At 42.5% G+C, this 288358-nt stretch overlaps 1 protein-coding gene across 7 annotated transcripts; it reads right to left on the reverse strand.

Annotated features, from left to right (window-relative positions):
* Positions 1–52993: 52993 nt before the first annotated feature.
* map3k7 (mitogen-activated protein kinase kinase kinase 7) lies at positions 52994–191798 on the reverse strand. 7 transcript variants are annotated; one of them, XM_041188041.1, is made up of 17 exons: positions 191469–191797; positions 163596–163706; positions 161279–161344; positions 159592–159637; positions 146423–146561; positions 139547–139671; positions 138172–138300; positions 131082–131212; positions 129107–129188; positions 125480–125631; positions 119213–119378; positions 118278–118358; positions 97557–97621; positions 88077–88191; positions 66689–66750; positions 63967–64082; positions 52994–56204 (listed from the first exon to the last, which is right to left on the reverse strand). In XM_041188041.1, exons 1-17 carry the CDS (start codon positions 191544–191546, stop codon positions 56024–56026), a joined length of 1845 nt encoding a protein of 614 aa, XP_041043975.1. In that variant the 5' UTR covers positions 191547–191797; the 3' UTR covers positions 52994–56023. The 7 variants fall into 7 exon arrangements, with proteins under 7 accessions (XP_041043975.1, XP_041043980.1, XP_041043977.1 ...); XM_041188046.1 differs by having other exon boundaries at positions 191678–191738; XM_041188043.1 differs by lacking the exon at positions 163596–163706.
* Between the last annotated feature and the right edge of the window lie 96560 nt (positions 191799–288358).

Genomic DNA, 288358 nt, shown 5'->3' on the forward strand with positions numbered 1-288358 from the left:
GAAAAATCCTGCCCCATGCTACAAGAAAAGTCTATTCAGCCCACCAAAATTATTCCTTCTACAAACCATTTACAATCCAGTCTATCAAGAAATATACTCAATCTGCTTCATCTCTTAAAGAAAATTCTCTGGAAAATTCCTTCCCATCCCTTCATAGGAAATGAAGAAAATTACAGAATATCCATCTAAGCTACACCCCATATTATTTATTCACAACCAGTTGCTTTCCTTGGCATAACTGATAGGTCTACTTTTCCAGGTCTAGTCAGAGGGGGTTGGGATTTTTTTCCAGATGGTGAGAGAGTACAGACTGCATACCAAACAAACTGAAACCCTATTTATGTGGATTTCTCCATAGTCTGGTTTGGACACTCTTGAACTGGGTTTATAATTGACCTAGTACAGTATTTGCAGTTAGAGACAGCTCGAAAGTAAACTTGCTGAATATGCCAAGGCCAGTAGCTAGGAAGACCTTATTTTTTTTAAAACTGGTCTTCCAGCTACATGTCTTACTGAATTCAAACTTTGGGTTGCTACATAAGTTCCCTATCCCAGCAGTCAGCAGCAGAAGCATGTTACCTTACGCATTACAAAAGTAGCTTCAATCTTGGTGTGCGTGTGTCAGACACACAGATAAACATCAGATGATGGAAAAAATATATCTTTTTGATAAAAAATGTACATAAAGGTCTTAGACTGCAATGAGGACTGTTCTGCCAACCTGAAAATGGAGTTTTCACAACACCGTACATCTTTAACTGTTCCTGCTTAAAATAATAGGCAAATGAGGAACTCTGCTGATAAGTCAGTGGGTAAATGCACACTAAAGCATGGCAAACAGCTGTACAAACTAGGACAATCCCAGGACTGAACTTGGGTCAGTACTAAGTGAGCTGATTTTAGCTCAGACTACAGTGGAGCACAATAGTTAGCTCTGTTCCTCCTCAGTGGGTAGGAAGAAAATGCTAGAGTTCTCCTCAATGTCTAGTGCCAGTGGAATTGCATGACGTGTGGATTTTGGGTGAAGACATCATCAGGCTGGGTGATATACACCCTTCCTCAGGTCAAATACCCTTGACAATGTTCTCTCTGATCTACCAAAGTTCAGTTAGCATCTGCAGAAATGTATCTGAGCCTGCATGAGTGCCTGGGAGAGACAAGGGAAGAGGAAGAACATTGGGTGGTGTTGTATGTGTTAATAATTATATAAAGGCACCAATTGCTCATAAGGGATTGTGCAACCACCTTGCGCATTCATTTATCAAGAACAGGCACACATGAAGTGATATACATGGATAGAAAGCTTGAGGACATCAGAGCTGCAGGGCTGTGTTCTGCTGCAGGCTGAAGTGAAACCGAGGCTGGATTACATGACACACTTCCCATAAATGATGGCATCCTGCTATCCCTTAAAGGCATATTGTAAAATCTCCCTCTCTTTTTAAAAATACTTCCCTCCTAACGAAGTATAACTATTTACAATACATGCTCATGTTTAGTTACCAATACATTGTATAGGACTATCTAAAGCGTAGAGGTAATCTGCTGGTACCTCCAGATCTGGTAACGGTAGCCTTGTCTAGAAGTGTCTTTAATTGCTCAGAATGATCTGTGGGATTGTCATTCTTGGATGTTATTCCGGGTTGTATTTGGGATTGTGTCCCCGGTGAAACTGGACTGCACGATAGTTGATGAGCTGGAATCGGTCTAATTTGTTCTCGGTTACACCTCACTGTTGTACCTGTGTGTGTAATGACTTCAAAGGACCTTGCTTCGGAACAAACCCTCATCAAATCCTCGGCTGGTAGTCATGTACCTTCTGTGAGATTCTGGATACAAACTTGATGTCCCAACTGTAAGCTTGGCAATTCTGTACCTGCATTTTATTTGCGCACATTGGTCACCTTCTCTTCCAGTTTTGAAAGTTGCTCTCTAGTTTCAGAGACTGTAGAATGGGTAAGAGTAGGTAGATTGGTGCGTACTGATCTGCCAATTATGAGCTCTGCCGGTGTGGAATTGTTGCATTTAAAGGTGTCGCTTTCAGATGCAACATTACAATCTGTAGGTCTTGCTTGGTCTGTCTACATTTGAGAGAATTAGGGGCCAGAACTTAACACTCCCCCCACCCCTTGGCAGGTACTGAGTCAGTGAGGAGCAGGAAATTGCATGGATGGAATTCCTTCCGGGATCCCGCCCACCTCAACCTGGTTGCGATTTTACAGTAGGGTGGGCAGAGCCTCAGAGAGGAAGCGCGCCCTTGTCTCAATTAAGGCCCTTAAGTGGCCACTTAAGGGCCTTTTTGTGTCCAGCATCAAATTTTAGGCTGGCAGGTGGATGATAGATCAGGGGGGCAAACCCGAAAACAGAGTTCTGTCTTGGGGGGGGGCACCCTATCCTGAAGGCCTGGTGACCTCTGGACTTTCCTCCACACTGCCCTCCGGCCTATCCCCGGGACCTCTGCCACTTACCTCTCTAGTTCTCAGCACAGTTCCAGGCAGCTGCCAGCAGTGCATCTTCCATCCACTGCAGCACTGTTCCTGGAAGGGCTGGCAGGATTTCCTCCTGGTGAAGGGCAGAAGTCCCCCCTTATATCATTCAGTGCTCTGAAAATTTAGGTCCAGGGATTTCACTGAGCAAACCATTCGTTCAGTTAGGCTGTTAGATCTAGGGTAATGGGGAGAAAAAGTAGTGCGATCAATATTCTACTTCTCACACATATCCTGAAATAGCTTATCAATAAATTGCAGACCATTATCTGTGATGATGTCTCTAGGCATGCCAGATAAACTGAAAGTAGCACTTAGAGTGAGCATGGCAGTTGTGCTTGGCTTATTTTGCGATTGTTGAATAATGGCGTAATTGGTAAAGTAGTCGACAATGACAAACTCAGCGCATGAGAGAGGCTGGATGTGATTTTGGACCAAGGATGGGTAAGAACTTCATGCAGGATCAGTGGTTCTTTGTGCTGACATGGCATATACTCAATTGTCAAGCAGGTTTGAGGTGCTCACAACCTGTGAGGATGGAAGCGAGGTCTGCAAGGTGGATGAGCTGACTGGCCATGGCACTTATAGTACAGGAAGCCGTTCAAGTGGGCTATTTCAGGAATGTAGTGGTAGTATGGGATAATATAGTGAGGGGGATTGACACTGCTCTCTGCAGCAACGAGCGGGAGTCCAGATGGCTATGTTGCCTGCCCAGTACCAGGGTTCAGGACATCTGCTCAGAGCTGGAGAGGAACTTACAGTGGAAGGGGGAGGGTCCAGTTGTTGTGGTCCATATAGGTAAATGAGATAGGTAGCACTAGGAAGTTCTGCAAAGTCAGTATGAAGAACTAGGTACCAAATTAAGAAGCAGAACCTTCAAGGTTCTGCTTCTCTGGATTATTACCTGAGCCATTGGCAAATTGGTATAGGGCAAATAAGGCTAGAGAGATGAATGCGTGGGAGAAGTGGGCTCCGGTTTGTGGGGAACTGGCATCAGTACTAGGGAAAGTGGGGGCTATATCGTTGGGATGGTTTATACCTGAACCGTGCTGGGACGAGTGTCCTTGCAAATTGCATAACTAGGGAAGTAGAGAGGGCTTTGAACTGAAGAAGCGGGGTGAGGGATCAAGCTTGGGTAGAGGTAGTAATTCAAGGTGCAGAGTCAAGACAGGAGAGCAAAATAGTAATATGAGAAATGAGGGTCAGAGAATGGCAGGAAGGGACAGAAAGAAAAATCCTAAGAATACATCAACAGTGAAGGCTAGATGTTGCAAAGGTGACATAAAGACAAAACTGAAGGCTGTCTATCTGAATGCCCTTAGCATTCATAACAAAGTAAATGAATTGATGGCCCACATTGAAGTAAATAAATATGATCTGATAGCAATTATAGAGACGTGACTGCAGGACAACAAAGATTGGGTCCTTAATATTAGGGGTAAATGACATTAATAATAAGAAAAAGCTAGGTAAAGGTGGAGGGGTAGCACTGTTAATCAAAGAGGGCATTGGTGCAATAAGGATGACCTTGGTTCAGGAGATCAGGATGTAGAATTGGTTTGGATGGTGATGAGGAATAGTAGGGGGAAAAGTCATTACTGGGATTGGTCTATAGGCCTCCTAACAGTAGCCAGTGTAGGACAAAGTATTCAAGAGAAAATATTGCGTTCTTGTGATAAAGGGATGGCAATAATCATGGGTGATTTTAATCTACACAAACTGGAAAAATCAGATTGGCAGTAGTAGCCTGGATGAGGGGCTCTTAGAATGCTTTCGAGATAGTTTCTTAGAGCAGCATGTTCTGGAACCAACCAGAGAGCAGGATATATTAGACTTGGTATTGTGTAATGTGACAGGGTTAATTAATGGTACTTAAAAAGAAAAAGAGTAAGTAAAGTGAATGTTGGTCCTCTAGAGCATTACAGTGGAGAGTTAATAGTGGATAATAAGGAAATGACAGAAGAAATGAACAAATATTTTGCTTCTGTGTTCACTATAGAGGATACAAAAGACATTCCAGTAATACCTGCAAATCAGGTGAAAGGGAGAAAGGAACTTGGTGAAATTGAAATCACTAGGGAAACGGTACCGAGCACGTTGATGGAGCTGCGGGCTGGCAAGTCTCCGGGTATCGATGGATTACATCCTAGTGTCTTAAAAGAGGTGGCTAATGAGATAGTTGATGCGCTGATGTCAATTTTCTAAAATTCACTAGATTCTGGAAAGGTTCCATCAGATTGGAAAGTAGCAAAAATAACTCCCCTATTCAAGAAGGGAGGAAGGCAGAAAACAGGAAACTATAGGCCAGTTAGCTTGATGTCTGTCTTGAGGAAGTTGTTTGAATTGATCATTAAGGAGGTTATAGCTGGGCACTTAGAAGAGCTCAAGGCAATTGGGAAGAATCAGCACGGTTTTGTGAAAGGTAAATCATGTTTAACCAATTTATGGGAGTTTTTTTGAAGGAGTATCATGCGTGATGGATAAAAGGGAGCCTGTGGATGTACTATACTTGGATTTCCAGGAGGCATTTATCAGGTGCCACATCAAAGGTTATTATGGAAAGTAAAAGTGCATAGTTTAGGGGGTAACTTATGGGTAGAAGATTGGCTGGCTGGCAGAAAGCAGAGAGTATGCATAATTGGGTCTTTTTCTGATTGGCAGGATGTGACGAGTGGAGTCCCACAGAGATCTGTGCTGGGGCCTCAAATTTTTTACTATTTACATCAATGACTTAGATGAGGAGAGTGAAGACATGGTAGCTAAATTTGCAGATGACACAAAGGTAGATAGGAAAGTATGTTGTGAAGAGGACATGAGGAGATTGCAGATGGATATAGATAGGTTGAGTGTATGGCCAAAGATCGGGCAGATGGTATTTAATGTGGGAAAATGTGAAGTTGTTCACTTTGACAGGAAAAACAAAAAAGCAGAGTACTATTTAAATGGAGAACGGCTGCATAATTCTGAGGTGCAGAGGGATCTAGTACATGAGTTACAAAAAGTTTGTATGCAGGTACAGCAAGTAACTAAGGCAGCAAATGGAATGCTATTTTTCATTATGAGAGGGATTAAATGTAAAAGTAAGGATGTTATGCTTCAGTTATACGGGGCATTGGTGAGACCGCACCTCGAATACTGTGTGCAGTTTCAGTCTCCTTTTTAAGGAAGGATGTAAATGCATTGGAGGCAGTTCAAAGGAGGTTTACTAGATTGATACCTGGAATGAGTGGGTTGTCTTATGAGGAAAGGTTGGACAGACTGGGCTTGTTTCCACTGGAGTTTAGAAGAGTGACAGGTGACTTGATTGAAGTCCTGAAAATCCTCCATTTTACTTGGATTGGGACACTTGCCAGCACTGGAATAAATAGAACTGAAGAAATTGATCAGCTGATCGTCGATGGCGCGTTTCAGACTGTTGAACATCAATCTTTCATTACACGCTGCTTGCATCGCTGAGTGCAGATTATGATCATGATTTTGCTTCGCTCTACCCACAACAGCAATGTCATTGGTGATACATTAGTGATCCTGGCACAGTGCATGTAATGTGGTCCATGTGAGCTTGAAAGAGATCCTGGCTAAGAGATAGCCTGAAAGGAAGTAGTTGAAAACAGTATCGTCTGAGCAGGGAACAAAATGTTGTAAGCTCTTGGGATTTCTCCGTGAGATGCACTGACCAGTAGCCATGTTTGGTATCAAGCTTCATGAAGAATTTTGCACCTGTAATTCCTAACTCGTCTAATGGGGGTATTTTGTAAGGACACAGTTTCAAAGCTGCGTTTAAATGTCATGGATCGAGGCATGCTCTCAATGATCCGTCCTTTTCTATGAGACACATAATCGAACTGCACCAGTCAGTGAGCTTTTGTATTCTTCCAATGATTCCATCTTTCTTCATTTTGTCTAGTTTGACCTTTAATTTGTATTGTAAGTGGATGCTGAATTTACGTGATGGACGGACTTGCATTCTCCTGCAAGTATAATGTTGCAGCTCCCTTGAAACCACCTTCTCTGTTTTCCACGAGATTCATGGTGTGAAACATGTGTTTACGTTTCATCATGCACATCGTCATTTCCTAGTTTGTCAATCATGCATATGTTTCTTACAACATACTCAATGGTCATTCTTATTGTTTGAAGACAGCCATTGTGTACCGTCTGTTTGGATCAGTGCACAGCTCTTTGTAGCTGTATCAGCCTTTGCTCCAGTGCACTGTGCTGCCAATGGCCATTTCCACTACATGCCTTGCAGAATTGATGGGAAGCTGGACATTTCCTTGGTATAAGCAGAAGGTCACACCTTCCACATGTCTTGTTAGGTTTAGGTGTTCTAGTAAGCGTGCCAATATTGGGGTTGTGCTTAGGACCTGTAAGCTTCGGCAAACTGTGAGTTGACCTTTGTTCATCCTTGAGTAATTCATCAATTCTATATGTTTTGGGCTTGTCTAGCAGATCTTGCTGGAATGCTTCCATGGGAATGGATGTGATTACCAACCCAAAAATTCTGTCTGCTAGTTCTGCGTTTGAAAAATCCCTTTTCTCTGTATCGGCTGATGAAATGATCTGTGGATTCTGCAGGCTGTTGTTGAAATTACATGAACTCTAGCTAATGAATACGGAAGTTTAACCTGATTCTGAAACAGTCTTTTAATGAAGTCCATATCTTTTGGGGATCCTTTAGCCCTTCTTCTGTTAATTCTGGTATGTTCAGCCTGTGTTGACCTTCATTCCCAATTGCTAGGTGGATTTTTATGGCTTGCTTTTCTAGTTCAGATCACCTGAATCAAGAAACCATAGCTCTGTATGTTGTTTAAACATTTTGAATTTGGAGAGTAGGTCAGATGTATCCCAAGTCAGACTGGGAATTCTGTGGACATTTTGACAATATCCCTTTGACTTTCCTTCTTCTGTAGTACCCTGGATGAGTGTCGCTGAAGCCATTTTTGAAGCATTTTTGAAACTCCACCTACTATAACCTCAACCATATCTGGCCCAACTTTTAGGACATTTTTTTATTCGGTTGACTCTCCCTCACTTACTATTGATCCAGCCCAAACCCTGGTCATTTGCTTTACCGTCTGAGCTAACCTGGTGCTGGTCCTCACGATGCACTGTCCCATTCACTGAACTTACAGGCTATGTGCTGCAACCTCACCACGTGGGATTCATCTGCTTATCAGCCCTTTACATGAGAACTATCTTGTCACTGTGTCTTCAAAACATTTCTGTGCAGTCACCACACTGTGATTTCAATATTCCCTGACGTCACGGCTTTGTAATGGTCTGATCAGAACTTCAAGGGTTGTCTCATGCCATGAGCATGTTCACCATTTTGTACCTGGACTGAATCTTGCTGCTCTGCTGAGCACCTTGCATTTAGAAAGAGCTACTTCTGCACAGCCTGTTGCGTGTGCTAATAATGATATGAAGGAACCAATTGTTCATACGGGATTGTGCAAATATTTTGGGGTTCATCTATTATGAACAGGCACATGTGCACATATATACACGGATAGAAAGCTTGAGGACACCAGAACGGTGTGTCTCTGTGCTGCTCCAGACCGAAGTGAAACTGAACCTGGATCATGTGACACACTTCCCTTAAAGTGATGGCATGCTGTTATTCCCTTATGGCCTATTACAACAGGTGGAGCAATATACAATGGTAACAAGTTTCACAATGGGAACCTTATGTTTGAAAAATAAATGAGAATGGTTAACACATCAGTTTCTTTCTTTGCTTCCTGATTTTTTCACAAATCCAATAACATGCCCTAATGATATCTTTGGGATAAACTGACTTGGAGAAAATACTTAACCAAATGATGTAAGACAATAATTTAGCAAATATGGTTGTAATTAAAGGATCACTGAACCAGCTAGGGTCAGGGACTGTATTTCAGGTTTACATTATAGAAGGAGAAATTATTTGAGTTGACTTCAGTGCAATATTAAACAACTTTTCTCTAGTCACTCTTTTTGTTGTGAACAGACCGAACTTGTATTGCCTAACTTCATTCATCTTCTTTGTACATGTGCATTTAGACTAGCCTAGAATCCTCATTGCAGTCTTTTGCATTTATGTCATTAAATCTGATTTACACTTTCATTCTCAAACATGTTTATTAGTTCTGTTGAATTCTTGACAGCCAGAAAGAATTTACATTCTATACACCTATTTCTATTCATTCTGTGATTAATGGATACAGAGCTGACTTCAGTATCCTGGAAATACTGGCAAACACACAAAGAATGTGCAAACTGTCTACTTAATTAACTGAGCATTGACAGCGTAGCATGGAAATAGCCTTCCTTAATATCTGCAATGCTGACTAGAAACTGAACTGGAGCTTGGCCGAGTTAACGGAGCTGGAATCAACTTAGCACCTTTTTTATTTTTGTCTCCTATGGTAAATTAACATTTCAGTTGTTTTCACCATTTCCTATCATCCGTTTTTCTCCCATGTAATTGTCTCTTCAGTGTTTCTACCTTCTGTTGCCTCCCCTCCATTAAACATGGAGCTGCTTTCCCAAGAGGAGGCGCATGTTCAGGAATTCTCAAATGCCCAACAAATGCAGCTTACATGATGATTACCACCCAGCAAAACCATGCTGAATAATATTGTGGATCAAATGCATTAACTGGTAATAACTAATTACATCTTAAGCCATCACTCCAACCATTTAGTGAAAAGAACAACCATATGTTGGAATGTACTTTGAAGCCAAATCGCAAATACAAGTTGAAATTCAGCAACTGCAGTTCCATTTGTCCATCATAGTTTTAGTTTACCGTATCCTTGGACAAGCTTGAAATTTTTTTAGGGTCATTATTCAGTCAAGTTTCACAGGCCAAGGGCTATTTGTGGCAGAGAGGGCATGCAAGCAGACATCATGTTCTCAACCCATTGGGAATGCCCATGTTATTTATTAAAGGAAGAGCGATAGAATTTTGAAATCATATTGCTAGTGTGCCAGTGCTTCTTACCACAATGTTTCCCTTAGCGCTGCTGCATGATACATGTGCTCTTTACCTCAATTTTGTAGTTCCCTAGATTCTACTTTGTAGTAAGTGTATAAGAGGTAGTTGACTTGCCGCAGTTTGCAATAGAGGCCTCCTGTGACTGAACAAGTCCCCACCTCATGACTGTGAAGTTTTGAAATGGACCAGCTGCAGACTGCTACATGAGCAATCTGGCCTAACCTGTCACATGTGCAGGCATCCAATATTGCTGGCTGGAGGGTACATGTATGCTGTTATCATGAAAGAGAGCATTGTCATCCAACCTTCTTCTTGTAGTGTAATTAGTATCGATAGGGATAGTACTGATGCAAAGGGTTGAAAAGGGGAAGAGTTTCTGGAGTGTGTTCAGGAGAATTATCTTGATATATATGTTACTGACCCAACAAGGAAGGGGGTTTTGCTGCATCTGGTTCTGGGGATGAGTTAAAGTGGATCAAGTGTCGGTATGCAAACATTTAGGGAACAGTGTCATAGTATCATAGGTTAGCTATGGAAAAGGACAAATGAGCAATCCAGAGTAAAAATAATTTCAGTGGGGTAAGAACAGATCTGGCCCTAAGTTTGACGGGCAAAAACTGCAAAGGGCTGCCTTTAAAGAGGAAATGGTTTAAGTACAGTTGAGGTACATTCGCACAAAGTAGAAAGGTAAGATAAACAAAGCTACAGTTCCCTGGATGACAAAAGCGATACATAGAAAGATGAAGCAGAAATAGGGTGTGTATGACAGGTGTCAGATTCATAATATGAGTGAGAACCAGGCTGAATATAGAAAGTTTAGAGGGGAAGTGAAAAAAAAATTATGAGAGAAGCAAAGAGAATATGAGAAAAGATTGACAGATAACATAGGGAATGCAAAAGTGTTCTAGAGATTTCTACAAATAGTAAAAGGATAGTAAAAGTAGGAGAGTCAATACGGGACTAAAAATAAAATTTATGCATTGAGGCAGAGGGCATGGCTGAGGTATTAAATAAGTACTTTGTATCTGTCCTTACCAAGGACAGATGTTACCATAGTTATAGTGAAAGAAGAAGTCACTGAGGCACTAGAAGGGATGAAAATTGATAATGAGAAAGTATTAGAAAGGCTGACTGTCCTAAAGTTCATAAGTCACCAGGGCTGCATGATGAGACACATCTAAGGATATTGAGGAAAGTGAGGGTCAAAATTGCAGAGGCGCTTGTCATAATCTTCCAATTCTTCTTAGATACAAAGGTGGTGCCAGAGGACTGGAAAACTGTAAATGTTACATACATCCTTGTTCATATAAAGGATGTAAGGATAAGCTCAGCAACCACAGGGTAGGTTAACTTTGGTGGTGGAGAGACTTCTAGAAACAATAATCTAGGACAAAATTAACAGTCACTTAAATAAATGTGGATTAATTATAGAAAGCTAGTATGGATTTTTTAAAGGCAAATTGATTTGATTGCGTTTTTAAATGAGTTAACAAAGGCATTGATGAGGGTGATGCTGTGGATACGGTGCGTGTGGACTTACAAGGGGTATGTTATGATCCTTGGCCAGACCCCCAAGTTGTTAAGATCCAGTTAGGGACCAGTAACATTTTGTTTAAGGTAGACAAAATTTGAGATTTAAAACACTTGCTCAGTGAAGAATGCCGTTAGATTCCAAGGGTTTTGAACAAACAAAAATAAACTTTACTATACAAGGTCAGAGAGATAAAACAATTTACAATATCGATCTTATACACCAACATTCAGGGTAGGTAGGAGTTACGTGGGAATTAACAAGCCAACTGTGATCAAACACACCATACTACACAATAAATGGCAGATGAAACCAATCCATTCGCAACAACCCACCCAGACATCAGTAACACAGGCAACCAATCTCCCGAAACTCTGGTCTCTCTCATGAGGGATTTCAGTCTTCACCTTCAAAGGTCTATCCTCGGAATTCTCTCCAAATGTTGCTCCAACGCGGACGGCTTCAGTGATGGCCCACCTTGCAGGGTTTCAATCTCCTCTCTTGAGATTCAGTTCCCCTGGGTTCCCAAGTATGTATCCAAGCACCAACAGGCAAGCACAACTTTCAGATCTTCTGCTACGCTGAACAGAACATGACTGCTCCAAAGGAATGCCTTTGCCGCTGCAGCCTGCAGCACGCAGTCACCAATCTTTGGGTGCTTTCTTCACTTAAAGTCTGCTCCCTGCAGCCCTTTTCCTGATTGGAGCCTGTTTCTCTGCGTCTCTCTTTTTAACTGGACTGAGACCTTTTCCTGCCTTGTTCCCTCTCTGGGACCTCTCCCTGTTCCCTGCTTGGGACACTTGTCGGCAATGGCCCTCTGCACACGGTCACCTGACCCAGGTTCTCACACCATTTTTCTTTATGCGCTAGCAGGTTGGGCCCAAATAACTTATGCAATTTTGTGCATGTGCAGCCCACTCCCAGTCTTTGAAACTCAGAACACTGTTGGGACTTGGATTTCCTGAGAAGCAGGTAAGGTGGCTTTCATAACAGGTGTTTGTCAAACGTGGCACATAACAGACTTGTCAGCAAAGTTAAAGCCCATGCAATCAAAGGGACAGTGGCAGCATGGATACAAAGTTGCTGAGTGACAGGAAATAGAATGTAGTAAACTGGAGGAAGTATACAGTGAGGTTCTCTGAGGGTCAATACTAGGACTACTGCTTTTCTTAACCTATATTAAGATATACCTAGACTAGAGGACGCAGAGCAAAATTTTCAGATGACACAAAACTTGGAAGTATTGTGAACTGTGAAGAGGATAGTGATGGATTTCAAGAGGACAGAGGTTAGTGGAATGGGCGGACAAGTGGCAGATGAAATTTAATGCATTAGAGTGTGAAATGATTCATTTTTATACGAAGAACAAGAAGAGCCAACATAAAGGACACAATTCTAAAAGTGATGCAGAAGCAAAGGGACCTGGGGGTGCACCTGCACAAGTTGTTGAACGAGGCATGTTCAGAAAGTGGTCAGTAAAGCATATGGGATCTGAAGAGTCACATTGGACTCAAAACATTAACTCTGTTTCTCTCTCTACAGATGCTGCCAGATCTGCTGAATTTCTCCAGTACTTTGTTTTGATTTGGGATCCTGGATCCTGGGCTTTCCAGATAGAGGCACAGAATACAAAAGCTAGGAAGTTATGCCGAAAATTTATAAATTTATAAAACACAGGTTTGGGAGAGATAAGGAACTTCAAATATGTGGATAGGTTGGAGAAGTTGGGGCTGTCCTCGTTAAAGAGAAGTTTGAGAGAAGATTTGATAGAGATATTCAAGATCAGGATCTGGACAGAAAAGATAGGGAGAAATTTTCCCATTGTTGGGAGGGTTAAGAAACAGAGGACACCAATTTAAGGTGAATGGCAAAAGAATCAAAGGCAGTGTCAGGAAAATCTCTTTTATGCAGCATGTGGTTAGGATGTGGAATGCATTACCTGAGTATGTGGTTGAGGAAGATTCAACTGTGGCTTTCAAAAAGAAAGTGTACATGGCTTTGAGGATATCCACCTCTTCCAGCTCTCTACTTGCTGCTATGGACAATCTTGTTATTGGAAACAAAAGCAAGTGGAGCCAAACTACTTTTGGTTATCATGACATGGAATATTACACAGAAATAGCACAAGGAAAACAGGCAGTTTTTGTCAGTGTGCTGTTTATCTTTCACATGAGTAATAGGTCCAAATCCATGTGCCTGCTCCATTCCCATTTCATTTGTCCACCTATCTAACCATCCCATCTCCAACCTCCCTTTCCTACCCAAAGGCCTTGAATGTGTTGTTGCCTCCCAAATCAGTTCCCATCTTTCCAGGGAGTCCATGTTTGAATCCCTCCAGTCAGGTTTCTGATCCTGCCACAGGACTGAAATAGCATTTTTTTAAAACCACAAATGGCATCCTCTGTAACTATGACAAAGGTAAGCTCTCCCTGCTCATCCTTCTTGACTTGTCTGCAACCGATCTATCTAGTTGAAAACAGAGAATCACTTGCAATGGCTTCTCTTCCTGCTCTCACATTGTTACTTATGACATCCCCCAAGGATCCTTGGGCCCCTCCTATTCCTTATCTACATGCTGCCCCTCAGTGACTTGATCCAAAAGCACAACATCAGTCTTCACAGATACGCTGATGACAACTAGCTCTCCATCATCATCACCTCTCTCAACTACTCCGCTGTTGCTAAATTATCAGACTGTTTTTTTGACATCCAGTACTAGGTGAGCTTTCTAGACCCCAAACTCTGGAATACTCTTCTAACTTGTTTACCTCCTTCAAGATCTTCTTAAAATCTGCCTCTTTGGCTAGGTTTTTGGTCATCTGACCTAATAAATCCTTTCGCGGTTTGGTTTTGTTTTAGAATGGTCCTGTAAAATGCCTTGGGACTTTTAATTATGTTAAAGGTGCCATATCAAATATTTGTTGTTGGTTAGCATCTAATAGCGGGATTTAACTGTGCATACAATTAAAGTGATGTTGTACAACTTGCTTTTGCTGTAGTTTTTAACCAATGTTTTCAGAGGCCCTGCAGTTTGATAGAAATATGTTGAAATTAATGAAAGTATGAACTTAGTAAAGCATGACTAAGAATGAAATTGCACTGAGAGTTATGTTCCATCAAATGAAGCAGTTGCTAAGTGAGATTGTTGCAGATTACAATCTTGAGTTAATGAAACTCTCTTGTCACTGTGGGCATGGCACAAATTTGGAAATCAATCTTAGAGATGTATTTGTAGGAGACCAAAAGAACAATAAAATCAGCCAAGCTTTTGAACAAAGGCAATAAGCTGACGTGGAAGGAGGGCCTGTGATGAGGCAACAGCCATGGAAATTGCAGAGAGGGACAGTTGCAAATTGCAAGGGAGTTATTTTCCTGAGCCAGCAGGGGAGGTCCACCAGATTTCAGTGAGATCCAGGCCACTGCAGCCAGGTTCACAGTCTCAGAGTCAGAAATTTAGATGCTGCCATTGCCTTGGTAGCCGCCAAACATTTAAATATCCTTTTCCAGTCAAGGAAGCTTTATCTGTGGAAAGGTCGGTCATATCAAGATGGCATGCAGTAAAAGAAACAGTAATGCTCCAGGTCGCAGCCATGCACCAGATAGAGGTTGTGGTGGATCTAAATGTCATTCAGGGGCTGCATCTTACCTATGTCCGGTGGGCTGGGCAGGAACAGGCACAGAGCCGTTCTCCGTCATTTTACATGGGGGCAGCACTACCTTTACAGGCGGGGGGAAGAGGGAGAGTTGGGGCCTGCGCTTTTTCGTGCATGCGTGTGGAAGAGCGCAGCAATCTCCCTGAGACACAGAGCTGCCTCAGGGAGATTAAGTTGATGGTAAAACTTCTTAATAAAGCAGGGAAAAAATTATTTAAACGTGTTCCATCATATGACAATGTCACATGAGCTGGGACACATTTGTGAATTGTGCAAAATTTAATTAATTATTTTATAAAACCTTCAGGAAACCTCATCCCACTCATGGATGAGGTTTCCTCAAAAACATGAAGGCTGATTGGGCTTTTTGTCTGCCGCCAACCTTAAGGTTGGACAGGCAGTATTGCTAACAACTTTAATTGGTTTTTTAATGGCCTTAATAGGCCGTTGACAATTTGGCGGGTATGCAGCCACCACTGGTGTGAGCCTACTGAACAAAATATCCAAATTACGCACAATGATGTCGGGACGCACGCCCGACGTCATCACGTGTCATTTCACGAGTTGGTGTGTCGGGCCCATCCCTGCATGCCGATGGCAATATTCTGGCCCAGGAGTCTGGGAATCATGAAATGTGATATGATAGATATGGAAACGGAAGTTGATGTTATCGAGCAGGAAGATCAAGAGTTGTACTCATTCAGAGAGCAAGAAAACAGCACATGGAAGACGAGAGTATGAGGGCTGAAGATAAAATTCCAGCACCCACAGTAGAAGTGAAAGTTGGAGATTCACTGCTTACTTTCATCTTTGATGTAGCTGCAGCCATGTCAGTAATCTTGGAAGGAGAGTTTAAGAAATCCCCAGTCACATTACCTTACGCAAAAGTGAGTGAAACTGACAAGTTATTAAAATAACAGTATTCTAGTCTTAGGCGAAGTTAGTTTTGGGGTGGAATATGAAGATATTTTCTATTACTTGCCTTTGGCAGAAGTTGGAGGAAACAGTGTCTCCCTGATAGGAAGGTTAAAATATGGTTAAGCTGGCCCGACTTAGGGATCAGTAACAGTACATCTGATGTTGAGGAAGTGTAAAGAGACCATAAAGTGATGTGATGGAATCCGTGGTTTCACAGTTTTGTATTTTTTGGAGACAGAACCTGATTGAAAAGTGAAACTGAGATAGGAAACTGATGCTTCCAGTTCTTAAGGAAACTAAGGATGAAACTGAGATTGGAAACCAAAACTTCTGGGGAGACTGAAACTAGTTAAAATCATGTAAAAAGATGCAGAACCATCAGAGCTCAGATTATTATCCTAGTGGTGCAGTACAGGCAGGTTGAAGATGACGGAGGCCAGATCCAGAAACTGGGAATAGGTAAATATACCAGTAGCAGCAGCAGTTGCAGCAATAAAATTTAACATTGGTAGATTTATGCAATCCAGACCATCATAAGCAGAGATGAGGAGGTTCTGCAAATGTGTGTCATTTTTGGTGAAGACTGTGCCTGTGGAGCTCAGGTTGGCCACGTGCTGCTGTTGGCTGAGGATCGGGCTACATCCTAGAAGGAAAGCAACTAGGAGAAAAGGTGGTTACCAAAGGTCATATTTAGTGTTTGCTTTATTTGCCTTTTGTATGGTAATTTTTTGTTTTAAGCCATGGCATCTTGTGACTTCAATCTTTCAGTAAATAGCTTGGATTTTGGATTTCTTTTTTTAAAGAAAGTAATTGATCTTGACTGAGATGTTAATAGTGGTCTTTGAACAAGGAGCACCAAATGATAAAATTAGCCAACAGTACAATATTAAATATCGTAAGTCAGCAGATCATGCCAATGTGGATGTTCTTTCAACATTTCCCATGAAGACTGATTCATTTTTAGCCACTGAGTTACCTGTGAATTACTTTACATGACACGTCAGTGCCTGCCAGAGATATTAGTGATGGAACTTTCAAGGATGTGGTGCTCAATAAAAATGCTCAATTATGTCATGAATGGCTGGCCGAAAGAATGTGATGATGAGAAATTACAGGGGTATTTCACACGTAGAAATTAACTGAGTGTATATCAAGGCTCCAATGGGATTTAAGAGACATTATTCCGCCAAGGTTTAGAGAGAGAGAGATTGCCAGAAGAACTTCATCATGAGCTCACAGGGAAAGCAGTAGCAAGGAGCTATTTTTGGTATCCATAAGACAGATAGAGATATTGAAGAGTTGGTGAAAAAGTTGTGAAGCGTATCCGGAATGAGAAATGATCCAGCCAAGGTTCCTTTCATGCTACGGTCAAACACAAGAAAACTTTGGGAACAAGTGCATGTCAATTATTTTCAAATGGAAAGGAAAGAGTACCTTGTTTTGGTCAATAGCTATAGCAAGTAGATAAATGTGGAGTCTGTGCCCAATGCCACAAATGTCAAAACCATTGAAGTTTTGAGAAATTAGTTTGCAATTTATGGGCTGCCAGAGGTACTGATTTCAGATAATGGTTTACAGTTTACTTCAGAAGAATTTGAAATATTTCTGATTAAGAATGGAGTCAAACATATTCTAATACCACCAGCACGCCCAGCATCGAATGGTGCAGCAGAAGGAAGTGTACAGATTGTGAAGAGGACTTTGCAGAAGTATTTGCCAGGTGACAAGCTAGGCAGACATTGCCACGCTTCTCTTCAGCACAGGCTAGACAATTTTCTGTTCTCTTGCAGAATAACTCCACGGTCTACAACAGGTTGCTCACCTTACAAGTTAGAATTTAAATTCACTCCTAGGACAAGTTTTAGTTTGCTTAAAGCTAACATCAATAGTAAGGTAAGAGAAAAGCAAGACAAAGCGAAGATGAGTCATGGTACACCCAGCATGAAACTTAGAATTCAGTTCTGTCGAAGGGTCATGAGGACTCGAAACGTCAACTCTTTTCTTCTCCGCCGATGCTGCCAGACCTGCTGAGTTTTTCCAGGTAATTCTGTTTTTGTTTAGAATTCAGTGTTGGTCAGGAGGTCATGGTGAAAAGCTTGCGAGGTGATAAGGAGAAGTGTATGACTGGAGTTGTTGTAAAGAAACTACACACATTTACATATCTAATGCAGATTGGAGAGAGACCCCTCCAGTGTCATGTAGATTACTTACTTGAAAGAAAAAAATCGGACAAGGGGAATGCAGGAGAAACTTTCTATTATCCAAATTCCACCTAAAGCCCAGAGTGAAAGTCTGACAGAGTGAAAGTCAAAAAGAAAGTGAAAGTTTGCTGGAATTACAGAATCCACCGGTAGAGAAAAGCAAGCTAGGGTCTTTGATTAAGACAAATCAATGTCACAGTTCTAACCATTAAGTGGAGTTGCTGTCAAACTTGAGGTTTGACATAGGTGTTGAGAAAGCAGAATCAAGTTAATGGAAATGGATGGAGGTACCCAGGCAGAAAGGGAAGGACGAAAGATAGGTTAAATGAAAGTACATAGGAATGAAGAAGAAAAAAAGTTGCTCTTTTCATTACTTCCGTTGAAATGATAACACTTTCGTTAATCACATAGTGATGTTAATTACTCTGGCAGTATCAGTTGTGTATGTTTTTTGGTTGTAATTATAGTAAAAACATGTAGGACATCATGTACTTCACACACCTTGCCCAGGGGGCTCCTTCACATAACTGCACTGACTTCAGGAATCACAAAGGTTTTCATTCTATGAATGTGTAACTGGTATGTGATCACTAACAGCATGTCATGCAGGTCTGTGCCACTTTCTTGAGAGCAACCTTGAAGCTTTTATGTTGTGGCAATCCTCCATCTGCATCCACCCCCCCCCCCCCACACACACACACACACACCCCATATTACTTTGCCTTTGCACAGTAAGAAAGGAACTGGCTACTAGATGGCTTGTGTCTCTCCTCTGGCACCCACTCTTGTTGGCTGAACTGTGCTGAAGCCAGATCCCTGGGTCAGTCAAAGGACTGTAGTCCACTTTGGCTCTCCTGATTTAATAGTCATATTCAGCATCTTCCCCAATTTTCCATCTTCAAAAAGAAACACATGCAGAAATTGATTTTTATGTCAACAAACCAGCAAGCATTGGAGGGTCAACGCCCACTACAGGAACATGCTGTATAGGAAGATATCAGAAATGGTTATTATTTTATCTGCGTATACAAATGCATACAGACTAATTATTACAATGATGTGAGCTCCTTATGTTTTAAATGAACTTTTATTCTTATGCTTCCATGAAGTGCTTCCCCAGTAGCTGCAACACTGTAGACGTGAGGTTGCTGTGGTTCAATCAAGGTTTTGAGGTGCTCATGTTTGACAATCACTTAAGAAAACAAATTTGAGGGGGGCCTGGCTGCAGACATGCAGCAACTCTGTTGCTGTGGGGGCATACTGGCTCAGTTAGATTTCTGGCACTACACATAGATTCAGGAGGGCACAGAAGTCAAGATGTGCAGCCACCCTGATAGACCTGATAAATGGCACAATGTTCCGATCCCATTGCACATTTGGCTCTGCAGCTCAGTGTGCTCATTGATATTTAGGAGTCCCAGCAGATCCTAGGACATTCATGATGCAACTAAAGCCCTATCCTTTTGGTCTTCCAATTGTTCAACGTTTATCTTCTCATCATTGTCCAAAAGATTGCTCATACAAACATGGAACAGGATTAGGCCATTCGGGCCTTAAAGCCTGCTCCACCATTCAATAAGATAATGGGTGGTCTGATTGTAGCCTCCTGCCTACCCCAAAACCTTTCACCCCTTTGTTAATCAAGAATCTATCTAGCTTTGCTTTAAAAATATTCAAAGACTCAGCTTCCACTGCCTTTTGAGGCAGAGTGTTTCAAAGACTAACGACTCTCAGAAGAAAAAAATCTCCTCATCGCTGTCTTAAATGAGCGAACCCTTATTTGTAAACTGTGATCCCTAGTTCCAGATTCTCCCATAAGAGGAAACATCCTGTTCACATCCCACTCTGTCAAGACCCCTCAGGATCTTAAAGGATCAAGTCACCTCTTAATCTTCTAAACTCCAGTGGATATAAGCCTAACCTGTCCAACTTATCTTCATAAGACAACCCGCCCAACCTTCTCTGAACTGCTTCTAATGCATTTAAATCTTTCCTTATTTAAAGAGACCAATTCTGTACACAGTACTCCAGATATGGTCTCATCAGTACCCTGTGCAACTGAAGCATAACCTCCTTACTTTGTATTCAATTCCTCTTGTAATAAACAATAACATTCTATTAACTTTTCTAATTACTTGCCGTACCTACATACAAGTCTTTTGTGATTCATGCACTAAGACACCCAGATCCCTCTGAATCTCAGAGCTCTGCAATCTCTCACCACTTAGATAATATGCTTCTCTTTTATTCTTCCTGCCAAAATGGATAATTTCATACTTACGCACATTATACTCCATTTGCCAGGTCTTTGCCCATTTACTTCACCAAAATATGTCACTTTGTAGCCTCCTTGCGTCCTCTTCACAATTTACTTTCCTACCTATCTTTGTGTCCTCAGCAAATTTGTCAGAGGGAGGTCATGACCTTGATTGAATTTTTTGAGGAGGTGACCAGGTGTGTAGATGAGGGTAGTGCAGTTGATGTAGTTTATATGGATTTCAGCAAAGCCTTTGACAAGGGAGACTTATAAAGAAGGCAAATGCCTTTGGGATACAGGGTAATTTGATAAGGTGGATTCAAAATTGGCTTAGTTATAGGAGACAGGGGGTGATGACAGAAGGATGCTTTAGTGACTGGAAGCCAGTGTCCAGTGATGTACCACAGGGATCTGTGCTGGGTCTCCTATTATTCATCATTTTATATAAACGACATAGATGACTATGTGAGGGGTAGGATTAGTAAATTTGCAGATGACACAAAGATTGGCCGGGTGGTTAACAGTGAGGTGGAGTGTCTTGGGCTACAGAAAGATATAGACAGGATGGTCAAATGGGCAGATAAGTGGCAGATGGAATTTAACCCTGAAAAGTGTGAGGTGATACACTTTGGAAGGAGTAATTTGACAAGGAAGTATTCAATGAATGGCATGACATAGGAAGTTCTGAGGAACAAAGGGACCTTGGTGTGTGTGTCCATAGATCACTAAAGGCAGAGGGGCATGTTAGTGGGCTGGTGAAAAAGGCATATAGGACACTTGCCTTTATCAATCAAGGCATAGATTACAAAAATAGGGAGGTTATGTTGGAGTTGTATAGAACCTTGGTGAGGCCACAGCTGGAGTACTGCGCGCAGTTCTGGTTGCCACCAGGATGTTGCCTGGGATGAAACATTTAAGTTATGAAGAGAGGTTGGATAGACTTGGGTTGTTTTTGTTGAAACAGGGAAGATTGAGGGGCGACCTGATCGAAGTGTACAAGATTGAGGGGCATGGACAGGGTAGATAGGGAGCAGCTGTTCCCCTTAGTTGAAGGATCAGTCACGAGGGGACATGAGTTCAAGGTGAGGGGCAGGAGATTTAGGTGGGGATGTGAGGAAAAATCTTTTACCCAGAGGGTGGTGATGGTCTGGAATGCACTGCCTGGGAGGGTGGTGGAGGCAGGTTGTCTCACATCATTTAAAAAGTACCTGGATGAACACTTGGCACGTCATAACATTCAAGGATATGGGCCAAGTGCTGGTAAATGGGATTAGGAGGTAGGTCAGGTGATTCTCACATGTTGGTGCAGACTTGATGGGCTGAAGCGCCTCTTCTACATTGTGTAATTCAGTGATTCTGTGAAATTTAGCAACCATACCATCTGTCCCTTCAACCAAGTCATTTACATAAATTGTAAATCATTGAGGCCCCAGCACTGATCCCTGTGGCACACCACTCTTTTAATCCCACCAACCAGAAAAAGACCAATTTATGGCTACCCTCTGTTTCCTGTTAGCTAGCCAATTTTCTATCCATGCCAATATATAACCCTTTACACCCTAAATTCTTTATTTGATTTGCTACTTTTTTTAATGTCCCTTTGCCTTAAACTCAAATAGAAACAGTTTCTGTACCTCTACCATACTGAACATGTTCCTAATTTAATGACCACTGTTGGGTTTCTTACAATTTGTGACATTTCCAGATAAGAGACCCCCAGCTGACTTAATCTTTCCCGATAGGTGCATCCTCTTAATTATGTTAACAGCCTTGTAAATCTTTTTTCCACTTTCTCCAGTGTTTCAATCTCCATTATAGTATGGAAACCAGAACAGAACACAGTACTCAAAATCTAGTCAAAGTTTATATAATTTTAACATTATCTTCCTGCTTCTGTATTTCATCTAGAAATGACGCTTTGTGCATTGTTAAGGCCTTATCAACATTTGTTGCTACTTCTAGCGATTTATGTAGCTGTATTCACAGAACGCATAATCTCTCTGCTTCATTTAGTTTCTTACCTTCCAAGGAATATGGGGGTCTCCTTATTCCTCACAAAAATTGAGAAACCTCACTCATTACTATATTGAATTTCATTTGCCATTGCCCACAATGCAAGTCTGTTAATGTCTATCTTTTGATTCAGCTGTCCATGTTATTACCTATGCACTTCAATACAATATCATCTGCATACTTTACCTTCAATTTCTGAGCCCAATGCATTTGGCAAATAGTAGTCCCAACACCTAAGGGACACTTCTCATCTTCTGCAAATTGGAGAAACTTCCCTCAACTCCTATCCCATTTTTTGTTTTGTAATCACATTTAAATCCATTCTGTGACCTGACAACTCCACACGACCTTACATTTATCATGAGCCTCTTTTAAGGCATCTTATCAAAGACCCTTAGAAAGTCCATTTCAACCACATCCACTGCATTGCTCATTTACTCTTTCTGTTATTTGATCAATCCATTGAATAAGGTTGGTTAAACATCATCTTCCTTTGAGATGCCATTTTATATTCTTCATCTCTAGATGTTTTACCTGATCATGTAGCAAAGATTCTAATATCTTTTCTACTACTAACATTAACAATTTATCAAGATTCTGTCTGCATTACTGCTAATTATTAATAACTACGTGCACGGAACATCCTTTCCTACAAGAGAAATTTTAGGCTTCTCCTATCTAAAACACTGCTTTTATGTGCATGTTGAGGATGGGGTAAAAGTTAAACTTGTCTTCATGTATAATACCAAGATGGGAGATTGCAGTTCAAAAACCTTGGTAACTGAACTACATAATTACAAATAGACCATTACTATGTGATATGTTTCACTGTAATGTAAGTTAGGATTCAAATTCACAGTCTGTTCTATTTCAATTTAATTGGATTGCCAACTGACTGGTCTATTCTTGCCTTGGTATCAACTGAAAAAACATTCTCTGATGTCAGTGCCCTTTTTTAATATTGTTTACATTCTCGAATCAACCATCTGCCACATAGACCTGATGCTGAGCCATCAGTGTCTCAAAACAGGGTCTGACATGACTTTTCAGGTTATTTATGAGATGTCCTTATATATATTCTTTTAAAATGGAATATATATCAAATTAAAAAGAAGCGCTCAGTATGACTTTCTCAAAGCAACCATATACATAGAGACAGAAAATTTAGATGAAGCAGCACGATGATAAAGGTCTAAAGGGAACAAATATCTGAGTGTGTTTCTTAATCAGAAATTGTGACTGAAGAATGGAGGAATAAATGGATATGGCTACATGGAAGGTAATTAGGACTACTGATGGTGTAGAGGATAACCATCAACGTGGACTGGTTGGACTAAATGCTTTGTTTTTGTGTTGTATTTTCTATGCAATTCTCCAATAAAAAAAATATTTTATTCTTTCTCAAAAATCAGAAAATCGATTACAAATGGGTTGCAATTGATAGTCATTGGTCCAGTGTGCATGCTATCCACGTTGCCTCAAAGTTCCATTTTGCATGGTACAATTTTTTTTCCCCTTTTAAGGAAAAAGCAATAGATGTTGTTTTGTGGGCATGTGGTGAAAATAAAAGGTTCCGTTATCATTACAGAAAGTCCCAAATATGCAGAAATGTAAAATGATTGAACACGCATTGTTGACACAAATTAAGGAGAGGTAGTTTGAGCTAGTTTTTAAAATCAGGGACCTTGCAATACAAGTTGAAATAAAATCCATGGGTGGAATTTAATGTTGACCACATGGGTCCTGATGGCAGACCTGGATGGCAATGTCCCTTGTAGTGGAAATGGCTGGCCAAAAAACGATACACAGATATAGGACCCATCCAATCAAATGACAGGGGCGGGCAGGAAGGTGGAAATCCCAGTGCCAGCTGATGGCAGCACATGCGCTGGAGTAATTTTTAAATGGTAGCCAAATCTGTCTGCAGTGGTTCCAAGGCCTTTGTTTTTGCGACTGCAGCTGAGGAGTCATTGTGCAGCTCAGAATACTAGCCTAGCTCCATATCATAAAGAATTGAACAGAATATCTAGATCCATAAATGACCACAACAGCATCTCCAGTGTCTGCAGCCTTTAGTGAAGAAAACCAGGCTGATAGCCAGGGGTGGTGCAGGCCGGACAAGGAATGGCCCCATGGTTCAGCGATCCTTCCAAGTGCATTGCCCTCAGCCTGGGAATGGCAGGAAGTCTTGTTATCAATGGACAGAAAGAAGAGACTCTCCTGTCTGACCAAGGAAGCCTGGACAGAAGTAGCAGCAGGGGTAAGCAGCTGTGGAGTCCTGCAGGGCAATAGGGTCCAATGCTGGAAGTGGTCCAATGACCTCCGCTGAACTGCCAGGGTGAAAGATGTGCACACTATAGCTGCCAGGTGGGCATCGCACGATAGGTCTCAACATGCGCAGGAATTGGCCAGGCATGAGAATAGTTTGCTTCAGCAGGAGCTGCCTAATGAGGAATGGCTGCATGCGGGTTAAAGGCATCTGCCTCTAGTTGCTAGCATCCTCCAAGTCTGATGAGAGTGAATATGTGAGACACATTCAGGAGGACCTGAAGGCGGCAAAGAGCAGTGGGAAACCAGAGGATGGGAAGCCACAAAGACCAACAGAGGACAACTAAAAAAGAAATAAGGAGAGAGAAGATTAAATATGAGGGTAAACTAGCCAGTAATATAAAAGAAGATTGCAAGAGTTTTTTTAGATATATAAAAGGTAAGAGAGAGGCAAAAGTGGACATTGGGCCACTGGAAAATCATGCTGGAGAAATAGTAGTGGGGAACAAAGAAATGGCGGAGGAACTGAATAGGTACTTTGCGTCAGTCTTCACAGTGGAAGACACAAGTGACATCCCCAAAGTTCAAGAGAGTCGGGGGGGCAGAGGTGAGTATGGTGGCCATTACCAAGGAGAAGGTGCTAGGAAAACTAAAAGGTCTGAAGGTAAATAAATCACCTGGACCAGATGGATTACACCCCAGAGTTCTGAAGGAGATAGCTGAAGAGATAGTGGAGGCGTTAGTGGTGATGTTTCAGGAATCACTGGAGTCAGGGAGGGTCCCAGAGGACTGGAAATTCGCTAATGTAATCCCACTGTTTAAGAAGGGAGTGAGGCAAAAGACGGGAAATTACAGGCCGATTAGCCTGACCTTGGTCGTTGGTAAGATTTTAGAGTCCATTATTAAGGATGAGATTTCAGAATACTTGGAAGTGCATGGTAAAATCGGGCAAAGTCAGCATGGTTTCATCAAGAGGAGGTCATGCCTGACAAACTGTTAGAATACTTTGAGGAGATAATGAGTAGGTTAGACAAAGGAGAGTCAATGGATGTTATCTACCCGGACTTCCAGAAGGCCTTTGACAAGGTGCCGCACAGGAGGCTGCTCAGTAAGATAAGAGCCAATGGTGTAAGAGGCAAGGTACAAGCATGGATAGAAGATTGGCTGTCTGGCAGGAGGCAGAGAGTGGGGAAAAGGGGGTCCTTCTCAGGATGGCGGCTGGTGACTAGTGGAGTTCCTCAGGGGTCAGTGTTGGGACCACAACTTTTCACTTTATACATTAATGATCTAGATGAAGGAACTGAGGGCATTCTGGCTAAGTTTGCAGATGATACAAAGATAGGTGGAGGGACCGGTAGTATTGAGGAGGCGGGGAGGCTGCAGAAGGATTTGGACAGGTTAGGAGAATGGGCAAAGAAGTGGCAGATGGAATACAATGTGGGGAAGTGTGAAGTCATGCGCTTTGGTAGGAAGAATAGAGGCATAGACTATTTTCTAAATGGGGAGAGAATTCAGAAACCTGCAGTGGAAAGGGACTTGGGAGTCCTAGTCCAGGATACTCTTAAGGTTAACTTGCAGATTGACCCGGTAGTTAGGAAGGTAAATGCAATGTTGGTATTTATTTCGAGAGGACTAGAATATAAAAGCAGGGATGTGCTGCTGAGGCTTTATAAGGCTTTGGTCAGACCACATTTAGAATATTGAGAGCAATTTTGGGCCCTGTATCTCAGGAAGGATGTGCTGGCCCTGGAGAGGGTCCAGAGGAGGTTCACTAGAATGATCCCAGGAATGAAAGGCTTAACATATGAGGAACGTTTGAGGTCTCGGGGTCTATACTCGATGGAGTTTAGAAGGATGAGTGGGGATCTGATTGAAACTTACAGAATACTGAAAGGCCTGGATAGAGTGGATGTGGGGAACATGTTTCCATTAGTAGGAGAGACTAGGACCCGAGGGCACAGCCTCAGAGTAAAGGGAAGAGATGAGGAGAAACTTCTTTGGCCAGAGGGTGGTGAATCTGTGGAATTCATTGCCACAGAAGGCTGTGGAGGCCAGGTCATTAAGTGTATTTAAGACTGAGATAGGTAGGTTCTTGATTGGTAAGGGGATCAAAGGTTACGGGGAGAAGGCGGGAGAATGGGGTTGAGAAACATCAGCCATGATTGAAGCCAGATGATGGGTGTGCAGTTGATCATTGTCTGGAGACTCACTTTCACCTTCTGCCTGGAGGAGGAAAGGGCCCATAATACCAGGAAAGGGGCAAAAATGTGTGGAGGTGCACTAGATCTGAGAACCCTGAGTGCCATTGAGGTGGAGGCTCACAACCTAGCTGGAGACCGGGGCAACCAGGCATTCGCTGGAGAGATTGGACTGATGGGCAATGAGAGTGAGGGGGCTGAGAATGTGATGTCCACCTCTGAGCAGAAAGGAAATAAATGGCAGGCATAAGTGGGAGGCCTGAATGAGAGGGCCCAAACCCAATTGACTATGCTCTCGCACACAGGTTTCAGGAATCCAAAGGAGCAGTTTGCTGCCTTGACAGAGACTCTGCAGTACACCTGAGTTGGAGGGCCTCCAAGCCTCAGAGGATGCAGAGACACAATCACCAGCACCTCCACCAGCAAAGATACATCTACCCTGGTGTGATCATGAATTGGTTTGGGGTCACAAGCATATCAGAGATGTGGAGAAGCAGCTGATGGAGGATGTGACAGGAGGGTCCTTTCTGAGGCCAGGCATATGCTGAGTCCCAGGCTGATTACAGGCCTCTGGCATCAGCCACAGGGAATTTGCTGGAGTTGCAATGTAGAACATGGGAAAATCTAGTGGAGCCGCTAGAGACCATGAGCAGCCAATGCGTGGACAATGAAGGAGTCTATCCAGATCATGAGTTCTACCATGTCTCAGGTATGTGAGCAAATGGCTTCTTCCATGGAGAGGTTGCTAACTGCCATGGAGAGCCAGGTCCAGCAGGCCGCTTACTGACTGTTGGGTATGCATGCAGACCTGCATCCCATAATTTGGCCAGGAGTTCTATGTCACAGTGGCCAGGGAGAGAGGGAATGGGGCACCTGGAGTCCACTCCATTTTCAGTAGACAGGGAGGCGCCATTGCGCACCAAGAAAGAGATGCGGCAGCCTGCCAGATCTGGGATCGCCTGTCAAGGCATCCCGCTGGTGCAGGCACTCCTCAGCACCTCTGTCAGTGACTCCAGTGCCTCCAGTAGCTGAGGCCACAGAAGAGGAAGTTACACCTGTACAATAGCCCCTCAGCATCTGAGCGCCCTCTACGAAATTTCTTCGCCTAGAGGGTGGTGGGAGTCTGGAACTCACTGCCTGAAAGGGTGGTTGAGTCAGAAAGTCTCGTAACATTTTAGTATTTAGGTATTCACTTGTATTGCCTCCAGTGCTAAGGGCCAAGTGCTGGAAAATGGGATTAGTGTTGTCAGATCTTTGTTGACTGGTGAGGACACGATGGGCCAAATGACCTCCTTCTGTGCTGTAAACATCTATGAGATTCAGGCACCAAGAGGGCAGCCACCAAAGTCATCTCAGGCCATGGGCATCACCACCAGCAGCATGCGTCCACCTCAGTTGTAGATGTTGGGGCAACACCTCTTTGGAGAACTTAGAGCCTCCAGGGTAGCATGGGTGCTTATATCTTTGATGTTAGTTAATGGTTGCTGTGTTTCATTAGATTGTATTTGTGCATTTATTTCTGTGTCCTTTATTCAGTATCATATGGCTACTGAAGGGCTGTGACAATCTTTGAACCCTTATCTATCTGTAGGGATGAAGGAGGAGTGTGGCCATCTCAATACCTGATGCACTGGGCTTGGAGAGGCTCGTCCATGAGCAGTAGTAAGTATTGTCTGTGATGAGATGTGGAAGAGATGTGGCTTGCTGGTATTGTGCAGCAGCCTGCTCAGGGATCTGATGCCTGCTCTAGTATGAGAACAAAGAGTGGGATAAGGCCTGAGTGCGATGAGGCCAGAGTGCCAACTTGGGAATTTGGTGCAGAAGGAAAGGAGGTGCTGTTTTTTATATCTTTTTATTCAGGCTCCAGAAGCGGTGAATGTTCCAGGCTTTAATTATGTGAGCAGGTAAGTGATTGTTCTATGAGTTTACAAGATTTTATCCCTCTAAAATGCAGGCAGTAGTTTCAACAGGTGCTGGGGAGATATAAATATTGCATTAACTTTATAACTTAAAATAGTTGAATTACTTGGTATTACTATAGACAACACTTGAGTGATATTTCTAAACTTCAAGCCTAAGTAGTTAAATACAATAAAGTTAGCAGGATAGGGGATGTTTTGCAGCTGTAGTACGTGGGGCCTGGCAGACATCAGTGTGATCCACAGCAACCACATCTGCAGTAAGCGTCTGCAGTTTGAAGAACTTCAACTCTGAGTTGTTGAGCTAGAGTCCGAGCTTCGGCCACTGCTATGCATCAGAGAGGGGGGAAGTTACCTGGATGCTTTGTTCCAGGAAGCAGTCACACCTCTTAGGCTAGGTACTTCAGAATTGGTCTGTGTGACGATAAGTGATGCAGGTATGGGGATCTGGATGGTAGCGATGGAGGGGTCTCAGCACTTGCAACTGTTCAACAGGTTCAAGGATCTTGAAACTTGTGTGGGCAAGAGCAGGCACTGGAGAAAGGATGACTAAACTGGCCATGCCATTGTGGTGCAGGGAGCCAGTCAAGTTGGGGGAGCAAAAAGAATGTAGCTGGAGTTGCTTGGTAGTACAGAACTTGAGTTTTGCTGAAAGAAAGAGGCTGTAGAAGCATTTTGTCTTGCTCTCATCAGGACATATGAAAGAATACCAAATCTAAAGGGAACACCAATTTATGCTGCGTGAGAAGAGGGCGCTGATTGGTTGGCAAGAGGACTCTGGTTGGTAGAGGCATTGCCATGGAGAATGCACCAGAAAACAGCTCACTGGCAATGCCTTGACCAATCAGTTGACCTGCCTGGTTTAAATTTAAACAAAAGCTTGGCAGTTAACTCTTCCCTGATGCATTCTCCATGGCAACGCTTTTACCAATCGGAGCCCACTTGCTAACCAATCAGTGCCCTCTTCTCATGCAGTATAAATTGTTGTTCCTTTTAGATTTGGTATTCTTGCATCAGTCTTGATGAGTGCAAGACGGGAAGTTTCATCTTTTCAGCAATATTCAAGAATGTATAATGGGACAGTATAGATAGATCATTCTCTGCAGCTGAGAATGAGGGTTCCAAAGGCTATGTGACTGCCTGGTGCAAGGGTTAAGGGCATCTTGTTAGGGCAAGAGAGGAACTTGGGAGTGGGATGGGAAGGGTCTAGTTATCATGGTCCATGTGGGTAAAACAACAGACAGGACTAAGAAAGAGGTTCTACTGATGGACTATGAGAAGCTAGGGCTAAATTAAAAAGCAGAACAACAAAGGCGACAATTTCTGGATTACCATCTGAGCCACAAGCAAATTGGCACAGGATAAATAGGTCAGTTGAATGTGTGGCTCAAAGATTGGTGTTGGAGAAATGAGTATCAATTTATGGAGCACCTCTACTAGGGAAAGAGGGAACTGTGTCATTGGGACGGCCTTCATGGCATTGGTACCAGTATACTGGTGAATGATATAACTAGGGACGTGGAGAGGGTTTTAAACTAAATAGTTGGGGGCGGGGGGTGTGGGTGGCAGTGTGGGGTGTGGGTAAAGAGTTCACATGAGGGGAGATTTGGAAAGTTAAAGAGAAAGGACAAGGCAAAGATGTAGGTAATGATAACCAGAGTGTGACAGGAATGGACAGAGCGTACAAACCTAAGAGTGCACCAGGAATTGACGTTAGACTAGAGAAAAATGGTAAAAGACAGAATTTAGGGCTCTTTATATGAATGCATACAGTCATAGCAAGATGTATAAATTAAGAGCACAAATATAAATAAATGAATAAACGATATAACCATTACAGAGACATGGCTACAAAATGACCATGGCTAGGATCTGAATTCAAGAGTGTTTTTTTGACATTTTGGAATGACAGGAAGAAAGAAAAAGGAGATGGGATGGCTTTGTGAATAAAGGATGAGATCAGTATATTAGTGAGAAAATAGTGGGAAAATAGGTTGAAAGACAGTAGATAAGCAGGGGCAGACATTTAAGGAGATTTTTCATAATTCTCAACAAAGATATATTGCATTGAGAAAGATGGATGCTATAAGAAGGATGTTCCATCCATTGCTAAGGAAGTTATGATATGAACTTAAAAGAAAAGATGTACAATGCTGTAAAGATTAATGGTAGCCCAGAAAGTTGGGCAATTTTAGAAACCAACAAAGAATGACTAAAAGAGAGAGAAACTGCAGTGAATGAGAAAACTAGCAAGAAATATAAAAATAGACAGTAAAAGCTTCTACAAATATATGAAAAGGAAGTGAGTAGTTAAAGTAAGCGTTGGTCCCTTAGAGGGCAAGATTGGGGAATTAATAATGGGAAACAAGGAAATGGCAGAGGCTTTGAATAAATATTTTGTATCTGCATTCATAGTAGAAGACACAGAAGCACTCTAAGAATAGCAGAAAATCAAGAGGCTTAAGGGAGGGAATAATGCAAAAAAAAAATCACAATCACGAGAAAAAGTAGCAGGAAAATTAATGGGACTAAAGGCTGACAAGTCTCCTGGATTTGAAGGTCTGCATCCTAGGGTCTTAAAAGTAGCAGCTGCGGAGATTACGGATACTTTGGTTGTAATCTTCCAAAATTCCCTAGATTCTGGAAAGATCCCAGTAGATTAAAAAAAACACAAACGTAACACCACTATTCAAGAAAGGAGGGATTCAGAAAGCAGGAAGCTATAAGTCTGTTAGGCTAACTTGTCATTTGGAAAATGCTAAAATTCATTAATGAGGAGGTAGGAGCAGGAAATGTTAAAAAATCATATTACTATCAGTCAAAGTCAACATGGTTTTGAGAAAGGGTAATCATGTTTGAAAATTTATTAGGATACTTTGAAGATGAAACAAATAGGGTGGATAAAAGGGAACCAGAAGATGTCACATATTTGGATTTCTAAAAGGCATTCATTAAGGTGCTACATAAAAGGTTATCGCATAAGAGCTCATGGTGTTTCGAGTGATATATTAGCAGGGATAGAGGATTGGCTATCTATCAGGAAACAGTTTCAAGATAAATATGTCATTTTCAGGTTGGCAAACCGTAACTAGTGGAGTGCCGCAGGGATCAGTGATGGGGCCTCATCTATTTATGATCTATATTAATGACTTGGATGAGGGGACAGGCTATTGTAGCCAAATTTGTTGATGGTACAAAAGTAGGTAGGAAAGCAAGTTGTGAGGAGGATACAAAGAGTTTGGAAAGGGATTTGGATAGGTAAAATGAGTGGGCAAAACATTGGCAGATGCAATACAATGTGGCAAATGTGAGTTTGTCCACTCTGGCATATAGAAAAGCAGAATATTATTTAAATGGAGATTGCAGAATGCAGCAGTACAGAAGGATCTGGGTATTGTTTTCCTTATATATTCATTCATGGGATGTAGACATCATCGGAAAGGCCAGCATTTATTGTTCATCGCTAATTGCCCTCAAGAAGGTGGCGGTGAGCTTCCTTCTTGAACCTCTGCAGTCCATGTGGTGTAAGTGCACCCACAGTACTGTTAAGAAGGGAGTTCCAGGATTTTGATTGAGTGGCAGTAAAGGAATGGCAATATATTTCCAAGTCAGGATGCGGTGTAACTTAAGAGGTGAACTTCCAGGTGGTGGTGTTCCCATGCATCTGTTGCCCTTGTCCTTCTAGGTGGTAGAAGTCATGGATGTGGAAGGTGTTATTGAAGGAGCCTTGCTGAGTTGCTGCTGTGCATCTTGTAAACGGTAGACAGTGCTTCCACTGTGTGTCGATGGTTGAGGGAGTAAATGTTATTGTGGCGGATGTGGTGCCAATATCACGTGGGCTAGATGGCTTTGAGCTTCTTAGGTGCTGTTTGGGCTGCACTCATCCAGGCAAGTGGAGAGTGGTCCATCATACTACTGATTTGTGTCTTGTAGATGGTGGATAGGCTTTGGGAAGTCAAGTGGTGAGTTACTCTCCGCATAATTGCCAGCCTCTGACCTGCTTTTGTAGCCAGAGTATTTATATGGCTGGTCCAGTTCAGTTTCGGGTCAATGGTAACCCCCCGGATATTGATGGTGGTGGGGGGGGGGGGGGGGGGTTCAGCTATGGTAATGCCATTGAATTTCAAAGGTTGATTATTTGATTCTCTTATTGGAGATGATCATTGCCTGGCACTTCTGTGGCACGAGTGTTACTTCCCACTTGTCAGCCAAAGCTGCATATGGACATGCACTGCTTCAGTATCTGAGGAGCTGTAAATGGTGCTGAACATTGAGCAATCATCAACAAACATCTCCAATTCTGACCTTATGCTGGAGGGAAGGTAATTGATAAAGCAACTGAAGATGGTTGGGCCTAGGGCACTACCCTAAGGAACTCCTGCATTGGTAGCCTGGGACCAAGATGATTGACCTCCAACAACCACAAAAATCTTCCTTTGTGCTAGGTATGAATCCAACCAGCGGCGAATACCCCCCGCCAATTCCCACTGACTTTGGTTTTGCTAGGGCTCCTTGATGCCACCCTTGGACAAAAGCTGCCTTGGTGTCAAGGGCAGTCATTCTCACCTCACTTCTGGAGTTCAGCTCTTTTGTCCATGTTTGAACCAGGGCTGTATGAGGTCAGGAGCTGAGTGGCCCTGGCAGAAGCCAAATGGAGTGTCAGTGAGCAGGTTGCTGCTAAGCAAGTGTCACTTGATAGCACTGTTGATGATCCCTTGCATCACTTTGCTGACGATTGAGTGTAGACTGATGGGCAGGTAAATTGGTTAAATTAAATTTATCCTGCTTTCTGTGGACAGGACATATCTGGGCATGTCTTCCACATTGCCAGGTAAATGCCAGCATTGTAGCTGTACTGGAACAGCTTGGCTAGGGAAGCGGCTAGTTCTGGACTGGCATCTGTGATGCTGAGGACCTCAGGAGGAGGCTTAGATGGATCATCAACTTGGCACTTTTAGCTGAAGATAGCTGCAAATGGTTCAGCCTCGTCTTTTGCACTAATGTGCTGGGCTCCCCCATTACTGAGGATGGGGATGTTTGTGGAGCCTCCTCCTCCAGTGAGTTGTTTAATTGTCCACCAACATTCATGACTGGATGTGGCAGGACTACAGAGCTTAGATCTGATCCGTTGGTTGTGGAATCGCTTAGCGCTATCTATCACTTGCTGTTTGGCATGCAAGTAGTCCTATGTTGACACCTCATTTTTAGGTATGCCTGTTGCTGCTCCTGGCATATACTTCTGCACTCTTCATCGAACCAGGGTTGCTCCCCAGCTTGCTGGTAATGGTAGAGTGAGAGATAAACCAGGCAATGAGGTTACAGATTGTGGTTGTTTACAATTCTGTTACTGATATCCCACTGTGCCTAATGGATGCCCAGTTTTGAGTTGCTAGATCTGTTCAAAATCTATCCCATAGTGGTTGTGCACACAATACGATGAAGGATATCCTAAATTAGAAGACAGGGCTTTGTCTCCGCAAGGACTGTGACCTCGTCACTGCTACTGATGATGTTTTGGACGGAATTGTCTGCGCAGGTAGATTGGTGAGGGCAAGGTCAATTAGGCTTTTCCCTCTTGTTGGTTCCCTCAACACCTGCAGAAGACCAGGTTTAGCAGCTATGTCCTTTAGGACTCGGCCAGTAGTGGTGCTACCAAACTAATTCTGGTGATGGATATTGAAGTCCTCCACCCAGAGTACCTTCTATGCCCTTGCTGTCCTCAGTGCTTCTTCCACATGGTGTTCAACATGGAGGAGTACTCATTCTTATCTGAGGGAGGACTGTAGGCAGTAACCAGTATGCCCATGCCCATGTTTGACCTGACACCATGAGACTTCATGGGTCCAGAGTCGATGCTGAGGACTCCTCAAACAAATCCCTCCCAACTGTATGCTACTGCACCACCCCCTCTGGTGCACAGATGTGCAAAGGATATTACCTTGTGCCTCTGGATTGCGAGTCCAGTGACATTACCAGTACACTATCATCTCGCTCTAAGAAGTTAGCATGCAGGTATAGCAAATAATCAGGGAAGCAAGTGGAATGTTGGCCTTTATTCCAAGGGTAATGGAGTATAAAGGGAATCTCTTGCTACAGCTGTACTGAGCATTTGTGAGACCGCACCCAGAGAACTGTGCACAGCTTTGGTCTCCTTAAGAGGGGATATGCTTGCAATGGAAGCAGTCAATGGAACAGAACATACCCAAATGTCTGGGACATTATCTGTAAGGTATGATTCCGTGAGTTTCACTATGTCAGGCCGTTGTTTGACTAGTCTGTGGGACAGCTCTCCCAATTTTGGCACAAGTCCCCAGATGTTAGCAAGGAGGACTTTGCAGGGTCAACAGGGCTATGTGTGCCGTTGTTGTTTCTAATGCCTACATCAATGCCCGGTGGTCCATCCAGTTTCATTATTTTTAGACTTGGTAGCGGTTTGATACAACTGAGTGGCTTGTTAGACCATTTGAGAGGGCAGTTAAGCGTTAACCACACTGCTGTGGGTCTGGAGTCACATATGGGCTAGACCAGGTAACAATGGCAGATTTCACTAAAGGACATTAGTGAACCAGATGGGTTTTTATGACAATCGACAATGGTTTTATTGTCACCATTAGAATTGATTTTAACTCCATATTTTTTAATTGAATTTAAGTCCCACCATTGCCACCTCCTCTGGTGCACCTACACTGCCGTGGTGGGAATTGAACTGGTGTCCCCAGAGCATTACCCTGGGCCGCTGGATTGCTAGTACAGTGACATTACCAGTATGCCACCACTTCACACTAAAAAGTTAGCTGCAGGTGTAGCAAATGATTAGGGAGGCAAATGGAATGTTGGCATTTATACCAAGGTTAATGGAGTATACAAGTAGGGAAAGTCTTGCTTTAGCTGTATAGAGCATTCGTGAGACTGCACCCAGAATACTGTGCAGAGTTTTGGACTCCTTACTAAAAGGGGGATATACTTGCAAATGGGAGCAATTCAGAGAAAGCTCACTATGCTGATTCCTGGGATGAAGGGTTTGTCTTATGAGGAAAGGTTGAGCATGTTGGGCTTATATTCATTGGAGTTAAGAGTGAGAGGTGATCTTAGTGAAACATAAGATACCGAGGTGGCTTGACAGGATAGATGCTGAGAGGATGTTCTCACTTGTGGGGGAAATCTAGAACTAGGGGCACAGTTTAAAAATAAGGGGTTTCCCATTTAAGATGGAGAGGGGAGGAATTTCTTCTCTGAGAAGGTCATTAGTATGTGAAATTCTCTTTCTAAGGGAGCATTGAATACATTCAAGGCAGAGTTACACAGATTTTTAATCAACAAGGGAATTAAAGGTTGTGGGGGGGGGGGGGGGTGGGGTGGTGGGGGGTCAGGCAGGAAAGTGGAGTTAACAATCAGATCAGCCATTTTCTTGTTGAATGGAGGATCAGGATCAGATGGACCAAATGGCCTACTCCTGCTCCTATTTCTTATGATCCTATGATGTTATGAAACCAGTTGTCATAAGTCTTCCAAGCACATATCTCTAAGGCTTTGGCTTCCAGTGCAGTTGGCTGTTCTGCCTTCTCTTCCTCCACAGCTGCCTCATAAAAGGAGGAAAGGGTCTCCTCGATGTTCTCCAGAAGTAAGACTTGACCCCTCTGCTGCGCTAGATTGTGAAGAGAGCAGCAGGCAACAATGATCCTGCAAACCCTCGGTGGTCATATTACAGAGCTCCTCCAGATGGTCCAGGGAATGGTATCTCATCTCGAGTAGGCCTATTGTTTTCCGCCATGACCCAATCAATCCGTGACAGACACTAACACTCCTTGGCTACAGTGCTTAGGTTCCTCACCAGCATTGGCAGCCATATATTGAGAGAGTACCCCCTGTTACCGAGGATTCATCCATGGAGGAGTATGAGGACTCAAACAACTGTTGCAGCTGGCAGTGCCAGAGAACATATGAATCGTGACTACTCCCCAGCAAACGGGCACATACCTGCAGATGCGCTTCCAGTGGTTGCATACCAGCTGGGTATTTGTGGACTGGAAATGCTTCCTGTTGATGAAGGCTGCAGGAAGCTTTGATCCAACGGAGCTTTGATGGCCACGTGTGCAATCCATTACATCCTGCACACATGGGAAGCCTGTAATGGCTCCAAAAGTCTACCAACCCCTCAGTATGGCTATAAGGTCAGTATGGAATCGCACAAACTCTTCAGCTCTCTTAAAACAGTGTGTTGATCACTTCTCCAATGCAGCAGTAAGCAACTGCCTGGGGTATCCCATGCATGTCCTCGGTGGGTCTTTGGAAAGAGCTGGCAGCATATAAATTCAGTGCCACTGGCTTAGAGTGCCCATCCAATCCCATTGATCACAGGTCATCCTGCAGCATCATGCAGAGGTCAGTGATGGACTCCCTTGAAAGGTGCTGTCTTCTCTGATACTAGCACTCTGACAACTTCTGGCAATTCATGTGGCTTCTGAACACTCTGGTACATGGCATAAGCAGTCAGAGAGGAAGCAGTCGGCCTCTCCCCTGCTGCCGTCCTCCCAGCGTCCTGCCCAGACACAGGCTGCACCTCGTTGCTCTGGCATTAGGGGCTCTGAGGCCTTGTGCACTCTTCCTCTGTGCCTCTCCTCCACTGCGCATGGGTCCAGGAAGATTAGTGGATAAGTTCCATCTTTGAATGACACCCCCTTCACTGGCTGCTGGATGCGTCCAGCTGTTGCCCCCTCAGCTTCTCATTGCTGCCACTGTCTTTGACAACTCTCTCAGCCTCTCAAAGCTGCCCCTCCCCTTCAAAAGTTGTCTCAGCCTCTCAAAGCTGTCCCTCTGCTTTAGATGTTCATTGGTCTCCTCTCTTCTTCGACAAAAGTTTGCACTCCTGTGAAAGGTTGACCTTCCTCTTAGAGTCTCAACCTTGTCTCGAAACTGCCACCTTGAAATTGTTGGATGTCTGACGGCTGTGATCCCTGTTCAGAGAGTAGCATTTAATTCCATCCACGGGTATGTCAATTCAAGTTAATAATGTCTTTAATGAGTTCAATTACCTTCCCGCTGCTTGAATACAGCACAGCCACCTCACTAACTCCCTACCATCAGTGCGCCTCAGCCGAGTTTCTCTATGTCGGGCCTCCAACATGTGGCCTCCCATGCGATTCCATAGTGCACACGCCCCCGTCCCCTTCCCCACACCATGGTTTCTGCTCCAGCAGCTCGCATTAAATGCTACCCCATGTTCTCATTAAGCCAATTTGAGAGATCTAAACAAAAATTTTGGATTCTGAAACAAGAGATGATTTCAAACCCTGAATTGATAATAAGAAAGTTTTAAAAGCAGTATTCATCATTACATTGTCAGACTTCTTTCTCAGTTTCAAGGTATTTTCTTCAAGCAGACCTTGTCCCTTATGATCAAGTTACCATGCTTGTTTGGTAATCTGCTTTTACATGATTGCATGAATAGCATATTTACCATTAGCCTAGTTGGAGGAATTCGTGGATTAGATTGGCCACTCATTGACACTAGTAAAGTAGCAGAATGCCAAAAGTAAATAAATGCTTGTGATATAAAAATTGTTCAGACTTAATTCTTCAGCAATGTTAACCTTTCTCTGTTCCACATGCATTTTAACCCTTACATTTGCGAGGGAGAGGTGCTGACATTCTTTCACACTTTTCAACTTCAGCATAAAATTAAACTAGTAATGAAGCTATTCTAACTGAAATAACATATGAATTATAGACCAGTCAGCCTGACGTCAGTAGTGGGGAAAATTCTAAATCTTATAAAAGATTTAATAGCTGAGCACTTGGAAAACAGTGACAATCAGACAGTCAGCATGGATTTACGAAAGGAAAATCATGACTAATCTACTAGAATTTTTGAGAATGTAACTAGTAGAATTGATGAGGGGGAGCCAGTGGATGTGGTTTATTTGGACTTTCAGAAGGCTTTTGACAAAGTCCCACATAAGAGAATAGTGTGTAAAATTAAAGCACATGGGGTTCGGGGTAGTGTATTGAGATGGATAGAAAACTGGTTGGCAGGCAGGAAATAAAGAGTAGGAATGAACGGGTCTTTTTCCAAATGGTAGGCAGTGACTCGTGGGGTACCGCAGGGATCGGTGCTGGGGCCCCGGCTATTCTCAATATATATTAATTATTTAGATGAGGGGGCTAAATGTAATATCTCAAAATTTGCAGATGACACTAAGCTGGGTGGGAGGGTGAGCTGTGAGGAGGATGCAGAGATGTTTCAGGGTGATTTGGACAAGCTCAGTGAGTGGATAAATGCATGGCAGATGCAGTATAATGTGGATAAATGTGAGGTTATCCACTTTGGTAGCAAAAACAGGAAAGCAGATTATTATCGGAATGGCTATAAATTGAGAGAGGGGAATGTGCAACGAGACCTGGGTGTCCTTGTACACCCAGTCGTTGAAGATAAGCACGCAGGTGCAGCAGGCGGTAAAGGCGGCAAATGGTATGTTGGCCTTCATAGCGAGAGGATTCAAGTACAGGTGTAGGGATGTCTCGCTGCAATTATACAGGGCCTTGGTGAGACCACACTTGGAATATTGTGTGCAGTTTTGGTCTCCTTATCTGAGGAAGGATGTTCTTGATAAAGAGGGAATGCAGCAAAGGTTTACCAGACTGATTCCTGGGATAGCGGAACTGACATATGAGGAGAGATTGAGTCGGTTCGGATTATATTCGCTGGAGCTCAGAAGAATGAGGGGGATATTTGTTATTTATAGAAACCTATAAAATTCTAAAAGGACTAGACAGGGTAGATGCAGGAAGGATGTTCCCAATGGTGGGGGAGTCCAGAACCAGGGGTCAGTCTGAGGATAAGGGGTAAACCATTTAGGACTGAGATGAGGAGAAATTTCTTCACCCAGAGAGTGGTGAGCCTGTGGAATTCGCTACCACAGAAAGTAGTTGAGGCCAAAGCATTGTATGTTTTCAAGAAGGAGTTAGATATAGCTCTTGGGGCGAAAGGGATCAAAGGATATGGGGAGAAAGCAGGAGCAGGCTATTGAGTTGGATGAGCAGCCATGATCATACTGAATGGCGGAGCAGGCTCGAAGGGCAGAATGGCCTACTCCAGCTCCTATTTTCTATGTAAGCGTTTCATTATTAGTGAATATAATCTACAAATTCATGTTTAAATCCACCTATACATTAGCAAGTATTTTTACAAGAAGCTTAGAGAGTTACATTTCTTGGACAAGAAGACGTTAAGTTTGGATACATATATTTGCCCTATGTATTATTATATATATATGGATGATAATTTTCAACCTCTACGCCCATGTGGTGAAGTTGAAAATAACCACAACTGTGCCAAGGCCATAGGACCTTAATTGTGTAACTAATTTGTTTCACAAATTGAATAACTGGATGGATTTGCTCAGTCATTCGTTTAACTCTTAGTTTACTTTTCCAGTTCCTATCCCAGGTATCCTCAGTAGTGAGGAACAAGCAGTCCAACACCCTGAAAATCCTCAGAGTTTCCTTCACTTTTCACCAAGAGCTGCTAGCCATTTCTTCTCCGGTTTTTGTTATTTCTCTTTCCCTATGGGGACAGTTGATATTTAGCAGAAAAATAATTCTCAGTCCAGCATTCAACCTTAAGACTTTTTAGTTTGGTGGGGCAGAGGAGAGGATTAGGAAACCCAAACAACCATTTCCCCTGAACATGCTCACATTACAATTAACAGCCTATTAAAAATAATAATTACACAGAAAATCCTTTCCAAATAGTTATTGCTCAGAGTCCTTCCATTTCTTTTTTGCAATGGAACATAAATGCTGACATGGACTGGCTGGGCCAAATAGTCCGCTTCTGTGCTAGATATTCTATATTCTATGTACATAAACAGCGCCAAAAAATGGAACATTATTAAATGAGATTGAGCTTTAGCCACTGGTACTGCGTGCACTCCACCCACAGCTAATTCCGGAGTTGACAAATCAGGTTTTGGTTTTCATTATGACTCAGGCAGTTAAATGATCAACTTTACAGAGTTTTTCCTTTTGAACGGAAGTCTATTCATCTTATAGAAACAGACATTATGTTCGCATATTTGGAGTACTATTATAAAAACGAAACTGCAAGATTAGTATCATGTGGCTTTTTCTTTATTACGATCAATCAATATGGTGGCCTTTTATCAAAATATTTAACATTTGCTTTTATTGTTCAGGGATTATGGTGTCAATAGGAGCTACTTAAAGGGCTATTCCTTGGTTATTATAATGCAGTTACTTTCAGTATAGTCACTGATACAGCATTACTTTCATTAAAATCTAGAACTTCCCATTAACAAACCACAGAGTAACTCTTAATAGCATGCAGTGCTGCCACAATTAACCACACAGCATAGTTATATTACAACATATGATACAATAGCCTGGTCAATTAGCAACCAGAGGTTATGAATTCAAATCCTATTAGTGTGAATTGTGAAACTGGATTCACTAAATCTGGTCATTTGTGATCTAGCACAAGAAAAAAATAAGAAGAAAAATTTAGTTTTGTCGTAAAATCCAACTGGTTCATGAAAATCCAACAGGCAAAGGAAACCACCATCCCTGACCAATCTGGTCTACATGTGACCCCAGTCCTGCACTAAGTGGTTGACTTTCAATGCCTTCTAAAGTGACCTGGCAAGGAACCCAATTGTAAACAATTACTATAAAGTTCAATGTTTAATTAAAAAATGGTCAGACATATCAGCAATGATCAGGCAATGCTATTAAGATAAGGCAAAAACAACTTGGTCCACTTGATCCTGCAAAATCCTCACCAACATATGAGGATGATGTATGTCCAAGTTCAAAGAGCTGTTCAAAACTAATCAAGTAACAGCCTGGCATAGTTGTACTCAATGATATCTTGTCACTGTACATCCCAGGCTCCCCCCATCATTATCCCTCAGCATGTTCCACCAGAGGGGAGATACAGAGGCACCAAAATTCATGCTTTCAGGAAAAATAAACCACCTGCTCATCACCACATGCCAGTAATCAACAAAGCAAATATGCTCTGAATGGAGCACTTCAGCATCCTGTGGCTTGCTAGTGCCACCAATGACCAAGTTGAGTCCTGAAAGACACAGCTGCCAGATTGGATTGGTTAAATGGTGAGAAAACTGACATGTAAATGCGTTTTACTTGACCTTGTCCTCAGCAACCTGCACACCTGTCAACACTAAGTCTGGTCTCCACTGTAAGGACATTATCCACTGTTTGTGTTTTAGGTCATCTGGGAAATTACGTTTGATGCCTTCATCAATTTTATTTGAACACAATGTGAGCATACATAGGCAATACAGTCCCTCAAGCCTGTTTCACCATTCACTAAGGTCATGGCTGATCATCCACCTCAGCTTCATTTTCTCAACCTATGTCCCAACTATTAATGCATAAATTGGGCTAACATTGCACAGCCAAAGATGGCCTATGCAACACTCAGCAGTGGTGAGCAGTGCTACAGAGGTCTCAACAGTTGGTAGGAAGATTAACAGTCTCATTGCTGAAAAAAATCTTGCCTTGGGTTGGATTTTATCTTTTGTGCATCTGACTGGCAGAGTGCATCCACCAGCTCACCTGTTACTTCAGTGAAGAGACTAGAACCATCTTGAGTTTCCTGCCTCAAATGAGAGTGCTAATGAGCTGCCCTGAATTAGGCCTCCAGATCGGTAGCAAGGTGAGCCCAGGGTAGGCATTAAGGTCACGGATGGATGTAGCTTGGGCTGGCAGTGGACCAGGTTATTTTTGTGGGGTTCAGAGGAAAACTTCTGATTTCCTGGCCCCAAAAGAATGATTACTAGTAACTATACAGAGCCTCTTCAACTGCATAACAGTGAAATAGAAACAGAAAATGCTGTAAAAACTTAGCGGGTCTGGCACCATCCGTGAAGAGAGAAACAGAGTTAACGTTTCAAGCCCTTTTGACTCTTTTTCAGAGCTTATCACAGTGAAACTGGTTGGAGAATTCATGGTGCTCTACCCTAAAATGCTAATTGAAGTTCAAAGCACATGGTAGGACCATAAGCAGACAAAGCATTAGTAGTAATGCAGCAATAAGTCATTCAACCCCATTTTGAGGTTGTTACTGGGTTGTAAATACAGATTAATGTTAAAAATTATTCCATTGTTTTTAAAATCGGGTCTTCCATCACCAAATGGTTGATAGAACTTAAGAGTGATTTGTAAGAGACACCACCATGACATAACAGCAAACCTCAACTACATTTCCTTAAGATTTATTTGACCCAAATGTATAGTAGTGTATAGTAGAATGAGTCAGCAAAAATCACTAAATGAACAATACTGGACCAAGGTTAAAACACTGCTGCAGTTTAATGTAGACTGTAGTATTTAATTTTCTCTTAATTGAAAGCTTACTTTCCTTCACAAAAATATTAGTAAAATGGTATTTGAATACCCGAGATTTAAAATACAGAAAAATGCATTAAATAATAGGAAGATAGCAGAAATTAATTAGGCCCAGGTTTTTATTGCCTAACCTACATATGCTTCCTACTGGAGTTTATTTTATTCTCTCCTGAATTCACTCCTTTTCTATTGGAAGGCTGGACTGGCTCAGCCTGTTGATATCTTGACAAACTCCAACAGCCTCATATTTAGTGCAAACAGGAGGCATTATTGTGTGTCTTGAGGAGTACATTTTTCCTGAATCATTTTCCTTGTACTCAAAATATTACCTTCTAAGTTGTAAAATGAGAGACAAATATTCATGTTGCGCTCTCCAGGAGTTACATTGCTACCTGGTACTTGCAGGACCACTGAATATTAATTTGCATAGAAGAGGCCGTTTCAGGATAGGAGTGAATGTGGAAACATCTTGATGCCTGCAGTGAAATGAAGAATTACTGCTTAACAGGTGATGTCTGTGCAGTGAGACATCAAAACAAGGCAACAACACTCATCTCCAAAAATAGTTCAATACAGTTAGTGAATCTGACAGATAATCTGATAGCAGAGCACAAATTGAACAAAATATTGGGTCGGCACAATGATTTGTTCTTTGGAGGTTAGGACTATGCTCAGGAATTCCTGAAAGTAGAACTGAGCATCTAGATTTGGCAGTGCTCCATTGAGTGTTTTAACACAATTATTTGGATTAATTATTTGTCATCTACAGGCTATGTATTTCCAAGTAAGTAACTACGAAATGGTCTGCAGCTATTTAGTTTCTTCTCAAATCACTCCATCTGATCTGCAGTTGATGACTGATGTTGAATCTTTATACTAACTCAATGGCCTTTAATAAAGTTAATGAAAATCTTTTGGCCCTATTTTTGAGAGTTTCTTTGTGACTAATTCTAATAATCATTACCTCCTTGCACCCGTGATGGCTTCAACTTTACTCCTTGAACTTGATTAACATTCCTGATCTCAATATTTCCTATGATCTCAAATGAAGCCTTCACGTCACCTTCATGAAGCTGGGTCTCCTCTTTTACGTCACAACATTCACTCATTTTCCTCAATCATCAAGTCTCTTCCCCAAGTCAGTCCAAAGTGCAAATTGCTCTCATAACCGGAGAGCCTCTTCCAACATCTCAATCACATTCTTGGATAAAATGAGTAAAAACTACGATAGCGAATCACTTCTACATCCTGCCTCCAACTTCAGGTGCAACATTTTTTGTCACTGTCTTTCATCCATGCTGTGTTGAAATTCAAATTCACAACACACTCTAATTCTTTCCCAGTACTTCAATACTCCAGTACATTTTACCTCCCTCAGACTTCCCTTCTTTCAGGTCCTTTCAAACTTTTAACATCCAAACTTGGCAATTGTCAATCACTTTGTCTTATCTCATCACTGTTATTCTTTTGCCTTGTGACGTCCTGCAGTATGGAGCTTGATCTCCTTGGTTTCTTAATAAAACTGTCACTTTAATGTTATAATGGTAATTACAGAACTCCTTTCAGCAATTAAAAAATAGCAAAATGCTTGCATTTTCTGTCTGTTTGTGTACAAGCACTTACAAGCCATTACTTTGCAAAGGCCTCGAAATGGGCCTAAATGTTGTGTTTAATATGCTTTTTAGCCTGATGTTACAACTTTAGCAGTCAAAGCAATCTGAAGCAGTCAGTGCAAAAGATAAGGCTGAAGCAGTCGCAACAACCTTCAGCCAGAAGTATCGAGTGGATGATACATCTCATCTCTTCCAAAGGTCCCCTGCATCATAGTTGCCAGTCTTCAGCCAATTCGATTCACTCCACGTGATGTCGAGAAACGGCTGAAGGTATTGGTTAGTGCAAAAGCTAAGGGCACTGACAATATTCCGCAATAGTACTGAAGACTTGCACTCCAGAACTTGCCGCGCCCCTAGCCAAGCTGCTCTAGGACAGCTACAATGCTGGCATCTACCCAGCAATGTGGAAACTTGCCGAAGTATGTCCTGCACATAAAAAACAGGAAAATTCAAACCTGCCAATTACTGCCTAATCAGTCTATACTCAATCATCAGTAAAGTGATGGAAGGGGTCATCAACAGTGCTATCAAGCGGCACTTGCTTAGCAATAACCTGCTCATTGACGCTCAGTTTGGGTTCTGCCAGGGTCACTCAGCTTCTGGCTTCATTACAGCCTTTGTTCAAACATGCACAAAAGTGTTGAACTGCAGGAGTGACGTGAGAGTGAGTGCCCTTGAGATCAAGGCAGCATTTGACCAAGTGTGGCATCAAGGAGCCCCAGCAAAACTGGAGTCAGTGAGAATTGGGGGAAAATTCTCACTGGATAGAGTTATACTTGGCACAAAGGAAGATGGTTGTGGCTCTTGGAAGTCAATCATCTCAGTTCCAGCACATTACTTCAGGAGTCCCTCAGGGTAGTGCCCGAGGCCCAACCATCTTCAGCTGCTTCATCAATGACCTTCCTTCCAGCATAAGGTCAGAAGTGGGGTTAATTGCTGATGATTGCACAGCATTGAGCACCATTTGTGACTCCTCAGATAGTGAAGCAGTCCATAACCAAATGCAACAAGACCAGGACAATATCCAGGTTTGGGCTAACAAGAGGCAAGTAACATTCACGCCACACAACTGCCATGCAATGACCATCTCCAAAAAGAGAAAATTGAATAATCAACCATTGAAATTCAATGGCATTACCAAAGCTGAATCCTCCGCTATCAATATCCTGGAGGGTGGGGGGCGGTTGTGGGTTTACCATTGACCAGAAACGGAACTGGATTAGCCATGTAAATACTGTGGCTACAAGAGCAGGTCAGAGGCTAGGAATCCTGCGGTGGGTAATTAACCTGACTCCCCAAAGCCACCATCTACAAGGCACAAGTCGGGAGGGTGATGGAATACTCTCCACTTGCCTGGAAGAGCGCAGCTCCAAAACATTCAAGAAGCTTGGCACCATCCAGGACAAGGCAGCCTGCTTGATTGGCTACCGCAAACATTCATTCCCTCCACGACTGACGAACAGTGAAAGCAGTGTGTACCATCTACAAGATGCACTGCAGAAACTCACCAAGGCTCCTTAAGGAGCACCTGCCAACCTATGACCACTACCATCTAGAAGGATAAGGGCACCACCTGGAAGTTCCCCTCCAAGCCACTCACCATCCTGAGTTGGAAATATATCGCTGTTCCTTCACTGTTGCTGGGTCAAAATCCTGGAAATCCCTCCCCAACAGCACTGTGTGTCTACCTACACCACATGGACTGCAGCAATTCAATAAGGCAGCTCACCACCACCTTCTCAAGGGTAATTAGGGATGGGCAATAAAATGCTGGCCTAGCCAGCGATGCTCACATTCCATAAACGAATTTAAAAGTTGTCAAAAAACATTTAATGCAATATCTTAGACAGTTTGAACTTTTCAGGCAACTTACAAAACTTCACTTTCATTTCATTGTCGCCCGTTCCACTAGTTCAAATGTGAAATATTGGTACGAACAAATAAAATGGTTTATTTTAGAAATTAGCATCATGTTTTTTTAGATTTGAAATAGTTCGAAAACATTCCACATTAGGAGCTGGAATTACTGGATTCACCATTCCTTTTTACAAGCTACACATAATTGATTGAAGTATTTTCTCCATGAAAACTCTTAAGGTCAGAATTTTTTTACCCATGAACAAACTGAAAGTCTGCCATGATCTAAAACAAGAGACACAAAGCCAGCAGCAATGTGCAATAGCCTTAGAATGTTGAGATCCTCTGACCCAATAGGACCACAAGTGACATTACACACACAAACAACAAAACAGGGATGAAAGGGATATACTACCTGGCTTGGATTGGAGAAAGATATCGTGAACATGGCTGTTTTTTCTTTGGGTGGGAATGGGTCACAGGGAGAAGAAAGACATACAGACAGACAGATACACTGGCAAATGTGGTATGATTATGATTACTTTACAATTGGATCATAAGCACTTCTATTGAAAATGGTCAGTAACTTATGCAAACAGCAATAAACTTCAAATGAAGTTTGTACTTTATTGGAAATGGTCATCATATTGCACAATACTGAAGAAAAACACAGAGTGCTGGTTTAAAGCAGAGCTTCAATTCATTGTAGCTGGCATATTGCATATTTGATTGCAAAATCAGGTTTCCAGAAATGCATCATTCTAAAATTGTTGTAAGCTGCAGTCTGAAAGGTAAAAGATGCCAATCTGTGCTATGATGAAATCCTCTTAGGATAGCCTTTGTCTTCAGATGTATGGCAATTCATTTCCTCATTACCTTACAATCTACAGAATTGTAAATCATGGAAATCATAGTAGCTTTCAAAAACAAAAAAAACCCTCACGTGCTTCCAATCCTTTAGCCAGTTCTGCCTCTTGCAGCGGACACTGAGATATGTTTAACTGTTCATTCATCAGGATATCTTTCTCCAGAGAATTTACTGAAAATAAGGCATAATACTCCATCGGGCTCAAAAGTTTTCTTAGCATTGTAATTAAAGCTCTTGATTTCACACATGATACCTTTTGGCTCATGGTGAATTTTTTAACTAAATCACTTTCAGCTGAAATATGAGGAAGCTACTTCTGGCAGGCTTAAAAACTGTTTTATAATCACTTCAGAGCAATGCTCAGTAAATATGGATGATTCAGGCTGGAATCTGAATTTGAGATCACTTTTGGTTTATCATTTCTTGGAATTATCATCCCAGTTTAGATTCAATATATTTTTGTGTTTACTGTGTTCAGCTGAGTTTGAAACAAAGACTTACACAGGTAATTTAATATTTCTGACCCGTTACTTTTGTACAGTGAAGTCATCAGGTTATTGTGGCTTCAATTTCACTGAAGATGAAAAACAAATCACAGGCTCAATGAGGACAAAGTATTTCATGGACAATAATTAAGCAAATTTGTAATTGCAATGAAAGTAACTAAGTATTAAGCATCAATAGTTGTATTAGTTGCTAGTTCGGAAGTTGGCCAGGTCAGGAGCTATTAGAACTAAAATGCAAAATGGTTACATGCCAAGCTCCACGTGTCAATTGGAGCAATCAAATTATGCAGTAATTAATGGTTCTTTTGAAAATGTGGTTAACTCATGCAAGCTCTATATAAAATAAAGCAAGTTACACAACTCACCTTGAATTTTACAAATCGTGGGTTTAATTAAATTAATTTGAATACACCCACTCATGAGTGTTTATTCCATTATGGGAACCAAAAGCCTAGAAATTTGGCCGCATTGTTTTGTGGATGCTGAGTGGCCTCAAACCTACAATATGGCAGTAGGAAGCTAAAACTCATTATTTATTATATTGGTTGAGGCCAAAAATTCATTGTGCAGTGTCCATGTCTGAAACAAGTATAAGGCTCCCTTTTTATATATGTAAAGGGCCTAACCACTGTTTGAGGTCCTGACTGCATGGCTGGTTTGCCGAGGCAGCTGCATGCGCTCAGGAAACCTAGGACTTCAAGCAGTCCTTAAAAGGAACTGCTGCAAGTTGCCAGCCAAAATTTAAGTTTTAAAAATATATTATCTGATGCAGGAGCGCTCTTCTAAGCTCCACTTTCAAAGAACAGTGGTCACTGCCATCCATTGATCATTTCCCTCCCCACACACCTTAGCCAATTGCTGCTACTACCTTTTCTGATGGCCAAAGGCTCCCCTCTTCCAATAAATACCTGCTTCCTCACTTACTGGTTGGCAGTTGCACCACCAGCTGCAGCCTGAATTTTTATTGCACTTCACCAGCAAGCTGTATATTGCTCTCTGCAGCTCTATGGAACTGCGACCAAGTGCGCCCAAATGTGGGAATGCCCAAATTTTTGGGCCAAAGTTTAATAATGTACAGATAGACTGAAGGCAGCATGATATCATTGCTATAACGGAAACTTGGCTTAAAGAGGGGCAAAAATGGTAGCTGAACATCCCTGGATATAGTATTTTCAGACAGGATAGGGAGGGAGATAGAAAAGGTGGGGGTGTAGCATTATTGGTAAAATAATCAATTACAGCTGGGTGGAGGGTAATGTACTAAATGAAGCATCCAATGAGGCCATATGGGTTGAGCTCAGAAATAAAGAGACAGCCATACTGCTAGAGGTGCACTATAGACCACCAAATAGTGGAAGGGAGTTAGAAGAGCAAATACTTAAACAGGTTTCTGGGTGCAAAAACAATAGGTTAGCAATCACTGGGGACTTCAGCTACCCTAATATCAATTGAGATACAAACAGTGTGAAGGGCAGAGGGCGCAAAATTCTTGAACTGCATTCAAGAGAACTTTTTTAGTCAGCACGTAACAAGCCCAATAAGAGGGGTCGCAATTCTAGATTTATTCTTACAAAATGAAGCTGGGCAAGTGCATGAAGTAGCAGTGAGGGACCATTTTGGAGATAGTGATGATAATAGAGCTAGATTTAGCATCATTATGAAAAAAAAAGAGAGAACAGGAGTAAAAGTTCTAAATTGGAGGAAGACAAATTTTACAAAGCTGAGAGATGAGCTGGTGAAAGTGGACCGGATTCACCTATTAGAAGGAAAAACTGTCAAATCAGTGGGAGGCATTCAAAGGTGAGATTCTACGGGCACAGTTCCAATCATTGCTCCTGCCTTTATGCTGCACTTACTGTTAAGTAGAGGCAGATGGGGGAAGTGATGATTATAGCTGAAGGGAACATGATCTTTGGTCAGGCGGAGGGGTGTAAGGGGGATATCTAGGCTAGATCTAGCCTAGATCATGGCATACAAGGCTATGGGCCTAGTGCTAGAAAAAGGGATTAGAATAGTTAGGTGTTTGGCTGGCACAGACTCGATGGGCCCAAGGGCCTTTTTCTGTGCTGTAGACCTCTATGACTTTGAGTGTAGACATGTCCCCACAAAGAAAAAGGATGGTACTGCCAAATCTAGAGCCCCCTGGTTATACACAAGCATACAGGCCAAGATAAAGCAGAAAAAGAAAGCCTATGACAGTCACAAAAGACTTAATGCCGTAGAAAGCCTAGGAGTATAGAAAGTACAGAGGTGAAGTAAAAATGGAAATTAGAAATGCAACAAGAGGATATGAAAAAATATCCGCAGGTAAAATCAAAGAACATCTTAAGATGTTTTAACAGTACATTAAGAGCAACAGAATAACGAAGGAAAAGGTAGGGCCTATCAGAGAGGTACATGATAACCTGTGGGTTGATGCAGAAGATGTGGGCAGGGTTCTCAGTAAGTACTTTGTCTCTGTCTTCACTAAGGAGAGGGATGATCTAGACATTCTAGTTAAAGAGGAGTGTGAAATATTAGATACAATAAGAACAGTGAGAGTGGAAGTACTGGAGGGACTGGCATCCTTGAAGGTGGATAAATCACCAGGGCCGGATGGATTGTATCCCAGGCTATTGAAGGAAGCTAAGGAGGAAATTAGCAGATGCTTGGGGGATTATTTTCCAGTCCTCACTAGATACAGGCGAGTTCCCAGAGGATTGGAGGTCTGCGAACGTTGTACCATTATTTAAAAAGGGTGCGAGGGATAGGCCAGAAAATTATAGGCCGGTCAGTCTGACTTAGGTGGTGGGCAAATTATTGGAAATGATTCTGAGAGACAGGAAAAACTGCCACTTAGAAAGGCACGGGCTGATCAGGGATAGTCAGCATGGTTTTGTTTGAGGAAGATTGTGATTTACTAACTTAATAGAATTTTTTGAGGAAGTAACAAGGAGGATTGAAGAAGGTAGTGCAGTGCATAGTCTACATGGATTTCAGTAAGACATTTGACAAGGTCTCATATGGCAGACTGGTCAGGAAAGTGACATCTCATGGGATTCAGAGGAAGGTGAAGAATGGGTACAAAATTGGCTCAGGGACAGGAAACAAAGGGTAATGGTCGGTGGGTATTTTTGCAAATGGAAAATGGTTTTCAGCAGTGTTCCACAGGGCTCAGTGTTGGGGCCCTTGCTGTTTGTTGTGTATATTAAATGATTTAGACTTAAATGTGGGAGGCATGATTGAGAAATTTGCAGATGGCACAAAAATTGAGTGAAGAGGATCGCTGTTGACTCCAGAATGATATCAGTGGGTGGAAAAGTGGCAAATGGAATTCAATCCAGAAAAGTATAAAGTAATGCATTTGGGGAGGGCAAACAAAGCAAGGGAACACTCAATGTATGGGAAGTTATTGAGAGGGATTGAGGAAGTGAAAGACCTTGGAGTGCATGTCCAGAGGTCCTTGAAGGTGGCAGAACAGGTGGACAAGGTGGTCAAAAAAGCATATGAAATGATTTGCTTTATTGGGCGAGGCACTGAATACAAAAGCAGGGATGTAATGATGGAACTGTATAAAATGCTGATTAGGTCACAGCTAGAATTTTGTGTACAGTTCTGGTCACCACATTACAGGAAGGCATAATTGCTCTGGAGAGGGTGCGGAGGAGATTTACAAGAATGTTGCCAGGGCTTGAAAATTGCAGTTATGAGGAGAGATTGGATAGGCTGGGGTTGTTTTCTTTAGAACAGAGGAGGCTAAGGGATTGAGGTGTACAAAATTATGAGGGGCCTGGATAGGGTGGACAGGAAAGACTTGCTTCCCCTAGCTGAGGGGTCAATTACCAGGGGCATAGATTTAATGTGACTGGTAGGATTAGAGGGTGGTAGGCGTCTGGAATTCAATGCCTAAGTTGGTGGTTGAGGCTGAAATGCTCAACTCATTTAAAAAGGTACCTGGATCTGCATCTGAAGTGCTGTAACCTGCAAGGCTACAGACCAGGTGCTGGAAAGTGGGATTAAAGTGAATGGTTAAATCCTTTTTTGTCTTTTTGCTCAGCGCAGACACAATAAGCTGAATGGCCTCTTTCTGCACCATAACTTTTCTATGGTTCTATTAAGTAGCAAAGTGAAGGCTAGGAATCCGATTTAAATTGAGTTTCGTAGGTTTGCTATGAAAGCATTAATGTTTGTGTGTGCATGTTGCACCTAGGTACAATCAAGGTGAACAGAAGTTGAATTACTGTGAGCAATTCTGGGCACATCACCTTAGAAAGGATATATTGGCCTTGGAGGTAGTGCAATTGAGACTGACTAAAATGATAATTTAATCCTTGGAGTTAAGGTAGGAGCAGAGACTACAAATTAAGCTTGCATTTCCTGGAATAAAGATGATTCTGGGGTGAAGTGATTGAAGATTTCAATATATTAAGGGGAACAGGTGATAAGACTCGGGGACATAATCTAAAAATTAAAGACAGATCATTCAGGACTGAAATTAGGAAGTATTTATCCATGTTAGAAACTTTGAATTCTTCTACAGCTGTTAATTTTAGTTCCGAGATTGATAGATTTTTTTTTTGTTAACCAATAGGTAATAAGGGATATGGAGTTTGACTGCAGATTAGCCACAATCTCAATAATTGCCGGTATAGGCTCCAGGAGCTAAATGATCTACTTGTGTTCCTATGGATTCCATCCTTGAATCTTTAATTATGTAGAATTTTAACATCTAGGAATGTCAGCAATGCCAGCAAATTGCCATCTTTTTCTCCTATGAGAAGTGTACTAAAAGTTGTTTGAAAATAATTTAAAATATTAGAAAAACCGGTATGTAAGTAGCACTGCAACAAATATATCTACGGTTGAAAATCTTAAAGTGTCTCCACAATCTGAGTACAGAATTGAGCTATGTAACTTGGAAATGTGTGTAACTTTCCATCCATGTGCAAAGCACAGCATGATACTCACTTATATTTGATTCCTGCAAGCCTATTCAAGCAAATATGGGAGACTTATTTTATAATTGGAGATTTTTTTTTAAAACGAGGGCCTTTATTAATCTGATATGCAAGACTTCAAACTTTTGCACAATGCAGGGTCATTGTAACTGAGACAAGTAAAATATTGGACATAATTCATATTCTCTTCTTTTAAATTTGCTGACAAACATTTGTTTACTTAAATTATTTAACAAAGATCTTGAATTTTTCCAGAGCTTAGAAGTGAAACAAAAATTTGAAGTACTTACTGGACCCTTCTTAGAAGTTGCAGCCCCATATTTGAAGCTGTAATTGGAGCTTAGCTGTAAAAACAGTTCACCCTTAATTAAATCTAAGGCACACCAGCACATTTCTTAACTTACAATATTTAATTGTGTAAGTGAAAAACTTCTAAACTTTATTATTCTTTGTAAATACTATTGCAATCCTCCAATGATTCACCTTTCAATTTTAGTAACAGCAAACATATTTCAAAAACACAGACCTCATAACCAAGTACATACACAATCCATTTTTCAAACAATGCTGTTTTCTGATGAAGTACCTCTCCCATCCCTTCCCCTGTACCAATCTTATTTTTAACTTTTCTGACAGCACTAATTCATGCTGGTACACATTTGGTCAGCTGCCGGCAATTCTCTTGTAACTAGCACATTGCCATTCTTCATGCTGGAGCTTAGGCTATGAGTATTAGCAGGCAATTCAAACGTGGGGAGGATATCAGCTGAGTTGAATCATATTCTCACCCGATGTCTGGACACAATGACTTTCCTGCAAATTCACCAGGAGATTCCTTTCCCTTGCTCAAGGTCGAGGAGACCAATTATAGCATCCCCAATGCGACCCTGACTGAGGTCAGCAAGCTCAAAACAGATCATGGATCATATCTTGAAAATTCCTGGTCTATATGGCATGGTACTATGTCAGGAGTGTTTATCTACAGGTGAAGTGCTTTTAAGTTAATAAGGTGACAAGAGTGTGTCCACAGAGATGGACAGGCAGGTAGAAGGACATACAAGAATCAAAATCCATAATTTCTAAAGGCACTGGGAAAGGAGCCTATCCAGCAATTAAAAAGCATGCTATAATTTACACAAATTAACATGGGATTGGTTGATCTTTCAAATTCTAACATACGACTGCAGGAGTAGCCTGATAATAAGCAGACTACACTGTATTTTTGTTGAGGTATTTCAACTCTGGCATACGCCTTAAGAGTCAGTAGCCCCTATTAATTGACCAATGTACGCTACAATATAACCCATCCCTACCCTTCAAAAAAATTAGACCTACAAAATACCATTCAAAATAAGTCATTCTTTCAAATAAATATATGTATATACAGTTGTTGCTTTACAGAATTGAACGTTTTTTTCATATAAAATCTGCAGACTCATTTCTTGCATTAATGAAAATAGAGAGCAAATTATAGAAATAGAGAGAACCACAGAACATTTGTTTGTTCACAGCATATTGGAATAAACTGAACAAGAAAACTGATCCTAATATTGTGATGCAGACATGCTCCTGCAGTCCTTGAAAGGGTCCAACACTTACAGTTTTATGAGAACTGTTGAACGTGACAGCTGACCATCACTGTCTATCGTTTTACTGGAGTGAAAACAAAATTTTTGTTTTAAAAAACGATGAGCTTTCTTTCGACCCAAACAAGTAAAACAAGTTGCTCAACAGAGTTCTTATGCGATTGTTTTAATCCAGCTTATATACATCCTTCAAAAAGGATATCATCTCTAACAAAAATACTTGTTTTGACATCATGGTTGTAACTTCCACAATTCCAATGACCTACCTTCCACCAAAGAGGAGTGGGAGAGTACACGTGCTTGGCTGAGCATCAGATCATAATGTTCAGCCTGGCACTGAATTTATCCAAGCAACCAACATTTCATTTACGTTACATCATCAAATCCTTTATAGAACCTTGGCTGATGCTAATTTAGAGAATGTAAACAATTACAGTACTGTTAACTCCACCTGGCCCAGCTGCATTTCTCATAAGCCCATCCATGCTCCATGCTAAGAAAAAAAAATAAAGTGCAATTTTTCCAACTTGTTGTGGTCAAACAGGTCCATTGCATTTATAAGGACATACTTTCAAACTTGATTTTTGGGAGAATATCTCTGCCTAAAATCCCAAAGGGCATTTGTTATTTTGTGGTAGCCAAATCATCATTAAGAACAAATTTTCAAAAAGCTTATTCAGAGAAAATCACATTGATGTTTCAACAAATTTGTTTTGTACAAATCTGCAATCATTCTGCAGGAAAACTGTAGAGCTGATTTTTTTTTTAAGGACAGGATAAAAAGCCACATCAGGGTGATTTTGTGATCCAGTCTTCCAGGAAACATCACAAAAAAATAGAAGTCCATACACCCATGATTTTCTGAGATGAGTGTATTGCGAGTACTGTTCCCTGCATGTGATAGATCATCCCATATGTTTCATGGATGTCATTTATTATTTCAGATTCAGCTTTCCAGTACAACTGCTATGCCTAAGGTGATTTTCTATATATTATTTATCTATTTGCTATTTAAAACTTCAAGGCTGTGTGCCACATATCATTCATATCAAAGGAAAACAAAGAGTTACTGTAGTGGTACCACTATTCAAGATAGCTGTCAAGTTAACTGCTGTACTTTTTATAAAAACTTCTGGAATTAAAAAAAAGTCTCTTACTGTAGGATAAGCAGCTTGTGCAAGAAGAGTATGGAATAACTATGCTCAATGCACTACATTTGCTTTCACATTAGAGTGACTTCAGAGAGTAATCCTACTGGATGCTACTCAGAACTCTCCAAAATATGCAGATCATAGAATCTATTTTTTTTATTAGCATCGAGCTCTGGGCAACGAACCTTATGCAGGTCTGACCCAATTAAAGAACAAAATAGATAACGTATGGTGACAAAGGAAAATACTGCTAGCCTCCAAGGCACAAGTTAACATCCGGCATTATGAGCAATTTAGTCCATAACAGATAAAAATGATCAGTGGGGCCCAACCCTGTTTTGGTTTAGATATTCCCTTCCCTCCTTGTAACATCTTAACTGAATTGTAGCTTCATACAAATAATTTATTGCCACAACTTTACCTAAAGCATCTCTCAAATCTATTTGGTGATTGAACTAAAATATGCATGGAATGAAATTAAATACTAACTTAATTTTAAAAAAAAAAATCAACTAAAATCAAAGTTTGTCAGATGTACAGGCTGCAATGGAGACACACAGAAATCCACTTACAGAACACAACAGAGAGGCCCAAACACTGACAGGTCATCTTCCAATAGTCTTTGTGTGACTAAGCAATAGTCTTGGGGCATGTAGCATAGAAATGATGGCCCATGCTTTCCACTGCCTCATGATGTGCCCTGCCGCTTTTGCTGCTGGGCTCTTATGTATTCTAGCTGTTTCTTACATTGTTGATAGTATGTGGATAAACTTTTGTTTTCTTCCAAAAGCTTCTTATGTTCTTGAACCAGCCGGGAGGTATTCTGTTGATCTTTTTCATCCTGGTCCAGTTCTGCTATTAGTTCTTGTCTATAATTATAGAAGGAGAAAAACAATTTTGAAAAAGTTACTGAATTTCACACCTTTTAACAGAGCTGATGATACTATTGTGCTATAACATATGTTTCTGAATCAATCATTGGAGAGCGCTCAGAAGAGATTTAGTGGATTGGCACCATGTGGAGAGACTAGAGAATTTGGGGTTGTTCTCCTTGGAGCAGAGAAGGTTAAGAGGAGATTTGATAGAGAAGTTCAAAATCGTGAAAGATTTTGATAGTTTTTACTTATTTACCCTGTTTTCAGTGGCAGAGGGTAAGTAACCACAGGACACATTTAAGGCAACGAGCAAAAGGACCAGAAGCAATGAGGAAACCATTTTTTAAAACGTTCCCAACTGTTTTGATCTGGAATGTTCTCCTTGGAAGGGTTGTGAAGGCAGATTCTGATTACCCAAAGCCTGTCCACCATCTACATGGCACAAGTCAGAAGTATGATGGAATACTCCCTTCTTGCCTGGATGAGTGCAGCTCCCACAACACTCAAGAAGCTTGACACTGTCCAGGAGAAAGCAGCCCACTTGATTGGCACCACATCCACAAACATTCACTCCCTCCACCACAATAGCAGCGAAGTGTACCATTTACAAGTTGCACGTCAAAGTTCCTTCCAAAAGGCCTTCCATATCCACGACCACTACCATCTAGGAGGTCAAGGGCAGCAGACAGATGGGAACACCACCACCTGGAAGTTCCCCTCCAAGCCACTCACCATCCTGACTTGGAAATATATCGCTGTTCCTTCACTGTCGCTGGGTCAAAATCCTGGAACTCCCTAACAGCACTGTGGGTGTACCTACACCACATGGACAGTTGCGGTTCAAGAAGGCAGCTCACCACCGCCTTCTCAAGGGCAACTAGGGATGGGCAATAAATGCTGGCCCAGCCAGTGAAGCCCACGTCCTATGAATGAATGAAAAAAAGTAATTTTCAGGAGAATTAGGTAAATATTTGAAGGGAAAAAAAGTTATAGGGCTATGGGGCAGGAGCAGGGGAGTGGGAGTAGTTTGATATCTCTATTAAAGAAATGTAACAGGGTTGAACGGCCTCCTTCTGTGCTGAATCAATGATTCAACATTAATAGCATCTTTAAAAGAAATCTTACAGTATTTTAGTACCGACCAATGAAGCCAAGACAAAGTGAGAATACTACATGGAAAGTACAGCACAGAAACGGGCCATAAAGTCCAATTGGTCCATTCCTGCGTTTATGACCCACACGAGCCTCCTCCCATCCTATTTCATTTAACCCTGTCAACATATCTTTCTACTCTTTTCTCCCTCACGTGTTTACCTAGATTGCCCTTAAATGCATTAATGCTAATTGCCTCAACCTTTCTTTGTGGTAGTGAGTTCTGCATTTTGCCATTCTCTGGGTAATGAAGTTTATCTTCTGTTAACAACAATGAAAAGGGGGAAAGTATCTCAGTTTTAGGGCAACAGCATTGAAAGCGGTGCTTAACATTGCTATTTCTATTTGTGTCGCAAATATATTTCATGATAGCCATAGTGCATCGCTGCAATAATATGGGATCAGTAAACTATTCTGATCCCTGAGCTATTTGCACTCATCAATTATACCATGTCTGATCTGCACAGGATACAAAATGTATGCAAAGGGATATAGATAGGTTAACTGAGTGGGAAGAAATTTGGCAGATGGGAAGTATAATGTGGAAATGTGAAGTTGTCCACTTTGACAAGAAGAATAGAAAAGCAGATGATTATTTAAATGGAGAGGGACTGCAGAATGCTGTATTACAGAGGGACTTGGGTGTCCTTGTACATTAATTACAAGAAGTCAACATGCAGATACAGCATGTAATTAAAGGCAGCAAACTGAATGTTGCCCTTTATTGCAAGGGTAATGGAAGACAAAAGTAGGGAAGTCTTGATACAACTGTACAGGGCATTGGTGAGACCACACTTAATTTTTTTTCACTTTTGGCCACCCTACTCCAGGAGGGGCATATTTGCATTGGAGGTAGTTCAGGGAAGATTCATTAGGCTGATTCCTGGATGAAGGGTTGAGCAGGTTGGGCCTATACTCATTGGAATTTAAAAGAATGAAAGGTGATCTTATTTAAACATAAGATTCGGAGGGGGCTTGATAGGGTAGAGGCAGAGAGGATGCTTCCTTTCGTGGGGAATCTAGAACTAGGGGCACAGTTTCAAAATAAGGGATCTGCCATTTAAGATGGAGATGAAGAGGAATTTCTTATTTCAGAGGGTTGATAGTGTTTGAAATCCTCTGAGCCAGTGAGCTGGGTCATTGAATATATTCAAGGTTGAGTTAGAAAGATTTTTTGAGCGACACTCAAGGGTCCTGGTGGAAAAGCAGGGAAGTGGAATTAAGGCCGCATCAGATCAGCCATGATCTTATTGACTGACGGTGCAGGCTTGAGGGCCATAAATGGCTTACCCCTGCTCCTATTTCTCAAGTTTTTATACTGCAACTCTATTTAACAACTTTTATTTCATCTTACCTGCAAAATTCTATCAATTGCAGTCTAAAAACTGCAATTCACTCAGTGTGCACAGCTTTTATCAGGGTGACTATTTCAAATTTCCACTGCCCTTTGTGCAAAAAAGTGCTTACTGGTTTTATTTCTAATTACCACTTAAGGAAACTTGCATTAACCCTACAAAATAAAATTCCACCCCTTATTTTATTTCTTTAGTTCCGTTGTTGGTATTTTTTTCCTTGGTTGCATTTGCTGACACCGCAACTGCAGGGGGTGTACTTGTGCACATACAGTCTGTAACATCACTGCCAGTGACAACGCAGGTAGATGTCTGCATCAAAGAATTGGACCATTTGCAGTACTGAGCAGTGTGAAGATATTTTAACAAGTGCAGCATCAAAAAAATGTTTCTCCGATGCGCTGAGTCTTAAATGATGTGCGACCTCACTGACCACCTAACACCTTGGTTAAGGATTCCAGTTTTCACAGCATATTGATCCCCAAAACACGGGTTAAAAATCCTGGGATTGCGTAAAAATTACAATTTGATCTTGCCTCCTCGCTCACCGACTCACTGGCCACCTTGCTCCCTACCCCTCAGTGCTTCCTGCTTACCACCCTGCTCCCTTGCTGCCAATCACCGAGGCGAGCGCTCAGCAGAGGACTGGTGAGCAAGGTGGCTAAGGGCAATGAAGGGCCGGGGACGGGTGGCAGCAAGAAGGTGGTAAGTGTTCAATGGGTGCAGAACAACAACAACAGCAGTGGGAGAAACCCGATGTGCTGCGGACAGAGTGGGTGCCGAGTTCCTGTTCCGGTTTGGAGTCAGAAGATAGTCTTTCGTCTTTCCTGCACTGAAAGCAGATAGAAAGTATTCCTTTAACAATTCTGGCATTTTCTTATTACCCATTATAATCACATTTTTTTTTTTTGCATTTGTGCAATCCTTTTGTTTTAGGTTGATATTGTCTTTTATCTCATTTGTTCACTTAGTTTGCTTAATTACACAAGTACAGCCTTTATCTTTTTGGGATTGCGTAAAAATTACAATTTGATCTTGCCTCCTCGCTCACCGACTCACTGGCCACCTTGTTCCCACAAGTTTCCCACAAGTTTCTCGGACTGCTGTTCCCGTCACATTCTGAGCTGTTGTCTGTGACATCTTTTGATGATCTGCTTCTATCACTGCCTGTTTGTCCCTACAACCACACCAACCCCCTCCACTTCTCTCCCCCCGCCCCACACACACACCTTAAACCAGCTTATATTTCACCCCTTTCTTGGATTCTCTCAGTTCAGTCAAAGGGTCATGAGGACTCGAAACGTCAACTCTTTTCTTCTCCGCCGATGCTGCCAGACCTGCTGAGATTTTCCCAGGTAATTCTGTTTTTGTTTTGGATTTCCAGCACCCGCTGTTTTTTTGTTTTTATCTTTATCTTTTTGGGTTTTATGTAATGTTTCATTTACTTTTTTGAATACTTCCTACTGTTTTGGTTCCATGATTACCAACTGAAGAATTCGGCTCTGCATTCAAATCCATTTTCAAATCACACTGACACTGAGTCCATCTAGTGCTGTCCTCAAAGTTCTACCATTGTCTCTCTGCCGTCCTCCAATACACACATCATCTTGGCAATTTTTTATTCACGTATGGGATGTGGGCATTGCTAGTAGGAACAGTACTTATTCCTCATTACTAATTGTCCAAGAAGATGGTGGCAGACCATCTTAAATTGCTATGGTCCACATGGTGAAGGTATTCCCATAGTGGTGTTAGATTTTGTCCCAGTGATGAAGAAGTAATGGTGATATGTTTCCAAGTTAGGAAGATATGTAACTTGGAGGTGGTGGGGCTACCAACCACTTGCCCTTGTCCTTCAAGTTGCTAGAAGTCACAGGTTTGGGAAATGCTGTCAAAGAAGTCTTGACGAGTTGCTGCAGTGCATCTCACTAGTCCTAGATGGTGTCAGTCTTCGAATGTCGTTGGAGCTGCACTCATCCAGGCAAGTGGAGACTATTCCATCATGCTCGACTTGTGCCTTGTAGATGATGGAAATGTTTTGGGGAGTCAGGATGTGAGTTATTCATCTCAGAATTCCCAATCTCTGACCTGTGCTTTTAGTCACATACTTTATTTGGCTGGTTCAGTTAAGTTTCTGATCAATGTTGAGCCCCAGGATGGTGCTGATGATGGATTCAGTCAGATAGTATTGTCATTCAATGACAAAGGGAAATGGGTAAATTCTCCCTTGTTGTAGATGGTCACTGCCTAACACTTCTGTGATGCGAATGTTACTTGCCACTTATCCTTCCAAACCCGAAAGTTGTTCAGGTCTTGTTGCACGTGGGCACAAACTGCTTCAATATCAAATGACTGAAAATGGAACTGAACACAGTGCAATCTGCGAACATCCCCACTTCTGATCTTATGATTGAGGGAAGTCATTGACGAAGCAGCTGAAGATGGCTGGGTCTAGAGCATTACCCAGAGGAACTACTGCAGCAATATTTTGGGGCTGAGATGACTGGTGACCAATAGCCACAAGCATCTTCTTTTGTGCTCAGTATGACTCCAACCAATGGCGAGTTGTCCCCACCCTACCCCACTGATTTCCACTGAAAATTTTACTAGGGCTCCTTGATATCACAACTCAGTTAAATGCTGCATGATGCTAAGGCAGTCACTCTCAACTTACCTTTGGAATTCAGCTCCATGATTGACACAAGGCTGTAAAGTGGGCTAGAGCTGTGCGGTGCTGATGAAACCAAAACTAAGCATCAGCAAGCAGGTAATTGCTGCTTGATAAAATTGTTGGCGATTCCTCCCATCACTTTTGATTGAGAGTAGACTGGCATGGTATTTGGCTGGATGGAATTCACCCTGCTTTTTGTGGACAGGAAGTACCTTAACAACTTTCCACTTTTTCACGTGATGCCAGTGTTGTAGTTGTACTGCAACAGCTTGGCTAAAGGGTCAGTTATTTCTGGAGCACAACGCTAAGATGTTGTTGGCTAGGATGTTGTTGGGGCCTTTGCTGTACCCATTGCTTTCAGCTGTTTCTTGATACCACACGAAGTAAATTGAATTGACTGAAAACTGCTTCCGTAAAAGCAGGGACTTGAGGTAGAGGTAGAGATGCTTCAACCTTCTGGCTGAAGATGGTCGCAATCACTTCAGTGTTGTGTTTTGCACTGATGTGTTGGGCTCCGCCAACATTGAGGATGGAGATCTTCATGGAGCCTCCTCCTCCTGTTTAATTGTTCTCTGCCATTCGTTACTGGATGTAGTATAAGTACAGAGCTTTGATCTGATCCACTGATTGTGGGACCACATAGTTCTGTTTACAGCTTGCCTCTACCATTGTTTAACATACAAATCCTGCACTATAGTTTCAATAGGTTGGCACTTGATTTGTAGAAATAATGGTGTTGCTCCTGGTATGCGCTTTTACATTCCTCATTGCACCAGGACTGGTCTCCTGGCCTGATACAAATGGTAGAATAAGAGATATGCTGTACCATGTAGCTACAGATTGTGATTGAATACAATTTTGCTGCTGCTCATGGTCCACAGGGCCTCATAGATGTCCAGTTTTGAGCTGTTAGATTTGCAAAGGATCTATCCCATTTAGTATGGTGCTACGGTACCTCAAATCTGGCACCCTTGGGACCAAGGATTTCAGATACTGCTGGATTTGAGGTCAGACAATTCGGGTTATGGGCAGTTCAGGTCAAGCTGGATGAGGTGGGGTCAAGGGTCATTAACTAGTCTGGAGCCACACCATGTCAATGCAGCACCTAGCTGGATTGTCCAGGTTTAAGTTTTTAAAAAATTTTAGACAATTAAAATAGATATATGGAGCATCATGAAAATGCCCAGTTTTTGGACACTGCTGGTATTAGGGTAGCCAGATTTGAGGTACTCTACTTGCAGTACCACACAACAATGAACAGTATCCTGTGTGTGAATAAGGAACTTTGTCACCACAAGGCCAAAATGGTCATTCCTACCAATACTGTCATGGCAGATTGATGGGGACAAGGCCAAGTATGTTTTCCCCTCGGCTTCATTCTTTCTGCACCGGCCACAGGCCCAGTCTGGCAACTATGCCCTACAGAGATCGGCCAGCTCACAATATGGTGACGGAAGAATCTGAGACACTGTCTGAAAGGTGTGATTCTGTGACAGGTTGTTGCTCAACTAGCCTGTGGGGCAGTACTCCCAGTATTGGCATAAGTCTCCATATATTCGTGAGGAAGTCTCTGCAAGGTCAACTGGATTGGGTGTGCCTTTTTGACATGGATATGTATCAACAAAGAACCAGGAGTTAGTTAGTGCCTTTCCTGATCTCAGAGCATCGCAAAGCCAATGAAGTATTTCTGAAATGTAATTATTGCAGTAAGATAGGCTAATGCAGGGATTGATTTGAATACAGCAAGATCCCACAAATAACAATGAGGTAATGGTCAGATTTTCTGCTTTAGTGATATTAGATGAGTGCTAAACCTATGTCAGATCATTGGGAAGAACTCTCCTGCTCTTTGAATAGTGCCACAGAATCGTTCAATGTCCATTGGAGGCGCCTTGGTTTAATATCTCATCTGAAAGGTGACAACTTCAATAATGCAGCACTCCTCTGTACTGCACTAAAGTGTCAGTCTGGATTAGGTGCTCAAACCCCTGGAATGGGACATGAATCCACAGCTATCTAACTCAGGCAAGAGTGCTAAGCAAGGTTGACACCATTATTCCTTTGTCATCATTGGGAATCTCTACTCACATCATTGTGAAAGCACTATCAGCACAAGTGCTGTAGAGGCTAAAGGTGAAGGTGGTGATGGTCTTCCCATGTAATTGCTACTTTCTGTGAGGAGTCACATGCTGCAGCCATCACACTCCTTACTTGAACTTTGGAGATAGAGGAGAAGTCTGGAGGAATCAAGAGGTGAGCCAAGGATCAAAAAGGACCCAGCCCCGGCCTTGCTCTTGTAGCCAGTATTATAACTGGTCCACCATCATCTTCTCAGTGCAGCCAGGAATGTGCAATGTGGCCTTTTTGCCCATGTAAGGAGAACAAATATAGTAATAAAAAAACCATGGCACAGCTGAATTTGTAACAAGTAATTCTCTATTCTCACTCCACCCATGGAAATGTTCTCTAATAATGCTGTATTATTAGATCTTTCAAGAACAAAAAACTTGCAAGTTAGGTGTCATTTTCACTTAATCAAACCTTCGGCACATCAAAGCAAAGACAAATAACTCTCACTTACTTTCTCTGTAGTAGCAATGCGATTTCAGTTTGAACTTTCAGGTATTCCTGAGCCATTTTGCAATGCTGCTCAAATACAGACATGGATTCTTTGGAGTTTGGACATGGAGCTAATGGCTGTAGAGAAATATAAACAAACTGTAAAATCTAATGCCTTTAAACATGCCTTTACAAACTGATCTAAAATAGTACAAGGATCACAGTTGGAAAAGTAAATAGGCAGTTCATTTGAGCTGTCAGGAAACTTGACCAGACATTCAGGAATACATTCAAAACATAGTTACATTCAGTATATAAAAGAACATAAGATATAGTAGCAGGAGTAAGCTATTTGGCCCTTTGATCTTGCTCTGCCATTCAATTTTACCTCAATTCCATGTTCCTGCACTATTCCCATATTCCATAAATTCCTTAGTACCCAAAAATTATTAAACAACTGTATTGAATATATTTAACGATTGAGCATGCACAGCTCTCTGGGGTAGAAAATTACAAAGATTCACAACCCTCTGAGCGAAGAAATTTTTCCTCGTCTCAGTCTCGAATGGCCAACCCCTTATCCTCAGAGAGTGACTGTGTTCTAGATTCCCTAGCCAAAGGAAACATTCTCTCAGCATCTATCGTGTCAAGCCCCTTAATGACATAATAGGTACAGTGTCTCAAATCCAGCTTTTTGAAACTGGTCTGAAAACTGGACACTTTTTAAGCTGCCATGCATGAACTTAAATTATTAGATGAGTAAAATACTTTACTGGCTTGTTTGGCTAGGTGCTGGGTTGGCGTAGTGACACACCGACTAGTTATCGACTTTGCGCACCCATCTTTTTCTGTGGTCCAAGCGACCCTTAGCCTAATCTGACCTGGTTCGGCCCGATCCCCTAGACCAAAAACCATCAAGATCCGAAATCTGGCACGGACTCTGTCCTGAGGTTGCTGGTTTTGAAATACTGTACCTGTATCTGTTTCAATTAGATAGCCTCTCATTCTTCTAAATTCCAGGGAATATAGGCCTAGTCTACCAGCACTTTACCCCTCATCCCAGTAACCAGTCTAGTGAACCTTTGCTGCACTCCCTCTAGGACAAATATGGCCTTCTTTAGTTAAGGGGGCCAAATCTGCACACACTACTCCTGGTCAACATTGCCTCTAATTTTCCTGTAGTGCGCTGCCTGCTCATACAAGTGCAAGAGCCCTTTCATTTTTTTTTTTCACAGCCGCACACACATGGAGGGACTGTGTGCCCGACTGCAGGGAAAATTCTAAGTAGTTGCTTTGCTATGAAGCTTAGAAGGAACATTGTTCTAGGTGTGGCTTCACCAATGCCCTGTATAATTGTAGTAAGACAGTTTACTCTTATCCTCCAATTTCTTTGTAACAAAAGCTAACATACCATTTGCCTTTACAATTGTTTGTTGCAGCTGCACGTTAACTTTCTGTGATTAATGTACAAAGAGATTCAGGTCCCACTGAATGCAAACATTTCCCAATCTCTCAGCATTTTAAAAATATTTTACTTTTTTGGTTTTCCCATCAAAGCGAATAACTTTGAACTTTGGCACATGTATGACATCTACCATGTTCGTGTCCACTTACCCAACCTGTCCGTGTTCCACTGAAGTCTCTTTGCATCCGCCTCAATGCTTACTTTCCCACCTCATATTATATCAGCAACAAACTTGGATAACATTAACAAAAACAGAATTACCTGGAAAAACTCAGCAGGTCTGGCAGCATCGGCGGAGAAGAAAAGAGTTGACGTTTCGAGTCCTCATGACCCTTCGACAGAACTGTCGAAGGGTCATGAGGACTCGAAACGTCAACTCTTTTCTTCTCCGCCGATGCTGCCAGACCTGCTGAGTTTTTCTAGGTAATTCTGTTTTTGTTTTGGATTTCCAGCATCCGCAGTTTTTTGTTTTTATCTCTTTGGATAACATTATACTCTGTCACCTCATTTTGGTCCTTAATATAGGTGGTAAATGGGTGAGGCCCAAGTACTGATCCTTGTCACACAGATATGATGTTAGATTGGAGTGAAGTGGGGCAATAATTTGACAAATGATTATTTGCATCAGTGCACAGGAGTGTGTGGGAAAGAAAAGCCAACTCATACAGTGTGAATGAGGCATACTATATGAGTCAGAATCAGGAACATCTTGTACACTTCAGAAACGTGTTCACACCCAATCAATTAATGAAACTAAAACAAAACTGTCACCAGCTTTGGGGAAGATTTATACAATCACAGTTCTGCACCTAAGTAGCTACAAACATTGACCTAAAATATTAACTCTGTTTCGCTCTTCACAAACACTGCCTGACCTGCTGAGAATCAAATATTTTCTGTTTCCATTGCTAAGAGAATAGCTAAAATAGACTTTCCCGACCACTGGACATCTCAATTTACAGCCAATGAAGAACTTTCGGAAACGTAGTCACAGTTGTAGCAAAGGGACAAATGCTAAGGGAAGTCCTCCTTTCTTCATGCAACTGGAATTCAAAGTGGACACAAGCTACTTTAGGAATGTGAAGATTTAAATTTATAACTGCATAGTTAAAAATACCATTTATCTTAGAGTGTACCCACTGGATCAATTAGTAGAAATTTGCTCCTTAAAAACAACAGAAGATAAGCACAAAGCCACTGAAGCAATGTGCTTCATAATGAGTAGAGGTTCAGTATTCAAGTGATCAAACATGTTTTGGGCAAATCTTAAAGTTCTTACCTGTAACTGGTGATCCAGGGTAAGATATGCCATTGGGATAGAATTATCAGAACCATTTGTATCTGTGAAATAAATAGCAAAGCATTAACTCAAATTATTACATGGTGTGATAGTATATTTTCTCATATTTATTTATGGGAACTGAGATCAAATCTTGTCAAAGTCCAGCTGGCAGAGGGCAGCTGCTTGCTTAGTCTGGTAAGGATCATCACATATAAAACAAGTTCAACAGATCAGCTGTTTGTTCAAGTGGATTTCTGCTATCTATAGCTCCATGCACACTACTCAACCAATGGAGGACTTTTCATCTGTTCTCCTTTCATTATCTAAGTTTTGTCTTAAGGCTTTTTTTTTAAGCCTTAAGAAGGTGGTACACAGGTTTTGATGATATAGTATGATGGTACAACCACAATACTGTTACAAACTGGTACAGCATGGATTTTTGTCAAATTTCTCTACTGGGTGAGGTCCTGATCTTAGCTGGGCAACAATAAGCAGTAGCAAATCCAGTTCAGGGGATGGGGAGACATGTTAAAGAAAAATATATTAACCGTCACTATTTATAAGCTAGCAACTGGCCTTAGAGCAGGCCTACTCTTAGTGCAGTTTGAGATGTTGTAGACTATAAAGAGAAAATAATTTAAATACTTAAGGTAAAAGCTGCAGTGTTTGTGAGTGATACCAAATTATGTTTAGTAATCACCATAATTTATGCTTTTATCAATGGATACTTCTCCCTTCAAGTTATTTTCTTTATTCTCCTGCCAGGTTTCTTTCAGTAATATTTGTTTGGCTCTAAAACTGCCTAGGCCACTTCTAATCAAGGCATGAGAAGAGCGCATAAGAGATGCAACTCCTTCTTGTCTGTAAATCACTGGACCTCCATTCCCATAGTAGATCACTGCGATTAACCAGTTAACGGAGAAGTGATAGCAGATAAACAGTTTGGTATCACCTACAAAAAGCAGCCATCTTCAAAATGTGCCTTGCAACCTAGGCATAATTTTAAAAAGTAAAAAAAAATCAGTCCAAGATCAAAAGCAAAATATTGCGGATGCTGGAAATCTGAAATAAAAACAGAAAATGCTGTTAAAACTCAGCAGGTCTGGCAGCATCTGTGGAGAGAGAAACAGAGTTAACATTTTGAGTCCATATGATTCTTCAGGGCTCTTTAATTCTGAGGAAGAGTCATACAGACAGGAAATGTTAACTCTGTTTCACAGATGCTGCCAGACCTGCTGAGTTTTGCCAGCATTTTCTATTTTTATATCAGTCCTAACTGTTAGTTAAAACAGTCAGGTGAATATTATTCTAACACAACACACTGGAACTATTCTATACACATTGTTTGCACCTTTGCCCCAGTGGGCTGATATTACTAAGCAATGTGAGCTCAAGTCAGATAAAAATTCTTGTTGGACTCTCAATGTGGACCACATGGGTGCACTGACAGCACAGTGGCATTTGGGAACCACAGTATCAGATGTTGGGAGCTAGCAAAGGGCTGCCCATAAAGCTGCAATATTTTATTTTTAAAAGAAAATTAGTGGTGACTGGGAGGAAATGCATATAAACAATGTCTGAAACCCAGTACGTATAAAACAGCAAAAGAACAGGCTCAAAATTTAATTTACTAGCTGTAACAGCAAGCATTTATTATAAGTACCTTTAACATAAGAAAACCATTACAAAATGCTACACAAGTGCGTTATTAAGAAGACACACTGGCACATACTTACTGTAGAGTATTCCTATTGCACATCACAAATGTTATTCTGCTTTTCAGTTTTCATCATGAGTCACATAAACTAAAAGACGGTAATGGATAGTGACTAACAGATAAGTGAACATATAATGACAACGCTCTGTAACCTCAGCTCAAGTCATCACAAAAGGACTTGTATAAAATACAGAGTGTTGCTTGTTGACCAGTGCACATGCAATGTGGTTCATTCCATCAACTTTTGTTACAGTCAGTTGATTTTTGTGAAGCAAACCTTTGACCTGAATGTCATCTCTATGGTTAGTTCAGCCAACTGACCTAAAATTCTTGATGTATCTCCCCCTCCCACACATAGTACAGTTAAAGCCTCAATGATATTTAATTGCTTTCATTACTAAAAGCAAATACTGAAGATATCAAATTTTGATTCAATTTCACACATTTATCTCAAAAAAAATTATAAATGTCCATAGGACAAATTAAAAATACCAGAAGTGTATTTAAATAGTAAATAAAAAAAGTCTTAACCCAACAAAATGCTGAATTCCAGAAAAAGCAGTCTAGCTTTGGCTAAAGCATCATATTTATTGCCACACTGGAGTTTCTAAAGAAAGTGGCTGGAGAGTCCAGTTCTTTTCTGCTCGGATATCAGCACAATCCATGTGGAATCAATAAAAAATATTGTGGAACTTCTAATTGCCAGTGTATTATGCCCAAACCAGCTGCACTCATGTTTCTGTGTTTTTTTTAATGCTGGTTCAAAGGCTAATTAGATGAAAGCAGTCCCGCCCACAAAATTAGCTGAGCCCCTCATCAGTCGGCATGGCAAGTCTTCACTGATTGTACCCACTTGGGGTATTCATCACATTGCACCAGTAACCACAGTCACATTAATCCATCGTTAAACGGCCTGCACCTACAGAGACCAAAGGTTAACTGAAGACTAGCACTTGCCTATTTCTCACATTGATGCTACAATTACTTTAAGTTACTTAAACTTGATTTAAATGAGTTCAAATTCAGTCAATTGATTTGACTTGGTGCATACGATCTGTGAGACCAAAAGTCAACTGAAATCACCGATTGGTCCATTTGTCAGCTGCAACAAATATTTGAACAAATTCTTAGTCTAAATTAGTTTACTTCAGAAATCTTGAGGTCCCTTTGGCCATGTTCCAATCAACAACTGACGACAACAACAACTTGCATTCATTCATAAATAGTGCCTTTGACATAGCAAAACATCTCAAAGCACTTTACAGGAGGTGTTATCGAACAAAATTTCAAGCATCAAACTTAAGACAAGTGACCAGGCATTTGGTCAAAGTTGTATATTTTAAAGAGCAGGGAAAGGTGGAAATGCAAAGAGGCTTGGGGATGGAATTTCAAAGTTTAAGGCCTTAGCAACTGAAGGCAGGGTCGCCATTCATAGAGCCATGAAAATCAGGAAGCACAAAAGGTCAGAATTGTAGGAATGCAGAGATCTAAGAAGGTTGTGGGGCTGGAAATGGTTACAGAACTAGGGCGGGGTGAGACCATAGGGGGATTTGAAAACAAGAGTGACAATTTTAAAATCAAGGGAGATAATGTGGGGCAGTGGGCACAGGCATAATGAGTGAATGGGACTTGGTGAGAGTTAGAATACAGGCAGAGTTTTGGATGAGCTTTAAGTTTATGGTGGGTGCTAGGCGGAGATTGGCCAGGAAAGTCGCAGTGGTAGGTAGTACTAACTTCAGCAGCAGGGATTTAGTAACAGGGCACTTAGAATATCATAATATGATTAAGCAGAGTCAACATGAAAGGCAAGTAATGTTCCACAAATCTGTTTGTATTTTTTGAGCATGTAACAAGTAGGATAGGTAAAGGCTAGAGGATGCAGTGCATTTGGATTTTCAAAAAGCATGCAATAAGGTGCCACACAAGAGGTTATTACACAAAATTGGGACTCATGGGATTGGAGGTAATATATTAGCATGGATTGAGGATTGGTTAATGAACAGAAAGCAAAGAGTAGGAAAAAATGGGTCATTTTTGGGTTGGCAGGATGCAACTAGCATTATACCACAAAGGTCAGTACATGGGCTTCAGCCATTTACAATCTATATCGTAGATCTATATCCAGATGAGAGGACTGAGTATAATGTTATCCAAGTTTGCTGCTGACACAAAGTTAGGTGGGGAAGTAAGCATTGAGGAGGATGCAAAGAGACTGCAGAGGAACATGGGACAGGTTGGATGAATGAGTAAGGACATGGGAGATGAAATAAAATGTGTTAATGTACAAAGTTATCCACTTTCATGGGAAAAACAAAAAAGCAGAATATTATAAAATGCTGAGAGACTAGGAAATGCTTGCATTCAGAGGAAACTGGATCTTCTCGTACATGAATCACAGAAAATTAATATGCAGGTACAGTGTTGTTTTCGTCTGTTGTCCCTCGATTTGAGGATGATGTTGACTCAGTGAGTTCCTGCCTTGGATCTTCATGCGATTGAACAAGCTGATTCTTGAACTGTAAATGGGGCAGTACGTCCCATGAGGTAGTGGGTTGCAGGGTTTGCTTCTTTTTCTTTTCTTCTCTGCCGCCGCTCTGCCTCCCCATTAAGGTGTTTGGACTCAAAACTTGCTGCAGCTTGATGGACAAGTTTTCACCGTTTTGAACAATTGGTAGCAAGCTCCTCCCAGTCATTAATGTCAATGCTGCCACTATTCAAGGAGAGCTTCAGAGTGTCTTTGAAGTGTATTCTTTGTTCTTCCCTGGAATGTTGGCCATTTGAGAGTTGAGAAAACAGGACCTGGTGGAGTGGAGATGCTTTTCAGCCATCCGGACACAGTAACTAATCCATCAAAGTTGATTTTGCAGGAGTTTTGCTTGAATGCTTGTGGAGCTGGCCTCAAGACACTACCATTTCCTCAACTGTCCTCCCATTGCCTCCACCACATCTTCTGGATTCATTGCTAGTGGAATTTCTCTAATGTGCTTATCAGTTGCTGATACACAGTCCATGACTCACAGGAGTATGGTGACGACAACTGCTCTGTACAGCAGGACTTTTGTTGACTTGTGAAGTCTTTGTTGTTGCTGCCATAGTTCATATAAAGCTGAGCAGGTGCAGCTGATCTGGTAATGAATCTCCGCATCAATGGTGGTGTTGTGAGAGAGCCAAGATATGGGATGTGCTCAACATATTCCAAAGTCTCTCCTTCAACATTTATGGGAGGTGGACCATTTGAGTGACCTGGTGTGGCTTGATATATGTGTTTTGTTTTGAGGCTTTGAAGGACAGGCTGGGTCTCCTTATGCAGATTGAAGAGATTGACAGTGGCTTGCAAGTCTGGTGTAGAGTGGGCAATGAATGACACTGTGGTCACCCACAAATTATTTGTATCTATGGTGGTCAGTTTAGTTTTGGCATTTGAGGCGATTGAGGTTAAAAAGTTTTCCATCCAGGCAGTATTTAAAACTCAAACCAGAAGACAGTTGGCCTTTGATGAAGTGAATAGCCACTGTCAGGCAGATTGCAAATAGCATTTTTTTATTCTTTCACAGTACATGGGCATTGCTGGCTAGGCCAGCATTTATTGCCCATCCCTAATTGCCCTCGAGAAGGTGGTGGTGAGCTGCCTTCTTGAACTGCTGCAGTCCACGTAGTGTAGGTACATCCCACAGTGCTGAGGGATGGAGTTCCAAGATTTTGTCCTAGTGACAGTGAAGGAATGGCAATATATTTCCGTCAGTTTGGTATGTGGCTTGGGGGAGGAGCTTGTAGGTGGTGTTGTTGAGGGCTATCACACAGCCTTGCTTGACACTGGTCCAGGTTTTGAATGGGATGGTTTCTGATCTCCCACTCAAGGAGGTCGCAGTCATATTATCATCATGAAACTGTGGCAGGATTGTGAAGTTCCTTAGACACCCAAATCTCTGGAGCACAATCCATAGAGCCTTGCAATTTGCTCAGTCAAATGCCTGTGAGTGACTTTAAGGTGGGAACCTTGGGGCCCAGTCATTGTCCACACAATCTTGACAGGTTGGTGGTCAGGTTTTGGTGACATGTTGAATCATGCTGACCGGGACCACCTTGTTGCTGCAGCCTTCCTTCACAGCTGGTGAGATGCAAAGTATTTCTTCATCTGTTCTGCCTTTGGAAACTTTTTGGACTGCACTTTGTCTGGTACTTCCCCCGATCTTCCTGCCATGAGTGGCCCTGCTAGGAGCATTGCTCAAGGAAGGACTGCTGGAGCACAGAAACCTCTCCACCACGCCAGGGTGATTATCCACGAAGGGGATGCAGGTATAATAAGTAATTAGGAAGGCAAATAGTATGTTAGCTTTCGTTACAAAGATTTGGGGTATGAGTAACTAAGTTTTACTGTAATTATAAGACATTGGTGAGGCCACACCTGATATACTTTGTGCAGATCAGCCATGAACTCAATGAATGGCAGAGCAGGCTCAAAGGACCAAGTGGCTTACCCCAGATCCTATCTATGTTCTTTTGAGGGAATTGGAATTGTTAAGGCTAGAAGTAACAAAGGAATGGAAGAGGGGTTCAGCAGCAGATGAACTGCGGCAAGGGTGGAGATAGGTGACATTACAGGAGGTGGGTGTAGGGGTCTTGGTGATGGAGGATATTGATCAGTGTCAAAATCAGTGTGGACAGTCTGGTCCAGCCTTAGTGACCAGGGAGAGGGATGGAATAGGTGGGCTAGGAACTGGAGTTTATCGTAGGGACTGAAGAAAATGGCTTCAGATTTCCAAATATTTAGCCAGAGGAAATTTCTGTGCATCCATTACTGGATGTCAGACAAGCAGTGTGACAGGTCAGAGGCAGTGGAGGAGTCGAGACGTGTGGTAGTGAGGTAGAGCTGGTTGTCACCAGCATACACATAGGTTCTGACGTATGGCAGGTGGACTGGGCAGGAGCAGGTGTGGAGCCATTTGTCACCCGCCTTCAGCTGTGCGCCATTTTATGTGGGCAGGCCATTTAAGGCCCGCCCAGCCTAATTCATGGCTGGTAGTGCTGATGCTACCTGTGCGGGCTGGGGGAGGAGGGAGAGTTGGGGCCAGCATGAAAGAACGCAGCAATCTCACTGAGGCACGGAACTACCTTAGGGAGACGGAATGGATATTAAAAAGATTGAATAAATGATTTAAAAATTTATTTAAACATGTCCCATCATGTTACTGCGTCACATGAGTTGGGACATGTTTTTAAATTTATAAAAAAACATTTATTTATTTAATAAAATGTTCAGGAAACATCATCCCACCTGTGGGTGAGGTTTCCTGAAAGATGCGAAGGTTGCTTGGGCTTTTCACCTGCCCGCCAATCTTAAGTTTGGACGGGCAGCGTTCTTAAGTGCTTTAATTAATTTCTTAATGGCCTTAATAGGCAGTTTACATTTCGGTGGGGGTGCAGCACCTCCGGCATGCGCCCACCGAACGGAATATTGTGATGGCACGCGATGATGTCGGGATGCACACCTGACATCATCACGTGTCATTTTACACATTGGCGTGCCAGGCCTGCACCAGCACACCGACTGGAAAATTCTGCCCATAGATAATGTTGCAAAGGAGCAGTATGTACTGAGACAAATAAGTGGGTCACGGATAGATTGGGGGCTTCAGAGGTGGGAAAGCAGGTAGAGAGGCCATCAGGTATTTTTCTGGCTACAAAGGATTAGATAGGAATAGAAACAGGCAAGAGCAGTGCCATCCAGGTGGATCATGGGGAGACACTTTTTGGAGGAGGATAGTATGGCCAAGATTGTCAAAGGCAGCAGACAGATTGAGAAGGATGATGAGGGCTAACTTATCATGGTCACAATCACATAGCATGTGATTTGTGACTTCGACAACAACTGTTTCAGCACAGTAATGAGGCAGAAACATAACTGGAGGGGTTCATACGTGGAGCAGCAAGAAAAATAGCCTGTATTTGGGAGGCAACAACACATTCAGGAACTTTGGAGAGGAAAGGGAGGTTAGAGATTGGGTGGAAATTTGCAAAAATACAGAGTCAAATGTAGGTTTCTTGAGGAGGGAACGATGACAAATTTGAAGGGGAGAGGGAGAGGGAATTGTTAATAATATTAACTAACATAGGAGCTAGGAAGCCAAGTTGGGTAGAGAGCAGTTTAGTGGGAACAGGTTCAAGCAAGCAGGAGATGGATCTCATGAACATGATGAATTCAGAGGGCTGATATAACAGGAGATAGGATAGGTTAAAAATTGGAGTCAGATTAAAATTCAAGGCCAGCTGAGACAGCTGAACAGATGGTCTTAATATTAATGATAAAGAAGTCCTTTATCCCCTCGCACTTGTTAGAGGGGAGAGGGGTTTAAGAAGACTGCTTGTAGTAAAACATAAGAATGTAAGAAAAAGGAATAGGAAACGACCATTTGGCCCCTCGAGCCTGCTCTGCCATTCAATAAGATCATGACTGATGATCTTATTGATTTCCACATTCTCAACTAACCCCGATAAGCTTTGATTCCCTTGCCTAACAAGAATCTATCTACCTCTGCCTTAAAAGATATTCAGCGATCCCACCTCCACCACCTTCTGAGGCAGAGAATTCCAAAGTCGCATAACATTCAGAGAAAAAAAATTCTCATGTGTCCTAAAAGGGTGACCCCTAAGTTTAAAACAGTGTCCCCTAGTTCTGGACTCACCCACAAGATGAAACACCCTTTCAACGTCCACCTTGTCAAGACCGTTCAGGATTTTGAATACTTCAATCAAATTACCCCTCACTCTTCTAAACTCCAGTGGAAACAAGCACAGTCTGTCCAGCCTTTCCTCATAAGACAACCCACTCAACCCAGGTATCAATCTAGTAAACCTCCTTTGAACCGCCTCCAATGCATTTACATCCTTCCTTAAATAAGGAGACCAACTGCACACAGTATTCAAGGTGCAGTCTCACCAATGCCCTGTATAACTAAAGTAAGGATGTTATGCTTCAATGTTCAATCCCTCCCATAATAAAGGATAGCATTCCGTTAGCCTTAATTACTTGCTGTATCTGCAAACTAACTTTTTGTGACTCATGTACTAGAACACCTAGATCCCTCTGCACCTCAGAATTATGCAGCCGTTCTCCATTTAAGCAGTACTCTGCTTTTTTGTTCTTCCTGCTAAAGTGAACTTCACATTTTCCCACATTAAACTCCATTTGCCAGATCTTTGCCCATTCACTCAACTTATCTATATCCATCTGCAACCTCATGTCCTCTTCGCAACATACTTTCCTACCTATCTTTGTCATCTGCAAATTTAGCTACCACGGCTTCACTCACCTCATCTAAGTCATTGATGTAAATCGTAAAAAGTTGAGGCCCCAGTACAGGTCCCTGTGGGATGCCCCTGCTAATCAGAAAAAGACCCATTTCTGCATACCCTCTGCTTTCTGCCAGCCAGCCAATATTCTATCCATGCTAATATGTTACCCACTACACTATGTGCTTTTAGTTTCCGTAATAATCTTTGATGTGGTGCCTTATCAAATGCCTTCTGGAAATCCAAGTACAGTACATTTACAGGCTTCCTTTTATCCATGTGGACATGATACTCCTTCAAAAAACTCCAATAAATTGGTTAAACTTGATTTTCCTTTCACAAAACCATACTGACTCTTCCCAATTGCCTTGAGCTCTTCTAGGTGACCAGCTATAACCTCCTTAATGATTGATCCTAATAACTTACCCGTGACAGACGTCAAGCTAACTGGCCTATAGTTTCCTGTTTTCTGTCTCCCTCCCTTCTTGAATAGAGAGGTTATATTTGCTACTTTTCAATCTGATGGAACCTTTCCAGAATTTAGTAAATTTTGGAAAATTAACACCATTGCATCGACTACCTCATTAGCCACCTCTTTTATGATCCTAGGATGTAATTCATTAGGACCCGGAGAATTGCCAGCCCGCAGCTCCATCAATTTGCTCAGTACCATTTCCCTAGTGATTGCAATTTCACCAAGTTCCATTCTCCCGTTCACCTCCTGATTTGCAGCTATTACTGGAATGTTTTTTGTATCCTCTATACTGAACACAGAAGCAAGATATTTGTTTATTTCTTCTGCCATTTCCCTATTATCTACTATTAACTCCCCACTGTCACTCTCTAGAGAACCAACATTCACTTTATTTACTCTTTCCCTTTTTAAGTGCCTGTAGAAACTCTTGCTCTGTGTTTATATTTCTAGCTAGCTTCCCCATATACTCTGCTTTCTTTCTCCTGATTAACCTTATAGCCATTCTCTGCTGTTCTTTATATTCTGTCTGATTATCTGTCCTGCCACTCATCTTTGTGGAGTTGAAAGCTTTTTCCTTAAGTTTGATGCTTTCCTTAACATCTCTAGTTAACCACGAATGGTGGGTCCTCTCCTTAGAATTTTTCTTTAGAGTAGGAATGTACTTATTCTGAATACTCTGAAATATCCCCTCAAATGTCTCCCACTGCTTCTCTACTGATCTATCCCCTAGCCTGGTTCCCCAGTTCACTTCAGCTAGCTCAGCTTTCATCCCCATATAGTTGCCCTTATTTAAGTTTAAGATACAAGTCTTAGACTCACTCTTCTCCTTTTCAAACAATGTAAAATTCAAACATATTGTGGCCACTGCTACCCAGGGGTGCCTTTACTCCGAGGTCATTAATTAATTAATCCTGTCACGTTACACAATACTAAATCTAATATATCCTGCTCTCTGGTTGGTTCCAGAACATGCTACTTTAAGAAACTCTCTCGAAAGCATTCTAAGAACTCCTCATCCAGACTACTACTGCTAATCTGATTTTTCTAGTTTGTGTATAGATTAAAATCACCCATGATTATTGCCGTCCTTTTATCACAAGCACACAATATTTTCTCTTGAATACTTTGTCCTACACTGACAACTGTTATGGGGCCAGTAGACCACTGCCACTAATGACTTTTTTCTCCTACTATTCCTCATCGCCACCCAAAGCAATTCTATATCCTGATCTCCTGAACCATGGTTACCTCTATCTATTGTACCAATGCCCTCTTTGATTAACAGTGCTATCCCTCCACCTTTACCTAGCTTCCTATTCTTCTTGAATGTCATGTGCCCTTCAATATTAAGGACCCAATCTTTGTTGTCCTGCAGTCACGTCTAACAGATTATATTTATTTACTTCAATGTGGGCCATCAATTCATTTACTTTGTTATGAATGCTATGTGCATTCAGATAGAGACCCTTCAGTTTTGTCTTTTTGTTACCTTTGTAACATCTAGTCTTGACTGTTGATGTATTCTTAGGTTTTTTCTCTGTCCCTTCCTGCCATTCTCTGACACTCATTTCTCATATTACTATTTTGCTCTCCTGTCTTGACTCTATACCTTGAATTGCTACCTCTACCTAAGCTTGATCCTTCACTCCCCTTGTTCAGTTCAAATCCCTCTCTACTTCCCTAGTTATGCAATTTGCAAGGACACTCGTCCCAGCATGGTTCAGGTGTAAACTGTCCCAATGGTACAGACCCCACTTTCCCCAGTATTGATGCCAGTGCCCAACAAACCAGAACCCACTTCTCCCACACCAGTCTTTGAGCCACGCATTCGTCTCTCCAATCTCTTTTGCCTTATTTCAATTTGCACATGGCTCAGGTAATAATCCAGAGACTATTACCTTTGAGGTTCTGCTTCTTAATTTGGTATCTAGCTCCTCATACTGACTTTGCAGAACCTCTTTCCTAGTTCTACCTAAGTCATTGGTACCTACATGGACCACAACAACTGGATCCTCCCTCTTCCATTGTAAATTCCCCTCCAGCCCTCAGCAGATGTCCCGAACCCTGGCACCAGGCAGGCAACATAGACGTCGAAGCTCTCGCTCTTTGCTGCAGAGAACAGTGTCAATCCCCCTCACTATACTATCTCCTACTACCACGACATTCCTTTTTGCTCCCCCCTCTTGAAGGGCTTCCTGTACCACAGTGCCATGGCCAGCCAGCTCATCTACCTTGCAACCTTTTCTTTCATCCACAGAGGTTGTGAGCACCTCAAACCTGTTTGACAATTGCAAAGCCTGAGGCTCCTCCCCTACTGTCTGCTCAGTCCCATTACCTGCCTCACTGACAGACAAATCCTCCTGTCCGTGACTGCTGACCAGAACAGATGACCCTCTTCAAAACAGAGAAACTGGGGGTTATCTTTACATTCCAGAACCTCCTGGAATAGTGAACAATTCTGGGAGATGAGAGCAGGACTCAACAGTGCTTTATGCGGCTTTATGTAGCTAGAATGAATGACTGAATCACTACCTGCCTTAAAATGCTCAAATCTGCGTTCCCTGGACTGAAGGATTGTCACCAGGGTGAGAAAGTAATGGTTTTAATTGAGACAATGGCATCAAAGGTGAAATGAAGGTGTAATAGAGCAGATTGGTAGCTGCAGAAATGTCATGGCGAATAAACAAAGGCTAGGCAGTTGAGAAGTGTCATGAGAAGTGGTTATGATTGATTTGATTACTTGATTATGATAATTCATGACAGATTTACATTCTGCCTTACTCAAATGAGTTTATGCAGAAACTTCAGTGTAACTTCACCTTGGCAATTTCCTGGTCGCAGCCCTAGAGCTAACCCTGGCAAGTACTTTGTAATTAGCAAATTTGACTGCAATATTCAGCATGCAAGTATGAAAGTTAGCTGGAATGGAACATCATGAAAATCCCATACATATATGCACTTCGTGTAATATAATAATTAATTACTTCCTCCTGTCACAATGTAGCATTTCACAGGCTGGAGTTTCAGCTTTAAAAAAAAGGGTTTGCATTTATAAAGTGCTTTTCACAACAACCAGATGCCCCAACTGCTTTACAGCCAATGAATTATTTTTGAAGTATAACCATAGTTGTAATGTAGGAAACATGGCAGCCAATTTGCACACAGCAAGTTCCAGCAAACAACAATGTGATAATGATCCGATAATCTGTTTTTGTGATGTTAGTTGAGAGAAATATTGGCCAGGACACCTGGGATAACTCCCCTGCTCTCCTTCAAAATAGTGCCATAGGATCTTTTACATCCATCCGAGAAGGCAGACTGGGTCTCGGTGCAACGTCTCATCCGAAAGCAAGTTGTGAAGAGGACATAAGGAGTATACAAGGGGACATAGTGAGGTTAAGCGAATGGGAAAAGATCTGGCAAATGGAGTATAATGCAGGAAAATGTGAATTTGTCCATTTTAGCAGGAAGAAAAAAAAAGCATGTTATCTAAATGGTGAGAGACTGCAGAGCTCTGAGATGCTTAGGGATCTAGGTGTCCTAGTGCATGACTCAAAAATTAGTATGCAGGCACAGCAGGTCATCAGGAAAGCTAATAGAATATTATCATTTATTGTGAGGGGAATTGATTACAAAAGTAGGGAGATTATGCTTCAGTTGCACAGGACACTGGGGTGACCACATCTGGAGTACCATGTACAGTACCGGTCTCCTTATTTAAGGAAGGTTGTAAATGCATTTGAAGCAGTTCAAATAAGGTTTACTAGACTAATATCAGGAATGGGCAGGTTGCCTTATGGGGAAAAGTTGGATGGGCTAGGCTTGTATCCACTGAAGTTTAGAAGAGTAAGAGACAACTTGATTGAAACATATAAGATCCTGAGGGGTTTTGACAAGGTGGATATGGAAAGGATTCTTCTTGTAGAAGAATTTAGTACTAGGGGCCATTGTTTATAAATAAGGGGTCGCCTATTTAAGACAAAGTTGACAAAAAAAAATTCTCTCAGAGGGTTGAGAGTCTTTGGAAATCCGTTCCTCAGAAGGCAGTGCAAGAAGAGTCTTTGAATGTTTTCAAGGCAAAGGTTGATAGATCCTTGATAAACGAGGGGGGTGAAAGGTTATCGGGGGTAGGCGGGAGGTTACAGTCAGATCAGTCATGATCTTATTGAATGGTGGAGCAGGCTTGAAGGGCTGAGTGGCCTACTCTTGCTCCTAACTTGTATGTTTGTATATATGTTCGTATAACACCTCCAACAATACAGCACTCCCTTAGTATTGCAGTGGATTGTCAGCCTTGATTTTTATGTTCAAGCCCTGGAGTGGGGCTTGAACTAGGAACGTTGTGATTCAGAGGCAAGAGTGCTTCCAACTGAGCCATGGCTGATACACAAATCAGGAAATTGTGGCCAAAATATGCTTGAAATTGCGCTAGTTAAATAAACTATAATTACCACTAAAATTCATTTGCATAATCAAAAAAGTAGTAACTTCCATGATCCAGCTCACTTGGGCAGCATAATAGAACATGATTGTTTGTTCTTCTTCAGTCCATTAAAAATTATTCCCTGATGCATTTAAAAACGGTAACCTGGTGCAGTTTTATTAATACAACTGGTAATAGTTTTAACTGTAAAAATGTGCATTTTTAATAAGGGTGCCCAATCCTCCATGAGCAGGTTTAAAATCACTGAAAATAACTTTACAAAACATGGAAGCACTTAAAAGTTTAATTGCTGCAAAATTGTCTGTTTCTTAGTAAATTAACTATACTATGATAGGGAAAAAAAACTATTAAAAAGGGTTTCATCATGCCTGTGTGCCTAAGAAAATGAGTGTAATCTGAAGATGCTTCCTGAACCAGCACAATCAATGGAATTGTACAATTTTTAACCTAGGAGCGTTCCCAGTCTTATGGCAGGGCCTGACCTGGGTGAACTGTATCTTGGACGAGTATAAAAGATGAACGCAAGTGGTTCTGGATGAAACTTATGTTTAAAATCCCTTGATTTTTTGCAATTTGGTTTGCTCAATTCTGCCAGGATTGTGCTCATATGCAAGCAGGAGTAGACCATTCGGCCCCTCGAGCCTGCTCCACCATTAAATAAGTTCATGGGTGATCTGATAGTAACCTTAAATCTGCATCCTGCCTACTCCCAATAGCCTATCACCTCCTTGCTTACCAAGAATCTATCCACCTCTGCCTTAAAAATATTCAAAGACTCTGCTTCCACCGACTTTTCAGGAAGAGAGTTCCAAAGACTCATGACTCTCAGAAAAAATTTCACCTCATCTCCGTTTTAAATGGACGACCCCTAATTTTTAAACAGTGACCCCTAGTTCTAGATTCTCCCACAAGAGGAAACATTGCCTCCACATCCACGCTGTCAAGATCCTCCAGGATCTTAAAGGTTTCAATCAAGTTGCCTCTCACTCTTCTAAACTCCAGCAGATACAAGCCTAGCTTGTCCAATCTTTCTTCATAAAGCAACCGCCCATTCCAGGTATGAGTCTGATAAACCTTTTCTGAACGGCTTCCAATGCATTTATATCCTTCCTTAAATAAAGTGACCAATACTGTATGCAGTAGTCCAGATGTGGTCTCACAGTTCTCTGTATAACTGAAGCATAACCTCCCTATTTTTATGTTCAGTTCCCCTTGCAATATATGATAAAATTCGATTGACTTTCCTTATTACTTGCTGTACCTGCATACTAGCCTTTTGCAATTCATGCACAGACACCCAGATCCCTCTGCATCTCAGAGCTCTGCAATCTCTCAGCATTTAGATATGCTTCTCTTTTATTCTTCCTGCCAGAATGGACAATTCCACATTTTCCCACATTAATTCCATTTGCCAGATCTTTGCTCACTTACTTAACCTATGTCTTTTTGTAGCCTCCTTATGTCTTCACAAATTATTTTCCTACCAGTCTTTGTGTCATCAGCAAATTTGGCAACCATCCCATCCATTCCTTCATCCAAGTCATTTATATAAAATGTAAACAGTTGAGGTCCCAGCACTGGTCCTTTTGGCATACCACTCATTACGCATTGCCACCCTGTAAAAAACTCATTTATGTCTACTTTTGGCTTCCTGTTAGTCAGCCAATCTTCTCTCCTTGCCAGTATGTTGCCCCATACCATGAGCTTTTATTTTCTGCAATAACCTTTGATGTGGCACTTAATCAAATGCATTCTGGAAATCTAAGTACAGTACATCCACTGGTTCCCCTTTATCCACAGCACATGTTACTTCTTCAAAGAACTCCAATAAGTTGGTTAAACATAATTTCCCTTTCACAAAACCATGTTGATTCTGACTGTTTACCTTGAATTTATCCAAGTGCCCTGCTATAGCTTCTTTAATAATAGCTTCTAACATTTTCCCTATGACAGACGTTAAACTAACTGGCCTGTAGCTTCCTGCTTTCTCCCTCCCTTTTTGAATAATGGAGATTGCCACCTTCCAATCGAATGGGACCTTTCCCGAATCTAGGGAGTTTCGGAATATTAAAACCAATGCATTAACTATTTCACTAGCCACTTCTTTTAAGACCCTAGGATGAAGTCCATCAGGATCCAGGCACTTGTCAGCCTGTAGCTCCAACAATTTAGTCAGTACCACTTCTTTGGTAATTGTAATTTTCCTGAGTTCCTCGCTAACTTCCATTTCCTGATTTATAGTTGCTTCTGGGATGATACTTGTAGCCTCTATAGTGAAGACTGATGCAAAATACTTGTTTAATTCATCTGCCATTTCCTTGTTTTCCATTATCAATTCTCCAGGCTTAATTTTTATAGGACCAAAGCTCACTTTGTTAATTTTTATAGGACCAAAGCTCACTTTGTTAATTTGTTTCTTTTTAAACTATTTCTGGAAAATCTTACTATCCGTTTTTATATTTCTGGCTAGCTTTCTCCCGTGTTAAGTTTTCCCTCCTTATCAATCTTTTAGTCATCCTTTGCTGTTCCTTATATTCTGTCCAATCTTCTGGCCTTCCACCAATTTTTGCATAATTATATACTTTTTCTTTAATGGTTTCACTATCTTTAACCTTTTTGGTTAACCACAGATGGTGTGCCCGTCCCTTGGACTTTTTCTTACTTGTTGGAATGCATCTATTCTGTGTATTCTGAAATATCCGCTCAAAAGTTTGCCATTGCATTTCTATTGACCTATCCCTTAACCTAATTTGCCATATTACACGAGTTAACTAGCACCTGCCTGCCAAGCTTCACTGTTGCAATCAAATTTGCCTAACTTAGATAAAAGCAAAAAACTAGGGATGCTGGAAATCTGAAACAAAAACGAAACAAAAAATGCAGGAAAAATTCAGCAGGTCTGACAGCAACTGTGGAGAGAAAGACAGAGTTAACGTTTTGAGTCCGTATGACCCTTCTTCAGAGTGAACGGGCAGTAGAAATGTGGTGAAATAAATACTGTTTAATGGGGGGGGTGGAACATGTGAAGCTGGATAGAAGGCCAGCAATAGGTGAAGGCAAAGGAGAGACTGAGAAAGGTGTCATAAACAAAAGGTCAAAGGGTTGTTAATAGTGGTACTGGCTAAAGGAAGTGCTAATGGTGACATTAAGAGTGGAAAGCAGAATGTGATAATGGCAGGGCCAGGGTAAGCACTCAGGAAAGTGACAAATGGCCCTAGTAGGGGGTGTGGTGGGGGGAGGGGATGGTGGTGGGAAAAAAGATCGAAAAGGCTAAAAGCTGGGGATAAAACAAAGAATAAAAGTGGAAATAAATTTTAAAAATAATGAAAATAAACGGGGGAATAAATAAAAAAAAAATAAAAAATAAAAATGAATAAGAAAAAAATGGGGTGGGGGGCTGAGGGGGGGAGATCAAAAAAGAGGGTGACGATGGAGAAGAGAATTCATGGTCTGAAGTTGTTGAGCTCAATGTTAAGTCTGGAAGGCTGTAAAGTGCCTAATCGGAAGATGACGTGCTGTTCCTCCAGTTTGCGTTGAGCTTCACTGGAACATTGCAGCAGGCGAAGATGGATATGTGGGCATGAGAGCAGGATGGTCTGTTGAATTGGCAAGCGACTGGAAGGTCTGGGTCGTGCTTGTGGACAGACCGAAGGTGTTCTGCAAAGCGGTCTCCCAGTCTGTGTTTTGTCTCACCAATGTAGAGGAGACCACATTGGGAGCAGCAAATGCAGTAGACCAAATTGAAGGGGGTGCAAGTGAAGCGCTGCTTTACTTGAAAGGAGTGTTTAAGCCCTTGGATGGTGAGGAGGGAGGACGTAAAGGGGCAGGTGTTGCACCTTCTGCAATTGCATGGGAAGGTGCCATGGGAGGGGGTTGAGGGTGATGGAGGAGTGGACCAGGGTGTCCCAGGGGGTAACGGTCCCTACGGAGTGCTGATGTGGGGGGAGGGTGGTGAAGGGAGGATATGTTTGGCAATGGCATCATGCTGGAGTTGGCAGAAATGGCAGAGGATGATCCATTGAATACGGAGGCTGGCGGGGTGAAGTGAGGACAAGGGGGACCCTATCCTGATTCTGGGAGGGAGAGAAAGGTGGGGTTTGAGGAGCTGTAGTTGAGGTAGCTATGGGAGTTGGTGGGCTCGTAATGAATATTGGTGGACAGTCTTTCACCAGATATTGAGACAGAGGTCAAGGAAAGGAAGGGAAGAGCAGGAGATGGGCCATGTGAAGGTGATGGAGGGGTGGAAATTGGAAGCAAAATTGATAATTTTTTCCAGATCCAGAGGAGAACATGAAGCAGCACCAAAACAGTCATCGATGTACCGAAAAAAGAGATGTGGGAGGGGGGCCCCCCCCGAGTAGGACTGGAACAAGGAATGTTCCACATACCCCATAAAGAGACAGGCATAACTGGGGTCCATGCAGGTACTCACAGCCACACCTTTTATTTGGAGGAAGTGAGACAAGTTTAAGGAGAAATTGTTCAGTGAGAGAACAAGTTCAGCCAGACAGAGGAGAGTAGTGGTGGATGGATATTGTTCAGGCCTCTGTTCAAGGGAGAAGTGGTGGGAAGAAACTGGAAGAAGGGAGAGAGAACGGTCAAGATAGGAAGAAGTGAATTCCATGGGGCAGGAACAGGCTGACAGTGTGCTTACCCTGGTCCTGCCATTATCACATTCTGCTTTCCACTCTTAATGTCACCATTAGCACCTCCTTTAGCCAGTACCACCACTATTAACAACTCTTTGATCTTTTGTTTATGACACCTTTCGCAATCTCTCCTTTGCCTCCACCCATTGCTGGCCGTCTATCCAGCTTCAACTGTTCCGCCCCCCCTTAAACAGTACATATTTCACCACATTTCTACTATTCTTTAGCTCTGAAGAAGAGTCATGCGGACTCGAAATGTTAACTCTGTCTTTCTCTCCACAGATGCTGTCAGACCTGCTGAGTTTTTCCTACATTTTTTGTTTTTGTTTGCCTAACTCAGAGTCAGTCATAGGCCAATAAAATGATTAGATTAGTTTAATTGAAATAGCAAAGCTTGCCCAATGTTTCCAAACCCTGCATCTACTTTGTGAACAGGAATTACACTCATAAAGGCCCCATTGTTTCTGCAGGCTTATTACCTACCTCTTATCTATATGCCCTTACACCTTCCTCTATATCCTGGATTTCTAAAGGAACTATAACAGATAGTTTTAACAATGCAATTAATTCTAACATTTAAAAGTAATCAGGGCCACTGATTTGCAGGTTCCACTTAGGTAAAAAACTGGAAATCATCAACATTCCTACAGTAAAATGCTGTTTGACTTTCACAGCCACTGCAATTCAGTGAGATTTCACATTATGTAGCATAAGAACGCACATCATCTAATGTAGAGTGAGCAGCATGATGGGTAATATGCCCTCATATAAAGTGCAAACAGTGGATCTCGCTTGCAGGCTGCAGGCCTCATCAGCTTCTTTCACATGCTGCACCACTTCACCCCATCCCGCTTGCTCAACCACATCCCTGCCATTAAACCTCTCACCCTGGGATACCATTTCTGATTAACTCAGTCCACAGCTCCCTCAGCTTCACACTAATCCGGCTTTTATTTCATCCCTGAATATTCCCTGAAACCTTTACTGCCCTCACTGCCTCTCCTTTCTGCAGCTTGGTCCCTCATGTCCCCACACCCACTATCCATTACTTTGCCCTGTGTTACTAGCCCTCACCCTCCCTCATATCCTCTTGCCCAATCATTTAATCTTTGAGTTGTGATTCTCTATCCTTTGAATGCCCATTCCTTTGCCCAATCAGCCACTGCTCCTACAGATAGAGTCATAGAGGTCTACAGCAAAGGAAAAGGCCATTTGGCCCATCGAGTCTGTGCCAGTCAAACAAGTACTTAATATTCTAATCCCATTTTCCAGCACTAGGCCCATAGCCTTGTATGCCATGATCTATGCTAGATCTAGCCTAGATATCCCCCTTATTACCCCTCTGCCTGACCAAAGGTCATGTTTCCTTCAGCTATAATCATCAATTCCCCCATCTGCCTCTACCTAACAGTAAGTGCAGCACAAAGGCAGGAGCAATGATTGGGAAGCAAGGCAGTAGGCTAGAAAAAGCTACGTTAAATAACAGACTTACAGGAATTGGAATAACTTGGAAACCCAACAAGATAGGAGGCCTGTTGTAATGCAACAGGAAAATGTTTACATCAGGTTTCCTATTATAATTGCTGACACAGGATTTTTGCATTATAAATTTTGATACATTTACTTAAAAATTATGGCACAAAAAGAAAGGGTAATTTTGACAGTGTATGTACCATGCACATGACTAGACGGTCTCCTAGTCGACGGTGCATATAGGGAGTCAAGCCCAAGTGTTGTCCTTAGGTTAAGCTGGGTCATTGAGCAGAGGATAAATGGACTAACACCAAAAGTAGACTGAGGCAAAAAGCTAGAGGGGGAAGATAAAGTATGCTGAGATGGAAAAAGAAATGGAGGGCTGGATTTTATGCATACTTACTGGTATGTTTGAAGGAGTGGGGGCTCATAAAATGCGGCAAGGGGCCTGCCTGCTGTCTCCCCACTCGCCCCTGACATGTCTCATATTTTATGGGGGACAGTGGAGGAATCGGGTGGCCTGTCCAACTTTGGGCCTATTGAGGCCCTTAAGTGGCCAATCAATGGCCATTTAAACGACTCATTCCACCCCTGCCACTATTTTACCAGCAGCAGGGAGAGGCCCATGCCGAGAGGATATCCTGGCAGCTCTTACTGGAGGGGCTGGCGTCAGGAAAGTTGGGGAGGAGGGGTTGTGTGTGTGTGTGTGGAGCGCCCCCTACCAACAGAGGCAATCGGGTCGGCCAGCAACTCTTTAAGGCAGGACTGACTGTGAGGCAGCCAACTATTTCTTTGGCAGGCTCTTGATCAACTTTTTAAGTCAGTGAGCAGGGAACAAAGCGCTCTGTAAAATCAAGCCCCGAGTATTATTAAGTTGAATGAGGGGGCAGAAGAGAGGAGGGTGAAACGACAGGAGTAGCGGGTGGGAGAGGAAGGAGAAATTGAGGATAGGTTGGGGCTAAAAGGTGGAAAGGGAGATATATGCCTCCACTCAAGGGAACTTCAAACACTGGTCCAGATCTCCAGGCAAGGAGGAAGCAAGGGATCAGGCTGCATCATGGATTTATAATGGGAAAATAGACAAAATATGACAAAGAAAGATCAGATGGCACAAAGAGGAAGTGCATGCAGACTTCTACTATATTTTAGCTAAAGATCACGCAGACAAGGCATACAAAATGTAGTCATCACACTTTTCCTGTTCTCCACATTTCCCTATATAATGTACGTTCGCCTCAGGTTAAAATTAAACTGTATGTCATTTTGGTCATGCTGTTTCTGCCAAGAAAATTGCATTCTATCAACTTCACTGTTGTAAAACATAAGTCAAAGCGAACCTGTTGACTCATCTGGTGTCCATGCATAGTTGCGGGTAGCTTTCTCAGAAGGAGTGCCTGTGGTGGTGATCATCCTCACGCTTGGACTAGACGACCGGCTGCTGTTTCTGCTGCCCTGCATGTGTGAACAAAAGAAGTCAGAATAAATTTCTCATCATATAAACCTGGTTTGAATGATTTAAATTTTTTTTTTGATAAACAATTAAAAGCTAATAATTACCTTCAGATAATCAAATTAGCATCTTTATTCAATATACAAAGAGCTTCAGCATAATGCACCTTTCAATAGATCTGCTTCTGCTTTAAAAGTACTCTTAAGATGTTTTTCAAATGTATAGGTAATAAAATAATTTCTGAACTGATTTCAATGTATTAAAAAAATTAGGGCAACTTTGCAATTAGATATTCAAGATTGTTATGCTGCCTCAGGGTTAAAATCCGTTAGAAAAAAATTCCACCATCAGAGGGGGAAAAAACAAATTGGAATAAAGAATGAGAACAAATGTAATTTGTTTTCACACCTCGGTGTGATCCCATCTGTGACTTGATACCCGTTTGTAGCATGAAAGGTAATCATTACCAACTGTAAGCAGTAGATACCACTGTGAAAAATTATTGACCTACTGTGAAGATTACAAAATGGAAACAAAGAATACATTGGGGGTTAGGGTAAAAGCAAGGTGCTGGTTTAGGAAAAGTGATAAAACTGAGGTAGAACAATTATTTAAATCTTATTAAAACTTATTAGAAACAACAGCCCGGATTCTCAATAGTAATGACTGCAAAACTATCCGCGCTCGCTGTCATTACTCCTCTGAAACTAACAGCAACTTCTGGAATCCTTTCAGTTCAACTTTCAGTTGCCAAGGCCCTAAACTCTGGAACATCCTCTCTACGTCTCTCAGTCTACCTTGCTTTCCTCCTTGCTTTCTGTCTTGCACACATCAGGACAAATGCAAGAATGCCAAATTTCAAACAATCACAATTTATACTACAGGGGAAATAGGGGCTGACTGGCTGGCAAGCTGACTCTGATTGCACAAGGGCATTGCCATGGAGAAAGCAATGGGGAACTATAGGCTCTCCAAGCTACTGGGTAAATCAAAAAAAGGCATGAAGCTTAAACATATTCCTTTTGTTTGCAGAAAACAGGTCCCATTGTATAAATGTATGTCACTCCTAGCAAGTGTAAATAAGCCATGTTACAAGCATGACTGATTACCTTAAATTGTATGTTAGTATAGCTATTAGTATAATCAGGATTGTTCAGCCCAACCACAGAATCACAACTGACAGTAGATGTTTTGTTTTGGGGTTTTGCAAGCACGGGTTAGTTGAGACTGTACTCCACCAATGACAAACCTTGCACCTTTTTACAATTACTCGGGAGCCTATAGTTCCTCATTGCTTTCTCCATGGCGACATCTCAGCCAATCATGGTTGGCCTGTCAACCAATCAGCACCCTTTCTTCCTATAGTATAAATTGTGATCGTTTGAAATTTGGCATTTTTGGGTGGGAATTTCCGCACCTGCCCGCTGCCGGGATCTTCCTGTCCTGCCGCAAGTCAATGGACTTCTGGCTAGGGTGCTGCCGCCTCGCCCACGGCAGGTCCCACCTGCAACAGGGACAGAAAATCCCGGTCCTTGCGCTTGTCCTGATGAGTGCAAGGCAAAAAATTTGGGAGAATAAGTCTTTCTTTTCAGCAATACGCATTAAAGCCTATCCTTTTACTTTGGTCATCTGTCCTAATAGCTCCTTACAGAGACTGGTGTCATATTTTGTTTTATAATACTCCTGTGAAGCACCTTGGGACGTTTTATTATGTTAAATGTGCCATATAAACTGCTGAGGGCACATACTCAGTTAAATGTGGAAATCCAGAAGTTCTCAGTGATTTTATGCTTCTCCAGAGGGTGTTATTAACACTGGAATCAGAAAACTGACAAGAAATTCCTCTCTTTATGTGCTTAGTCTTGCTGTAAACACCCTTAAGTTACAGCTTGTTGAATGAATAACTGGGGTTTTAAATGGCATATTAAGTTCATAATTACTACTATCCAGCCTCAGTGTGTCTGAAAGAGTCAGAATGTCAAATGTCTCCATTATGATAAGAAAGTCTACAAATTTTTAAAAATTATTTCTTTAAAAGTTTGATATTTTAATTTTTATCTTAATCTCATTGGTATTTCTTAATCATTTATTTTGCTACCTGAAAAATTTAACACTTAAAAGTGAAGGGTTTTTCAACTTGCTAGCTTGATGTCTGTGAGAATACATGAATGTTATTGGCTGCCTATCCTGCTTCAGGACATCAATATTGCTGGACACCTGGAAATTTTCTTGACTGGACGCCAAATCCAAACTGATGTTGGGAAAGAGGAAGCAATGTCACAGAGATAGCTAGGTTTTTGAATTGGATTTTCATTTCTGAGTGCAAAATCTAGTGCCATGTTTTATGCTTCCCCATTGTGAGGTTATATAAGCTGGCTGAGCCACACAGACCAAGAAGTCCTAAGTTGAATAGCCAGTCATATGATATTAGCTACTCTCATGAGGGATGAAAATAGGGGTGGAGGAAGGAGAGGTGCAACAGCTCGTCTTAACCCTACTGTGTAAAAGAAGATTTGCCACGTTTCCTGATTCCGATGGCTGTCTATTGACCAATGGTGGAGGCAAGCAAGAGTGAAATTTAACGTCCTCCCTGTGGTGAGTTTGATGGCAGGGGCAGTTATTGGACAGGAGGGTGATGGGTAAGGACCCTGCAACCTTACCATGTCCACTCCAATTAACTCTGTGGCAGGAAGGCCCGTGAATGGATTTCTTGCCCCTCCACCAATTAATGCCCACTGAACGTTTGGGGGGTGGGGGGGAGTCAGTGGGGAGCTTGCTTACGGGGAGCACAAGGAGCAAACCCATGTGGGATTGCTTGCAGGTTCCTGGGGGTTCCCTCAGTATAAGGCACTCGGTCACTCACCTGCGACCTGGGATCCAGCGATGATCCTAGACCCCGTGGTGCTGCCGTTCTCTAGAACTGCAGACCTCTGAGTGGCAGGCCACTCTTAATGTGATCATAAGACACAGGAACAGAAGTAGGCCATTTGGCCCATCGAGTCTGATCCGCTATTCAATGAGATCATGGCTGATCTGAAAATCCTCAACTCCACTTTCCTGCCCTTTCCCCATAACTTTTGATTCCCTTACTGATTAAAAATCTGTCTATCTCAGCCTTGAATTCCGTAGGGATCGCTCCCTCCGGGACACCCTGGTCCACTCCTCCATCACCCCCTACTCCTCAACCCCCTCCTATGGCACCACCCCATGCCCACGCAAAAGATGCAACACCTACCCCTTCACTTCCTCTCTCCGCACCATCCAAGGACCCAAACACTCCTTTCAAGTGAAGCAGCATTTCACTTGCATTTCCCCCAACTTAGTCTACTGCATTCGTTGCTCCCAATGTGGTCTCCTCTACGTTGGAGAGACCAAACGTAAACTGGGCGACCGCTTTGCAGAACACCTGCGGTCTGTCCGCAAGAATGACCCAAACCTCCCTGTCGCTTGCCATTTTAACACTCCACCCTGCTCTCTTGCCCACATGCCTGTCCTTGGCTTGCTGCATTGTTCCAGTGAAGCCCAACGCAAACTGGAGGAACAACACCTCATCTTCCGACTAGGCACTTTACAGCCATCCGGACTGAATATTGAATTCAACAACTTTAGGTCGTGAGCTCCCTCCCCCATCCCCACCCCCTTTCTGTTTCCCCCTTCCTTTTTTTTTCCAATAAATTATAAAGATTTTCCTTTTCCCACCTATTTCCATTATTTATAAAAAAAAATTAAAAAAAAAACCCCACTAGAGCTATACCTTGAGTGCCCTACCATCCATTCTTAATTAGCACATTCGTTTAGATAATATCACCAACTTTAACACCTGTGTGTTCTATTGTACTATTGTCGTTGACATCTTTTGATGATCTGCTTCTATCACTGCTTGTTTGTCCCTACAACCACACCCCCCCCCACCTCTCTCTCTCTCTATCTCTCCGCCTCCCCCACACACACCTTAAACCAGCTTATATTTCAACTCTTTCTTGGACTCGAACTCAAGTTCTGTCGAAGGGTCATGAGGACTCGAAACGTCAACTCTTTTCTTCTCTGCCGATGCTGCCAGACCTGCTGAGTTTTTCCAGGTAATTCTGTTTTTGTCTTGAATATACTTAATGGCCGAGCCTCTAAAGCCCTCAGTGGTAAAGAATTCCACAGATTCACTACCCTGAGAAGAAATTCCTCCTCATTTCTATCTTAAATGAGTGACCCCTTGCCCTGAGATTATGCCCTATGGTCCTAGACTCTCCCACAAGGGGAAACGACGTCTCAGAATCTACTCTTGTCAAGCCCCCTTTGAATCTTATATGTTTCACTCATTCTTCTAAACTTCAGTAAGTACAGACCCAACCTACTCAACCACTCCTCATAAGAAAATCCCTTCACACCCGGGATCAATCGAGCGAACCTCCTCTGATCTGTCTCCAATGCCAGTTTATATATCCTTAGATAAGGGGACCAAAACTGGTCTCACTAATGCCTTGTACAATTTTAGTAAGACTTCCCTATTTTTATACTCCATTCCCTTTGAAATAAAGGCCGACATTCCATTTGCCTTTCCTATTACTTGCTGAACTTGTATGCTGGCTTCTTGTGATTCATGCATGAGGACCCCGAAATCCCCATGCTGCAGCTTTCTGCAGTCTTTCTCCATTTAAATAATACTCAGCTCTTCTATTCCTCCTACCAAAGTGCATAACCTCACATTTTCCCACATTATGTTCTAACTGCCAAGTTTTTGCCAACTCACTTGTCCTATGTCCCCCGTAGACTCCTTGCGTCATCCTCACTATTTGCCTTCCCACCTATTTTTTGAGTTATCCGCAAACTTGGCAATAGTACATTCACTTCCCTCATCCAAGTCACGAATATATACTGTAAATAATTGTGGCCTCAGCTGATGTCTGTGGCACTCTACTAGTTTCAGGTTGCCATCCTGAAAATACTCTCCTTATCCCAGCTCTCTATCTTCTATTAGTTAACCAATCTTCTATCCATGCTAATATACTACTCCCAACACCATAGGCTCTTACCTTGTTAAGTAGCCTTATGTGTGGTAACTTATCGAATGCTTTTTGGAAATCCAAATATATTACTTCTACTGGCTCCCCTTTATCTATTCTGCTTGTTACCTCCTCAAAGAATTCAAATAAACTTGTCAGGCATGATTTCCCCTTCATGAAGCCAAGCTGACTCTGCTTGATTATATTATGCATTTCTAAATGCTCTATTACATCCTTTATAATAGACTTTAACACTTTCCCCAATGACAGATGTTAAGCTAACTGGCCTATAGCTATTTTTTTTTGTCTCCCTCCCTTTTTGAATACGGATGGTACAGTGGCAGTTTTACAATCCTCAGGGGCTTTTCCAGAATCTAAGGATTCTTTGAAGGTTACTACCAGTGCATCCACCATTTCTGTAGTTACTTTCTTTAATATCCTAGGATGCAACTCATCAGGTCCAGGGGGAATTATTGGCCCTTAGCCCCATCAGGTTCCCTAGCACCTTTTCTCTAGTGATGGTTATATTCATTTCCTCCCCCCACCCCTTTTGCCCCTTGATTATTTAGTACTTTTGGAATGCTATTAGTGTCTTCGATCGTGAAGACTGATGCAAAGTATTTACTCAACTCCTCTTCCATTTCCATTATTATTTCCCCAGCCTCATTCTCTAAGGGGCCCATGTTCACTTTAGCCTCTCACTTCCTCTTTAAGGAAGCTCTTACTGTCCATTTTTATGTTACTGGCTAGTTTACCCTCAAAGTTTATTTTCTCCTTCTTTATTTTTTTTGCTCCTCTTTTGTCAGTTTTTAAAACTTTCCCAATTCTCTAGCTTACCACTAATCCTTATCACGCTGTATGTTTTTTCTTTCAATTTGATAATATCCCTAACTTCCTTGGTTAACCATGGTTGGTTTATCCCTTTTCTGGAATCCTTCTCCCTCTCTGGGATATATCTTTTTTGTAAGTCGTGAACTATTTTCTTAAACAAATCGATAGAGTGGACAGGTTTCCCTTAGTGGAGAATTCTAGAACCAGGGGACATAGATTCAAGATAAGTGGCAGAAGGTGTAGGGTGGACATGAGGAAGAACTTTTTTTACGTAGAGGGTAGTGGGTGTCTGGAATTCGCTGCCCAAGTTGGTGGTAGGGGCAGAAACTCTAAACTCTTTTAAAAAGTACCTGGATCTCAACCTTAAGTGCTGTAAGCTGCAGGGCTATGGGCCGGGTGCAGGAAGGTGGGATTAGAAAGGGCACCTGGGTGTCCTCGGGCGGGCATGGACAAGATGGGCCGAATGACCTCCTTCTGTGCCTGTAACTTTTCAATGGCTCTATGGTTTACCATTGTTCATCAACCATCTTTTCTGCTAAACTCTTTTCCCAGTCCACTCCAGATAACTCTGCCCTCATTGTTTTGTAATTACCCTTAAGTTTAGCACAGTTATTCCTGAATGAAGTTTCTCACTCTCAAACTGAATGCTAAATTCTATCATGTTATGGCCACTGTTTCCTAAGGGATCTTTTACTCCCAGATCATTTATTAAAACCTGCCTCACTACACATTACCAGATCCCAAATAGCCTGATCCCTGGTTGGATCCACAACGTATTGTTCTGGGAAACTGTCCTGAATATACCTATGAATTCTTGCTTGTGGCTACCTCTACCAATTTGATTTTTCCAAGTTACAAGAAGAATACAGTCAGCCATGATTAATATACTGCTTTTATATTCCCTCATTATCTTCTGATTTATTCTCTTTACTACAGTATAGCTACTGTTAGTGGGGGGGCTATAAACTAATCCTACCAGTGTCTTCTCCCCCTTGTTATTTCTTACCTCCACCCATATGCATTCTACGTTTTCTGATCCAAGATCATTTCTTGCTATCGTACTTATTCCATCTTGTACTAACAAAGGTACCGCACCACCCTTTCCTTTCTGTCTGTCCTTTTAAAAAGTCACATACCTCTGTATATTTAGTTCCCAACTTTGATCTCCTTGTAACCACATCTCCATTATGGCTATAAGATCATACCCATTAACCTCTATTTGTGCCGTTAATTCATTTATCTTGTTCCGAATAATATTTGCATTTAAGAGCCATTAGTTTTGCTTTTTTACCAATTTTCTCCCTTTGACCCTATTTGCTGCTTTTTAAAAAACGTTTGCACGTTCTGTTCCTTCCTGTCACATACTAGGTATCATTACCTAAGTAGCTGCCCTGCAATGCCACCAAATCCTTTTGCTTTGTACTCCTACGTATCCCCTTTCCAAAACCCTACCCCCTCCCTGTTACTGAGTTTAAAGCCCTCTCTACAGCCCTAGTTATTCGACACTGGGACAGCTCTCTTCTACCCCAGTACTGGTGCTAGTGCCCCATGAACTAAAATCCATTCCTCCCATGCCAATCTTTGAGTCATGCACTTAATTCCTTGATTTTATTTACCCTATGCCAATTTGCCCGTGGCTCAGGTAATAATCCCAAACTTATTAGCTTAGAGATTCTGTTTTTTAATTTAGCTCCTCACTGTTCAAATTCTTTCAGCAGAACCTCCTTTCTAGTTCTGTCGACGTCATTGGTACCAAAGTGGATGATGATAATTGGATCCCTCCCCTCCCACTCCAATTTCCTCTCCAGCCCTGAGGAGATTTCCTTAACTCTGACACCAGGCAGGCAACACAGCCTTTGGGGCTCATACTTCCGGCTGCAGAGAACAGTATCTATCCCCTAATTATACTGTCCTCTACCACTACTATGCTTCTATTTCCTCCCCCAACTTGAATGTCTCCCTGTGCCACAACGCTGTGGTGAGCTCTTGGCGGGTGGGACCACCGCCCCTAAGGTCCTTGGTCATGGGGAAGGCCTGCTTCTGTCCAGTTAAGTGTCCAAATGGCACTTAATATGTCAGGCCTTCCCCAAAAGAGGTAACACTGGGCTCTAGTGGGCTCTGCAGCCAGCAAATAAGAACCCCATCACCTCTATTAAATACCAGCCTGAGTGTGGGTATCAGATGAGAGCAAGTTGGGCCTAGTTATGATACAATCAAAACTGAATAGCATTCCATCAATCACCAGGACCATATGAATAAAGACCAAAGCAGTTTTCTGGTTTTCATGGGAAAATGTACAGAATCATGCAATGCAATCCTAAAAATATGGGTTGAAGATTTGGATCCTCTTCTAATAAAAATGGAATTTAACTTATTTAGCTATGATAGATTACTAGAAATCATATTTTGGGTGAGGTATCAAGAGTGTCGCACCTGTGAATTTAATGCATTTAAGGGCAATGGGAACAGAAGTAAAAGCATGGTTATCATTTCTCTGAACTTTATTTTGTAATTAAATCAAAACTCTACATGACACAATATCATGGTTTATTCCTTCAACTCATGTTGTCAAAAAATACTACAGCAGTATTATAGGAATCAGCACAGCTATAACCACGTCACCCCAAGCATATCATTTTATAATGCATATCCTATCTGATATTTGGATGGTTAATAAATTTGAAGCGATTACACAGCAAACATTGATCCTTCAATATCACACCAAATACATGCTGCCTTGCAATGATCAACCTTAGAAAGTAAGGAAATTTGCACAAAACTGTTCCCCCAAAATCTGAAGTATACAGCAGTCACTTTAAAAGCAATACCTTGGAGTTCAGGTGTTATACGGACAGGCATCTGATTCAATTAAATACCATCACCCCCAGATGTATTTGTTTACATTGTTCTGTGAAACTAAAAAATATGTTCCTGCTACCTAAAGAGTAGGGTCACAATAAGCAAATAAAAAATATACAAAATGACATAGGTAAGTTAGAGCCAGAAAAAAATAAATCAAGCCAGTGAATTTAAGAGAAAATTAAATGTTAAAATAATTATTAGAAAAATCTTGCAGGCAGAGGGAAAATATTTAGAATGTGATAGGTAGGGTAATGGCAACAAAAACATTAGGGTTGTTATTATAGAGCTGAAAGGTCTAATGGGAGAATTTGGGAACTGAAGGGGCTAAATCTCAATTGGCTTCTGCTTAAAATATTTATCCAATGTTTCCTTAAAGGATGCAATGGTCTTTGTGCCCCTGCTCTTACTGAAATGGGAGCATGAAATTTGTAGCTCTGTGCTGAAGCCCACAATTAATTTGTTGTCAATCAAGCATGTGGGGTAAGTGCCAATGGTACCAATTCAAAGATTTCATACTGTGTCTTCCTTAATACCAAACACCTTCCTTTTCTGATCCAATATACGAAATTCTAAAATTTTAATTATTACACTAAACTAACAATTTTGAGACCATTAACATACCCAGTAGGCCTTAGAGATGCTGTCAGACCAAATTACTTTAAATGAACAAGTCTTACCTGATTAGATTCTGTTCCAACAATTGTTAGGTCCTGAATAGACCTACGCCTTTGCTGTTCACTGCCTGTCAAACAAAAAAAAGGCAATAATTGTCCAGCAGCAAAATAGCACAAGCACAACTGTTGCAGGTGGAGCCCGGAATCTCTACACATAGAGAGTGAGAGAGAGAGAGAGCGAGGGAAAGAGAGAGACAGAGAGAGAGAGAGAGAGAAAAGAAACAGCTGCAATGATCTAACTAGGAACACACTGCCTTGTCAACATAAACTAAAACCCCTATTACAGTAACCACTCCTACCACATGAATAGCTACTTCAATTCCTCCGCCATTTTCTGTCACGTGTTCAAATAGACCATATGCTGGAGGCCAGTGCTGATGACGGCAACTATTTAAGGGCTCTTACGTTATGGTTTGCAAGAACTGGACTGCTGACATAAGCCCCTACTTGTGCTAAGCTTTGCTTCTTGCTCTGAGACGTCCTCCCATAGCCTTCTGCTTCAGTCATCTCAACTTACATTGTGGGAAAGAAAAAAAGATTCTTCTGCAATTTAACTTGTAAACAGTACATGATTAAAAAAGAGAGAATATTTAGCCCAGAGCCATTCAACAGAAAAAGCTCCTGTAAAACCATTCTCCAAAACAGGTGGAAAAAAAATCTCATCTCAGAATCTAACAGAAAGCATTAATTTTCTCTCATAGGCCAAGCAGCAGCAATTATCAAGTGCAGGTCCCTTTCAATCTTGCATAGACACTATATTTGGGGACAAATGTATTTCAAATGAACAAGCAGATAGATCTCACTGAAATTAAATCTTGCATGCAATGATATTTACAAAAATTCACAAGTTTAAAAAAAATATTGCTGGCAGCTTTTTTTTGACCCTGTCTAGTCAGGTCATAATAACTTTTCTACAATGACAATGTGATCATTTACTTCGACAACGTCAAACAGGTCAAACATTCCAGAATCTTTAGTGGTGCCTAAATGTCAGTCAGCTTTTCAGAGCCCTAAGGTTTTGTAGTGGCTTAATTGGTAAACAAAGATTGATAGATAGTGCCAAATGGCTGTCAGTCTGGATCATAGAAGACTTCTTTTGGGAAATGTCCCAGACAAGATAAGATTAACCCATGATACTCAGGGACTGTTAGTGTTGCTTGAAACTATGAGGGATCTCAATCAACTTTTGATTTACTTAGTTGAGTAACATGCAATTAGCTTGCCGATGTTGGTTAGTACAGGTGAAAATAGAATGGATAATCTCTTTTGCCCCAGAACTGATTTTCATTATTTGAAGTTTTTCTCATTTATGAAATTCCAGTTTCGCACAGACAGTTCTTTTAAACTGATTAAAAAGTGGATCCTTATGCAACAAGGGCATCTCTCATTACCTTAACAGATAGTCAAGTTACAACTAACACAGTAATATTTAGCATGAATCTTTCGAGTATACGTAATAAACACTCTCCCACGCCAGGCTATAAGTTTTTGTAAAGATGTAGTAGCCATGCATAATATACACCTCTCACTTCTGCCTTTTGAAAAGTATTGTTTTACCATGATTAAATTACTTCTTGCAAGATTGCCAGTGCAGCGGGAAAGGGTATATTGACCTGGATTTTGCAGACAGCACCAAACGAGCTATGCTAGTCATTGATTACACTTACTCCTGCTCACAGATTTTCTATCAGTGCCAGCTGTGGCTCAGTTGATGGCACTCTCGCCTGAGCCAGAAGATTGTGGGTTCAAGTCCACCCCAGGACTTGAGCACAAAATTCCAGACAAATACTCCAGTGTAGTATGTTGGTAGTGCTGAAATATCAGAGGGGCTGCTTTTCAGGAGGAAGTGTTAAAGGCCCCATCTGCCCATTCAGATGAACACAAGAAGTCTCATAACATTATATTGAAGAGAAGTTGTTGGGGTTATCCTAGCTGTCCTGGCCAATATTTTATCCATTAATTCACAGCTCAAAAATAGGTTGTCTTATCAGGTTATCTTATCTTTAACACATTGCTGCTTGCGGGAGTTTAATGTGTGCAAATTGGCTGCCATGTTTCATAAATTACTACAATGAACGACTTCAGTTCTAAAATTCCAGCATCTGCAGTACTTTGTTTTATCGTTTTTACTTCTAAATTACTTAATTTTCTGTAAAACTCTTTGAGATGTCCTGTGATCAAGAAAGGCATTATATAAAAATTGCAAGTCTTTGTTTCTCTTCTTTTGATGGGTTTTTGTACTAAAAATGGCAGATACAAAATTGATTTGGTACAGCGCCCTCTACAGGAGGCAGGGCAAGCAACAGTGTTTCACCTTGACCAGGGCTGCTGCTGGAGGATGCACGCTCAATACCCATCAATCTCCTAGCCCTGGCAAAGTAAATTAATAAAAAAAAACTTACCTTGCCTTGAAGGGCACCTCAGCATGGAGGTGCCTTCCTTTTCTTCATGCAGCCTCAGAAGAGGACACCCTTCCCAGCCCTGTGATTAGCCCAGCAGCTCTGCGAGGTGGGCCGTTGGTCCTAGCAGCAACCTCTTAATTGGCCACTGCCAGTAATGCTGCCCAGAGTCTTGCCACCCATCCCTGCAGGCTCGGGTCCTGCCTGGCAGTGAAACATTCTGCCCTTAGACCCCGCAGCTGGAATTTTGTCAAAGTTAGAATAGTTAATCCAATGCCAATCATGCACAAAGGGGAATAAAGAGAGGGAAAGAAAGATATGAGAGAGAGAGCGAGAGAGAGAAAGATATATAAAAGAGTCAAGGAATTTTGGTACTTAAGATTCATCGCTCTTAAAAATTAATTTGGATTGGAATGGACAAGTCCTAACTTTTTCAGGAGTTTAGTGGCTATCACGTAAGTGCCACAATTTCACACTTGTTCCAATGCTGAATCTCTCTCTGAGATACCATTATAGTGCAGCTTTTGGAGGGCTAGTGAAACTCGGACAGCATTATGCTGATTCCCATGTCTATGCATGTGCGGTCACCTGAAGTTGCTCCCTGCTCTTTAATAATGGTGAGTGCAGATAGCGTCACCATTATTTCTACGCAACATCTGGCCATTATTCAGTACATTGATGTGCATAGCAATACAGCCTCTGTAGGTCAGTTCCAGGTGAACGAAGGTAATTTGTGACTGTTGTAATAGTGCAATAAAAAACTGGGAATGTAATCACAAAAAAGACAGCTAAATATCAGCAGCTTTTCTGAGTTCAAAGAAAACTTGCTGGTAGAGGTCAACAACAGATAGGAGGGAGGAACTGGGGGAGAACCAACGGCAGTGAAAATTCCCACAGAGCAAGGTCAGTCTATTAAACAGTGAAACAGCACTGGTGACTCCCTACTCAGTTTGACATATTTGATAATTATGTATGAAATTGCTTTGATATTTTTCACCACTCCTGTTTTGTGACTTACTGAAGTAGTTTTATGAGGTTGCTATATGCTACACTTTGAGTAGTTCAATAAAGCTTTCCTATCATTTGAGTCTCTTCGAAATTATATTTCTTTTGATTATAAAACCCCATAACATCTGCCATTTTTTGAGAGAACAGTATGCTAAGATTATATAAACAGTATATTCCCATGGCCGTTTTCCACAAGCAGAGATGAACTGTATTTAGCTCCACTGAACTTGGTTTAAAGCACAGCTTGAGAATTTCTAAATGCTAAGGCACTTACGCTAATACCTTGGAACTACTGAAGCAGTTGAAGGCAAGTAATGGAAATGAAACAAATTATTCAAAGACCATTAAAACAAATATAATAGAAAAAAATAACAGTAATCTAAAACACATGGTTGATTACTCTGCAGTGTTTACGGGATAGCACAACTGTACAACTCTTTTGGGAATTAAATACTAAAATGATCATTTGTGATGAGATGGCAAGTGTTATTTTGGTTCTCATTAAAAATATATTCACTGGCAGATGAAAAGCTGGCCAGATTTAGACAAGGAGACTTTGGATATGGGAAGGTCTGTACGGATACACAATAATAAACCCACCTTAAAAGGAAATGCATAAAAAGCCTCAAGATTTCAGCTATATGGATGAAATCTACAGCTAAGTGATTTCAAACTAACAGGGTTACACATGGAAAATGTTACATATTATTTATATTTTTCAGATTTAAAAAATACGGTTGACTAGTCTCAGTGCTCTCACCGCCTTCCTAAACATGTGCAGTCAGCATCACTACCAAACCTCAGTGCCAATAAGCCCTTACCTCTCCTGCCAGGTAATAAAAGCAAGGAAGGGTTATTTAGCACCTTTTACGTCTTTAGGACAACCCACAGCACTTCGTAGCCAATGAATTACTTCTGAAGTATAATCACTATTATGCAGGAAAATATAATAGCTGAATTGTGCATAGCAAGATCCCATAAACAGCAAAGAGATAAATGACGAATTAATCCTTTATGGTGATATTGGCGGAAGATAAATGCTAGCCAGGAGACTGGGAGAACTCTCTTATTTATCTTGACATGGAATCTTTTAAGTTCATATGAAAAGACAGATAAGGCTTCCAACATGTAACACACTATGCTCAAAAATATCAGGTTAGTTTGTGGTTAATGACATTAGCGAGTCAACTGGTTAAAAAAACTATAATCCAATTGTACGTAACTGAACCAGGCCTTCAACACTTCCACCTGGAAATACTCCATAATCTACAATAAGTTTGTATTTGATGTTGTACAATTTTTGTGCATCTTTATAAGAGTGGCAATGGTAATGGTTTAGAAATAAAATTATTGGCACTAAACTTGAAATAAACCCACAATTGTATTAAAATAACCACCAATGATTCCATATTCACTTGATATTATAATAACAGCTGTATCACAATAGCTTACAGCATTGACACAGCAACATTTTGCTGCAGTTATTCATATTGTAGTGGATAATTAAGATCCACAGCAGGAAGAAAATACTTAAAATACACTTCCTCCTCTGTTGTTGCCACTGCTTATAAGGCCAAACCAACAAATAAATGTTAATTAAAATAAATGTTAATGAAAAACCATTTATGAGATGCATGTTAATGTATTAAATTCACCAGGACAGAAATTCAGATTTGCTGTTTTATCAAAGGGAAGTTTATGTAATCAACATGTTCACAATGTCAAAGCTGTAACCAGCTGAGCTAGTTTATTATGGTCAACTGAGTTACTGGTTGGATTGGCCATAAGTTACACGTTTCTTCTAAAAATAATGTTCCTGATTGTGTTCAGCAGAGTGCACAGTTTGTATACAGACTATTTTGCTCACCAATTCTCTCAATTCATGACATCACTGATTATCAACTGGAATAAAAAAATCACAAAAGCAATTGAAGGTAGTTGATCATTCAATGTGGGTGGAATTGCTGAACAGAATCTATAATTGGCTAGATTCAGTGGTGGTATTATGGAATACAAAGGTAACCAGAACATGTGAGCATATTTCCCATTGAACTGAATGTGTCTTTTGTCTCCACAAGACCAGGGGAGTGATCGATTTGTACATCTCAGAAAACTAGCAAAATCTGAATTGTCAATTTTTTTTTGGTCAAGCAGCCCTCAATATAGTTTTAGGATGCATAATTACACTAATTACTTAAACTTACAGGCACACCCAATATTCATTACTGACACAGTAGAAGACTGGAAAAAATCTGAAAATTTTAGCTCATTTGTTGCACAGAAATTGGAGGTGTCTGCTAAATTTTGGTACTCTGTTGTTAAATATGATAAATTGCTTTTCAGTGCACATGTGCACTCTACTCATAGAAAATAGTGAAGCTTATTCCCTTCTATTCCCTCAATTTATGCTGACACTTCCCACCCTTCTAGTTCAAGCTGGCACCTCTCCTCCTTCTAGTTCATGGTAGCACTCTTCCATTCCTCACAAGGCCACCACCACTCTTGCCAACAGCATTGCATTGAAATCTACAACATGCCAGGGGCAGGAATTCCTGACTTTGAAGGAATTGAAAAAACTCCCTATCACTACATGCAATGGTGTTTGCATTCCACAGCAAACACAGAAAGGAGGAAAGGAAGCAGCACTGGTTTTTAAACCGCAAGCTTCAGTTTGCATGAAGGTTTAAACAGGTGAAAAGAACTATGTAAGCAGTTCTTTTTGTTCACAAACCTCTGACCTCAGAACATAAGAACTAGTAGCAGGAGTAGGCAATTCAGGCCCTTGAGCCTGCCCCGCCATTCATTACGATCTTGGCTGATCCTATTTCAATCTCAACTCCAATTTCCCGCCCTCTCCCCATAACCTTTCAACCCATTACTAATTAAAAGTCTGTCTATCTCCTTAAATTTATTCAGCATCCATTGCACTCTGGAGGTAGTGAATTCCACAGATCATGACACTTCAAGAAAATTCCTCCTCATCTCTGATTTAAATCTACTACCTCTTGGCCTAAAAACTATGGCCTCTCGTTCTAGAATGTCCCACAAGGGGAAACGTCCGCTCCATGTCTACTTTGACTATCCACTTTAGCATCTTATATACCTCAATTATGATCTCCTCTCATCCTTCTAAACTCTAATGAGTATGGGCCTAAACTGCTTAATCTCTGTTCATAAGACAAGCCCCACATCTCTGGAATCAATCTAGTGAACCTCCTCTGAACCACCTCCAGTGCAACCACATCCTTCCTCAAGTAAGGGGACCAAAACTGTGCACAGTACTCCAGGTGTGACCAAAACTGCGCACAGTACTCCAGGTGCATCCCTTCACACCACATGCCTTTCTTTATAATACAGGCCAAGCTGGCGCACAATAGGTGAGAGAGGATGTAGACCGAGGGACGTCTGACATCCTCACCCTCAGGGAATTTGAGGAGGCTGCAGCTGAGCTGGCTGCGGATGACAGGGATTGCTCCTGTAGGGAGCCTGTCCAGCCAACTTAGTATAGATCACAGCTCCAACATCTCATCAATCCTGACATTCATAGTGAGTCACGTGCAGTCTTATCTAGCTCATGCTCATGAACTGAAACTCTCTTTTCTATTTTCTAGGCACAAGCATATCGAGGCCCCCAAGACATTCCAGCAGCACCCAGACCTCATCAGAGGACGAAGCGCCAAAAGAACTGTCACGGCACTCACATGCACCCTCTACTAATTTAGAGACATGCACATTGGTGGGGCACAGATGTGCAGCTGCTCACAGCCCCCTCTGCCTGTGACTCCACCCATTCCAGCTTCTCAGGCCGCCGAGGGCGCTTCTGCCCCTGAGCAGGTATCCCTCATCAGGCCAGGGCCACAGCCACCAGAGGACATCTGCCAAGGTCATCATAGACACCAGAATGTAGCAGTTAGAAAGCTGCCTCCACCTCTGCTGTGGATGTCGGGGTTGCACCCAAACGTAGCGCTAGAGTTAGGAAAGTTAAGAAAAATTGAAGTCACTTTTGGGTCACGGGTGTGCTAGACATGTAACTAAATTGCATTTTTGTTAATACATTTGATGGGTACGTGAATGCAACTGAAGGTGTTGTGATTTTGTACTTTGGAGTTCTCTTATTTTGAGGTTTAGCCTTCTTCCCACTCAGTGATAGCGTCCCACTGTGAGATTCATATTCCTGTGATGTCAACCTCAGTTAAGCAGGTATCAGCACCCCTTGTAGGATGTCAGGGACATGTATTTAAATCTTTATTGGAAGTGTGAGATGCAAGTGTTTCACACCCTTCTTCCGCAAAGAACATACTGAGTGAGGGTAGCTCATCAGCATTGATAATCTAACGGCACGATAATACATGTCTCCTCAGTGGTAGTGGAAGAAGAAAAGACCTGCACGGGAGAAGATTCCTAGACAAGTCCACATCAGCAGCCTGAGAAGCTGGAGTGGGTGAGATCACAGGCAGAGGGGGCTGGGAGCAGCTGCACACCCTCCTTCTGAGAAGAAGCCCCAGGACTGTCCAGCTGACACTCATCCTCCCTGTGCGTGTCCAAGGGCCCTGCCCTGACTTCTGCAGGAAATGGTATACCCGGAGGGAGGTCAAGGTGCCTCGTCTCCATGTCATCTACATTCTGATGGTGCCCACCAGGATGCATTGTTAGATGGCGACAAAGGCTCTAACTCTTCTCTTGTATTGATCTTGTTCCTAAGAGGGCTGTCAGTTCCACAGTAAGCTCATTCACAAGCCCCACGGACCAAACCAAAGATCATGGCCTGGCGATTCATGAGGAAAGTGTGAATGCGCGACTCATTCTCACTGCAAGTGGGTGGACATCCCCTGTGTTGAAAGATGTATGGCACTGAGGGCTAGGAGAAATGTGGCTGTATTCACTCACTTGGCTTTACTCTTCCTGGAACCTGTCAGCAATTAACATATCAATGGCACGTCTCCCACGTCTTCCTTCCTCCATGGTGTGATTATGCTCACGCTGACTCTGAGCAGCCTCGTAAGATTCTGGATTGTCATCCTCTGATGAGCTTTCATCATCCTCCAGTTCATTCTCTGGCAGGGGTTCACCTCTTTGCATTATCAGATTGTGAAGGGCACAACACACTGCGATGATGCAGGAAACCCTGTTGGGAGTGTACTGGGGTGAGCCACCTGAGTGGTCCATACATCTGAAACTCATCTTCAGAAGCCATGTGGACCCGTGAGCAGCATTGTAGCTCTCCTCGGAATGACTCTGGGGGCAATGCACCAGTGTCATCAGCAAGTGTTTCGGTGGGTACCCCTTATTCCCTTGCGTCCCTGTGGACGTTATGGCCCCTCGAAAATCTCAGGTGCCTGGGAGTGACTCAGGATGTAAGAGTCATGACAACTCCCAGGGTACCATGCACAAGCGTGCAGTATGTGCTTCCGGTGATCACACACAAGTTGCACATTGTTGAGATGATAGCCCTTGCAGTTTAAAAACATTAGGGACTGCTGCCATGGAGCCTGTATGGCCAGATGGGTGCAGCCTATTGCACCATGCACTCTAGGGAAGCTTGAGATGCCGGAAAAGCCAGTTAATCTTGCAGCTTGGCTACCTTTGTTCAGAGCAACCTGACAATAATGGGCCTTCCTGTAAAGGGCATTTGTGACCTCCTTTATGCATCAATGTGTTGCGGACTGAGAGATGCCGCACAGGTCCCCTGTTGATCCTTGGAGAGAATCTGACTCCAAGAAATTGAATGCAGTGGTCACCTTCAAAACCACTGGCAGGGGATATCCTCCAACTCCACAAGGTCTTCATGAAGAACGTGGCATACGTGATGTACCAGATCTCGGGGCAAGCACAGACGTGCACGACATTGCCTCTCACTCATCTATAAATAGGAGGTTCTTGGGCAATTAGCTCTAGGTCTGGCGAGTCGACCCCAATGACTGGGTCTCTCTTCCTGACCTTTCTGTTCATACTGTGGCTCCACTTGACCATGTCCCTCCTGCTGGAGCTCTTCACCTCCTCCATTGCATTAGGACTCTGACAAAGGCAGCACTAAGCCTTGGATCCATATGTGCTTTTGCCTTCTCTCTGAAAGGAAACATTGATGACATTAATGATTCAAGGGGCAAGAAAGCGAAGCTCAGAGGATGACACGTTTCGAGTCTTTAAGGGACCAGTGTTTTTCCTGCCTACTTGCATTGGGGCTGATGCTGCTTTGTCCTTGAGACACCAGCGCACACACAGGTGACCAAGATGGCATCACAGCTATGTAACATCTTGACCCCTGCGTGGGATGCTAAATTTTAATTGAGATGAATGACCCAACCTAGTTGTGCTCCAATTAATGACCAATCAGTTGCTCATGGTCAATGATGGATGCCCTTTGGCCCATTAGGAGTGTCACATCTGGTAAACTTTCATTGATGGAATGCCATATATGATACAGCTGTGTCTCCCTCAATGATTTCTGCATTCCCGAATTCTATATTCCTACGTGCTACACTTGAGATGCAGTGACTGTGATGAATGGCCACTGAGTTCTGAGTAGCCACTGAGTGACCCTTTAACAGTGCTAATGAAGCCATTGGCTTCAAGTGACTTGCATTGCAAGGAGGTCTTCCTCATTACTTTCTAAGCAGACTCCTGCTCACTCCAACGGCAACAAGAGGTTAGAGGGTGGCCACAGAAAAGTTCCCCTGGTGTTCGCCCTTCCCTCTCACTGCCATTCTACAGCCTTCCCTCCCCGTTGCCCCCCTCATGTTTGTCAGCGGCCCCCCCCCACCGGCCTCGTTGAAGTGCTGGTCTCTGAAAGTGGAGGCCTGCATGAATACCACAGCACAGTGGTGTTCCTGGGACAACGAAGCAAAGAGCAGGAGCAGTCCAACCTTACAGCCCCAGCAGAGTGGCGTTCATCGCAACAAGACCAGCACAGCGCTATGGGAGCTATGTTTCACTCACCTTGAAGTTACCAGCGAACTGAAGTCTGACTTGTGCATGCCACCCCATTTCAAATGCCGACGTAATTTCCCACTGGCATGATTGGAAGGTGTGGCAAGATTCCACCAGACAGCTGTTTTAATGAGCATTTATAACATGCTAATGAATGCAAATGGCATTCGCCCCACGAGTCAGCAGCATAACCAACCCGCCATAAAAACATTGTTGGGAGAATTGCGACCTGATTTTGCAATGGCGAGTTTCCAATTTTTTGCCTCCTGCTGGATTCTTTGCTCCCACCTACCATGAAACCCGCCATGGGCGGGATGGGAGAATTCTGCCCTGGGACTCTGGTGCCTGTCCTTTGGCAGCAGCCACAGCCTCTCCAGTGGCACTGCTGAGTGCAAGAGCTACTGGCCTCTGATTGGTTGATGAAACTTACATCCTCCCAGGTCTCAATTCCAGGGGAAGCTCCACCGCTGGCCTCACCATTGCCTGATTGGCTTGTGATTCGACAGGCCTTCCCAAAAAGAGCAGCATGGGTCTTTCACCAGCTCTTCAGCCAACAGGCGATACCCCCAACACCTCAACAAGATTCTGCCCAATGCGTACACAGAAGTTGATACCAGTTGTGAATAGTCGAGTTCAGCCTCAGTGGCCAGGGACAGGGATAGAGCCAGTGGTGAGGGAATAGATTTTATGGCAGGGCCAATAAATAAGGACTTCGGTTTTTTCAATATTTAGCTGGAAGAAACTTCTACTCATCCAAGGCTACATGTCTGACAAACAGCATGACAAATCAGAGACAATGCAGGGTTCAAGAGTGGTGGTGAGGTAGAACTGAGCATCATCAGCATACATATAGAACCTGACATTGCCTTTGGATGATGTCGCCAAACAGCAGTATGCAATTGGGAACTAGATGGTTGCCAAGGATAGGTTTTTCGGGAACTCCAGTGGGAGAAGGAAGAGAATCCAGGGATTAGAGTGATAAATTATGACACCAGATTGCATAAAGTTATCTTGTACTTGAGATTAGAATGTTGAGGGATGATTTCATTGAGATGTTTAATTGACATGATAAATGGGATTCAATAGGGTAGATACAGAGAAATTATTTCCATGGATGGGGTATACATAACAAGGAAGCACAATCTTCACATTAGAACTACCCCATTTAGGAGTGAAATCAAAATGTACAATGGGTAGAAGTCTGGAACTTCCTCTTATAAAAGGCTGTGGATGCTGGGGCATTTGCAGCTTTCAAAACCAAAATCGATTTATTTTATGAGGTAAGAATATCAAGAAATATGTATTAAAAGTAGGTTGAGGTACAGATCAGCCATGATTGAATTCAATGGCAAAACCTGCTCAAAAGGCTGAATAGCCTACTCCTGTTCCTATAGTATGAGACCATCTCCAAGGGACAGTTATTATACTTCAGGTTCACATGTGTTGTAATACAAGTTTTCAAAAGTTTCATGTACTGCCAGGAACTTTAAAAAAATGTTTTTTGAATTGTTTTAACATTAACTAAGAGCCTACCATGGGCTCTTTGCAAACATTAGCATTTAACTAGGATTTGGACGTTTTTGAGTAGAACTTCACATTAGTGTAAGCAGCCATTCACAGGCTTTTTTCCTGGAGAAGTAGTGAGCTGGAGCAGCAATATAACTCATTTCTACCACCTTGCGACATTTTAAATAGTGCTATTACCTAAAATGCTTTGGACATGCCTGGGGTATTCTAATGATATTTTCAGCAACTAGTTAAAAATCAAAAACATAAATCAGTGCTGCAAAAGTGTACTGCTTACCCAGTGCTCCAGAGTTAAAATGCAGGCTAATAGCGGTCATCGCGCACAAGGCAATTTTTAATGTCATTGGGAGCATGAAATTTTTTTTAAAATGAAGCTGATGCAGCTAAGGACATTACAGCAAATGATCACATTTAATCTGACCAACAACAACAGCTACTATTATTTCAGCAGATTAGATGGATATAATAATAGAATACATAAAACTAAAGCTAGGTGTAACTTAAGAATCAACATTTTTAAATTTTCAGATATTTACCCTGCCCTTTTCCAAACTTTCCAAAAAAAAGGGAAATGTGCACTTCTGATATTTTAACTAATTTTAGTTTTTTCTGTTCACAAATTAGTTTTTCAAAGAATTTCTTGCATCTCAACTTCTGCCCTTTGACGTTTTATTTTGGATCTTTTAACCACTTTTACACATGGATTCTTTAACAGATGCCCCTCCGTTTTTACACTGAAGTCAGAGGCAATTGTCTCAGTTGCATAGTAAGGCACGACTTCTGCAGCCAGGAGCTGTGAGCCAGACGCTGTCACTTAATCCTATGAGGCTATCATAAAAGTACCGCCTGTATGCCATATTTGTTTCATAATGACTTACTGCTGCTGAAGAATTGAAGGTTAAAATTTTGCATTAGCCACTGTGTTCTACATCTATGATATTAAAGATTTTGGCTTTCTTAATTACATGCAGCACACTGCAGTAAGTCCACCTTTATTTTCAAGTTTATTAATTTCAATGAGACCCCTAACATTTAATGGCCCAAACCTGATCAAGAACTAATAGGATCACAATTAAATTTACTTGATTGGCTTCATCGAGGCATGATCTGTAGCCCAAACAGTTAACAGCCTGCGGGACTGTCTGCCCTCATGAATTGACGCAAGGCTGCATAGTGCCGCGCCAAATTTTTCCCTCTATACACTTCAATGAGATCGCCTCTCATTCATCTAAACTTTAAAAAAACTAGGCCTATTCCACTCAATTTCTTCTCAGACTAATCCTCCCATGTTTGGAATCATTTCAGCGAACCATCATTACGCTCCCTCGAAGATACTTGTAAACTTTCTGAGGTTAGGGAATCAAACTGTAGACAGTATTCCAGGTGTGATCTTACCAAGGGCCGATACAATTGCAGTAAAGTCGTCTTACTCTGGTACACCAATCCCTTCATAATGGTGACATCACCTGTAGGCTGGTGTGTGTCACCAAAATGATCAATAGATACAATAGCTTGGCAATGTAAATATAACATTTTTCATGAGATTTCAGAATGCCTTTGCTTTCTCTTGTTTAATGTCTTCCAATTCACCCAATTCAGGCTGGAATCAACTTTTGTTGCCTAAGAGTAAAAGTGCAGTAAATCCATTAAAGCAGTCCAGCAAAACAAGTCCAGCCAACACTAAAAACAACCCCTAACAACACCCGATAACCACTTCACATCCAGCACATTTGCTAGAACCTGCCCCTCACAGATTGGTTTCTTTAGCCATCAGTTAAAGTCCACCATTTGAAGCAACCCCTTCCTAACAGATTTGATTTGCTGCAAGTCTATCATCTTACATAGATGGAAGGATGTCAATGATTATAATGAAGGCTAACAAATCATTTTCCCAATTGTTTGATGAACCCGCATGCTAACTTTCCTAGCTTTCCGTACAAGGACATCCAGGTCCTTCTGAATCCCAACATTTCCCAGTCTCTTATCTGTTAAAAAAATATTCAGCCTAATTCTTCTCCCAACTTCACATTTCTCCACATTACATTCCATCTGCCAAACTTTTTCCCACTCACTTAACTGTTCTATGTCTCTTTGTTGCTTCTTCGGCTTCCTCGCAATTTACTTTTCCGACAAGCTTTGTATCATCAGCAAACTTAGATACAATACACTTAGTCCCCTCATCTAAGTTATTACATAGATTATTTATGAATTTTAAGAATTTTATGCTGTAATTTACACAGCAATCCAGTCTTTGGGCTATAAACAAGTTTCTTGAATAAAATACCATTATCAAAAATACCATTAATATAGACTGTAAATAGCTTAGACCCTTGCAGCACCCCACTAGTTACAACTTGCCAACTTGAAAGTTACCCATTTATTCCTGCTCGTTCCATTAACTAATCCTCAATCTATGCTAATATATTACCCCATAACCCATCAGCCCTAATTTTAGCAATAACCTCTTGCATGGTACCTTTTTGAATGTTTTCTGAAAATCCAAATAAACATCATCCACTGGTTCCCCTTATCTACTCTTCCAGTTACAATCTCAAAGTCTGACTGATCTGTCAAACGTGATTTTCCTTTCATGAATCCATGTTGACTCTGCTAAATTCCAAAGTGCCCTTTTTAAAAAAAATTCATTCAGAAATGTGGACGTCGGTGGCTAGGCCAGCATTTATTGCCCATCCCGAATTGCCCTCGAGAAGGTGGTGACGAGCTGCCTTCTTGAACTGCTACAGTCCATGCGGTGCACATACACCCAACAGTGCTGTTAGGGAGGGAGTTCCAGGATTTTTACATTCGTATAACATTACATTTGTAATAACAGGTTTTAGCATCCTAGGTATTATTACCAAAATGCACCATCTCACATTTACTGATATTCAATACCATCTGTCACTTATTTGCCAATTCTCCTTAGTTCCCTTTGGAGCTCAGAATTATCTACAATGCCTCCTATTTAGTTTCATCTGTAAACTTGTCCACATCACTGATATGCATAGTGAACAGACCTTGTGAGACAATACTAATCAGCTTCAATAGAAGTTTTCTTTAATTCCTGTTCTTCAATTCCTTCCTTCTGATCAGCTTTTAAACAACATTTTCTATTTTTCACATAACTCCACACTTGTCTCACGTAGCACCAAGTTAAAGGCTTTCTGAAAGTCCATATGCACCATTTTCACTGCAGTTCCCCCTCCACCAATCTCTTCAAATTAATTCCAAGATAATGACTATTTGCATTGGATTCTCTTAGAGTAAAAAATACATCAACCCAGCCAATTTTATCCTTTTTTTTTTTAAAAACAAAAAACATTTTAATTAGATCACCCTAACTGTCCTTATTTCCAGAGAATATATTATCCAGGTTTACCGTCTCTCATCATAAATCAGTCATTTGTTCACATTAGTTATCCTGTGAAATACCATCACTGGACTTTCCCTAGGACTAGTACACCCTTGCTTTCACATTCTAATCCTCATGTGATGAAACCCATAATTTCATTAGTCCTGGTGAACTAAACTGACTTACAGCTAATGAATTATTCAATTGTTTTATTCAACTTGATCCCTAGCACCATTCAATTCAGATTACAAGCAGTAACTGCATGAACTGAGCAACTAGAGTTCCCTAAGATGTGCTCCCTGCAAGTTCTTGCCAGACTGCTGGATCATAATCAGTTTTATATCTGCCACTTTTGCATTCAAACTGTCCTTTGCTGAAATCATTTCACCCATTCTCTTAATTTACATAATTCTCTGGTTTCTTCTTCACAATTCACTCTACCATAGCAAGATCTGAGTAGTTTGATAAAACCTATTGTAAAATGCAGATTTCAGCTCCAAAACATTTTGGCAGGAGACCACTTTTCACTGCCCAAAGAATGAAAATCCCTTTTAACTCTGCTTTTACCTCCTAACTAGTTCCTTACCAATGCCTCAAGGGTTTTTCCATGCACCTTAATTTTAGCTCACATTCTATTAAGTGGAGGACAAAACATCAACAGATGTTGAATGGATAAATCAACAGAATTTTGAATTAATCGAGGTAAGACAAAGCATTATGATATATTTAGACTTCTATTGGAAAGGAAGCTTTGTAATAGTAAATATTGTCGACATATTAATAAGTTTCTCAAACAGACCATGTCAATAAAAAAGAAATTATGCCTGTCATTCAAATGACCAAAATGACCTTTCAGAGTCTTCTCAAAAATATCAGTAAATCAAACTCAAAATTACAAAACACAGAAATAAGAATTTGACTTTTAAGCTATATGCCTTAAAGATGGACCAGATATTCACAAAATATAATCTATAACCTTAAGGTCAGCACCACAAAATTGACTCAGAATGGAAGATTATTTTGCTTCTCAAAACAATTATGTCTTTCCTTTCCTTCTTTTGAAAGAAGTTGAATTCACATGAAAAATGTGAAAAGTACAGGCACTGTAAACATGCATCTGTTTGTGGTTTATATGTGACTAGTTTGTTAGAGAAGAAATTACACATCTTTAAATAGATGTAGAAATGTTGCTACAGTACTCAGTTCAATACTTTCACAGCTTTTGTGAATACATACTTCTATCAGTTTCTAACTGCAAAATCTTTACACAATTCACAGCAAACGATGCAAAGCAAATCATAAAACACATAGCACAAAGCTCATGCAGGTGCGGCACAAACACACACAAATAATTTGGTCATTACATTAGCGGGTGTAGTTGCCATTAGCTCAAATGTCAAGCAAAGAAAAAAATTAAGGTGGAGAAAAATACTTATTGCTCCAGAATAAATTTCATTGCAGCAGAACCACAGGTTAAATAATTTGGGACAATTATACTTAGAAATACCACCTAAGCTCACTTGTTTTACATTGTAGATCTTTTCTTTCAATACCTTGTATCATGGTACAAGGCTAAGATTGCTATTGTAAGGACATTAAGGTTTTTAAAAGAAATGCTCAATAGAGCATGATCCCTCCCAAATTAATTCACATTGAAGACAGTGTAATGTTATAAACCTACAACTCACTCTTAAAATAAGTTTAACTTTCTCATGGCTTCATAAAGAACATTAAGGACAGATTTAAATCCCTCTTGGAATGCTTGTTCATGATGGGCACTTTCAGATCAAAGGAACACAATTTTCTGCCTACAATTTATCTACTGAAATATAACATGTACCAAAATATGATCAGAAGGTAGCTATAAAAGCATTGAAGATCCAAAGTATTAGTCCTACTAGAATTTTTTTCAAGCGATTTCAGAATGCCCTAGCTTTCTCTTGTTTAATGTCTGCCACTTTGCCAACTCAGGCTGGAATCAACTTTTGTTGCCTAGGAGTACAAGCTGTAAATCCATTATAGTAGCAATCTGTACTCCAACAGGTTACTAGGATTGCTGAGGTGCAGCCTCGTGCAGTATCAGTGGCTCCATGGAGTACAAACCTGTTGTCCTCTGTCAGGATTTGTGCTCTCACTACTGCCACTCTGCTAGGGCCCTTGCTGCTGTCTGTCAGCTAGCCAGCCTAGACTGCTGTGTCCATGCCAAGGTGGTGCATCCAAAGTCAGGTCTTCTAGGTCCAGAACTGTGCAAAGTCATCTTCTAATGCCATTTGAAGTCTCTCCAACTGAAGTCAGCAGCCTTTTGCCAGTCATGAGGTAATATTGCATAGGAGCACTGGGCCTGCAAAAGCACCCAGAAAATAGGCACCAAGAGAATGCACAAAAGTGAACAGTGACTTTTGTGTGGAATATTGGAAGGTTTGTTTGATAACATTGGTTTGAAATATTTGTGGCGGCCTTTATTGCAGCCTTGTGAGCAAGAAGATGCTGTGATGGGCTCTAACAGATGGATGGCAAGGTGTGGAAGTTATTGAATGGGGAGCTGGGATTGTGTTCACTGGTACCATAGCTGGATGAGCCGATCACTGACAGCCAGGCATGAAAGGGGATGCATTGATTGCCTCCTTCTCAGCTGATTGCCATATTCCTGGTGACAAGGGTTGTGCCCTCATGATGGAGAGGGTATGCAGGTGCAGCAGACAAATCATGACTTGCACCTTGGAGAGTATGGTAGGACTCCATCATGGTAGCTTAGGCAGCGAAAGCATTGCTTAAGCACCCCGGCATCGGCTCTATCACATTTCATGTGGTATACTGTGATAAGCATGTTGCCCTGTCCGCTGAATTGCACATCGAGTCATGAGCCATGGGTCAGCGGATGGTCTTTGCCATCAAGTAACCACCCTCCGATCTCTTGGGGTGGCTTAAATGCTGATGGTACAGCCGACTGGTGCAGAATAAAAACATCATCACTGCTACCAGGTTACTGGACATTGATCTGCATGATGAGCTGGTTCACACCCGCTGCACATTGGTCCCAAACCAGCTCTGAAGAGTCAAATGGACTCGAAACATTAACTCTTTCTCCACAGAAACTGCCAGACCTGAAGTTTTCCAGCATTTTCTGTTATTATAAATTTCCAGCATTCGCAGTAGTTTGCTTTTATTTTAGTTTTGTAAATTATGTTGTCAACTTATTCTCATTGTATGAAATCAATTATGACACAACTTTTCTTTACGATCTGAGTACAGGCTAATTTTTCAGTTCTGATGAAATGTTACTTCTCTGCAGATGCTACCTGATTGATTTTTGCCAAATTTTTGTTTTTATTTCATGTTAATAGTTTATTCCTTACGTTAGTTATCACATTAGCAGTTTTGTATTGCCAACTATGATTTACAGTATTATATCCATTCAGTTTGAGATTTTATGTGAAAAGTAGAAAAAATGGATCACAGATTATTAAAAAGACAACAAAAATCATGCAATTTGGGAAGTATTAGGAAGATGTACACATTACAGTTGAATCATATTGTTGCAAATATCTAGTTCATAATTCATATCTTTTAGAATGTAACTTAGTGCTAGGAATTAAAGTTTTAGCTGTGGGTAAATGGGAGTTCTCCGATTGAGAAACTGATAAGCAACACTGAAGTAAATACAATTCAAAGAAGCTTGGAGTGAATTACAATTAAAGGATAACCTATGTTTACCATACAAAGTCATGGGTAGAGTTGCAAAAGCAATAATCAATAGGGGGCCTTTTACCTTGGGGGAATAGTCAGAAAGTCTGTACCTACTTCAATAAAATTATTAAATTATGCATGTGGAAGCCAGATCAAAAGAATATATAACCAGGTTGTAAACAAGGGTGTTCCTTAACAGGACAGCAATTCTGGGAGAGAGGGGTCGTAAAACTCCATTAGCAATATAAATTATCCATTTGGGTTACAGAACCAAAGAGTAGCATGAAAGGTAAAAAGATTTGCTTACATTTCTGTTTGAAAGCATCCAAGAGCATGCTACATTGTCATGGAGACAAGGTATTGGGATGAAAGGTTCCTCTGTTTAATGTATCCGTGTTTCCTGAAAGAAGCACGCAGTTCAGTGCAGTATGGGTTTTGAAGAAAAAGCAGCCAGAAGGTTTGCTCAAGCTTGCTGCTAGTGTTGGAAATCTAGAGTAGTCCTCAAACAAGTAACAGGTGGAATTAAGTTAATAGCATAGTCTTTATGAGCTATAGTGTTAAGTCAGTGGTGCTTACTTTGTTTAATTTCTCTTTATACATACAGTAAAGTTTGTTTTTGTAAAAAAAATGCAGGGAATCTTGTGGCGTAGTTCTATTAGTTAATTGCTGGGTGTTTGGATTTCTTCATTAAATGTTAACTGTCCCGAACAGGATCGTAACAATATGCAGTTGAACAAGTGGAAAAGTTTGTACATCTTGGTGGTTAGAGAATGAGAGTTGCAAAGAATACATCAAAAGAATGAGTGGATTTGCTTCTACTCTTTTTGAAATTTTAGGTTAAGAAAGATTAAAGCTGTTTCAGTTAAAAAAGGCATGATTTTATGATGCAATAGATATCTTTATGTTGTTATACAGATCTGAGTGCTGTAACATAAGAAAATTTGATGAACCAAAAACACTAACATCTTTGGTTGAAAGGAATACTGGAAGTATCCAGGGTACAAAAAGTCAAAAATGATAACAAAAGTATGACTTGGACAAGATTCCACATTTGTAAAGATGACCTAAAATGACAACTGGGATATTATGTGCAAATTGCAAAAATGGAAGCAGAAAGGGTATCTTTCATGGCCCTCACAGAGGTACATGGAACAAGCAGTTGAGGAAGGTCAAGGAATGCCAACACAGCAACTTGTCCAAGAACTCGATACAGATAACTAAAGCAACCAGGTGAGTTCAGATCCAACAACAGTGAAGTGAATTCACTTGATTTCATTGCTGAGTTGACAGATGAGAATTTAGCAGTAGTAACAGCAGAGTTTCTTCAAATGGATCTGCATCACATTAAACGTAAAGTGGTCATCCATTGTCTGCAGCACAGCGGAAAATAGACTGCATGTTCCAATATGCCACATCCTCCAGACTCAACACTTTAAGTCTGGAGGATTTTATCCCAAATTATAGAGTTCTATTGTGCCTCATACGCAAAGCTATTGTTCCAAATTCTGTCATTCCCTTCTCCTCCACTACAAACGTTCAGAATCCGGTCCTTAAATACCACAAAAGTGGCATTGCGGAGTTGTTGCCGGCACTTGAAATTTTATGATCAGTGAGGAATTGTGTAGGGTCCAAGTAATTTGAATAACAATAAAACTACCAGTGCTAGTTTCCATTGTTTTATTCAGGAAGGGTTAAGTTAGAAACTCTTTCAGCTTACATGGGATTCTACAAGGTTCTCTGCAGTCTGGAGCAACGAGCATTCAAGCACCATATTTGTCAGCAGTTAGCCAGCTAGCTAGCCAGCCCAGTAGTTAGAACTGGTACCTGATATGACGATCTGAGGAACATCCAGTATGGTACCAAATGAAGCAGTTTTACGGTGGCCTCGTTTTGGCTTTGGACGGGCTGCAAAATACACACACACAGGTACGCATGCAACAAATAGCTAAAAAGGGTATGAAGCGCATTACAATTAGAACAACGCAGTCTCTTCACATGAAACAAAAAAATTACATGGGACCAGTCATGCACATCACAAGGCACCATGCAAAAGCAAAGATGTTACACTTTACCCAGACACATCGCTCATGAAAAGCACAATTAAAGCATAGAACAACCAACTTTGTAGATTACAAAATATTTTACTGAAAAGCCTTTTGAAAAACATTCATACCTTAAATTTAAACACGCACAACCCACACTGTTAAATTAAAATAGCAATGTTTAAAAAATGTGGTGCAACGTACCACATCATTAATGATATGGCTAGAACAAGTACATTGAAACAAGTCCGCATGACAAATATTTTTGGGGTAAAACATTTGGCAAGTTGTCAAAAGTCAATTTGACAACCTCTTAATGTCATTTTAGTTTTGGAGTCATGTCAGGTACTTTTAGCTGTGGTCAAGTAATTTATTTTCTTAAATTCATATCTGAAATTAGTAAACATAAAGCTAGATAATGTATTCCTGACACATCAGTGGTTAAAAAATGTACTTATACAAAGGATTGCCAACTAAAATTGCTAAAAAAACACTATCTCACATACACACAAATTACTTGGATTAGTTAGTATTAGCCTGACAGCTTGAAGTGGAATAAAACAAAACAGCTACCTTTAGAAGTCAGAAATTAAATTTATGTTTTTAATCAACTGCAAATTCTAAAAACAAATGATTAATCCAGGATAATCATTAATAATAAAGAATATTAATAATATTGTTTCACATAGCTCTGACCCTGTTGTTCTAGATTTTTACCTGTGGTAGCATTCATAATTCTGGCCTCCAATTCAGAATAATTGCTGAGGTCAGCACTCAACCTTTTTCCCTCCAGAGTGGCAGCAGCAGACTGTGTGCGTCCTCCAGACAAGCTCTCAACGCTACTCCCTCGAGACAGTGGCAGGTTTAATCGTGCAGAGTCACCCTAAGTTACAGTAAGGTGCAGAAGTGCAGTAAGTTTCTGAAAGCAAGGATGCAGTGCTATTTGCAAATTTCTCAGGAGTAGCAAGTGACTTTTAAAGAGAATTAGCAATTTTCAAAACATACCACAAATATTATTCCTCTACACATTTTAGTGTTGCAAGCTAGATGCTGAGCATTAGAAATTGTATTTCAGTACACCATTCTCCTTCCATTAAATCTTCCCTATTAATCTGTGTAACATGTTAATGTCTGTCATTTTCTGATACGTTCTTGCTTATCCATCTGGATTTCTCCAGTTTTCATGAGACAGTATAAAATTTATGAAAATTTTTGCAGAAATGTTTGACATGAACAAGTGATTTTGAACAGATCTGTTCACAGCTTTGTAATTTTGCACATTGTAACAAGAAAATTGCAACAATAACATTTTAAAATTAAAGAATAAAATTTTTGCTTTCTTTTTAACTAGACATTATAAATACAAAATTTTTTGAGAGGTTAGGAAATGCTATTTTTTCTCCAATGCATTCACCATCTGTGGTTGACAAGCCAATCCTATGTTGCTTTGAATCAGCCTATAGGAGATATGATGGGCATGATTCTTCATAGGTTTTCCCACCTCTGAGGAAGGACTCTTTTTTTTGTATGACACCTTGTCACAGCAGCACAGCCAACATTAGTAATGGCATACAGAAAACTAAACCTGCAAAGTATCTTGCAAAATTAGCAACAGTTGAAATCAAATTTTACTTCCAGCACTAGTTGCTCCTGCTTCTCTCTACTACTCCTGCATCCTAGTTATTTTGCATTAGTTCGTGGAAACTATGAGATTGCTTCCACATTAATTGATCATTGATTGTAAGCACTTTGGGAACAATTGCAGTATCAAAATTTTACCTATCACTAGTCCATAGCATTGCTTATTGAGTTCTGGTAACCAGATAATCATTTTGAACTTCTCAAAATTCTGATGCCAGTACTGACTTACAGGCATGTTTCTGCTGTGGCAAGTTTAAAACCTATTCTGCAATTGGAAATTAAGATTTTTCTGAACACTGGTTCTAGGTTTGAAAAGATCCACCTGTTGCTGCTGCCTAAATTTAAATTTCTTTTTAAAGGCAGTATCTTAAAATACAATATTCCCTCCCACAGTTTTGTTGATTCCTGTCCACTATTGCCTATATTCCATATTATTTAACTTGTTATATTTTTACATTTTGTTTTTAATTAGGCTGTTAAAAAGCCTTTTTAACATTATTACTCAGCCACTGATTCCCATGGATCAGTACCCTTTTATTTAAGGTGTGTTTTCCTCTACCGCCTTCCACTTGTTTTATTTATTTTTACGTGCTTTTACATTCACATAAACATCTCAACCAGGATATTCATGTTGTACAATGCACCAATAATTCTGCTCCAAGACAGTTTCATACTTTGATATTCCCCATTGCAAAATACATCTCCTTAACAGATGATGATGAATACAAGTTCAAATTTTCTGGAACAGGGGAAGGATATCAAATCAACGCAGTAGTTTTATCTTTACAAAAAAAAAATATTTTTCACTAGAATGGATGAATGGAATACAACCAAAGGAATGAGAAAGGCTATTTCAGTCATTGAAACTCATCCCTTGAGAACATTAAATTTGCAATTATGGTAGCCCACTGTTTTGCTTGCAGATTATTTCAAACATTTATCTTTTAAAGTAATGAAGGCCATTGTGATATCAAGTCTAATCTTTGCTGCTTCTCACTTATGCCTACTGGTCTGATTTTCTCAATGTAATGATGTAATAATACTTATGAAACATACAGGAAAAGACCCATTGGTTCATCAAGCCTGTCCCATATGTTCATGACATAGCCTATAAAAACCATCAGCCCCATCTTGCTCAACAAAAATAAATATAAATAAAAATACCTGGAAAAACTCAACAGGTCTGACAGCATCTGCGGAGAGGAATACAGTTAACGTTTCGAGTCCAAGTGACTCTTCAACAGAACTAAGGAAAAATAGAAGAGAGGTGAAATATAAGCTGGTTTAGTGGGGGGGGGCAAGTAGAGCTGGATAGAGGGCCAGTGATAGGTGGAGATAGCCAAAAGATGTCATACACAAAAGGACAAAGAGGTGTTGAAGGTGGTGATATTATCTAAGGAATGTGCTAATAGGTGACATTAAGGGTAGAAAGCAGGACGAGCAAAGTACAGATAACCTTAGTGGGGCTGGGGTGGAGGGAAGGGATCAAAATAGGCTAAAAGGTAGAGATAAAACAATGGATGGAAATACATTTAAAAATAATGGAAATAGGTGGGAAAAGAAAAATCTACATAAATTATTGGGAAAAAAGAGGGATTGGAAAGGGGGTGGGGATGGAGGAGAGGGTTCATGATCTAAAATTGTTGACTCAATATTCAGTCTGGAAGGCTATAAAATGCCTCGTCAGAAGTTGAGGTGCTATTCCTCCAGTGTGCGTTGAGCTTCACTGGAACAATGCAGCAGGCCAAGGACGGATATGTGGGCATGAGAGCAGGGTGGTGTGTTGAAATGGTAAGCGACAAGGAGGTCTGGGTCTGGGAGGACAGACCGCATGTGTTCCGCAAAGCGGTCACCCATTCTGCGTTTGGTCTCTCCAATGTAGCGGAAATCGCATTGGGAGCAGCGAATGCAGTAGACTAAATTGAGGGAAGTGCAAGTGAAATGCTGCTTCACTTGAAAGGAGTGTTTGGGCCCTTGGACGGTGAGGAGAGGGGAAGTGAAGGGGCAGGTCTTGCACCTTCTGCGGTTGCATGGGAAGGTGCATTGGGAGGGGGTTGAGGTGTAGGGGGCGATGAAGGAGTGGACCAGGGTGTCCCAGAGGGAATGATCCCTGCAGAATGCCGCTGGTGGGGTGAAGGGAAGATGTGTTTGGTGGTGGCATCATGCTGGAGTTGGCGGAAATGGCAGAGGATGATCCTTTGAATGCGGAGGCTGGTGGGGTGATAAGTGAGGACAAGGGGGACCCTATCATGGTTCTGGGAGGGAGAGGAAGGTGTGAGGGCGGATGCGCGGGAGATGGCCTGGACATGGTTGAGGGCCCTGTCAACCACCATGGGTGGAAAACCTTGGTTAAGGAAGAAGAAAGACATGTCAGAGGAACTGTTCTTGAAAGCGGCATCGTCAGAACAGATGCGACAAGGACGAAGGAACTGAGAGAATGGGATGGAGTCCTTACAGGAAGCAGGGTGTGAGGAGCTGTAGTCAAGGTAGCTGTGGGAGTCGGTAGGCTTGTAATGAATATTGGTGGATAGTCTATCACCAGAAATTGAGACAGAAAGGGAAGGGAAGGGAAGTGTCAGAGATGGACCATGTGAAAATGATGGAGGGGTGGAAATTGGAAGCAAAATTAATAAATTTTTCCAGGTTCAGACAAGAGCATGAAGCAGCACCGAAGCAATCATCGATGTATCAGAGAAAGGGTTGTGGGAGGGGGCTGGAGTAGGACTGGAACAAGGAATGTTCCATGTACCCCATAAAGAGACAGGCATAACTGGGGCCCATGCAGGTACCCATAGCCACACACCTTTTATTTGGAGGATGTGAGAGGAGTTTAAGGAGAAATTGTTCAGTGTGAGAACAAGTTCAGTCAGGTGGAAGAGAGTGGTGGTGGATGGGGATTGTTCGGGCCTCTGTTCAAGGAAGAAGTGAAGAGTCCTCAGACCATCTTGATGGGGGATGGAGGTGTAGAGGGATTGGACATCCATGGTGAAGAGGCGGCGGTTGGGGCCAGGGAACTGGAAATTGTTGATATAATGTAGGGTGTCAGAGGAATCACGGATGTAGGTGGGAAGGGACTGGACATGGGGAGAGAAAATGGAGTCAAGATAGCAAGAAATGAGTTCGTGGGGCAGGAACAGGCTGACACGATCGGTCTGCCAGGACAGTCCTATTTGTGAATTTTGGGCAGGAGGTAGAAGCTGACCGTCAGAGATTGGGGGACTATGAGGTTGGAAGCTGTGGAAGGAAGATCTCCAGAGGAGATGAGGTCAGTAACCCCATCTTGCTCCCTGTCCCAGAGTCTCGCAATCTCCTGGGACAGAGTACAATCAAAACTTGGTCAATTAATGAATAAAAAACAATCTGGAAAAATTCTCTCCAGCTCCAAAGGGAATCAAGCAAATTCCTGGTAAACAAGGGGCAGAATTTTTTGCCTGTTGGGCGGACTGGTCCGATCCAATCTCCGGCGGGCAGGGAGCCAATCCCTGCCAGAGAAGCGGGCCGCATCACCATTTTACGTGGACGGGCCAATTAAGGCCCGCCCAGCGTGACGTCCGGCGAGAAGCGCTCTGCACTTCCTGTGCGGGCCGGGGGTAATCCCCAAAAGCGACAGTGCGCTCTTTCGCGAATGCACACAAAAGAGTGCACATCTCCGAGGCAAAGTGCAGCCTCAGAGAGATCGTTTCCACTTTGAAAAAGATTAAAAATAAGAAAAACTCCCTAACATGTCCCCCTCACGTGACAAAGTCATTGTGACAATGTCACATGAGATGGGACATGATCATAATTTACAGAATAACTTTATTAAAATGTTTAAAACCCTGCATGAAACCTCATCCCGCCGAGGTTTCATGTTTTCTCCATTCCCTGCCGGGGCTCCTGGCCTGTCCTCCAATCTTAAGTTTGGACGGGCAGGTCCTTTAATTGTTTAAATGATCCTGTCAGTGGCCTCAATTGGCCATTGACAGGTCGACAGGCCCACAGCTGATTTTGCTCAAAATTTAATTGGGGCGGGATGACGTCAGGGGTTCTGCCCAACGTCATCCCGCTTCATTTTACGCATCGGCAAGTGGGTCCCGCCCCCTGCTCGCCGATGGCAAAATTCTGCCCATGGTGACTGAAATCATGAATCTCACATTTACTCATCTGACTGCTTCCACTCATTGGAAATCGTCTAGCTCCTTTTTGAGCATCTGCAGTGAATCTAAAGTTGCTGCATGTATTAGCATACTATTATTTTGTCTATTTCAATGTCGCCACACTAGTCTTAGACGGTAAATCTTAAGCTTCTTTAATCCTTCCTCATAGCTCATCCCCATTATACTTAGGATTAGGTTCGTTGCTTGTTCTGTACCCTAATATATATCCTTTGTTGTAATATAGAGACCTAAAAATAAAATAAAACATTCTAGATGTGAAATGACTTGTGCTCTGACATCTAACAACTATTCTAGGCAAGTAAATCCTTGCATTTCATGATTTTAAAAAATTGCTTAGTCATATATTTTGGATTTATTTTTATGGAACTGCTTTTGCAATACACCTTAATACGTGTGATATGTGACATCAAGAGCTCCATATGAATCAAACAGTTTTTGAAAACAATGGTAAAGTTAATTCTAGACGTTTCCGTTTCACTGCATTGTTCAGATCTATGCAGCACTGAACTATTAAATAGCTTTTGGCATAAAACCATTAAGGTGATAATTTATTGCATTGCGAATTACTCATTGTAGAGATTGTGTAACAATTGTATAGTTAATCTTCACAAATATTACCACTGCATACAGATTCCAAAATAGATAGCCCTTGGCGACATGTTGGCACTAAGAAGATTTTGCAACTGTGATTTGGGCTTGAATCCAGAATTTTGTGATAAAACTGACACTCCTCTGCTAAAAATAAGCTCTATATGAAATAACTCTGTAGTCTCAGTCCAATGCGTAGAAGACAAACATTTATAATTCAACAAATTTTCAGGGAAAGCACAAGGTTAGCTGTGTGTAAGGCAGAGATTGTTGGAGCACAGTAGAGGGAACTTGACTGTATACCTGTGACTGCTTGATGCTGACAGTGAGTGAGGAAAGTGCAGAAATGTTTCTAATCCACATGGCTAACAAACGTCCCTCAACTCAAGAGTACAACATGCCCCCCTCAGAGCCTATATGCTGAGTGAATGTAAATAGCATAGCATAAGAGAAGAAATGAAAACTAAACCTTGGCACTGTAGCATCTATTAAGCTTAAACAGTACATCAGTATTGTGTTAAAAGAAAGATCTTTTTTTAAATAATGTAGATTTTTCAATTTAGGTAAAATAACGTCTTCAATAGAGCAATTTACTCACCGCCTGCTTGGGCTGGAGTTTAAGCTGCTGGGCCAGCTTCGATTCCAAACGTTTAATTGTGTCATTGGTAGCATTTGCATGTAGGTCACTAGGTTCTGCATTAGCATCACTTTTGTTACTGGTATTTGTAGAGGTAATTTCCAGGAAAGATCCTAGCAAACAAACAGTACAATTTGTGATTTTCAAGAAAAACTCTTCTTGCAACCATAGAGCAATTCAGAATGAAAGAAATCAGTAATGGCATTTAATGTCATGTTTAGAAGAGAGTGTGTGTGTGTGTGTGTGTGTGTGTGTGTGTGTGTGTGTGTGTGTGTGTGTGTGTGTGTGTGTGAGAGAGAGAGAGAGAGAGAGAGAGAGAGAGAGAGAGAGAGTGGGTGGGGAGGGGGAAGGGGGAATAAAAAAAGCAATGAAGAACTAACTTCATCTTCCAAATTTAGAGGGGTGATCACAAATCATGACAGGCATTAAATTAGTTTCCAAAATGCCCAATGCATTAACTGCAAAGAACACTCCTTTCAAAGGGCCACTGCAGTTATATAAACTAAAACTGAATTGAATAAGGACAGATAGTTGAATTATGTTAACATATATCTCATATTAGGTTAATGTAGAAGGCAACTGAATTCAAATCAGTAGTAAAATGGTGTCACATTCAAACGCAATTATTTTAAAGCAGCTTTTTGTTAATTTGGGCTATAATATAAAACTTGTTAAATATTATCAGATTGTAACATTAATTGTGAATGTATCTTATTTAAAAACATGTCAATCCAGTTTTCTATATCATGTGATAGGTAAATGCACTATATGGGACCAGAGATCAAGACATAATTAGTTAGATATTTTCTCCAGTTGGGATGTGACAATTAGCTTCTGTAGGGGAATAGTGCAGTAATATAACAAAGAAGAATCAGGGTTTGTATTGTTGATTGGTATCAAGTGACCGTTGCTGACAAGTTCAAGTGCGGTGGTCAGAAAAGCATAATGTTGGGCTTACATAGTTAGCCCCTATTTGATGATCAGCACACTAAAAAGCAGCTCACCACCACCTTCTCAAAGGCAATTAGTGATGGGAAATAAATGCTGGTTTAGCCAGCAGCACCCACATCCCATTAACGAATAAATAAAACTCACAACGACTTGGGTGAGGTGGGGAAGGCTGCCAGCGCATATAGGAACTGGGATGTTAGTTCAGATTTCCTTATTCAGATAAAGGAAATATTTCAAAAATGTGCTTAAAAATTTCAGGAAAAGTATCAAGGAGTTGTTCCAAGATTGTTTTGAACACATAATTAAACAGATTCAACTCTTTCTCTTCAAGAAAATTCAACATTGAAAAATGCTTGTTTGACACCAAACACTTTGAAACACATTTAAGCATTTTCACTGAGTTAAAATCCGGAATTTGTGATCACAGTTATAAGCTTTTACCTTTATGCTATATTGGTCCTTTGATGGATTAAGCAGGAGGGGAAAGGGTTACATCATCTTTTCCATTTCAAGCTGATTAAAATATATTCAATAAACTATAAATGTCATGACAAAAAATCTTGAATAGAAGCCAGAAAAATAATCTAGACTTGATTATCCCAACGCACTCCTGGCTGGCTTCCCACTTGCTATCCTCCATAAACTTGACATCATCCAAAACTCTACTATCCCATGTCCTAACTCGAGACAAGTCCAGTTCACCCATCATTCCGATATTCCCTGGTTTAGCAACAGCTCGATTTTAAAATTCTCATCCTTACTTTCAAATTCATCCATGGCTTCATCTCTAACTTTGCAGAATCTCCTCCAGCTTCATAACCCTTCAAGATATCTGCATTCCTCTAGTTCGAGCTCTTGGGGATCCTGGATGACCATGCCCTCAGTTGCTTGAGCCTTAAGCTCTGGATTTCCTTCCCCAAAATCCCTCTGACTCTTTTACTCGTTTCCTCCCTTAAGATGCTCTTTAAAACATGCGCCTGACCAAGTTGTTGGGCATCTGCTCTAATATCCCCTTATGCAGCTCGGTATCAAATATTGTTTTAATAATTCTCCTGTGAAGTATCTTGGGATGATTTATTGCATTAAAAACGTTATAGAAATACAATAGTTGTTGTCGTCATTACAAACATTTAATTTTTTGGAAAGCATACTTGCCCATAATTTACTTTTTAATCCTCATTAATGGTCTGGATGTCAACAAGAAAAAAAAAGCTATAGTAAACTTTAAAATCAACAAGCAGGGATCCAATAATTTACAAGTAGGTAGATGGAAGAGAGCCACCAGCATTCAAACGCTGCACTATCCTCTGTGTCAATATTACAAAATGTATTTGACTGCTGATATCCAGCAAGGTATGAATGTACACCTCCCGTGTAGCATCAGTCGATTTTATGAATAAAGCGTGAATAAAGTATTGCCAGTGCACCTGTACTCTGCATATTAAATCCACTCAATGGTCAAATCCTGTTTGGCAGATTGCAGAGAAAGTCCATTGGCAGGATTTTCCAATCTTGCCAGTGAAAAGTCAATGGACTTTTGGCTGCTCTCCAAATTTTCCAGTCCTGTCCATGCCGTTTCCTGCCTTAGGCGGGGCCAGAAAATCCCAGCCTATATCTTGCTCCTTGATCAGGTGTACCCATGCTAGGAATGTAGGAATTGTAAACCCCATAGCAGTTCAATTTCAGTTTGGAAACTCTACAAGCAATGAATTTTGAAGCATCATTTGTTACTGTCTGTTAATACTTTTATCAAGAATACTGTTGTTGGGATCTTTGAATCTTTTATCTAGTAGTTCAACATTATTTGCTAATCAGACTTACCAGAACTTCCACGAGAAAATAGTTTTCACTCTGGCAGCTTTTACTGATCTATTTACCACCAGAATCATATTCATAAAACATCTCTTGTTAAGCTACTTTTCATATCGTTACAATTTTTGAGCGATATTCTCATGTTTTCTTTAGCTGATGCTACTGCTCTTAAATTAGGCCGATGGAGGGGGCGGGGGAGGGGGGGGCAGATTGGGGGCAGGGTACAGACTTCAGAGCTCCACTGTTAAAAGGAAGGGGAACTGATCATGTATCTGTAGAAGAGTCATATGGACTCGAAACGTTATCTCTGTCTCCTGTCACTCTCTCTCTCCACAGATGCTGTCAGTCCTGCTGTGTTTTTCCAGAATTTTTGTTTTCGAATCTGACCCTGTTGGCTTAAGCTTTTAAAAGGAAACTGAACTGCATCATATGGGTTTAAGTTTTTAAAAGGAGACCCAACTACATCAGCTCATGAGACACATGAAAATACCACCAGATCTTCAAGTATCAGGTCCTTTATATTACGGAGGATGGTTCACAGCGCATTTACATAATAGATAGCACTTCAATGTTGAATTGTTCTCAAATCTTGCTGTTGTATCTGCTTTGCCACTTATTATATAAACATTCCATGAAAAGATTGGACATCTGACAGTCAAGGCCACAAAGATTATAGTTCTTCCTCAGAAACTGGTTAAAGAAATGGGTTTTATTTCCAGCAGTCCTGCTTGGTAAATAACCTCCCACTGGAATATAGGCTATAACTTTTTATTTTCCATGGAGTAATTAAAGGTTATTACATACTGCCATCATATTGTTTCATACCTGTGCTTGTGGCAGAGTTACTCTGGCTCACATCTGAGTAGTGGCATGGGTATTGAAGAGGTTCTTCAGCTCCTGGAAAATACTGAATATAAAAGAATTAAAACAGACTCTTGCTTCAGGTGACATGTTCGCAAGTCTCCCACAATTGACACATTTTATTTAGACAAAACCAGGCCTTTATGTACTAAGATTAAGAACTACAGGGATGATACAAGAACATAAGAGCTAAGAGCAGGAGTAAGCAATGTAGCCCCTCACATCTGCCCCGCCATTCAATACGATCATGGCTGATCTCATTTCGGCCTCAACTCCAATTTCCCACCCTCTCCCCATAACCTTTCAACCCGTACTAATTAAAAATCTGTCTATCTCCTCCTTAAATTTATTCAGCATCCCAGCATCCACTGCACTGAGGCAGTCTTCTTATTGTGTCCACAGACAGTCTATACATGGCTCAGCCAGAACTGGACATATTATTGCGCCATGTTGTTGAATTCGGCAAGATCTGCAACCGTGCAGGGTTCCTCTAGCGATAGACATTGCAGGAGATGTTGCATAGTCTGTGGCCCAGTTCCACATTCACAAGTTGTCGGGCTGGTTGTATTTGCTTAGTGACACCTTTGAATGACCTACACCAGTCCTAAGTCTGTTAAGGCACTTCCAGGTTGCCCAGTTGCAATTAGCTCCTGGGGGAAGGCTTTCATCCGGTAGAATTTCCATCGCTGGGGGTTGTTCGAGACTGGCGAGCTGGTCTTTCCACAAGGTGATGCGGGTTTCAGATGGGGTTGATTGTAATGGAACAACATTGTTCATGGAGCTCTTCCTTGACTTTAGGCGGCTGGGTGTAGGTGTATGACCATGTAGAGGGTACTTCTCATCTGATGTTTGACGGAGTCGCTCATTCTTGCTGGCTACCATTCTTCTTATATCTGAGGTAGTGAATTCCACAGATTCACAACACTGAGAAAAGTAATTCCTCCTCATCATCTCTGATTTAAATCTACCAGCCCTTACCCTAAAACTATGGCCTCGTTCTAGAATGCCAGTGGGGAATGACATGGGGAAACATCCACTCCATATCTACTTTGTTTATTCCCTCTCATCCTTCTAAACTCTAGCGAGTATAGGCCTAAACTGCTCAATCAATCCTCATAAGACAAGCCCCGTATCTCTGGAATCAATCTGGTGAACCTCCTCTGAACCGTCTCCAATGCAACTACATCCTTCCTCAAGTAAGGGGATCAAAATTGTGCACAGTACTCCAGGTGAGGTCTCACCAAAGACTTGTACAGTTGCAATAACATTTCCCTATTTTTATACTCTATTCCTTTAGCAATAAATACCAAAATTCCATTTGCCTTCCTCATTACCTACAGACTAGCTTTTAGTGATTCATACATGAGGACACCCAGATCCCTCTGCATTGAAGCATTCTGAAGTTTCTCTCCATTTAAATAATAAGTCGTCTTTTTATTCTTCTGACCAAAATGGATAGCCTCACACTTATCAACTTTAAACTCCATCTGCCAAATTTTGGCCCATTCACCTAGCCTGATTATTTCCATTAGTAAATTTTTTATTTCTTCATTGCAACTTACTTTCCCACCTATTTTGGTGTCATATGCTCAGAGTGGTTTCAGATGTCTTGATCCTGTCTGCTTTTGCCTGGAGATTGAAATGTGTCATTGCTCAATCATGAATTGACACACCTTTTCCAAATACCAGACTGGATTAAAGGTGATTTAGCTCAGTCAGTCGCACCAGTAAAATTAGTCCGAGGATTTGGATTTACACACCACTCTTGAGCGAGCACATAAATTAGGCAAACATTAGAACTCCTATTCCTATGCTCCATTATAAATCACCTTCCATTCATTAATAGCACAGCTGCAGTTAAGTAAAAAATACTACCAGATATGCTTGAACATAGTTATTAGAACCTTATCAGCGCTAAACATTAAATGCAGAAACTTACCTTCATTAAGTGAGTCATTATCCTCACTATCTCTTCCATTGAGGGGCGTTGTGCAGGATCTTTCGACCAACAGCGAGTCATTAGACTCTCAATCGGTTTCGGCAAATTTTTGATTAGAGGCGGTCGAGTACCTAAATCAACATAGATGGAATAAATATGAAAAATCCTAATTAATTTACGGCATGTTTTATTATTTGATCAATTTTACAATACCAAAATTATAGCCTAGCATCAATGTATTACTGCCATCAAAGAAAGATTGCATTAATTTATTTCTCATTCTAACTTCTCATTTGAAAAATTCAACATCTTTTCATGGGGAGTTGGGCGAGGGAGGAAAAGAATGAATAGAGCAGTTGGAAGAAACATAGAAAGTAGGAGGAGTAGGCCATTTGGCCCTTCGAACGTGCTCCACCATTCATCATGATCATCCAACTCCATAACCTGTTCTCACTTTCTCCCTATATCCTTTGATCCCTTTCACCCCAAGAACTATATCTAACTCCTTCTTAAAAACATACAATGTTTTGGCCTCAACTATTTTCTGTGGTAGCGAGCTCCACAGACTCACCAATCTCTGGGTGAAGAAATTTCTCATCTCAGTCCTAAATTGTCTACCCTGTATCCTCAGACTGTGACCCCTGGCTCTGGGCTCCCCCACCATCAGGAACATTCTTCCTGCATTTACCTCGTCTAGCCCTGTTAGAATTTTATAGGTTTCTATGAGATCCCCCCCCCTCATTCTTCTGAACTCCAGCGAATACAATCCTAAACGACTCAATCTCTCCTCATATGTCAGTCCCGCCATTCCAGGAATCAGTCTGGTAAACCTTTGCTGCACTCCCTCTATAGCAAGGACATCCTTCCTCAGATAAGGAGATCAGAATTACACACAATATTCCAGGTGGGGTCTCACCAAGGCCTTGTATAATTGCAGCAAGGCATCCCTGCTCCTGTATTCGAATCCTCTCGCTATGAAGGCCAACATATCATTTGCTTTCTTTAGCACCTGCTTCACCTGCATACTTACCTTCAGTGACTGGTGTACGAGGACACCCAGGTCTCGTTGCACATTCTCCTCTCTCAATTTAGAGCCATTCCGATAATAATCTGCCTTCCTGTTTTGCTACTAAAGTGGTAACCTCACACTTATCCACATTATACTGCATCTGCCATGCATTTGCCCACTCACTCAGCTTGTCCAAATCACACTGAAGCTTCTCTGCATCCTCCTCACAGCTCACCCGCCCATCCAGCTTTGTGTCATCTGCAAATTTGGAAATATTACATTAAGTTCCCTCATCTAAATCATTAATATATTTTGTGAATAGCTGGAGTCCCAGCACCGATCCTTGTGGTACCCCACTAGTCACTGCCTGCCTGGAAAATGACCCATTTATTCCTACTCTTTGTTTCCTGTCTGCCAACCAGTTTTCTATCCATCTCAATACACTAACCCCAATCCCATGCACTTTAATTTTACATGCTAATCTCTTTGGGGAAAAAAAGTGGGACTTTGACAAAAGCCTTCTGAAAGCCCAAATAAACCACATCCACTGGCTCCCCCTCATCAATTCTACTAGTTACATCCTCGAAAAATTCCAGTAGATTTATCAAGCAGGATTTCCTTTTCGTAAATCCATGCTGACTCTGTCTGATTCTGCCACTGTTTTCCAAGTGCTCAGCTATTAAATCTTTTATAACGGAATTTTCCCCACTACCGACGTCAGGCTAACTGGTCTATAATTCCCTGTTTTCTCTCTGCCTCCCTTTTTAAATAGCGGGGTGACATTAGCTACCCTCCAACCTGTAGGAACTATCCCAGAGTCTATAGAATCTCGGAAGATGACCACCAATGCATCCACTATTTCTAGGACCACTTCCTTAAGTACTCTGGCATGTAGATTATCAGGCCCCGGGGATTTATCAGCCTTCAATGCTATCAATTTTCCCAACACCATTTCCCTACTAATACTGATTTCTTTCAATTCCTCCTTCTCACTAAACTCTGTGTTCCCCAACATTTCTGGTATGTTATTTGTGTCCTCCTTTGTGAAGACAGAACCAAAGTATGTAAGTAGTTGGTCAGCCATCTCCTTGTTTCCCATTATAAATTCCCCTGTTTCAGGCTGTAAGGGACCTACATTTACCTCACCAATCTTTTTCTCTTCACATTCCTATAGAAACTTTTACCGTCAGTTTTTATCTTCCCCGCAAGCTTACTCTCATACTCTATTTTCCCCTTCATAATCAATCCCTTGGTCCTCCTTTGCTGAATTCTAAAGTGCCCCCAATCCTCAGGTCTGTTGTTTTTTCTGGCCTGTATGCCTCTTCCTTGGATCTAATTTCACTTGTAAGCCATGGTTTGGCCACCTTTTCTATTTTACTTTTGCGCCAGGCAGGAATAAACAATTGTTGTAGTTCACTCATGCGCTCTTTGAACGCTTGCCATTGCCTATCCACCGTCATCCCTTTAAGTAACATTTCCCAATCCATCATAGCCAACTTGCGCCTCATTCCATCCTAGTTTCCTTTATTAAGATTCACGGCCCTAGTCTCAGAATCAACTACATCACTCTCCAGCTTGATGAAGAATTCTATCATATTACGGTCACTCAACCCCAAGGGGCCTCGTACAACTAGATTGCCAATTACTCATTTCTCATAACACAATACGCAGTCTAGGATGGCCTGTTCTCTAGGTGGTTCCTCAACGTATTGGTCCAGAAAACCATCCTGCATACACTCCAGGAATTGCTCCCCTACAGTATTGTTACTAATTTGATTTGCCCAATCTATATGCAGATTAAAGTCACCCATAATTACAGATGTTCCTTTATTGCATGTGTCTCTAATTTCCTGTTTAATACTATTCCCAACATCACCATTACAGTTTGGGGCTCTATATACAACCCCCACTAACATTTTTTGCCTAATGTTTCTCAGCTCGACCCATACAAATTCCACATCATCAGAGCTAAGATCTTTCCTCACAATTGCAATCATTTCCTCTTTAACCAGCAAAGCAACTCCACCGCCTTTTCCTTTTTGTCTGTCCTTCCTAAATACTGAATACCCCTGGATGTTCAGTTCCCATCCCTGGTCACCCTGCAGCCATGTCTCCATAATCCCAATTATATCATACTTGTTTACATCTATTTGCACTTTATTGTGAATGCTCCTCGTGTTAAGGCACAAAGCCTTAAGGATTGTCTTTTTAAAATTACTTGTCCCGTTCCACTATTTTTCACTGAGGCCCGGTTTGATCTTTTCCCTTGATTTCTCTGCCTATCCCTCTTCTTATTCCCCTTTCTGTCTTTTGTTCTTGTCCTTGATTCCTCCTCCTCTGATTCCTTGCATAGGTTCCCATTCCCCTGCCATTTTAGCTTAAACCCTGCCCAGTCACTCTAGCAAATATTCCCCCTGGGACATCAGTCCCCGTCCTGCCCACATGTAACCCGTCCAGTTTGTACTGGTCCCACCTCCCCCAGAACCAGTCCCATTATCCCAGGGATCTGAAACCCTCCCCCTCACACCATCTCTTCAGCTACGTATTCATCTGATATATCCTGCTATTTCTATTCTGACTAGCACGTGGTACTGGTAGTAATCCTGAGGTCACTACTTTTCAACTTACTTCCTAACTCCCTATATTCTGCTTTTAGGATCTCATCCTTTTTTTTTTTACCTATGTCGTTTGTACCAATGTGTACCATGACCACTGGCTGTTCACCCGCCCCCTTCAGAATGTCCTGTATCCACTCTGAGACATCCTTGACCCTAGCACCAGGGAGGCAACAAACCATCCTGAAGTCTCGTTTGCGGCCACAGAAACGCCTATCTATTCCCCTTACAATTGAATCCCCAATAACTATTGCATTCCCACACTTTTTACTCCTCCACTGTGCAGCAGAGCCAACCGTGATGCAACGAATTTGGCTGTTGCTGCTTTCCTCTGAAAGGCCATTCCCCCCCAACAGTATCCAAAATGGTATATCTGTTTTGCAGGGGAATAGGCACAGGAGATTCCTGCACTGCCTGCCTAGTCCTCTTGCTTTGCCTGGTGGTCACTCAGTCCCTTCCTGCCTGTGGGCTCTTAGCTTGCAGTGTGACCACCTCTCTATACGTGTTACCCATGATACTCTCCACCTCGCGGATGCTCCACAGTGTCCCCAGCCATCGTTCCAGCTCCGAAACCTGGGCTTCCAGGAGCTGCAGTTGCAGACACTTCCTGCATGCATGCTGGCCCCAGGCACTGGAAATGTTCCCGGCTTCCCACACAGAGTAGAATTTCCCTAGATCCAGTTGTTTATGCTCCGTGCAAGCATCCTCCTACCTTATTCACCTCGCCCCATTAATGTGTCCTTCTATTGCTTTCTCCATCATGTACTTATCAAGATTCCCATTCAATACATTTATACTGTTTGTTTCAAGCACACCATCTGGTAGCAAATTCCACATTCTCACTATTTCTACTAATATTGGTGAGGCAAACAATGAAGCTGAAACTGGCATCATTAAATATAGATAGAACCTGGTCTCCTAAAAATGCATAGTCGTATTATTTAAAAATCATCGCTGATTGATGAAGAAAAAACTGACCTTTAAGCAATCCTCTTTCTCTCCCTCTACAAAAAAATTAAAAGCTGTTGCAGAAGCAGAACTTAAAAAAACTACTTACAACTGAATGCTTCTCATTTTTTGGTAAATATATTGCTAGGTTGACAAACCTATAATGAAGCTCTCCCTCTATTTAGATAGCCTTGAATAAAAATACTGGGTAAATGACTGATCAGTCATTTTTCTGTTCCGCTAATTACAGCTTTTAATAGAGGTGGTATTTCACATAAGTAGTTTTGCTCTTCATGTTAGATTTTATATAAGTATTTTTTCAAGGCTTGCTACTTCATTAGCGATTTTAACTGCAATCTTTTATTGCACAAGTCAGCGTATTTCTTTTTTGCAACGAATCTACAATGCAAATTTCTGTCAATCAAATTAAAGTTCAGGAAGGTATTAATACAATACTTCTGGAATCAACTTTTTTTTGAAGAAAACAATCACCTTGCTTGCATGTGTATAGTGTTAACTTCCGCACAACTGTATAAATTTCATTTACAGTACATTTTGTAATTATATCTTAAAAAATTTCAGTTGGTCAGAAGTTAACAATGGAAGTAGGCTATTTAGCCCCTCAAGCCTGATCTGCAGGCAATGTGCAATTGATTTTGCTCCCCATAAAGTGCCTCACTAAATCCATTCATTTTATGATCAAAAACCATAACTATGAACTTTTTCTTTTGTGTAAGCAGAATCTAATCTTATGGCCTTAAAGTATAATTGTGCCACTAATGCAGCTTTGGTACAAAGCAGTTTAGCTTCAGTGACCATAAGCAATTGTCATGTAAATCAGGGCCTGACTTGACCCCAGAGCAAAGCAGAGTGGCTTTTCCACCTTAGTGCCAGCTGTAGTCCAAAGATACCATTAAAGAGTTGACTTTATGCTTAAATGAATAGGAATATAAAGATACTGTAATGAAGAGCCTCAAGTGTGGGAAATTTGTTCCAACACTTCCACTGGGCCAAGACTGAAGATGCTAAATATTATCCAACTATCTCTTGTCCTACCAATTTTCAAAATAACTCAAACAGGTCTCCGAATTTGAGGGAAATAATCTGCTCTCAGGTCACTGCTTGTACAATACAACTGGCCACTGGAAGATTTAAGAGTGGAATATCTGTACATGCCTCAGATTCTCTCCTTCCTTAAACTCCAGATTCGAATTAGGATCTTCAGTGGGGCACAATGAGTAAAAGTTGATATACAGCATTACAGTTCAGCCAGCTTCCGTAGCTATGTGAGGCTTGAAGTTTTATCATTCCTTCTTTTAAAAAAAAATTTCTTGTGCTTGGGAAACAAATTTAGGCCCCTAGGGATCCCGTTGGCAGATAGTAAAGTTGTTGGAACATGTCTAATTTATTTCCTAAACCTGATATTTGGCTCTTATGCTTATTAGGTCACTCATTTCAATCGTGGATAATTGCTTGCTCTTAAAACTTAACACATTAGCGTCAGGCAAAACAATGTGCATGTACAAAATAAAAAAAAAAACGCCTGGATATGCAAAGCCAGATGCAAAATCCCTTATTTACCATTAAGACTGAACTTTTGCTTTGTCACTCAGGACAAAGAAGATTTAAAATGTTAAATAAGTGCTAAATAGCAAACAGACTGTACTGCAAAGCAAAAACAATGCAAATGCTGAAACAGTATGCAATTTCAAAGAGTACATTACCTGCATAAGGGGAATGTCATTTCAGGACAAATGCACTTTGGAGGTTGGCAATTTTGATATGGTATAGCACATTTCCTCCCAGCCTTTCAAAATTAAGAGCCCACATCTCAAAAAAAAAATTATTGCATCCATTACAAAATGTTATACAAAGAAGAGTCAGTCTTGGCTCAGTGGCAACACTAGCTCAGACTCATAAGGTTATGGGATCAAGTCCCACTCTAGAAACCTGAGCACATAATCTAGGCTGACACTGCAGTGCAATTCTAATGGAGTGCCACACTACCGGTGGATCAACTTTCAAATAAGCATTAAAACAAGGCTCCATCTGCCTTTTCAGGTGGACATAAAAGATCCCATAACAGTATTTGAACAAAAGTAGAGGAGCTCCCCTCTGGTGTCCTCGACAATCTCTCTCTTTCAACGGATATGACTATAACAGACTACATGGTCATTTACCTCATTGCTGTTTGCGGGACCTTGCTGTGCTGTGGTTGTTTTGTTTCCAACATTACAATGGTGACAATTCAAAACTACTTAACTGGCTGTGAAGGACTTTGGGGCATGCGGGGGTCATGAAAAACATTTTGCGAACTCAAAATTTATGCACTAAATAATTCAGCTAAATTCAAAACATTAAATTAAATTTAATAAAGTTTAACTCAACTCTATAATTTCCCAATAATACAGATGCAAGAGTATAAGTTACTATCAGAACAGATGAGGCTTCCAAATTCAAAGTTACCATATTAATGCCAAAATAAAGACAAAAGAACATTCTTGAAATGTGAACTTACCGTTATGGACAGCCCACATGATGCGAAATGCAGGGCCACCAATTTCATCAAAAGGCTTTCGTCGAGTTATTACTTCCCAAAGTATAATACCCCAGCTGAAGACATCACACTTTTCACTATAATTACTACCTGTGACAAAAATTCAACAAGTCACTGTGACATCACAATAAGACTATAGAAGTAAAAATAACATTATTTTAAGTTTAAAAGATCTAGTCATCCATCAAGAGACTTCAGCACTACTAATAATTTTAAAATATGCTGTCCCTATCAATCCTGCACATTTGACTCACTATTAACTATTGCCAATACTAAATCCAGTTAAAAAAATAGGCTCAGGTTGTTAATTGTGCCTTTATGCATACTCAACAGAATTAGGGCTTATTTAAATAATTAGTTTAGCATCAGTGAAGAGATTTCTACTTAGTACTGGTACTAAAGAGGTATTGTAATTCTGGGGTCAAAGGCTAAACTGAATCCAGAGAAGCAGAGTGAGACCTCCTCGTGAGGTAGCCTTGGGACTCAAACCCAGACCTAATATTATCTAGGGGAGTCTTTTCAGAACCCACACTTTTAATAGTGATTCTATGCATTAATTACAGTTTCCAAAATCTCTGACCAAATCTTTCCCAAGAGATAAATTTCTCTCATCAGATCAAGTAAATTAAAAGAAACAAAACGGCCATATTACATATTATTCTGTCCCTATTCAAGACAGTCAGCAGCAACATAGAATTTATTTCTGACGCTGGCCAGGACAACTTCCAGGAGGGTGAAATATTTGAGCCAACTACTTAATTTGTCTGTTTCCATTAGAATTTTCTCCCTTTCTCTCTAAGAAGGGACAACTCAAATTAAAACAAGTAGCTGCTTTGTGTTAAAAGCAAAATACTGCGGATGCTGGAAATCTGAAATGAAAACAGAAAATGCTGGAAAAACTCAGCAGGTCTGGCAGCATCTGTGGACAGAGGAACAGAGTTAGATGGCAGCAGTGAATTAAACACTAACTCTGTTTCTCTCTCCACAGATGTTGCCAGACCTGAGTTTTTCCAGCATTTTCTATTTTTATTATAACTGCTTTGTGTGTCTGATCCTATGTAGTGAAATATCTATTTGTGCAGGCTTTCTAGGGGTCACTGGATTTTCCCAGTGGCGAACCCCCTAATTCTCACCTGTCAACCTCCCTACCCCCTCCCACTTATCTGGGGACTGAGGACAGTTTCATTGCCATCGTTGGAATCAGTTAACTCAGCACAGAAAAAGGATGAAGGCTGATGTCTTTGATTCTTCCGGCTTATTAGAGCGGTGATGCCTTTACTGACCAAGCTATTGGGAGAAACTTTAAAGTAATGTCTCAACAATGTCAACCCCTCACCTTCAAAAACCTCTGGAGCCATCCAAGCAGCACTACCCTTGTTGTTGGTCATGTGAGTTTGAATGTCACATGCTGTACCGAAGTCACAGATCTTCAGAACTGTCCCACCAGCAACCAGTAGCAAGCTGTCATAGTAAAACACAGGACTGGAAATATCAGTAAACTATATTCAGGGATTCAAAATATGCCTTTCGGTATTCAGCACAGTCAAAGAATAAGAAGTATATTCGTAAAACAGCAGCTGTGAAAAAGGCAATGCCTTTCAAAAGTCTCAAAGTGCTTCACATACAATAAGTTACATAGAAGCCTAGTCGCTATTATGTAGGCAAATATGGCAGTCAATAATACACAGTGAAATCCCATAAACAAAAGGCTGATGAATGATCAGCTCATCTGTTTTTGACAGGGCTTTGGGCCAGCACATGGGACCGCTGCTCTTCAGCACTGCAATGAGATCATTAATGTCCACTTAAATAGCTGCCTGACGCTTAAAGCTCCATTAGAAGGATACCACTTCTAAAAATGCAGCACTCCGTCATTACTACACTGAAGTGTTAATCTAGTCTATGTACTTTAAAACATAGAAAGTAGGAGTTGAACTCAATCTTTTGGTTCAGTGGTAAGAGTGCTGCCAGATGAGCCAAACTAAAATGAGCAGCTGACAATGAGTTTCTCCCAAAATGTGTTCTATTAAACTAAAAAAAAATTCCAAAGATTCTTATAGGTAATCTCAGGTGAGAAAATGCACACTCTAGTCTGTTCCATTGCCAAGAGCTATTTTTTTCCCCCAACTTCAACAGTACACATTTCTGCCCCTACTTTTCTTATCGTTGCTAGAGAAACTCTGATCCATGCTTATCGTCTTGGGTTTGCCTAATGTTCTCCTGGAGTAATTCACGCTCCATAAATGACAATGCATGCAGAATGAAGTTCATGACCTCACCTATACCAAACCAAATTTTCCTTCACTTCCTTCCTTACCCCATTCCCCAGCAAACTGATCTCAAAACCTATTTGTGCTTCCGATAGTCACCTAAAAACTCTTCGCTCCAGTTAATCCTTAGCCCCCCTGTCTATCTTAACTCTTTACTTTTTGTTTTTTTTCTCATTCAGCATCCAGTAAAGTGCTTTGAGATGTCTTTGTTTATGTGGTAGCGCTATCTCATACATGTACAGTATGCCAGTACATTTCATTAAATGCGCAAACAACAACAACACTTGATACTTATATAGCACCATTAATGAACAAAATATTCCAATGAGCTTCATAGACACTTCCAGCAATAAATAGACATCAAGCTGGTTAGGTGGGGTAACTAGATGTTGGTCAAAAAGTTGGATTTTAAGGAATGATTCAGAGGACAGGGATGTGGAGTGGCATAGGTAGGGAACTACACAGCACGAGACCCAGACAGCTGAAGGCACAGCGCCAATGGCTGAGAGAAGACCTCTGAGAATAAATAAAAGGCTAAAGTCAGAGGCAGTTTCAGTAGGAGGGAGAGCTGAAGTAGGTTACAAATATAGGCAGAGTGAGGCTGTATAGAGATTTAAAGACAAGGAACAGAATTTAAAACTGAAGATATTTAAAGGCCGTGAACCAATGCGGCTCATTAAGAACAGGTGCGATAGATAATTGGAATGGTACATGATAGGAGATGAGCAGCAAGGTGTTGGATGAGGTTAAGTTTTCAATGTGGGGAGTCAGTAAGGAGAGCACTGGAATGGTTGAGACTGGACGTATGACGGCTTCAGCAGCTGATGGGCAGAAAATGGAGGGAGCATAAAAACAGACCCTGCTCAGTGCTACTTTATCTACACTCTGTCTGCTGCTTTGGGCACACAGAGTGTAAAGGGTTGGGCAGGTGAGAAAGTTAGGTGAGGAGGAAGGGCTCCTTTCATTTTCCACCTTTTTTCATCCTCCTGTAGCTGGCTCTTACTTTGGTACAGAGGAGGAAGTCGATTGGTGAGTAACTGTTACATTTTTTCTACTTATTCCAATTATAATAAATAGTTTTTGAAGTTACAGTATGGCAGCCCAGCTTGGCCGAGTGGAAAGTACATCTTGTGCTATGTGGGAAGTCATGGATGCACAAGGGGCAGAATCTTTGGCTCGGCGAGTGGGGGCAGGGCCCACTCGTCGAGGCTTAAAATGACGCAGGGTGATGTCGGGCGTGCGTCCCGATGTCACCGTGTGCCATTTAGATTTTCAGTTCGGCGGGCGTGCAGCCTGCCGAACTGTCAGAGGCCTATTAAGGCCTGTTAAAAACCAATTAAGGCAATCAGCTGAACTGCCCATCCAACCTTAAGGTTGGCGGGCAGGCAAAGAGCCAAGGCGGCCTTTGCATTTTTCATGGAACCTCATCTATGGGCAGGATGAGGTTTCATGAATGATTTTAAATTTTCAGTAAAATTTTTATTACAATTAATGCACATGTCCCAGCTCATGCGACAGTTTCACATGAGGGGACATGTCTTAAAATTTTTCTCGCTACTTTATTACGCTTTTTGGACTTAAAACTAAATCTCTGAGGCACAGAGGTGCCTCGGAGATTTCTGCACTCTTTCACGCGCATGCCCACACAGTGACCCGCCCACATAAAATGGCGCCAATCAGGTCCACGCCCACTCCCGCACCGCCTGCCCGACAGGCAGAAAATTCTGCCCCATGTGTCCCAGACAAGCACATCTACCAGAAGTGTAACCATGTGCAGAAGCTTGAGCTCCGGGTTTCAGAACTTGAGCGGTTGGGATGGAGTCACTGTGGTGCATTGGCAAGGCAGAGAACTATATGGATAGTATGTTTAGAGAGATAGTTACACCGCAAGTTAAGAGCGCACAGGCAGAAATGGAATGGATGACTGCCAGGCAGTCTGAGAGAACAGGCAGATAGTGCAGGAATCCCTCGAGTCTATCTTGCTTGCTAATCGGTTTTCCATTTTGGATACTGGTAAGGGTGATGATTCCTCAGAGGAGTGCAGCCAGAGCCAAGTCTGTGGCACCACGGGTGGCTCAGCTACACAGAAGGGGAGGAAGAAGAGTGGAAGAGCAATAGCGATAGGGGATTCGCTAGTCAGGGAATCAGGCAGTCCTTTCTGCGATAGTAAACATGAGTCCAGGATGGTGTGTGGTCTCCCTGGTGCCAGGGTGTCATGGAGCAGCTGCAAGACATCCTTCTGGGGGAGGGTGAACAGCCGGAGGTACCAACAACATAGGTAGAAAGAAGGATGAGGTCCAGAGAGCATATTTTAGGGAGTTAGGATGGAAATTAAAAATCAGGACCTCAAGAGCAGTAATCTCTCAGTGCCACATGATAGTGAGCATAGGAACAGAAGCACTGATCGATTGAATACGTGGCTGGAGAATTGGTGCCGAAGGGAAGGCACCAGATTTCTCAGGCATTGGGACCGGTGCTGGGGCAGATGGGACCTGTACAAGATGGACAGGTTACACCTTAATGGGACCGAGACTAATGTCTTCATAGGGAGATTTACTAGTGCTGTTGGGGAGAGTTTAAACTAGATTGTCAGAGGGATGGGAACCAGAGGGGTAGCTCAAATTGGAAAGAAGTAAGGCTGGTAACAGGAAGTAGAAAAGTAGCAAGTGAAATAAGGCGGCAGGCGAAACAAAGGCAAGCATCAACTAATCTTACAATGTAGAATAATGTCAAAAAAACAAAGTTAAGGGCACTCTTCCTGAATGCACACAGCACTCGCAACAATGTAAATGATTTAAAGGCACAAAGAGGTAAATGGGGATGATCTAACTGCCATTACAGAAACCTGGCTCCAGGACGACTAAGACTGGGAGCTAAATATTCAAGCGAATCCGACATTTAGGAAGGACACGCAAAAAGGAAAAGGAGGTGGTGTTGCGCTCATAATAAGGGATGAGGTCAGTACATTAGTAAGGGAGGATCTCAGATCGGAAGAACAAAATATGGAATCTAGTTGGGTGGAGCTAAGAAACAGCAAACATTGGAATGAGTTGTTTATAGGCTACGAAACAGTAGAGGTAGTTTGGGGCATGGTATTAATCAGGAGATTAGAGAAGCATGTCGCATGAATAATACACTAATCATGACTAACTTCAATTTGCATATAGAATGGGTAAACCTAATGAGCACGAATGCTGTGGAGGAAGAGTGAGTGTTTTAGGGATAGTTATCTGGAGCAGTATGTTGACGATCCGACCAGAGAACAGGCTATTTTAGGTCTAATACAATATAATGAAAAAAGGCCAATTAATAATCTTGTAATAATCATCCCTAAAGAACCTTTAGGGATGAGTGACAATAATAAGATAGAATTTTACATAATGTTTGAAAGTGAGGCAGTTCAATCTGAAGCCAGGATGTTAAATTTGAACAAAGGAAATTATGAATGTATGAGAGGCAAATTAGCTTAGGTGGATTGGGAAAATGCATTAAAAGGTATGACTGTACATAGGCAATGTATATTCTTTAAAGAATTATTACATAGTTTACGGCAACTATACATTCTTTCAAAACAGAAAACCCAAAAAGAAAAGTCAGCCAACTATGGCTAACAAAGGAAGTTAAGGTTTGTAAAAGATTAAAAGAAAACGCCTCCAAAGTTGCTAGAAATAATAGTAAACCTGAGGATTGGGAGCATTTTAGAATACGGCAAAGGAGGACCAAGAAACTGATAAAGAAAGAGGGGATAACATATAAATGTAAACTAGCAAAAACAAAACCACAAAAAGACTGCAAAAGCTTCAATAGGTACATAAAAAGTAAATGTTTGGTTCAGACAAATGTGGGTCCATTACAGGCAGAGTGAGGAGAATTTATAATACGGATTAGAGAAATGGCAGAGAAGCTAAATGATTACTTTGTGTCTGTCTTCATTGATGAAGATACAAGAAATCTCCCAGAATTAGAGATCCAAAGGACTAGGGAGACTGAGGAACTGAAATAAATTAGTATTAGTAAGGAAGTAATTCTGGATAAATTAATGGGACTGAAGGTTGTTAAGTCAGGACCTGATATTCTACACCCCAAAGTGTTGAAAGAGGTAGCTATAGAGATGGTGGATGCATTGGTAATCATCTTCCAAAATGCTACAGATTCTGGATCGGTTCCTGTAGATTGGAAGATAGCAAATGTCACCTCACCATTTACGAAGGGAGAGAGAAAACAGGGAATGACAGATATGTTAGCTTTAAATCAGTAGTAGGGAAAATGCTACAATCTATTATAAACGCTGTGATAAAAGTGCACTTAGATAATAATGATCTGATTGGGCATAGTCAACAAGGTTTATGAATGGGAAATCACGTTTGATGAACCTGTTAAGAGTTTTTTTTTGAGGATGTTACTAACAGAATTGATAAAGGTGGACGTGGTATACCAAGATTTTCAGAAGGCTTTTGATAAAATCCCCCACAAGAGGCAAAATTAAAACACATGGGATAGGAGGTAATATATTGGTATGGATTACGGATTGGCTAACGGGCAGAAAACAGAGAGTAGGAACATACAGGTCATTCTCACATTGGCAGGTTGTGACCAGTGTGGTACTGTAAAAATCAATACTTGGGCCCCAGCTGTTCACAATATATATCAAGATTTGGATGTGGGGGCAAAATGTAATATTTCCAAGTTCACGGATGACACAAAGATAGGTGGGAATGTGTGTTGTGAGGAAGATGCAAAGTGGCTTCAAAAGATTTTGGACAGACTTGGGCAAGAACATGGCACATGGGACATAATGTGGGAAAAATGTGAGGTTATCCATTTTGGTAGGAGGAACAGATTTGCACAGTATTTCTTAAATGGTAAGAAATTAGGAAGTGAAGATGTACAAAGGGACCTGGGTGTCCTTGTCCACAAGTCACTGAAAGTTAACATGCAGGTGTATTATCCTTTGTTGCAAGAGGATTTGAGTACAGGAGTAGCGAAGTCTTGCTTCAATTGTATAGAACCTTGGTTAGACCGCACCTGGAGTACCGTGTGCAGTTTTGGTTCCCTTACCTTAGGAAGGATATTATTGCCATAGAGGGAGTGCAACGAAGGTTCACCAGACTTGTTCCCGGGATTGCGGGACTGTCCTATGAAGAGAGATTGGAGAAACTGGGCCTGTATTCTCTAGTTTCGAAGAATGAGAGGTGATCTCATTGAAACCTACAAAATACTTAAAGGAATAGACAGGGTAGATGCAGATGAGATGTTTCCCTGGTTGGGGAGTCTAGAACCAGAGGGCACACTTTCAAAATAAGGGGGAAGCCACTTAGGGCCAGGAGGAGAAGAAACTATTTTTCTGAGGGTTGTGAATACTTGGAATTCTCTACCTCAGAGGGCTGTGTAAGCTCAGTAATTGACTATGTTTAAAGCAGAGATTGACAGATTTCTAAATGCCAATGACATAAAGGGATATGGGATGGTCTGGGAAAAAGGCACTTAGGTGGATGACCAGCCATGATCGTATTGAATGGTGGAGCAGGTTCGAGAGGCTGAATGGCCGATTCCTGCTCCAAATTCCTAACAGCAACTTGATTAGCATGAAACTCAGGAGGGTCTGGACTGTTGCAAGGGCTAAGCCAAGGAGGCAAGGTGCTAACTTTGGTCAGTGGGGTGCACTGTCACGCAGCACCTTCTCATGGTAGGGCCAGGTTTGGCCACAGCTTGGACAATCCTTCCCTTGTACCGGGGAAAGTAAATATTTTGTGGTTTTAGAGTCAATGTTAAGCACTCCCGTCAAGGCATATAATCAGCTAGCTCCTGAGTAAAGCTCTCTCTAATTTGCTTCGGCCCCAATCTCAAGTGCAGTTATTTTTCATCTTATGCAAATCCTAACGCTATTCATTGTTACATTCTAAAATAACTGCCATACTTGTATCCATTAACAAACAACTTACTTTGGTGGTTTGAGGTCCCTGTGGATTAAAGCCTTGGGTTTCATGCCATGGAGGTACGCCACTCCTTGTGCACATTGTAAACACCAATTCATTGCGTGGGCCGCAGTGTAAAATGGTAGGGGTTCAGCTCCATGTAGCACTGTTAATCAACAAACGCTCTTCATGAGATATTATTGAAAGACATTCTAGTTAAGTATTTGACAATTTTAGTTCAATATCAGAAATTCAACAAAGTGCATTAAATCCATCAAGAATGTACAACTACCAATTGAAGTTGTTAGCTTTTTAAAAAATTCATTCATGGAATGTGAGCGTTGCTGGCTAGGCCAGAATGTATTGCCCATCCCTAATTGCCCTTGAGAAGGCAGTGGTGAGCCGCCTTCTTCAACCGTTGTGGGTTCCAGGCATTTAAGAGTCAATCACAATGCTGTGGTCTGAAGTCACATGTAGGCCAGACCAGGTAAGGACAGCAGATTTCCTTCCTTAAAGGATATTAGTGAACCAGTTGAATTTTTACGACAATTGTTTCATGGTCACCATTAATTCCAGATTTTCACTGAATTCAATTCCACCACCGCCATGGTGGGATTCAAACCCGGGTCTCTAGAGCATTACTCTGGGTCTCTGGATTACTAGTCCAATGACAATATCACTATGCCACTGCCTCCCCAAGCAATTCCCTCAAAAGCTACAGAAATGATTAAGTTTATTTAGAATGCCCATGGCACCACTGTAAATCAAACAGTACTAGCTTGATATTTATAACACAATGTACCATAGAAATTAATTGGAACAAACAGTATAGTACAGTTCAAGAGATAATTGGGTGTTTCTGGAGAAAGAGGCCATTGCTGGATATGGTGAAAAAGTAGGATGACTAAGAAAAAGAGGGTAGGTTAGCTAGCAAAATCAGCTTTTCCTGCTTCTTTAATGGTTCTGTAATATTTTCAGTCACCTACTGAAAAGTCAAAATCAAAGTGTACCAGCTGCAGCAACTCTCTTGGCTAATTTGCTATACAATATACAGTGCTTTTTAAGGCCTATTTATCACAATAAATTTTCTCCCGCTGTTCAGCTAATGAAGTTCTAAATTTCTATTTTAAATCCACTGCTATTATAAAAAATATTGCAGAAAAATAAGGCACACATAAAACCCATAGTCAATAACAAATGTGCAGTTCTCTCCTCACTGGTTGGGCAGCTTTAAATGGAGATTTGCTGAGTTACACCTTGTTCTATCAGTGGGGGTCCATGTTTTTGCCAACTCGGTTTCTACTTGGTGCTTGATGGAGAACAACCATGGATGAAAGTGTAAAAAGGTGGATATGTGGATGGGAGGCCATTAGAATGCCCGTGTACCAAAAGCAGCATCAAAATATAAAAGTGTCTTACAAATTATTATAATGTAACAGATTAAGTTCCTTAAAGTTGATTGTAATACCTTCCTGGTGATTCTATGATTGTTGCCTCAGTTTGTATGAGATGGCTCTGAATATAAACCCTAACAAGGCTGTTTGACCTGGAGAGATTAGAGCAGTTTCTCTCCAGCTTTACCCTTTCACAAAGTTTTCTTTATCCCATGTGAAGCCATCTACAGCAAACAGTAGGACGTTTGCAAGTTCAATACTGGATAAAAGGCGCTTCAGCTTGGGGTTTTTGCCCTTAGCAACAAATCCAGACGTTAGACCTGAAAATGCACCCAGTGATGCTCTCACTCTGCCCAAGTCAAGTTATACCCAAATATCTGCCCAATTTCATTGGAATGCGTCCCAACATAAAATGGGCATATATCAATGTCAACAATCGACTCTTGAAGAAAATGTCAAACACATACCACTATATTTATCTTTTGAGTATTAAAATTTAAGTTTCAATTCAGTTAATTATCATTCCTGAATGTCAAAAACAGTATGTGTAAGAATATGGAATCACAGAAGCTTTGAAATTTTAATTATGACTCATATTTATGGCATAAAAATGAATTTAAAACCCTGGGCATGTCACAATGAGAATATTTGGTTTTTTTTAATGCTCAAAAATTGCAGTTAAAATACCAGAAAAATGACCTTGCTTCACACTGCACCTGAAAATTTGGCTACAATGTTGGCAGACCATGCCACCACCTAACAAAGAGCAACTGAAGAATACTCGCATTTGAGTTAGGGGTGTGGCCAGCTGTGTGGGTCGAGACTGTGATCGATGAACATAAAAGATCAAGGAGATTTGGATGTGTTATAGTTATGTGCAAAACTCACCAATGCCCAAAATTTCACAAGTTTTAAAAATCTAGATTACAGGTGTATGTGGGTGCAAAAACTGGAGTTAATGGGAATCAGGGGAAAACTCTCCACTGGTTGGAGTCATACCTAGCACAAAGGAAGATGGCTGTGGTTGTTGCAGGTCAATCATCTCAGTTCCGTGTCATTACTGCAGGAATTCCAGGGTAGTGTCCTCGGCCCAACTATCTTCAGCTGCTTCATCAATGGCTTTCCTTCCATCATAAAGGTCAGAAGTGGGGATGTTCATTGATGATTGCACAATGTTCAGCACCACTCAACTCCACAGATACTGAAGCAGTCCATGTCCAGGCTTGGGCTGACAAGTGGCAAGTAACACACATGCCATATAAGTGCTGGGCAATGGCCATCGGCAAAAAGAGAGAATCTAACCATCACCCCGCAACATTCAATGGTATTCAAGGATAGTATCCAAAAACTGTGGAACAATTGGATGTTGGAATGTGAAGAAACATTCACTAAAGGTAGAAATATGTGAGCACTTCATTAGCAACATTGTTTCAGTAGGTCTTGGATGCATGGAGTGAACTTGATCCCAATATTGTCAAAAGAAATCATGCAAATCCATGTCCGAATGCAGCAAGATCTGGACAATATCCAAGCTTGGGCTGACAAATGGCAAGTAACATTCACGCCACACAAGTGTCAGACAATGACCATCTCCAACAAGAATCTAACCATCTCCCCATGACATTAAATGGCATTACCACTGCTGAGTCCCTCACTATCAACATCCTGGAGGTTACCATTGACCAGAAATTGAACTGGATTAACTACATAAATACTGCAACCAAAAGAGCAGGTCAGAGGCTAGGAATCCTGTGGCGAATAACTCACCTCCCGACTCCACAAAGCTTGTCCACCATCTACAAGGCACAAGTCAGAAGTGTGATGGAATACTCTCCACTTGCCTGGATGAGTGCAGGTCCAACAACACTCAAGATGATTGACACCACCCAAGACAAAGCAGTCCACTTGATCGGCACTCCTTCTACAAACATTCACTCCCTCCACCACCGACGCACAGTAGCCGCAGTGTGTACCATCTACAAGACACACTGCAGGAATTCACCAAAGCTCCTTTAACAACACCTCCAAACCCATGACCGCGACAATCTAGAAGGACAAAGGCGGCACATAGATGGGAACACAATAACCTGGAATTTCCCCTCTAAGCCACTCACCATCCTAACTTGGAAATATATTGCCGATCCTTCACTGTCGCTGGGTCAAAATCCTGGAACTCCCTACCTAACAGCATTGTAGGAGCCTAATTTTGGAGAATCATTATTCAAGTTAAATCTTATGGTAATTTCCATGAATTTTATCTTACCTTGTTTACTTGAAACTAGGATTCTGTTTTATATAATGGAACTTAGAAGTTGTGTCTGTTTTCACATATGTATGTTGTAGCTAACTTTTATCACAATGGGAATCCCTTTGTGTTCCCATTTTGCTCTACGGCTCAGGTAAGGGCAGGCTCTGAGGGGAGATCACATGCAGCTACAAAAGTTTCTTAGTAGGTAGACATGAACCTATTAGTATTCTTAAACAGAGAAGATAAAAGTCTGGAGAAGGTAGGGCAACGGGACTAGCTTTGGATTGCCCTAACAAAGAGCTAGCATACACTTAATGATTGTCAGGAAGATATAATAATGTTATTGGAATTTATTGGAAAATAGTGGTATCTGTGTCTTTTTGTGTGCGTATATGTCTGTGTGTGTACGAGAGAGAGAGAGACTTAACTGGATTAAAGGCAGCTGGTCTGGGGGCTTTGATGTATCAATGATAAACTAGCTTTGAAATGATAAATAGGTGAACATGAGGTGGATTAGAATGTAAGGCGTAAAAGGACATTTGCACTTTTAAATAAACCCAGGCCAGATTGTTTTCAAAGGAGGGGTGAGATGTGTCACCTAGCCAGGTGAAGTTCAGAAACAATGTATCTATTTTTCCCAAAGATTACTGGTAAAATTAGTACTGTGATAATTTTTTAATGATCAAGGAGGTGAAGTCCAAAGACATGGTGAAACAATGGAAATTTACATTCAAAGGGGAAAATACGTATAAGAGAGAAAAGGCTGTGTGTAAAAGCAAGCAAGTTTAAGATCTAGCAAGTGTGAAGAGCCTTCAGGCTGCTGCCTACAAAGTACTGAAGTTAAGATTCACTTTGAATTGGATTGTTCAGGGTATCATGTTTCTTTGCCTGTGTTTTTTAAAATCTATGTGTTACTGTTGCCTTAATGGAAGTGTAACTGGGAGTCAAATTAATTAGGGGATTTAGAAGTTATTATAATAGTAATTTGTAAACATATGTATGTACTTAAAATCGCTTATCTAAATAAATGTTTAATCTAGTTTTGTAGCAACCTATAAGGCTCGGTGGAATTATTACTACCGAATTCAAAGCTCGCATCTCAAAACATACAAATTGCAAAAATTAGTTGTGCAGTTGTCTCAAGTTTCCCTCTGGGATTTGAACAACTCAGCATTTACTATCGGCTGTGCCATAACAATGGTCGCCTTCTGCGTTACAAACTTCTATGGTTCTATTTATAGTCCTTAATAATCTGGGTGCACTCTTCACTGCCGTTGCCTAATGGAATTGGCCAAGCTATGCCATTCATATCAGATCAACTTGCAGACGAAGGCCACTTCAAAAACTATGACAGCACATTCCATTAGTTATGAAGGTCACCACCACAATAAAGGTCTACACCACAGGACCTTTTCAGGCTATCTGCCAAATCAGCCCATCGGCTGTTCATTGTAGTGTCAACTTTTTGATAATTTTCCAACAGCAAAGAAGGCAGCAGCTAGAGAGGACTTCACTTATCCCAAGTAAAGAAGATTCCCATGAATCCAAGGCATTATAAATGACTTTCACAGGGCGAGTCCTTATCACTGCTTGTGCGAATGTATTGGGCTATAACATGTATGCTATTCCTGAGGACAGTACTGGTGCAGACCACATCTTTGAATATTCATAAGCTTTTAGTGTCTGCTTTTTGCACACAATGAATATAGAGGGAAAATTATCTCCATGCTTTGCATTCTGTTTGCCCAAGGTGAAGCAACTTGTCATATAGAATTGTGCTCTATCACCTTTAACTTAACAGGTTTTTCTCTACTGCAAAATATCAAACTCCCTCCACCCTCATCTCCAATAAGAGAGTTCATTCACCTGTTTGTCACTGAAACCATCTGATCAGCTGCCTGTGTCACTTCCCCCACCCCCACCCCTTCCTCTAGCCCACAAAGCCAAGCTTTCTCTAAGGATACCCCTACCTTAGCCCTGAACTTGCATTTTTCTTTAGCTTCTCTCATCTCTCCTCATGCCCCCTCCAAGCTCATTTTCATGGTTGTACACGAGACCCACTTTCTGCTCCTTTGACCATATTCTCAATCAACTGCCCACCACTCACTTTCCCTTCCTGGTGCCCTGATTAGTTGATATTGTTAATTGTCTTCTATCTTCAGGTTCTGACACTCTCACTCAAATCTGCTATCATCTCCCCTCTCTGCCCATGCAAACTACCATCCCATTCCTCTCCCAAGTCCTTGCACATTAAGTCCCCTCCCAACCTGGTGCTCAGTTTCCCAGGTCTCCAGGCTTGAATCCTTCCAATCAAGTTACCACCCAACACAATACTGAAAGTGTTCTCAAAGTCACAATGACATCTCATGTGACTGTAACAAAGGTAAACTATCCCGTCTCTTCCTAACATGGTTGACCACACCACCCTGCTGCAACTTCTCCATCCATGTCCAACTGGGCAGGATTGCATTTGCCTGGTTCCATTCTTATCTGTCTCATCATACGAGAGAATCACTTGCAATTGTTTCTCTTCCCAATTCTGCACTGTTACTTCTGGTGCCCCTACCCTCTCTCAAGGATCTATCCTTGGCCTCTCCTATTCATTATCTAAATGCTATCTAGCAGCATCATCCAAAAACACAGCATGAGTAGCATACTGATGGCACCCTCTCTCAAACGCTCCACAGTCTCCAAATTGTCAAAGTGCTTGTCCGACATTGAAGACAATTTCTGCTCAAGTACTCAGTTAAATTTTGTAAAGACTGAAGCTGTTGAGTTCCATCCCCACAACTGATTCCATCTTTCTCCCTGGCAATTGTATGAGACCGAGTGAGACTGTTTTGCAACCTCAAGATGAGCTTCCAAGCACATATCCATGCCATCATGAAGAACAACTATTTTGCATTGGTAGCTTCGCCTGGCTCAGTCATTGCCTCAGCTCATTTGCTACTAAAATCTGCATCCATGCCTTTGTTACCTCTAGATTTGACTATTCCAATGCACTCTTGGTTGGCCTCCCTTGTTCTACCCTTTTTAAACATCAAGCCATCCAAAACTCTGGTGCTCATGTCCCAGCTCTCACCAAATCCTGTAAACCCATCACCTCTGCTTGCTGACTGACAGTTTCTCAATGAAACAATGTCTTGATTTTAAAATTTTCACCAGTGCTTTCAAATCCCTTCACAGTCTCGCCTCTTCCCATCTCTATAATATTCTCCAGCCTTACAAAATCTCAGATGTCTACATTCCTCTAATTATGGCCCCTTGAGCAATTTTGATTTTAATTGCTCCTCTACTGGTGACTGCGCTTTCAGCTGCCTGGTCCCTAACCTCTGAAATTCCCTCCTTAAACCTCTCCCCTAACTCTTTACTCTTTTCGAGACTCCTTAAACCTACCAGGCACAGCCACGATTTTATTTATGCTTTAAAGTTGGTACCATTATCTTAATCCAGTCAACTGCAGCAACCAAGGCATTTATAAATACACAAAATAGTAAAAAACGTAGTCAATTAAACAGTGGAGCCTATTAAGGAACAAAAATTAAATCTTATTGGGCAGACAGAAGTCATGATAGAGGATGGGATAAAAATAGACTTTTTTATTCAATCCCGAATTGCCCTTGAGAACATGGTACACCTGCAGGACTGTAAAGTAGAATTAGCAGGATTTTGACCCAAGATCAGTGAAGGCAAGGCAATATATTTCCAAGTTAAAATGATGTGACTTGGAGTTGATCTTGCAATTGGTGGTGTTCCCATGCACCTAATGCCCTTGTTTTTCTAGTAGAGGTCATGGGTCGTGGATTTGAGGTACCGTTAAAGAAGCCTTGGCAAATTGCTGCAGTGCATCCTGTAGATAGTACACACTTCAGCCACAGTGCGCCAGTGGTGGAAGGGGTGAATGCTTAAGGTGGGTGGGTGCCAATCAAGTGGGCCACTTCAACTTGGATGGTATCAAGCTTTGAGTGTTGTTGGAGCTGCACTCACGCAGGAAAGTAGAAGAGTATGACATTATACACCTGAATTATGCCTTGTAGATGGTGGAATAACTTTGCAGAGTGAGGTGGTGAGTTACTTGCCACAGAATATCCATCTCTGACTCGCTCTTGAAGCCACAGTATTTATGCTGCTGGCCTAGTTAAATTTCTGCTCAATGGTGACCCCCCCAGGACGTTAATGGTGGGTGATTCAATGATGAGAATGCCATTGAATGTCAAGGGAGGTGTCTCTCTCTTACTGGCGATGGTCATTGCCTGATATTTAAATGGTAAAAATGTCACTTGCCACTTATTTCCTGAATGTTGCCCAGGTCTTACTGTAAATGGGCAAGGACTGCTTTGTTCTCTGAGGAGTTGTGGGATAGAGAGTAAATTTTTTAAAACTTTGAACATTGGCTGCCTCAAAGTAGAAAAGTTACCCGGTCTGGATGGGATGCATCCTTCACTGCTGCAATCCAAGGATGAAAATTACAGCCATGATCACAATCTGCCAATCCTCCTTGAATGTGGGGGCGTATCAGAGGACTAGAGAATCGTAAATGTTACATCCATGTTACCAGTTAGACTGACGTCAGTGGTGAGGAAACTTTGAGACAATAATCTGGTACTAAATTAATTGGCATTTATCAAATCAAAGTCAACACAGATTTGTAACAGGCAACTTTTGTTTGACTAACTTCAATAGGTTCTTTGATGAAGCAATGGAAAGGATTGGTGGTGGTACGTACACATTGATTTTATGTGCGTAGACTTTCAAAAGATGTGACAAAGTACCACATAATGGATAATAAAAACAGAAAATGCTGGAAAAACTCAACAGGTTGGGTAGCATCTATGGAGAGAAAAACAAAACATTTCAGTTCGATGACCTTTTACCACAACTATTGGAGCCGGGGACAGTTGTTGAGAAATGTTGTGAAATCTCTGAAAGCAAGATTTGGTAGATACCTGATGGAACATCAGAAGGGAAATAGAAAATAATGAAAGCGAACAAGGTAAATGAGACAAATGGAAACCCCGTCAGAGGAAACTGCAGAACTTCAAAGGCGGGCATTCCTGAAAGAAAAGTAGCAGTGAAGTAAGCACTTATACAAATGCAAAATATGACGGATGCATCAAATCTGAAATTAATAAAATGCCGGAAATATTCAGCAGTTCCAGCAGCATCTGTACAGAAAGAAAAGGTTTAAGGCTGATGACCTTTCATCAGAACTATTAGTTGGAGAAGGCTGTTTAAAAAAGCATACAGGATCATTGCCTTTATAAATTGAGGCATAGAGTGCAAAAGCATGAAAGTTATGCTAAACCTTTATAAAACACTGGTTAGACCTCAGCTGGAGTATTGTGTCCAATTCTGTGCACCACATTTTAGGGAGAGTGCAGAAGTGATTCACTATAGTGGCACCAGTTAAGAGAGACTTCAGTTATGTGGAGACATTGAAGAAGCTGATAAAAAAAACGAGAGACTTGCATTTGTATAGCACCTTTCAGGACCACAGGATGTCCAAAAGCACTTTACTGCCAATGAGGTCCTTTTGAAATTTAGTCACTGCTGTAATGTATGAAATACCACCACACAGCAAGCTTCTACAAATAATTTGATAATGACCAGATAATCTGCTTTTTGATGTTGATTGAATGATAAATAGTGGTCAGGACACCAGGAATAACTCCTGCTCCTATTCATAATAGTGCCATAGGATCTTTTACATCTACCTGAGGGGGCAGGCGGGCCTTGGTTTAACATCTCATTCAAAATACAGCACCTCTGACTACACTGAAGTGTCAGCCTTGATTTGTGTGTTCCCAAGTCCTGGAGTGCAGCTTGAACCAATATACTTCTGATTCAGAGTCATGAGTGCTACTAACTGAGCCATAGCTGACAAATCAAACGAGAAGATTAACAGGAGATTTGATAGAGATTTTCAAAATAATTACTGATTTTGAAACAGTAAATAAGGTGAAATTGTTTCATGGGGCAGGTGGGTTGGTAACCAGAGGACTCAGATTTAAGGTGGTTGGGAAAGGAACCAAAGGTGATACATTATGTTGTGATCTGGAATGCACCACCTGAAAAAGCTGGTGCAAGAGTTGAATAAATACTTGAAGGGAAAGAATTTATGGGACGGTGAGAGAAAGGGTAGTGATGCACCATTCCATGATATTTAACAGCCTGTGGGCATGCAGAGGAAGTGTGCTTATTTCCATCAACTTGAAAACTGAAAATAAGAATTTTGCTGCCTGTGGTTTTTTTTTAAATTATGGAAGAAACAGAGCAGCTAGTGCCATAGCCAAACAGCCAAGTCCAGTTCTGCACAGGTAACAGGCTTCTTGCCCTTCACTTGAGAGAGAATTCCCAGAACACAATCAAACTTGCTGAGTTATTTAGGAAGGTTAGATGGCTGCTAACCAAATCTTTTGAGAATTGATTAGTAAATTATAAGTAAGAGAGCAGTACAATCATTGTTTAATTAGAATTGATATTGCTAATTAGCAGCAGCTAAATCAGAAATATAAACATGTAACACTTTGAAAAGCGTTTTTGGGATCACGAAGAGCGTCCTAGAGACAGTTATGCATTAAGCAAACACACATTGCAGCCAAGGCTTTCTTTTGAAAAGTGAAATGTCACCTCTATTGAGAGCAGCTCAACAAACTGAAGCATTTCTCTCTCATTTGGTCCTCCTAGTGGCAGTATCCAGTATTGTGCTGATAATATAGTATGGTGATGCAGTCATTCAGCTTTTTAAACAGCTAACTGAAACTGCACCAAGTAACTGTTACCCAAATCTACACATATATCAGAGAAGCTAAAAGAAACTTTAGGGGTCATGTCACAATTTGGCACTTCTTGCAACAAGCATTCAGGAAATCACAGTCGAACATATTTTGAAACTATTAAAATTAATCACATTTCCCCAAGACACGGCCTGAACACTGCCTCTCTAAGTGTTCTGGACTGCAGAATCAATCATTTTCTCTTTGATTTATTTTTTAAGATTAAAACAGTAATAGTTAAGTAAATGGCATATAGAATGCAAAAGCAAGGAAGTTATGCTAAACCTTTATATATCTCAGGTTACACCTCAGCTAAAGTGCTGTGCTCAATTCTGGGCACCAAACTTTAAAAAGGATGTCATGGCTTTAGAGAGGGTGCAGAGGAGAATTATTAGAAAAATTCTGAGAGAGAAGGAAGTTCAGTTATGTGAAGAGACTAAAGAAGTTGGGATTGTTCTCGGCAGAGTACAGAAGGTTAAGGGAAGATTTAATTGATGTGTTCAAAATTATGAAGGCTTTTTATAGTGTACATGGGGAGAAACTGTTTGCACTGACAAGAGGGTTGATAACTAGAGTACACAGATTTAATGTAATTGGCAAAAGAACCACGGGGGGGGGAGATTTTTTTTCCATGAGTTATGATCATCTGGAGTGGACTGTCTGAAAGGGTGGTGGGAATAGATGCAATAGTAATTTTCAAAAGAGAACTGGGCAGATACTTGAAAAGGAAAAGATTGCAGGGCCATGGGATAAGAGCAGGCGCAGTAGGACTCCTTAGATAGCTCTACCAAAGATCTGGCACTGGCAAGATGAGCTGAATGGGTTCCTTCTTTAGTAGATGATACAAAAAATGCCCCAAAAACAATCTTTAAGATAAGATCACTTAGAAGATAAAGAATCAAGACAAATTAAGAAAATTAACCCTCAGGATGTCAGTTGAAGATGACAAACTAAAACGATTAGACAGAATTCTTAATGGTTGCTAGTATCAGGGGTCATAACATAGCTGGACTATTGGTCAATGTGTCGCATGTTTCATTGTGGTTTGCTGGAACTCATTTTGATCAGAGGGATTGGTGAGGAATTTCCCAGACTTCCTTCTTCACCCTAAATTGGCCTAGGGTTTAATGCCTCCCCAAGGAGATTATATGTGGCTGTTGGTGTGTGTTTGGGGTACAGGCAGGGGGTGCATTAGATTTGATTCTCAGTTGCGCCACAGCTGTACAGGAGGTTTGATGGACCAGCAAGAGTTTTACCATTTGTAAGGATAAAATAGAAAAGTAGATCATTGATGGTAGCTAGAGTGGAACAAAGCAATTAACTGCTTTAGTAAATGCAATGCCCAAGACCAGACACAGGTTAAGCACAATGAGAATTTGTTTAACTTCTACATTGTAGGGATGTCCCGGTAGATAATAGAGTTGCAACACAAGGCAGGTGAGAGACCCAACTTGAGGTTAACCTGACATCAAAAGAATTTTATGAAACACTTTATTTTGAAGGATAACTTGAACAGCCTGACAAAGGAGACAATCTGACTTGAATTCCTAACAATACAAAATGCAACCTGAAGTTACAGCCCAACAGTGCAAAAGTATGGGACATCTCAAAGCCCAAATGCTCATCTTGTTCCTCATTAATCCTAAATGAAGACACTCAAAGGATGAATAATAATGGGTCCATCGTAGATATGTTCAAAGTCAAGTAACTTCACGTTCTTCAATTTTGAGCTTACAAATTAAAATTACCAGTGACTGGGAAAAAACACCTTTTCCTTGCTCCAGAGTAGCAGATATACACAACAGACTCCAACATAAACAGTTAACCTGGAGTTGTTAACATCTTCAAAAAAAAACTGCAGAAATATCTGGCTGGAATAAGAGGTAGGTTCCTGCGATAGGCATTAATCATGACGATCAAATGTTCCACATGAGTCTATGACTCCCGTGCCTGCTGGCAGAGGACATTATCTATGGGGAACAAGTGCAATAGGTTTGGTTTGAACAGTGGGGCTGAATAAAAGCTGAAGTTTTGTCTCAATACCTTTAGGAATTAGGAAATATTTGTGCAGAGCTTTCCAGGAGATTAAAGTGATATAGTGAAGCTCATTATTAGCAACGCTATACAAGGTCTGTGAAAACAAGAGTTTGAGTTCCAAGTGATTCTTTGTCGATCTATACTTTTTGTTGTAGGTTCTGAGAGACTTGTCCACCTTGCATTGTCACTCAAGTTCATGACATGGGCTGTTTAATATAAACACTCTTGCTGGGGTACAGTTTTTGGGTGCCAGGTGCCTGATAGTACCTCACTCAAGTAGCCATCTTAAATTTGTAAACCTTCAGAGTGTCAGCAAATTCATAACCGAGTAACATCACAGCCAAATCTGATCTGGTTCTCATCTAACACTTGTACACACTCAATAATTGGAGACTCAGAAGGAAACCTGGCAATTCCACCCCACCCCGCCTCCTTAGCTTAAGAGTGCCATGGCCACTTAGAACATTCCTACTGTTGCTTCAGTTGAAATACCCAACACAGCTCAAACCAGGAATCAAACCTGGAACCTGCTGGTCTGTAAGACTTAGTGGCACACTACCGGATTGAGCACTTTACTCACCAAAGGTGAGGGAAACCACAATTAAATCACTTTTGTTTGTGATTTTATAACTCCTTGTACATTTCTAATTTTAAAAGTCACAGGAAACCTTGCATGTAGATAGAAAAAATAGGCATGCAAGTGTTGCTGTCTTATTGGGATAGTCATCAATTTTAACTCACCATTGTAAAGGGAGCCTCCTTCTGCATATTCCATAACAAGGCAGACCTGGAAGAAAGCATCACAGTGAGTTAAACAAATGGATTTGGCCATTCCCCATGAAATATTGATTCTGTCTTTCTTTTAAGAGAGAATGTTGACTGACCAAAAAAAAAAGAAACTTAAGTTAAAACCTGAAGAGTTCATTCAATTAACATATGTTTAAAACTTCCATTAAATCACCCCCTAACCTTCTAAATTTCAGGGAATATGCCCTGGTTTACTTGACTATTCCAACACACTGGTCTCCCATATCCTACCCTCCATAAACTTGGGATCATCCAAAACTCTGCTGCCCATGCCTTAACTCTCAGCAACTCCTGTTTCCCTTTCAACCCTGTGCTTTGTTGGCCTACATTGGTCATGCAACGTCTTGATTTTCAAACCCCTCCATGGCCTCGCCCCTCCCTATCTCTGTAGTCTCCTTCAACCTCAGCACTCTGAGATCTGTACGCTCTTCTAATTCTAGCTTCTTGCACATCCCCAATTTTAGCCTCTTCACCACTGTTGGCCACGCCTTCATTGGCCTAGGCCTGAAACTCTGGAACACCCTCTCTGTCTCTCTATCTCCTTTAAGAGACTCCTGAAAACCAATCTACCGCTCAGACAAGCTTCTGGTCATCTGACCTAATTCTTCTTATGTGGCTTAGTCTTGTATTTTGCTTTATAATGCTCCTGTGAAATGTCTTGGGAAATTTCATTATGTTAAAAGATGCTATATAAATATAAGTTGTTGCTGTAGTTTGTTTAATCATTCCTTACAAGTTAACCCTTTGAGTCTACATATAATTCTAGTAAACCTACACTACACTCCCTGTAAGGCCAATATATCCTTCCAAAGGCATGGTGCCCAAAACTAGAGTAGTCTAACCAAGGCTTTATTAGTTGAAGCATGACTTTTACCCCCTTGAATTCTGGCAGTTGCTGTCAGATATCCAGCTGTAGTTAAGCTGCAATTTCTTTGATTTTACACTGGGAGGATTAAAGCTACCACTGTCAGGCCATGCAAAAAATTCCACATTATGCCACTGATTCCAGGCCCTTTTCAACATCAAGCTGATTTACAACATAATCCAAAATTTTTTGTTCCTCTAACTCTAGCCTTTTGTCCATCCCCCTTCTTCACCCAAAAAAGGTGACTGTCTTCAGCCATCTAGGCTCCATGCTCTGAAATTCTCATCTCTGCCTCTTCACTTCCCCCTTTAAGCCTCCTTTAAGCCCTCCTTAAAATCTTTTAGACCCTTATGAAGGGGTTTAGAATTTTTTTTATATATTGAAAGTGTTATAGAAATGCAATTTTTTGTTATGGTTACAGTATAGATGGTTGCTAATGGGTAAAAGCCAGGAACTGTCTTTGCTCTCCAGGGTGATCCTACAGTAGGTGGGTTCAGTAGTGGTTTCAATCAAGTTGTTCAAAGATAGGTCTAAAAGGTGGGATAGAGGTAACTAAGTAGAGATTCACAGCTTGAGGTTCTGACATTGGTTTGAGCTCTATTTATAATTTGCTTATAATTAGGTGAGTCCTCTTTAGGAGACATTAGAATCATATCTAGGAAGTAAAATGTTAAAGCACTAAATTTTGATCAAACAATAATAGTGTACAATTAGATTACACAAGTCAAAATGATAAATAGGATTTGAATTACATACTGGATTTAGGCAGGCTCCATACAGTTTCACAATGTTGGGGTGCGTTACACGTGACAACTGTCGAAGCTGTAACAGGAGAGAGAAAAAAAGTCATGAAAACAAAATAAAAGTGAGGCATAAATCTATGGGAGCTTCCATTGGCTGCTGCAGTGGGAGGACACCCCACACACAAGGTGGAGAAAGGAAATGAGCAGATAATCAGAAGTCCCCAAATGTGGTGTTACACAGTTGGTATAGCAATACCCTAGGCATGGGAATGAAGACAGATCAATACAAATAAAATTAAGCTGAATTTAATCTTTCTTGACCTTCAAGATCAGTTTTGCTAGACAGGAAGAGATTAGATTAAGTGTGCTGCAGTGAGGCAAATATTGCGCCTGTAGGATAGTCAGGAATGCAAATAATCAAGGTCCCACTATATTTACATTTGTGATGCTAGTTGAATTTTGTGTATTTCACAAACTTATAAATTTTCTCCATAGCATAGCAACAGATGTTTAGAAAACATACTAACAGAAAATTAATGTGAAATAAAATATTACATCAGCCAGAATTCAGTATAGAACTTGTCATGTTAACAGAAATCGTTGCATAATTAAACTTCAACTCAAGTTAAAAAAATTCAACTCAGATGTAAAGCGAACTTCATGCTAACTGGATGAATCACCGCATTGCTAATTACCTCCAAATTACTTATCCTAATTATTTGAAATCAAAGCAATCTTCATGTACAAATCAGGATTTGCAACATTTCTCTTAACCTTATATCCAAATCCCCATCAGCAGATTCTCCCAAGAAGAATACTTATCCAAGTTTTATGGGAGACTCATCAAAAGACAGGCACAGAACTTTGGGATAAGGCTAAATATGGCCTTGCCATTCTTTGCTTACAACTGTCAGCAGCTGGCTTATCTCTTCCTATATCTGTTCAATCTAGTAAACTGCAATGCAGTGACAAAGATTCATAGGGCATATTAAATTTATTTAGATACCAGGCAGGTAAAGGTGCTATATAAATATAAGTTGTTGTTGTAATTTATTTAATCTTTCCATGTAAATTGGCCCTTGGAGTCCAGGTATCATTTTGATAAACCTACACCGCACTCCCTCCAAGGTCAATATACCCTTCCTAAGGTGTGGTGCCCAAAACTGTAGTGGTTAACCAGGGCTTTGTATAGATGAAGTATCAGCTGCTGTCAGATATCCAGTTGTAGTTAGGCTGCAATTTCTTTGATTTCAACATTGGGAAAATTAAAGCCACCATTGTCAGATCAATTTTGCCATACAGGATATGAGGCTTGCTAATGATACAGGTCCCTAGAAAAGGTAGAGGAAAAAGCTCAAAAATACAGCATATACGCTTACAATTTTATTTGAAAGCAGACGTTCACAGGATATATTCATAAAGTAGTAATAATAAATTTGGGCCATTAAATTACACCTTGGAAATACAAGTGGATGAATGCTTGTGTTCTTCTGAAATGTTTCACACCTATTCTAGCAGGTGATAGACTCATTCATTTTACATACGTTGAGAACACAGCTGCACATCGTAGCCAGAATTCTATAGTTTGTGCTATGTGACCGTAACTCCCTGGCGGAAGCACAGGATGATTCAATTATCCATTACAGAATTGTGGACTTTTTTTGAAAGGTATATAATTTTCCTTATTGGAAACACCTCTTATTTCAAAAATCAGTGCCTATAAGATGCTGTTCTAAAATACTATCGTTTGAAAACATGTCAATTAAAAAAAATCTCAAAAATATCTTGAATTCAAGGGCTTCTATCAAGACATCTTTCTCAGGGTACCATTTCCACCCCAGCACCCCCTAAAAAAAAATCCCAAGACTTTTACATGAATCAGACATCATCTTCCAGGCAAAAAGGTTTAAAGGCAACCTGATACAAGCTCTTTACTAACATTGCTCCAAATACCAAAATATGAGAGAGAAGAGTTCAAGATGGCTTTCTGGGAAATACCTCGCCTCTACTTCATGATATGGCTAAAACTGCACTAGTTTTTATTCTTTTCATGGGATGTGAATGTCTAATTGCCCTTGAGGTGGTGTATAGGGAAATAGCAATTAGAAATCTGTCTCCTAACCAGGCAAGTCCACGCAATTATTATGGAACTGGACCAGTTTTAAAAAAAATATTCAGCTATCTTTTAATGATGTGCCTAGAAGAGTCAAAATTTATCATTTGCAACTTTTAGGCCAATTCCCCCTCTTTAACAAAAACAACCTGAACCAAATCCCAGATTTTGATCCTCAATCTCCACGACGAGAAGAAGGCATACAAGGTGGAATTACCTCTACGATGAACGCTTTCCTTTCTGATTCACTTTCAATTTGCTTTATAGCTACATCTTTTCCACGCCACTTTGCTTTACAGACAACCCCAAAAGCTCCTCTCCCAACAACCTGCAAGGCACAAAGAAAGGTAGTAAATAAACCAGACTTCCATAAATTCCTTATTTGTTCTTCATGAAATTCTAAGGTCAATATGTGTTTCTAATTTAGTTAGAAAAAATTATTTAGGATATTATACACCGAAATATGAAGACAGTTTGTCCTGGAAGCTTTGGTGTGGCCATCTCTGCAAGACTTGCACTTCAGGGACCAGGCTGTACTAGAGTAGGTCTCACAGAGTATAAATGTGCTTTCAGTTAAATTGGGTTTGGGAGCAGTAGTTTATGGATTAAACAAGATAAAATCACGTAGTTGTGACAATGACTAAGTTGATTAAGTTTTTTGTTTTTAGAAACTGCTCCACATATACAAGATCAAATGAATTAAAGAGATCAAAAATACACAAAAAGGGGTTTTTATTTTCATTGTGTATTTAATCCAGTTTCAAGAAATTGTCATGTGTATCTTGGCTCCGTGTGGCACTTTTACATTTGCACAGGAGACGTGCTCATACACTGAGAAAGCACTAATAACCAAGCGACACTTAAACTTCAGTTGTAAAGATGTCTCTGTTCATATACAGGGATTCAAAACATGATATAATTAACATTGAAGCCAAAAGTGATTTAAAAAAAAGAGAATGGAACACAATTTTGTTTTTGAAACTATCAACAGTATAGAACGTATATTTACAGGATACTGGCATTTCTGAATGAATTGCCTTAATACAAGTTTATCAACATGCTTTCATTCCAGGAAATGGAAAGAAAGATATGGATCTTAATCAAAGAATTGGCTCATCTCCCACTCAGCAATTTATTGCAGTGTACCGAATGACTCAAATAAGGAAACTCATATTGCACCTAATGCATTCATTAAATGTTTTAACATTTATGAACAATAAATTCTGAAAAACAGGGGGCAGTTTTAACCCCCAATGACAGGTGAGTTCAGGGGAGCAAGAGTGAGAATGAAAACGAATTTAAATTTTCATATCTGAACTCAACACATCCAATTCAGTTTAACAGAGACAGATTGGCCACTGAAATCTTCTCAGGAAGCTAAATGACTGATATGAACTCAGGGAGACCAAACGCAGACTGGGTGACCACTTTGCGGAACACCTCCAGCTTGTTCACAAGCACGACCCAGACCTCTCTGTCGATTGCCATTTCAACACACCATCCTGCTCTCATGCCCATATGTCCGTCCTTGACCTGCTCCAATGTTCCATTGAAGCCCAACGCAAACTGGAGGAACAGCACCTCATCTTCCGATTTGGCACCTTACAGCCTTCCAGATTTAACATTGAGTTCAACAACTACAGACCATGAACTCTCTCCTCCATCTTTTCTGGATCCCTTTTTTTCTACATTCATTTTTATCTTTTATCCACTTATTTTTTTATTAATTTATATGTCTTTATCCCGTTTTTATTCCCCCTTCTATCCCATTTTCCATTCTTTTTTTCCCTACCACCACCCCCTCCCCCCACGCCATCCCCTCCAGGACCATTTATTACTTGTCCCATGCTGTTCTTTCACACAATTCTACCCTTGTTCTGCTATCATCGCATTCTGCTTTCTTACTCTTATGCCACTGTCAGCACCTTTTTTAACACTTACATTATCATTAACATGCCCGCTGTCCTTTAGTTCATGACATCTTTGTCAATCCCTTCTTTGTCACCACCTATCGCTGGCCTTCTATCCAACTCCACCTGCCCCACCCCACTTAAACAGTATAAATTTCATCACATTTCCACTTCTCTTCAGCTCCGAAGAAGGGTCATACGGACTCGAAACGTATACTGTTTTTCTCTCCACAAATGCTGCTAGACCAGCTGAGTTTTTCCAGCATTTTCTGTTTTTGTTTCAGATTTCCAGCATCCGCAGCATTTTCCCTTTAGCTAGAAAAAGTGATCCTTTATAGCTTGAATCCTGCAGATTTCCACAACAGAAAGAACTTGCAATCACAGAGATAGTACAGGTCGAGTATCATTTATCCGAAGTCTCCAAGGCAGATTGCATTTCGGATTTCAGATAATTTTGGTTTTCAAGTACTTATATTAAACTTATATTACAATAGCCAAAGTCTCGGCTAACTACAGTCTAAAATAAATAAACTGGCAAGAAAAGCAGAATGTATCACTGTATAATAAATAAAGAGTACATTCTTTTTGACACGTAGAGCACAAAAACCGCAAGGTAAACAAACAACTACATAATAGCATAAGACCATAAAGACAAAGGAGCAGAAATTAGGCCATTCGAGTCTACTCTGCCATTCAATCATGGCTGAGAGGTTTCTCAACCCCATTCTCCAGCCTTCTCCCCATAACCTTTGATCCCCTTACCAATCAAGAACCTATCTATCTCGGTCTTAAATACACTCAATGACTTGGCCTCCACAGCCTTCTGTAGCAATGAATTCCATAGATTCACCACTCTCTGGCTAAAGAAGTTTCTCCTCATCTCCGTTCTAAAAGGTCTTCCCTTTACTCTGAGGCTGTGCCCTTAGGTCCTAGTCTCTCCTACTAATGGAAACATCTTCCCCACATCCACTCTATCCAGGCCTTTCAGTATTCTGTAAGTTTCAATCAGATCCCCCCCATCCTTCTAAATTCCATCGAGTATAGACCCAGAGTCCTCAAACGTTCCTCATGTATTAAGCCTTTTATTCCTGGGATCATTCTAGTGAACCTTCTCTGGACCCTCCCCAGGGCCAGCACATTCTTCCGGAGATACAGGGCCCAAAATTGCTCACAGTATTCTAAATGTGGTCTGACCAGAGCCTTATAAAGCCTCAGCAGCACATCCCTGCTTTTATATTCTATATTTTATATAAATGCCAACATTGCATTTGCCTTCCTAACTACCGACTCAACCTGCAAGTTAACCTTAAAAGAATCCTGGACTAGGACTCCCAAGTCCCTTTGCACTCCAGAATTCTGAATTCTCTCCCCATTTAGAAAATTGTCCATGCCTCTATTCTTCCTATCAAAGTGCATCACCTCACACTTCCCCACGTTGTATTCCATCTGCCACTTCTTTGTCCATTCTCCTAACCTGTCCAAACCCGTCTCCAGTCTCCCCGCCTCCTCAATACTACCTGTCCCTCCACCTATCTTTGTATTATCTACAAACCTAGCCAGAATGCCCTCAGTTCCTTCATCTAGATCATTAATGGATAAAGTGAAAAGTTGTGGTCCCAACATTGACCCCTGCGGAACTCCACTAGTCACCGGCCGCCATCCTGAGAAGGACCCCCTTATCCCCACTCTCTGCCTCCTGCCAGACAGCCAATCTTCTATCCATGCTAGTACCTTGTCTCTAACACCATAGGCTCTTATCTTACTGAGCAACCTCCTGTGCAACACCTTGTCAAAGGCCTTCTGGCACCGGGCAGGCAACATACCATGCGGGACTCTCGATCCTACTTACGAAGGATGCTATCAATTCCCCTAATTATAGAATCCCCTACAACTAACACTTGTCTTTTTGCTCCCCCCTCTTGAATGGCTCCTGTGCCATGGTGCCGTGGTCAGCTGGCTCATCCTCCCTTCAGCCCTGTTCCTCATCCACACAGGGAGCAAGTACTTCATACCTGTTGGACAAGGTCAAGAGCTGAGGCTCCTCTGTTCCTGAACATAGGATCCCGCTACCTGCCTCACTTGCAGTCACACCCTGCTGACCCTGACCATTGACCGAATTTGAGGTACTTAATCTACCAAGTGTGACCGCCTCCTGAAACAAAACGTCCAGGTAACTCTCCCCCTCCCGGATGTGCAGCAGCGGCCGGAGCTCGGACTCCAGAACTCGGAACTACACTTCCTGTGCTAACAGTCAATGAGGTTCAAAAAAAGTGAGGTTTTTGCATGTTTTCAGATTTATGGAGAAAAGATACACGACACCTAATAATGCCAATTCCTGAGTAATAACAAATTTCATGCGCTAATTAAGAACAATTGAAAATTATGAAGGCAGAGACTAGTGGTCATCTGATAATCTATGTAATAAAGTAGCAAGGCTGGAGTCTTGGGGTGCAATGTCCTACAAACTGATCCTGATTGCTGCCTTACAAATAGAAAAAGTACAGGGTGGTGGCCAGGTACCTCTCCATAAAAAATAAACACTTTTGAGTCACACTGCACATATGATAGTAACATAGCAACCTATTACTGCAAGTGTTCCATACATTTTTCAATTAAACCAATTCCATCAAGCATTCTCTGTGTCACATAATGGGAACTCTTTCCAAATAGCATTAGCACAATTTTGATTATACTCTCAGCTGTAAGGCCAGATTGCAATTAAGGTTTTAATCAGAGCAATTCACAGAATTGTTACAGCGCAGAAGCAGGCCATTTGGCCCATCATCTGCACCAGCTCTCCAAATGAGCAATTCCCTTGGTGCCATTCTTTTCCCTTCTCCCTGTAACCCTGCACATTCTTCCTTTTCAGATAACAGTCTACTTCTTTTTTCAATGATTTGATTGAACCTGCCTCTACCACACTCTCAGGCAGTGCATTCTAGATCTTAACCACTCGCTGCATGAAAAAGTTGTTCTCATAGCACTTTTGCTTCTTTTGCCAATTAGTTTAAATCTGTGCCTTCTCTTTCTCAATCCTTTCACGAGTGGGAACAGTTTCTACTCTGTCCAGATCCCTCATGATTTTGAATACCTCTATCAAATCTCCTCTCAAACTTCTCTTCTCAAAGGAAAACTGTCCCAACTTCTCCAATCTATCTTCATAACTGAAGTTCCTCAATCCTGGAACCATTCTTGTGAATCTTTTCTGCACTCTCTCCAATGCCTTCATATCTTTCCTCAAGTGCAACACCCAGAACTAGATACAATACTCCAGCTGAGGCCGAACTAGTGTCTTAGATATAAGCTTAATGTGGCACCTTTCCAATTTTGTCTCTTACAAACCAGTAAGTCCAGTTTTGCCACAATTGTTCTTTTTTTGAGGTCTAGTTTAAAATATCTATAGGTGATGTTTATTTGAATGCCGTGTACCAGTTTCAATACAATACAGAAGTCATTCAGCTGATCACAGTTGTAGTGGTAGTAGTCATTACAACTTACTTCACTGTTCTGTTTTTCCTGAATAATGAAGCACAAATATCAGGATTCTCATTCACAATCATTGCTCAGTGACTCATGTTGAAAAACATGCATTTTTGAACACACAATGACAGGATTGGGTTCAGCTACAAAACTCTCCCAAAGTTGAGTAGCTTGTCATTTAAGCGTCTAAACCAATATGCACTTGCATACAGTACTAGATGATCATGGAACCATATTTCAGCAACTGTCAGTACCTTCAGGTTAAGAAAGCACCACTACAACCACTGGCTAAGCCATTTTCCGTAGCTTTATTTGTTAAGGGTAAATCTTATTCAAAAAAATCACACAACTTAAAATTAAATGTTGCCATCCAGATCAACGGTAGACTAGAATTAAGCAACTAAAGTTCAAATTGTCATGCCACAAACATGACATGATTCAGCATAAACAGCCATTGATACTTCAAGACAATTTGGGGGAAGAAATTCAATTACCTCATCCTTTCATCAAAGCTTACACTTTTCTCCATGCCCATTATAACAACCAACCGTAACTTAAATGTTGTTGCCTCTACAACCCTTCTATAAGATCATTCAACCTATTGATTGCGTTTTTCATGACCAAGTACCAATTGAAACTTATCCCCTTGAATTATGGTTGAAATATTGCTCAAAATATTGTGTTGCAGCTGTTTTTTCTTAATTTGGCACTTCATATACCTCTATACAGTCCTATCCCTTTCACCTCCTTTAAAGAACTAAGTTCTTCTCGTCAATTATGCCATAAACTTCTGTGGTCATTCTGTTTGAGCTCTAGGTGTTGGAATTAGGGCACAGTACTCAACATTACAGCCTGACAAAGGCACTACATAACTTCTACCTGGTGAGTTTATACTTGTACAATACCGATTAGGTAATATAACTCAATATTGTTACCTTTATGGATTCTTGCTCTAGAATGATTAGACATTTTAAGTGTTAGGCATACATCTCTGACAGCTTATTCTCTAACTGATACAACACCATTCCTCAACTTTTCCATTATTGCTGTCGCTGTAAATTATTTTGCATTCATCAATTTTTAAATTGTATTTTTTTCTTCTTTTTGTCAATATTGAAAATCCATCTGGCATAAATCTACTCTCAAACAAATTACAGATGTCTTACCTTTACTGCTCTATCCTCAACTCATTCTGCAGTATTAGGAGAGGGCAGGATTCTTGCCAAGTCAGAAGGTTATGACATCCATCCCCTCTCCAGGCATTAACATATAATCCAATCTGACACTTCAATGTAAATCCAAGGGAGTGCTGCACTCAGAGGTTTAGTCTTTTGGATGAAAAATAAGCTGAGGCCCAGTTTTCTCTCTTGAGCGAAAGTAAAAGATCCTAAGGTACTAATCAAAAAGCAGAGGGGTTCTTCCAGAATCCTGGCAAACATTTATCCCTGAAACACCACCAACAGAATATCTGGTCATTTATCTCATTGCTGTCTGCTGGACCCTCCAATGCATAAAGTGGTTGCCCCCAGCTGCCTATATTGCAATAGTGACTACACTTTAAATATATTTTATTGGCTGTGAAGTGTTTTGTGACATCTGGAGGGCATGAACGGTATTATATAAACAAGTTATTTTCTTTACTAGGGAATCACCTTTATAACCCTTCTCCACATGGGTTTCCCCTTTTTATTTCAATGACCTGAACTGGAGACACATGCAATGACCTGGATTTTTCAGTCAACAGTAAAGAGACATTGCTCTGTGGTAATCTCGAAAAAGCACAGGAGCAGGAGGAGGCCACTTGGCCCTTCGAGCCCACCGTTCAATAAGATCATGGCAGGTCTGATTCCTGTCTCAGCTCCACTTTCCTGCCTGCCTGCCAATAGCTCTCGACTCCCTTGCCTAATAAAAATTGGTCTAACTTTGTCTTAAATGAATTCAAAGGCCCAGCCTCCACTACTTTCTGGGCAAGAGAATTCCACACACCAACGACCCTTTGGGAGAAAAAGTTTCTCCTCATCTCAGTTTAAAAATAAGAGGTCTCACTTTTAAAGGCAAGTTTTAGTCCCACCTATAAGAGGGAACATCTTCTGGGTATTCACCCTATCAAGTCCCCTCAGGATCTTATATGCTTCAATAAGATCATTTCTCATTCTTCTAAACTCTAATGGGTATAGACCTAACCTGTTCAACCTTTCTTCATAAGACAATGTTTCATCCGAGGAATGAGTCCAATGAACCTTCTCAGAGCTGCTTCTAGTATATTTATGTCCTTTCTTAAATTATGAGATCAAACTGTACACAGTACTCCGTATCTGGTCTCACCAAGGCCCTTTACAGCTGAAGTAGAACTTCCCTACTTTTATATTCCATTCTTCTTGCAATAAATCCGAACATTTCATTTGCCTTCCTAATCAGTTGCTGTACCTGCACACTAACTTTATGTGATTCATGTAGCAGGACACCCAGGTCCCTCTGTACTGCCAAGTTCTGCAATATTTCTCCATTTAAATGATATACTGCTTTTCTAGTCTTCCTGTCAAAGTGAACAAGTTCACATTTACCTAAGTTATACTCCATCTGCCAATTTTTTGCCCACTCACTTAATCTGCCTTTATCCCTTTACAGACTCTACTTCCTTTTGACAACTTACTTTCCTACCTATCTTGGTGTGATCCTCAGATATAGCTACCATACATTCGCTCCCTTCATCCACGTCATTCATATAGATTGTAAACAGTTGAGGACTCAACAATGACATGGCACTCCATTTGTTACTGCTTGCCAATCTGAAAAAGGTTTATACCTACTGTCTGCTTCTAAAGAGAGCTTCCCGCGAATACCTAGTGGATTTTTCCTTTCCCAGGAGTTTGTTTGAATCTAGCACTAAGTCAAGGAGTTCTTGCAGTCTCCAGCAATAGAAATGAAATCAAGCAGGTTAAGCAGCTAGTTGCACTGATGCATTCTCACAGACAACAAGCCAGGAAGAGAAATGTACCATTATCCTTCTTTTAAAAATTAAATTTCAGGGAGCAAAATGAACGATGGGAAATATCCATCGGATTAAGTAGACACTGAAATATCAACAAACTTTATTGTAAAAATATATAGAATTTATCGTATTGGAGAAATTTGACATTTAACAAATATAAAATTAAGTCTTTCAGGGCCAGAGAGGTTTGTCATCAATAACTACAAACTTAGCAAACCATTAAAAACCTAGTTACACCTCACTCAATAATGTGTAACTTCTTTTTCAAGGGTTTTCACAGCAATATTTACAGCAAAAAAGATCAATTAACTGATTTCTAATTGATTGCAATCTGCAGGGACTTAAACAGTGCACCCTATAGCAAACCATAGAATCATTGATGGAAGTTTCTGGATTTTGGCTGCGCGTGTGCAGCCTGAGAAGTTGCTTTCAAAGGTGTAATACAGTTTTACTATTACTATTGCAAAAACTAGGCCAAGGTTTAGTTATTGGCAGAGCGCTTATTCAGTTTCAGTACTAAAATTGCATGTGAATGATGATTCCCCTGGTTCTACACAGTTTATAGTGGGTGAATGGGCATGGAAGTGCCACAACTTGACATGGGGGGGGCAGATGAAGACCACCTTTTGAACTTGCCTTTCAAACAATTCACTCATCCAAACTATGGTACAATACATCCCTGAAGTGTCATGAACCATGAATCTTTGGAAAGTTGGTCCGACTCCATGGAAGTTGCAGAGGACAAGGACACGCCTATCACTGCAATGGGGCTGGCCAGGTTGGGGGTGCAGGGTGTGGGCTCACAACCCAAACCAGCCCACACCTATAAAAGGCACCCCTGAAAATCGGAAACCCTGGAAACGGGGACAGGAATCCTGGATACGAGTCCCAGCCACCTTTTTCATCCTTCTACTGAGTCTCCCAGACTTCACGAAAATCCAGGCCTAAAACTCAATGTCCAAGATGAAAATCCTTCACTTTACACTGGTTGCAAAGATCGTGCAAAACAAATTCTGAGGAAGCTTGCAGCGCTTCTGTTAAAGCAAAACAATTGGAGTTATACTACAGGTCGATAGCTCACCACCTTGCTCAAATCATTGCAAAGATCTGCAATTTATTAAAATATGTGTTTAGTGTCAGCTTTGTTCAGGTGGTGGTACATGCATCTAAGTGATAAAATTGTTGGTTGCCTTCTTGAACCGCTGCATTCCATGTAGTGTAGGGACATTCACAGTGCTGTTAGGGAGGGAGTTCCAGAATTTTGACCCAGCAACAGTGAAGGAACGGCGATATATTTCCAAGTCAGGATGATGAGTGACTGGAGGGGAACTTCCAGATGGTGGTGCCTCCACCTATCTTGCTGCCTTTGTCCTTTTAGGTAGCGTGGGTTTGAAAGGTGCTGTCTAAGGAGCCTTGGTGAATTCCAATACCGTTGTGTCAATACTTCTGCTGCAGTAACAATGTATATAATGCCACTATAAGTATTTTTAAATTATTCGTTCATGGGATGTGGCCATTGCTGGCTAGGCCAGCATTTATTGCCCATCCCTAATTGCCCTTGTTCAGAAGGCATTTTTTAAGAGTCAACCACATTGCTGTGGGCCTGGAGTCACATGCAGGCCAGACCAGGTAAGATCATTAGTGAAGCAAATGGGTTTTTTTTTAATGACAATCAACAAGGTTTAGTGGTCATCATCAGACTTTGAATTCCAATATCACCATCTGCCATGTCCCTAGCAGATTACACTGGGTCTCTGAATTACCAGTCCAGTGGCAATGCCACTACGCCACCTCCTCCCTTAAATGCTTAGAAGAGATAATTTCACACTATTGGTACTTTGCACAAACTACAGCATTTTGGGGAAAAAAATACTCAGGAAGCCCCTTCATTAGAAAATTAGAGAGAGGCAGAATGCTGGTAAATCACACCCAACATGCATGTGATAATGCATTTGTAAAACTCTTGCCATCATGTTCATAGCACCACCAGGTAGCTAAACTGTGCATGCTGCACACACAAACGGCTATATAGATGTTATACTGATAATGCGCCAAATTAATTTAAATTGTCGTAACTCGTAGCAATGAGTTAGCATGTGCTGGTTCTTTTCCTTTCAACTGTGAATTTCTTTCCAGTTTCCTACTCTATTCATGTACTGGGGTATGTTTCTATCAGCACCAACAGCCCTGACATGCCTCACACATCTTCATCCTTCACATATGAGCCGAGTATTTGACAGCAAGCTGTTTAACTAAAGGGGAATCATTGCTAAGCCTAAATCTGACCTTGCTCTTGGTCCACATATGGGCAATGTGTTCTGAAAGGAATTCCTAGAAAATTTGGACCTTCTTCAACTGTTCAAGAGATAGTGGCATCCCAGTCAAGTGGTAAAAATTCCGATCTTAAGACTAGAGTTCAACTTGCCCACCCTGCCACCTGTCTCCGTCATGCCCCCTCCCGCCCCAACAAAGTACATTCATTCTGTACCTCTCACTTGGGGCAACTAGTTATTGGAATCCAACATAAAGTGTTAAAATAAAATTTTAACAGGTTTCCAAAAAGATGAAATGTTAAAAATAACAAGAAGCCTACAACAAAATAGTACTGGGCATTTTTTCATGATCAACATAAAGGTGAAACATCTCGAAATAGCACAACTTTGTTCCTGGCGTGATGTCTATTTTGAAGCCCAGATCAAAGAATCGGGTGTGGACTTACAGCCACTAAATCAGATCACATTCTTATGATTTCAGGGCAATAAACATAGCTCTTAGCTTTCAGCCGTCACAGCAATGTTAGTTCAGAACAACAGAAAAGGAAGGCATCTGTAAAAATAGCTGTCACTCTTTTCCTTCCACAGCTACAAGTATTCTTTCAGTTTGATTATTTATTGCTTTATTTTGGCAGTCATGTGCTGAAACCCATCAACATAAAAAGGATATCAAAAGTCAAGCTACTGTGAAATCAACGTTTGCCTAACATATTCCCTGCAGGGGGGTCCTTGCCTAAATTTAAAGACCTTGGGTGAAGGTTGGCATAAGCCCAATCCAATTAATGAGCTAGTCTAGCATTTCATCATTGGTATCTTAAAGCATTGTGGGCCTTCTTGGCTCAGGTACTGGATTATCAAATCTACCATGCTATGTGATATAGATTTTGACCTTCCATTACTAGGAAGGCCATTTTGCAACAGTGCCGACTCTAGAAGTATCCTACCTAACCTCTCCTCAAGGAAGATAGTCAATAGCTGGGAGGGACGGAGTGAGTGAGACAGAGTCCACATAGAAAGATTTAAATTTTAATTACTAAACAACTGTAAAATAACAATAAATCAGTTCACAATAGCACAGGCGAGACTGAAACCTAGCATTGTTACAGTAATACCAAATCACATCAAACTCAATGAAGAGTCTCAGGTCTTATTCACATTTATGTTTCCCTGTGACAACTTGGCTTAGTCGATAGAAATCTTACGACCGAGTTAAATGTTTTGAGTTGATTCCTCACTTCATAACCTGAACACGTAATGTAAGCTGACGCTTCAGTGCTGTACTAAGGAAGTGCTATTAGAGGTGCTGTATTCCTTTTGAGGCATTAAACAGAGGCCACTTCTGTTCTGGTGGCTGATGCAAACATTAAAGGATTAATGAAATTTTCAAAGATAGCCTGCAAGGTCTTCTTGTAACTTAGCCAAAATTCCCTTAAATCAAAAAAAATTATTAACTGATAATTGATCTCATTCATTGCTTTTGGGATTATGTGAGTAAACTGTTAACTGCACTTCAAAAAGTTATTCATTGGATGCACTGTGTTTTAGGATAGTGCTTCCCAAACTTTCTGCACTGCTGCCCCATATTAATCCTTGACACTTGGCGCAACCAGAGAGTGAAAATTAGGAGGTTTGGGGGCTTGGGGGTCAGTGGCAAGTGTTAATAAGATGTGAGGGGTTCAAACAGCAGGGATATAGGCACAAATACCACTAAGACACCTCCTATTTTGCAGGCTCTATTGGTGTCAGGGATCAGGCCCCAGAGCTCATTGATTAGGCTATGCCCTCAGGGAAAACAACATATGAATTAGGAGCAGTAGGCCTCTTAACGCGTCAAGCCTGCTCCGCCATTCAATAAGATCATGGCTGATCTGATTGTGGCTTCAACTCCACATTCCACCTACCCCCGATAATCTTTGACTCCCTTGTTAGTCAAGAATCTCTGTCTCTACCTTAAAAATATTCAACAATAATATGGAAGAGTGTTCTAAAGACTCCCGACACTCGAGAAAAAATTCTTCTCATCGCCATCTTAAATGGGGAGACACCATATTCTTGAACTGTGCCCCCTAGTTCTAGTCTCTCCCACCCTTTCAGCATCCACCCTGTCAAATCCCTTCAAGATCTTATATGTTTCAATAAGATCATCTTTCATTTTTCTAAACTCCAATGGATACATGCCCGTCCAATCTTTTCTCTAAAGGACCTTTAAGATTCAAAAGGCCTTTGCAGCCGATCCCAGGACTGTCAAATCTGAATCACCGCTCCACAGCAGCCATTGCTACCTTGGAGCTCACGACCCCAAATGTTCATCCCCCAATCCCACTAGGGGAGTCGAGACCTACAGTTTGGGAATCCCTGCTCTAGCATGTTTCCAGTCTAATACCAACAAATTGTGTTTGAGGAATGTTCTTGATGGCTGTCATTCTTAAGGTTTTTGATGTCATAAGCTTGCTATATAAAATCATTATTTTTGGTGCAAATCCTTGTCAATTTTCAAAGGCCAAAGTAGCGCAAGCCTTTATCTGCATTGCTTCAGTATCAATTATATTTTTATAATCTTATTACTTTGTCCTATAATTAGACATTCTGGATGGTCTGCACGTGTATGTGCAACCTATGAAGTTCTTTGATAACAAAAACAGAAAATGCTGGAAAAACGCAGCAGGTCTAACAGAATCTGTGGAGAGAAAAACAGAGTTAATATTTCAAGTCCGTATGCCTCTACTTCAGAGCTAAAGATAAGCAAAAATGTGGTGAAATTTATACTGTTTAAGGGGGGTGGAGCAGATGAAGATGGATAGAAGGCCAGCAATTGGTGGGGGCAAAGGAGAGAATGACAAAGAAGTCACGAACAAAAGGAAGTGTTAATGGTAGTGGTAAAGGCTAAAGATGTTTATAATGGCATTAAGGTAAGAATGCAGAATGTGATAATAGTAGGACAAGGGTAAACACTCTGAATAGAACAACATGAAAAGCGACAGATGGCCCTTGTGGGGGTGGGGTGGGGGGAGGGGATGATGATGGGAAAAAAGGTCGAAAATAGGATAAAAGGTGGGCATAAAACAATTAATAAAAATGAAAATAAATAGAAATTAAAATAAATGGATAAAACTAAAAAAATAAAATGAATATTGAAAAAAAGGGATTTTAAAAAAAGGGGGTGAGGATAGAGGAGAGTGTTCATTGTCTGAAGTTGTTGTACTCAATGTCAAGTCCGGAAGGTTGTAAAGTGCCTAATGGGAAGACGAGGTACTGTTCCTCCTGTTTGTGTTGTGCTTCACCAGAACATTGTAGCAGATCAAGAGCAGACATGTGGGCATGAGAGCAGGACGGTGTGTTGAAATGGCAAGCAACAGGAATGTCTGGGTCATACTTGTGGACAGACTGAAGGTGAACTGCAAAACGGTCACCCAGTCTGCGTTTGGTCTCTCTAAATGTGGAGGCCACCGCATTGGGAGCAACGAATTCAGTAGACCAAATTGAAGGAGGTGCAAGTGAAGTGTTGCTTCCACTGAAAGGAGTGTTTGGGCCCTTGGACGGTGAGGAGGGAGGGGGTAAAGGGGCAGGTGTTGCACCTTCTTCGATTGCACGGGAAGGTGCCGTGGGAGGGGGATGAGGTGTTGTGGGTGATGGAAAAGTGGACTAGTGTGTCCCAGAGGGAACGGTCCCTACGGAATGCCAATGGCGGGGGGAGTGAGGGGAAGGTGTGTTTGGTGGTGGCATCATACTAGAGTTTGCAGAAATGACGGAGGATGATCCTTTGAATATGGAGGCTGGTGGGGTGAAAAATAAGGACAAGGGGGACCCTATCATGGATCTGGAAGGGAGAGGAAGGTGTGAGGGCAGAGGTGCGGGAGATGGGTCAGACACAGTTGAGGGCCTTGCCAACCACAGTGGGTGGGAAACCTTAGTTAAAGAAGAAGGAAGACATGTCAGGAGCGCCATTTTGGAAAGTAGCATATCAGAACAGATGCGATGGAGGCAAACGAACTGAGAGAATGGGATGGAGTCCTTACAGGAAGCAGGGTGTGAGGAGCTGTAGTTCAAGTAACTGTGGGAGTCAGAGGGCTTGTAAAGTTCTTTGATAAGCTTTCTAAAGCAGGTTCAAGACTCAGTTATACAATGTAATCTAAATGATGGCCAATTAGGAGATCGACGAAATAAACTTCCTGAGTTTAAGGACACACCCATATTTTGGTAGCTGATTTTTTTTTTTAAATGCCTATTTTTTTCTTGCAATCAGCTTGACAAAAACCACAAATTTCTGTTTAAGCCAAAGAAAACCTGCCGGGTAGTTTTAGCACGCTTTACAATTATTGACTTACACGAAAATAAAGTAATAATTATGATACAGCAGATCATTCGGCCCATTATGTGCATATCAGCCAAACTTTGGCAGCTTTGTGTTTTGACAAATTCTTACTTTAAATGTCACACTCCTGTCTTTTTAATATGGACTTGCTCATAAAAAAGAGCTCTGTCAAATTTACATTTCAACTCTTCTGCTTCCACTTTTTGATCACTTAAAGCTCCATTCTAGTGAACCAGAAAACATGAAAAGCACTTGAGTATTCAAAAAGAGGCTTTGCATTTTAAAGACCTAAGCTGAACTTGATTTGCAACATAATTAGTAATCCTACCCAAAAGATATGTATGAATTATATTCATTTTGTGAATTAATAGCAACTTGAAATCAGTTAGTCCAAGCATGCCATTATCAAAGAAAAATAACCACATTTTACAGAATTCTGCCAATAGTCATTTTCAGAGAGATACAGAATTTGAGTGACGTTTATCCTTTTTTTGAGATGTCAGTTGTTACCCAGCAATGGCTAGTGACTATGGCAAGTAAACAAATTGGAGCTCTTTATACTTTGAGACCAGTATCCGAATGCCCACCCCTTACACTGCTGCACACAAGCTTAGAAAAATTTTCCAGTGGTATAAAAACAAATGTCAGCATCTTACTTTAACATACTCATCAAAAATGGCAATGTAAATTATTAGTTTGCCAAGAATGTCATCTTGGAAATGACGCCCAGGAAGCCAAGCTTGGATAATTGTTTCTGAAACCTAAATTATCAACATTGTCAAAGGCCTCAGTGAGGTCAACAAGCAGAGTACCGATCCCTACCATGCAACAAAAACTATGCCAATTGTAACTCACTTTGCATGGAGCCAGTGCTATTAATATCCTAGAAACCTCAATGTTGTTTTAGTTATATGATAACTTAGGGAAGAAACCTCAACTGCACAAGAGACTGGGAAATGTTTATAAATAGAAAGAATGCAGAACTTTATGAAAGTGATGCAGAAGCTAAACACTTTACCCATTTCAGAACTCAGCCATTTTACAGTGAGGAAGAGCAAGAAATTAATAAGCTTTGAAACAAAGATTAATTTTAGTTTAGGATAATCTATTGTTAAAGTTATACATTACAGATGGCAACCATTATCTATTAAGTAATTCTGGAAGAAAAAAAATTTCAGCTGCCCTTTGATAAAAAAGCAAAAAAAAGGTGCAAAAACACATGCCCCAAAAATTATGCCATCAACACATTACCTTCTATTAATAAAAGGCTATTTGGAAAGAAATAGTAAACAATAAAAATCAACCAAAATTTATTCTCCATACATCTTGAATACATCTTCTTTCAATTATGTTTTTCATAAGTTTTTTTGAAGAAATAGGTAATTGTACCGTTTAGAATTACAAAATAGTAATAGCTAAAGTCCTAAAAGGACAGCGAGTCAGAACATTTCTCAACAATTTATTCAAGACTGTTACCTTGATCATGCACTAAAGATCATGAATTGACAAGCTCATCTGTGGGCAATCAGTTCTGCTGCCATAGGGAAAAATGAGAGTTTTCAAGAATGGAAGGTTTAAATGTTTTAAAATGGGAAATTGGACCTACAAAAGGTTCATTCCCTTGAGTAGATAAAGAATTCATAACAATGCTAATTGGAGAGATTTTCTTCTCTAGGTTTGTTTCTGCGCTTTATAGAAACAATTAGTATAGTAAAGGAGAAAAGAATTAAGGAAGATACTGTGAGCACAGAGCCAAATAATTCTAATATTCTAAAGCTAACAATAGTTCACAACACAATGTCACCATGAGGTCACTAGATGCAGCTGACAACAACCATTCTGCACAACTACACTATCATGGCATGTCGCATCTTCTTGGTGACCAGAGACTGCTATAGTAGTTATTCTTTGAAAGAGCTGGTGCAGAATTGATAGCTTTAATCTGGTCAGCGAAACTACAAAAAAAAAAATTGATTCAAGATATAATATTTTTAGTTGATAACGGTGTATTAAAGAGTGTTTCTTATTTGGTCAGATAGGTTGGGAGATTTAATTTACGTTTTTGGAAAAAATCCTGTGTAGTCACCAATCCATTTCTACTTACAAGTAACATTGTTTAGATGGCTTAAATTGTAGGTGGCTGAAACAGTGCAGCATTTTCTCTCATTTCCTATATGTGTCTCCTTGAGTTGTGTAACAGAGCTATTTGAAACCGGACGAGGAGTTGGGATACGCCATTACTACATTACCTACTTTGCAAACTGGTCATCAGGCAGGCTATTCCATTGTCAACCAATTTTGAGTAAAATTATGATCAATTCTGTATTGGAAAATTGTGTTCTCTAAAAAGTATGTCAAAAGTGAACAAAAATAATAAAGTAAACTAGGGGAACATAGTTTGAATGTAAATAGCACAAAATGCTATAATTGATTTTTCCTTGAAAGGACAGTTTCCTACCCATTTGTCTTGAAACTCCATGTCTCAACCTTCCTATCCAGTTTCTGCCCCTGCTACAGCACTGAAACAGCCCTCATCAAAATCACAAAAGACATCCCATTTATGTTAAACCATCCCTCCTCATTCTGCAGCTTTTGACACCCTGACCAAACTATCATCCTCCAACATCTCTCCTTCATTGTCCAGCTGAGTGGGAGAGTCCTCTCCTGATTATACTCTTAACTGTCCACTCATAACCGAAGAATCTCCTGTAATGGCTCCTATTTCCACCTCCACATTATTACCTTAGGAATCCCCCAAGGTTCCATACTTGACCCATTCCTATTTCTCACCAATATGTTGTCCCTCGGTAACATCATCCACGAATACAATGTCAGCTTTTACATGTAGGTTGATGACAGCCAGCTCTACCTCACCACCATCTCACCAACACCTCCACTGTATTTTTGTTGTCAAACTTCTCATTCAACATCCAGTCCTCCAATTAAACAGTGAGAAGACTGAAGTCATTGTCTTCAGTCCATGCCACAAACTCCATTTCCTAGCCATCAATTCCAACCTTCTCCTTGGCCATCACCTCAAGCTGAACAGCAAACTCACCACCTCATTTTGACCCTGAGCTGAACTCCCAACCCCATAATCTGCTCCATCGAAAAGACTGCAAACTTCACCATGTCTTTTCACTCATTATTCTTGTCTGCTTACCTACAACGACCCAGAGCAGTTACTTGGTCCATGTTTTTCTGTCCCTGATGAAAAACTACAGGGCCATAACAACTATCCTAGTTAAGATTAGTTAACTTGCCAGACAATTCAAACCTGGAATATCTATTCAGTATGACTTAATACCACACCACATGATATACTTACTTCTAAGCCATCAAACGAATCATTACATATATCTGTAAAATACTTTGCATTTTTTTCCCTTCTACACTATAAAATTGCAAGTGACAGGATAAAATTTAAGATTTTCCGAAATGGTTTAACAGAATATTTGAAAGGACTTAGTATTTCACTGTGCAATCCCTTTTAAAGAATGTCACATTTTATTTATCTGTCAGAAGTGCCGTGAACATGATCCAAAGCAGCTTATTAGTGGTAGCTTGAACAGTGCGCCACCTTACCGCAACTTGATTCCTAAAGAATGGAACAGGATCATTTTGTGAAACATTTTAAAACAGCACACTAAACTGAACCTTTTGCACTATGACATGCTGATATTCAAAGTCATAGCAAATCAGAAGGTCATATTTCTTTTTGTTTATAAGGTCTTGAACATTATCATAGAGTTATAGAACAGTACAACAAAAGGAGGCCATTAGCCCATCAAGTCTGCACCTGTTCTTTCAAAGAATAATCCAATTAATCCTAACCCTTTGCTTTTTCCCCATATCCCTGCAATTTTTTTTCTTTTTCATTTAAAATATAAGTCTGTGTTCCATTCAGGCCATAGAACAACTTGCATTTATACAGTGCTTTTAATGTAGTAAAAGATCCCAAATGCATTTCTTAGGAACATTATCAAAAAACATTGGGCATTGAGACACAAAGGGGATATGAGGAAAGATGACCAATAGCTTGGTCAAATGGTAGGTTCTAAGGAGCATCTCAAAGGATGAGAGAAGTAGGAGTCTAATTTCAGTGATAAACTCCTCAATATTCAAGTATATCCAAGCTCTAAGTGGTTTCTTAGTCTCCTGTGGATCCTCTCATGACTGAAGAATCTGATGTGGGATTGTCACGGATGTTCACAGGGCTAGCAGTTCATGTTGTCATCACTGGTACTTGGGGGAATTTCTGCAGCTATGCCACCTCTGGCCTTCCTCAGGGCACATCAGATGGAAAGACAGTGATGTAGTGGTAATGTCACTGGACTAGTAATCTAGAGGTTCAGACTAATGCTCTGGGGACATGAGTTGGTGGAATTTGAATTCAATTAGAAATATGGAATTGAAAGTTTGTCTCAGTAATGGTGACCATGAAACTGCCATTCTGTGTCGTAAAAACCCACTCGTTCACTAATGTTCTTTAGGGAAGGCTCTTAAACTGCCCTCATGTTGTTGAGCCCAGCACAATCAAGGATTTTGTTGTTTGTGACTTAGTCCTGCCATCAAATTCTAATAACTGCTGTTAAATAAAATGGTTTATTTATAAATCAATTAAAAAGTTGAAGTAAACACCAAGTAGGTTCATATAAGAGTTCAAACATAATTTTATCCAGTACTGCGTTTTCCAGGTGAGTTCCTTGCCTTCTTTACGTACCACTACGTCACTGACTTTCCATCTGATGTGCCCTGAGGAAGGCCAGAGGTGACACAGCTGCAGAAATTCCCCCAAGCACCAGGGATGACAACACGAACTGCCAGTCTTGTGAACATCTATGACATCTCACGTCAGATTCTTCAGTCATGAGAGGACCCACAGGAGACGATGAAACCACTTAGAGCTTGGATATACTTGAATATTGAGGAGTCTACCACTGAAATTACACTTCTACTTCTCTTGTCCTTTGGGATGCTCCTTAGAACCTACCATTTGACCAAGCTTTTGGTCATCTTTCCTCATATCCCCCTTTGTGTCTCAATGCCCAATTTTGTTTGATAATGTTCCTAAGAAATGCCTTTGGGATCTTTTCCTACGTTAAAAGCACTATATAAATGCAAGTTATTCGATGGCCTGAATGGAACACAGACTTGTATTTTAAATGATGAAAGAGAAAAGAATTGCAGAGTTATGGGGAAAAAGCAAAGGGGTAGAACTAATTGGATTATTCTTTAAAAGAGCTGGTGCAGACTTGATAGGCCTCCTTTTCTAAAAAAAAACAAAGTAAAGTTATTCTTTACTTTGGAATGTGATAGAAGTGTATTTGATGCATTTCCTGTCTAAAGTTACTGATGAATTTCCTGTGGTGTTGCTAAATCATGATATGCTGTTTTTTTTTTCACTATGTAACATCCAAATACATTATCTGATACCCAATGTCTTTGTTGCAACTCCAAATATCACCTCAGCTGAATGAAGGTTAGTCTCTTCTGAGTGTCACTGGCAAGTTAGAAGCAGTAAGGAAATTTATGTAGGCCAGATCAAGATGGCTGGTTCCTTTCCCTGAAGAACGTTTGTAACCTGGCTAGATTTTTACAATAATCATGGTCATGTTTTGTATGTAAAATCACCTAGGCAAATAATTTGATTTTTATTGAAGGCTTAACATGTAAAGTTTATAAATGTCTCAATAAGTTTCTCATCTGTTCTTTTATTCCAGCCAGTAATCAGGTTTAAGATGGCTAAAATGAACCAGAACACATCTCTACAGTTTGCTTTAAAAGCAAGCCATAATAATTTCAGTTTAGCTTTTGGCTGACTGGGTGATTAACCCAACCACATGCACACAGATTATTTTACTTCAGCTGAAGAGTACATCCTACACAGTAAATGCACTCTGAAAAATTAAACAAGTTTTATATTAAGATGGACTGTGTTATTCCTGTGATTCTGGAACACTGATAAAAGGTAACTAGAGAAGGCAGTTCTGAAAATGTCACCACGTCTTACCAACTTTGTAAGAACACCACAATTATTCAGTTACAGCCCCCTTTCCTGACAGCTGATTCCAGTGGTTAGATTTTAGAGTTATTTGCCCTGAAATCTGCCACTTTAAAAATTGTATGTATTCATAAGAAACTTCTTTGTATGCCAATTAAAAAGTAGCATTAGCAAATACATTTACATTAAATGGGCTAGTGCCTCTGCTAAACTGCCAGAGGAAGCAATCTCTTACTTCAAATAGCTCAACTAGGTACCGTGTCCTAATTCAGCCATGCAATGGAGCCACATTGAAATAAAAAAAAACTTAAGTTACCATTAAGTAACAGAAAACATGGCCTCTCAAACAAGATCTTTAAGCAACTATATATACACCTTAACTTCAAATGCATGGGCATCAACTTGGCTGTTTGGGAGCAGGTGGTGGTGGGGGGTGGGGCAGGAGGTGGTGGTGCAGGGTGTTGTGGAGATCAGTGAAATACAAACTCGAAACAATCTCCTGAAATATCTCAGATATTCCTTGGACTCAAGGTGGAAATGAAATGCCAAAACTCTGGCACAATTGTAAGAAACTGGAAAAGCTTATTTTTCCCTCCCCATAATGGGCATTCCCTTTAATAAATAAGCATTGCACCCAGTCCAATAGTTCCTTCCAGTTAGCACTGTTTTCCAAATTTCTGAACGTTGTTAAGAAATATCCATTGGCTTGTGAAGTACACAGACGAACGAGCTTGGTAAATGAGATATGAAGCTGGTATAAATGAAGAGATGATGGAGGAAGAACAGGAAATACTCAAATCATAGGAGTGATTGCTAAATGCAACTTCTTTCCCATACATGTTTAGAATCCCACTTATATATTTATCATGAAAGCCAGATATGTTCAAGACTCAGTATGAAGGTTCATATATAGTTTGAGCAGTTTACACTCAAAAGGTTGAAGTACCTTATTTCTGTTTTAAGTACATGGATTTCTATACCTTCAGGTTCAATTCCAAACATGAAACCTTGGATGTCATTGAAAAGGTCTCAAAACCTTGAACAGTGCTGCTGTAAAAGCAGAAGTATATTCACTTCTCTACAAATAAAGATAAAAGCTACAAAATTTGCAAATTGTCTATTACAAGTAATGTACTTGAATATCACATATTTGCTCAAGTTGCTAACTGCATTTTCAATTTTAGTTTCTTCCAAGGTTTTCCAAGACAAATTGTTTACAGAAAGGTTGGTTTTAAAACATAATTACAAAATTCCAAAAAGCTAGGATAGCATACAATGACAATATCTGTATTCATTTTAATGATGTATTTCTAAAAGTTATTTTTGTCTTCTTTTTCCATGCTATTCTCCAGATGAGAAAGTAATGAATGCCACATTGTAACTGACCAAAAGGAGGTGTACAAAGGAGACCAGTGGGGAAGGAAATTTACCTTGGGCTTTCTGTCCGGTCACAAGAACTTTCTAAACAGAGGACCATGGAAATTATTCTGATATGTCTGGGAAAGTGAATAAAATTAAATAAACTATATGAACTTAAGCAAAATGTTTCTGAAAACATAAGGCCGCTCAGGATTGATCAGTACAGCTGAGAAAAATAAAAAGGGACTCGCACAGGTACCAGTGCAAGTGCCTTGGCATTTAAGAATGACAGAAACAAAACTTCAGCTCACTGTACCATACTTAGAAATCAGCTTCAAGGCCTGCTGCAAGCAAGTGACATGGAACTGTTGCAGAGTTTTTTAAAAATATAAAACAGGACTTGCCTATAAAAAGAAGAGAGTCAAGAAGTGTTTTTTGTTCAATATGTAATTAGAAATACATTTGAGCTTGAAAAATTAGTTAGAATTTTCCACTGGAGTCACCTTCCCTCTGCAGCTCAATTCATTTTAACAGAGCTCATCATTTTGTGCTGGCCTCAAAGACAATCTGTTACAGCTTAACTCCAGGAAAACAGATTATAAACTGGCACTTGGAGAAATTCAAAATTTTTGTCCCAAAATTACAAAATATATTGCTAGATAATATACTTTTGTAACCAACAGGCAGAACAAAAAGCACTTCCCTCCAGACTTGCATTCTCCCTTATGAAAATGCACAAATTTAAAAGATGAATGTCAGCTTGATAACAGATGCTACTGCGTGGTTCAGATGACATCAGAAATGGTCAGTACTCCCAAAGCTTAAATCTCATTAAGAGTGCAGAGTTCTAATCCAAATCAACCCAATGTCCATTTTATATTCTAAGCTCTTGCCCAAAGCAACTAAACCTCTGATCTGCAACCTTAATTCCAATTTGGAAAGGTGCACTATGCAGGGTGGGAACTCCACTGCTGGATTTCTCAATCAATATAGCTGCCAGTAACCAACACAACTTATTTCCCTTTACTCCTGTACAGTGGTCACCTTTCAAAATACCATTGTCTGTCCACCGGTTTCCCTACTATCAAAGATGGTAGTTTCTTGCATGCATATTCATCTGTTGATTGCTCTAACGTGGCTGTGGAGCCTGATTGCAGACTTGTGCCGTTTTCCACAGTGTAAGCAAGGATGAGCTGTCTGATTTGTTGGGACTGCCCAGTCGTTATAGCTTACCTTTTATCCTTCACTGTCTGTTTGCTTTGTTGTCCAAAGGAAATAATGCCACTACTTGAGACTACTCCCCAGGTAGTTCTTTCATTTGCATTTTTCTCACAGTCTTTGGTGGACATGCCACTTTTCGTGAGATTCGCCTTCAAGCAGTCCTTAAACCTCAGCCTACTTCACAAGCAGTGAATGTGTGGCCTCTTTAGAGATTTTATCGTCAGTAATACACAGTACAAGTCCACACCATCCAAGCTTGGCTCTGATGACAAGTGCTTCAATTACAGGCATTTCTGTTCTTTGAAGTACCTCAGTGTTGAGCACTTTGTCCTCCCATTTGATGCCCATGAGTCTCTGAATACATCTCATTTGGAGCCTGTCCAACTGCTTAACGTGCCTAGAGTAGATGTCCATGTCACAAGGCACATAGAAGGGTAGGTATTACTACAGGTTTTGTTTTAAGTTTGATACCTCATTTCCTCCTCAGTCTCTTGAGGAACAGGCAAATGCTGAGCTTGTTCTGGCAATTCTATTTGCCACCTTGCTGTCAATGGAAACATTTCTGAAGATTGTGCTTCTGAGATGGGTAAATTTATAAACAGCTTTCAGGGATGTGTCATTGATAGCTTTAGCAGGCGGGGTATATTCAGAATTTGGTGGTAATTACTGAATCAAATGTCTTCATCAGATCAACAAAGGCACAGCAGAGTCCCATCTGTTGTTCATAGCATTTCTCCTGTATTTGTTGAAGGGTGAAGATCATGTCACAAGCGCCTCTGTCTTTCCTGAACCTACTTTAACTTTCTGGCAGTTCTGCTATGTAGTTACCAGTCTATTGAGCAGAACTTTTGCGAGAATCTGATCAGCTCTTATAAGCAACAAGATTCCTCTTTAGTTGTTGCACACAAATTTTTGTCCTTTTCCCTTTGTACAAGTGAACAATCATGGCATCCTTGAACTCCTGAGGAATGGTTTGATGATCGCACATTCTGTGATACAATTGTGCAGTTTGATCGCTAGCTGGGGTCTCCCGCATTTGTAAATTTCTCCTGGGATCCCATCTGAGCCTGGAGCTATCCTTGAGAGTAGGGATCCGAAGACTTTGCCAGCCTTCACAACAGAGGGTTTGCTGTCCTAGTTTTCACATTTGGGCCATTCTGGAAGCTTGTCTATAGCTACCCCATTTGTGGTGGATGAGCAGTTAAACACATCCCTAAAATGCACAACCCAGCGCTCTTTGATAACTGTCAAATACTAAATGGATAAAAATACACAGAGACTAAAGGTATGTGACATCACCAGTGATATGAGCTTTTCTAACAACAGACTACTGGGACTTTGCATATGCATATAGTTGAAACAAATGGAATGTTAAAAACATATGAATAGTGTAATGATTATTTTAAACTTTTCCTTACCATTCAAACAAAAATTAACAAAATTAACTGCTACCTTCTCAGATCATCTGCGATTGATCTAAAAGGGTTATCCTGAGTAATTCTACTTTGAGGTGTACTGTAGAATACCAATACACAGCACAACGCTGAAATGAGTTAATAACTAATGAAATTTCACTCTTATACATCAACTAGCTTGTAGCTAGGTATTTTACATACTGCAAATGTAGCTCAAAACTTTACATAAAACACCCCATTCTATAATTCCAAAAAAAGGCTGTCGGGTAGAATTATGTTACACACACAAGACCAACAGATACTATTGTATCTCTTCCTCCCTTCTTCAGATTACATTTTATTTCACATTACCATGAGATAATTATGCCAAACGCCATGGTAAATAAAGGAATCCCAAGGTATGCATTGTGTGTTGCATGTTAAAAAGAGTGCAGTTTACTAAATTTCCCATAGCCCAAAATGATAAATCAGAATCACTGAATGGTTACAGCTCAGAAGTAGGCCATTTAGCCTGTCATAACTGTGCTGGCCCTTTTCAAGAGCAATGAGAGGCAGTGCAGTAGTGGTATTGCCATTTGATTAGTATTCCAGAGGCCCAGGGTAATGCTCTGGGGACCCGAATTCTACCATGGCAGAGGTGAAAGTTCAATTCAAGAAAAATCTGGAATTAAAAGTCTGATGATGACCACAAAACCATTGCCAACTGTCAGAAAAACCCATCTGGTTCACTAAATTCCCTTGGGGGAAATCTGCTATCTTTACCTGGGCTGGCCTACATGTGACTCCAGACACACAGAAATGAGGCTGACTCTTAAAATGCCCTCTGAATGAGGGAAGTTAGGGATGGGCAATAAATAAATGCTGGCCTAGCCATCAATGCCCACATCCATGAACGAATAAAAAAAAATTGTCTCATGCCACTCCATTACCTTTTGCCTGCAGCCCTGCGATTTTTTCCTCTTCAGATAATGATCCAATTCTCTTTTGAAAGTCATTATTGAATCTTCCAATCATGAAAACATGCAGACTTATTAATATCCCTCAAATCACTTCACTCTACAATTTTATGCTTTCTAACTACTAAATGAAGGTAGCTTCAGCACATTTTGCGCACATCTCCCTCAATCAACATCATGAAATGGCAGTGTGGATGAAATTCCCCATTCACATCATCCCTGGAAAGTAATTTCATGATGTCACTGGAGGAAGATCATTACATCAAATGTCTGCCTCTACTCAGTAGTCCTAAGGCTAGTAACAAGGTGTGGACCTATTAAAAGGATCTCCCCTTTATAACATTAAGGATATGACAATTCAGTAACACATTTGCCTTTTAATACAAGTTGTACATATTTACTATTGGTATTACAATGCTAGCATTCAAATCAGATGTATCAAACTACTTCAGAGATGTATTAGCTGAAACTATAGAATATGAAGTTTTAATACCAAATTTAGAGTATTCATTTGGTATGTTTACAAATAGGCTTTTCAAACCAATGAGTGTTTTTGGATTAAATGTATTCAAAAATTGAATATTTACTGACAAGAAAAATCAAAATTTTAATCTACAGTCCCTGCTAAATTAACCAACTTCAACCAATTGATTGAGGCGGGGTGACAGCAGTCAGGCTACTTGAGGGTACCTGAATTTGGAACAGGGAATGAAACAGTCAAGGGTTTCCTGTTCCTGACCGCTTTGCAGAGACCTCTGCTGGAAGTCCACATTGGATAAGGATTGGATTGGGCTCTGTAGTATAGTGTTATACTACCATTTCTCATAGTTTAAAATATTTCAGCACTATTTCAAACATTTAGAACTTTAGGATATTCCTTTTGTACTTCAGTTTTTTTTCACCTAATAATCGGCAACCAGCATTACTTAAGGGAAGATCATTACATACTTCTAATATGCCACATATTATGCAATTCTCCCAAAACACTCCAGTGTAAGACTAAATTTGTCTAAGTTTGGCTTTCTCATGGATTGAGATCACAAAATAACAAAAGCCAATTAGCTTTTCCCTCCCAAACATCAGTTTTATTCCAATTTATGCAATTCACAAAATAATCTGCTAACAACAGTAGCTGGGGTTCATGTTCATTTACTTAACACAATACACTAGATAAGTGCACTTCATGCTCATATTAAAAATGCAGACTGAGCTGTATGAAGGACCAAAACAACACTGAGGAATTTCTGCTGGTTCACTAACAGAGGGAGATGCTAATGCATCACAAATATAGTTACAGCAAAATTACAACATCACAGCATTTAAAAAGGTCAACCAAAGTTGAGATATTTGCATTGTTACATATGGAGTATCAAAGGTATGACGAAATTTTACAATGTTTAGTAGTTGATTACTTAAAGGGATGGAGTTTTCTTAAAATAAATCATTTTAACCAGAATCTCTCAAGAGACAGCTCTTTGGAAGCCTAAATGTCCCATCAGCAAACATTTAAACTTTACAATCCTGGAATAGCGGCAGCAGCAAAGCTCATCACATCCTCGTAATTCTTTACTGCAGTGCATAATTTAGCAGCAAGTTATATAAACCAAATAACCACACTATAAATTTCTAGTTTGGGGCAAAAAGTTATTGGGGGAAAAAATGCAGTTTGAAAAGCACAAAGGAACATACTCGAATGGTTTCTGATAATACGCTTATCCTGGGTGTATATAGAAAAGCGTGCAAAGATAACAAGGGTTAAAATAAGTAAGTGTGCCTCACCTGACCAAGTCTAACTGTATAGACACTTTTGTTCATTGTTTTATGCTGCGGGCGGAGTAGTGGGAGGAACAAACATTTCAAATTACTGTTTAAATAAATACTACACAATGAAACTCCCCACACAATTCGAGCACTGTAGTGCATTAGAGAGTGAGATTACCAGGGGAACAATACACAGGAAAGGATGTACCTTTCAGTAACCTGTTTACAATCTGACTAAATGTTCATCGCTGGACTTTAACCCATTTCCTTATTCTCCTAAAAATGGACAGGCCGGGGGCCCGGGGGCTGCGGCCAGAGCTCCTTCCCCCTCTCCAGGCTATGGCCCGCTCTGTCCCCCTGGCTCTGTCCCTTTACCACCCACTCACCCTCCCCGGTCCCTGCCTCACCTCCTCCACATCGATCTCATTGTAGTTGATCTCCTCGAAGTGCAGCGCTTGTGGGTTATCGATCATCTCCGACGACATCCCTGCAGCTAGCAATGAGGCGCGCGCGGGGGGGGAGGGGGTGGGGAGGGAATCAACCCCAACCCCCTGGCCCAGTCCGCCCGGCCGTCCGCCGCACTCGACCGCTCGAATTTGCCGCCGATGTCACACACCAGATTTTGCCCAGGCCGAACCGCGATTCCTGCAACGATCCGGTCCCACCGGCTTCATCCGGCATTTCCGGGGTTAATCCGGCCCGCAAACATCCGGGCAAGCGCTGCTCGTTGCCGGAACTGACGTCGGCCGTGCAGCAGAAAGAGGGCGGAACCCGAGTCAGCGGGAGGTGTGGGCGCGTCTACGCAAGGGACTGTTGCGCCTGCGCGGGAGAACTTGGAATGGCTGCGCGTGGAATTTAAATTTGAAAATTTAAAAGAAGCGGGAACTCGATCCGTTACCAAAGTGACAGTTGGGAGAGAAACGGGGAACCACAAATTGGTCAACATCTGGAAAATGTTTATTCGCAAGAATGAAAATCGATGTAAACTTTTTTTGCATTTACAGGAAATATGTTTCTAAGAGGAACATTTTACATTAAACTAAAACAAAAACAGAATTACCTGGAAAAACTCAACAGGTCTGGCAGCATCGGCGGAGAAGAAAAGAGTTGACCTGCTGAGTTTTTCCAGGTAATTCTGTTTTTGTTTTGGATTTCCAGCATCCGCAGTTTTTTTGTTTTTTACATTAAGCTAAATGGTCTTTAGTAGTGTGGGTGTTAAGAAGATAAATAACTGCTTCAGCAGCGTGTCAGTGAGCTTCAGAATGGCTACAACTGAGGCGAGGGGCCAGGAATGGGGAGGCGATGTGGTATTATCACTGGACCAGTATCCAGAGAGCCAGGGAAATGCTCTGGGTTTGAATCCCACCACGGCAGATGGTGGAATTTGAATTCAATAAAAATCTGGAATTAAAAGTCTAATGAAACCATTGTTGATTGTTGTAAAGACTAATGTCCTTTACTCAGTGCCACCATGCCCTTTAGGGAAGGAAATCTGTCCTTACCTGGTCTGCAACTCCACAGCAATGTGGTTGACTCTTAAATGTTCTGTGAACTAGGGATGGGTAATAAACGCCAGCGACACCCACATCCCATGAACAAAAAAAAATAAAGGGTTAACATCAGAAGCATACATGATACTGATGCAATAACGATGTCAGACCACATGACAGAGAAATGTGGAAGTAGGAGAAGCTCCAACCTTGTGTGGAAGTCCAAATGTGTAATAGTTTTGAGAATCGATAATGCCCTGACTAGATCCAACCATACAACGAAACATGGTGGCAGCGAGTAAACGGCCCAAAAGAAGCTACAGAGTTGGCAAAAAAAAAGAACCTTGAAGGAAGGACAAAAAATGAAGACTCAGAACATCATGGGAGCAGCAGATGGAAGCTGAGACACAGACCCAAAGACCAGACAATAGTGAGGACAGGCCTGTAGCAGCGAAGAAACAGGAGCAGCTCCAAGGTTTAGCAGAAGCATGGAATCCACACTACCATTCCCAGAACCATTTCAGAGTGCAGAAAGATTGCAACAGGCCCAGAACTAGGACAACTGGAGAAAAAAGGTTCACAAGGTACATAACTATTTCAGGATTACATAAAAAGGTCAAAAGTACCAGGCCAGTATACTACTTTATGCAGTAGGATCTATTGCTGATAATGTGATAGCAAGGCATGAAATTGATGAGACTTCAATTTGTTATGAAGACGTCCTGCAAGCTTTTGACTCATTTCAGCATCCATCAGAGCTTAATAATTGAGAGGGCTAAAGTTAACAGAAGAAAACAGGCCAAGCAAAAGCATGGATTCATTTATCAATGATCTCTATAGGCTGTCCGGGAACTGCACTTATAGAATTTTAAAAGATTCATGGCAGAAGCGCAGTAGAGGTGTAGACAGAGCATTATCAAGATATCTTACAGACAAGGTAGGATTCCACACTGGTGAAAGCAGTGTAAATCGCAAGACAAGCAGGACTTAGAAAACAGATTTGGCTGTTCCTTTGCCGGGAAGGAGAGGACCTGTGGAGAAGATCGAGTGAGATCATTCAATTCATAGGCCATAAAATGGAAAGTGCGCCAAAGCCTAAGAAGAAGCGGGTCAACCAACACTTTAAAATATTTCTCATATGGCAGGAAGAAGCCACACAAAGGGGAAGAATGTTCAACTTGGGGGGTTGGGTATGGTGGGGAGCGGGGTGCAGGGTGCTGCAACTGTGGAAAAATAGGTCATTTTAAAACTGTCACTCAAAAACACTGGAAATCTGTAAAAAGAAGGAGAAGCAGAGCAAGGTACAAGAAGCGGAAGAACCACAAGAACAGAAATTTGGAGGAGATAAATTACACTGAAAACAAATAATTGGAGTGTTAAACTCGAAGTGGATGGACACCCAACAGAGTTTTAATTAGGCACAGAGCAGGTGTGTCTGTTCTTTCAGATGAAGTCAGATGGCTCAAACAGATTTCATTGCAACTCTTATCTGTTCATTTGGGTGGGGCAGTTGATGACTACACTAAAAATGAAAGGCCAGCTCCTGTCTAAGCTCAAATATAAAGATTGAGAAATCCTTAAACCTCCCGATGTCATTCAAAATCAAGAATGCTCTCTGATAAGCAGAAAGGCATGCTCAAAACTGAAATTAATCTGTAAAATGGACGAAGTTGATTCTGTGAATTACAGCACTGCATTCCGAATTAAATTCCCAAAATTGTTTACAGGGTTTGGAAAATTAATGACCGAATCTCACATCACCCTATGAGCAGATGGTAAACCAATCTGCCTCTTCATACCGAAGAAAGTCTCTCACCCACTCTTGGACAAAGTCAAAGTCATAATTGAAAGGATGCAGCAGCTATGGGATATCTCACCAGTCCCATGCGAACAAAATGGTGTTCAGGTATGGTAACGGTGCCAAAACCAAATAGCTCCATAAGAACCTGTGTGGATTTAACGTAGCTCATAAAGCAGTGGAACGTGAGAATGACCCAATGGTCTCAATGGATGAGCACCTAACAAAACCAAAGAGCACCTTGTTTACCAAATTGGATGCGAACAGTGAGTTTTGGCAGTTGCCTCTAGACAAAGAAGCCAGATTGCTGACCACATTTACAATGCCCTTCAGTCATTATTGTTTCAACATATTGCCTTTGAAATCACATCATCCAGAAACTTTCCAGAAAACAATGTCCAACACCATAGAAGCTGTGGAAGGGGTAATATGCCATGTGGACAATATACTCACACATGGATCTACAAAAGAGGAGCATGATCCCAGGGTCAGAGCAGTGCTGAGAGCCTTACAGGATGCAGGTCTAACACTGAATGAAAAATGTGAGTTTGCCAAACCCATGACTAAGTTTCTAGTTCACATAGTACAAGCCACTGTAATCATAGCTGATCAACAAAGAACAAAAGTTATAAGAAAATTTCAGCAACCTGGGAACATAACTGAGCTTCAAAGATTACCAGGGATGGTCAACCAAGTAGGCAAGTTCCTACTGAATTTAGAAGAGGTCAATGAGCCTTTGAGACAGCTTTTGAGACAGGTTCAAAAGTGGCACTGGCCCATGGACCAGCAAGCTGATTTTGAAAGGATTAAACAACTTTTAGTCTCCCCCAAAATCTTTGCATATTATGACCTGAACTTACTGACCATAGTAGTGGTGGATGCATTGTCTGCAGGTCTAGGTGCAGTACTATTTCAAGTGCAAAATGACAGCAAGTGTAGACCCGTCCACTATGCCTCTAGGTCACTGACAAAAATAGGAGAACAATATGCCACGATAGAAGAAAGGTTTTGGCAGCAACGTGAGCATGTGAAAAATTTTCAGACTATGTTATGGGATTACATTTCAAAATTGAAACCGACCATAAACCACTAGTCACCATTCTGAACATGAAAGAAATTGAGATGATGCCGCCCAGAATCCAGTGGTTCAGATTAAGATTGATGGCTCCATCACAATTTGTGCAAGGAAAATGTCCAACAACAGTGAACACACTGTCACAAATATCATCAGAAGGAACAGAACAAGAGGATTTAGACTTCATTGAGGAGGTTGAAGCATACACATCCTTAATCACTCAGCACTTACCAGCTGCTGCAAGAAAGGAGAGAAAGCAAGATCAGAAATGGGATAAAGAATGTCTTCAAATCTGAGAATATTGTTTGTAAGGATGGCCAGACTTTATCTCCAGTAATCTGACACTATATCAGTATTTTGAACAGCGCAAGTACCCCATTGTCATTGACAATTTACTAGCCTTCAATGAGAGATTAGTGTACGAGCTGTTTGGCTTGATACTCTTCAAAGACTTCACCAAGGACATTTAAGAATTACAAAGTGTTGTGCGAGAGTACAACAATCAGTCTGGTTGCCAGATGTTAGTCACTCTATAGAAGAAATTATTTGTAACTGTATTACTTGTGCTGTAAAAAGTCAAGAACGAAAAGAACCACCATTACATTCTTTTCCATCAAGGCCGTGGAAGCGGCCTTATTTGAATTTAAGGGGAAAACCGTTCTTATTGTTATAGATTAATATTCATGGTGGTTTGAAGTAAACCGATTGCATAGCATCATGGTAGAAGCAGTCATTCAATCCCTCAAGATAATTTATTCAACGCAAAGCATTCCAGATGTAGCGGTAAAAACAAAAAAACTGCGGATGCTGGAAATCCAAAACAAAAACAGAATTACCTGGAAAAACTCAGCAGGTCTGGCAGCATCGGCGGAGAAGAAAAGAGTTGACGTTTCGAGTCCTCATGACCCTTCGACAGAACTGTCTGACAATGAACTACAACTTACAAATAAGTAATTCCAAAATTTCGCAAACAAATATGTCTTCAACCATTTAATCAGTTCTCCTTGCTCTCCTCAAGCAAACAGAGAGGCCAAGAGAGGGGCACAAATCATTAAGGAATTATTAAAGAGAAATGAAGACCTTAATCTAGCTCCTCTGAGTAATCGATCCTCACTACTACAGAATGGGTTCTCACCATCAGAATTATTATAGAATAGGATATTGAGAACACAGCTTCCATTTCTGATGCAAAAATTCAAACCCAGCTTCACCACGAGTGACTATGAAAGGGTAAAACAGCGTGAGGAAGAACAGAAAAATGACCAGGCTTTGGAGCTTTAAGTACAGACATAGAGCATGTGAAGCCTGGGGAGAGAGTATGGGTCCTAGACCAACAGAGGGAAGGTACAATCATTGAAAAAAATTCCACAACCAAGATCATACAGGGGTGAGACAGGCCAGGGTATCATAAGAAGAAACCGCAGTACCTTAATATCCTTGAAAAGAAAGCCATTAGAAACTTGGGCTTACAACTCAGATCCTGAAAAGAAGGAAAGTCCAACTACAAGCTCTGCAGTCGTACGAGGAAAATACTCACACTGACAGAAGGGAGAGTACTGACTATCCTCAACCTCAAAAGCATATCAGAACAAGATCAGGGAGATTGATCAAGGCACCTCAGAGACTAAGCCTGTGAAGTCTGAGACTTTTGTGGGAGATTTAGGAGAGTGTAACTATGATGGGGATAACGAATTGGGAGATGTAGAATAAAGGGTTAACATCAGAAGCATACATGATGCTGATGTGTTAATGATGTCAGATCACATGACTGAGAAGTAAGAGAGATCTGGAAGAGAGCAGAAGCTCTTACCTTGTGTGGAGGTCCAAATGTGTAAATACTTGCTGTAAATAAATAGTTCTTGTTAAAAAGACTATGGACTCGAGCAGCATACTTTTGGGAGACTAGGCAATCCCCAAACCTCATCTGAACTTACATCTAAACCCACCTACCACACAACAAAACAAGACCGTCTTCTTTCTGCTTTACTGTGCTTAGCATGGTTCCAGTTGTCAAGCTGCAACACAAGCTAAATTTAACTTTTTTGTTAATGTTTTTTCCGACGGAAGATTACGCTCCACTATCAGTTAATTGACAATTTTACCTTTCCAACAGGATCAGTAATGCCACCTTCAGATGAAGGGTTACCTCCAAAACTCCACTGTAAAATGTTGATTTCAGCCTGAGCCAACTCCCATGAAAAAATTCCCTTCCTCCCATACAGCTTTCTTCATTCATCTTGACCTACATATCATATCTCAACACCAAGGACTGACCAAGAACATTGAGGGAAGCATGGGAATGAGATCTAAGCCAACAGTTAAGGGAAGAGGAATGATGCACTCTGCGGGGTTAGAATTTCAACAATCACCTGCAGAAATACTTGTGGAGAGAACTTGCATTTATATAGGACAGAATTGTCCCAGATTTGCACTAAGTGTGGGAGCGGCTGGGAAAAATTATGTTTTACCCACTGGCCACAATGGTGTCTTTTTGCGATGCGTCGTCCCATTTCACCTCATTAATTATGCAGCAACAGGAAACGCTGTCTCACAGGCGGGCGGCCTCAGATTTGCCCACTACGCCATTGCCTCACCGATTCCTCATGCAGGGCACCATATTTAAACTGCAGCTGTGCACACACTTCAGCCCAGGAGGGCACAGGTGAAGACTTGGCCCCAAAAGCCAAGAAGAGTGCAGCCCCCTGATTCAGTGACGCATCCTTTGTTGCCTTCTGGACATCGTGGAGGTCCACTGCAATTTCCTCTACCCCCGTTCTGGCTGCAGGTGGTCCATCAGCCTCAACACTCTGGCTTGGGAGGCGGTGGCAGAGGTGGTCAGTGCCAGTGCTGCACACAAGAGGTCTGTCATCCAGTGCAGAAAACGGATGAATGATCTCGTCCATGCTGCCAGGTAAGGCAGTCTCATCACTCTAAATTTACACACTCACAAGGCCATCATAGATTCACTGGCATCTCACTCACTGCCAGCTCAAGGGACATTCACTCATTCTCTCACACAAATCCTCACATCACGATCTGGCCTCCTCTCAGGACTGCCTCCTCAGCCCTCACTATCTTGAGGCTACTTGCACAGATCACATATGCCCCCACACAGTCCCTGGGATACCCCTCTTCCCCAGTACAGCCCTTGCCCTGCAGCGCCTTCCCTTATGCCCCTTCTCCAAGCAAGCCACACCCCCATCTTAGGACTAGTCTGGTAGGTACAGACCTGCTCATGAGCCCCCCTAAAAGTGATTTGATGCTGCCTGCGAAGCCTGGTGCTAATGATCACGAGTGCAGCCCAAAGAAGGTTAGGCAAACAAAACCTCGAAGTCCCGAGCGAAGTGTTGGCTAGGCGCACGTTGCTTATGTACCGTTGTGAAACAAGCTGACAGGATGATCCAGCATGGGGGGATGATTCTGCCAAGCAGGGCTTATAATGAGATGTATTAAAATGGCGTTCCCAATGCCCGGCGGCTGGAATCATGGCCTTTCATTGATGGGTGGAGCGGACGATCGTAAGCTGGCTTCACGACGTTGTGAAACTAGTTTTTTGCTGTCTTGCCTTATCGTCCGCTCATGCCCGCCATGACGCACGATGTCAACAGGGCTGGAAAATTCCACTGTCAGTATTTTTCACAGCTACCTGACATCTCAAATCTCTTTACAGCCAATGAAGTACTTGCGAAGTGTAGTCACAGTTGTGATGTAGGAAATCTGGCGGACAATCTGAAAACTCCCACAAATGTGATAATGACCAGATATACTTTTTCTGTGATGTTGCTTGATGGATAAATATTGGCCAGGACATCAGGGATAACTCTTCTGCCTTTCTTCAAAATAGTGCCATGGGATATCTTACATCCACCTGGGCAGGCAGATGGGACCTCGGTTTAACTAAAACTTATCAAAAAGACAGCACCTCTGACAGTACAGTGTCAGCCTTGATTTTTATTCTTGAGTGGGACTTGAAACCAGAATCCAGTGACTCAGAGGCAAGAGTGCTACCATTAAGCCATGGTTGAAGCCTTGAGCATATGTAGTATGACATTGTTATCCTTGCATACCAGACAAAGTTTAGGCCAAATGGATACCCTCCTCCATTTATTCTGGGCATGACATGGATTCCAACCATTTTGGCTGGGAGTTGGGAAAACCATGAGGAAGATGACTGATCTTATAGACCTGTCTTCTTTAAAAGGTCCCCTCCCTGCCATATTTCCATTCCTGGGAGTCAGGGGCAAAATGAAGTTGTGTCTTCCACCTTCGGAGGCAGGCGCAAGGTGGCAACAGAGATGTGCAGATGGCCAGATGGCAGCCTAGAATGCCTGTCTCCCTTTATTAGGACTTTGAGAAGTTTTAATGATAAATGTCAGCCCCTCATACCCTCACACCTACCCCTCCCCACATGCCCCCTCCATTCCCCCTCAGACTCCCCATGACCCCTAACACATTCCATGCCCCTATGTCTCTTCCATGCCTCCTCATAACCCCCATGCTTCTTCATGTATGCTCCACAGCCACTCACCCAGTATCTGGTCAGTATGCGGACAGAATTTGAAATGAGCTTTATGTCTTTGAAATGGACATTAAAAAAATAAACTTCTAACAATCTAATTTCATTCAAACACACCATACTGAAAAAAAAACCTTTCAAAAAAAGCCACTGCAGAAAATTAAATCCCCTCAAGTGGTCAATCAATTGTTAAAAACAAACGTCAATTTCAGTAACCACATCAAAGACAGATAATTCTTTAATAACTCCTTAAGACAAGCAAAATGCCCCTTGGTGAGATATGTATTCTGGAACTTTTGAAACTCAGCTAAGCATTCATAATGGCCTCAGTTATAATAACAAACTCTGGAAAAAAAATTGAGAATGGAACCCAATTCACCTCTAGAGAATCTAAGGAATTGGTTGAATTTTATGGGTTCAACATCATCACTTCCTCGACACATTATCCAAGGGGATGCAGGTTTATGGAAATACGCATCCAGGTGGTCAAGAGAACCCTCACAAAATGCCAAGAGTCAAAGGATGACCCAAACATTGTTATATTGTCACTCCGAACTACATCTCTCAAAGCTAATATAAAATCACCTGCAGAGCTGTTGAAAGAAAGAAAATATGAGACAACTTGCCAAGAAAGACACTCTCTCCAAATGACCAGGAGGAAGTAAGAGAGCAACTCGCCGATGCACAGGTAGAAGGAGGTCAACACTTCAACAAGCATGCCAAGTCCCTGCCTGAGCTGTTGACAGGCTAAACTGTACATGCATAGGATCCAATCATGAAAACCTGGAACCCAGCAAAAGTTATTGAAGCTGAGACTCCAAGGTCATACATCATTGGCCGGAATTATGTGGCCCTGTTGGTGTCGAGCCTCATGGTACAATATCACGAGAAGGCCAGAAATCAGTTTTATGCCACTGTGAAACCAGTTTGCGATCGTCCGCTCCACCTGTCAATGGCAGACCACATTTCCTGCTGCCACATGTCGGGAATGTCATTTTGCTATGCCGTGCTCGCAAGAATTATCCCCACACACTGGATCATCTGGGCACGTCAGCATGATTGCACTCCAATGCGTTTCACAGTTATATATAAGCACCATGCACCTGCACTTCGAGGCAAACCCGGAGGTGAGTGCACACAACCTTGTGCAGTGCTTGCAAGCGTCGCCCGTAGGACATCAAGGAGGAGGTGGCGTGCATTTAGCACAGGCAAATCACTTTTTCCTGGCTGGCTTTCAGTGTGGCGACAGGTCAAGGGCTCCAGTGCAGGTCAGGCCATGGTGGGGGTGTGGGGGACAAGGCAGCACTGAAGGAAGTATACAAGCACATGTTGGTGGGGTTTGGTGGGGAGGCACAGGTTGAAGGAAGTACACAAGCACATACTAGGGGGGAGATGGGTGGGCGGGGTGAGGGAAGCAGCCATGCACTTGGAGAAGCTTGTCAAAAGTGTGCATTTTTCAACAGCTGAGCCTGTTCAGCTGCAGCTCCATTGACATGCCAGGAGTCGGGCTTCTGAAGCTTTTCTGCTCAACACAAAAGCATGAAAGTGCCACCAAATGCTCCAGAACCTTTCACCCCTCAGGCGCATACTGCAAATTAATGTGTATTTTAGAGAGCAGCAGAACATTTGGCTGACTGGGCAAGTTGTAGAATCCCCTTGCAAAAGGTGGCTATAGTGCAGTCACTGATGGAGTTGCTCACAGCCCCTTGCAATGTCTTTATTAAGGTTTGGACCAGTATACATCATGGTTCAAGCTAACCTTGCAGTGCAGGTTAGGAGAATGCATGCACCTGAGCTGAGAGCACAGCATACAGTACAGTGGCTGAAGCTGTCACAAATCGCTCAAGTAGAGTGGGGGTGGAGGTGGGTGGGGTTTTGGACAGCCAATGAGCACACATCCAAGTGGTGGCTAGCACTTTCCTGCATGTGTGAAGGAGCCTTCAGACTTAAGAACCTCTCTTTGTTAAGAGAGGTAACCCACGCATCTCTCTCTTTGATCCTACAGGAGGGGAACATCAGGATCATGGAGCCTGGTGATTTAGTGCGATGCCTCATGGCTTACAGGGAGCAGAGAAGAAGAAGAGTGCAGTGGAGGCACCTGGCTCAGCAAAGGGAGGAGCACCTCCCTCAAGATGAAGAGGTGGCAGGGCCTGCTGCACATGCAGTTGAAGATCCACAGAGAGATGGCGTTTGGATTCCTGCAGATGACAGAACCAATGTCGCCAAAGACTGTGCATGTCTAGGAAACTGATTGATCACATATTGCACCTGCTGCAGGATTTGGCATCACTGGGACATGGAGGGCATCCACTCCCAGTGGCCATGAAATTGGCTGCGGCGCTCAATTTTTACGTCAGTGGCTCCTTCCAGGGCTTCACAGGTGACTTGTGGAGGATCTTGCTAGCCTCCACGGGCAAGTGTATCCAGGAGGCCACGAGCGCCATCTTCGCAAAGGGACAGAACTTTGTGCATTTCGCTCAGGATCAGGAAAGTCAGTAAGCAAGGGCACTGGGATTTGCACAGATCTCAGGTTTTCCATCAGGTGCAAGATGCCATCTACTGTACTTACGTGGCACTTAGATCTCCGTAACAACAAGCAGTCAACTACGTCAATCGCAAGGCCTTCCACTCGCTGAATGTTCAGTTGGACTGTGACCACCACAATCACATCCTACAGGTCTGCGCATGATTCCCAGGGAGCAATCATGACTCCTCCATCCTTAGCAGGTCTCAGATCCCTGACAGCTTCCAGGGTTCAGAGAGACTGCAGGGTTGGCTCCGTGGGAACTAGGGCTACCCACAGGGGATGTGACTGATGATGTCTGTACGGTGGCCTCAGACTGCAGCAGAGCAATGGTATAATGAGGCTCCTGCTGCAACCCGGATTTTGGAGGAGCAAATGATAGGCATCTTGAAAATTAGGTTCCGGGGCCTCTACAGGTCCAGTGGAGCACTGCAATACAGTCCCCAGAAGGTGTCGCGCATCATCGTCACTTGTTGCACACTACACAACCTGGCGCTGCAATGGGGGAGGATCTGGCTGAGGAGGGGATGAAGGTTCTCGAAGGCGAGGATGCCGGCAATGAGGCCATTGCACTGGCCAGATGAGGCAGGCATGCTTGGGAGGCCTTCATGGCTGCAAGATTTGTGGAAGATGATGATGGGATGCAGTAAGGACAGTCCTGACATCCTCACCTTGCATCTGTGAACGTTTAACTCCTGTGTGACTGATGGCACGGGAGGTATCCTCAATGCTCAGGCTCATGCCATGGAGACACGGCGGAGGTCCTAACTGTCACTAGATTCCAGGAGTATGATGATGACATGCAGCGAGGACACTCCATAGATCTTCACATAGTCTCTGTGAATGTCTGACTCCTGTCTGGCTGAGGGCAGCTTGCTTGCGTTCTGTGATCAGGGTCATATCATGAAGATGCGTGAAACTTTAAATGCACCTGATCCTTTGTCAACCTTCAGCACCTGTCCCCTTCAGGAGCACACTGTCAACGGTGGCAGATGCTGAAGAGATGGGGTGCCAGTCCAACCTCAAAGGTGCTGTGAACGCACAGAGAGAATAATGGAATTCTGTGATGCCTACCCGCCACATTCTGGCAGCGATAACAAGCAGCGTCAAGGTGCAGGCTTCACTAATGTGTCCAGTGACTGTGAGGCTAGAACACCACTTTGGTATGAAGGTTACGCACTGCACAGGGAAGAGAGCCTGGAATGAGGCACCTGCCTTAACCTTGTGCGGGAACCATAAAACCATAAGACGTAGGAGCAGAAGTAGGCTGTTCGGCCCATTGAGTCTTCTCCCCCATTCAATGAGATTATGGCTGATCTGATAATCCTCAACTCCATTTTCCTGGCTTTTCCCCATAACCCTTGATTCTCTCACTGATTAAAAATATGTATAGATCTGCCTTGAATATACTTAACGACACAATCTCGACAGTCTTCTGTGGTAAAGAATTCCACAGATTCACTACCCTCTGAGAGAAGAAATTTCTCCTCATCTCTGTCTTAAATGGGCAACTCCTTACTCTGAGATTATGTCCTCTGGTCTTAGACTCTACCACAAGGGGAAGCAACCTCTCAGCATCTACCCTGTCAAGCTCCCTAAGAATCTTATATGTTTTAATAAGGTCGCCTCTCATTCTTCTAAACTCTAGTGAATACAGGCCCAACCTACTTAATCTCTCCTCATAAGAAAATCCCTCTATACCCAGCATCAACCTAGTGAACCTTCTCTGGACTTCCTCCAATGCCAGTATATCTTCCTTTAGATAAGGGGACCAAAACTGTTCACGGTATTCTAGGTGTGATCTAACCAGTGCCTTGTGTAGTTTTAGCAAGACTTCCCTATTTTTATACTCCATTCACTTTGAAATTAAGGTCAACATTCCATTTTTCCTCCCTATTACCTGCTGAACTTATATGCTAGCCTTTCTGTGATTCATGCACGAGGACCCTCCAACCCCTCTGTGCTGCAGCTTTCTGCAGTCTTTCTCCATTTAAATAATATTCAGCTCCTCTATTCTTCCTGACAAAGCGCATAACCTCACATTTTCCCACATTATATGCCATCTGCCAAGTCTTTGCCCGCTCTCTTAACCTGTCTATATTGCTCTGTAGACTCTTTGTGTCACCCTCACCACTTGCCTTCCCATCTACTTTTGTGTCATCTGCAAACTTGGTGGTGGTACATTCACTGCCCTCATCGAAGTCATTAATACATATTGGAAATACTTGTGGCCCTAGCACTGATCCCTATGGCACTCCACTAGTTACAGGTTGCCAGCCTGAAAATGCCCCCCTTATCCCAACTCCCTGTCTTCTATTAATTAGCCAATCGTCTAGTCATGCTAATACACTACCCCCATTACCATGGTCTCTTATCTTATTGAGCAGCCTTATGTGCGGTATCTTATCGAACGCCTTTTGGAAATCCAAATATATTACATCTACTGGTTCCCCTTTATCTATCCTGGTTGTTATCTCCTCAAATAATTCTTATAAATTTGTCAGGCATGATTTCCACTTCATGAAGCCATGCTAATTCTGCTTGATTATATTATGCATTTCTGAATGTTCTGCTATTACATCCTTTATAATAAACGCTAACATTCTCCCAGTGACAGATGTTAAGCTAACTGACCTATAGTTACCTATTTTTTGTCTCTCTCCCTTTTTGAATTGGCATTTTTCATCTCTCTGGGACTTTTCCAGAATCTAAGGATTCTAGGATGATTATTACCAATGCATCCACTATCTCCGTAGCTACTTCATTTAATATCCTAGGATGCACCCCATTAGGTCCAGGGGACTTATCGGCCTTTAGCCCCATTAGTTTCCCTAGTATTTTTTCACTTCTAGTGATTGCTATTGTATTTATTTCCTTGCCCCCTAGCCCACTTTGGCCCCTTAATTATTTAGTATTTTTGGAATGCTATTAGTGTCTTCTACTGTGAAGACTGATGCAAAGTATTTATTCAACTCCTCTGCCATTTCCTGGTTCCCCATTATTATTTCCCCAGCCTCATTCTGTAAGGGGCCTATGTTCACTTTGGCCTCTCTCTTCCTTTTATATATTTAAAGAAGCTCTTTATATTACTTTTATATTTTTATTTTTTATATTAATTTTTATATTACTTGCTAGCTTAACCTCAAAATTTATTTTCTCCTTTTTTTTTTGGCCATCTTTTGTTGGTTTTTTAAAAACTTTCTCAATCCTCTGGCTTACTACTAACCTTTGCCATATTGTATGTTTTTTCTTTCAACTTGCTTGGTCAACCTTGGTTGGTTTATCCCCTGCCTAGAACCCTTCTTCCTCATTGGGATATCTTTGTTGTGAGCCATGAACTATTTTCTTAAACGTCTGCCATTGTTCACCAACCATCTTTTCTGCTAAACTCCTTTCCCAGCCAACTATGCCCTCATTCCTTTGTAATTACCCTTATTTAAGTTTAGCACTGTTGTTTCCGACACAAGTTTCTTACTCTCAAACTGAGTGCTAAATTCCACAATGTTATGGTCACTGTTTCCTAGGGGATCTTTTACTCTGAGATAATTTATTAAACCTGCCTCATTACACATTACCAGATCCATAATAGACTGATCTCTGGTTGCATCTACAACATATTGTTCTAGGAAGCTTTCCCGAATACACTCTATGAATTCTTGCTCGTGGCTACCTCTGCCAATTTGATTTTCCCAATCTACAAGAAGTTTAAAATCACCCATGATTAAAGTACTACCTTTTTTACATTTCCTCATGATCTCCTGATTTATTCTCTCTCCTACAGTATAGTTACTGATAGGGGGCCTATAGGCTACTCTTACCAGTGTCTTCTTTCCCTTGTTATTTCTTACCTCCAACCATATATATTCTACATCTTCCAATCCTTGCTATCATACTTATTCCATCTCGTGCTAACAAAACTACCCCACCACCTTTTCCTTCCTGCCTGTCCTTTTGAAAAGTCACATTCCCCTGAATACTTAGTTCCCAGCTTTGATCTCCTTGTAACCACATCTCAGTAATGGCTGTAAGATCCTACCCATTAACCTCTATTTGTGCAGTTAATTCATTTATCTTGTTCCGAATACTATATGCGTTTGAGTTAAGAACTATTAATTTTGCCTTTTAATCATTTCCTCCTTTTGACCCTATTTGCTATTTTTTTTAATGTTTGTACACTCTGTCCCTTCTTGTCACACTCTGGGTATCATTACGTAAGTAACTGCCCTGCAATGCTGCCATACCTTTTTGCAATGTAAGCCTACGTATCCCCTCTCCAGAAACTTACCCTCCTCTATTTAGTTTAAAGCCCTCTCTGCAACCCGAGTTATTCGATTCGCCAGCACATTGGTTCTAGCACGGTCCAAGTGAAGCCTACACCACTGGAACAGCTCCCTTCTACCCCAGTACTGGTGCCAATCCCCCATGAACTGAAACCCATTCCTCCCACACCAATCTTTGAGCCACGCATTTAACTCCTTGACTTTATTCACCCTGTGCCAGTTTGCCCGTGGCTCAGGTAGTAATCCCGAGATTATTACCTTGGAGGCTGTTTTTTAATTTAGCTCTTAACTGTTCAAATTCTTTCTTGTCCTCTCAATGTCATTGGTACCAACGTGGACGATGACAATTGGACGACGACAGCTGGATTCCTCCCCTCCCACTCCAACTTCCTCTCCAGCCCTGAGGATATGTCCTTAACCTTGGCACCGGGCAGGCAACACAGCCTTCAGGACTTATGCTCATAGCTGCAGAGAACAGTATCTTTCCCCCTAATTAAACTGTCCCCTAACATTACTACATTCCTATTTCCTCCCATGACTTGAATGGCTCCCTTGTACCACGGTGCAGTGGCCAGTTTGCTCATCCTGCCTGCAGTCCCCGCTCTCATCCACAGCTTGCAAGAACCTCTCAACTGTTGGGCAATTGCAGGGGCCGAGGCTCTTTGAATGCCACCCCTTGGGTACCCATACCTGCCTCACGTGCAGTCACACCTTCCTGTCCCTGATCACAGAGCAAATTTGAATTACCTAATCTGACCAAGATTTCACATCTGAATGACACAAACACTGCTCATCATAACAAGAAGCTACAGGCAAGCAGACAATCTTGGCAGTTTATTTACAATAGCGAACAATATGTACAAATGATTAACATTTGTGCCAAGGCTGTGGAACTACATCTTCTTAACCTTCCTAACCCTGCTGCTACATCTTGATGCTCCCCTGACAGCCACAGTGGAGGTGGAGGCAGCCCGCTGACTGCTACGCCCTGTGTGTGATGACCTTAGTGGGGGTGCTCTGCAGGGCTGAGGCTTGGAGGGCCCCCAACCTACTTTCCGGGTCCTGCACCCTTCTTGGCCCATGGAGCTGGGCTGTTGAGGTCATAGGAAGAGGGGATTTGGTTGGGTCAGACACGCCTGGAGTGACTTGTGTTGATGGTCCTGCGGTATGCAACTGCTGATCCTCCTCCCTATGGGTGTCTGAGGGCCTCTGGCTGACTCCTTGAGAGGAAGGGGAAGCTGCTCCACATACCTCATGTGTTGACACTGTTGGAGGCCAACTATGGCGTCAACAATGGAATTCAGCCTGTGCAGCAGTGCTGGGCCAATGTTCTGGACCAAGGTCACCATGGCAGCTGCCACCCTTCCAGTGTTGACCTCGATGCATTGGCATGCTAGAGTTATTATCTCAGACTGAACGCAGAAGGTCTCCTCCATCGTGCCTTGAAATCTAGGGAGTGCAGCGCACATTCCTCCCTGATGTTCCCAAGCTTGTCTTTGCAGCTCCAGCAACTGAGGTATGACCAAGGCCAGAGGCTCTTCATCTGACTTGCACCCAGTAGATTTCTGGCTTGTAGCAGTCTGCTGAGTGCTGGAAACCTGGGAAATCCCTGCCTCCACCTGCTGTGGATCAGACAGTGCAATGTGCTCACCAGATTGTGACCCCAAGGCTACGGCAGAACTAGATCCCACCGAGCTGTAGGTCTCTGTGCTGGTGGAGGTTGTGGGTGAGCACTCGTCTTCAATTAGGGTGTCATCAGATTATTCTTCCAAGGTGTCTTCGGGGCTTGAGTTGAGGACATGGCTTGTGGACCCCCCCTCGGCTGCTTCCCAGGTGTGCCTGGGAAGCATGGAGAGATAATTAGTGCATGGAAGGGGACTGTGGAACAGGGGAACCCGCTCATAGCATGGCTGTCTGATGGAAGTTGCACTGCTAGATCCTCACTCAGTTGAGCACCGCAGACCTCACCGTCAGCATAGGAGCAGTCCAGACACTCATCGGCTCACTGGTTGACTTATTTCAAAGTCTGTGAGTACCTTGGTGTCAGGCATTCCTTCACTGGTCTGCGACCTCTCCCTTTTTTTGTGTTCCAGCTTGTCCTACATGAAGACAGACGGAGAGATTGTAAGCAGGACCCCTGCTGGGCCAGATGAGAAGGATGCCTGGCACATGTGGGTGGTGAGTTGGGCCATGGACGGGATGAGGACATGATCCACAGGGCAGATGAAGGTGTGTGTGAGAGAATGAATGATGGCCCTTGAACTGGCAGAATGAGATCCCTGTGGACATGTGATGGGTTTGTGAGTGGAGAGTGATGAGAAGAGTGACTTACCCTGGTGGAATGGAGGAAATCATTCATCCTTTTGCAGTACTGGGTAGCTGTCCTCTTCTGCAGGTGTTGGTACTGACCACCGCTGCCACTGCCTCCCATGCTGGATTGGTGACCTTGCTTACAGGTCTTCACCCAGAGGACAGGTACAGCACTTCACATTGGGCCTCCATTGCATCCAGTAGGTGCCCGAGGGAGGCATTACTAAATTTGGGGGCAGCATGTCTCCTCCCTTTGGCAGCCATGACTTTGCAGCAACTTCCAACCCTTTTGAGAGTGCAGGGGAACACTTTAAATATAGTGCCCAGATTACTGATGGCCAGAGGTGATGGCAGCATGGGCAAATCAGATGCCACCCTGCCAGTGATCCAGTGTGTTTTCCGGAATTGCATTGTGAATGAGGTGGGAAATGCCAGGAATGAGATGATACGGTGTGAAAAGCCACCATTGCAGCCGGCAGGTAAAATGTCCTTTCTGCAAATCTGGGACAATTCTGCCCATTGAGACCAAAGCCAGCAGGCTAATGAGAAGGAACAGAGTCCTGTGCTGGAAAAGCAGGAAGATCATCAATAACACCAGCAACATCAATAACCAGCGAGACAACATTAACAACATCACCAACAAGTGCTGCAACAACAACATCACCAGCAATTGACACAACATTAGCAACATCAAGTTCCTACAAATTCAGGAGCAAAATGCACAACATTGCCTGTGCCAACTCATCACTCAGAGCACTGAAAGCCAAATCTGACAGATGGAGGCACAACATCCTACCATCTATGTGATGCCGTAAATAATATTTTTAGAAAAGAAAACAAGCTATACAAGACTTTTAAGGTGCTCAGTTTATTGAAAGAAGTTGATTGTTAATCTTCATTAGTTTACAGCAATAAAGTTAATGGTTGGAACAGTTGTATTGATAAGAAGGCATTATATACTTTTGAAAGGAAGGAGGGTGTTATATTGTTTATTATTTGTAAAGAGATAGGAACTAATTGTTATGAGAATGTACATCTGGGGTGCCACATTTTACTGCTGCGTTGCAGTCATGTGCCGAGTAACAATGTATTAGTCTGTCAGCCCATTAGTCACATGGAGAGCATCAAGAAATACAGAGGAAAGCTTAAATAGGATTTTTAATGGGTGGGCATGTGACACCATATTCCCTGGTCCATTTTCCTCATCCACCTGCTCAAAAACACAATGGACAGGATTTTTAGTTCAGTGGGCATGCGCGATCGGCGGGCCCAGGAGTGGCTGGGGAATGGACCACCCACTGCGATCGGCCCGTGACCGCGATTTCATGCTGGCTGGCCAATTAATGGGCAGCCAGCATGAAAGGCACACCGAAATGCTCAGTGATGCCGGGGTGGGGGCAGGAGGAGGGCGGGCACTGATGTAAGCACGGGCGCGGGAGAGCTTAAAAGCAAGCAATAAAGACTTTAAAATCCAGAAAAATATGTCCACGCATCAGAATCAGTCAAACTGACTATATAGACGATGAAAATTCTGTCCAAACACTTTTATTTTTTTTAAGATTTAATAACGGAAATCTCATCCCACCCTTGGGTGAGGTTTCATCAAAAATGCAAAGTCCACCTGGCAGCTTTGTCCATTCGCCAACCATAAGGTTGACGGATCACGAAAAATTGGAGTGAATTGGAACTTTAGTGGGCTTAATTGCCCTCTTAGTTGTCGGCGGGCGTACTTCCGATGTTCGTGTGCACCCACCGACCGAAATATCGCACAAGCACAGAATGACATTGAGACGCTCACCTGACACCATCACCCGCTATTTTACGCTCGAGCGGGTCAGGTGCGTGCCCGCATGCCGAGCTAAAAATTCTGCCCAATGAGGTCTAGCAGCTAAACTATCAAGTTGACTCCAGCTGAAGTTATCGTAGTCCAGAAAATATATGGGTCAGGTCTTCCATCACTGACACAACCAAAGCTACCCGTTAACTTTGTCTGCTTTGCAGATGTGTGTGTCATTAAGGGCACATACAGCAGTTCCCCTCTTCCAAGAGGCCGGGAATCCCATCTGAAGTTGGCTTGCTTCATGGTACGGATTATATTGGAGCTTCCTGTCAACATGAAGAGAGTTTCAGACAACTATCGGCTCCTAAGGCCTTTTTATTATCCTGGGAGAGGGGATATTATTAAAATATTATATTTTGTTTCATTTTTAGCCTGCCTCTGGGGCCCTGCAGAACCTTAGTCCATGGAGATCTCAGGGCAGGCTCTTAAATACAGATTTTTCAGGTGGTTTTGCGCAAGCGCACCCATTGAACAGGACAAAATGAGGTGTAAGATGAAGCATGTCCTCTCCTTCTCCTTAAAAACTAATGCTGCTACTTCAGATCAATGATGCGTTGTTGGCATGCTACAGGATAGCGTAGAACAATGTAATGGTACAGAGACCTGAAGTAATGGGCCTCTATCCCATTTTGCTGATTCCTTGGGCAGAGTGAAGAGGACAATGTAACTTTGTATTTGCGTCTTCTCTAAACTATTTAAATCATTACAGGTGCAACATTGGGAGTGAATTCCGTTGGAGCTTCTGCAATCATGCACAAACGAAGTTCTACACACTTCCACCAAAGTCATGGAAGTAGAGAGGATGAAGTTCTGATCGTGTGAAAGCAAAAAATTGTGACAAATATATTCTCTAAAAGGGGGAAATACTAAATGCCTTTACTACAGGGTAACAGATCCAGAACTTTATGTAGTTCATAATGGATTAATGCAAGGAAGTAAATTAAAATGACAGTTTTGCAATGCTGCTCTAGTTGTGTAAAACAGTTCTTTAAAAATGATGGTTATAAATTCTTTTGTGTCTACTGAGGATGTTGTTCCTTACAGCTAATATTGTCACATTGAGAGTATCCTTTCTGAGAAAAGTGAATAAATATTGGTTCTCATTTGTGTGAACTGTCATAACAATAATGGATGTTGTAGAGGCAATTGGAAATTACAAGTAGTAATACTGCTCTTATTAAAAACAATGTTAGAAATGCTGCACATACTTGAGCTGAAACAAGAAGCCAGAAGCACAGGTGGTTTGCCAAGAGGTATCAAGGCATTGTGCATTCAATATATAGCCAGGTTGTTTACTATGGTGCACTGACGTGGACCAACTGAGTCATAAAACCAGTTTTGACTCCACAGAAATTTTCATTGGGCTCAGGAGCTAAACAGAGGATTGTTGAATTGGCCCCAAGTCAGTAAAATATGATCCCTGGATCTGAGATCCTTTTCTGTTCAGAATGGAAGCTACTCAGCAGGCACATGCTTTCTTCCTGACACTTCTTTTCCTTATGAGTAAAACAGACTTTAATGGTAGGCTTGTAACTGATAGTGTGAATCATGTGTGGCTATGAGACATCAGTCAGACTGCCTACTCATAGGAAAATATCTTATAAGACAGCAGTCAGACAGCAGAAATTACACTGGACTTAAACAATAAAAGTTATGAGCATTATATTAGTTGTGCGATGAATTCTGCAGTTAAACCAACCCCAGCTTACCTCTAATATAAAAACAAAATGCTGGAAATGCTCAGCAGGTTACGCAGCATCTGTGGAGAGAGAAACAAATTTAATGTTTTAGGTCAATGATCTGTCTCTCTCTGCATGAATGCTGCTGGACCTGCTAAAGCCTCAACCATCCAAGTGTAAAATTGTGGAGAGGTTGGGGTGGATGGGAGCTCAGTAGGAAGGCCATCTGAGAAATTTTACAGTTACCACCCTGCCTACGAACTCACCGGCAGGGGGACATAAAACTCTGCTCCATATCTTTTTAAAAATTCAATACTCTTATAACCAACCCAGGAGTGGAGTCAGCTCACCCCTCCGAACTTGGTTGTAACACATGGAATGAATTGAATTACATACAAACATATGACTTAAGAGCAGGAGTAGGCCACTAGGCCTCTCGAGCCTGCTCTGCCATTCAATAAGATCATGGCTAATCTGATTGTAACCTGAACTCCACATTCCCATCTACCCCTGATAACCTTTCACCCCCTTGCTTATCAAGCTTCTATCATCAAGAAGATATAGTAATGTTATTGGAAATATAATAATTTTTCATAAAAACCCATCTGGTTCACTAATTCCCTTTAAGGAAGGAAATCTGCTATCTTTATCTGGTCTAGCCTACATGTGACTCCAGATTCACAGCAATGTGGTTGACACTTAACTGCCCTATGAAATAGCATAGCAAGCCAGTTCAAGGAGAATTAGGGATGGGTAACAAAAACTGGCCTTGCCAGCAATGCCCACATCCCATGAAAGAATAAAAAAAAATGCTTATTTTTTATTCTTCCTGCCAAAATGGACAATTTCACATTTGCCCACATTATATTCCATTCGCCAGATCTTTTCCACCCACTTAAGCTATCTTTAATCCCTTTGTAGCTTTCTTATGTCCTCTTCACAACTTACTTTCCTACCTATTATTGAGTCATCAGCAACTTTAGCAACCATACCTTTGGTTCCTTCATCCAAGTTATTTATATAAATTGTAAAAATTGAGGCCCTAACACTGATCCCTGTAGCACACTACTCATTACATCTTGCCAACCAGAAAATGACCCATTTATCCCTACTTTCTGTTTCCTGTTAACTAGCCAATCTTCTATCCATGCCAACATGTTACCTCCTACACTATGAGCTTTTATTTTCCGCAATAATCTATGATGTGGCATCTTATCAATGCCTTCTGGAAATCTAAATACAGTACATCCACTGGTTCCCCTTTATCCACAGCATATGTTACTTCTCCAAAGAACTCCAATAAATTAAACATGATTTTCCGTGCAGAAAACCATACTTACTCTGCCTGATTACCTTGAATTTATCTAAGTGCGCTGCTATAATGTCTTTAATAATAGCTTCTAACATTTTCCCTTTGACAGATGATAAGGTAACTGGCCTGTAGGTTCCTGCTTTCTATCTTCCTTTTTTAATAAAGGAGTTACATTTGCTATTTTCCAATTTAATGGATCCTTCCACGAATCTAGGGAATTCTGGAAAATTAAAACCAATGCATCAACTATCTTACTAGCCATTTCTTTTAAGACCCTAGGGTGAAGTCCATCAGGACCCAGGGACTTGTCAGCCCACTGTTCCAGCAATTTGCTCAATACCACTTCACTAGAGTTCCTCCCTCCCATTTCCTGATTTACACCTATTTCTGGGATGTTATTTATATCCTCTATAGTGAAGACTGATGCAAAATACCAGTCAAATACGTCTGCCATCTCCTTATTTTCCATTATTAATTCCCCAGGCTTACTTTCTATAAGATCAACACTCACTTTGTTAACTATTCTTTTTTAAATATCTATGTTAATTGTTCCACTATCTTTACCCCTGGCAAGGTAAGCCAATTTCCTTGAACTTTTTGCTAGCTTAAAGCCTCAACTAAAAGAGATTTCTAATTATGAAAGAACATAATGTTAGACTGGGTCCTCAAATACAGGTCCTCTCTTCCAGGAGTCTCAAAGCCCACAAAATTATCTTACGATCAGACATACATTGAGGCCATAAAACCATAAGACCACAAGACATAGGAGCAGAAATTAGGCCATTCAGCCCATCGAGTCTGCTCTGCCATTCAATCATCGCTGATAAGTTTCTCAACCCCATTCTCCCGCCTTCTCCCCGTAACCTTTTATCCCCTTACCAATCAAGAGCCTATCTATCTCGGTCTTAAATACACTAAATGACCTGGCCTCCACAGCCTTCTGTGGCAATGAATTCCAAAGATTCACCACTCTCTGGCTAAAGAAGTTTCTCCTCATCTCTGTTCTAAAATGTCTTCCTTTTACACTGAGGCTGTGCCCTCAGGTCCTAGTCTCTCCTACTAATGGAAACATCTTCCCCACGTCCACTCTATCCAGGCCTTTCAGTATTCTGTAAGTTTCAATCAGATCCCCCCTCATCCTTCTAAACTCCATCGAATATAGACCCAGAGTCCTCAAACGTTCCTCATATGTTAAGCCTTTCATTCCTGGGATCATTCTCGTGAACCTCCTCTGGACCCTCTCCAGGGCCAGCACATCCTTCCTGAGATACAGGGCCCAAAATTGCTCACAATATTCTAAATATGGTCTGACCAGAGCCTTATAAAGCCTCAGCAGCACATCCCTGCTTTTATATTCTAGTCCTCTCGAAATAAATACCAACATTGCATTTGCCTTCCTAACTACCGACTCAACCTACAAGTTAATCTTAAGAGAATCCTGGACTAGGACTCCCAAGTCCCTTTGCACTTCAGATTTCTGAATTCTCTCCCCATTTAGAAAATAGTCTATGCCTCTATTCTTCCCACCAAAGTGCATGACTCATACTTCCCCACATTGTATTCCATCTGCCACTTCTTTGTCCATTCTCCTAACCTGTCCAAATCCTTCTGCAGCCTCCCCGCCTCCTCAATAGTACCTGTCCCTCCACCTATCTTTGTATCATCTGCAAACTTAGCCAGGATGCCCTCAGTTCCTTCATCTAGATCATTAATGTATAAAGTGAAAAGTTGTGGTCCCAACACTGACCCCTGCGGAACTCCACTAGTCACTGGCCGCCATCATGAGAAGGACCCCCTTATCCCCACTCTCTGCCTCCTGCCAGACAGCCAATCTTCTATCCATGCTAGTACCTTGCCTCTAACACCATGGGCACTTATCTTACTGAGCAGCCTCCTGTATGGCACTTTGTCAAAGGCCTTCTGGAAGTCCAAGTAGATAACATCCATTGGCTCTCCTTTGTCTAACCTACTCGTTACCTCCTCAAAGAATTCTAACATGTCTTAGTAGACCAACTTCTTTGGAAGTTTACAAATACCAGCTCTTAGAAATATGACCAAGATTTTTAGAGTAATGTGTTTATGTGGATTCTCGAGATAAGATATTTTAGACTACACCCTTCGTATGCTTCAAAGATATAAGTCTTTTATGGAAGCCAATTATAGATTACAGCTTATACATGAGGTTATAGGTAGTAACTAAAGTTAATCATAATATGTCAATAATGTAGCAAAGATACATGCAATTTTGATTCCACCTTATCACCAAAGCTTATCGAAAGATACTCAAATATATGAAAGAAAATTGATACTCACAAATTCCAATTTGGTTAGATGATATTTCTGTCTCAAAACCCAGGGAGGGGGAATTTAACAAAAGAACTAGACCCCTTTATTTCCCAAGATGGCTGAATGCTGACTGACCTATCATTGCTAATAATGTGTATTTTAAAGTCAGTTTAGCTGAGATAAAAAAATAGCTGACTAAAATGTCTCCTCACTATGGGCAGAATTTTCCATGCCCACTGGCATCGGATGTGCTCAGTGGCTGGACCAGTGTCCATGGTGTCCACCATCCTTCTTATGGAGACTTTCATACGCACACATGCGGGCACCACTACACACATCACTAAACCGGGGGGCTGCAGTCTTTTTGCCTTTCATGGTCATCCTGCCTTCTATGCAGCAGTTGTGGGCTGGAAGCACCGAGAGGTGTGCACGCCGCTGCACTTTAAATGTGGCATCCAGCATGATGAAGCGGCGAGGTGATGGCATGGCAGGTGAATGAAAGTGTGCCCGCCATTGAAATGGCATGTTTCCCAGGAATGCATAATTAATGCGGTGAGTTTGGGATGATACGGTGTGAGAAGCCATCATTATGGCTGGTGGGTTAAATGTAATTTTTTCCACCCACTGCTGCACTTAATGCAAATCTGGGATGATTGCACCCTACGCATCTGTTTTAAAATGATCCTAGCTGAGCTTAGAAAAGGCTTCTATTATTCATTGTATTTGTGTTGATGAAAACATTTTATTATCTTATCTGAGAGTGACCTTGTTCACACTGTTTTAAGATTGACTTCATTCTTGAGTGTTTGACTCCAGACATACACCTTGCTATCCTGGCTGTGTCCCAATTTTCACAGACTGAAGGACATCATGTTACCTTATACGTATTGATATAATTCAAGTTAGCAGCCATTTTCATGTTAAGGTGGCTTTTATATCAATTCTGCCATTTTATACTGTTAACCTGCCATTTTATACCGCTGATTCAAGATTAACACCTTATCTCATCTTAGTTTTCCCATTAGATTTATGAATTTCTTCACACCGATAGAAACTCTTATTTTATGTTTTATATTTCTACTGGCTAATGACAGGCATCTGTGATGCTGGGCACCTCAGGAGGAGAAGATGGATCATCCATTCAACACTTTTGGTGAGCCTCCTCCTCCAGTTAGTTGATTAATTCTCCACCACTATTCACAACAGGACTGCAGAACCTTGATCCGCTCCATTGGTTGTAGGATCACTTAGTTCTGCATATTGCATGCTGCTCCTGCTGTTTGGCATGCAACTAGTCCTGTGTTGTAACTTCACCAGGTTGACACCTTAGCCAGGATTTTTAGGTTGGCGGAGTTTCCCAATCCGCCATCGCAAGAGTCGGCAGCAAATATATCTCCACCTATACTCGCTGTCCCACAGCTATTTCACACTATAATGAGCACTAACTGGAGACGGGACTTTCACTTCTCAATCGGGAGGAAACCCCACCTCAGAGAGCTGCTGGCCAATTTGAATAGCCAGCATCTTTCCAGTCCCTGCAGCATCAGAAGATGCAGTGGACAGGACTGGTACTGCCTGCTGTCCCCAGAGCCTATGTCCAGGAGTCCAGGACCAGGTAAGTTCTGGGAGTCTCAGGAGAGGGAGGAGAGATGAGCCCATGGGGGTGGACAGAGGGCGAGGGAGTGGGGGTGTTGGTGGAGAGGCTGGTGGGGCTGGAGGACCTGCAAGAACAGGAGTTCTAGGAGGGCACCTGATGTTAAAAAGAGGCTTCTGATGGAGGCACCCCACCCCCTCCCACTGAAGGCCTGAACCTGGTTAATTTTCAGGGCTCCCCTTGCCTCTAAACTTCTCCTCCCAGCCTGAAAATTGAGGCTGGATGGGAAATGGCCCTTGAGTGGTCAATAATTGACCACTTAAGGGCCTCAACTGGGGCAAGGGCGAGTGGGCCTTGCCTGCCCAAGCGTAAATTGCAGGGAGGTCCAGGTGGGTGGGAATCTGGTGGCAGGGCCTTCTGAAAAATTTTATGCTCATCCTCCACCTGCAAACCCACCGGCAGAGCAATGTAAAATTCTGTCCCTCATTTTTAGGTATGCCTGGTGCTGCTCGTAGTCCGCTTTCTTGTACTCCCCATTGAACTAGGTTTGATCCCCTGGCTTGATAATAATGTTAGAGTGAGGGATGTGTTGAGGTTACATGGATGCCTAGTTTTGAGTTGATAGATCTGTTCTGAGTCTATCCCATTTGGCACGGTGGTAGTGCCACACAATTCAATGGGCAGAATCATCTGGCCCCATTGTTGGTGGGCATCATGGTGGGTTTGGGGGGAATAATATTGCAGGTAAGGCAAAAATCGGTTTCATGCCGGTGTGAAAGCTCAGCGAGATGTCTCTGGTGTCTGCCATAGTTGAATCTCGCTGGAGGCCAGCGTGAACTCAATCTGGGGAGAAGATGGCGCAGTGGTATTGTTGCTTGACTCATTATCCAGAGACCCAGGGTATTGCATCTTGCCACAGCAGATGGTGGAATTTGAATTCAATAAAAATCTGGAATTAAAAGCCTAAAGATGACCATGAAGCCACTGTCGATTGTTTTAAAAACACTCCATCGTGTTGTGTGGCACCACCGTCGTGATAAATGGGATAGATTTTGAACAGATCTAGCAAGTCAAGACTGGGCATCCATGAGGCGCTGTGGGCCATCAGCCGCAGCAGGATTGTACTCAAACACAATCTGTAACCTCATGGCCCAGCATATCCCCGACTCTACCATTACCATCAAGACAGGGGATCAATCCTGGTTTAATGAAGAAGGCAAGTAAGGAGGAAAATCAGGCATACCTAAAAATGAGGTGTCAACCTGATGAAGCTATAAAATTTGCTTGCCAAACAGCATAAGCAGCAAGTGATAGACAGGGCTAAGTGATCCCACAACCAATGGATCAAATCTAAGCTCTGCAGTCCTGACACATCCAGTCATGAATGGTGGTGGACAATTAAACAACTCACTGGAAGAGGATAATCAACAAATATCACCATCCTCAATGATGGAGGAGACCAGCACATCAGTGTAAAAGATAAGGTTGAAGCATTTGCTACAATCTTCAGCCAGAAGTGCCAAGTAGGTGATCCATCTCGGCCTCCTCCGATGCCAGTCTTCAGCCAATTCAATTCACTCCACATGATATCAAGAAACAGCTGAAGACACTGGATACTGCAAAGGCTATGGGCTCTGAAAATATTCCAGCAATAGTACTGAGGACTTGTGCTCCAGAACTTGCCGCACTCCTTGCCAAGCAGTTCCAGTACAGTTACAATACTGGCATCTACCCAGCTATGTGGAAAATTGCCCATGTATGTCTTGTACACAAAACGCAGGACAAATCCAACACGACCAATTACTGCCCCATCAGTCTACTCTCGATCATCTGTAAAGTATTGGAAGGGGTTATCAACAGTGCTATCAAGCAGCACTTGCTTAGCAATAACCTGCTCACTGAAGCCCAGTTTGGATTCCATCAGGGCCACTCAGCTCCTGACTTCATTACAGCCTTGGTTCAAATGTGGACAAAAACGCTAAACTCCCACAGTGAGTTGAGAGTGACTGCCCTTGACATCAAGGCAGCATTTGACAGTGTGGCATCAAGGAGCCTTTGCAAAACTGGAGTCAATGGGAATCAGGGGGAAAACTCTCCGTTGGCTGGAGTCATACCTAGCACAAAGGAAAATGGTTGTGGTTGTTGGAGGTCAGTCATCTCAGTTCCAGGACATCACTGCAGGAGTTCCTCAGGGTAGTGTCCTCGGCCCAACTATCTTCAGCTGCTTCATCAATGACCTTCCTTCCATCATAAGGTCAGAAGTGGGGTTGTTCGCTGATGATTACACAATGTTCAGCACTATTCGCGACTCCTCAGATACTGAAGAAGTCCATGTCTAAATGTAGCAAGACCTGGACAATATCCAGGCTTAGTCTGACAAGTGGCACCACACAAGTGTCAGGCAATGACCATCTCCAACAAGAGAGAATCTAACCAACACCCTTTGATGTCCAATGGCATTACCATCACTGAATCCCCCACTATCAACATCCTGGGATTACCATTGACCAGAAACTGAAATGGACTGGTCATATAAAGACTCTGGCTACAAGAGCAGGTCAGAGGCTAGGAACCCTGCGACGAGTAACTCACTTCCTGACTTCCCAAAGCCTGTCCACCATCTACAAGGCACAAGTCAGGAGTGTGATGGAATACTCCCCACTTGCCTGGATGAGTACAGCTCCCACAACACTCAAGAAGCTTGACACCACCCAGGACAAAGCAGCCCACTTGATTGGCACCACATCCACAAACATACACTCCATGCACCACTGGTGCACAATAGCAGCATTGTGTACCATCTACAAGATGCACTGTAGGAATTCACCGAGGTTCCTTCGACAGCACTTTCCAAACCCATGACCATTATCATTTAGAAGGGCAAGGGCAGCAGATAGATGGGAACACCAACACCTAGAAGTTCCCCTCCAAGTCACTCACCATCCTCACTTGGAAATACATTGCCTTTCCTTCACTGTCACTGGGTCAAATTCCAGGAACTCTCTCCCTTACAGCACTGTGGGTGTACCTACACCACATGGACTGCAGCAATTCAAGAAGGCCGCTCACCACCAGCTTCTCAGGGGCAGCTAAGGATGGGCAATAAATGTTGGCCCAGCCAGCGAAGCCTACATCCTGTGAATGAATAAAAAGAAATCCCTATAATGGGATGCAAGGTAAGGCTCGACCGGAATTGACCACCCACGCCCGATTTACCATTACGCTGGTGGGAAAACACGGCAGCCCAGAACATTTCTGAACAAGTGAGATGTGCAGAAGTTAGGACTTATCGTCAGGGCCTTGCTCAGATCGCAGACATCCAAGGAGCAGAAGATGCTGGAGCCCTACGGCTACCGGACCCTGGAGGAATGCATGCATTGCATGCTGGGTGGATTCTCATGAACATGGCTTCACTGCAAAGCAGCTCATGGAAGGTGGCAGGTCCCCACTGAGGCTTTGGGTCTGCTTTGGAACATCACGGTCTTGGACAGGGGCTGCTACAAATGATCGGTGAGGGGCAGAGAGGGAGGTTTAGGTGTGACTGGGAGAGGAATGTGTGCTGGGTGAGGTTGGGGTGGTTAGGTTGAGAGGCAGGGGAATGAAGGTGTTGGGGGCTAGTGAAGTTAGGAGTGGGTAGCGGGGTGTAAAAGGGGAGAATGCAGCAAGCTGGGAGGGAGGTATTAAGGGGGAGGAAGGTGTAAGGGAGGAAGTTCGGAGTGGGGAAGGAGTTCAGAGTGGGGAAGGAGTTCAGAAGTGGGAAGGTGTCTGGGGGGAGAGGGAGTTCGGGGTGGGGGAAGGTGTCCAGTGGGAGGAGGGAGTAAGGGTGGAGGGGGTAGTAAGTTGGGCAGGGTGTCCAGGTGAACGTGCAAGAAGAGGTCAGTGAAGTTGATGACTGCCTCCTGGGGAGCAATCTGAGGGTGGGTGTGGTAGGTGTAGATGGTGAGTACAAGAGGGGGCAGAGGGACCCAGTAGGGTGGGAGGGTGAGGGTGTGTCGGTAGAAGGGGCAGCGAGGGTGGTTATTGGGGACTTGGAGGTAGACACAGACCCAGGGGGTGGGAAGGAGGAGGTCAGGGAGGGTGGTTGGGAGTAGGATTCTCAGGAAGGTAGGAATCGTGCACATTCACCTGGACATCCTAGAAAGGGAAGGGTTCAGGTTGGTAAGTGACGGTTGGGAGGTGGAAGTTGACGCCAGGGGGTCGACAGTGATGGGAGAAAGGACATGAGTGACTAGGGGATGGAAAAGGACGAGGGAGCTAACAATATGCTTCACTAAGACCACGGTTGTCGAAATCAAAAGCGAGCAGAGCTTCGTGTTGGACAAGCATAGGTGCTGCATGGGAGTACAATCAGTGGGTGGGTAGAAATGCAGGTCAGCTCAGATGGACAAGTGGAAGAGAACCGCAATGGGCAACAGTGAGATGAGTGTCATGGATGAAGGCTCTGCATGGGTGGGAGAGAGCTTGCACGAGGCTGTGAAAGGCCCTGCCACTGGACTAGTATTCCAGAGACCTAGGGGACCAGTGTTCGAATCCCACCACAGCACATGGTGAACTTTGAATTCAATAAGAATCTGGAATTAGTAGCTTGATGATGAATATGAAACCTTTGCCGATTATTGTAAAAACGCATCTGGTTCACTAATGTCCTTTAGGGAAGGAAATCTGCCATTCTTACCTGGTCTGGCCTACATGTGACTCCAGGTCCTCAGCAATGATCAAGGACAATTAGGGATGGGCAATAAATACTGGCCTAGCCAGCGACACCTGCATCCCATAAATGAATAATAAAAAAAACACACTTCTCACTCCATAATCACTTGTGGTCTGGCTACATGCAGCTGAACTGCTCGTGGAGGGGGCCTGCAGGGGGAGGACTCATGAAGCCTGTCAATGAAGTTGGAAGACAACATTACACATTACTCAGTGAAAGTGAATATATTTTCAGATTATAAAGTGACAAAACTTGTTCACCCGTGCAACCATTTGCGATCAGAAATTCTTAACATTTCTAGGCCTATCACTTCTTCTAGGTGCTGCCCTGACAACTGCAGCAGGGATGGAGACAGCCTGTGCAATGGTTGGCCCTGTTGCCTCTGATGATTTTGGCGTGTGTCCTCTGGAGGGCAAAAGCCTTGAGGGCCCCGACTTGTTTTGGCTGTCCTCCTGTGGACCAGCTGGTCCCTCTGCAGTGACAAAGGATGAGGTTGAGGGGGGGTCACAGACAAAGGGGACTCAGATGAAGTGGGCAGCCTCTGAGATTCCTGAGTGGATGACCCAGGGGTGTCCAGTTGCCGCTTCTCCTCACTTCGGGTGTACGAGGGCCCTGTTCTGATTCCTTGAGGGGAAGGAACATCTGGATGGACGTTGAGGTGTCCAGTTTCCCTCTCATATTGCCACTGCAGGAATTCACCCATGGCTACTGTGATGGAGTGCAGGTCGGTGTGCATCTCCGCATTTTGCTGGACCAGCACCTCCATGGCAAGCGCCATTCTTCTATGGAGACCTCCATGGGCGCACATGTGGGCACCACCTCATCAGAGACCCGGTGGACACACTCCTCTGACTCGCATGTCATTCTGTTGAAGGCTTCAATAGCTCTGTGTGATGTTCCCCCATCTTCTGCTGTCTCTCTAGGAAGAGTTGGAAGGCCGAATCCATAGGCTCGTTACTTGACTCAGACCTCACAGATGCCTCTTCCCCAGCAGCCCTCTGAGTGATGGGGAGCTCGGCTGAACCTGCCACCTACTGCTATGGAAACATGTCCATGTGAACCTGAGCCTGCCCTAGATCTAGGTCCCACCCAGGAATTCACCCATGCCTACCACGATGGAGTGCAGGTCTGCGCGCATCTCCACATTCTGCTGGACCAGAGCCTCCATTGCAACCACCATTCTTCCTATGGAGACCTCCATGGTAGCACATGTGGGCACCACTTCATGTGTCTCTCTGCTGGTGGAGGGGTGTGGGTAAGCGCTATGACGAGCCTTCCAGGCTGCTTATTTCCAGCTCTTCAATGGAGGAGGTGTCCTCTTGCCTGGAGGTGAGGGCATGGATGGAGCTGAGGGACTGGCTGGCTGAGGGTGTAGGTTGCTTGGCAGAGCTCCCTGTGAACCAAAGTGGAGATAATTAGTGCATGGCAGCAGAGTCAAAAGCAGGAGAGAGAGCACTCACAGCTGCATTGAGAGAGGGATAATGTGGTGCAGTATACCCACTTGGGTGTTCACCGCCAACCTCACCATCACCGCAGGCATGGTCCATGAGCTCACCAGTCAGCATGATGACATGCTCCTCAAAGTGACTGAGGAGCCTAATGTAGGCCACTCCACCCGTAGTCTAGAACCTCTCGCTGGTGTTTTGATCCAGCTTCTCCTGTATGAAAACAGATGGAGGGAGTGTGAGCAGGACACATGGCACTGTATGGAATGTTTGTGTGGTGAGCAGAGCCATGGACAGGATGAGGACCCGAGCTCCAGAGGATATGAGCCTGATGGAGATGTGAGGGTATGTGTGAGAGTTAGTGGTGTTGTCTCTTGAGGTGTGAGATCCCTGTGGATATGTGATGGGTTTGTGAGTGTGTGAGTTGAGACTGATGAGGTGGTTGACTTGCCCTGGTGGAACGGATCCTCTTCCTGAACTGAATCGCTAACCTCCTCGGTGCTCCGTTGGCATTGACCTCCACTGCCACTGCCTCCCAGGCTGGATGGTGACTCTGGTGAACCTCCAGTAGCCGGGGTCAGGGTAGAGGACATCGCGGCCGCCTTCTACTGCATCCAGCAGGCGCCCCAGAGAGGCGTTACTAAATTTGGGGGCTGCAGTCTTTTTTGCTTTCAGGACCATCTGTGGCCTGGAGCAGTCCTGGCCTGTAGACATGAAGTTGGTTGTGCTCTGGGTGCGCTTTAAATATGGTGCCTGAAGCATTGAAACTCTGAGCTCACAGTGTGATGGGCAAACCTGAGCCCACCCACCTGCCCGCCCGCCCGCCAATGATCTGGAGTGTTTCCCGTGGATGCATTATTAATGAGGCAGGGCTGGGAATGGGACGATATGAAAACTTGCTGTTGCGTTAGGCAGGTAAACATCTGTTTTCATGTCCACTACTGCACTTAATGCAAATCTGGGACGGTTCTGCCCAATGTGTGACTTCATGGGATCTGGAGTCAATTTTGAGGCAACCCCTTCCCAACCATATACACTGTGTTGCCACCTCTGCTGTGTCTGGCAGTGTTTAATCTTTAAATGCTTTTGCTAGTTGCACTGAAGCAATTACTGTAAAGCAATGCTGTTCTTAAACCCAATTTTTATTATACCAACTTGAATTGTTAATTTCAGTTTCTAGGTTATTTCATTCTAAAATTATAATTTGGTTCAGATCTTGCCAATGCGACAGGATATATGAAGGAATGGAGGTATCCAGAGTATTGGCCATAAGTTATGATTCAGTGAGTAGGATTAAGTCAAGCTGTTGCTCTCCCAATCTTGGCACAAGTTTCCAGATGCTGGTGAGGAAGACTTTTCAGGGTCAACTGGTAAGAGTGTGCCCCCGTCATTTCTCGTGCCTAGGTCGATACCAAATGGTCTACCATGTTATCAAATCAGCTTCTTTCATTTTTAATTATTCTCCTCCTCTTTAACCTTTCCTATCCTTCCTGGATACCCTACACCCCTGCATATCAAAGTCATCGCCATTTTCTGGAAAAAGCTGTGTTTCTGTAATTCTTGTAATAAAGGAGGTGAAATTAGATAGCACTGCACATTGCCAACATGGATAGACCCATGACACACCTGATATCGGGCATTGAGCCTCATTTAAATTAGGAACGGCAAGTTGCGGAAATCTGCTGCGCATCCCCAAACAGCTTACTGGTGCAACAGATCTAAGTTATATGCAGCTGCATCGCTAACTGATCACCCTTGGGTAAATCCTGGGAGAGAGGCGGAGGCGATTGGAAGAGTGAGGAGTTCGGCGATATGGAAAGGGACACTTAATAGCGACTGCAAACTTGGGTATGCATCATTCTTTTGAGGTCATACAATAGTTACAGCTTAGAAGGATGCCATTCGGCCCATTGAGTCCATGCCATCTCTTTGCAACAGCAATTTAGCTAGTCTCATTCCCCCAAGTTCAATTTCATTTATTTTTATTCAATTTCTCTTTGCATTATGTGGTATCTTTGCTAGCAGCAAGACAATAGAGAGTATTAGCATTGTTGAGGGGGGTTGGTGTTTGGGCAGAGGGGCTATAGTTAACATTATTTAAATATTGCCAGCTGGCTTTTGGGGAGTATTGGGGTACTCACCATGGCAGGGAAGGAAATATTGGTGGAGTCATGTTGGATCAAGGAACCACAATCAACCCTCAGCATCCTCAGCGCACATTGGCCTCATTACGTTTGGCCTGAGACCCAGGTGGGCCTCATTTCTACTACAGGAGGGCCTTTTCTCAGTAAACCAACAATCTTGCTGATTTCCCGGGGGCAATGAAATTTGTGCCCTGGGTGTCCCCTTCTCCAGGCCATGTTCCCTCTGAAGTGGCTGATGTGGGGAAGATGGAATTTTCCAGCCAATAAGGTGTAGCAGAAGTTAGTAGAGCAGGGCAAGATCCAGATTCACTTGAGTCCAGACCTAATTTTCAGGCTTTCCTGCCAAACTGATAATGAGTGAGCTGCAGAAAACTTGCGAAAATTCAACATTTTTCTTTCCTAAATTAGGGATATCTGATTGTCTGCCATTGCCGCATCCAGTCCACTACTCAGCAAGCACCACACACCTTCAACTATGCAAATTTATAGTATCTCTCCAATATTCTCCCAGGCTGCAACAAGATCATTGGCCCTGATATTTATTGCAAGCTGGGGAAGGTGTAGGATAGCCGAAAACAGTCAAAGAGCCCAGCAAGCCCGGGGGTACAAAGGTCCTGTCAAAAGTGAATGCAGGACCTCATTAGCATTTTTGGCATCTGTTTTGCTGCTTAGCCAACCAAATTGCTCTTGCAGAGAGCAGACACGGATATGATGAGTTGAATGGCCTTCTGTGCTTTAACCATTCTGTGATTCTATGATAAATTGATCGTTTGGCTAGCCACTGAGAGATAGAGGCAGAAGGTTGCAGTTGGGGACCATCCTCAGCAATTGACAGGGAACTGGAGAACATGATTGGTTGGGGGGGGGTTGCGGGGGGTGGGGGGGGGGGGGGGTTGCGGGGGTGGTGGTGGTGGGTGGTGGCGGCGGGGTGGAGAGGTCAAAGGCTTCTTTGAGAGCCCTGCTCCTCTTAGCCCACAAGGAGTTCGGTAAAAGACATGGAACTGGCAGCTTTTTCGTAGTTTGACAACTCCAAACTTCTCAACTGTGTCTCCACCACGGGCTATCCTAAAAGCACTGCCCTTACCTGTCCCAGAACTGTATGTCCACTTCTCACAGTCATTTCTTCTCTTGTATCCCTTGTGCATCCCTTCCATATCTGTATATTGTCCCTCATTTGCTACCATAAAATCAGCTGTAAACAAACTGATGACGCCTCTGAAGTAAGATCAGTTCTGCTGGAAGCTCTCATTGAGAAAAATTACATTGGAAAGTGCGGCTCTTAACCACAAGGTGGCAGTATTGTGCTGCTGCCTTGAATCTACTCGCCGCAAATTCAGTATATACATACTAATGTTAAAAAAAACTGGAAAAAGTTGGAAAAAGCCCTTAAAATCAGCATTGAATACGTGTTACACTAAAAGTACGGTTGGATATAGGCTGGTCATGATTAACCTGCAGCTGTACTCAGTATTTGATCAGTTTAATTGCAAAGTGAAGCAAAAACAAACTTATATAGTGTACACAGGACTGATTCTTTCAGGGATAAATTTTGAAAATGCTACAGGAGGATGTAGCTGATGAGGTTTAGAGGTTGAAGCAAAAGAATTGCAGCTGGTGCAAGGTTCAGAGGTTAATGGTAGGCTGCTGAAATATTTTGCATTAATAAAGTCTGCTGGTTTACACATACTTCTTGGTTTTCAGTCTCTAGAGTAAAATGTGAGTTGTATCCCTCACACAGCAGGATAAAAGCTCATCTCAATCATCTGTGAATTGAACTAGGAGTCATTTAAACAGCTGAGTGTTAGCTGCGCGAAGGAACTGGCAAGAGCAGGAGTGCAGCATGCAAGCTAACTGCTCACACCCTTTTCCTGTGCCGGTGAAAGTAACTGGAAATGGGAATGGGGTTGGGAATCCTTGGGATACTTACTGAGCAAAATTGCTCTAGAACTGGGCATTACAGAGTGAGGGAAGGCAATTTTACTGTTCAGGAGGACAAAGTGCACCCATTGTGGGACTCCTGAACAAACCCTTCCCCTGCACCAGCCATGAAAGGATGTTAGCACCAGTCATCCATTGAACCTTAATTGTTCACAATGATTAGCAAAAGGAAATCTGAGACCAACAGATTCCCATCTGGCTGTCAATGAAATCCTACAGCTAGTCTGACAGCCAGCCTTATTCCTTCTCTGAAGCGATCACTTAGAAGGAGCATGTCCGAATGCAGCAAGACCTGGACAATATCCAGGCTTAGGCTGACAAGTGGCAAGTAACATTCGCGCCACGTAAATATCAGGCAATGACATTTCCAGCAAGAGAGAATCCAAACATTACCCCTTGATGTTCAATGGCATCACCATCACTGAATCCTCCACCATCAACATCCTGGGGGTTACCATTGACCAGAAACTGAACTGGACTAGCCAAATAAATATTGTGGCTACAAGGGCAGGTCAGAGGCTAGGAATCCTGCTACGAGTAACTCCCCAAAGCCTGTCCACCTACAAGGCACAAGTCAGGAGTGTGATGGGATATTCCCCACTTGCCAGGATGAATGCAGCTCTCACAACACTCAAGAAGCTTGACACTGTCCAGGATAAAGCAGCCCGCTTGATTGGCACCACATCCACAAACATTCATTCCCTCCACCACCGACGCACAATAGCAGCAATGTGTTCCATCTACAAGATGCACTGAAGGAATTCACCAAGGCTTTTTCGACAGCACCTTCCAAACCCACAGCCACTACCATCTAGAAGGACAAGGCAGACAGATGGGAATACCAGCACCTGGAAATTCCCCTCCAGGCCACTCACCATCCTGACTTGGAAATATATCGCTGTTCCTTCACTGTCACTGGGTTAAAATCCTGGAACTCCCTTCCTAACAGCACTGTGGGTGCTCCTATACCACATGGATTGCAGCAGTTCAAGAAGGCAGCTCACCACGACCTTCTCAAGGGCAATTAGGGATGGGCAATAAATGCTGGCCCAGCCAGCGAAGCCCACATCCTATGAATGAATTTTTTAAAAAATAAGTCATAGGTTAGGTGCTTTGGGAGAAGGCCAAAGGATTATGTGTACTTTGCAATTATTCAATTAAACTAGTGCAAGAACAAAATGTTGTAAGTGCTGGAAATCTGAAATAAAAACACAAAATATCAGAAATACCCAAAAGGCCTGGCAGCATCTAAGAGAGAAACAGAGTTAATGTTTCAGGTCAATGATCTTTCATCAGTTCTAACGGACTATTGCCCTGTTGAGGGGTCATTGACCTGAAACATTGGCCTGGATTTTCACTGAGTTGGGTCAACTTGGGAGCCCTTTAAAAATGGCAGGCAGGACCCGATTCCGGGATTCCCACCCCCATTCCCATTTCCAGCAATTTTCACCAGCATGGAATAAGGGCGTGGGCAGGTAGCCTGCATGCGGCAATCCAGCTCTTGCCGGCTCCTTTCTGAGGGTGGGCAGTTCAAATTCACCTGTAATATTAGTGGAGTTGTGCCCGTGTAAGGAGACGTGGTTCATGGCCGCTCAGAGGAGTTGTGAAGCATGGGGGAACGCCAGGCCCAAGTGGGGAACCAAATAAAAACAGCTACCTGCCCCTGGAATTCTTTCATTGAAACACGACAAAAAACCATTTGTTTGATCAGCTTCAATACTTATATACTTTATTGTAAGTTAGATGTGTTTTTACTGCAGTGATTGATTATAGGGCACTGTCTTGCTAAGATAAGTAGACCATTACATTGATCAGCATTGTCTAAGTGTTTAGGTCAGGCTTGTTCAACATTTTTGCCTGGGGCGGGGGGGGGGGGCACATTTCTATTTTATCTCACTCAAGGGGCCAATGAGTAAATTTCGGAAGGATTGGCACAAAATTAAACTTGAATTTAAAAAAAAGATTGAGGTGTGAACAAAAGAAACAACTTGCAAAAATAAACATAAAAACATAGAAAATAGAAGTAGGAGTAGGACATTCGGCCCTTCGAGCCTGCTCTGCCATTCAATATGACCATGGCTGATCCTCCATCTCAATGCCACACTCCTGCTCTCTCCTCCTGCCCCTTGACACCTTTAGAGTCTAGAAATCTATCTATTTCCTTCTTAAATATATTCAGTGACTTGGCCTCCATAGCCTTCTGTGGGAGAGAATTCCACAAGTTCACCACCCTCTGAGTGAAGAAGTTTCTCCTCATCTCAGTCCTAAATGGCCTACCTAATATCGTGAGGCTGTGACCCCTTGTTCTAGAGCCCCCAGCCAGAGGAAATATCATCACTGCATCCAGTCTATCCATCCCTATCAGAAAAAAAAAATTGATAATTAAAAAAAGAGCAATTAATAAAGATGACCATTAAAGTGTCAAAAGGTGAGAGTGTGTGTGTCTGGCTCACTCCCAGTCTCAGGGTGCTCACTCACTCACCCTCACTCACTGTGAGAGTGGGCAAGAATATGTCTTGGTGTGTGAGGGTGAGAATCCTGAAGCTGGGAGTGAGCCAGACACACCCACACACTCTCACACACATTCACACACTCTATCTCTCTCTCTCTCTCTCTCACACACACACACACACACAGACACACACACAATCTCTCTCTCTCTCTTCCTTACACACACTCTCTCCTGCTCTCTCACACACACACTCTCTCTCTTCCACACACACACTTTCTCTCTTGCTCCTTTATACACACTCTCGCCCTCATACGCACACACTCTCTCTCCCCCTCACACACACTCTGTCTCTTGCACACACACTCACCCACTCTCTCTCACACACACACAGCCTCCCCACACAGCCTCTCTGACTCCTTCAGGCCCCATCAATCTCTGTTTCCCCCACGGGCTCCTGCAGCCTCTCTTCCTGACAGGCCCCCGCAGCCTCTCTCGTCCCCAAGTGCCCGGCAGTCTCTCTTTCTCTCTCTCCTGAAATCCTCTCCTTTTCCCTCTACATACTCACAGCTGCCAGTGTTCACTGCTCCTCCAATCACAGCCTGCTTCTCTCTCACCTTTGCTGCTCATAGGCTCACTAGTGAGCCGGGACTGCCGAGACAGGAAGCTTTCCGATTCAACATTCCCACTTCTTCTGCAAAAACCCAGCTCATTCACTCTGTTTCTCTCTCCACAGGAGCTGCCAGACCTGTTGAGTATTTCCAGCATTTCTGTTTGTATTATTGTATTAAACTAGATTGTGAAATGACTCTTTGTTTTTCATGGAAGTCATTCAGGAAAGGGGCAAATAGTGCTAATGTGTTGTCATGTGGTAGGATGGATTGTGGTTTGAGGGAATGCCCCTTTATTTGAAAGTTAGTCGTGTCAAAGGTAGACTTTGATCCATGGAAGAGAAGACGACAGTGATGATATCTGATGCAGTGCTTATTGCAGTAAATGTAGCCTGTAGCTCCCTCCTGTGGTACCCCTCCATTCTGCATGATAGTGGCATAAAGCCTATTGTTCCTGAGTGAGCCCGACTGTGGTTATGTGGTTCAAGATCTTCTGGTGGTCTTACCCCCAACCCCCCACCAAAAAGATCTTTTAGAAGTATTTCCCAGCTGCAGAGATGTGGTCAAAGTCTCAGGACTTTCCTGTGCCAGGAGCTCCTCATTCTGCTTGTATCCATGGAATCTGGAGGTTACTGTGCCTCATAAATCTCAGTCTGCTATGTAGAGTACGTTAACAGTGCAAACCCAGGGACACAAGAACGCACAAGAATTCGGAACTTGCGACTGCTCCATCACTGACTCTTAATTGCACGTGTGGATATAAGGTCAGTGAGGACTTGGTGGGTGGATTATAGGAAGACTCAAAAAACTTAAGAGAACTTGGGGTGAATCAGTTTAAGCTGCTCAAGCACTGGGCACAATTTCTACTCAACAGTCTAAGTTAAAAAAAAATTCCTACGCCATTGACAGGCTGATTCACTCCACGAACTCCAGAAAAATCAACATGGGCCATGGCAGGGTCAGGATTGGCAGCTGAAAGTCCTGTCCTAATTTTTCTTCAAAGGGAAGAAGATAATCAATAATCTTGAAATCTTAAAGCACACGGCAATAACCTGCTGAATTTTGTGCTGTCAGGGGGACCTAACTCATTACTTCCAGTTCAAGGTTTGCATTCTGTCGTTACTGATTATTAATGTAATTCCCCATGTTTTATTTTAGTATGAATGGCGCAGACTCTGTTTTCTAGGAGAAATGTTGGCAATTAACACATTCATAATGAAAAGAGTTTATAACCAGCCTGGAAGGAAATATTCCTTCAAACAGTCAACAAACATTAACTGCTATGATAGTAAGGAGATGTATTGTCCTTCCCTCCTGTCAATCACTCATCATGCGGTTAGAGGGCTTCAACCAACAAGCTTGTCGTGCGGGTAATCCTGTGGGTGGGGCTTCTGACAGAGAGGTCGCGTCTAGCGTACAAGCACCTCTACATGTCTCTTAAATAAAGTAAAGCCTTTTCTTCACCAAACCTGCTGCTCCATTGAGTTATTACATTTGGTGATGAGGATAAATCCGACTTCTGCCGCTTACTTCGCCCTGGTTAATGTGAGTAAAATGAAGTTGAATAATGCTAACCAGTCATGCTGCTGTTTGGGAAAATCAATTCATACAATGCTAACATTGAAGATTGGATTCAGCATGTCGAGTAACTCGGGGTTCTATTTCTGAGATTAATGCTGAAGAAAAACATAAAGCTATCCTGCTGAGTGCACATGGAAGTGAAACGAATAACCTGATCTGAAACCTGACTGCCTCGAATGTGCCCAGCTCTAAGTCATACAGTGAGTTGGTGGAACTCATGAAATTGCAATTTTAGCTCAAACCATCTGTGATTATGCAACACTTCAAGTTTAATTTGAGAGCTCACGTCTTGGGAGAGTCCATTGCTGCCTTTGTGGCGAATCTGAAACAGTTAACTGAATACTGAGAGGCTGCGGGACAGACTTGTATGCAGAGTCAAGGGCGAAGCCATACAGCGCTGCTTGCTAGCCAAATCTGACATTGAATTCAAGAGCGCCCTGGAAATTTCTCTCACTATAGAAAGTGCCGCAAAAGGCTCGCAGGCTTTGTAGCATGTGAATAATGGTGCCATACTCCGCGTTGGACGGGAACCTGCTGCTGAGCATGGCATGAAAAACAGAACAGCAGATTTTAAACATGATTCTATGTCTAATACACCAAGACTTAGGAAGCCTAATGATAACACATCAGCTAATAAGATAGGCATTTGCTACAGATGTGGAGCAAATCATGGAGCAGATGTTTGTAGATTCAAAGAGGCAGAATGCAATTATTGCCAGAACTTACACTTGGGAATCCATTCAGGTCAAAGGCATTGCTGCTGTCCCAGTCCACAACAAAAAAAAGACAGACCAACTGCGTGTGGTAAAGTGGGAGGGGCCCAGTCTTTTGGGTCAAGACTGGCTGCAGAAAATAAAACTTGACTCTTTAGAAATATTCCATTTGAAGTCTGATGGAATTCCAGAGATCTTGAAGAAATATGACACTGTTTTTCAAGATGAATTGGGAAAACTGAAGGGCATGGAAGCTAAAATGCACATCGATCCCCAGGCAACACTACGTTTCTTCAAGGCCAGACCAGTGCCATACTCACTAAAAGAAAAAGAAAGGAAGCAGAGTTGTGCAGGTTGGAAAACCTGGGAATAGTTCAGCCTGTCCAGCTTTCTGAGTGGGCTGCACCCATAGTCCCAGTTGTCAAGCCAAACCTGACTATATATATATGCAGGGACTACACACTGACAGTCAACAAAGCAGCAAAGTTAGACAAGTACCCCATTCCTAGAATCAATGACTTGTCTGCCAAGTTAGCAGGAAGCAAGCCATATAGAAAACTAGACATGAGTCAAGCCTATCAACAATTGGAATTGGATAGTATGTCAAAAGAATACATAACAATACCCATAAAGGCCTTTACCAGTACACCCGATTACCTTTTGGAGTTTCATCAGAATGGACTATTTTTCAGTGAACCACGGAGAGCCTCCTGCAGTGACTTCCTTATGTTGTCGTGTATTTAGATGATATTCTCATCACTGGACTGACTGAAGCTGAACATTTATCGAACCTTGAGGAGGTGCTGAGAAGAGTTATGAAAGCAGGTGTATATTTGAAGCAAGAAAAATGCACATTTCAAGCATCTGAGGTAACCTACCTAGGCCACAGAGTGGACTCTACGGGGTTGCATCCTGTGGAAGACAAAGTCCAAGCAATTAAAGAGGCACCATCATCCTCTAATGTGACAGACCTTAATCTTTATTAGATATGATTAATTGTTATAGCCGTTTTTTACCTAACCTATCTACTGTACTGGCATCACTACATTTGTTGCTGAGTGTTATGGCACGGCGGATGGTAAACGCTGAGCTTCTCAAATCCCAAAGGGAAACTTAAAACAGCTGCCAAAATGGTTTTTGCAATTTGTATATGAGAATCAGTTTGAAATCAGTAAATTATGTCCCTGACTACTTGTGATGGTTTTATAGTAAACATTCATTAAAAGAATAAAGAAACAAACAAATAAAACACAATTACACTTAAACACAAGAATGGCTTCACACAGTACTTTAAAACAGTTCCACAAATCTTAACTACCTTCAGAGCTAACCTTCCCCTTTTCTGTTCAACAACTATCCTTATAGATCTTAGAACCAAAGAAGTCCAGTAATTTTTACCACACAATACTTTTTCCTTGGGGTGTCCTCTGAGGCTGGCAGCAACTGGTTCTTTCAGTCTGGCCTTGTTCGCACTGTCTCCTGAGAGTACTGAACAGCTACCCTGCTGTCTTCTGGGAGATCTAAGCAGCTACCCACCACACCCCCCTCACATAGGCTTCAGTATTTCTTTAAATGTATGATTCATTTTGATCTCTCTATTGTTTCAACCAGTCTCTTCAGAAATGCTTTCATCCCAGAATTGATTAAATCACTCTTTATTTTAGCTCTTAGACTTGTAAAAATAAACTTACCCTATCTTTACATCACTTCCTTACACCTTTTTACAACTTGCATATATCCCCCTTTGAGCTAAAACAACTCCATTCAAACTATTCCTGTAATTGCTTTAAGTAAAACACTGATTGAAGTTCCTCTTGCTTCATTAACTTATCAAAACCATTTCTTACTGTTGACTTTAGACCCTTGCTGTCACTCTAGCTCTTAATCCAATTACAGCCTGACTTCCAGTACATAAGAAAATATGCCAGTGTTATTATCTGAAGCAAAATATTACAATTTCTTGACATGAGGAAGAACCACTGCTGGTCATAGAGTTCACAGCAAGTAGAAGCCTTTGTAACAGCAAAGAAACTGATTCAGTCATCATGCCTGTTGGTACATTATGACCCAGCTAAAGAGCTAGTGTTGACATATAATGCTTCTTCTTATGGTGCAGGAGTCCTTCTATCACATCAAATGGAGGACAGATCAGAAAGACACATTGGCTACATTTCAAGAACACTTTCTCAAGCTGGAAAGGGCTATTCTCAGTTGGAAAAAGAAGGATTATTGGTTGTATTTGGTGTCAAGAAGTTTCACCAATACCTACACAGGCAACATTTTACAATTGTGTCTGACCATAAGCTGCTGACAGGTTTGTTCAGCAAGAAAAAACTGTTCTGCCTGTAGCTTCAGCGAGAATCTAGCATTGGGCTTTGATGCTATCAGTTTACAAATACACATTCATGTACCACCCTGGCTCACATATAGCCAATGCAAATGCACCTAGCCATCTTCTGTTACCACCTAGTCTTGTCAATACACCTGTTCCACAAGAGTTAGTGTTATTGTTAAATTTCTTGGATTCATCACCTGTATATGCCAAACAGATCAAGAATTGGATGCACAGAGACCCAGTATTGTCAAAAGTCAAAGACTTAGTTTTACAAGGACGGCCAAGAACACTTGTGCCTGATGCCTTATGATCATTTTATTCCAGAAACAGTGAACTGAGTTGTCAAGATGAAATTTTGCTGTGGGGTTCAAGGGTGGTGGTCACATCACAGGTTCGAGAGTCATCCTTGGCAGAGGTCCACAATGCACACCCAGGCATATCGAAGATCAAGTTGCTGGCACATAGCTACGTCTGGTGGCCAGGAATAGACAGCATAGAGAAATCGAGAGCATAGTTAAACACTGTCCCCTTTTCCAGCAATACTAGAAGCTACCTGTTCCAGCTCCTCTTCACCCATGCGAATGGCCTGGCCAACTTTGGTTAGACTGCATATTGACTATGTGGAACCGTTTCTAGGCATCATGCTCCTATTAATCATCGATGCATATTCAAAATGGCTTGATGTCCATGAAGTAAAAATGCCAACTTCAGCCACAATTATTGAAAAGCTGCATCATTCCTTCAGTGTACATGGTTTACCTGAAATTATTGTTCCTGATAATGGATCAGCTTTCACCAGTGTGGCTGTTCCGATGTAAGGTCATCAACCTGAAACATTGGGCTGAATTTTATGGGAGTGTGAGGTCGGGGGTGGGTGGGTGAGGGCACGTACGCTTGCCCCCCCCCCCACCACCACCCCCCCCACCACCGCCCACCATCGGTCATGAGCTGATTGACTTTAAAAAAATGCTGCTCTGCAGCAAAAATATCCTGGGGCGGCCTTGGTGAGGCAACTGTGGAATTTCAGAGATTCACTGACCTGAATTGTATCTAGCACATAAAGACTGCTCCCTGGCATTCTTCATCCAATGGTCTTGCTGAAAGAGCTGTCCAGACCTTTAAAGCTGGTATGAAGAAGTTATCTGGAGGTACTCTGGAGTCTCGCCTTTCCAGATTTCTCCCGTTGCCATACAACACCGTATGCTACTACAGGCTTGACACCATCAGAGTTACTGATGAAACACCGTTTGTGTATGCATTTACACTTGATGCTTCCAAATTTAGACTGGAAGGTGACACAGAGCCAGAATAATCAAAAATTGAACCACTATCTACACAGCAGGGCTCGTATATTCCATGTAGGTGACACTGTGTATGTGCGTAATTTTGGAAGTGGACACTGTTGTACTCCAGAAGCCATCATTTCAGAGACCAGTCCAATATCCTTTCAAGTGCAAGTTGAAGTATGTAAACACATGGATCATATTAGGGCTAGAGAAACATACCAATGAATGCAAGATCAACCTCTGATTGATGTTTCACCAATGACTGCTGAGGTGTGTGATTGTCCTGGAGCTGATATTCCAGACGTATCTAACGAGTTGCCAAATACAGAACGACCCACTTCCTAGTGCAGCTGCAGATCCCTGTTCAGGAACCTCCTTCAGTAGAGTTACACTGCTCTAACCATCTCTGCTGTGTTCCTCAAAGACTTGATTTATAATCACCAGAGACTGTACAAATGTTTGCTGGCTTTTCTGACATTTTTTTTAATTGCAAATGTAAGAAACTTAAAGGGGGAGGAAGTGTAGTAACAAGATGTATTGTCCCTCCCTCCTGTCAATCACTCATCCTGTGATGTGATTACGGGGCTTCAACCAATAAGCTTATTGTGTGGGTAATGCTGGGGGCAAGTCTTCCGACAGAGAGATCATGTCTAGTGTGCAAGCACCTCTACATGTCTCCTAAATAAAATTTAGCCTTTTCTTCACCAAACCTGCTGCTCCATCAAGTTATTACAGTCACCATCACAGGCAATTATCTTAAACATTTCTGCCTCAAACTTGTGTGTAACCAACAGTTAGGGAAAGTGTGTCTGACAGCCAACAGTCTTACCTTCCAATTAGTCACATTTGTTTTAATGGATCACAGATCTGTCCCCTCCAGGTGATCTTTGATTATGAAATCTTTTATTTTCTCTTCCAATCAATCTAATTGGTTCAATTTAACAGTGTCCAATCATAAAATTATAGAATCTTGGAAAGATTGCAAGACAGAATTAAGGAGACTGTTCGGCTTATAGTGTCCATGCCAGCTTTTTGCAAGAGCAGCTCACCTACCCCACCCTCTCCGTTTTTCTCTTCAGGTGCTCGTTCAATTCCCTGTGAAACTTGAATGAACGAATCTGCCTTCTCCACACTCTCAGGCCATGCATTTCAAATACTAACCACTCACTGCGTAAAAAGGATTTTCCTTGGCTGTTCTGATGTAAGGTCATCGACCTGAAACTTTGGGCTGAATTTTATGGGAGTGTGAGGTCAGGGGTGGGTGGGTGAGGGCACGTATGCTTGCCCCCCCCCCCCCCCGCCCCCCCCCCCCCCCCCCCCAACCATCGGTCATGAGCTGATTGACTTTAAAAAAATGCTGCTCTGCAGCAAAAATATCCTGGGGCGGCCTTGGTGAGGCAACTGTGGGACTCTCACCCCTCAGAGAAGGAGGACCCAACCTCGAGAGCTTCTGGCCAATCTGATTGGTCAGCAGCTGAGGAATCCCAGCAGTGCCAGAACTCAGTAGTGGCTGCTGTTGGGTCTACACACAGTCCCGAGAAAGAAGACAACATATATACTGGACTAGGATGGATCTGGGGTTTTTGGATGGGGAGGGATTAGGGACCCTAGGGAAGGAGTGAGGGGGTGGACCTTTGGGTTCTAGAGGCTAGGAGGGAGTCACAAAGTAGGGGAGGTGCCCCGATGGGCACAGAGAATCCCAAAGGGGGTTACCCCTTCTCTCTTGTCACTACCTGTGCTGTGTATTGCTTCAAAACCATTAAGCAGTCTCACAGAAGTTAACAAGCTGTCTTTATTAACATTACTGAACTATGTACATGTTTACAGTCGAGGGCACAGGTATGGAGAGGACTCCATGGCATGACCTTACCTGTTGCTACCTATCCCTACGCTGCCGCCTAAGCTCTAGGTCAGGTGCCTTCTTACATCACCAGTGGGCGGTAGTGTACTCAGTCCTAGGTTAACCCTTAATGTACTTGATTCTCCTACTACACCTCCCGCCTTCCCCTGCCCACCATATTATGATGGTGGAGGCGGAAACAGGCCCTAAAGTGGCCTTTAATTCACCAGTTAAGGGCCGCAATAAGCCTAAGAGCAGCAGGCTGGCTGATACCTTACCTTCTCACTCTATTATGGGGACAGCTCAGACTGGGCAGGAAGATTGTAGGCTAGCCACCTGTCCTATTGTATGTGCCCCCCTGGGGGACCATAGAATTCCCACCATTAACTGTTTCTCTCCGCAGGTGCTGCCTGGCTTGCAGAGTATTTCCAGCATTTCCTCTTTTTCAGATTTGCCTCCCAAATCCACACCCAATTTCCACGGTACTTCATGTTTGAATCACTCCAATCAGGTTTCTGCCCCTGCCATTGACCAAAATACCTCTTATTAAAGTCACAAATTGCAACCTATGCAACTATGATAAAGATAAACTATCCTCCCCCATCCTTCTTGACCTGTCTGCAGTCTTTGACATCGTTGACCATGAAAATTTGCTCCAACACCTCCCCGCTGTCATCTGGCTAGAGCTGCACTTGCCTTGACTCCCATTCTTAGCTTTCCAGAGGTAGCCAGAGAATTAACTGCAATGCCTTATTAGCTCTGGTGTCCCCCCAAGTATCTATCCTTGGTTCCGTGCTATTTCTCATCTACATGGAGGCAGCATCTTCCAAAAACACAGTATCAGCTTCCACATGTATGATGATGATACTCACCTCATCCTTACTTTCACCTCCCCTGACCTTTCTATTGTTTCTAAACTGCAGGACTGCTTGTCTAACATCTAGTACTGGGTGAGCAGAAATTTCATGATAGAAGTTATTGCCTTGGCCTCCTTCACAAACTCTGTTCCTTTGCAACTGATGCCTTTCATCTCTGTGGCAACAATGTGTGACAGAACCAGACTCTTCACAGCCCTGGAGTTATATTTGATCCAAAAATGAGTTTACTACCACAAATCTGCACCATAGCTAAAACTGCCCATTTCCACCTCTGAAACAATGTGCGACTCCATTCTTGCCTCAGTTTATCTGCTGCTGAAGCTCTTATCCATGTTATCTATAGATTTAACTATTCCACTGTGCTCCAATGTACTCTCTAGTTCCACCCTCAGCAAACTTGAGGTCATTAAAAACTCTGCAGCCCATGCCTTAAATCATGCCAAGTCCCTTTCACCCATCACCCTTGTGCTCGCTGGTCTTCACTGGCTCCTGGTTAAGCACATCTCAATTTTAAAATTCTCATCTTCATTTTGAAATCTCTTCGTGGTCTCATTTTTGCAATCTCCTCCAGCCCTAAAACTTCCCAAATCTCTGTGTTCCACCAATTCCGGCCTCTTGAGCATCCCCAAATTTAATCGCTCCACCATTGGTGGCCGTGCCTTCTGTTGCCTCGGCCCTAAGCTCTGGCGTTCTCTTTATCTCTCCTTCCTCCATTAAGATGCCTTCCTCTTTCACCAAGCTTTAGATCATCTCTCCTAATATCTCCTTACGTGTTTCAAAATCAAATTTTGTTTGATATGTCTCCCATAAAGTGCAATAGGATGTTTTATTACATTTAGGGTACTATCTAAATGCAAGTTGTTGTTGTTGCTGTGAATGTGATCCACCTGCAAGAATCAAGAATTTACATACTGTCAAGAACAATGTATAATTTTTAAGTTGAATATACATGTATATATATAATATATATATGTGTTAAGAAAGGTAAGATGGTTTCAGTTTCAGTTAGGTTGTTTGTGAGCCTTGGTGCCTGGGAGTCTCAAAAAAGGTCAGGTCTTTTGGGTGTGTTTGGATATATACATTTTTAATGAGGTTTTACAACCTGTGAAGTTAGAGAGATGGGTTAAAAGGGCTCAACATTTTAGTGATTGTGGGGAGAAAAACACAAAGTACTAAAATCTTTACTGTCGCTCAGCGATAGTGGTCAAGTGACACTGACAAGGAGAAAAGACAGGGAAGAGAGTTCAGTGTGTGGCAGAGAGAGAGGAAATTTTAAGTTTTCTGATAAGAAAGACTACAAGGCTGTTGGGCACAGTAGTTGACTGAATAGTCAGTTATAGAACTTTGCAAAGTGACCAATTTAGCAGAGGTGCTACTGGAAGACTGAGATTAGGAAACTCATTTGTTTGCTCTGCAGTTGAAGAAACAATGATTTTGGAATGCGGTTTTGGATACCTCAGGGGAGAGATACGAAATGGGTGAGAAGCATCAAGTGAATGTTCAGGAATTCACTGGAAGAAAACCCTTTGCCACTGTGCCAGTCCCAAGCTAGAAGCCTTTGTGTCAAGCTAGTGGTAACTCTTCACTGGTTTATACATCTGTAAAGATCATGCTGGGATAAATGAATAGTGTGAATTTGAAGTGTTTTCTTGTGTTTACATTGAGATCTTTCCAACCTTTTTGTCTGGTGTAATGTAGTTCATTTTTCTTGTTTAATAAATGTTTTATTGTTTGTGTTAAAAGTTTCCTAGCAGACTCCTGTGAATTTGTTCAGTAACTTTCCTCCATGGTTCCTAAAAAGAAAGTTAGGGTCTATCAAGCCAGGTTTCACTCTGTGAGTTCTGACTTGTTCAGTATTAAGATCAGCTGGTGTTATAACAATAGTAACAAAGCAATTTGATCTAAGATGAGTTTTGGAAAATATTATTTACGCTTATAAGATTTTAATCAACAACAAAAGCTTGCATTTAAATAGAACCTTTACTGTGAAAATGTCCAAGATGTCTCATAGACGAATAAGGAAAACTTAGGCAATGCCCAAAATGGGAAAGTTAAGAGACGTGACCAAATAGATAGATTATAAGAACTTAAAGGAAGAGATGAATGTGAAAGGGTTTGGGGATAAAATCACAGAGATTGGGACCTAAATGACTAAATGCTCAGCTACCAATGGTAGGATGAAAGGAAGGTACCCAACAGAAGAGTGGAGGCTTTGAAGAGACATGTAGCGCTGAAGAAAGGCCACAAGAGAAGAAAACTTTTAAATATGGTGGATTAGGATGAAAAATTAGTGAAGTGTTACAAGGTTCATAGAAGACTTGGAGATTCAAGTAAAACTAGATTAAAGGATAGATCAAGAATAGGAAGGATTAGATGGGGGCAAATGTGAAGCAGTGTAAGATGAGTTTGGAGTATAAATGCATAAATTCACGGAATGTGCTAAATAAGATTGGTGAGCTGCAGGCACAAGTCTCCACCTGGGACTATGCTACAATGGCAATAACAAAGACATGGCTCTTCCTTTCTCCATTGCCAGAATATGTTTGTTCTGTACACAAACTATCTCCTCTTGAAAGTTTCCCATTATTTTAACGTTGTTTTGCCTTCCAATTTTTGATTCCAATCTATAGCTCCCCGAATGTTTAAAGAAATAGGGATTAAAGTGAAGCAGAAAAGGAGCCTTACAAAAAATGTAAGGATGATAATACAGCAGGGAACCAAGTAAATGCAGAAAATACAAGGGAGGTCTAATAATAGGTATAAGAGGGGCACAGAGAGATTAGCGGCTAACATGAAAGAAAAGCTAAAAGGGTAGTAAAGAGAAGAGTGGGGCAAATTAGGGATAAAAAGGAGATTTTCCTTTGGAGTTAGAGCGTATGACTGTGTAATAAATAAGTAATTTGCTTCTGTCGTGTTACGACCGGGATGGGAGGAGAGCGAGAATTATCAGGCCCCACTATTCTGCAGGCCGTACTATTAATTTAAATGTCTAATAATCTCACTGAAATGGCCAATTGTTTACCTATGCTTCTAGCACCCAGGAGAAAAAGAGACTCTAACCAAGCTTCTTTCAAAATACTCAGAATGATTAATTCATTTTAAAACAAAACTCCTTTCAAACAAGTTTCAAGAACTGGCTGGCACTCGATTGTAATCCGGGAGTGTAACTAACTAATGCTTTTAAACTTCCCCATCAAAAACACAGGCACACAGACAAACAAGGGACACATAGATAGTTTCTGCAGAGCTGGATGGATGGGAAAAAAACTTTCTTAGAAAGAAAAAAAAATTAAAGTTCATGGAGGTTCGATGCAGTTCCCTTGAATGAAATTGTGCCACTAGGCCCCATAGATGTCGGGAAGTTCACCATGCTTCAGAGTGGAGGAGGATATAGCTAGACCAATTTCTCTTGTCTCAGCTAGCAAGTCCAAGATTATGCAGACAAACTACACTCAGATGAGGATTACCTGGCTATAGGTCAAGGACCACACATGGTCTCACAAAGCAGAGAGGGAGAGAGAGCTAGTCAGGGTAACCTTCTATTTTCAGCCTTTTTCCAACAAGACTGAAAGCAAAACCCACAGGTTCAAACTTAAGGTTTGCCTCCGGCATGTGATTGCCTTTTTGCCTTCCAGCTTTTCATTAATTAAAGTGCTTTGCAGTTCAAAGCAAACAAACAATTCCTTCTCAAGTACCATATTTTCAGGTGATTTCTTGGAAGAGGCCAGCTTGTTGACAGTTCCAAGGTGAATTTATGACCCTTTTAAAAAAACTCTCGAGCAGCCTCCAAATGTTCAAATACTGCAATGTCCTTCCATATTTTAAAAAGAAAAATCCAGTTAAAGAGATATGATTCTAACAGTCATCACTAGAGAAGATACTGCTGCCAATTTAGAAGTAAAGCAGTAGTCATACAAGATAGCTTAAAAATAAATGCAGAAGAGGTAATTAAAAGGGTTGGCAGTATTTACAATGGAATAGTCATCTGGTCAAGATGGGATTCATGATAGTTTACTGAGAGAAATAAAGCTCGAAATTGCAGAGACTTTGGTTACAAGGGGAGGTGATGGTGTAGTGGTATTGTCACTGGACTGGTATTCCAGAGACCCAGGGTAATGCTCTGGGGACAGGGGTTTGATGGTGGAATTTGAATTCAATAAAAATCTAAAATTAAAAGTCTAATGATGACCATGGAATGATTGTTGTAAAAACCCAGCAGGTTCACTAATGTCCTTTAGGGAAGGAAATCTGTTGTCCTGGCCTACATCTGATTCCAGACCCACAGAAATGTGGTTAACTCTGAAATGGCCCAGCAGCACTCACTGCCACCTTGTTGAGGGCAACTAGGAATGGGCAATAAATGCTGGCCTAGCTAGCAATGCCCACACCCTGTGAATGAATGAATAAAAAAAATGCTTCCAGTCTACCTTATTGATGAAGATGGTGCTAGAGAACTGGAGGATTGCAAATGTTATACCGCTGTTCAAAAAAGGGGAGAAGCATCCACTCAGCAAATATAGAAAATTATAGACTGGTCAGTCTAGCTTTGGTGGCAGACAAAGTATTGGAATCAATTCTGAGAGACAAGATAAACTGTCACTTAGAAAGGCACAGGTTGATCAGGGATAGTCAGCATGGTTTTGTTGGGGGAAGAGTGTGTCTTACTAATTTAATCGATTTTTTTGCGAATGTAATAAGGAGGATTGATGAGGGTAGTTTAGTGGATGTTGTCTATATGGATTCGACAAGGTCCCACATGGCAGGCTGGTAAGAAAAGTGAGATCCCATGGGATACAGGGGAAGGTGACGAGTTGAATCCAAAATTGGCTCAGCGTCAGGAAACAAAGGGTAATGGTTTATAGATGTTTTTTGTAAATGGAAAGCAGCTTCTAGTGGCATTCCACCAGGCTCAGTGTTGGGTCCCTTACTATTGTTGTACATATTAATGATTTGGACTTAAATGTGTGTGGCATGATTTGGAAATTTGCAGATGACACAAAAAATGACCATGTAGTTGATAGTGAAGAGGATAGCTGTTGTCTCCAGAATGATATCAATGGTTTGGTTGAGTGGGCAGAAAAGTGGCTAATGGAATTCAATCCAGAGAATTGTGAGGTAATGCTTTTGGGGAAGGCAAACAAAGCAAGGGAATACTCAATAAATGGGAGGATATTGAGAGAGGTTGAGGAAGTGAGAGACCTTGGAGTGCATGTCTACAGGTCCCTGAAGGTGGCAGGACAGGTGGATGAGGACGTAAAGAAAGCAAATGGAATGCTCTCTTTTATTGCACAAGGTATTGAATACAATAGCAGGGATGTAATGATGGAACTGTATAAAACTCTGCTTAGGCCAAAGCTGGAACTTTGTGTACAGTTCTGGTCACCATGTTACAGGAAGGACATAATTGTTCTGGAGAGAATACAGGGGAGATTTACAAGAATGTTGCCAGGGCTTTAAAATTGCAGCTATGAAGAGAGATTAGATAGGCTGGGATTGTTTTCTTTAGAATAGAGGAGGCTGAAGGGTGACCTAATTGAGGTGTATAAAATTATGAGGGGCCGAGATAGGGTAGACAGGAAAGACCTGTTTCCTATGGCTGATGGGTCAATTACCATAGGGCATAGATTTAAAGTGATTTGTAGAAGGATTAGAGGAGACATGAGGAAAAACTTCTTCAACCAGATTGTGGTGGGTGTCTGGAATCCACTGCCTGAATTGGTGGTTGAGGCTTAAATGCTCAACTCATTTAAATGGACCTGTACCTGAAGTGCTGTAATCTGCAAGGCTGTGGATCAGGTGCTGGAAAGTGAGGTTAAAATGAGCACCTAGCTTCTTCTTTTTCTCTTTTTTGACCGACGCAGACACAATGGGCTGATTAGCCTCTTTCTTCGCTTTAACTTTTCTATGGTACTAGACCAGTTAGCCGAACATCAGTGGTGGTGAAACAACCAGGGAAAAAAATAATTGACTTTGGAAAATTATGGGCTAATAAATGAAAGTCAGCATGGGTTTGTTAAAGGCAATAAAAACAGAGAATCCTGGAAATACTTGCTCCATTCTTCTATTTGACGTAAAGTTATCAACCATATAACAAGGACTGGTGAAACAATAATGTGCGTTCCTTATTTGAAGATAAGACTATATGCAACTAATGTTAACTAGGATGCCAAGGTTAGTACACTTGTTCTCTACTGCTGCTGCTTGCAGGCTGAATATAGGTCATGAAACCAATACACCACATCCTGTTGAGGTGGTAGTGATTGACAACAGTTTCAGATATGTCCTCTTGAAGTAATATATGCCTCATATCACAGCATCCTCTTTTTTCTAAACTAAAGGTTTACCTTTAAAGAATCAAACAATTTACATAACACTGAAAGAAAATAACATTGTGTCTCAATACATCATTAAACATCGTCATAAATTTACAAATCTCTGAAACGTATCTACAGTTTGCTTATCTGTCCAGACTTAGTTATGGTGATCTTTGCTGGAGGCTGCTGTACATCTTCACAATGCTGGTCAGGGGTGCTTTGTTAGTGTTGCATCTGTTCGCAGTAGGGCTGTGTTTTTGGTTTTTTAATTGTTCTGATTTGGCATCTGTTTTGTTGCACTGTCATGCATTTGATGTTTTTGCTAAATATGTTCTTGGTTCTGTGCACATAAAGATGATTTCTGCCAGATTCCATGTACCATTAGTTGGGTGTCATACTTGAACTTTCTGTCCAATGTTCAGGTTGGGTAATTCATTATCCACGTCCCTGTCTTGAGCATCTTTCAACTTCCCCTGTCTTTTCAAGTAATGCATCACATACATCCAGGAGAATCAACAAGTGATGATTAGGGTGGGTTGTCCATTCTTGACTATCAACTAGTAATTCTGCATTGGTTCCTCAGTATGATGAAGTGCACACATTTGGAATGGGTAAATGTATTTGGTTCAAATTGTACCACTCAGCCTATTGGCTGATGATCTGCATTGCAGAGTTAGGTGATCTTCTCCCAGTGTAAGCGCAAGGTTTCCAATGATGCTCCTTGTGGTCTGTGATCTTTGCCATTGTCTTGACAATACCATGCATGGTGACCAAGGACATATCCTGCACGCCAGTAGGCGTGGGATCATTGGACCTCTGGTGTCCACAATATAAAACAGCTGGGGTGACCAGGGTGAGCTTTTGTAGCGACACTTGAGTGTGATGGATCACAGAGATGGATGGTTGAATTTTACATGCCCTCGGTGGACGTGTTTCCTGCAGGAGGGGCACATAAAGGGTCACGGTTTCAGGATACGGGGTATGCCATTTAGAACTGAGATGAGGAGAAACTTCTTCACTCAGAGGGTGGTGAAGCTGTGAAATTCTCTACCAGAGAAGGCTGTGGAGTTCAAGTCACTGAATATATTTAAGAAGGAAATAGATAGATTTCTGGACTGTAAAGGCATCAAGGGGTATGGGGAGAGCGCAGGAGTATGACGTTGAGTTGAAGGATCAGCCATGGTCAGATTGAATGGTGGAGCAGACTCGAAGGGTTGAATGACCTACTTACTTCTGCTACGATTTTCTATGATTTTATGTAAAATAGGGTGGGCACCATCTCACCGCCAGCCCATCCCTGAGCAGTACAGTCCCCCATAATACATAATACAGGGACCTGGGCCGGGGGGGGTGGGGGGGGGGGGGGGGGGGGGGGGGGGGTGGGGGGCAGTGGTGGCACCGAAATCAGCAGCCTGCCTGTCATATCTAAATGAATAATCATGGGTCAATTAGGCTTGTTATCAAGTCAATTGACCCTGATGATTTGCTGGTCATCTTCATCATCTGACCTTGTAGCTTATCTGGACATTATGTGGATCTTGTCATGACACCGTTTAGTGCGCACTCTTTGTTGTTTGGGATGCTGTACTTGTCCAGTTTTTGATTGTGGCTTCTCATGATGTTGAACCACTTGTTCCAGCCTTTGTTTTTTGCCTTGGCGGTTCCAGTGTCCTCTGGTGCCACATGCCTTGCATACAGCGCTATGATTTCTGGGTGCATGTATGAGATATGTCATGAAATCCATTCATTCTGTATCTCTGTGTGGTATGTAACCTTGTAGTCTGAGGAGATATTGTAACATTTAAGGTATAGGATGTTCCACTGCTTGTTATATTTGTTTCTGCCAAGTAACAAAGGTGGGACCCTCGTGAAGTGTTTTGATAGGTCACCAGCTCAGTTCAAGGGTCAGTGAACAGCACTTCTTGAATAGTCAGTTTGAATCTGTCAGCTTGCAAGTGTCCTAGGTGAGTGACAATGATAAAAGAGTCAGAAACAGGTCCCAGTTAAGTTGAAAGAAAGGACCAGGTAAACAGGCTCCAAATTAAAGAAAGGGCTGCAGGGAGCAAACATTAAGTGAAGTGGGCTCAAGAAAAGCCATGACGATCCAAGGAGGCAGCAGAAGGTTGGTGACTGCATGCTGTGGGCCGTTGGGGCAAAGGTACCCCTTTGGAGCAGTGGTGTTCAGCTTGGTATGAAGATCTGAGATTATGCTTATAAATTGATGCTTGATGTAGTCATAAATCCAGGGGAATGTAATTTTGAAAGGTGCAACTGAAACTTTGTAAGGTTGGCTGTCGTTGAAGCCATCCGAGTGGGAGTGATTGTTGGAGAGAATCCCAAGGCGAGGTCTTCAAACGTTCGAGTTTGAAAACCCTTGTGAGAAAGACAAAGTTTCAGTGAGATTGGTTGGCTCACAGTATGACTAATGTCTGGGTGGGTTATTGAGAAATCCATGGAATTTGTTTTGGTTGCATCTGTCATTTATTAAGTAGTATGGTGTGTCCGACCACAGTTTGTCTGTTAATTTACGTGTACTGAATAGTCTCAGCTGTGGAAGAATGCTCAATTTTGACAAGTGTGTGGTCACTTCCCTCACCCCACCTCCCCCAACCGACATGTGCTTGAGTATTTCCTTCAGACTGTGCTGCCTTGCACACACCCCATCACCCTCCACTAACCTCCCAGCCTGACCCACACTATAGCCCTTGCCTTGGCATTGCACTGAAAGCCAGCCAGTAAAAAGCAATTTGCCTGTGCCCCCAGCAAATGCACAGCGCCTCTTCCTTGATGTCCTATGGGTGATGCTCATGAGCACTGTGCAAGGTTGTGTGCACTCACCTCTGATTTCCCCTTCAAGATCAGGTCGCCAGGTGCATGCCTTTTAAAGGCAGACGAGAAACACGTTGTTCTGAAGCCGCGCTGATGTGGGTGGTAAATTTGATGTGAGGGGATGATTCTGGTGAGCAGGGCAGGATGCAAATGTATTAAAATGATGTTCCCAATGTGCAGTGGTGGGAAACGAGGTCCTCCATTGACGGGTGGAGCAGATGTTCGCAAACTGGTTTCACAACATCGTAAAACCGATTTTTTGTCTTCTCGCCATATTGTACACCCCTTGCCCCGCCTGACGCTGTTGGAGCCGGAAAATTCCAGCCTATGTGTTGTTGAAACAAAGTAAATTGAGATAGGGACTCTGTTGCCTTCTGTTGCGTTGGAAATTTTGTGGTAATATTTCATTTTTTTCCAGGGTTTTTATTGCTATCTGGAACTGTTGAAAACTAGTTAGCTCTTGTGATGGCTCTTCTAAAGATAACTTAACTCTGAGTTGCTGTCCCTTTAGTTAGCTTCACAGGAAGACAGAATTTTTACAGTGCAGGAAGAGGCCATTGGGCCCATTGAGTTTGCACTGGATCTCTGAAACAGCATTCCACCTAGTCTCACTCCCCTGCCTTATCCCTGTAACCTTGCACATTATTTCTTTTCAGGTAGCAATCCAATTCCCTTTCGAATATCTCGATCGAACCTGCCTCCACCATGCTTTCAGGAAGTTTGTTCTAGACTCCAAGCATCCTCTGAGTGAAAAGATTTTTCCTCACATCACATTTACTCCTTTTGCCAATGCTTGTGATAGGTTATTGGCTTAACTGCAATCGTGAAGTTGTTGAACACTTTTTTTCCTGGGTTCACTGAAGCTCTGTGCACAAAACAGTCACTTTAGGTGTGAATAGGAACTGCTGATTCAACAGTAAAACAAAACAGTGAAGAAAGCTTTTTTAGAGGCTTCTTCTGGCTGTTAGGAGCTGTTACTGGATGGATTCTTCTTCCCAGCCCAGTTTGCAGTATTTTACCTTGCTCCAGACCTCGTGGAAAGACAGGAAGCAGCAGCAATGGTCTCTCCTGTCTGTGAGTTCTGCTTAAAGTTAGATTTTCTCTAGTCAGCCATTGAATTCCTGTTCCTGCTGAACCCTAACAACAGGTACGCATATACTGATTAAACTCCCAAATTTGAATAATCTTGCTGGGATCTGGTGCCTGCTGACTGTGAGGTGAGATGATGTCCCAGTATTGAGTGTCAGATTCCTAGAGAGCATCAGAATCACTTACGCATGGTAAGGCTTGATAATTATTTCACTTTCACACCAGTTCTCTTCCTCTGCTGCATGTGAAGAGTTGGGGCCTGTTTACTTCTCAGTCAAATATTCAAAAAACCATGCTGTCACCATGTTACATTCTTCCATTTGATGTAAACGTACCAATCATACAACAAAGAATGATTTAAAAAAATGCTGGTTCTTTACTTGAAAATAAGGCTATATACAAATAATGTTAACCAGGAGGCTAAGTATAATAGGACTGATCTCTCCTACCGCTGCTTGCAGGCTGAATACATTACATCCTGTCAGGGAGGTAGTGATTGACAGCAGTTTAACACAAGCCTCCTTAAAGGTAAATATATCTCATATCACAACAATACTCAGCAGGTCTAGCAGCACTTGAGGAAAGGGAAACAGAGTTAATGGGGCAAATTTTAGAGTGACTCTCAAGTTCTGTCGAAGGGTCATGAGGACTCGAAACGTCAACTCTTTTCTTCTCCGCCGATGCTGCCAGACCTGCTGAGTTTTTCCAGGTAATTCTGTTTTTGTTTTGGATTTCCAGCATCCGCAGTTTTTTTGTTTTTATTATTTTAGAGTGAGGGATGTTTTCCTCATGCCCAAGTTGAAAGGTCGGTTGACACCTCGCAGACTCTAAATTTGGCTGCCCCGCCGCGATAAAGCATTGGGGCCAGCCTTGCTTAATTAAGAGTGGGACTGCTGCCCCTCAGGGACAGAAAGTCCTGCCCTTGAGAGTTGTTGCCCAATCTGATTGCCGGTATAGCTCTGTAGTCCCAGCAACACCGGAAGTCAGTGGTGGCGACTGCTGGGACTACAAGCAGTCCCTAGGAAGGATGAAGATGGATACCAGACTTGAAGGGAAAGCTGGGAATTTTGGTTGGGCAGGGATTGGAGACCCCAGCGATGAAGGGAAAGGGAGTGGAGGGATTGGGTTTTAGAGACCATGTGCAAGGTACAAAAGGGGGTACCATCTTTGGAGGAGGGAATGCTAGACACTGTGGACCCCTCCCAAAAGGAGGTAACCCCTTTCCTGTCTGCCTTTAGCCCATGCAATGAAACCTGTCAGGCTAGTCGCCTTCCTTCCACTCCCCACAGCTGCACCACTTAAGGGACTCAATAGTGCTAAGGGAGGGCAGGTTGTCTGATGCCTTACATACCCCCATGTAATGTCAGGGACAGGTCGGGGGTGGGGAGGCTGGCCACCCACTTTATTTTACATGCCCTTCATTTTCTGTTGGCAAAGGCTGTAAAATTAATCCCCATGATTCAGGTTTTGTCAAAACAGTTCACAACTTGTTTCTAGTCGCAGAAGGGTCAGTAACCACACAACACAGATTTAAGATGCTAGACAAAGGAACGAGAGAAGACATGAACATCTTTTTTAATGCAGCGGGTTGTTGTGATCAGGTGTGCACCAGACTGATTCCTGGGATGGCAGGATTGTCGCATGAGGAGAGATTGAGCCCTCTAAGCCTGTATTCACTTAGTATAGAAGAATGAAAGGAGATCTCATTGAAACATAAAATTCTGACAGAGATGGACAGACTGGATGCAGGGATGATATTTCCTCTGGCTGGAGGGTCTAGAACAAGGGGTCACAGTCTCAGAATACGGGGTAGACCATTTAGGACCAAGATGAGGAGAAACTTCTTCACTCAGAGGGTGGTGAACTTATGGAATTCTCCACCATAGGAGGCTGTGGAGTTCAAGTCACTGAATATATTTAAGAAGGAAATAGATAGATTTCTGGATTCTAAAGGCATCAAGAGTTATGAGGAGAGTGCAAAAGTATGGTGTAGAGATAGAGGATCAGCCATGATCAGATTGAATGGCAGAGCAGGCTCGAAGGGCTGAATGACCTAACCCTGCTCTTATTTTCTATGTTTCTATGCTTGGAAGGGCGGTGGAGCAGTTTCAACACTACATTTCAAAAGGGAAGTGAATAAATACTTGTACAAAAGAGCAGGGGAGTGGGACTAAATTTTACAGTTTTTTCATTATACCTAGCACAGGTGTAATGGGTTGAATAGCCTTCTTCTGTGCTGTATCATTTTATGAATCTATGATTAAAAGTCAGCAAGGACAGGGGCATGCAGGACTTCATTCAGGATAGGTTATGGGCAGCAGAGTTTTGGAGGAGCTGATGTTTATGGAAGCCAGCAGGAAAGCACTGAAGGACTTCAGTCTGGAGGTGAAAAAGTCTGAACAAGAGATTCAATAGCAGATTAGCTGAGGAAAGGTGGGGCGGGGAGGTGTGAGTGCATGTGGTGTGGTGGTGGGGAAGACTGTGATGTTACAGAGGTGGATGTCTGCAGCATTTGTGATGGAGAAAGGATTGTATGAATATCTCAGGAATGATTAGAATAGTGAGGTTATGCATAACCTGTCTTAGAATGAAGAAGTAACCAGGAAAGGAAATGAAATCAGTGATAATAATATGAAACTTATAGTGAGGGCAAAATAAGATGGATTCAGTCTTCCTAATGTTTAGTTGTAGGAAGTTACGGTTTATCAAGGGCAAAGAGTTGGACAAGCAGTTTGCCAGTGCAGAGCCAGTGGAAAGGTCAAGAGGGATCATGGAAGGGAAGATCTGGGTGCCTTCAACATACATATTGAAGCTGACACCATGGGCAGAATTTTCCGTGCCCGCTGGCGTCAGGCCTGCTCAGTGGTGTGAGCAGACAATATGGTGAGAAGGCCAGAAATTGTTTTCATGACATCTTGAAACTAGTTTGTGATTGTCTGCTCAGCCTGTCTCACCATCGGACATTGGGAACCTCATTGTATTACATCTGCATCTCATTATAAGGCCAGCCTGCCATGAATCATGGCTCATCTCCCACGTCAGTGTGATTGCATGTCAGTGCAGAAGACGTCTTGACAAGTGTGACTTTCAGAAGTCGGGACTTACTGCCAGGGCCTTGATCACATTATGGACGTCTGAGGAGCAGAAAATGCTGGAGCTCGACATCAATGGAACATTGGAGGAATGCCTGTGGCATGCTGGGTGGACTCTCATGGACATGACTCTGCTGTGAAGCAGCTCACAGAAATTGGAAAGTCACTGTTGAGGGTCTGCTCACAGCGGATGACGGTCGAGAAGGTGGACAGGAAGGTCCAGCTGTGTTTGGGAGAAGATGTACTGAGAGTGGGAGAGAAAAGTCTAGGATCGACTGGGAGAGCAAGAGGCATCAGGGGGGTGGTGAAGTTGGGAGTGGGGAACAAAGGTGTTGGGAGGGTTAGGTTGGGAGGGGGGGATCGAAGGTGATGGAGGTTGAGGTTGGGAGGGGGAATCAAAGGTGTCGGTGGGGAGATTGTGGGGGGGAAGGAGTACAGGGGAGGAGGGGGTAATGGGAGAGAAAATGGCAACTGGAGAGATAGGTGTAAGGGGGATGGAAGGTGTAAGGGAAGGAGTTCAGAGGGGGGAAGGAGTGTGGAGAGGGGAGGGAGTCCGGTGAGGGGAAGGGGTGCGGAGAGAGGAGGGAGTCCAGTGGGTGGAGTAGGAGTGTGGAGAGGATAGGGAGTAAGAGTGGAGGAAGAAGTAAGGGTGGAGGAAGGAGTCAGGAAGGGGGAAGGACTAAGGTTGTAGAAGAAGTAAGGGTGCCTGAAGGAGTCAATAAGGGGGAAAGACTAAGCGAGGAGAAAATCCGGGGATGGGGGTGCCCGGGGAGGAAGGCATTCCAAGGGTGGAAGTGGTCCAGTGGGGGGGGAAGGGGTCCAGAGGGGAATGTCCAGGTGAACCTGCAGGGGAGCGAATTGAGGGTGGGCATGGTATGAGGGACTGGTAAGAATGACCAAGGGCAGAGTGAGGTTGAGGGTTTGATGGTAGTTGTAGAAGGGACAGCAAGAGTGGGGAGTCAGAGGCAGACATGGACACTGGGAGTGAGAAGGAGGTTAATGTGGATGGGGGTGAGAGTTTTGGGAAGGAAGGGAACATGCATGTTCACCTGGACATCCCCGAAGGAAAAAGGTTGTGGTTAGTAGGTCACAGAGGAGAGGTTGAAGGTGATGCCAGGAGGGTCAATTGTGAAGGGGGAAAGGAAATGGGTGACTGGGGGAGGGGAAAGGACAGGGGAGCAAATGAAGAACTGAATCATCAACATGTTGTCTAAATGGAAAATGAAACGAGAGTTGTGTTGGGTGAGATCAGGTGCTGCATGGGAGTCTGATCAGTGGGTGAGCGGAGATGCAGGTCAGCTCAGATGGACAACTGAAAGCAAATCCCAGCAAGCAGCATTGAAAATGCTCAGGACATTGAGGTGAGTGTGATACATGAAGGATCCATGTGTGTGGGAGAGTGCTTTACAAGGCTCTGAAAAGCCCTGCCACACACACACTTCTCCCTCCAGAACCACCTGTGGTGACAGAGGACTAGGTGGAGGAGGTCATGGGCAAAGGGGACATGGAGGGAGAGAACAGTCTCTGAGACTCCTGAATGGATGACCCAGGGGTGTCCAGCTGCCACTCGTCCTTCCTTCGGGTGCCTGGGGACCCCTGTCTGTCTCCTTGAGGGGAAGGAGCACCTGGATGGATTTCAAGGTGCCCTGCTTCCCTCTCGTGTTGCCACCGTGTGCCATCCATGGCTCTCGCGATGGAGTTTAGGTCTGCACACATCTCCGTGTTCTGCTGGACCAGGGTCTCTATAGCATCTGTCATCCTCTCCATGGAGAACTCCATATGTGCACATGTGGCCATCACTTCATCAGAGAACAGGCGGACACACTCCTCCGATTCGCGTACCACACTGTTGAGGGCTCCAACAGCTTGTGTGATGTTCCCCCACCTTATGGTGACTCTCCAGGATCAATTGGAAGGCCAAATCCAGACATTGGTCATCTGACTCATACCTCAAAGGTGTCTCTTCTCCAGCAGTCCTCCGAGTGGTGGGGAGCTCAGCTGACCCCACCTCTTCCTGGTGCGGACATGTGTCCATGCGGTGACCACCAGATTGTGTCCACTGAGGCCTGTGTCTCTGCGCTGGTGGAGGGTGTGGATAAGCGCTGTGACGGGTCTTCTAGGCTGCTTATTTCCAGCTCTTCAATGGAGGGGGTAAAATCTTGGTTGGAGATGAGGACCTGGATGGATTTGAGAGACTGGCTGGCTGAGGGTGTTGGTTGCTTGGCAGAGCTCCCTATGAACTGAAGTAGAGATAATTAGTGAATGGCAGCAGAGTCAAAAGCAGGAAAGAGAGCACTCACAGTTGTGTTGAGAGAGGGATGATGTGATGCAGGATCGTCTTGAAGATGTTCATTGCTGACCTCACCATCACTGCATGGTCTACGTCCTCACCAGTCAGCGTGTTGGTACATTCACCAAACTAAGTGAGGGGCCTAAGGTAGGCCACTCCACCCCCAGTCTGGGACCTCTCGCTGCTGATGTGAGGAGGGTTCTCCTGCGTGGAAACAGATGGAGAGAGTGTGAGCAGGACACATGGCACTGTATGGAGTGTTTGTGTGGTGAGTGGAGCCATGGACAGGCTGAGGACACTAACTCCGGAGGATATGAGTTTGATGGAGAAGGGTGGGTGTGTGTGAGAGTTAGTGGTGTTGTCCTTTGAGGTGTGAGATCCCTGTGGATGCGTGATGGGTTTGTGAGTGTGTGAGTTGAGGGTGATGAGAAGAGTGAGTTACCCTGATGGAATGGATGAGGCCATTCATTCTTTTTCGACTGGGTGACTGTCCTCTTTTGCAGGGAATTGGTGCTGACCACCACTGCTGCTACCTCCCATGCTGGATTGGTGATGCTGCTGTAAACAGCAGCCAGAGCAGTGGTAGAGGACATCACAGCAACCCTCCACGGCTTAAAAGGCGCTCGAGAGATGCGTCACTAAACTGGGGGGCTGCAGCCTTTTTGCTTATGGGGCCGTCCTGTCTTCTGTGCAGCATTCCTGGGCTGGGTACGCTGAGAGTTGTAGACATGGCTGCACTTTAAATGTGGCATCCGGTGTGATGAAGCGGGGAGGTGATGGTGTGGCGGGTGAACGAGAGTGCGTCTGCCATGGAAATGGCAAATTTCCCGGGAAAGCATACTTAACATGGTGCATTTGGGACGTTACGGTGTGAGAAGCCGCCATTGCAGCTGGAGGTTGAAATGTTGTTTTACCCGCTCATTTCTGCACTCCATGCAAATCTGGGTCGATTCTGCCCCATGTTTACAGATGATTTTAATATTGACAGAAATAAAAATTAGGAGAAATATATAACAGGCTACTGTGATCCATTTTATATCATCGCAAAGCATCAAGATCTATGCCATAGAATGTACAGAGATAAGACCCATGCTGAGAAATAGTTTACAGTTCCCTTTATCAAGGCATTCACTAACTGTCATTCTGGTATATTGGTTAACTTTGGGACATTTGTACCCTCTAGTCAGTGCATGACTGATCGCAGTACAACACAAATATTGGGTCAGACAATTGAAACAGCTATTTATTTGATGATGGTAACATGAGAGTATTACTTAGCTTCAACAAAAACATCAGGATAGGTCATATTATGACTTGACATTCAGGAACTTGAAAAAAAATGTCCCAGTGCCAATAAAATCCATTAAAACAGCAACTATATATATTTCACTAAGAATTCTGGGAACATTTGCTCATGTAAAAGCAATAAATTAACTACTCTAAGAAGGCAGTACTGTGTTTGGGTAATATTGATTTTCCACAAAATCAATACATTCCTGACAAAATTACGGCTACTTGTCAAAACATAGAGAATATACAGTATACGCGATGATGGCAAAGGGCAAGTCAATCAAAAGCAGTTTCCTGGGCTTAAATACAAAGTACTCTTACTGTCAGAATTCTTCCTATAGTGTGGTGCATTATTTGGGATATAAAGTGATTTTCAAACAAGTTATAATTATTACTTATTTTCTGTTATCCCTCAGACCTTTCACAGCCTCCATGCAATGGTTTCAATACAAGCTTATATGGGCAGCTCCTTTCTAACGGCTAAAAATGGAACTCATTTGTCTGACAATGGCAGTGTAAGTCATGATAATGGGTGCTTTGGCAACCATTATATAATCACATTGGAATCCATTTTGTTTGCAATACACAGGCAGATTACTTAACAGTTTTGTTAAATTGCATTTGCATTATGTGAAAATTCATCAGATGTGACCTGAAACATGAACTCTTTTTCTCTTTCCGCAGACACTGCCTGACTGTCTGAGTTTTCCAGCATTTTCTGTTTTTATTTCAGATTTCCAGCACTGCAGCATTTTGCTTTTCGCTTCATCCTAATTTTGACCCCAGTTCTTTCTAATCTCTAGTCTTACTTGGATCTCGAACATTTTAAACCTGCGTTCTTTACTTCTCAGTCTAAGCCTGCTTCTTCCCACAAGGAGAAAGTAATCTGTAATCAGAGAAGCAGAACAAGACACAGCACAGACCTGTCGCTATGGTGCCAGGGAAATCTTATTCATTATAAATATCCATTTTATAGGTGTGAGCAGAAATGTTTTTAATATCTAGAGTGATGAAAAATGTCCAGTTTAATGCTATACTTCAAAAGCACTGGCCTGTAAAATTGTTCATTCTGTACCTGTATTACACACTCACACAGCCAACAGATGTGAGTACACATTTTGAACTGAGCGTGCATCAAACTCCATACTGGTAAAGGCTCAAGTATAAGCAGCCAGGGTCCATGCATGAAACAGGCAGTAGGAACTTTGCAAATGCAAATAGGGGGCTTAACGCTTGTTTCAGGATCAGCTTCTGAGCCAGGATTTTACACTCCCCCACTGACAGGTTTTTAGGCAGGGGATTGCAGGAAATTGAAGGGATGGGTTTCCCTCCGGATTCCCACCTGCCCCAACCACAAAGTGATTTTATACTGGGGCAGGCAAGGCCTCAGAGGGAGGCCCTTGCCCCAATTGAGGCCCTTAAGTGACGGCCACTTAAGGGCCATTTCCCGCCCAGCCTCAATTTTTAGGCTAGCAGGAAGATTGAAGCTCCATGGGTGAAGTGTGAAGCACATCAAAGTTACATCCTGGGAAGGAAGGGTGAGGATGGAGGGTGATGTCGCCATCAGATGCCCCCTCTGAAGCCAGACACCCCTTCTTAAGTCCGGTGGCCTCCGGATCTCCCTTCCCCATGGCTTCTCCCCTGAGACTCCGATCGGCCTCCTTGTGTGCCCCCCCAAGCCTTCCCTACCCTCCCAACCCTAGGACCCCTGAACTTACCTAGGCCTCTGGTTCCTGGAGTCTCCAATGTCTTCTTGAACTTCCTTTTCTGTCCACTGCCTTGCTGCAGCTGCAGGGACTGGAGAGTAGGCAGCCAATCAGATTTGACGTCGAGTTTTTCCAGGTAATTCTGTTTTTGTTTTGGATTTCCAGCATCTGCAGTTTTTTGATTTTAGTCAATCAGATTGGCCGGCAGATCGCTAAGGCTGTGTTCCTCGCTGACTCTTCGGGTGGTGGGAAACAAGACCCCGCCATCTGAAAGATTTAGGCCTTGAACTCAGCCAGCACCGGGATTGCTGCATTCCAGAGAACTAAACGCACAAGTGGCTGAACTGGCAGGAATGGAGGCCTTCACCAGAAAGGTAATGTAAAGGGAAAAAAAATACCTGAATGTGGAGCTGGGGGAAGTGGGAGTACTCCACCAGGCTCCACATTAGATGTAATGACAATTGCTAACCCCCTCTCAGACCCCCTCCCGATTATCTCCCCTTGCCCCACAATCATCCCATTTCCCAATCATCCTTTTTCTTTCCAGTTGGCCTTTCCCACTCAATAACATGTAGTGCCTTCCAGGACTTACTTGCATTCAACTGTGAGCAATGCAGTGGCCTGTAATTTACAGCCACTTTACTGGTGAGCTAATTGGGAAAGTGCAACAGCTTGCTAGTCTAATTCACATGAGGCTTGAGGCCCAATTATGATCAAATCCTAGATCTGCTTAGTCCAGTGCAGCATTCATTCACTGCATCTAGTGTGCGCCGGTAAGCCATCGCTATCCGATTTCATTCTTCATGTGTTCTAATGTTTCAGATGAAGCAGATAAGTACGTCAAAGGCATGGGGGTTTGTGTGAAAACATTTCACTCCAAAACAAAGAGTAAGAGTATACTTGATTAACTGGAATAAGTTACATATTTTCATGTAACAGTTTCATTGTTTGAAAACAAACAGAAATGGAATAGTCTCTGGAGGATCAACAGAAAACTGAAAGCTCTGATAAGTTTCACCATGAAAAATGACACTTTGTATTCCGATATTGAGTTTTTAATTTTAACCCCTTTGCTTCTACAGGTATTCACTGCAGGTAACATAACTAATCATTGAGCGCAAAATAAATCAATTGAAATAACTTTACACAGTAAGAGTACCCAATTCAGCACATCATAGGACCATAGGCCAGAATTTTATGTTCTGTGGGCAGGTGCAAGCCTGACCCAAATGGACGTAAAATGGTGCAAGATGATGTCAGGCGAGTGTCCCAACATCATCCCGCACGCGAGCAATCTTCAGGTCGGTGGGTGCACGCGGGTTTCAGAGCCTCGACCACCAACAATTAAAGGACCACTTAAGGCTATTAAAAAGGCAATTGATCCCAATTTTACTTTGCCCATTCGATTTCTCGTTTATCGCTTGGGCAAAATGGGCAGATGGGCAGCCCACTTTTAACAGAACCTCATCCAAGAGCGGAATAAAAAGGATCAGCGGCATTGCCATTGTGAGTAGTGAGGAGCTTAGGAGATAGTTTGCTGCTGGTTGTTTATTTGAACTTGACAGCTTCATCTCTGTTCTGAGCTTCAGTTGGCATTTCTAGGCTTCATTTCTGGACTCATTGGTGTCTTTAAGATCCCTGGAAGATTTTGACCATATGGACCCTTCCAGGCACCAGAAAGCCTTCTGTTACCCTGGTAATGGGGACTGTGATCTCTGCTAGTGGCACCTCCTCTGAGGAGGAAGAGAGGGGCAGAAGGGAGAGGATGCCAGGAGGCCCAATGCAGCTTACCGGGGAATGACCTGTGGAGGAGAGGAGCAGGCACAGGGGGTGCAGGGCCAGTAGGGAGTCTAAGGCAGAAGAGGCAGCAGAAGACGCCACTATCCTGCTGCCAGGGTATACAGGCAATAAGGCAAAATCAAAATTTATATCATGTTGGCAATCACATCAAATGAACACAACAATATATGGTGTTAACGGTCAAACCAGTAAGCATATTAACAAAACACAGTAGAACAGAAGATCACCCATGAACAGTCCCTCTTGTGCTCACAGTGCCTTAAACTTATGCTTGTGTGTGCTGTGTCTTGTTGCACCCCCCCCCACCCACTTTGCTAGCAGCAACATTGGAGGCAACCTGCTGACTCTGCTGTCTTGTTAGCCTTGATGAACTTGGTGCTTATCCTCTGGCCAGTGAAGCCTATGCTGGCTCCACCACGAGGGAAAGGCCAGTGCCAGGCTGGCCTCTCCCTAGTCATTGCAGCCTCATCAGATGCCACAGTCACTGGCATGGGGATGGAGGAGCTGCTGCCGTCATCTAGAGCACCCTGACAGAAGCCTGTGAGACAGCAAGTTGTTCGTGCACCAACGTGATGTCACTTTGGACCTCCCTGCTCACCATTGATGGACGGACACCTGGCTGGGATATTGGTTACCTCATCCACCTCCCACACTGGCAATGACCACCTGAGGTCACTGCCTGTGTGAGGGCTTGCAGGTCCAAGCTCAAACCCAGGAACCCCTGATTCTGTCCTTGGAGTTGCCTCCCATGAGATTTGCCACTCTGATAATGGAGGAGGCAGTGCGCTCAGCCATGGGGGTCAATGCAGTGCTCATGCTCTCCATGTACTCCTCCATAATGGAGATCATGGTACGCATACCCTCATCTCATGGATCTCCACCAGATCCTCCTACACATCCTGCTAGACATCCAGCATCTGCCACCTAATGGACAACTCTAGAGGCACATCATTTGTCTTCAACTCAGCATTGTCCTGGTCTCCAGCAGTCCTCTGACTGCTGGCGCCATGGGCACTCTCTGCCTCCGCCTGCTCTTCAAGCGAGTGTGAAGTGCCCTCACCACTGTGCACTGACATTCTAGCTGCCAACCTATTGCCCACTGGGATGCTGGTATCTACGCTGGTGCTTGATCCAGAGAGAGGTTGTGACGTAGGTGCATCTAAAGCCCTTTGGTTCTCAGGCATCAAGGGGGCTCTTTGGAGTCATGAGTTCATGGGCGAGCTGGAGATTCCAGGAGAGAGCAATGACATGTCATTAGTTTAAGTCACCACACTGTCACTGTGCATACCAGGGACACTGGTGAGACAACGAAGATCTGCATCATGGTACCATCATCTTTAAATAATCAATGGGGTCTCCAGGTTTGAGGCTTCCATTAATGCTGTGACTACACAAGAAGGTTTGTACAATCTGACACTCTCACCTTTGTGCACTGCACTCTTGCCCTCATCAGAGAACCTTGCCTCTCCATGACTGGCTGACCAAAGTGGTGACGGCATTCCAGCACCAAGGCAACCATCCATCAGGATGAAGAGGTCTGGGGGTCCTCTGCCTGTCATAAACAAAAACAGAAACAGAAATACCTGGAAAAACTCAGCAGGTCTGGCAGCATTGGTGGAGAAGAGTACAGTTGACGTTTGCCAGACCTGCTGAGTTTTTCCAGGTATTTCTGTTTCTGTTTTTGTTTTGGATTTCCAGCATCCACAGTTCTTTGTTTTTATCTCTGCCTGTCTTAGCTCTTTTGTTGGGCATTATGGCTTCTTTTCTCCTGAAATGACAGAGGAGCATTGATTTGCCCACTCTCTCTGCAGTGCTGTTACACCGCTCCCCCCCAGCCCCACAACATGGGACACCTTGCAGGGCACATCTGAGTCATGGCACTCTACCATCAAGGCACTCAAGCCAAGCAGCCAGGGCTCACTCCCTTGGTCGGCGCCAGAGTCAGTGACAGTTGACACTCAGATTGTAACACCCCTGAGCTGCACAAGAGGACAACCAGCCCTTAACGCTGATCCATACCAACTCGGTACTCACCTTTGCCGAGCACAGCAGATCGTTGAACCTTTTGTGACATTGCGCCCATGTGCTCTGCACAATGTTGTATTGTGGCCACTGACCTCGGTTGCCACCTCCTCCCAGGCTTTCTTTGGTCAGGTACGGTGGGCACCGCCTGCCATCCCTGGGTGCTAGAGTATCCTGCATGACCCGACTTCCTCCACAAGTACTGCGAGGCGCTCGTCTGAGAAATAGGGGGTCGAGTGCCCACCTGACATTCCCTCTTCCCTGATGTCTCCAGCCGCTTGTGAGGCCATTGTTTGAATCAAATGGTTTCCTGGACAGACTCCAAAGAATCTCCCCTGGCAGCCTTCAGGCCTCTGCTGGATTTAAAGTGCTCGCCGGGCTGCCATTAGACTCGGGGCCTGACAGGCTCCTGCCCCTGCCTGGCCCTTCCTGACCATTGAGAAAATGTGTTTCACACTGGGTGGACCTTAATTGGCCAGCCAGCGTGAAATCAGAGATAAAAACAAAAAAACTGCGGATGCTGGAAATCCAAAACAAAAACAGAATTACCTGGAAAAACTCAGCAGGTCTGGCAGCATCGGCAGAGAAGAAAAGAGTTGACGTTTCGAGTCCTCATGACCCTTCGACAGAACTTGAGTTTGAGTCCAAGAAAGAGTTGAAATATAAGCTGGTTTAAGGTGTGTGGGGGGGCGGAGAGAGAGAGAGAGAGAGAAGTGGAGGGGGTTGGTGTGGTTGTAGGGACAAACAAGCAGTGATAGAAGCAGATCATCAAAAGATGTCAACAACAATAGAACAAAAGAACACATAGGTGTTAAAGTTGGTGATATTATCTAAAGGAATGCGCTAATTAAGAATGGATGGTAGGGCACTCACGGTATAGCTCTAGTGGGGGTGGGGAGAGCATAAAAGGTTTTAAAATATTTAAAATAATGGAAATAGGTGGGAAAAGAAAAATCTATATAATTCATTGGAAAAAAAACAAAAGGAAGGGGGAAGAAACAAAGGGGGTGGGGATGGAGGAGGGAGCTCAAGACCTAAAGTTGTTGAATTCAATATTCAGTCCAGAAGGCTGTAAAGTGCCTAGTCAGAAGATGAGGTGTTGTTCCTCCAGTTTGCATTGGGCTTCACTGGAACAATGCAGCAAGCCAAGGACAGACATGTGGGCAAGAGAGCAGGGTGGAGTGTTAAAATGGCAAGCGACAGGGAGGTTTGGGTCATTCTTGTGGACAGACAGCAGGTGTTCTGCAAAGCGGTCACCCAGTTTACGTTTGGTCTCTCCAATGTAGAGGAGACCACATTGGGAGCAACGAATGCAGTAGACTAAGTTGGGGGAAATGCAAGTGAAATGCTGCTTCACTTGAAAGGAGTGTTAGGGCCCTTGGACGGTGAGGAGAGAGGAGGTGAAGGGGCAGGTGTTACATCTTTTGCGTGGGCATAGGGTGGTGCCAAAGGAGGGGGTTGAGGAGTAGGGGGTGATGGAGGAGTGGACCAGGGTGTCCCAGAGGGAGCGATCCCTATGGAATGCCGATAGGGGGGGTGAAGGGAAGATGTGTTTGGTGGTGGCATCATGCTGGAGTTGGCGGAAATGGCGGAGGATGATCCTTTGAATGCGGAGGCTGGTGGGGTGATAAGTGAGGACAAGGGGGACCCTATCATGAGGAGAAGGCATGAGGGCGGATGCATGGGAGATGGGCCGTCACAGTTGAGGGCCCTGTCAACGACCGTGGGTGGAAAACCTTGGTTAAGGAAGAAGGAGGACATGTCAGAGGAACTGATTTTGAAGGTAGCATCATCAGAACAGATGCAACGGAGGCGAAGGAACTGAGAGAATGGGATGGAGTCCTTACAGGAAGCGGGGTGTGAGGAGCTGTAGTCGAGGTAGCTGTGGGAGTCGGTGGGTTTGTAATGGATATTGATGGACAGTCTATCACCAGAGATTGAGACAGAGAGGTCAAGGAAGGGAAGGGAAGTGTCAGAGATGGACCACGTGAAAATGATGGAGGGGTGGAGATTGGAAGCAAAATTAATAAATTTTGAAATCACATTCTGAAATCCACACTCAGTGCCATGCGCCGCCATATAATCACACTCGACCTCTCCCTCCAGCACCGCCGTACCTTTTTTCAAAGCTGCGCGTTCCCCCAGTTTCATTTTATTCTTCGGCTCATCCGACACCTCAACAAGAAACTTTTTCTCTTTCTCTCAAGTGCTAAGGAACGCAAGCTCCAACAACTCATCAACACCAACACCCATCTAGGACCCTCCACCCCTGCCCGTCCCTCCGTCCCCACCCCATCTTCCAATCCCAACCCCAGCCGTGTATTCACTATACCCCCTGACTTTCCTCTCTCTGATGCTGAACGTTCAGTGCTCAGCAAAGGACTTAGTTTCATACCCTTACACCCTCACCTCAATGAATTTCGGGCTCGGCATGATGCTGAACTCTTCTTCCGCCGTCTTCGTCTCCGGGCTCACTTCTTTGGGCAGGAGTCCTCCCCAAGTTCAACAGATCCTTTTACCCATCTCCAATATTCTCCCTCCACCTGGACCCCTCCCTCTGGATTCTTACCTTCTCTTGATCTTTTCATTGAGAACTGTCGGCGCAACATTAGTTGTCTCAATTTGTCTGCTCCTCTCACCCATTCTAACCTGTCTCTCTCTGAACTTACCGCACTCCATTCTCTCAGGTCCAATCCTGACATTGTCATCAAACCTGCTGACAAGGGTGGTGCTGTTGTTGTCTGGCGCACTGACCTCTACCTCGCGGAGGCTGAGCGTCAACTCACAGACACTTCCTCCTACCTCTCTCTGGACCATGACCCCACCACTGAACATCAAGCCATTGTTTCCAGGACTGTCAATGACCTCATCTCCTCTGGGGATCTTCCTCCCACAGCTTCCAACCTGATAGTCGCCCGACCTTGGACAGCCCGCTTCTATCTTCTACCCAAAATCCACAAACAGAACTGCCCCGGTAGACCGATTGTCTCAGCTTGCTCCTGCCCCACAGAACTCATTTCTCGTTATCTTGACTCCCTTCTCTCTCCCCTTGTCCAGTCCCTTCCCACCTACATCCGTGATTCCTCTGACACCTTACGTCACATCAACAATTTCCAGTTCCCTGACCCCAACCGCTTCCTCTTCACCATGGACGTCCAATCCCTCTACACCTCCATCCCCCACCAGGATGGTCTGAGAGCCCTTAGCTTCTTCCTCAAACAGAGGCCCGAACAATCCCCATCCACCACTACTCTCTTCCATCTGGCTGAACTTGTTCTCACACTGAACAATTTCTCCTTCAACTCCTCTCACTTCCTCCAAATAAAAGGTGTGGCTATGGGTACCCGCATGGGCCCCAGCTATGCCTGTCTCTTTATGGGGTATGTGGAACATTCCTTGTTCCAGACCTACTCCGGCCCCCTTCCACAACTCTTTCTCCGGTACATCGATGATTACTTCGGTGCTGCTTCATGCTCTAGTCGGGACTTAGAAAAATTTGTTAATTTTGCTTCCAATCTCCACCCCTCCATCATTTTCACGTGGTCCATCTCTGACACTTCCCTTCCCTTCCTTGACCTCTCTGTCTCAATCTCTGGTGATAGACTGTCCACCAATATCCATTACAAACCCACCGACTCCCACAGCTACCTCGACTACAGCTCCTCACACCCCGCTTCCTGTAAGGACTCCATCCCATTCTCTCAGTTCCTTCGCCTCCGTCGCATCTGTTCCGATGATGCTACCTTCAAAAACAGTTCCTCTGACATGTCCTCCTTCTTCATTAACCGAGGTTTTCCACCCACGGTCGTTGACAGGGCCCTCAACTGTGTCCGGCCCATCTCCCGTGCATCCGCCCTCACGCCTTCTCCTCCCTCCCAGAAACATGATAGGGTCCCCATTGTCCTCACATCACCCCACCAGTCTCCGCATTCAAAGGATCATCCTCCGCCATTTCCGCCAACTCCAGCATGATGCCACCACCAAACACATCTTCCCTTCACCCCCCCCATCGGCATTCCGTAGGGATCGCTCCCTCCGGGACACCCTGGTCCACTCCTCCATCACCCCCTACTCCTCAACCCCCTCCTATGGCACCACCCCATGCCCACGCAAAAGATGCAACACCTGCCCCTGCACTTCCTCTCTCCTCACAGACCAAGGGCCCAAACACTCCTTTCAAGTGAAGCAGCATTTCACTTGCATTTCCCCCAACTTAGTCTACTGCATTCGTTGCTCCCAATGTGGTCTCCTCTACATTGAAGAGACCAAACGTAAACTGGGTGACCGCTTTGCAGAACACCTGCTGTCTGTCCACAAGAATGACCCAAACCTCCCTGTCGCTTGCCATTTTAACACTCCACCCTGCTCTCTTGCCCACATGTCTGTCCTTGGCTTGCTGCATTGTTCCAGTGAAGCCCAATGCAAACTGGAGGAACAACACCTCATCTTCTGACTAGGCACTTTACAGCCTTCCGGACTGAATATTGAATTCAACAACTTTAGGTCTTGAGCTCCCTCCCCCATCCCCACCCCCTTTCTGTTTCACCCTTCCTTTTTTATCGAATAAATTATATAGATTTTTCTTTTCCCACCTATTTCCATTATTTTAAATATTTTAAAATCTTTTATGCTCTCCCCACCCCCACTAGAGCTATACCGTGAGTGCCCTACTATCCATTCTTAATTAGCACATTCCTTTAGATAATATCACCAACTTTAACACCTATGTGTTCTTTTGTTCTATTGTTGTTGACATCTTTTGATGATCTGCTTCTATCACTGCTTGTTTGTCCCTACAACCACACCAACCCCCTCCACTTCTCTCTCTCTCTCTCTCTCCGCCCCCCCACACACCTTAAACCAGCTTATATTTCAACTCTTTCTTGGATTCAAACTCAAGTTCTGTCGAAGGGTCATGAGGACTCGAAACATCAACTGTTTTCTTCTCTGCCGATGCTGCCAGACCTGCTGAGTTTTTCCAGCGTGAAATCACATTTGCAATGCGACCACGGCCGGGAGCGGATTCCACATCCACTTCCACATTCAGGCCATAGAAATTTATGGCAAAGATGGAGGCCTTTTTGTCTAAAGTATCCGTCCTGATCAAAATAAATCTTTCCAGCTGAATCCCAGCTCTGGGTCAGTAGCCTTGTAAATTATGGCAGTTCAAATGCATATCCAAGTACTTTTTAAATGCAATAAGGGTTTCTGCCTTCACAATACTTTCAGAATGTTAGCTACAGATTCCTACCACCTTCTCAGTGAAAGATTTTCTTATCAACTCCCATCTAATCATTCTGCCAATTGCTTCAAATCTATACCCCCGGTTAGTGACTATTCTGCTAAAGCAAGTGCGTCATTCCTATTTATTCTATCCAGGCCCCTCATAATTTTATACACCACAATTAATCTTTCCTCAGTCTCCTCTGTTCCAAAGAAAACAACCCAAGACTGCCCAATCTTTCCTCATAGTTAACATTCTCCAGTTTTTGCAATATCCACATAAACCTCCCCTTTTCCCTCTATAATGTGATCACATACTTCCTTAAATATAGCGACTAGAACCATGTGCAGAATTCTAGCAGTGGCCCAACCAGTGTTATATATAGTTCGAGCATAACCTCCTTTCCACTATATTATATGCTTCGGATGTCTTCTTAACCATCTTATTTACCTGTGCTGCTACCTTTAAGGATCTGTGGACATACACGGCAAGGTCCATTCGCTCCTCTACACTTCTAAGTAATCTACATTTATTGTGTATTCTTTGCTTTGTTTGCCCTCCCCAAATGTATTACTGCATACTTCTCCTGATTGAATTCTGACCACCTGAAGACTGTTGATAACTTCCTAGAGTCGACAATTTTCTTCCTTACTCTCAGCCATACAACCAATTTATGTGTCATCTGCATGTTTTTTAATCATGCTCACTACATTTAAGTCCAAATCATTGATATGTTCCACGAAAAGCAAAGGATCGAGTACTGAGCCCTGTGGACCCCCAACTGAAACAGCCTTCCAGTTATGATAACATATAAAAATCATTATCCTTTTGTTTCCTGCCACACAGCCAACTTTGGATCCAACCTGCCACTCTCCCTTATATCCCATGAGTATTTAATTTTCTGCCCAGTCTGCCATGGGGGATCTTGTCAAAAGTCTTGTTAAAGTCCATGTAGACTACATCAAATGGGTTGCTCTTTTTGATGCACCTTGTTATCTCCTCAGAAACTTCAAACAACTTGGTCAAGTTCAAACAAGACACAACTTTCCCTTAATAAATCCATGATGACTGTCCTTGGTTAATTCATCCTTTTCCAAATAGCAGTTAATACTGTCTCTTAGTATTTTTCCACCAATTTGCATATTAACAAAGAGGCTGTCTAGATATGAAATGGAATGGTTCTTGATTAATCGATATCCAGTTCAGTTGAGCAAGAAACTAACGTTACCCATTCTGATTTACTATAAGTGTTTGCAGTCACAAGTGGAGCCATTAGTGGTTGCAGAGAAATTTGTAATTTCAACTTTCCTTTGTCCCCAGTCTGCATTTAGGAAAACTGTTGTGTAAAGGGAGATGGTTAAACAAATGAGGGGAGAAAGAATGTACAAATAAAATAAATTAAAATGTAGGTCATAGAACTATGTTGTATTCTATTTTTGTCCGTTTAAACCAGGACTGTTAAAGCATTTTGAATTTTTGGCTGAATGGGGGCATTTTATTTTTTACCTCCCTTAGAAACTCAGCTTCTGTATTTTTTTAGATTACTCTCATAGGTGAAGCTTAGCTCCCTCATTCTCAAGTGTATCTATCTATGCCCTAACATCAAAATAAATTTCTGATAGTGTTGACAAGTGGAAAACCTTCCTGTGAATTAGTGAATGAATTTATTCTATGCCCACGTTTTCAAGAAGTGGTGGAGATTCTCAACAGACCTGGTTTTAGGTTTCTATTTATCAGATCAATTGAAAAATAGGTAAAAATGAATTATGTAACCAAAATACCATACAATTTATTTATAATATATAAATTATACATATTATATAATATGTATATTTTTATATATATAATATATATAAATACCTCCCATCTTGAAATGACAAACAACAAAGGGCTGTAATCTATATGTTAACTTTTTCATGAACATTTACATGCATAGTTTATTTTTGCTTCTTAGAGTCTTTTAAAGTATAACTTTTCATTTCCTGAAGGTTACAACTAACTTTATTCAACTGAACTCTATTTAGCTTATTGGACAGCTTAAACTCATTGACCATTCCCAAAATCAGCAATCATCAGAGTTTGCTGAATTTGAATAACTGTAAGCTCTATTTTCAAACAGAACATTGATATAGTGTTTTTCACAACCACGAGATGTTTCAAAGTGCTTTACAGCTGATTAAGTACTTTCAATGTGTAGTCACTGTTGTAATGTCAGAAAAATGGCAGTCAATTTGCACGCAGCAAACTCCCACAACTGTGATAGTTACCCGATAGTCTGTTTTTTTGATGTTGCCTGAGGGATAAATATTGGCGAGGACACCAGGGATAATAACTCTTCTCATCTTCAAAATAGTGCAATGTGATCTTTTAGATCCATCTAAGCAGGTAGATGGGGCCTCAGTTTAAAGCCTCATCCAAAAGGCAGCACTGCCAACATTGCAATGTTCCCTTGGGAATTGGGTCGGATCCTCCAGGCTTACCTTCCTGGGAGTGGGATTGGAGTGGAGCAGAGACAGTCAGGATCCAGGAGTGCCTAAAATACAGCCCGGGGATCGGAGCACATCTGACCTACCTGGGACTGGAATTGGAGTGGAACAGAGACAGTCGGGAGTCAGGGCATCTTAAATGTAGCCTGGGGATTGGAGCGGGCCTTACCTACTTGGGAGCGGAATTGGAGTGCAGCAGAGACAGTTGGGAGCACACCATCTCAGCTCCTGAAGAAATTGAGTGAGAAGAACAACTGTGACATCACAAGGAACTAGTAAATTGATTGGCTGGTAAGTTTTGGTTTTCGGGACAGTGTGTTAATAGCTAGCTCAGGACACCAGAGTTAAGGTAGATCTATAAATAAAAAGAACTAAAACTTTAATAGATAATAAGTAAAAATAAAATAATTGAAATAAATACCTAAAGCATATGCCTGAATAATTAAGAAACTTCAGTGGTAGGTGATACTTAAGAAAGTAATTAAATTAAATTAATTAAATAACACAAGTAATAATGGCAGGACAGATGATATGTTGCAGCTGCGGAATGTGGGAACTTTTGGACACCAAGATGATCCAGGACAACTATGTTTGCAGTAAATGTAAGCAGCTAGAGGAATTCCAGATTAGGATTATTGATCTGGAAACTGAACTGCAGACACTGCTCAACATAATGTGGGGGGGGGGGGGGGGGGGGGAGTGGGGAGAGTGGGGGGTGGGGGGAGTGGTTGGGGGGGGGGGGAGTGGGGGGGGTGGGTGGAGAAATACCTGGACATTTTGTTCCAAAAGATGGTCACACCTCTTATAATAGGCTCGTCTATTTTGGTCAGCAGTGAGGGACAGGAGGGTGTGACTGTGAGTGAGGCAGGTAATGGGACCGAGTAGACAGTAATGGAAGAATCTCAGGGTTTGCAGTTGTCAAACAAGTTTGAGGTGCTTACAACCTGCGTGGATGAAAGCAAGATCAGCAGCTTGGAAGGGCAGACTGGTCATGGAACCATGGCACAGGAAGCCATTCAAGTGGGGGGAGCAAAAAGGAATGTAGTTACATTAGGGGACAGTATAGTTAGAGGGGTTGACACTGTTATCTGCAGCAAAGAGTGAGAGTTCAGAAGGCATTTTTAAAATTCATTCATGGGATGTGCCTTAAGAAGGCAGTGGTGAGCTGCCTTCCTGAATCGCTGCAGTCCATGTGGTGTAGGTTGACTCACAGTGCTGTTTGTTGTCTGCCTGGTGCCAGGGTTCAGGGTATCTGCTCAGGGCTGGAGAGGAACCTACAGGGGGAAAGGAAGGCTCCAGTAGTTGTGGTCTATGCAGGTATAAATGACATAGACAGGACCAGAAAAGAGGTTCGGCATAGTCAGCATTAGGAGCTAGGCACCATATTAAGAAGCAGAACCTCAATCCAAGGATTATTACCTGAGTCACATGCAACTTGCATAGGACAAATAAGGCTAGAGAGATGTATGCGTGGTTCAAAGCCTGATGTGGGAGAATGACTGGCCTTGATATCAAGGCAGCATTTGACCAAGTGTGGCATCAAGGAGCCCTAGCAAAACTGGAGTCCATGGGAATCAGGGGGAAAACTCTCTACTGGTTGGAGTCATACCTAGCACAAAGGAAGATGGTTGTGATTGTTGGAGGTCAGTCATCTCAGCTCCAGGACATCACTGCAGGAGTTTCTTAAAGTAGTGATCTCAGCCTAACCACCCTTAGCTGGTTTATCAACGACCTTCTTTCCATTGTAAGGTCAGAAGTGGGGATTTTCACTGATGATTTCACAATGTTCAGCATCATTTGCGACTCCTCAGATACTGGAGCAGTCCATGTCCAAAGGCAGCAAGACCTGAACAATGTTCAGGCTTGGGCTGACAAGTGGCAAGTAACATTTGTGCCACACAAGTGCCAGGCAATGACTTTCTCCAACCAGAAAGAATCTAGCCATCGCCCCTTGACATTCAATGGCATTACCCTTGCTGAATCGCCACACTATCAACATCCTGATGGTTACCATTGACCAGAAACTGAACTGGACTAGCCATATAAATACTGTGGCTACAAGAGCAGGTCAGAGACTAGGAATCTTCCAGTGAGTAACTCACCTCTTGACTCCCCGAAGCCTGTCCACCATCTATAAGGCATAAGTGATGAAATACTCTCCACTCGCTTGGATGAGTGCAGCTCCAACAACACTGAAGAAGCTGGACACCATCCAGAACTAAGCAGCCCACTTGATTTACACCCCTTCCACAAAAATTCCGTCCGTCCCATGATCTTATTGAATAGTGGAGCAGGCTCAAAAGACAGAATTGCCTACTTGTGCTCCTAATTTGTATGTTTGTATGTTGACCACAGAGATCATTGTATGGGTTTGATTCTGATGGGGGAGAGCTTGAGGCTGTGAGGAAGTTCTCTCGCTCTTCCTGGCCCAGAAGCAGCGATGTGAATGTACTTCTCCCTGTCCCATGCTCCTCTCCCTTTAGTTGCCTGTTTTCCCAAAGCCTGGGAATCCAAGCCAGCCATTGTTAAAACTGCAAAACAAAAAATAAAAAATACCTGGAAAAACTCAGCAGGTCTGGCAGCATCGGCGGAGAAGAGTACAGTTGATGTTTCGAGCCCTCATGACCCTTCAACTGCAAAGCAGGTTAAATCTGAAGCTGTCACCTTCGTTATAATATTTGAATTACTGTTGGAAGCCCCCTTGTCCTCCCTCTATTAAAAGTGGAAGTGGGTGGGTTGGAAGAGGTGTGGGATCAGGTGTTACATTTTAAAAATTTTAACATCTGACCTGATCCTAGCCAACTGTTTGTGGGATTTAAGATTCACTCGTTTGTTTCAGTCTGTTCCTTACAATCAAACATTTCTTCTCTATTTTCTCCCCTCTTGTCCAGTCTCTCCACATTAAATCTGCGACTCTTCTGATCCATTACTACTTCCACAAATACTAACTGCCTGGTATCATCTGTTTACTTTTCCCCCTCTATATATCCATGCCAACTTATGTTCTCTCCATGATCTCTTTTTCTGTTAAAGGATGATTATGTAGGCACTGTTTCCTGTTCTTGCTCTGATCTAGAGAACTTCATTAACTTTGCTTGAAGATTACACCCTTCCCTTGCCTTTAAGTGATCCATCTCTTACTCTTCCCTTCCAAGACTTCTCTTTCTTTATCTCAGGGCAGAATCTATCCATTGCCATTCATTGCAAAGCCCGCTGACTCTACTAACTACCTGGCTTATTCTTCTTCCCATCCTGCTTCCCTTAAGGGCTCCATTCCATCTACTCAGATGTTGCCACCAGCCTTTCTGAAATGTTCCACTTCATCTTTAGTTAAGCTTTTCCCTAAACCCTTGAGCCTTGACCCTTCTCTCCCAATTCAGAACCATGATGGGTGCTATTATCCTCACCTGCCACCTCACAGGCCTCTGCATTTGACAGGTTATCCGTCACCATTTCTACCATCACCAAACATCACCTGTGTCGTTTTTGACCAAGACCTATTTGTCTATTTGAAGATGGACTTGATCTTCCTTATGAACTTCCAGTTAGGAAGTGAAAAGCAACTAATCATAAATTTAATATTAAGTTAGACTGGGACATGAACTTTAATTGCAATTTCTTTTTAAACTCCTTGAGGCCAATAATGCTTTGGCATTCCAGTGCATCCCAACTGCAACTTTGGCTGGGAATGTGTGAACGGGTCCTTGAGTTCAGATGGGACCAGACCTGATGTCAGGGAATCCATGAGTGGAACGTCCATTGACCCCTGACAAAGCCAGTGTTTCAGAGGGAATGGCGAATCCCAGTGTCAGGACATCCCTCATTCCTGGCCTCACAGTAAGGGCAGAATTTTGTGCTAGCCTGCTAAAGGAGAAATATAGAGGCCACCTGAGGGGCTAAGCTGAGATCATGTTCAACTTCCCTCTATTGTTTTGTGTTACAGACCCAAAGAAACTGTAAGAATTTTATTTTTGTTCTTCAGATGCAACTCCCTTACAATTTTGGGGACGACTTTGCTTTTGGAGGATTTCTAAGAATTGCCCCTTAGATTTGACAGCACTTGCTGGATTTTCTGACATTTTAGAAAAGGCAGACACCAAAGGTGAGCTCTTGTGATGTTGGCACTCCATTCCCAGTAGTCCAAGGTGGAAGGCGCCGTGGAAGACTCCACTATCTTGCTGCCAGGGTTTTTAGGTGGCAATGCAGCTACCTCAACATGTCTGAGGTGCAATGCCACTCCAGGGAGAGCGTGACCTTCATTTGCCAGACGATGGGGCCTGAGATCAGCTCTGACTGTGTGGGTTGACACCCCATGCCAATGGCTCTTAAGGCTACAGTGGCCCTCAACTTCAATGCCTCTGGCTCTTTCCAGGGCTCAGTGAGGGATCTTTGTAGAGTGTCCCAATCAGCTGCTCATAGTTGCTTCAAGCTGGTGACAGAAGCTCTGTTCAGGCAGGTACTGACCTTTATTCTTTACCGTATGGAGGACACCGGTCAGGCTAAGAGAGCCGGAGGCTTTGCAGCGGTTGCTGGGTTCCCCTGCATCCAGGGTGCAATCGACTGCACACATGTAGCTATTAAGGCACCAGCAGTTTAGCCGGGTGCCTTTATCAACCGGAAGGGGTACCACTCCGCAAACGTGCAGATAGTCTGTGACCACAGGATGCAGATTCTGCAAGTCTGTGCAAGTTATCCTGGCAGCCCCCATGTCGCATGCACCCTGAGACACTCCCAGGTACTGGGCTCTTCAGTGCTTCAGTCCAACAGGATGGATGCTGCTGGGTGACAAGGGCTATCTGTTGAAGTGGAGGCTCATGATACCTCTCCGCCACTGAAGAACAGAGGCAGAGAAGCGTTATAATACAAGTTATGCCTCCACAAGGGTGGTGGTGGAGATGGCCATAGGTCTTTTCAAGATGCACTTCTGATGCCTAGACCATTAAGGGGGAAGCACCACAATAGCCCCCAGAGTGGGTGTCATTAATCAAGGTTGCATGTTGCGCTTTCCACAATCTGGCACTTGCAATGGGGGACTCACTGGAGGAAGAGGATCTGACCAAAGCTGCACAGGCCACAGATGATGAGTCCAATAGTGAGTCTGAAGAGGAGAATGGTGAGGAGAACGCTGAGGGCATGGAGGCAGACCTCTGTAACCTGCAGGGAGACAGGAACGCCAGGGGCACCAGGGACACCTTGATCGAACGTTTCTTCACCTAGGTTACCAAAGAGCAGCTTCAAATGCATGCCAGGGCTGCTGCCTCCTCCCCAGATGTCTGAAAGGACCCTTTCATTTGAACCCAAAGAACACCTAGTGCCTATGCAATAAATTTCAGAGTCACCTACAACCAGCATTACATACTGGCATTTCCTGCACTAATGAAATAAAAAGGCAAAGCATACTCAGAGCCAGGATGGCAAAAACACATTTTTTGGCATTCTGGCAGTTCAATATTCTTAACAGAAATATTTATGGTATTCAACAACAGACCAGTATACATAAAGTAAACAAAAATGAATATAAAATCACCCGTGACCTGTCCCTTTTGTGCTCGTTGTGCCTTTAACTTACATATGTGAGTGCTACAGTCTCGGTGCTTCCCCCATGCTGGCACCTTGAGACAGCTTGCTGATTCTGCTGTCTTGTTGGCCTTGGCGGTCGTCCTCTAGCCAGTGGAATCTGTGCTGGCCCCACCTGGGAGGGAGCGGCCAGTGCCATGGCTGGCATCTCCCCAGTCGCTGCACTCTCATCTGATACCACTGTCATTGGCAAAAGGGCAGAGGAGCTGCTGCCATCATCCGGAGTGCCCTGAGAGGAGCCTGCAGAGATGACAGGTAGCTCATACACCAACATGAGGTCACTCTTGACCTCCTTGCACACCACTGATGGACATGGACCTAGTGGGGATACTAGGTGCCTCATCCATGTCCCACAGTGACACTGACTGAGGTCAGTGCCTGTTAGGGCTTGCAGGTCCAAGCACAAGCCCAGGAACCCCTCACTCTGTCCCTGGAGCTACGTCTCTATGAGAGATTCCACTGTCTCAATTGAGGGGACAGTGCGCTCGGCCATGACGGTCAACGCAGTGCTCACACTCCACATGGACTCCTCCATCACGGAGACCGTGGCACGCAGACCCTCCTGGATCTCTGCCAGATCCTCCCGCACAACTCGCTGGGTATCCAAGATCTGCTGCCTAATGGACGACTCCAGAGGCTCATCACCTGTCTTCGACTGAGCATTGTCCTGGTCTCCAGCAGTCCTCCAACTGTCAACGCTCTGGGCCCTCTCTGCTTCCGCCTGCACCTCAAGTGATTGTGAAGTGCCCTCACCAATGTGCACTGAGACACTAGCTGCCGCTCTAATGTCCACTAAGGTGCTGGTATCTGTGCTGGTGTCTGCTTTAGAGAGCTGGTGTGACGTGGGTGCAAATGATGCACGGTGGACCTCCAGTGTCAGGGGTGGCCTTCGGGTTTCGGAGAGTGAATGCCTGCTGGTAAACCTAAAAGTGAGATCAAGGAGATGTCATTAGTTAAAGTCATCACACTGTCACTGCGCATGCCAGGTACCCTGGTGAGACAACAGAGATCTGCATCATGGTGCCCTCGTCTTCCAATGATCAATGGGGACTCAAGGTCCAAGGCTCATCTCAATGAAGAGACTACATTCGAATAGTTGCATAACCCAAAATTCTCACTTCTGTGCACTCTACTCTTACCATTGTCTGGCACCCCTGCCAATTCAAGTCTGGTTGCATGTGGGCATGCCGGCTCTTGAGTTCCAGGGCATCTTGCTCATGTCGCGAGAGGATTAGGAAGTTAGCAGGGCCATCGCCGATCTGCAACCTTTCTATGTTGTTGTGGGCTGTCTTCTCCTAAAATAACAGAGGAGCATTGATTAGTCCACTCTGTACCTGCAGCATCACTGCAGCCTGGCCAACCCCAGCTGAGGAGCACCTGGCAGGGAACATCCCAGTCATGGCCTTCGAGTTGCAGGCACTCAGTCCAAGTAGCCATAGCTCACCTCCTTGGCCAGCTCTGGCTTGACTGACAGTTGGCACTGAGGCTGTAGCTCCCATGAGGTCCACGGGTGGATGGCCAGACCTTAACATGTCTGCACATTGACCCATGCCAACATGGTACTCACCCTTGTTGAGCACAGCAGGTCACTGAAGTGTTTCTGGTTCTGCACCCCGGATCGCTGCACCACGTCCCAGCTGTTGACCAGTGTTGCCACCTTCTCTCATGCCCTCTTGGTGAAGTGCAGCGGCCTCCTCCTCCCATCCCTGGGGACAAGGGTGCCCCTTCCTGGCAGCCACTTGCTCCAGGAGGATGGTGAGGCACTCAGCAGAGAAGTGAGAGGGCCAAGTGCCCACCCAACCTGCCAACCTGCCTGCCGTGTCCAGCTGCACTTGGGTCCATAGTGTCGGCTCAAGGGATGTCCTACATGGCAGCCTTCCAGGGGCTGCCTGGGCCGCTTTTAAGATGGCAACCGGGTCGCCATTGGATCCAGTGGCCGACAGCAACACCCCCCCCGGCGCCTTTTTGGCCCTTCCCGGCCAGTGCAGAGCCATGTTTCATGCTGGGTGGGCCTTAATTGGCCCGTCAGCGTGAAATTGCGGTCGGGGCCCGATCATGGACGGTGGTCCGCTTTGCGGCCACTCACAGGTCTGCCCGCCGTGCCCACCCGACAAAGGGAAAATCCTGCCCTAGATATATTAACACAAACAGGACCAATAGTTGGCTGGTTTTCATTGGGCAAATTTCCAGGACTTGATGGTCAGGTAGTCTGTGGGCTATTGATTAGTTATTCTGATATAAATTAAATTTCTATTCCGGTCAATGATTCAGTAAAGAATCTGGTGCTGCCATTGAGAAATTATGTATGAAACAGTGTATAGGTGCCTTTCATTTATAATTGGACAAACTATTTGTATTCACATTTTAGGATGCACCCTTCAAGATCATTATGCCGCATGGTTTTCCTCATATTTGAGTCATATTAATCCAACAGGTTAGACTGTCTGAATTAATCATCCTGAAAAGGATTCGCCATATGGCATGGATAGTAGGACGTGAATTTGCACATGGTGAGTTCATAGAATTATAGAATGATATAGCACAGAAGGAGGCCATTTGGCCCATCATGTCTGCCGACATTTGAAAAAGCTATCCAAATATTTCCACTGCCCTGCTCTTTCTCCATATCCTTTCAAATGTTCCCTTTTTAAGTATCTACCCAATTATCTTTGAAAGTTACCGTTAAATTTGTTTCAACCACCCTTCTAGGCAGTGCTTTTGAGATGCTGTTAGGGAAGAGACACTGTAAGCTTGACAATCTGCTATAGTGTATAATGGAAGAGAAAAAAAATAAGAGATCATGTTACTTAGCTCCATTCATATACATAACTGCCAGCTTAAACCTGTTCCTGACAAAATCTTAGGAACATAACGAGAAAATGCCAGAAAAACTCAACAGTTTTGGCAGCATCTGAGGAGAGAGAAACAGAATTAACATTTTGAGTCCAATATGACTCTTACTTGGAACTGAAGAGAAGTAGAAATGTGATGGGCCTTATGTTGTTGAAAGAAGAGTAAGGGGCAGGTGGAGCAAAATAGTCACCCAGTCTGAATTTGGTCTTCCCAATGTGGAGGAGACCACATTGTTAAGAATGATTTACATGTGCTTCCAAGCTTGCAAATTGCTTGTACTTCTTTCAGCTCAATTTACAATTTTTCAGTTTAAGTGCTGTTCACAACACGGTCTCCTTTACATTGGGGAGACCAAACACAGACTAAGTGACCACTTTGTCGAACACCTTCACTCAGGCTGCAAGCATGACCCCGACCTTCTGGTCACTTGCCATTTCAATTCAACATCTTGTTCTCATACTCACATTTCTGTCCTCAGCCTACTACAGTGTTCCACTGAAGCCCAATGCAAGCTGGAGGAAGAGCACCTCAATATTAGTGAGAAATAAATTTGGTTTTTCTTTCTCTTTACTGTGTGGGATGCGATTGCTCTTTGATGTGCATGGCAAAAATGAGGAAAACTTATGGCTCAGTAGCTAATGGCACTGCCTGTGAACCAACCACAAGCTTCACATTTGAGTTCCACTCCAGGACTTGTTGATCATGGAAGGAGTGTTCATGGCACAGTCCAATTGGTTGACAAGCAGTCTGCCAATCCTTCGAACGCTTTTCCACTATTCCCCAAAGTGTGCATAAAGATATCAAACAAACCATAAAAACAAGTTGGGAATTGTAGGTAAAGCCAAGGATCAGGAAAAGCCTTTTGGCTTATTGCTCTACAGTCATTGCAGACATTTTTACTTTGGACGTTTCTGATATTTTTGTCTGTTAGTATTCTGCTTGACAAATTATTCCAAATATTTATCATTAATCTGCAATATTCAAGAAAATACAAGGCTAATCTGTGCAATATAGCTCTGGTATCATTCTGAGTATTCTGGGTTTACCTTATCCATGCTGTTAATATTTCATAAATCTTGATGAATTCCCCTTCAGTTGTCGTCTAGAGTATAAAATATATACTCCATTAATCTTTCCTGATAGCTCACCTCCTTTCTACTTTGATACGCTTTTGCACTTGGAATTACTTACTTGCAGTTGGGATATGCTTACTATGTATCATTCTCAATGTCTGTAGTTCTGTTTAACAGCATGGTGACCAGAACTGATTCTCCAACTGAGCACTTACTGATGCATTGTAAGGCCTTAGCATCACCCTATAAAGTCTACTGTTGTTCCCCCGTTCATTTATACAACTCCTTGTGCAAATCTAATCATGAAGCACATTTTAATCATTTTTGATACTAAGTTTCATTTGAAAGAAAAAGAAAGAAAAACTAAAATTTATATTGTGCTTTTCATGACCAACAGACATCTCAAAGTGTTTTCCAACCAATGAAGTATGTTTTAAATGTAGTCACTGTTGTAATATATGAAAAATAGTAGCCAATTTACAGGCAGCAAGCTCCCACAAACAGCAATATGATAATGACCAGATAATCTGTTCTATGATGTTGAGTAATAAGCATTGGTCAGGACACCGGGGATAACTCCACTGGTCTTCTTCCAAATAATGCCATGGGATTTTTTTTACATCCAGCCGAGCAAGCAGATGGAGCCTTGGTTTAATGTCTCTTCCAAAAGTCAGCACTGCTTCAGTACTGCATGGAGTGTGTTATTCCTGCTTAATATGGGTGCAGATTTTTAAAAACATATAAGTCAATAAAATAAATATGACCTTGCAGGTGTTGATGACTGCCCTTCTTCATTTCAATTGAAGAGAATTAAAGGGACAATAGCTGTCAGACTTGCATGGCCCCATGAAGATGGAATTACAAATAAAGATATTCAGAGGCTGAATGTTGATCTAACATCCTCCATTGTGTGACAAATTGCTTTACCATCAAACCATTTCTGTGGACAATAGAAACATCAATACAATTTGATGACAGAAACTGGCTTATGGTTGAAATGAACTGATATCTTTAAACAGCAGCAAGCAGTCTGGGATCGATTATGGAGAGAAACCATCTCGCTCAGCAAAAAGAGGAGCCCTGCCTAGAAAATCCATCATAGGTAGAGCAGTGGAGTTAATTTATTCAACCAGCAGAAATATACCTTCACTACAGGGGCCGAGCTACAATTTTGAATGGGAAAGCTGGAAACCTGCTGTTGCATGAAGTAATCGGCATAGTTCATCAACAGAAACTTACAACCTGCATTTTTTCTTCAGTGAACCAAAGGAGAATAAACAGACCTGTAATGTTTTCAACTACCATCTTTAAAAAATCAGTGTAATAGTGACTTTCAAACTCTTTTAAAGATATCAGTGCAAACTACCATTTTTGTCATCTTATCTTCATATGTATTTGTGTGTGTGTGTGTGTGTGTGTTTGTGCTGTTACAGACAGGGATAAGAGAGAACTGAAATATCAATTCCCTCCCCATGTTGTCCATAATCAGTAAATTTTTGAAAAGGAAGATGTGTATGTTCCTTAACCCGTGAGTGTGTGGTCAATCTGGATAACCAACAGCAAGTTTTTGTGAGTTTAAATAAAGATGATTGCTTATTTATGTATTCCCTTCATAATTCCAATTCTACATCACTCATTCAACTCACACACACACACACACACACACACACATGCTTGAGGAAAAACAACAGCTAAAGAGAATAGTGCACTTTCACAAGTCATAAACAAAAGAATAGTTCATAATTCATGTGTTTAGCTCTTCTTAGGAAGAAGCATGTGTTGCAGGCCTTGTGAAGAAGACATTTGCATTCCTGAGGGTAGTCCAGGTGGATTCGATAGCCAGAGTTGTATATCAGGATTATTGCAGGATTCTTTCGAAGAGATGGATTTTGATCAGCTCTTTTTATTATGTATCGAGTTCAGAGACAGTGGGCCAGGGTCTCCATTGATTTTGAGTTTCATAGAAGTCCACAAACAATAGGAGGCATGGATTACTATAATGGTTTTCATTTTGGCATGTCCATTCAAGGGAGGCTCTCCACCTATGGTCATGCAATTAGGAACTTTCCAGAGACTTGTGATACTTTGGAGTTTATGCAGAAATTTCAGAAGTCATCTGACCCTCTGCAGCTGTTGTGAGGTTGTTGGTTATAGAACAGTGGCTCTTAAAGAAGCCTTAATAGTCTTCAGTATGTTAACAGCAAGCCTTTAACTACTTTTAATACTGTAAAGGGTATAGGCATTGAGCTATCTCCATTCCTAGGTCTTCACACATCTCTACTCAACACTACACTGACTCTAGGTCTGGGTCTTGTGTGTTCTTGCATCACTATATGGGCGGTACTATACTCAGTCCCACATTAACCCTGTATGTGCCAGAGCCTTATACACCTGCCCCAAGTCTTTATCCAATGTATATGAAGTTACACTGGTTTACTTCCTGTCTTACATTGTTATCAGTCTCATGCATTTACATTGCTGTTACCATATTATTACTATTACTACTTTATCACAACTATAATACCACTACCCCATCTCTCCTCTTCCAGTGCTTGAATTTACAGCTTTAGGTGGTCTGGAGGCCTTATGATCCTTCCATATCTCGTTCACTGTTCTGTTGGAAGACTGATAGGCTCTGTTAGTTCTGGTTCTTGCTGTTGGCTTGGAGGTTGGACGGGCATTTGGGTATGCTTTCATTCTTTTCTTCCTTTGCTTCATGTTGAACCATGCTTGGTTGGTTCAGTGGTTGTGTTGATCAGGGGTTGCTGCTACTCTGAATCATTTCTTGCGTGGTGGACGAACATTGAATTTGTCTCCTTGGTGCTTCTTTTTATTCTTCTTTCTCTGTGTAAACTATCTTGATGCCCTCTTTGGCTGAGGAAGAGTGTTCCTGTTGCGAGAAGGTTTAATAGTACCTCATCTTTTTCTTGTTGTCAATGGTTTGAGACTGCTACCAAGTTCCAGGTATCTCTTCTGTTTGTGGCAAGCTGGCAGGGAGCCACAGTCTGTGCATGGTGGTTACTATGCTGACCAACTGTACCATTGTCATAGTTGGAGGTAGAGGCTTCTTGGATTGCTGATCACTCTCATGTATCACTTTCACTGGAGGCATTATGGTAAACCCATGGACGGTAGACTGGTCTGACCACTGGGGATTTCCTAGAATCTGCAGTGAGAATGGACAGACCTACCTCGTAAAGAAAGAAGAGAGTTCAAAGCTGAAGTCAAAGTCTGAATACTCTTCAATGTTTGGGAACTTAGGACCATGCAGTTGTGGTTGGCTAACAACAGTGGTAGTCTTGATATCCTTTGCCATCTGGAGGAGATTCGAGGCTATGCAGGCATCCCTGATCAGGAAAGAGAAAGGCTGGTTATGGATGATGTATATCAGCTCAAAGATCTGGCTGCTGCCATACCTTCGCTGTTCCAGGATCATGTCAATGATTGGAAGTCAGATACCTCCTGCACCATAAAGTGGAGTACTCATTGTTCAAAGCCAGACATCTTTGAGCCATGGTTCCTTGTCTGACAGGATTGTCAGCCTGGCACCTGAATCTAATTTAAAATTTGTTGGATGACCATTTACAATGATGTCAGCATTCCAAAGTGAAGAACCACAATCCTTGACCTCACCCAAGAAACGTGGTTGTGCGTCTTTTCGGTCTTGCCCTCATGGATTACTTTTGGACTTTCTGTGCATTTCTGGGATTTTGATTTGCACAGTTTGTTATAGTGTCCAATCCTGTTGCAGTGGAAGCATTGAGCTGTACTTGCAGGATGCTAATCTGTCCTGTGGGGGCGCTTTGCACCACAGCGCTGGCAAGGTCGCTCTGCTGGGTGGTTCAGGAATTGCTTTCCTTGACTTTGGATTGTCCCTGTATCTTTGTGATCTGATAAGCTGGACTGAGGTTAAAAACAGAAAATGCTGGAAAAACTCAGCAAGAGTTCTAAGCTGGACTAAACTCTTAAGATTGTCCTGTGTTGCTCATGTAGTTCAGACAGTCTAACTATTTGGACTGCCTTGTTTAGGGTTAGACCATCTTTATCTTGTAGGAAGTCAGAGAGTGAATCATCTCTGACACCCACCACTATTCTATCTCTGATGAGTTCAGACTTTAAATCTCCATATTCACACCCCTCTGCCATCCTATAGAGATCATTTATGAAGCAATTGACAGGTTCCTGGGGCAGTTAGACTCTCTTATTGAATTTAGCTCTCTCCAATATTTTGCTAGATCGCAAGTTGAAATAAATGTCAAAAGATTTTAAAACCTCTTCAAATTTGGTGGATGACTCATGAATATCCTGTCTTACAATGATGTTTTCTGAAATTGACCCTATAGAGTAAAGAAATGTGTTCCCTTGCTCTACATCTAACTTCTTATTTAAACCAGAAGTGATGTTGTGCGGAAGATGTAAAGCAGCCACAGGAGGATTTGGACAGACTTAGTGAATGGGCAAGAACATGTCAGATGGGATATAATGTGGAAAAATGTGAGATTAGCCACTTTGGTAGAAGGAACAGATGTGCAGAGTATTTCCTAAATGCTAAGAAATTAGCAAGTGTAGATGTATAAAAGGATCTGGTGGAGCAGGCTTGATGGGCTGAATGGCCTTCTCCTGTCCCTATGTTCCTAAAGTGTGGGTACAGCTTTATGAGCTTACAGGCTTTCAAGATGGTGTCACCATTCTCTGTGATACAAAGGATTTCATGAGCTTGCAGGTTTTGGCGGGCTTCAAAAAATGATGATGGCATGCATCTTAAAGGAATTTTTTTTTAACAGTGGCTGCCTAGTTCGGCTGTTGCAATGATTTGCTTTTCCGAGTAATGAGGAGTTCAAATTTAAGCATAAGCTTGCTGTTTTCTGTGTTGGATAATTGTGAGGTTCCTGAGACTCCAAATAGAAAATCAGGTTTTAGCAATGAGTTTTGTTCAAATGACACTTCTGACTTGGATTATTGAAAAGATTCTTAGGACTAGCTGCAGCCTGCAACTTTAACATATTTAGCTCAACCCTTGCAGGTTGTGTGGACTCTACTTTCTGAAGCTGATCTTCCAAGGGAGCTTCAATGGAATCTTCTGCTGCAGTAAAAGTCTCTCCCTTCAGCTTCCAGGCCTTTTCTCTGGAGCGTGATCTCTGCACCCTCTGCTTTTTTTGGAAGCGTCTTTCAGGTCAGAAAGTTTTGTTGACATTTTGTATTCAGTCCAAAATTAACCCTGCATGTGCCAGACTCCTATGCTACAGCAGCTGTCTTAGCAGTTTTTTAATGTCCATTTTTAAAAGAAAAGGCAGTTTGAGAAAATCCTATACTAAGTACAGCCCATATTTAAAGTTATGAATATGACATGCCTTTACTGTGACTGTGTGTGTGCGTGTGTGTGTCTTGTGTGAATGAGAACATGTATATACACAACTACTTCAGTTGTACAAGACATTGGTGAGATCACATTTGGAGTACTGTGTACAGTATTGGTCACCTTAGTTAAGGCAAGATGTAATGCATTGTTATGGCAGGTGGATGGTAAATACCAAACTGTTCAAATCCCAAAGGAAAACTTGAAACAACTGCCGCAACTGTTTTGCAATTTGTATATATTTTGAGATGCAGGCTTTGAATTTAGTTAAAAGAAGGCCACCCAAGTCTCATAGGTTTCTCACAAAACTAAATTAAACCTTAATTAATAGAAGAAATTATTTTAAGCACATACGTAGATCTACAATTTACTACTATGATAACTTCTAAATCCCCTAGTTACACTTTCAGTGTAGCTTCGAGTTATACTTTCATTAAGGCAACAGTAAGACACATTTGGCGGAATTTTCCGAGCCTGCTGGTGGTGGGCGTGATAGGTTGCATGTGCAGAAAATATGGCGCGACCTGCTTCACAACGGCGTGAAGGTAGGTCTTGATCGTCCGCTAGGCCCGCTGACAGCAGAGCGCGTTTCCAGCCATCGGTCGGCAGGGAGCTAATTGTAATATGTCAACATATAATTAAAAGGCCATTCCGCCAGGCTCTTGGAACCCCGCTGTATCATCCATCCACATCGGCAGGAAAGCACATCGTCATGTTTCACAACAACACGCAGGCAACATGCGCTTGGCAGCCTTTACTTTGGGGGAACTGAGGAGCTCACAGCCCCTGCAATCTCAGCATCCTGGTTTGAATCAGTGGCTGTGAAAGTGACCGCAGCGTTCAATTTCTATGCCAGTGGCTCCTTTCAGGGCTCCATAGGTGACCTCTGTGGGATTTCACAATCAGCCACCCAGAAATGCATCCATGAGATCACGGATGCCATCTTCTTCATGGCACACAACTTTGTGCATTTCGCCTGGGACCGGAACAGCCAGGATGCAAGGGCCATTGGATTTGCCCTGATCTCGGGATTCCCACAGGTGCAGGATGTGATTGACTGCACTCATGTGGCGCTCAGATCTCCATTGCTGCACTCAGTGGATTTCATCAACCACAAGGGCTTCCACTCACTGAATGTGCAGCTGGTATGCGTCCAGGCAACAGCAGAGCGCATTTCCAGCCATCGGTCGGCAGGGAGCTAATTGTAATATATCAACATATAATTAAAAGGCCATTCTGCCAGGCTCTTGGAACCCCGCTTGGAACCTGCGTCCTGCAGGTGTGCGCACGATTTCCAGGGAGTGTGCATGATGCCTACATCCTGAGTCACTCGCAGATCCCTGCAGTCTTCCAGGGTCCACAGAGGCTACAGGGTTGGCTCCTTGGGGACAGGGGCTACCCGTTCAGGCCGTGGCTGATGACATCCATGCAATGGCTTCAGACTGCGGCAGAGTGACGCTATAATGAGACTCATGCAGCAGTTTGCAACTTGGTGGAGCAGACCATGGGGATGCAGAAGATGTGGTTCCGGTGCCTGGACCAATCTGGTGGAACCCTCCAATGCAGTCCGTAGAGGATGTCACGCATTGTCATCATCTGTTGCACCCTTTACAACCTAGCGCTGCAATAGGGAGATGAGCTGGCTTAGGAGGAGATGGAGGAGCTGGAGCTCTCCTCAGATGAGGAGGAAGCCAGCGGGGATGAGGGTGAGGGGTTCCTCTGTGTTGACGATGATAGGGATAAGGCAGGTCCACTTGGGAGGCCCTCATAGCTGCCAGAATTGTGGAGGATGATGACGTCATGCAGTGAGGTGTCCCCATAGATCATCATTTGCAGTTGTGAATGTTTGACTCCAGTCTGGCTTATTGCAGTGGCAATACCCTCTGTGAAAAGGCTCCTGTCATAGAGGTGCATTGGAGGCCCAAGTAGTTGCTCGATCACAAGAGGATGATGATGACATTCAGTAAGGACACTCCACAGACCTTCACATAGCCTCTGGGAATGTCTGACTCCTGTCTGGCTGAGGGCAGCTCGCTTGTGCTCCATAATCAGGGCCATCTCAGAGATGCAGCCATGAAACTTTAGATGCACCTGATGCTGTGTTCGCCTTCAGCACCTCAGCCCTTCAGGAGCTGGTGCACAACATCACTGGTCACAGGTGCTGATGCGATGGGGGCCAGCCCTGTCTTAAAGGTGCTGAGAGCACACAGAGAGTATGAGAGAACTCTGTGGTGCCTGCCCACTACATTCTGGCAGCAATGACCAACACTGCTGAGGTACAGGCATCAGTAATGTTTCCAGAGAGTGTGAGGCTGGAATATTACTGTGGTCTGAAGGTGCACAGAGCACAGGGGAGAGTCCCTGGACTGAGACACCTGCCTTTTATCTTATGCAGAAAGGTTTCACATCTGAGTGACAAGAACACTGCTCATCAGAACAAGGAGCCACAGACAGGGAGACATTCTTCAGAGTTTATTGACAATAGTGAACAGTGTGTACAAGTGATCAACACCCATGCCCAGGCTGTGCGACTACTTTTACTTAACTTTCCTAACCCATGTCTTGGTGCTCCCCGGACATCCACAGCAGTGGTGGAGGAAGCCTACTGACTGTGATGCCTTGCCTGTGATGACTTTGGCGGGCATCCTCTGGAGGGCCGAGACTTGGAGGGCCCCAACCTGCTTTCGGGGGCCTGCAGTGTGGCAGTGGCACCCGCTTTGGCCTGTGAAGCTGGAGCTGTGGAGATCACAGGAAGAGGGGATTCAGATGGGCCGGTCACCCCCAAAGTCATCTGGGTGAATGACCCCGGAGTGGGCACCTGCTGAGCCTCCTCCTTATGAGTGCCAAGGACCCCGGCTGACTCTGTGAATGCAAGGGGTAACTGTAGTGAGATCGAGTTGTCCAGCACCCGTCTCATGTATACACTATTGGAGGCCAACTATGGTATCAGCAGTGGAGTTCAGCCCACATAGCAGTGCGGGAGTGATGTCCTGGAACAAGATCCCCATGGCGGTTGCTATCCTGCCAGCGTTGACTTCAGTGCGTTGCAATGCCGGCGCTATCACCTCACCCTGAAGATGGACGGACTCCTCCAACGTGCCTTGAAATCTGAGGAGTGCAGCGGACATCACTTCCTCATGTTCCCGAGCTTGCCTTTGCAGCTCTAGCAACTGTGACATGGCCGAGTCCAGAGGCTCGTCATCTGACTTGGACTCAGCAATGTTCTGGCCTCCAGAATCCTCCGAGTGCCGGGGACCTGGGAAGCTCCTGCCTCCGCCTGCTGTGGATCAGAAAGTGCAATGTGCTCACCAGATAGTGATCCCGAGGCTACTGTAAAGCTAGGCCCCACCAAGGTGTGTGTCTCTGCGCTGGTGGAGGGTGTGGGTGAGCGCTGTGACAGGACTTCGGTGGGGGGTGGGGGGGGTGCCTCCAAATTCCTCTTCAGAGGTTTCTTCGGGGCTTGATTGGAGGCCCTGGGTCATGGACTCTGTCGGCTGTTTGGCAGATGTGCCTGCGAAAGAAAGGGGGGATAATTAGTGCATGGCAGTGGCCTGTGAAAGAGACACATTAGTCACGGCAAGGTTGTCTGATGGATGTTGTACTACTGGATCCTGACTTGGTAGAGCAGTACCAACCTCACCGTCAGCACAGGACCAGTCCA

Source organism: Carcharodon carcharias, chromosome 5 (genome assembly GCF_017639515.1).
Source record: "Carcharodon carcharias isolate sCarCar2 chromosome 5, sCarCar2.pri, whole genome shotgun sequence".
Lineage (NCBI taxonomy): Eukaryota > Metazoa > Chordata > Chondrichthyes > Lamniformes > Lamnidae > Carcharodon > Carcharodon carcharias.

Coding starts and splice junctions, on each gene's coding strand:
- map3k7 (XM_041188041.1), bottom strand. CDS start 191,546: ATGTCGTCGGAGATGATCGATAACCCACAAGCGCTGCACTTCGAGGAG. Junction 161,345..163,595: donor GGAAAGCGTTCATCGTAGAG/GTAATTCCACCT, acceptor CTCCTGTTACAG/CTTCGACAGTTGTCACGTGT. Junction 56,205..63,966: donor GCATTGCTACTACAGAGAAA/GTAAGTGAGAGT, acceptor CTATAATTATAG/ACAAGAACTAATAGCAGAAC.